Below are 243,793 nucleotides of genomic sequence, written 5' to 3'. Positions count from 1 at the left end.
CCTGCCTCTCCACAAAATGCTAATTTGTTATTCTCAACTTTCCATATCTATATCGAGGCTCACAGAGTGACATGTCTGTCTGCAGCTGCAGAGTGGTGCCTAAGTCAAGAGGCAGAAGGCACTTGTACTCTAGCTGTACCTGCTGCCATGCAGGGCTCGATGGATTAAACTACCAGACCCAGACACACACACAAAAAAAGAAAAAAGCAAAGAGCAAAAGGAGCTTTACTTTTTATTGAAAACGTAAAAATCATGTGAATCATGTACAGTATTTTCTCATAAGGAAAATCTTAGCTGTTTTCATAATGTTTCACAAAACTGTAAAACATTTAATTTTATAAAGACTTTTTCATTAGTCAAAGATAAAACTAAAGTAGTATTACAAAGCTATTTTCTAAATTATCAACAGAGAACTGAGAATGTTTAAGCCATACAAGTGGCAGGAGAAAGGACACTTCCATTTGTAAATCTGAAAAAGGACACACAAAGGTATAGAGGGGCATGGGTTTTTTGTTTCAAAACTTTAAAAAATTAAGTGACATATTAAAACACTACAGACGTGGATTCATAGGATGGTACAAGTTCTAGGACTGCATTTCTCTACACTACCTCAAACAGTGCAACAGTGATTCAGTGTAAATCTCTACAGTGTTTCATTGATTTAATACTTGTGTTCAAGTATGTGTCCATGAGAATGATCAAAATCTCTACTTAGCTATTTTAATTTTCTTGTTTATAATATAAGTTACAGTAGAATATCCCCTTCAGTATGTTTCTAAATCAAATGAACTAATTTCACAATACATTCTGTAATAACCTGTTTAATAATGTTAGCTTGTTCACTTTGACATCTGTTGCAAAAAACACAAGCTCATTCTGACTCCAAATGCCAAAAATATAATAAAATTAAAAAGAACTTTATTTCCATATACAACAAAACTATTCAGCTAAATTAAAATAAATTCAAGATAACATGACTTTTTTTTTTGCAACAGATGGCCTTACTGAAAATAAACATTTAAAATACTAGTTACTATTTTTTAAAAATTCTGATAAATGTATCCAAAAGTGTTCATATAAAAATTAATTATGAAAATGTCAGAAGATAAAAAACATTGGCTGTTTAACCAAAACCATTAATGATGTCTGCAGGCAAAAATAAATTAATTTGATTAAATTATATGTAATCTGATAATATTTGGTCTGGAAAAGCCTGTGTGTGTGTGTGTGTGTGTGTGTGTGTGTTTATAAATAATAAGATTGCAAAGAGCTGAGAGCCAGCCAGTCTGACTGAGGTCAGCTCTTCTGTTGCATTTTTTGCGCGTAAAAGTCCCTGCACGTCTCACAGCATCGCTGATACCACCTCATGTCTTGACAGAGGTTCTTCTCTCTTATCACTCTGCAGTACACAGGCCACTGGTCTCCTAGGCACTTGAATGTCAAAGCAGCTGTGAAACAACAACAGCAAAATCAAATATACATTACTGCTGCCTTTACTAGTGAAGAATCATGTACCAAAAGAGACAAGGACATAAAAAGTGTATCTGGGAAAGAGAAAGCTTTAGAGATGTAGATATTCAACAAAAGAAGGAATTCCCCTTGTCCTCCTGCTGTCAACATATTCAACATCAAACATTTTTAAGGCCAGCTTTATTTACAAATTGGATTAAGTTGCATCAAACTTAATTATTTTAATGTCATGCAGCTGTCGTCTCATGAGTAAGTGGAGCTCACCTTTCTGCCTTGTTTCACTTATGAAAGCCTCTTTACACAGCTTATGGAAGGACCGTGCTACTGAAGTTGGAGCTTTTCACATTTAGTTGTACACATCAAGTATAACTAGGTACTTCCATATCTAGTATGTAGTATGTACATGGAATTAAAATGGGAACCCAGTCAAAAACAGGGCACAAGAACAAGATACTGTCCAAAACCCATCAAAAACACTGACAAAAGAAGTAATTCTCAGATTTGAGTTAATCTCCTATGCTAACAGAAGAGAAATTTGTAAAAGCGCTGATGGCACAATCCCCATCAGCTTTCACCAGCCCTACTCCCAAATCAAAAAAATCTCTGCTGCATGATATGAATGGAATTGGAGGACAAAATTATCAATATATTGAAGAGAAGCATTGCATTATGTATTTCAGAGATGTAAAAGTTTCTACTGGATTGGATTCTGACTCCATGCTGGATGACACTGACTTGTAGATTAATAATATCAGTCCTACATAATCCATGCCATGAGGACAACATAGCCCCATCTTTTTTTTTTGCACTTCACATTGTCGAATTTTAATTGACACTGTATTTTTTGTGTGACTCTTTCTGATTCACTTTATTCCGTGACAAAAAGCCTCTTATGTAACCTCACCAGAGGAAAATCATCAATTTTGGGGAGATGGCATCTTGCTTCTGAGAGACCAGCTGGACAAAGAAAGATAAATTACAAAGGGAAGGAACATTCAAACAGTGAAATAGCAAGTCAAGGACCATAAGCAACAGCAAATTGCAATGATGACTACTGCGCAGGAATGTTCAAAGGTTAAAAACCTAAAAGAGAAATATACTTCACTGCCTTAAAAGAAGTATTGCACACAATCTGAAATGCCAGTCTTGTTTTCCATGTGGAAGTAATCTATTGGACAGGAGGGTTTATCTTAACAAGGGCTCTGGAAAATCAGCTGGAAAGAGTGTGCTGTCTTACAGCAAGCCTTTGAATAGTCCCATCATCCTCAAGATGCATATGAATGATTAGGGCAACTAATGGTAATCATCATCAACAATGCACTATTAAAGAAAAACTACCAGAATTAACAGTTCTGTAGTTACAAAATAACATAATTTCTTTAAGAACAGAAGAGACCTGAGTTCTGCCAGGTACAGAAAATCTCTTCATTCAAAGTAATTTTCCTTCACACATCCTAATACATCAGACATAGATGTTAATTTGAACTAAAGACAAGTGGAAAGAGCTGTTAGTATTTAAAGCACAAATCTCACAAATACCAAGAGAACACAGTTTGCAACATTTTTAAATAGAAACAGTCTCATAATAAGGTCCTTCCTTGGATAACAAAACCCTTCACCATTCTTAGTTATAGTCTCTGATGTATATACTCAAAACCTGAGGCAGGAAGACCAGTTTCTGCATAGAATTTAAATCTCCTGAATACCTCCTGACTACTGTTTCTAAACTGGGGTCATCATAACTGTATGGAGAGAAATATCTGAAAAGCGATTTGTCATCTTTGACTGCTTACCCAACCTGGGTGATGTTATTGTATTAACATTAATTTTCTCATTGCAGGGATGGAGATGACAGGGTCTGTAGGCTGCAGGCTTTTCTGAAGAAAAGCATTCATTGCCATGCCTTCCCGTGATCTTGTGCATGCACTGGATGACTCGAGATTGCATTCCTTTGCCACAGGTGACAGAGCACTGGAACACACAGAAGAAACATTGATTGGAAAGGTATTTTTGCTGGTAATCAGGAACATGAAATGCCAGTCCATGTGAAGTGGGTGGCTGCTTCTTCAGATGTCAGCATTCCAAAATTCCTGAATTCTATTCCATTAGCTAAATGAAAATCAATTTTAAAAGCACAAATTAATTAATAGTATTAATTGGAGGACTCACTCCAGCATCCTACTGCTGTCCAAGTCCATTTTACAGAGCCTGTGATGAAACTCAAATACAGAAATGTGCCTGGATAAAGCAAAGTTTACTCTCTTGTATCTATATACAAATTTACTCTTATTAGAAGTTAAAGTGATGGTAAAGACATTCACAGATACTAGCAGAGAGAATAATTTTTAATAAAGCTATTAGTTAACCACAGCAAAAGTGCTCTTTCTGCTGAGCACAGTTCATGCCTCCTGTCTTTGCATCACATCTTCATGTTTTCACGTGTCTCACAAATAAAACACACAGTGTGAAACATGATGCCTGGCCTTTAATTAGTCTTGACATCTTGTTGCCACAGAGAATAGGGTAAGAAACTAAAACAACTGAGCACTGTAACAATGGTAAATTTTTACTTCTATCACAGTACCATAATATATTAGAGTGAAAACTTGGACAGTGCTGCACAGATGCTTACAAAACCTATTCCAAACAAAAAAACAAACAAAAAAAAACAAACCAAAAAATGCTTTAGCATTTTCTGACTTTTTGTGAACAGAATTTCATAGGACGTGAATTACTTTTCTGTCCATTTCACACACATGCTATTGCTTTAACTCCAAATCTATTAAAAATTACATCTTGGAATTTTCTCCTAGACTCTAATGACTTTGACTCAAATACCAGAAATTTCACCAAGTTTTACAGAAATTTTCCGTATAGAACATCTTCAATATTGATTAGTTTCTTGTAATGAATAATGTAAGAGCTCAGGCTGCAAATTTTGCCACATAATCCCAAAAAATGTTTTTCCAAATAATTTTTATTACATAAATACTGAGAATATATTTCCTTGGGAGGCTTCAAGAAGCAGCTGGAAAAAAAACTGAAATAAGAAAGACAAGGAGAAGGTGCTATAACAAAAAATGTTTCCCCACCATCCTGTCTCAAGATGGAGATGAAGAAATATAGCTTTCTTCAAATGATGAATAAACCTTGACTATATGAAACACTAAACAAACTTTTACTCTTTGGTTTGGTTATCTATGTGCATTTAAGTGACATTTTAACCATTTAACCTGGAAGAAAGATTTACATGTGTTGAATGGGAAATAGAGGGCTTGTGCCCCCAGTATGTGCATCAAGAGAAGGGAGATTCCTTTGGTATCCATAAAACTCCATGAGAGGTGCAAGAGATTAGGATATACGCTTGGATGTTTTCACAAGGGACTGAACTTGTAACCACATGAAATCAAACACTGGTATTTTATAAAGGCAGCAAGTGGACTTGATTTTGCTTCTGTTCTCAATAAGCCGATAGAGAACTCTATCTTGCCGAATTAATCAGATGCAGCCTCCATGAGCCAAGGCATGTAGAGATATCAACCACAGTTTAGCACTGTGAACAAATACATGGTTTATAGGAGGTAAATGAGTTACTACTGAATTATTTTCAAAGTATGCTATCAAATCTAGCATGCTGCTGTATAATTAGATGAGAAGTTTCTCAACAGAACTCACTTTTTGAATTCTCTGCCTTATCTCTGTGCAGCTAAAAAGAATCTGAATTCCTACAATAGCCAACATTATGCACATGGTAAACATGTAAAAACACACATATACCTACATGCATTTTATCTCCAATAGCAGATGGAACATAGATTTTAATTTTGACAAAATTCTGACCACTCCTTAAATTCTTCTCATCATAGTTTCAGAGATACTAATTTTTCAATATTTTGATGAAGTTAAAATTGAGACAATGGAGAAGCAAAATTTAAAAAGGTGAAAAAAAGCGACAAAACTAAAACAACAAAACATAAAGAGAAAACAAATGTGAGAGTAAAAGGAAAATGCAGGTGATATGATGAAGCTAATATTAATAAATATGTATGATCTCCAAAGATCATTTCTCTGTCCTTTGGTCATTCTAGAGTGAGTGGGTGCAATCGAGCCACCTGGAATACTGGAGGGGAGAATGGGATTTGAAAAACACTAGTCTTTTCCTAACAAAATGGGCTCCAATGGTTTATCTGCTAATTGGTAATGCCAAACAATTCATGTAGGCAGGTGCCTCTGTGAAGAGTACTCCGGCAGCAGTCACATCTTCTCTACATTTAAATGAGCTCTGGCTTGAAAGTTTTGTGACTACAACTGACACAACAAGCAACAAGCAGACAAATCTCTCAGCTAATCAGTGTTTAGGTCTGAATTTCTATGTAGAATCTGTCAAGATTTTAGTATGGTTAATTAATATCCTTTAAATAACTTAGCCTCCACTGGCCTTGGTGAGATATTCCAGTGTTATGAAGCAATACAATTTAGTTTTCCATCCCAAGATGTAGAGATTTTGCAAACAAATGATTTTAGTCTTGACCTACTTACTAATATCACAATTTTAGAAACTGACATCAAAGGATGATTAAATGAAATGTCTCAGTTCATATGTGGCAAGGCAGGGAATAGAGCCATTTGTGCTCTATGTTCTTTTATTTTTACAGAAATGTACTAAATTTTAACATTGCATTTATTTTTATTTAAAAAAAAATGGGAACTTACTCAGTCTTGTAAGATGCTTGTGGAACATTGGGAAGAAACAGGGCTACCTCAGTGATTTGCAAGCCAAAACTTTTAAACCCAACATGCAAGTAAAGCAAGATTTTCCCAAACACCTAGGGTTTTAATATCAATTAGGTATCCGATAAGCATGCTGTGCTCTTCTATGTTCACATAGCAGCAGCAGCAGCAGTGGTGTCTGAGTTTTATATTAAGAAGCCTACCAACTGGAAGCCAGAAAAAAAATCTTTTTACCATAAAATCTCATATTAGCTATTAGCTATGTTAGTTTATATTTAAAATAGCATGAAATAGGGAAAGCTTCGGGCATTTAGCAGTGCACTTGCTAGCTACACAGACAAACAGTGAGGTTTCTGTATCCCTGATGTCCATGTCTTAAATGTGAGTTTGTCTTGCAGACACATCAGCCAACTGCTGCTGTAACTGAGAGGAGCCACTGAATATTGGAGAGTAAAAGTAACTCATATTTTTCTTGTTTATCCTGTTCTAACTTCATTAGGAGACACCTCAGTTCTGCAGATCAGCTAGATGCACCTTCAGAGCAACATCTCTGACCCTCATCTTGAAACTCATTTTACTGTATATGCACGTGTACATTCAAGCTGAAGCAGACTCTTCCAAAACTGCCTCCCAAACCTGCCTCACCTTTGGATTTCTCTCACTGCAAATATTCAGTCTGAGGTAAATACCTGTCACGTTTTAGGTAGTGTTTATGGAATGTAGTTGGAGCTGTATAGGTTCTGTGTATTTCCAGACTTCACATGTTTAAAATTCTAACAAAGCTTTCAATTTCAAAGAAATAAAAAATATTTTCATTTTTACACATTAATCAGTAAATTTAATCATAAATAAATTTAACTGTCAAAACTGTTGTATATATATATATATATATATATATATATATGATTTACAGAAAATGCCCACTCCCAACCAATATGTAGCAATTTCATTAATTCAACAGGTTTCATGTTAATTTAAACCCACAGCTTTTATTATTAGTGAATGAAGAATACATTTATATAGTTCTTATTCCCACACACTCTATCTCCCATGTCAGTCTTGCACATGCAGTACTTTATTTTTGTAGAGGTTGATTACATTTTACTTTTCCCTTTCAGATGACCTATACTTTAAGGCCATGTAGCTGATTAGCAAAAAATTCCTGTAGGACAACTGTATTTGTAGATTTAGACTAAATGTTCCAGTACACAGCCAGAGGGGTTTTTTTATATGGCTGTTAATCTGTGCATCTTGGACACAGTCCTAAAGGTACTGTAAAACCATTCAAGCAGCAAGACATGTAAAACATTCTTGTTAAAGATTACAAAAAAATTCCTGTGTAAAGACAGTTAACTATTTTTTTTAATCCTTTTTTCCTTAAAAAAAAAAAAAATCCTACCACCCTGTTTGACATTTGTCCAACTTTTGAACTTCTTTTAGATATAATTTCAAGGACAGAAACCTAGGTGTTAAATATAACAATTCTTGCACTTGGCATGCACACCCGCTACCCAAGATTCCTTCTTTCTGTTCCCTGCCAAAGATGTATATTCTGGAGAGAATACATATTCCCAAGGCCAACAGCTGAGGAAGTTGCTGTAATATGTTAGCTGCTTCCAGCTGGCCTTCATGAGAAGTAGGAATTCCTAAATTAAGGGAAAAATTGTCACTGGCAGACAGTAACGGTCAAAATGTGTCTTTTTGCCAAGACAACAGGCAATCACTGAAGAGGCTGATACAATCCACAATGAAAAAGCCAATCTGTGACAGTATTAACAGAATTGACTTGGACAATTTATTTTTGAGAATAAGTGGACTGCTCAATAAAAGGTTTTACAAGTCTAAGTAGCATCCAAAGCAGGCTGACGTGCCTCTAAGGAAACTCAGTGATGAGTTTTACTGGAAATTATTAGCAGAGCATTCCTAATCATTTATGTATAGGATCATCAGTTCCAGCTTTTAAGAGGTTTCAACCTTTTCATGAAGTGAGTGTGAAACAAGAATAGCAAGCAATCAGACTTTAGCAACAGGATTCATATTTGCTAACATACTTGCAAAATCTTCTTCTGTTTTGTCTTTTATGAAGCTTGCATTTGAAGGCAGGCAGTAGATAATGTGGAGCATTTTTTTTGAGTAAAGTCTTCTTCCTGAGTTTGGCAATATTCTTAAAGATTACCTAAATCAAGCAAATAATCTGCAGCTTATTTAAGTTTGTGAGGGTTTTTTTGTTATGTTTTTATTTGGTTTATTTTGTTTTGTTTTGCTTCGTTTTGTTCATAAAGGCACTTCTGAATAGTGCAGCAAAAAGAGGGACTGACAGATACAAGCATAAGATGGAGTCTGAGTTCTCACATGCATCATTTCCAGGAAGGTCTTTCTGCCTCTCTCATTTCTGACACACCCAACACCTCAGTATGCCAAATTTAAAATTCAGAACTTGTGCTAAGTTGAGCTAGAAAAGTATCTGCTGTTGGTCTCTTCTAAGCTTAGCAAGTTTGAGTTATGCCTATTTATTTTATTTTGTATTCTTTCTTCTTTTTTCTCCTTCTGCCTGCCGCCCCTCCATTTTTTTGTTTATAGCTCTTATTTCCAGGGTAAGAAGATACAAGATTAAAAAAAAAAAAAAGATTTTAAATTAGGACAGATAGAGGTCCAGTTCCCTTGATAAACTAGAGATAGGGTTCCCATAGAAGAAATCCTCATCATCTCATCTCAAGAATTTGAACTTTTGTTTTCTCTTTTTTTTTTTTTCTTGTATTTTTTTTTCCCTGAATACTTTTTAAGGCCCCATGTAGAACAATTTGGTTGTTTGGCAGGGGAGACAAAACTACATTTGGTATGAAGACAAGAAGCAACTGCAAGTTTCTGAGCAGATTAGAAAAAAGGAAATTTATTTTTTCTAGGCCAGTATATATGTATCTATTCTTCAGAATATTATTGCCTATCTACTCTGAATCAATAGTGGAGTTGGATAGGCTTGAATTTGAATGGGCTCTCTGGACTTAGCTTGGAAGTGGAAAATTCTTTGTCTCCATGTGAAACTCAGGTTCCACTGCCCAATTTTTTTTCTTGGGAGAATTAATAAAACACAATCACCCACTTAATGGTTTAAAAACCGGGATTATTCCAATGACAAAATAACAGTTTTTTCTGTTATAGACAACCTGGAGTCCAAATCCATGAAAAATCTCAGGCTCTACTACAGCCTGACATTTCCCCTTGATATCATGGAAGGTATCAGCATTTTTCTCTCATCATTCATGACCTATATCAAAGCATGGACAAATCCTGTAGTACCATAACAGATCTAGAAAGCCAAGTTCCTCTATGTGCCCAAATGTATGTACACACCATTTTAAATTTTGTAGTTACACCTTCTATAGATCTAAATTTAATACCAAAACACATTCAAATTTTAAGGCAATTTAAGTATGCATTAAATAGTTATTTATTCTCATTTAGGTCTTTAGACACACTGCTAAATAGTATTTGATATACTGGTGGATTTTAAAAGTTTTAACCTTGTTTGTGCACCTCTTCCTGGGCACTGCTGTAGGGATCCCCTGTTAGCGAGGAAACAGAAATAAATTTTAGCTGTGGATTTGTGGTTGTCCCAGATGCCTGCCTGTGCTGACTCACACATGGATATATTACTGGCACTAGTGCTTAGCAATGAACAAAACATTTTTACATTTCAAACTTTGATATCTGAGATATCATTGCATGGTATTTTGGCAGGAGATGACCATCCATTCATTACGACTATCATAAATCCAAACAAGAATCTGGGAACAGTTAGATTTCATTATATAATTACTTTATCCTTCTGATTAAATTAGTTGAGGATGTTATTCTGAAATGATGAAAACAAATTCTTAAAATTAAATTGAAATATTAGCCTTTGAATATATAATTATATTACCATACATGACAATGCTAGCCTGATGCTCAGTAGAAAATCTTGCATGGAAAAGCACAGTCAACAGCACAAAGAAGTAATTAAAGGATTACAGTATTTCTAATGAAAAGACAGGTCACAGAACCCACTAAGGGCACAAAGGAAATTTCAAATGAGGGAAAATGAAACCTCCAAGAAAATACTTTCTTTTAAAAATTTCTATTTTATCTATTTATTTTTCAGAAATCAAAGAAACGTATGTCAAAAAGCTCTTCTGTACAACATAGAACTAAGCACTGGCCTTTAAATATGTAGCACTTTCAAGTTTTTCCAGTAGGTTAAATAAATTAAAGAGTTCTTTCCTGATTATGACTTTACTGCCATTCACTGTATCTACCAAGTTTAAATAATGAAGATCTGAAATAGCAGGTGACTAATCTAAATCGCTATGAAAGATATTAAAAAACCAAAACATAAGGAAACCTATGAGTTTACAATGAAACTGAACTCATAGGGCTTTTATTTAGCTGAAATACAACAATAAAACCATAGAATCAATTAAGCTGGAAAAGACCTTTAAGATCATTGAGGCAAATCATTAACTCAACACTGCCAAGTCCATAGCTAAACCACGTCCCTAAGTAAGGCAAGTACATGGCAACTCCACTATTTGCCTGGGCAGTCTGTTCTAATGCTTGATAACCCTTTTGCTGAGGAACTTTTCCCTAATATTCAATCTGAGCCTCTGCTGGCTCATCTTGAGGCCATTCCCTGACATTCCATCACTTGTTACATGGGAGAGGAGACAGAATCCACCTCACTACAAACTCAGAGGGAGTTGCAGAGAGAGAAAATGTCTACCCTGTGCCTCCTTTCCTCCAGGCTAAACAGCCCCAGCTCCCTCAGCTACCCTTCACAGGACTTGTACTCTAGACTCCATCTCTGTTGCCCTTTTCTAGACATGCTCCAACTCTTCAATATCTTTCTTACAGTGAGTGGCTCAAAACTCAACAGTCTAACCAGTGCCAAGCACAGGAGGATGATCCCTGCCCTGGTCCTGTTGGCCACTCTATTGCTGCCACAGACCAGGATGCCATCGGCCTCCTTGGCCACCTGAGCACAGCTGGCTTGTGTTCAGTCACTGTAGACCACCATCCCCAGCTCCTTTGGTCCTTTTCAGCCAGACAGCTTCCCAGACACTCTGCCCCAGCCTGGAGCACTGCCTGGGGTTGTTGTGATCCAAGTACACAATCCACCACTTGGCCTTGTGGAAGCTCTTACCACTGGCCTCAGCCCACCAATTCAGCATGTCCTGATCCCTTTGCACAGCTTTTCTATCTTCAGCAAGTCAACATCCCCATTAAAACTGATGTTGTCTGTGAACTCACTGAGAGTGCACTTGATCCCCCTGTCCAGATCACCAAGATGTCAAACAGGACTGGTCCCACACTAAGCCCTAGTGCCCACTCTTAGTGGCCAATTGCCAACTGGATGCAATTTCATTCACCACTCCTCTCTGTGTCCAGCCATACAGATAATTCTTAACTCAGCAAGAGTTAAGTTTCTAACTCAGTTTCTTAACTCAGCAAAGAGACCACATGTCCAAGCCATGGGCTGCCAGCTTTTCCAGGAGAATGCTGTGGGAGACGGTGTCAAAGGCTTAGGCTTGGGTGAACAACATCCACAGTGTTTTCTTTATCCACTAGGTGGATAACCCTGTCTTAGAAGGAGATCAGGTTAGCCAAGGACTGCTTCTAATAAACCCACATGCTAACTGGGTCTGATCATGCAGGCTCAGCACGTCCATACGAAATCACAAAGGATGATCAGCTCCTGACCTTCCCTAGCACTGAGGTCAAGCTGACAGGCCAGAAGTTCCCTGGATCCTGCTTCCAGCTTCCTCACTATCCTCCTGTGGATCCTATCTACCCTCACAGAGTTATCTAAGTGATGGAGCAGGTCGCTGATCATTTTTCCTTTCCATTATGAGGGTTTGGTTCTATTTTCCATCCCTGTCTTTCAGCTCAGGGGGTCGGGCACCTGCAGAACAACTGGTCTTAATACTAAAGACTGAAGTAAAGATATAAAAAGCACCTCAGCCTTTTATTCACCCTTTGTCACTATGTTTTCCTTTGCATCCAATAAAGGATGGAGAGTCTCCTTAGCTCTCCGCTTTTGTTGGACATATATTTATAAACATGGTTTTTGTTGTCTTTTATGGCAGTAGGATGATTAAATTCTAGCTACGCCTTGACTTCTAATTTTCTTCCTGCATAAGCTCACAACATCCTTGTAGTGCTTCTGAATTTTCTGCCCCTTCTTCCAAAGGTCATAAACTCTTTTTTTCCACCCAAGTTACAGCCAAAGCTCTCTGTTCAAACAAGACAGTCAGCACATCTTTCAGCACAAGGGGACAGACAATTCTTGCACCTTTAAGATTTCTTTCTTGAAGAATGTCTAGCTTTCCTGGACTCCACTGTCATTCCAGAATACATCTCAAGGGACTCAGTCAGTCTTCTAAACATGCCAAAGTTTGCCCTCTGGAAGTACAAGGTGGCAGTTCTGTTGCCCCCTCTCCTTACTGCTTTTAAAACTGAAAACTCCATAATTTTGTTGTCACTGTGCTCAAGCTTGCCTCTGAAACAATTATTTAAAATGAATTTTTCAAGGTTCAGTTATTTTTTATATTTTTAAAGTATTTTCATCCTTTGCCTTATCATAAACTATCAGAAAACACCAAAAAAGTGACAACCTCATAGATTAAAATAAAATAATGAAAACCAAACTTTAAATATTTTGAGATAACATAAGAATTTCACAGAATATCAAGTTTATCACAAGAATGAATAGATGAGGCAGTATTTTCTTAAGCTGCATGAAATACAGCTAAAAGAAACATGAAATAATAAAAAATCCAACAAAAATCAGCTAGATCCAGAATCAAAAATGGATTACATAAATGTAACAGAACCCAAGGGAATCAGCTGTAAGAGTTATGCATTCGTAGATAACAGAGACATTGAGAAAAAATTTGGAAAGAGAGAGATGACCTTAGATATGTAGATACACCAGGCAAAAGAATGTCTAATCCACCAAGTCTGAGCACCAGACCATTTATCTATCTGCTGAAAATATACACCAGCCTTACAGAAGATCCACTGTTCAAAGATCCCAGAGTCTTCAACAAAGACTGGCAGGCATTTCTGGGAAAGCACATAGCATATAAAGGACATTACTTCTCTTCAGCAATTCCCAAGAATGGCTTCCTTCACTTATTACCTATATTTTATGCACATGTGTGCATATGTGAATCCCCTGCAGCAGTTATGCATAGCCTAGCACTGTAAAACTCAAAAGCAGAAAAAAATTGGAATTTTGTATCTATGTAGGTATAGACTGTACTATAACGACTTGGAAGACATTAGCAGTAAAGGAAGTGATGGAAAACTGCAAATGCTAATCTCTGTAACTTCTGCATTTGTGGAATACGACATGTGGTGCATGACATAGCTTTTCTCCTTCATCTGGCCTTCTGAGGGGTCACTACACACAGTCAATCACACTTATCAATTTCAAAGAGTGCCAACATCTGGTACAAGAGATAGCAGCCTCGCTGCTTTGCTTATAGCGAAGGTTTCAGTCTGATGGTAGAACAACAGAATATTTGGTGGGAAGGAGCACACAGAAAATTTATACAGCTGCCTAAAGATTCAAAGTCAATGGCTGCATACTAATAGCAACAATATTTGATTCTGAAATATTGCTAAAAAGTAAAAGAAAACAAAACTTATTTATAATGTTATCAATTACCTATTTTAGCAGCATTTTTATCATTTTACTTCTACTACCAGGGAGTAAAAACCCTAGCTTGTTCAAGGATATTTCAGATCTCATTTCTTTTGGACTTTCCTAGACTTTCTCTAACTGTTCAGGTTTATGAAGATGACTTAGAAATATATATTTTCACTACGGATTCGTGTCTCTATAGAAGACATCTCAACCTTCTTCCCTGGATACCACTTTTTAAAATCATCAGAGTCCGAAACAATTTTGTTCAGTTGCTGAATGCATGGCATGAGTGTTACCCTTTTCTTTCTCTGTCAGGCAGTGTCAGAGACACAAGAGTGTCTCCCAGCTGTGGTTGTGTAAGTGAGGCTCCTTCTTCCCTGTGCTGCTCCTTCAAGTGGCACTGTGCAGCATCTCTACGCTGTGTGGCAAGGCTGTGGTTGCGCAGACACATTTAAACACGGAGCAGCATTTGCCTTCACTACGTGCTGCCATCTTCCAGGCAGCCTCCTCTGGCCATGGGGGTTGGGTTTCTGCACACGCACCCTTCTTTCTGCACTAAACCTTCTCTTGTACTACATGTTAAGGTCATTTTGGAAACAAACTTGTTCACTTTGTGGTGGAAACATAAAAGGTAATGCATAATGGTGGTAACTTCTGCTTAAGACCCTCTCCTAGGACACATAGGGAAAAACAGAGTATGTATTATGAGTTGGCTCAATTTTTTTTCTTTCTTTCTTTTCCCTTTCATTATTTATTTGATTATATAGTTCTCCCATCATGTTACTCATCAAGTAAGATGGCAGGAGCTGTTTGCTTCTCTTGTTTCTTGTTCATTTGTGCTTTGTTTTTCTCTGAGCCTAGGAAGGTTCAGTCCTGATGGGAACTATTAAGATATACCACAGCTTAATTATTTTCTAATGTAACCACACTTATAGACAATGCAACTTGAGAGACAACAAAACACTCATAATTACATTTTTAATCCAATTTGGACTCAAACTTCTTACCCTAAAGATGTCTGAAGCAGAAAACAAACAAAGATATCTTAGTAGTTCTAAGTGTGAAACAGATACTAGAATTTCAGATTTACATTTGATTTTCTGTGCATGCAAAATAGGTGATATCTACTTTTAAAATCCTTTCCAGTCTTATTAGTGTTTTCTTCTATTATGAAAGGTGGTCTCATTCTGTTTTTCTAGAAACTAACATGACATTATATTTATTCCAGCCAAAATTCTGCAGTATATTGGTCTAAAAAAACCTTTTATATGAAAGATAAGTTGTTACTATTGTTAATATTACAGAACTGGTTAGAAATGTATAAAATCCCTGAATGTAATTTCATTATATTGACATCTTCCATATTATTTGCTCATGCTTCATTTCTGAAACAAAGACATACCTCATTTGCTGCAAATTAATTATATTTAAGTCAATATGAAAGTTCACTTGATTACATTTTAACTTCTATTATTTCACATTGCATAATTGCTTTGTCCATAAAACTACTGATAGTGTTATATTTTGACTCATGGCCAGCACTATTTCATTCCAACAATCTAGAAGAGCTTAATAATTTTGTATGGGGATCCAAGGAAAAAAAAGGAAGGATAATTCCCTTGTCAGTAAAATCATAACATTAATATCATCCCTTTTTTTAAATTGGAGGAGAGTAGCTGAGTTTGTTTGCTGTGGAAATTTAGAGTATTTTTAAATATTTAAGCACACAAAATTAAGGTTGAACATCCTGTGCTCTTGAATAGTTAATAAAAATTTTGTGGGCATTTACCTCTCTCCATTTACACATGTTCTTTGATTGGAGCAGAAGGCAAACAATCTTTATCACTGACATCTGCATTCTGTACCCCTCAGTAGATCTCTCTGTGAATCTCTCTCCCCGTAACAGCTGGAGACTTGACTTCCTCTGACTACACACACACACACACACACACACAGACTTTCTAGGGTGAACTGCATATACTTTCTGAAATAAATAATTTGGAATAGGCCACGAATTCTGGGACTCATTGGTGTAAAAACTAAGCAGTTGCCTCAGATGCCCTTCCAGACTCAGTGGAAAAAAAAAAAAGTAGGAGATTAACCTTTACTTCATATTTTTGCCTCTTCAGGGTATAGACAAAGTGAACTGTATGACAACCATTGGGACCACTACCCCAGATGTCGTATTTGACTCCTCAGCATCCCATAGACACTATTTAGAAATTCTGATGCTGCTCCATCTTTTGTTTCTACAGAATATATCTTCTTTCCAATCTTTTTACAAGTTATGCCACATTATCTTCTCTGATCTCCTATAGACACATACTATATATTTCTTCATCTTACAAATTGCTGCTCCTAAATTTTAGTTTGTTGTCCAGATTTTTGATCCTATTTTTCTTTGGTGAATGATATAATATTATATAAAAGTTTTAAATTACCATTCTCAATACTCACTTTCTAAATTATTCCCTGTTCCAAAATTCATCCTGCTCCTCATGCTTCATTTATTCTGACAGTGGTCTCAAGAGTATGATAGTAGCAGAAAAAAATATATACATTTTCTTACATAATGTACCATAGACATGCCCTTTAAGCATGATCTTGATCTATTGGAGCTTGGAATTTTGGTCAAATTTTCTTTGATCTTGGTATTGTTAAAACATAGAGCTCAAAAATTATTTGATCTTTATGTGACCATAGCAATAAAACAAATTAACTTTATTACAGCACTCCATAATTATTAATCATGTTATCTTTTCAGTAGAAGTGCAATTTAAGGTTAATTTAAAATTATGTCTTAGCAGTTCAAAGGAAAGAGTAAAGCTAGTAAAGACATTAGGCTTCTTGTTTCAATGTGTGAGAAGTGTCATCTAAATTTTTCAAGTCTTGGCATTAGCTAGAGAGAGCTTGGCTCAGCTCAAAGGAGTAGACTTCTTTCAATGTCAAGAACAATCCTAAAAGCTGCAAACACAGAAGGCTGCATTGAACCTCTGGGTTAGAAAAAAACACAGCAAAGATTAACATTTATCTGAGCTTTTCATTTGCTCTCACCACTGCAGACATATTAACATGTATGCCATGACTTCATGTTGCTATGTACTCCTTCAGTAGAACAGAAGAGTAACAGAGAAAAAAAAAAATGACATTTGAAATATATTTTGAATTAAACTTGTGTCTCTGTAGAGAAATCAAGGTATCTATTTTTTAGTATAAATCTTGGAAAATCTCTGCTGCACAAGTCACAGTCAGACTGTATGTTAACTGTGCAAAAGATTCTGCCAATTCCATAATTCCTCGTGTCCTAATTTTGAAGTTCAAAGTGCAGTTTAGGTGAGAGTGTTACAACTTTCACTCTAGGAGGAGAGCAGGAAATACAAAATTTCCAGTAAATTTTAAACAGGAAGATATAAGTTTTTGTACACTCATCTATGACATGGTTGTTTGTGAAAAGTACTGAGAGGATAAAGTTCTTTGCTACAGAGGGCACTGGGAACACAGTGTAACTGTCTCAGCATACCCACACAGCCTCAGCAATCCCAATTTGAATGACTGCTTCAATTAAGAAAGCAGATGGTCATTTCTCCATGGTTTACTTCCTACTGGTGCTAGTGCTAAACGAGGCAGGTTTTAACCGTAGTTATGTAGTAGAGAAATGGAAATACTAAATGTTATTGCCAAACATATCTTCTTGTAAAAGTAATACTGCTACTGAAAGTTAGTTGCTTCTGTTGTTTAAAAAAATTAATAGTTATACTATGTGCTTTTGAAGTAGCTAGTTACTCACAGAGTACTTGCAGCTAATTCTTGGAAGGCTGGCTAGCCATACACTGCTGGCTTTAGTTCTTGTTTCCAGCTCCTGCATCACATGAAAGACAACTAAAAATACATTAAATACTTCTCCATACAAGCAAGTTAAAAAAATGCTGCAATAATGTTAGGTGCTGAAAGTAAAAGTGTTGTGCACAAAGTTATGAAGAGAAACAGAGGAAATAAAAAAGGATTACAATCTTTCTGCTAAAGTGTGGTCTGAGAAAACATTGACAAGATTCAATTTCAGAATTTCAGCATCTTTGGAGATTTACAAAATTGTATCAGATATTGAAGGCCAATCTCAGATCTAACCACTATTTTTTGTTACTGTTTAGCCTATGCTTGTCCACCTCTCAGAACACATATGCCAAGGAAAAATGCAATGACAGTTATGTTGAGTGTCCATACTAACAATAATAAAAAAAAAGAGAAATAGTAATTGATGCTTCCCAGATGCTAAATGGTTTATGTGGAGATTTAATAGGCTAAAGGTGCTACTGTATAAGACTGGACGGTGTACTTTATTGGAGCCACAAATAAAATGTGCAAACACAAATTAACATAATATGTGAATGGTAAGGTTGGAGCTGGCAGCAGTTTCTGAAGCTGCCTGACTGCCTACTGACACAGTAATATAATACAAATTTGCATTATATTGAAGATTTATCTCACATTTGCTTCATATTCCTGATTTTAATTTATATTGTAGGCTCACTGTGACTACTAGTTTAGGTTTTTCTTTTTTATAGCCTTTTTGTTCCCTCAGCTGGGACATCTGTACACTTTTGATAAGAGTAATTCTTATTAAGAACTCAACTTGCAAAATGTGTGGTGCTGGGAGGCACTAGTATCCAGGATGACTCACCTTAGACCAGTCTCCCATTCTCCAGACATAGCATTTGGAATAGTCCTCACAGTCCTCTGCTTCTTTAGGTCTTGTGGACAAAACACATTTTTTGCGTGGATTGGTGCACCTCACAGTCCGATGCCGTACTCCCTTACCACACTTCACAGAGCACTGTTGGAAAAAATGTATTTTCAGATTTCTACAAAATTCACTTACCCCATTTAATCCCCTTCCATATGACTTCTCCCAGGTCAGCATAAATATTTCACAGCTTCACTGATCTCTTAACTTCCAACCTTCAATAGCATCAGCACTAGATTATTAAAAAAGAAAAACTGAACAAAAAATTCCTTATGGGACAGAAGGATAATTGTTTCATTTTTACCTAACATTAGATAAAAACTCACTTGCTTAAGGACAAAATATGCTTTTGAATAAGAAAATATCTGAGAAGTTATGATAAATGAATGCAAAATGTTACACTAAAAGCATTAGGCAATCTTTCTTCTTCCAAAGAAAGGAAATACAATGAAAGAAACTCAAAATAATGTTAATAGGAATAAGAAAAGTTCTGTTAGTGTCCAACAGCCTTTTTTGGGAGGAGGAAAAAAATGTAGAATGGAAAAAGTAAATATTCCAAAACTATGCAAGAATCCAGACTGAACTTGAAAATTCAAAGTCACAATATAGTCAGTATGTGAAAGCTCTTTTCAAGTTGCTCAGAAGGTCCTAATCTAAGGGTTTTTTCCACCATTCCCATTTACACAGCCAAAAATGATGCCATTTCCTTCTCAAAACAATATCACTGCTTTTGATCATCCCACTGCTTGCAGTTCAAAACTCTCCTCTGCCAAGCTGATTATAACCACAGGAAGCAGTAATGGCTAGCTTCCTACATAATGGTGATAGTAGGAATGGTCATGGGAAATACCTCGCTCTTCAAAAACTATTTATTGCTTCCAACAAAAACATGCTCTCTCATTTCTCATCTCTGAAGTAAAATAAACTGACTAAACAATCAGTGTATTTCTTTTACTCATCTCTTTCTTCTCACAACCAGGTCTGGCATCATAAAACTGCTGTACCACACCAGAAACTGCTAGTATTTATATCTCCTATCTCTACCTTACCATGTGCTTTTCATCTTTGAAAAATTTTTTATTTTTTAGCTCTTTCTTGCTTGGGGATCAAGTAGTTCTGCTGAGTAGTTATTCAAAGAAGGGACTGCACCCACATGCAGAAGCTGCTATTTGTATTTTGAACATAGAAGGATCCACAGCACAGCTTCTAGTATGGGAGGTAATCAGAATTGCCTTTACTCTTTCAATGAAAGGAGAAGTTCCAAATAATCCTTTCATCTTGTCCAGATGGCAGTGAGAACAATACTCTTCTTCCTCCACGGCCAGTTAATTTTAATAAAAAATCAACTATGAAGAAAGCCAAATGGACAAGTACATATAAAGATGTATTTATAAAAAAAAATAAAGCTTTTTAAACAATGATTACATTTTACAGCAATACTTCACGTGCAACATATGTGAAATTGTATTATTTACAAGCCCATTTGCCTATTGCTGTTGCTTTGGAAAAAGAGCAGATAAGAAAGAGGAAGGGAAGAAGATGTACTTTTTTTGCCAAAGGCTCCCCTCAAAGCCTCTCTGAAACAGGATGGCATCACCCATCTGCTGATCAACATCCCTTGGTACAAAAGTACATCCCAAATGTTTCCACTCTCATCCCAAGGACTTGTAGGTGATAAGTGGTTCCTTAATTCTATTTCCCCCTAGTTACTCAATACTACAGGCAGGACATACTTGATTATACGTGCTTGAGAACTGGCCAGAAGAGACTGTTGCACAACATTAACTAGGCAAAATGCAGTAGCTCTACACAGCTGGTTTTCCTAGCCCTTGAACCCTTTGCCAAAACATTGCAAGAGGACTGTGAAAATCATTAGGCTGAGCTGTGCCACTTGATGCTGAAAAAAACCCCTGATTTCCAAAAAATACCAAGGCACAAATAACGACGATGAGTATTTGGAGTATATGGAGTATAAATAAATGCAGCACCTCAGACCAGACTCCTGCCTCCCACACTGTCATGCAGTCCTGGCCTTCACAGCGCTGTGCAGAAGCAGGCTTTGGCCCCAGACAATCCCTCTCCCTGGCTCTGATCAGGGTCCCATTCCTGAGCTGCTGTGTGCAGGCTACTTGTCTGTTCTGGGTTCCTTTTCCACATGTCCTCGAGCATGGTGTCCATTCTGTCATCATCCATCTGCAAAGAAACACAGGCAATGTAGTAATATGAAATCGGGATGGGAAAAAATACCATCACATCTTATTCTCTTGTATACTATTCTAAGTCTGTACACCCAAGACACACTTGCATATTTTCAGCCTCTTTTTACTGTCATTTTGCTAATGGAGTATTTATGAATCTAACATCTATTACATTTTATATTGTATTAATATACATATAAATTCCTTCCCCAGTCCACTAACCAATGTTTTCACAGTACTTTCCTCTAATTATTTCAATTAGAAAACTTCCAAAATATACATACATTTTAAAGATGACAGATCCCTGATCAGCCTGCCTGTTATTCTCTGTATGTCTGTCTGTGTCAAGTACATGCCAAGCATGTAAAGTCCAGCATTCCTTGAAAAAATACTCTGTTGCAAGAAAGAATCACTCAAGTGTGAAAGACTCAATGCCCCAGAAAAAGCACAAAAGCCCAAAATTCTTCATGTTCTTAAGAGTAAGGCCTAAGAGGATGCATGGTTTAAATCACAACAGCAAGGAAGGCTGATGCAGTTTGGCACAGACCACATACCTAGAGAGCAATTGTTCTAGAACATAATTTTCCCCAGATGTTCTGTAGATCCAGATTATGGCCATGTGCCCTTACAAAATCAAACAGTTTTGTCTCCTGAAAACACAAGAGTTTTTCGGGACACTTAGTTTGCAATGAGAGTTTTTTGGAAATTCAGATTTAATACATTTTTTTCAACCTTCTGTCATTCATTTGTAGAAAAAAAAAAAAAAAAATCCTAAACTTAACTAAGGATTTTTTGTTATCTGTCCAGATGTATAATTTACAAATCATGACCTGTCAAGATGATGAAATAGACTTTAAAATATTTCTTCACAGGCCAATAGCAAATAAGTATTTATGCAAGTGTATGCTTTGGTAACATTTTGGTTGAAAGATAATAATATTTTGTAATCATCATTTACAGTGTTTAAAAAATTGGATCATTAAATCTTTCTACATTTCTCAGCACATCATCTCTGTGTATCAATTATCAAAGTTTTAAAATTTTCACTTAATAAGCTGGAAAAAAAACAGAATACTGAAAATTTATGGTAGACAATGCCTCTGAAAAATTATCAGATTATTCCATTTCTATCCACTAAATGAAGAGAGGTGTTAATAAAACAAAATAAAATTCTGCTCAAATATACATATAATGAAGTATAAATAATGCCCTATTTTGGGGAAGACCAAAGGTCAGTGATTTTGTCTTACTTAAAATGTATCATACTTCACATTTTATCAATTTCAGTACTTCATCCTTCCCAAGAAAGCTATGTCTTCTAGTTCACTTTACATACTTTCTTCAACAGTATTTGCATTTAATTTATTTTGCATTATTTTGTGTATTTGCATTTAATTTATTTTGCATTATTTTGTTTAAAAATGCCATCTACCTGTCCTCCAGATGACTGCAGCAGGCTGATCCTAGTGCTTACTCCTGGGGATGCTAGCCAGCTCTTGCTAGTTGCTTTCCCCTCCCTTGAAAGGCGTGGACTTGCTCAAACTTGCTTTAAAAGTACACGCAATTCTTGAGGACCTCCTTAACACATAATTTTAAGCTGCCAAATAATTTTGCATAATTAATGCATAATTTTAAGCTATATGGCTCTGAAATGGGCCACTGTGCTGACCTGGTCAACCAGTGCAAGGAGCAGGCTGCCAGCTCAGCTGCTAGAACACCAGGGGTGATGGGTACTTTTCAACCACCAGAGTATAGTTCAGCCTATTTGTTGATCCACAAACAAGGACTTTCCTCTCATGGGGAGAGATGAAAGAGAGGAGCAAGAGAAGCTCACTAAACTTCAAGTTGAATTAGCGTAAAAATAGTGATTAACAGGGACTGATTTCTTTATTTATTTACTATTTAGGGTACCCAGAGTTTATCAAGAGCTTTAAAGACACAAAGCCTTGCTTCGAAAAAAAAAAATAAAATAAAAAAAAAAAAATTATTTAAGAATATGGGATTAAATCCCATATATGTCTTTATAGAAACAGCATTTAAATTTCAGTTTTGTAGCACAGATCAGTCTGTGAGAATACTTCCTGAGGAGGGGAATTAACAGCTTTACTGGATAAGAATTTATTCAGGCAGGGTGCTTATGGACTCTGAGAAACACTTTCCAGACTTCCTGTTTTCCCTTTATTTTGCATTATACATTTTGAATGAATTATTTACTGCCCGTTCATTGCGAGAAGCAGTCCACTGCTTTTACATGGCTTTTACATCTAGATATTATAATTTAACCAAATCACTATTACCTTGTCTGGCAGGGCTGTTCATTGCACTTGCGGATCTGTGGTTCAGGTTTTGTTAAATATTTGCACTTCTTGTTGTCCACAAGACTGATATTCTTGTTCATAATCTTCGTGCAAGAGACCGTTGTCTTTCTTTCACCTAGAAAATAAAAGAAGAGGTTTGTGACGAAACCAAGAATATGCAAATTGTTAAGGACACAGATACAGCTATTTCATATACAGTTTGGCTAAAAGAACTGAAAAACCAGTGTAAGAAATTCAAAGCTAGCAGGGAATCTGAGAGAAATCCTACAGTTTGTAGGGAACATTGTGAGTTTCTTAACTAGTCTTTGCACACCACCATCAAGAGTTTTTCTGCTTTATTCCTGCAACTAGTTATAGGCCAAACCCTCACTCTTACTGGATGAATTTTCTTTCTCAACCACTGCAACTCCACAACTAAGCAATGCTTGCAGAAAATCACAAATACAGTTGTTAATTACTACATAAAATGAGGAAAAAAATGACAAATTGTGGCTGGCATTCAGATAAAGGGAATCAGCACATGCATCCTTCAGCAGGGAGCCTGCATGATTTCCCATGAGCTAAAGAGGCCAGATCTGACCCTGATCTGCAGGAAAACCATATAGGAAGCTGGGTGCTGCTGCAGAGATGGAGTGCATGCTCTGTACAGAGTCCTTGTCCTGATGGTGGCCTGGAGCCTGGTGTCTTCTGAATAGGGAAGCATTAGAAATTAGAATTTAATGTAATACTGACCACAAGCAGTAACTTGCAATTAGCCGTAATTTTAGAAAACCAGCAATCTTTGCATTCAGGATTTCAGTTAGAGCCATTTGTTCTTACAGCTACTTTTACTCTGTCTGGAAGTTTTCTGGCAAAGGGGCTGTGTGCAGGAGCAGGGCAGGCTTAAGCATGAACATTCACCAGAGGTGAAAAATGAGCCTGTGGATGGAGCAGTTATGTTATAAATGCATATTATGTGCATGACCACTGCTGACATTTTTACACAGTGCTTGTGTACGTGAGAGCACATGCAACTAATCTATCATATCACAGCGTTTGAAATGTTTGACAATTCTTTCTGCACTTATATATACATCTATGTATTCATATTCTCTCCCACGCAAGGAAAGCTTTTCTGCAACACAGGAGGTCACAGACCAGTAACATATACAAACATACACAAAACCACATGGCTTCACAAATAGTTTTATCCTGACACATGCTTTGAGCATTTAAGCAAAACTATTGATAATTGTGTTATTATTTATTCAGATTAATGAAAATATTTATGTTAAATTTTAATCATAAATAGAGAGGGTAAAAGCTGCAGTATTTTGATTTCATTACTGCTTGATATTTAAACCAGAAAGTAAAAGAAAAGTGAGAATAGTTTTGTCTAACGTAAGAAAAATTTTCAGTAGTATTTCAGAATATTTACCTTCTAGGGAACTCTAAGGAATAACTCAGCTATTTAAGACAATAACATAAAATGAAGACCAGTTACAACAGAAAAAAATTATAAACATTAGAGTAAAGCATTTAAATATTTATTTAAGCATTAATGTAGAATAATTTACTGACATACTGCATTTTAAGATTTCTGCAGATGATAGAAATATGTAGAAATATCTGGTGCAATAATGACAGATTGCAGTAGCATTAAAATGATTCTAAAAATACCTTAGGAAACTGTAAAAAGTGTGAATTCACAAGTAAACTGGGATGCACAATTAAGAATCAGAGGATGCTACTAGCACCATGAACAAAACCCCTTCTAGGGAAGAAGCTTTCCTACCAAACCACAAAAAGCATGTTTATGGAAACTACAGCAATCTTTCATGACACCAGGATTGTTCACACAGTCAGAGGAGCTAGAACACTGTGTTCTTTATGCTGATGTTATGAGAAGGAAAAGCATTTCCAGGCTTTCCTATTCAATCACAAGGTGCATGGCAGTTTTCAGAACTGTTGATCAGAGCAACCACGACCGTCAAGGTTGTCAGCATGAAAGACAGGTATCAAAAATCAATACAGTGTTTACAGACTGACCAAGTGCACAAGGTATGAACACATCGCTGTACACCACATTTATTTAAAAAAAGCCTTCTCTGAAGTGTTTTTTAAGTGTAAGTTTCATTATAAATAACATCTAGAAAGCAGTTTGAAATACTTTCCTTACATCAATACTGTTCATATTCCAATATTTGTTTTCAGAGTCATATTTTGTTCTTCCAAAATCTCTTTTGTATGTCTAATAAACTTAGAAAAAATATCACATCAGCATCGGCTGTTGTAATATTTGTTCCATATGTTTCTGGATCATCCTCAACTCATGTTACTAACTGTACTTATTTGATCTGAGACTGGGATTCAGCTTTTCAGTGGTTTGAAATGTCTCTTACAGATCATTTATCTTCAGTAGTTCCAAATACAGAGTGGAATGCACTTTATATTCTTGTTCTAGCTCTTGCACTTGTATTTCTTCTTGGAAACTGTGTCCTGAATTTGCTTTTTAGTCTAGATTTTGTTCCTTCATTACCATATTTTGCTACTATTTAGTTTGAATCTTTTCCTAGAGCTATCACAGTATTTTTAATGCAATCGGAAAGCATAAAATTGACATATGTCTACATGGTATGGAAACATACAAACCACAATGAGGATATTAGCATTAAATATACAACACTGACCATCAGAATTCTAATTATATGTAAACATGCAGTGTTTATACATATAGGTGCATATGGTATACACGCATTGCTCTGCGTATATACATGCATATTGTATACATATTCATTTATATATATATGTGTATGTGTGTGTGGGGGGGTGTGGGTGTGTGTGTGTTAGTACTTTTTTCTTTTGTTTTACCTCCTCCACATACAGCATCACAGTCTTCCCAGGTAGAATGTGTCCACATGAAAAGGGGCTCTGGTACTTTAGAGCTCTGATTTTCAGGGAGAGGATCCAGTGGGATTGTGTATTCATAGTGTAAACCATAGCTCTGATCGTGGAAGAGCAGCACCTGCAAGACACAAAGAAAGAAAACTTTCCTACATAAATAGACACTATGGAAGACAAACTCCAAGCTGCAAGTAGATCTTCTTGAAAAGCCCATCAGATTTAAATTGCAAGGCAATGACTATTGCCTTTAAGCCCTCCTAATGGATTTGCTAGAAGAAATTAATTAGAGTATCCAAATCAAGCCAATGGAAAAAAAAAAATTTGCTTTATTAAGAAAATTCCTTTAATTTAAAGGATTTGAATTGTGAAGTACCTCACTATCATCTCTTCCATTTTTTTTTTTTTTATGGTGGCTATTAACTTTTCCTCTCCTACACTGCGATGCATCAAAATTCAACGTTTTCACAGAGTGCTTGGTGATTGCAATTCTGGAATGGCGATGCTGTGCTGTAGTCAGACAGAAATATCAGAAAACCACCTGAAATTAATTTGAATTTCTCTCCTTACTTGGCATATCATCTTTTTATGACATTTGTAGGAATACTGAGACCTTCAATCCTGCCCCAACAACATAAAGATTTGTCTTGGATTTAAATGCAATTTTTTTACAAGCAGGCTGACAGTTCTCTCTCCTCACCGCCTCCTTCCCACTTTTGTAGATATATATGTGAACACAAAAGCAGGTATATCTTACATAGATCTCATTCTCTTGAGGAGTCTGAAAAAAATATTAGTTACCATGCTATATCACAGGAATCAATTAAAAACCTGAATTATCATACCAGTAAATGTAAGGGTGATGTTGTGGGACCTTTGGCTGATATTTTCTCCCAGAGACCTCTCCGAACATAATGGACTGTTGTCCCAGCAATATTGAATGTTCCAGAATGCTCTATCTTCCAATCACTATTGATTGACTGTTTTCCAGCATCCCTAAGAGCTGCAAAACACATGAAAAAAGCATAATATAAAAGGTGCCTGTTCAATACTGATTTTATTCTCCTCTCACTTCCTGTTTGGAAAATTTAAAAAGTAGGTGAAATTCACCTAACTCAGATTGCAAAGATATTTATAGATCCTACTTTACATGAACTTCAGTTGGTATGTGCTTCAGAAACACCTTCTGGAAGGAATGCCTGGCAAAATTGTGTGTATTTAACATTACTTGAAGTTAACATTGGCATTTTAGTGCCTGAGAAGACTGATAGGCTCTAGCATAACTAATAATTTGAACAGTGAATTACTTTAAGGCAAAAGAAACTATTCTCTGTTCCCAGAGTTTTATGGATTATAGTTTCTATAATCCATAAAAGCATGGGAAACACAATTTTCACAAGAGACTATTCAAGATTTGTGGAAGTAAGCTAAAACTTTTTTAACAAAAGAATTCTAGTTCAATTTTTTCTCCTCTCTAATAACTGCACTTGCCTCTCCTGCACCTTAGAATTTGGTAAGACTTTATAAAGTTTCAACATATAATTGCATGCTTCTAATTAATAGGGAAAGCTTGTTCTTTTTCGCTGAATAATTTCTCATGGTGATCTAATTTATATTTAAAAATGTGATCAAGCCAGGTAAGATATTCCATACATTGAGAACAAAGAATTCTACATTAGTAAAATTTACATTTTATATAGTAAATGGAATCCATTTTTTATAGTAAATGGAATCCATTTTTTATAGTAAATGGATTTGTAATTTTATTTTTTTTTTTTATCTTGTTCCAATTTGTTTTGAATAATCATGTGAAGTACACTTGAAGACACCTTCTGTACAAGAAGTTTTACACGTTTGACTTCATTGAAATTGCATGTTTGGCATCAGACTGTTGTAAGAAAACCTCCACTTCTTCCAAATTTTCCCTTTTTAAAGTTGTAAGTTAATGTGAGTCACTCCTGTAATCATGTCCTCTTCTACTCATATTTATGCTGTTATGTTTTGTTTCTATGGGAAACAATGGCACCAGGCCTATGGACTGGCAGGAATCCAATTGAATAAGACACCACTGATGTGTACAACTGTAGCACTGTGTAATAGATGTTAAGACTATAAAATCCATTAACACTGTATAACAGTCTTGTACTAAAAACCACCAGTGATTCTACAAGATTTAAAAACTGGTATTTTAAGTTTAAGTATTCAATTGCTAATGGTAATTAAGTTCTATTTAGTGTTCAAACTGTTGGGGCTAATCCTCTTCTCAGTGGAGAAATTTAAAAAATACACTCAAGCATGCCAAGGTCCAGCCGGGTCATGCTGCTCAGATGGAGCAGCATCCTCTCCCCAGAGAGCAACAGAAATCATTCTGTCTGGTCTTTGAAATGAATGTGTGTGCCACAGCTTGCAGACATGTGCAGGAAACTGGAACCCCAGCTCAGAACACAGAAATATGCCAGATCTTGCATCTTCTGCTTTCAGATTCCTCATAAGAGTCACTGGTCTTAGACAAAGTCAGAAAGTGTGTCCTCAAGCCTTAAATGTGGACTTGGATTCAGGCAGAGCAGCTTCTGTTCTTGACTCTGTCACTCCCCATTCTGTAAGCAAGTTCACCGAGTTTTATTCCACACTGCACATATATTCCCATTCTTCTTAACTTTTGACAGAGGAGTTTGCTCTGTACAAGGTAACCCAAAATAGGAAGAACACTCAGAACACAAGATACCCTCTCAGGTAATTAGAAAAATACACCTACACTTGGAAAGGCAACCAAAGAAATCTTGGACTGAGAAAGCCTAACCACAACCACAATTTCAGTTCTAAACCAAGGGGACTAATTACATCTGTATCTCTGTACAGCATAAAACAGCCATCATAACAATGATGACATTTAATGATGGTGATGAGTGCAATGTGTTTTTTGATTACTGTGCCAGGACTATACACCCATCTAATTTTAATGAGTGTGAGAGGCTACACAGCCAGACAGATACAACAAATCACAATTCAGCTATTGCATCTCCCATTTCTCAGTTGGGAGCAGCAGTGCTGTGGTTCTGGTCTTCCACTTTGTAAATCAGTACTTAAGGTCTCACCCCAAAATTTTGATTATGCTATGCCTAGTCAAAAACTATTCCTTTGCAATTCAAATTCTGATGCTTTCAAAATAACCTATAAATGAAGAAAGTTTAAATGCCATGCACTAGTAGCAAAAAAGGTGCAGCAACAAGGGTTTTAATTCAAGATATGGCAACAGACCTGTTACTGGGTCCCCAAAAAGGCTTTAAAAAATAAAAAAATAACGTATAAGGCTCAACAAAAGATATTGCACAGAAATATTGACAGATCTTCATTCAGATATAAACCAGTGAAATTAATGAAAACAAAATTAAAGTAACAAACAACTAGGAGCTAATTTGCAACTTTCACAAATGAGCATCATGACTGACATTATTTCATGGGTATAAAAACAATTTAATGCGTTTTGCCTTTTGTGGGGTAAGGCTTAAATCAATTTGCTACTTATGAAGAAGGAATAAATTTCACTAAACACAATGCCAGCATTTATTTATTTATTTATTTATACATTATTAATAAAATAAAAAATAATAGCATTTCTATTCTCCGCATATGTCAATAGAAAAACAAACTTCAGTTATTGCTTTAACACTATTACATATCCATGTCTGCACTTCCTTGGGGAGCAATTAAATATTCCAGATCTCTAATCCTCTTGGGAAGGTGCAGGCCTCAAGGGAAACCAGCAGTCACCCATTGATAACCTAAACCATTATAATTAAGATTCACTATATTCAACATTCTCTCACTTGAAGCACTGAGAATACTCAAACACTTCTTAAAATGTAAATATTTCTCATGAATGTAACTAAGAACAGTGACCAAACCAGGGAATTTTTCAGTGTCTCAATTCTTATACTATGTTAAGAGAGAGAAATAGTATTTCTTATACTATCTCTCTCTCTTCAATTTGAGCACTGCACAAAACAATAGCAATTATGACATTTCATATATTTGCTTAATCCCTGTAACAATAATGATAACAAAGTGTATTCTCTTACACGACTTCTTTAGACTTCATTAAAAGATAAACTTTTTTTTTAAATCAATGAAAGACAATTTCACTTAAATGGAAAAACTAAAAGAAAAAAATCACTGTGATTAAGTTTGTCTATTAGAAGATTCAGACAATTCAAAATAGTGCAAAGAAATACTTTTCTGGTTTTTCAGGATAATTTTAGAACTTATTTGACTTCGTTAGTGTACTGCTACATGATGCCCAGTGTTTTCTTGTTTTCTGAGTACAAATTATTTTATGTTTGAGCACTTTTTTTTTTCAGTAGCTTTAATGTACGTTCCATATGAAAAACTGAAAATGTGCAAGTATACACAGACATTTTTTTACATAATCTAAATACAGGGTTTGTAATATTCTCTAAAAATCATGAGACAAAAGTCCGAAAGAAGACCTATATGAAAAATAGTTCTGTAATAATTTGTTCAGTTCCTTCACAGATCTATTTTTCTACTCAGAGCTTTTTTCAATTACAAAGGCATATTTAACTTGTACTTTTCAATGTTGAGCAGATCAGGACATTAACACTAAAACACATATAATATTTACCTAAATAACTGTGAGCTGGTTTTTCTTCCACAACTTTGATTCTCCTTGCTCCTGCAGGTATCACCAAAGCTTCCACATAACCTAAACATGAGACCAGATGTCCCAAGTTAAGTAGAAAACCAGAAAAGCATAGAAAACTACATCTTGTATGCTTTCTCATTTGTTCTCCCCTATTTTGCTTTTTAAGCATAGCAAGAAATAATTTATATAGCAATTTTGAAGATTCTTGCAAAACTGAAGAAAAGATATGGAATTGTGCATTATACATAATAGATATACAATGCTACATAATTAAAAGAGTATGGCACAGTAAAACATAACAATAAATAGAGGGGATTGGAGATGGGGGCTGGAGCAGGTGAAGTTATTTCTGGCTAAGTAGTTCAGTGTCATCATGACCACTAGATGACTGTAAAATAATTCCGACTTCACTCAGCATGTAAAGTCAAATGGTATGACACTAAAATCTAAGCATCCTCTCACTTTTAGCTTGTTTTATGTATCTTTTGCTCCTCTCCTTCTTGATTTAACACACTCAAACCCTGTTATGATAGGCTTTGGTTTTGAAATCTACATATTTCCTTCAAACTGAGATTTTATCTTGATAGAGTAGGACTAAGCGAGGATGCTGAACAATTTGCTTTAAGTAAAACACAGTGAAAAGGTAACAAAGGTGGAAACCACCATACAGGCAGGAACATGATTAATAATAAACCCTGTATTCTAGATTATCCAGGTAAACTTCCCAAAGGGAAAAAATAGACTAATCTATTATTATGTGTAGCAATGTGATATTCTACAACAAAATACTTAGCATTATTATAATACTTAGATTACTTTTTAATAATACTTAGATTATTTTTTAATAATCCTGAAACGTGAAAATTAAAGCAGCATTTTTCATTTCTGTAAGAGTTAATAATGCTTTTTAAATTTTGTTTGCAGCTTTTTGAGAAGCAAAACAACTTACACAAGTGTTAAGATGGCAATGCCACAATATTAAGGGCTGACACAGCCCCCCAAAAAAGCTTGAAAGTGTGTGGATATTCACTTTAGCAATTGAAGAGAGCTGACATAATATGATTTTATTAGCAGGAACCTTCTTTGCTGATTTTTATATCTTGTAGTCCTCCAGACTCATCTGGGGTTGGGGATCCTTGATTTGCCTTACATTCTGCTTGAGAGGGTCAGCCATAAACATTTGAAGACTAACTCTCTCTTGCCTAAAGTACTATACTTCAGTCTAAAATCCATAGAAGTCCTTTATTTTTCAAAAATATGCTGTCTGCTTCTAATTAAAGTATTTTTGGTGTGATTTACTTGCCATCTCTAAATTCTACACATTTTCTACTCAGGAAACTGAAAGTGTAATGGGCAAGCAAATGCTGATAATTGGTAAAATGCTGTTTCAACTACAAGACTTGTATACATGGTGGAAGATGCACATTATTAGGATTTCAATTCTCTGCTCTGTCAAAATTATTGTGCAGGAGACAGTAAGCTATTCCCATTCACAGGACAGATCACAGCATCATTTGGATACCTGATGTTTATTTTGCATTAGAAAATTGATTGGCTTGTTATGATATGTTGTTATTAGAATAAAATAATAATTAATAAAGAGGTATTAGACTTCTTCATGCATTTGGCATTATGATTTTTCATTGCCTGGCTTAGTTTGGCAGCATTACTCTAGATAAAAAATCATAATTTGGATATTTATTTTGAAGAACACTAAATGAAGCTAAACACTAAAAGAACTTACAACACTTTATTTGCTAAAAATATAAACCTAATTTCTCATCGGTCTCTCCTATGAAATAGAATCTAAGATATTTTCTTCATTTTGCGATTGAAATAATGTGAAATAACTGTGCAATGAATTTGAAAATACTTCTCCATTCTTACCCTCAATGTCTTATCATCTTTAAAAAGCTAGATCTAAAGTTCTTATGAGGATCTGCATATAGCTTTTTAAATTCCCCAATGCTCCAAGTAATCAAAAAGCCACTTTTTTCTTTAGTATTTGAGATAAATAAACAGATATTACCTGCTCCTCTGGTATGGTTAAAATCACCTTTAATAACTTTGCATGACTTTCCATTACCATTGCATATACCACAATGATCTTCACGAGCCAGAGATCCTAATATGCCATCACAGCCAAATTTCTGTGGGAGAAGAAAATAAAAGCTATTGAGACACTGGACATGTTTTTCATAAAGTTGCTTTTAGTATCAGATATTTCACCCTTCCTCAAGATGCCTAGCCAGCGTGACCCAGCCCTGCGGAGAATGAGGATTGCACTAGCTCATGGCAGAGACCTGTCCCATAGAAAACTCCTCTGTGACTTAATGTAAAATTCTGCATTCATTCTTCCTATGTGGTTGGCTAAGCCTACCAGCTGCTCTCCAAGAGAAACACAGCTGCAGTCTCATCTCCTGGTGGGACCTGTGGCACATCAAACCCACTGTGCAACACACACCCCACAGGTCTTCCCACTAAGAGAACACAATGTGCCTCTCCTGCTTTCACCTCAAAATAAGGACAGTTCTTTGCTATGCCACAATGGCAAAGTGCCATTAATGTCAGCCTAAGGACTTTTTCTGAATAGGACATAAGCAGCTCTAGAAAATGTAAATATAGATTATACCCATTTTTTGCTAAAAAGTATTCAGTTAAACACAAGTTTACTCAAGCATCTCCACATTACTGTCAGACACATTTCTATGAATTAATATCAGGGGTAGTTTGACAACAGCAATAAAGTTAATATATTTGGGCCTGATATGAAATAAAAACATTCTAAAGTCTTAACATACATGTATTCTTGGTGTGTACCTGTATATCTATGTTCAAAACAAGTAACTCATACCTGGCATCTACCATCTGCACAGACATCTAGCCCATGCTGGCCACAGGACGTCCCATCCATCACCTTTTCTGTCAGAAGAACAGGTTGATCCTTCCCAGCCGGTGAACAGAATAAAGCACACGGCTTTTCTGTAGCAGCAGTGGACAGAAAAATGTACATTACTGGGAAAAGGGAACTATAGAAATGCAGAATTATCATCAACACTCTTGTTAAAACTGATGCTTTTGTGTAGCATGCAGCCACATTAGCGTAAGAAGTTATTTTAGATACAGGGAAAACAAAAAAGATTTGGATCCATTTCTTAGCTGTTCGAAAAACTTTTTTCATCCTCGAGCATGCTGTTGCTATAAACTTGGCCTACACAGTACGCATGTCATGCTCATTGTTGCAATTAAGAATATACACATTACAGCTGTTGGAATATTTTGGTTGTAATCTATAATTTCATTCTCCTGTATTTCTGGCAGATTATAAATACTGGTTTAAACAGAAACTTAACACTTTCCAGACTTCCTAACTGTGCAGGTCATGGAGAAAAAAAATGAAACAACTGATACACCCTGGGAAGAAAAACATGTGAATTTACAAAGTTCACATTAAAAAAACAACAACAAACCCCCCCAACAAAAAACAAAAGCAAACAAAAAAAAACCCACAAAAAAACCAAACAAAAAAAACTCACATAAAAACCCTGGAAATATCATTCCTAACATTTTTACAAAGTTCAAGCAATTTTCCAATAAATTTCTAAAACATTCTGTAAATAATTTCTGATTATGAAAGAGCATAAAAATGTAGTTATATCCTATGTATCAATGTATTCCTAATGGCCACATCATAAACAATGAAGTTCATTTCACCACTGTGAAAATAACAGCAAATAAAAAAAACTAAGTCTCTTCTCAGTGGTCAACTATGTACAGAATGATAGTATTTTTTCATATCTTTGTTAGCAAATGCACTGACTCAGAACTTGTTCCTAAATCTGTTGTAGATTTTTAAATGAATAAAAAATCAATCCTGAACCAGAAACTGATTTCACTTGGACACAATCTATGCCACTCTGACTTCATACTGACTTCTAGATTCCTGGATTGCATTTTTATAAGTAAATTAAACAGTTCCAGGAAACATTCAGGGGCACTGGAATTCTACTGTCTATACAGCTGAACTGTAAAACAGTCTATGCCACATTTTTTTGCATTTGCTAACTAGCACCAGCTCAGTCTAGACTGGAAATTGCCATCTGCAAAGGACTTTTTCAAAAAAGCAGCTTTAGCATGCAAAGTAGCAGAAAAGTACAGACAGAGGAGTTTTGTGCCAGCTGACTTACACAACACAAAGTGGTTTGGGCACATTTAAATTACTAAAATTGACAGAGCCTCAGGGTATCACTAGAGGACTGGTACAAACAGATGTGATCTCTTCTGCCAGCATGTGAAGCTAGTCAGACACAAGCCATCTCCAGCTAAAAAGCAGCCTGAGTTTGTGCCCTCTGCATTCCAGTTATCCTCCTTAAACAGTAACCTCAAAGTTCCCTGGGGGCTTCAGGCAGGTATGATTATTTTTTAAAGAATACAAGATTGATGACCTAAACATTATTTTAAAAGCACTGAACTCAAAGAGACAGCAACTAAACAATACCAGAAAATTTCAACAGACTACAGGAGATCACATACAGCAACTGTTTTGGACATGGTGCACAGTTAGTGTTAAGTAAGAGAGCAAAAATTAAGGATTTGAGAATAATGTATACTGGGATACTGGCATTCTCTGGCTGATCCACTTTTGTTTTTCCTAAGGGACATCTCAAGATAAGAGGATCACTCAGAACAAAATTAGATCTGTACTCATTAACATGGCACTGGAGATGGTCAAGATTTTTTCATTTGAATGAAATATTATTCAAAGCCAAATTTAAACATTTAAATCCTTTAGGATATAAATGTTACATTCCTGTGTTAAAATGAAATTAGTAGAACAATCCAAAACTAATGTACTTGGTAAGTACATTTGTAACAGTTGGAGAGAATTCTTTTTACAATTAAATGAGTTAACACACAAGCCTCATGAAAATAGCACCAAAAGTTTTCCTTTGGCACCTTGAGAAAAGGCTTAGAAGAAAAGAATATCACCTTCTTAAGTTAGGCATATATTATAATGCGTTGATAGCAAAACCAGTCTTCAATACTTTCTAATGTTTTCTGATAAATTGTTTCAAGAGTAAAAACAATTTACAGTAACGAACTCCTTAAAATTCGGTAACACATGCTTACAGTACTCCTGTGTCATTCTCAGGTTTTCTTTATTACTATGCTTACTATGACTCTGTGAAGTTCTCAAGTCAACTGTTTTCATAATTGATGTGTTTTTGTTGTACTTTTTTTCTTTGTTTGCTTCTAATTTCAATAAATTGAACCACAAGTATTTACAGAAAATTCAGTGGGGTGGAAATTACTGTTCACTTTTCTAGCAAGGAATTTGTCTTCTAGTCACTGATGCTTTACATTATTGTTGCAGATAATGTAAGTCTGGTCTTACTATACTCCCACTTGACCATTTCCTAATGGTATAGTATGTAAGCAACTTTTTTGCATGGTAGAATGCATACAATATGCCAGGACCTTGTATGCCATAGGTATTAGGATTTATAGAAATCTTACCTAAGTTCAGAGCATACATTATCTACTGCCAAATCAAACACTGATATGTGAAATACATCCAATTTTAAGCTAGAAGTGTTATCCTTCATCAAAAACAAAGACTCACAACATCTGCATTGTCTCTTTGGCTTTGTAGGTAAAAAATATAACTGCTACAGGCATGTTTAATGGTGCATCATTACTCCAGAAAGCTGTATTTCTGAGTCACTTCATACTACAATTCTGATTAAAAAGGGAAAAGCTGACCGGATTTTCATTCAAATGTAGTTATTACCTATTAAGGACAAATTCAATAGGAATAAAAGACAAAATATGTTAGACCATATCTTATCTATGAAATTAGAATAACTTACCAGAAATATAGGGTTTGAGGTTTGTTTGTTTTAGTTCTAACTACTATCTTTCTTGATTAACAACAATATCAACAAGCTATAAGCCATATATACAGATTATGAGAACAAGGGAGATGCTTTATACTTACCATCATCAATGACAGCTTGCCACTGGTGCACATGCTTCTGATATGAAGATCTGACACTGAAAGCTTGGCACTGCCAGTCCCTAAAGGCAGGCACACCAGCAGGACAAGAAGGATTTTCACATACCCTATACTGCATTGTGGGCCCATGACACTGTCCTTCAAGGCCTGAACTAGAAAAGATGGCATAAATACAACCCTTTACTGTTGGCAATATTTTGTCAAACTTACAGTATAATTTACATATGGTAGACACAAATTTAAAATAGCAGGCTTTTCTGTTGATACTTAGCATTCAGAAATCGCCCATGAAAAATTAAGTCACAGAACAAAACTTGTTTGCCTTCTCTTTGTACTGGTTACATTAAATATAAGGAGTGATGGGTGCTAAGCCATAATTTACACTTAGTCCCAGGAAAGCACTAGGACTGGTAGGAGTTCAGCCAGGAGAGATTCAGGTGCAGTTTTGATATAATTGAGATTTTTCTCTATCTGGGCTGAGCCAAAGGGTTTCCTGAAAGGCAGCAACACTGCAGATTTTCTACCTCTCCTTTTTCTAGAAGTGGGGTATTACAGGATTTAGACAAATGCTTTGTTTCTCTTTGGTCGCTCCATTTGTGCTTGCAGGTGCTAATGAACAAATGCAAAACAAGAGAGAACTGCAGAAACTGGAGCTCATTATTTGGAACCTTGCCTGGAAAAATGAATCAATGAGCATGAAATTAAGACATGCATAAATTCTAGAAATAGCTTTAAGGTATACAGCTGAAAGTAGTGTTTAGATGGCATGAATTATGAAAGAATTCTGCATATCAAAATTTCTGTTAAATCCCCATGTTTTTTATAGCCATATACAACTTTTCCTCAAAATTCTTTATGCAAATATATATTTTCAAAAACCTCTGCCTATTTTACAGCAGCAACTGCTAAATAGTCTTCTATAATTCATCATTTCCTGCCTTGTAATATTTTTTTAAAACCATTCACTCGAGTCTTATCCACTCTGGATTAGTTTTCCCTATACTTGTCATTACTCCACTCTGTTCCCACTCCTATGCCTATATTTTCTTTTCTTTTTTACTTGGTGTATATATGACAAAAGAAACCCAAATTGGTACTGAGTAATTAAAAGGAAAACACCTTTTAACTGCTCACTGAGATATAGTGAAACAAATTTCCTTCAAGTGAAAAGTAAAAGCCTTTATCCCCAAAGGCAGAATGTTTTCATTTTCACAAGACAGGGAATCTAAATTCTATTTTCAGACAATCTATCCAAATGTCTGAGAAACTGGTAGAAAGATCTCCTTGTCAAACTTTCAGTTCCTTGGTTATCCATATGAGAAGCAGAAGTCAATCTTCTCTAGCTGAAAAGTTTAAACACTAGAATTACACACTAACAATCTGCAAGTCAGAAATTTTAAATTTAAGTTTCTGTTGCTTCTTCAGGTTAAGCTTAAGAAGAAAGTCTTATTCTTCTATTAATATTATCTAGGGTCTTTACAGAAGCAGAAAAAAATGAAAAAATAGTGTTGCCATGCAATAAAATACCTGAAATACCTATTCTTCTAAGTGTTTTTCAGTATTCATAAAGTATTAATTGCTTAGATAATGGTCAACTGTATCTTCATGGAGTCCTGTGTGGATGTAAATTTTGTTCAGAAATTCTGACGAACAGAAACCTGAACTCATTTTTACCCAGGGCATTTGCGCTGTCGGCTGCTGATTCCAGTGTTGCAAGTCCGGCTACAAGCGCTCCACGCGCTCCACTCGCCCTCCGAATGCTCCGAGAAAGAGGTCCGATTGATGCAGTCTCCAGCCTTGCACCACTACGTAAAAATCCACCTCTTAGGTAAATAAATCAAGGCATATGCAAAACAATTCACTTCTCCACGAGCACACAGGAAGCACAACATAAACATTTGGTTCAATACACTGTTTTCGGATCTGTCAGATATATATTTTTGCCTAACCCTCTCCAAAGCTTTTTTTTATCTGCCCTAGTAAATGCAGCAGCTTCTCTGTTTCAGTGGCCAAGGAGCAGGTCCACAACTGCAAAAGCAGGTTCATTTCCAATGAAGGATACCTCCTTCATTGGAGATACCCGTACTTTGCTGTCTCCATTTTAGACCAGGCATTGCCTAAGAAAGTATTTTAGGGTCCAGTCCAAACCTACTGTAGGGATCACTGTCCAGCTGAACTGTGCAGATGATTACAGCACAATGTCCAGGGCTGTTCTCAGGACTTGCTTGGTTCAGCATGACCGTTCCCACCAGCAGGAACTTCACTATCCCTCATTATCCAGCGACAATTTAAATAGAAAAATATATTGCAAGTAATAGGGAAAATGAGATTTTATTCACCACTTGTATTCAAAGATAAAATGGAAGCTTCAAAAAGCTGGTGTTGAGAAAGTCCACAGAATTTCTGGCACTTATTAAAATAGTAATAATAAATTCAATGATGCTGCATGCATATATCATTTGCCAGGAAAACTGCAATTTCTGACTCAAAAACTATCCAATCACTATTGTTATGCTTTGTAACCTATGTTCATATCTTGTACAAAAGATAAACTGCAGAAATTAGTACTTTATCAGACTATACCAACTTAATATATGTCCTATGTATTAAGAAGCAGAGATATCTTCCAGCCTTAGAAATCTCAATGATTCTATGATTCAGTAATTACAAAGCAGACAATGATCATTTAATGCCATTAACATCAGTAATTTAACTCATATATTTTTACCTTCTGAACTCTTGATGAATCACTGTTACCAAAGGATAACAGACTTCACAAACAAGTCTTGTATTAATAGAAAATAAAAAGTGACACTAATGCAGTCAATAGAGACTTCTGCTTCTTTTAGAATACACTTCTGCACCTTTTAATATCTGTGCTAAATCCTTATCTGGTAACCTTTTTGCCTACAATTTGAAACTGGTCTTTACTGATCAACTGATGTTCATTTTCTCTCTTTAATCATCACATTACAATAAAGGCATCATTATTCCACTTTTTGAAAGTCTTCATGTAGGGTGGCTCCATCTTTATATTACATTTACAACTAGAAAATATAAATTTTGTAACGCTCTTGGATATTTCAAACCAGAAATGCTCATATACATTTAAAGTTACTGCTTCAGAAAAAATACAGATTTTTCTATCAAGGTAGCATCTGCCCTCTGTGTAGCCTAAGGGATTTTTTAAAATTCTTGATTTAAACCCCATCCAAATAGGGTTGCTATGGAAATGATATTTCCATCACTCCCTGAGATTCTAAGAAGAGCACAAGACAACAGTACTTATCTCCACAATACCAATAAAAGAACCCCAAAGCCAGTGATTTGTGTAACCTAAACCCTATCCTGGACAGATCATAAAGCAAACAAGAGGAATAATTATTTCCTATCCTCTGTGATGTTTTGGTGATGTTTTGGTGATGTTTTGGTGATGTATGCTTAGTTTTCTATTGCTATACATAAATAAGTTATCTCTGCACCTGGCTCAATGAGACATTTTAATTACAATCAGTAATTGCGTGTAATCATTGGAAGATGTTATGCTTCCTTATTTCATAGCATGGGCAGGCCAGTCTCAATGTAGAAATTGTGATATCAAACAAAACTCATGTCTCTTACTTTCCAGGTATTGACTTCAGACAGTATCAACTACAAACTTTGTCAGAATTAAGATATTGAAGAAATTGTCATTATTTTAAAGATATGATCAGAAATCAGGACAGTTTTCCTTTAGCATGTTATTAGCATATTATGTGAACATTTTATTTTAATGGATTGATTTGATTTTAGGAGAATGATGAGAGTCCTGGTGAATGCAGTATGACTCAAAGAGCAAATCACTCTTGTGGGAAATGGCTGTCAGCATAGTATCTTGAAAATCCCAAGACATACGTATGTTCTTTCTCTGTTTTCTGTTTGAGTCTATTTATATTCATTTACAGATATATACAAAGAGTACAAATAACTTTGGAAAGCTCTAGAAGGACAATTTATCAAAGTCTGATTGGGTGATCAGTTTATTTGTCTGTGATGGCTTGCTTTTAATGGGATTTGTCAGTCTTTTACATGCATGGGATTGCACTCTTTTACATCATATTTCTTGATAAAACTTATCCTGAAGAGTTTTAGTAACAATCTGTATCAGTTCCTTCAAAGACACTTTCTAAATCTTAAATCATAGTTGAGAAGTATGTATCTTTGAAAGCTTAAGTTCGTACTTAGAGTTGGAAGAGCAACAATTGCATTTGATTCATAAATATGACACAAAATGTGAGGAATTTGAAAAAAAACAGTGCAAATATTAAAACATCTGTCTCTTTGGCTAACCTTGATTTAATTCAATGGTTCTTTTTTCATATGTATATTATAAAATATATATAACACATTCAATTGTACATAGCTTATTTTTATGATAATTGAGGTAAATAGGAACTTTAAAGAACAGATTCAATTTGTTTCCTTAAATGTTAGATGTTTGGTATAATTGATACTGCTTTTCCACCAGAGGCATACCTTTCCAGTGTCACAGTCTGTTCCATCCATTGGTGGATCCAGTTTAGTTTTGCATTCCTTCTCACTTTCCACCTTACACCACAACCCAGTGCAAATGACATGCTGAAAACCAAACAAAGAATAAGCACAAAATCTATCTTATGCAAAATTACTTTCTGCATGCAGTCCACTAATGTTGTCTAAATTTACTAGTTTGATGGTATTGAAACACATTTTAAAACATATTAAACATGCAAAAAAAACCCAAGTAGGCAGAGTCTGCTTAGACTTCTATAAATTCTTCTTCTGTAGGACTTCTAGATCCCTCCTTGTTTGTGCTACCCCAATGACTGCTGCTGTCATGCTCTTTAATAATTCATAATTCCTCTAGAATTCATTTATTACTGTAGGAAAAAAAAACTTCCAAAAGCCATCAGACTTGATCTTCACAAAGAAGACACAAAGTTACCTGACAAATGAAATATTTTTGCTGGAAAGAAGAGGAGGGAGATGACAGGGGTGCAAGTCAGCAATGAATTTTAGAGATGGAAAGAAAAGCCCTCTGAAGTATCAGAACAAAAGAATTTTTACTTTACTCAAAAGAAAGCCAAGCCTTGCAGGATGCTGGCTCACATTTCTCAGATTTCCCTGGCAGCTTTCCCTATTTTTTGTCTGAAAAGTCCTCCTTATCCCATGGTTTTCTGTCAGAACTGCATTCTCCCTGCTGACTGTTCCCCCTTAACAATAAACCAAGTGGTAGTGAAGAGAGGACACGTGGGGCTGAGCTGTGGCCTGAGTATTAATTACAGCATATGCAGTAATTATGTGATCAGTAATATGGGATCCTCCACAATGGACATTGCCCAAAGAGGGGCAAGAAGGAACAGGAGAGGGAGAGGTAATGCAAGCAGGATAAAAGATAAAGAACAGCTGGGTTCTTTAAACCAGGCCTGCCAGAAGACCTGCTTTTTCTGAGCGAAATGATTTGTTATATTGGTACACCCAGTAAGAGTCTCTGTGCCTTTTACAATATGCATGAAAAACTTGTCATAAATCTTATATGCTACCTCAAAAAAAGACTAAAAGCAGACAAAACACAATTCAACAAAAGACTGTGTTTGAAACAAGGAACAGGGCAGTTCCATCGGGAGTCTTACATCTAAAAATGTCTGTAACATCAGTTATCAAAAAAAGAAAAAATGTCAAAAATTGTAGAGGTCTGAAGCATTGTACAGAAACAAGAGACAGGATGGCATCAGTCAGGCTCATTTCTGATTCATCCTGTAACAGTTTTTTGCTGAAGCTGAGCTATCACACAACAACCAGCTTATGTCTATCTCTGAAAAACAACTACAGAAGTTCTATCCTGTTCCTGGGTAATTTTAGGAAGCATTTTTCAAGTAACAAAGTCTCATTTCTGTTCCTCTTTATTATTTTTTAAACAATTAAAATGATGACAATAGTAGATGAGGCAGAGCATCATGCTCATGACAAAGTAGGAAATCAAAGACATACTGTTGGTAGCACTCAACAAAAACATATATTAATTTAATTGTCCTAATTAATTTTTTCATATCTTTAAATCCTTATTTATGAGTGAATATAATGGTAGAAAAGCCACCTAGATTTATCAAGGTTTTCAAAAAATACAGGCAAATTTTCTCCTGTGTCATCACAGTTTTAAGTATATTATCCTTATTTTTTTTTCTTTAAACGCTTAGAGATCAAAGGATCATATGCTTAATTTCACTTGTCTATGATTGGAGAATGGCTTACAACAAACAGTTCTTTACAAATCTAGAAATAATTCTTCTTAATATAAAGAGGCATTAAGTCTGATTTACAGGGTTTTGGGTATTTTTGGTACCTAAACACAGAGACATACTTCAGACATGTAAACTAAATCAAGAAAATCAAATCAAAACCCTTTGCTTGCTAAGGTACACTTTCTACATCTTTCTATAAATACATATTTCTATATGTATATTTATAAATAGATGTCTCTATTTCATTTTTAAAATACATATTTCTATAAATACTTGTATACCACCCCCCTTCAAACCATGACCTAACTTCCCCAGATAGAAACTACTTGGGGCTTTAAGTGAACTATATCCTAAAAGCATCTACTTCACCAACTGCTAAAATAAGTACTTTAATATTAACAGATTTTAATATTCCTCAAACCCAAGAAAAAGGAGATACAAAATTATTAAAACTGGTGGTTTACTTGTAGGTTTTTTTTTTCCTGGGTTTTTCATTTCACATATAGATTCTTTAGTTACTCTTCAGACTCTATTTCTGTTGCAGAGGTGTGAGATATGGAGATAACTGTCAGCATCTAAGTTTTGACATTTAAGGATTTCTGTATAAGGCCAGGGAAGGACCATAACACATAATATGGGTTTTTCATTAGCAATCTGCAATGAAGCAGATCCAGACTGATTTGAAAGCAAACAGAAATTTTGAACTTTCTTCAGACAAAATACAGATAGCTAAGCTAACATTCACAGTGGTTTACCAGTTACCTATGATAAGTATAGTTCAACAGTGATCACAGATTTCACAATGAGCCATAGGAAGGAATAGACATTGAAGATTAAAAACTTATAATTGTGACATTAGCCTACTCACAAGTTGTAACATTTCTTTGTGTGTACACTGGAAAACAAAGTATTGCCAAGCACACACAAAGGACTTTTTTTTTGAAAGAAGGTGTTAGTCATGAGTTTTTAATAGCAAAAGCTTGTAAAACAGAACATGGAAGTCACAATACATTACTGGAGAGGTCACTCCAGTTTTGGAGTTTTGCAGGGGTTTTGTGTCTGTTTCTGTCTATTTAATTAAATTAGTGAGACAGGTCTAGTGAGGCAGGAATCAGAAGAATAATTTCCAATCATGTAAGCATACAGAAAGAAAGTTCAGTTAAAAGGGGTGACCAGAGACAAAAAGGGAATATTTGTGCAAAGTCAAGTTTGTTTAAAATGTGGTGGTTGAGACAAGGACAGATATTTCACCAGGACTGTAGCATTTCCATTACATTTCCTCCTTTTCGTTGTGATCTTTCCCTGAAATGCCTTAAAAATCACCATGAAATATAACCAGTCTCCTACTTCTTTACTTCTTTGCAAAGATCACAGCTGTGTTATGACAAGAACTGTTTTAGTGGAACTGACCAGATAGCATTCACATCCTGGACTTTAATCTTAAAAGCCAGTATTTAATAGTTCAACAATTGCATTAAATTGTCAAGTTTTACAATCCTGTTTAATCATCAAGAACTACTTCTGGGCCATGATCTCACTATCTGTTATGTGAAACAATTTAATGATCTAATTGATTCTTGCATGAGACATCATGGGCATAAAAGCAAACTTGGCTCCCTTACAAGGTAAGCATGGAGACACAGTATAAATCTTGAACCTGGAGATCCACTCGTTCTATTCTAGGGTCTAAAAACTTTACCTAGGATATGAAAAAAAATGTCTTTGAAATAAAGATGAAAAGGAAAAAATAAAGTCACTATTTATGACAGGGGAGTAGAAGGGCTTCACTTAGGAAAATGTAGAAGTAGGACCACAGTGGTTCCTTCAGTTCTTTGCTTCATTCATTAAATTAAATAATAAACAGGAATTCTTGATGGCAAGATTCTGCATCAGTAGAATTCTTCAGAGGTTGCCATGTAATGCAACTGTGTAGTCCTAAAGTACTCCTTAGCAATAACAATTGTAGAAAATTGTATCTCAGCAGAAATGCACTATTGATTGTACCACTGATATTTGTAGAATTAAAATTATTTTTCATCATTATTGAATTGTTTTCTCAGTTAAATAGCTGTTATATACAAAACACATTTCCTTAATGTAGAACTGTATGGAACATATTAATTTAATCTTCTAGTCTCAAAAAACGTAAGATTGTGACACAGTTCATAATTTATCTTTTACACAGTTTTGCTGAAGTGCATGAACTGCTCAGCAAGTAGACCATGTCCAAAAAATCCTGGGATATAAATTGTTGGATATACTGTCATTTAAATGAACCTTCAAGGAGCGTGTTTCTCTCATTTCCTGGCTTGTGGACGACTCTAGCCATAATAAACTTCCAGTTACTGGCAGAGTAGGACAGACTATACAGAGATAAAAGGAAGTAGTCTGGATATCAGGGAATACTCAGTGATTACCTATGCATAATTAATTAATTAATGTAATAAATTAATACAGTAACTATTATATACAGAAATATGTAATGAAATACTGCAATAAATTTAGAAAGGTATTCTAAATGTTGATTTCTCCAATGGCAGCCACAATAATTTGTACAATCAGCACAGAGAAATTTGAGTCATCTTCATATTAAGTAACATGCAATTAATTGCAAGGTTAGATGAAACATACTTGTTACTTTTATCTAACATATTTTTACTTCTGAAGAAGATGATAATATTAGCTACTGAGTAACTGTGCTTCACAGTTAGATGACGTTGGTGTTGCACAGCCCATGTACTAGAACTCATGAAAGATTTCTGGAAAGTTTAAATGGTTTTGTTCTAGCCGAATTCCATTGGTAACTTTTTTTTCTGTTTTCATAGGAAAAACACATGTAAAAGAAGGACAATTTTCTTATCATCTGGGCTGTACTCTATCCACCTGAGTTTCCCCTTCACCATAGAAACGTTATTTCTATTATTTAGAAATTCTATATCTAATTGGACTAGCAGTAAACTTCCATAACAGAAGAGATAAATTTAAGATCCACAGCAGGGAACAAATGAAGATTTGAATACAGTGCCTAAGCTTTCTGTAAGTAAGTAGCTCTTCATGTCTAGAAACAGAGGATCAAGTTTCTTGAATTTTTAATTTTTTGTTTGTTTGGTTGGTTTTTTTGGTTTTTTTGTTGGAAGGAAGTTAAGAGTGTAAATTTTGCTTCCAGATAGAAGAACACAGAAGAAAACCAACAAGGTGACTTTACCGAGGTTGGGAAGGAAGTTTTGGAAAAATTATTTTCTACTCTCACCATGTTTTCTCAATTCTGTCCTTAGTGTCATTTATTCATTTCTAATAGACCCAAGGTTCTTAAAAATTCATTACAGTAATTTCTTAATTCACTATTTAATTATACAATTTTCAGTTTAGGGTTACCAGTTTTGCAGAGGATTTTGGAAAAAGTGCAGAAGGTTCTTCCCATTGCTGTCTTCTCAGCAATTGTTATTGGGCTCTCTTTTTTTAACTATTAAGATCATAAAGTCATTAAGTAACACATTTGGTTTCATGACAATGACTAAAATTAAATTGCAGTTTGTCAGGAAAAAAGCATAGCTGAAACAAACATAGGCCTTTTATGTTGTCTTGCATCACTATTATATTCCTTCTTCACGGCAAACTTGGATTATACTTGGATTTAAATTACAATGCTAAATTTAATGCTAATATTTAATAATATTAAATGGTCTATTAATATTAATATTTAATATTACAGTAAAAATGTCAGAAATTTCTGTTGATTTTACTGTAAAAATAAATATTTGATATAAATGTAAAGCAATGATCCCACCAGTAGGAAAAAGCAGACATATTTATTTATCTGAAAAGAACTGATTTAGCTGAAAGATGTCCTCTTACACGAAGAATGTCAAAAGATGATTGAAGATGACTAGAAATGGACCATTAGCTATGAGCACATAGAACCTAGAGTAATCTCTGTGCAAACACTAGTTGAACACTACCCTGGTAATATTCACTGAATTTAATTTCCTAATACTTCTAAAGTAATAATGTAAACCAAAGAAGCCTCCAAGTAAGGATTTCAAAGGAAGAATATTTACTAAATCTATGAAAAAAACAAAACAGTCATAGGACAACTTGACTATCTGAATTTAAATACATGAATCAGAACAAAACACAAAGGTAATAAGAAGGGGATTTATCCAGACAAAAGAACACAATATAAAGGTATTATGTAAGAAAAAAATCTTGATATTTGTCTCTTTCTTCAATTACTTTTGAGAATATTTAATCATCAAAGAAGATGCACAAGAAATTCTAAACATGTTACCATCTTCTTGTTCAAAACAGGCTTCTAGAGAATGAAAACCAGAAAGTTACATCCTTCAACCGAAAGCAATGTACTGAAAAGCAAGACACAGGCTGAAATTCATAAAAAAAGCACTTGAAGTAATGAAGAATATTTGTAGAATTGTGACATTGAGATTTACTGTTCATATCCAGAGTAAAAATGTTTCCAATAAGACAGCTAAAACAAAATCCATTAAACTATGGATTTTTTTCCTTTTCTCTTCAACTATCCCACTCTCAGCATGCCATAGTAGTACATGTACTGCAATGTTTCCTTTGAGAATCTTTTAGATAAAGACTAGTTTAAGCAAAAATCTCTGAAATAATAGTACTATGTCCAAACTGAAAACAGAAGAAAACTAAAGGAGAAAGAACTAAAGGAGAAAGGATTTATGTTTTCCTGCTTAGTATTCCTAACCTTTTCAGGCTATCTGCCCATTGATTCTGATGAAATTTTATTTCACAGTTCCTCTAGTGCCTGCTCCATCAATCCATACTCCATGCTCTTTATATATTTGTATATCATCTTTCCATCTTGTCTTGGTTAGTGTATAAAAGGCGTCAAATATATTTAGTCTCTCCTGTTGATGCTAAAAAAGGTTGACTTTTCTCTGTAAAAACTAATTCTTAAACTGCTTATTCAATCTGATGTCTACTAGTATTAGCTCATAAAATTATGAAGACCTGTTCAATTTTGCTAACCTGTCTTTTTAAGTCTAATATGCAGTGGCACTGCTTCAAACTGGCATGAAGCAAGGTCAGCAAACTGACTCAAGTACTGGAACTACTCTTGTCATGGCACTGTACAGCTCTGCCTGGGCTCAGAGGTGCAAAGAGCCCAATTAACACCACTCTTACTCCTCCCAGTGTGCACAGGCATAGCATAATCTTCTGAAGGTCAGAAATGGATGTACAGTACCCAAGCCATAATAAAATGGAACCTAAATAATAAATTGCAGATATTCCACTTGCTACAACAAGGTGTCTATGATATCTCATGTTTCTAAAGTATAACAGAGGTATCAATAAAACATGCTTCAGGATATTCAGAAACCTAAAGCAAGACTTACAAGATAAACCAATGAATATGTGCTATTAAGTTTTGGAAAGCAAGTGTAAAATTCTTACTGCAAAAACACTATATTCTCTTTCTATCAAACACATGTACAAAAGCTACTCTTACACAAAAATTATATGATAGATGCATTTTCTGGAGTACAGACACAGCCTTACCTGCATTTCTTGGCAAAAGGAAGCAGTTGGTCCAAAAAGAATCTGACACTGCTCATCCGCAGTGTACGTCATTCCCGGGAGCTTAGAGGGAATAATCACAGAATTGAGGCTCTGAGGATTCGTCTGTACCAGACAGTTACTGGCCTTTGACCTGGTAAAATGCAGAGATTCATATGCTGAGAAATCCAGGGTTTGACTGCCATGCCAACTTAAACTTGCATAAAACATTCAAAGTATGTGGACAGCTACAATTTTCTTATTCATCAGCATTGGGCTGCTGCTCAGGTTTAAAATTATATGGCCTGGTTGTTAAAGTTAATATGTTCTGTTATTGTACATTTGCAGAAAGACAATATAATTGATCAGCATTTCAGAAAAGTGCTGGACAACATTTTAGCATAAAGCTTACTTAATGGATAAAGGTTTTGGTGGCCAAACATTTCAGTACACATCATATTAATATACAGTAAACAGAGTGGCATATATAAAGTTTCTATATAAGTTAATAAAAATATGATCATATACATTAAGACATGAAAATATAAAAATCCATGTAATTGCTGCTGAAAACATATTTTAATACATCTAATATTAGATCATGATTACTTAAAATATTATAATGAATTCTGAAAAAAAACTTATTGTTTGAAAACTTAGTATTTCAGTATATTAATTGCATCTATTTATAAATGACATACAGTAAGAGTTCTTTTCTTGAATTATATACCTGAGAAATCTTTCCAGATCTTCTCTGCTGCACTGAGACCATGAAACATCCCCAAGATTCTGTCCTTTAATCCATTCCCCAGACATGATATGGACACCATCTGCACAGGACGGGTGGTCATTGTCGTGGTTTATCCCCATGCTGAATTTTGAAGTTTTTAAAAACAAAACAAAGTGAAACAAAGAAGCAGGTTGTTTTCATTATTTTTGTAAGTTAAAACTATTTACAGCAAGGGCTGTAAATAGCTCATATTGCTCATAGTTCATATGTATTACATGTGGGAAACCTCTTTTGATTATTTTTTCCATGGCATCTTTCATAGAAGTGCACAGAACCATGTGTAGATGACAATTTTATAATTAAAGATGGAAGGGGGAGCTTCATTTATTTGATAAGAAATATTGCATTCTAATCAGTTCAATGCATATTTTGGACAACTTTTTGAATTTTCAGAACTGCACAATTGCAAGTTTAATGCATACTATTTTTCTTGTAAATGGGCAATGTGCTCTTATGTTTTAAGGTCAGTGAATATTTTGGCAGTGATTCTATCTTCATTCTATAAGGAACTGATTGGTTGAAATTTTGTAGAATACTAAAATGATCACTACCTTGATGTGCAATTATTGTCTCTAAAGATAAAAAGCCTAAATATGTTTTCAATCTCTTGTTAAAAATAACACTGATGAAAAAATAAAATTGACTTTGATTATTAAGACTTAGCATCCTTATGTATCCCAGTTAATTCTCACATTCAATCACTGCAATGAAAAATTCTACTGAACATCTGCTTGACGCTGCTGTTTTAACTGACTCACTGCCACTCTCATTCAGAATTAGCAAACAGAGAGGAAGAAGAAGCACCTAAATATAACTAGATTTTCAGAATTAGCTAAGTGGATCACGCTTGACTGATATTACAAGAAATAAATACACTCAACTGTTTTTGGAGATTTGCAACAAGGTGTGAGACTACTCTCCAGAGTATTGTATTTTAAATAGTGCTGGAATTTTGCAGCATTACTCTGCCCTGCAGAAAAGCAAAACTTCAGGTTTAATAAAACTCTATGCCTTGTATTGATTCTTTCACTTACAGACTGAAAACAGAGTAAGTTGGCTGTGTCTACAAAAACTGGAGTACATTGTGATTCCCCTTATTTCTCCACCCCACAGTGGCAAATGGCAAAAAAGTCTGTCTCCAAACACTTTTGTTCTACACTCTATCCCAAAATCCATTCATGATTCAAATTGTACATAAAATTGCAATTTGCTTTACCTTGTGTTTACTAAAGAAATTAATGGAAATATCATGTAGGGTTTACCTTGCTATCTCTTGCTTAGCTACCTTGTTCTGTCTCTTACACTGATGTGTACAGCTCACATTCTGGAGCACTGAAACAGTGGTTTCTGCATATATTGGATAATTCTGCTATCTGTAAATATATAAATGAGGCAAGCAAATGTGTCTGACTCTGATCATAGACTGTCTTTTCCTGACCCGCCTGCAGAGGAAGACACAGGAAAGCTGTGGATATTTAACCTAGTGGACTACATAAGAAAAAATTTTGCTCATAGCTTCCTTAGTGCAAAAGTAGTAATTTAAAAATACTCATTTTTCAGGATCATATACACTGTAGGATTTTAACTAAAACATTTGCAAGACAAAATCTTGACAAACTTTATTATACAATTCATGACTCCCAGTTATGCAGAGTGGAATTAACACATTTATATGTTATTTTAAATATTTTTAAGACAAAAATTACAAAACCCCTGTAATTTCTAAATATTATTATTTCCCTTCACTCTGAAAAACAATTCTTGAAACTAGATTCTGTCACAAAATATTCTGTAAAGTCAGCTAGGGAAATGTGTGCTAAGCTGAACCATGATCTTGACTGTTTCAAAACACTAGCCACCATTGCATATATATCAGTGTATCCCTCTTTTTCCAATTTACTAACACAGAGGCATTCTATAAAGTTTATTAACACAAGAATTCTAAGGAAAACATTGTATTTTAAAAGCATGAAGTGGTTAAAACTGTTGTTTTAACCACTTATAACTGATGTGTATATCAGCTACATTAAGCACTAATAAAAAACCCAATTCCAATAATCTTCCAGTACTTTAGCTGTCCATACTTTTGTAAAACTTCTCCCATCCTGCTTTAACATTCAACTGTAGTTCAAAATATCTGTACTAATCAAATGGAATTAATTTCTCAATTCTTTTCCACCTCCAAATTAAGTACATGTAAAAAATCCAGAAGACAGTAGACACAAGTATTGAATCCTTTGCTTACCTGAATGAATAGGCATTCAAAAATGCACATTTTAATTTAACATCAATTAACTAAATTGCAGGACAATATCTGAGAAGTAAGCTAAAGATGCAACAGAACCTGCTCTTAAACATTCTCAGGAATGTTTTCTTCAGTGAGTGTTTTTGATCTCTTCTGTAGCATGGTAATGGCTTCATATTCTTATCTGATCTAGTATCAATTACAAGACCACACAAAAATCAGTGTGCAGCAGAACTGACTTCTGATTTCATTCTTAACATCACCTCGTGTAGTGAAAAACAGAAGCTGAACAACCTACCTTCTTATTCAACACAAGAGTTAGTGTAAGCATGTATACCTACTTCTCCATCAACAATCAAGGATATAGCATTACTCAGTGCTCGCAGTGGTGGTCATGATATTTTCTAGCCCCCCTTGCTGCATATGAAGGACATAACTACATCCTTTCACTGATACAAAGGTATGTCTGTGTAAGGTGCTGTTCTGTCTCTTCCTACAGAATGAATGTATTATGAATGAATGTATTATGACAGCACTCAGCCCAGTGCTCCCTCTCCTCTCTCCCACAGCTGGGATCATCCAACCTCATACAAGAATAAACCAACACCACGTGCATGGGAGAAAGACAAAAAAGAGTTTGGGATTATAAGAAAACTTTGTAATAGCCTGAAAAAACCACAATTAACAAAGAAGACAGTGCTGTATTTTAGCAAGTAGTACTTCGTGTCTATATATAGAAATAAATTATATTTTTAAGAAAATAAATGGTACTTATTTTGTGTTGCATAAGAACCCATTCTGGTTAAAGGCTATATAGAGCAGATAAAATATTCAAGTAGGAAGTATTCTATAGAATGTTTTCCCTAAATAAAATATTAGCAACATTTAAGTTCACACTATGCAATCAACACTTTTACCTCAGTTTTAAAGTATTTTGAGAAACAGACCTGGTCCAATAAACTCCACTAACAGTATAAATCAAGTCCACTGAAAAAAAATGTTTTTATCTAAAAAAACCTCTAACACTTGTTTAAAGGATTTTTTAATGTGATGCCACATATAAAACTGGAATAATTTTTGCTAAATATTTAATATGCAAGCAGAAATAGTACAAAGAAACATCATTTAATTCTCTGTATTTGGAATTAATAACTCAGGCCACTAAAAGTAGAAGAAAAGTATTAGTTCAATATTTCATTTAAAAAGCAATTCTTTTACAATGAACTACTGCTGGAATTCTACGTGCAGAGCTGGAATCAAAAAGGCAATAGCATCTCTCCTGTCATTTTAGAGAACAGCTTATATTCTTACATTCAAAATGCAGTGTCAACATACTGAACAAGTACCAAGTACTACAATTTAACTTGACCTCATTTTATTACAAAATAAAATTACAAAATCAAAGCTCTTTTAAGCCTCAAAAGAAGATCCTCAGTCACTATACTACCTTTAAATAGGCTAAATAAGGTTATGCACACACCTTCTTGAAATAATTATGTCTGCATTGCTATTTTATATTTCTTCTCACAGTAGGACACAAAATTCTTTTATATATGCAACTTTCATGAAAATGTGCATTTGCTCAGTCACCCCCCCCCCCCCCCCCCCCCGCCCCATGCTTCCAGGTAAAAGCTTTTTATTATTTATTCATTATTTTGTTTGTGCTTTGCAAATGGTAGATGATAGCCATCACCATCCTATCACACTTGAAATTGCAAGTAGTGCACCTGAACAAGAATGATGTTGTTAAACCAGAAACAGGCAAAGAATGGACAAAGATTAAATAGTATCTAAAACTTATTATACAAGTAATTAATTAGGTTAGCTCAGATGGATAATAACTTTAGGCTTATCTGTAAACAAAAAGCAAGAGAATCAAAAAAATTAAAGGGAACAACTAAAGGTCAGATTTTCATAGTCACTAACAGTGAGACAGATTAGGAATAAGAGGCAGATTAAGAAAAGTGCAAGAGCAAGTGCTGGGTCAAGGAACCAGCAATGTTCAGTATGATAAATAGAACGTTCTGTATAATAAATAGATTCCCAAATACTAAAGGATCTATTTATTCCAAGTCATATATAGAACAAGAGTGTGAACTACAAATCAAGTATAATACTACTAGTTGAGCTCAGGGAAGACTGAAAATTACTAGAAAACTTTCCCCTTGTTAAAGAAAACCCCTGAATGCAGTTGCCAGTTTATACGTGTGATGTGTGATGGGATCACATTCCATTTGATTTGTTAAAAATTCATATTGGTACAAGTGATTTCTATACAGTATTTGCAAATTCTCTTCAACCATTATCCTAGATATTTTTCCATTTTGTGAAATAAGTCACTAACATAATAAATTCTTTCACCTTAAAAATAAAAATAACTTTAAAAAGTATTATTAATAACAAAGTGTTATCTTCCTTTTTATTTCCACTGCTTTCCATTTTTAAAATTTTGTGCAACAGTACAGTAGAACGATTGAAACTTTTTAAACTATGGACCCCAAAATTACAAGGTTTAAAAGCTTATATGGAGTTTTTAGAGTACAATGATTTTCACATGAGTTTGTCTGATCTGAAATTCTGCAGTATCATGAGGATGTATTTCATAAGTGAAAATAACACCCCTTATTCACTATCACAGACAGACAGAAGCTACACTACATTCTCAGTATTTTTATTGCACTTTTTCAACAAAATGTTTTATCACACTGCTATCTTTATAGAGAAAAATATATAAAAAGACCAGCCTAGTAGAAGGATTTTATAAGCTGTTATATTCTGGCTTGTTATTTTTTAAATCCCAGTTAGTGAAGTATTATGTGTTTTATGATTTTCATATGTCCTTTAAAACATATGAGGGCATCACAGATGATTGAATAAATGGGATAAGACACTGTAAATTAATTATTTAGCTGAAAGTGAAAGGCAATTGACCAGCTACAGAAAAATTTTAATGGTAAAAGGTAAAATATGATTTCTTTTGGAAAGAATTTTTCTTTAAAGGAAAATCTACCAAACAAGGAAATTTCAATCTTCTTGTTAAAAGTTATATTATCAGAAAAAGTAAAAATAAATAACTTTATGCAGCTATTATTTCCCTTTTGTGAATCATTGCACATTCTCCACAATGCTGTAAATTCAGATTACATTTTCAGACTTAAAACAACTGGGTAAAAATATACCACGCATATTACTATAAGGATATTGGCATACTCTGGGCGCTGCTGTCCAGCTGACCTGGCAGCTTTTGCAGAACAGCTTTCTTCTCTGTAACTCCAATACTTCTAATACCATGCTTCATGGTGCTGGATCTAGACAAACTACTGAGCCATGGTCCTTTGACTGAAGTATATAAATAATTTAAAGGTTTGCTGTGACAGATATATTTAGCATCATAACATGAAAATATACACTACCTCTTCCTGAAGGTTTTTTGCAGAGATTATATAATACAGAAGTACTGGCTTCTGGCAGAAACAATACCCATGCCACATCATTGAGCTATCATAAACTAAGTGAAGAGCTATAAAATTGAGGTTTTGTATTATCAAAAACATTGACATCGTTACGATCTTTTTGTCAATTTTTTCACAGATATTTTAAATGTATCAGACTATCAATTAAGCTTTTGCATCCTGTAGGATGTTTTGCAGTTACTAATTGTCTAGTTTACAAATGTTATCCTATGGAAAATTTAACATAAAATCATCCTGGAACAGTATAACCTGGTAGAAACACAACCCTTAATATCCTGCCACAGAAAGAGTTGACTAATCTAAATTTCATGTAAAAAAAAAATCCTATATTTACATTACTAAAATGCTGATGAAGTTCTTCATCCCTGTCTCAGTGCTCCATGTCTTCCTGAGCTGTTTCTTCAGCTGTCTTGCTACCAGCAAAAGGGTGGTGATGCTTTATTTCTCCCAGGCATTGCAGTGATGTGATGCACAAATGTGATTAGAACTGGATCAACAAAACTAATTTTTTTTCATGGTTTTTAATACCAGAAACATTTTAAGTATGAGTAAACATAAATGTGAAGTATGTAACAGACTTCATTATTTTATGTCATCTGTAATCTTAAATACATTTTGCTGTACAATTTTCAGGCCACTGAAGTTTGGAATTATATGTCCATATGCCCAGTAAGATCCTAAGCTGATTTAAGCCAGCATAAGTATATGACTGTGGAACAAAGATGTCTACATTGATATGGATACAGGCAAAAAAGAGACTATCAATTTTTAAAAACTTACCCACTAAAGCATGAAAATGAATGTAAGGTAATCTCAAGGACTTGTGTGCTTGAGCATCTAATATACATACTTTGAATTTCATTACAGTAGTTAGGAAAAAAAAAAAGAAAACCCTTTCAAGACCACTCAGTGCACTGTCAGTTTAACTCCAAGTGTTTAGAACAGTTAGTACCTTATGGATACTATTCCTGACCTATCAGGAAAAAAAAAAATACAGTAATGAAACTACTAGGATGATTTTGTATAAATCATGTTTGAAATAGAGAATATGTAATGCTGAAATGCAATACAAAACTAAGTCTCCTCTAATTTTTATCAAATAAAAAACACATTACCTTTCTTCTCTAGGAGTAATTTTTAAATTGTAGCTTATTAAACAAATACAATGCTTTATAGATAAATATGCCTATTTTTTTTTAACAAAGAAATTAGAAAATATCACAGATAATAAAGCAATACAAAAACAAAAAGAAAGCAATACAAAAATAAAAAGAAGAGAACCATAGAATCATAGAGTGGTTTGGGTTGGAAGGGACGTTAATCTAGCTCCAAACCTGGAGCTCCAAATTCCATGGACCAGGAATCTTCCACTATACCACGTTGTGGTCAAAATTCCTCCCTGCCTGGTCTTGATCAACTCAACATGGGGAGTGCACAACTCTGGACAACCTGTTTAATGCCTCACTACCCTCACAGTAAAAAAAATTCTTTCTAATATCTATCTAATCTAAACCTACACTTGTTCAGTTTATCTCATTCTCCCTTGTCCTGCCCTTGTAAAATGCCCCTCTCCAGGCTCTACTGCAGGTCTCCTTTTTGTCTGAAAGGTGCCATAGGCTTCCCCCAGAGCCTTCTCTGCTCCAAGCATGACCACATTGCACAAAAAGCAGGGAATTATAACCATTTCTCTGTAAATCTGTCATTACACCAATAATTATATAGGAAAGATGATTGCCTGTATCTGTTGTGCATTACTTTTAAAATCACTACAAAGCTCAGTTTTTCAAACAGTAGCTGTACTTTTCAAGCTGTTTTACGGAAAGTTAGGCTCCTGTCTCTACACTTCACTTGACTTTGATGTGAACAGAAAACTCATTGGTGACAAAAACCCACCAAAACAGTCAAACTCTGACAGTAGGTACTCTGACAGTACCTACAGAGAGATTAATATCCATATCTATGTATCTTGGACTGAGAAACTCAGCTTTAGACCATTAGCCAAACAGAACAGAAAAAATTAAGAAAGAAGCAATCAGAGAGAAATGAGAGACTCTGCAGCTGGAATAAAGGCACAATGACAAGAATTTCCCCTGCACTTTCTATCCAATACCCTAATAGCCCATGGGGTTGCATGGAAGAGAGAAGGAAGTAAGATTATTTGGGGACAGGTTACCAGCACAACTTCCACTGACACTGTGGGACCCTTGATAACCTGAGGGAGGATTACATACAGCTTTTTAATATAGTCACAAAGAATATATGCTTTTTGGTTATTAACCACTAAATAGGTGATTCAGAAATTCCACAGACTCCCTGTTCATCACTACAAAATATGTGATAGAATATCCTGAATTTTAATAACAGTTACCTCTCATATTTCCAAAATGCTTGTCAGAAAAAGAATGCAGATGTGTATAACATTAATTCTGAAGAATTCCATCAGTTTCTCTTTTAAGAGGTTAAGATAACTTCTAAACTACATTTAGAACACTTAATAAGTCTAAATTAATCTATTTTAAGATGCAGAAATTTACATCCATTCTTTATTTCTCCATCCTTCAAAAGGAATAATAGCCCATAGAGGATCATCATTTAAGTAAAATCACATGAAACTTGTTAACCTCAATACCAGCAATTCTCATTCTTGCCCCTGTTCTTAACACAGAGACAATATCTTTTAATTAACTATTGTTAGTTTTTACTTTGTAATGTGACCTCATTGTGTAATTACCTATTTGCTTAGTAAATTTATTTTAATAAATAGAATATGTTTAAAAAACCCAAATCCATTAATGAGATACAAATTTTAATAACTGATTACACAGATAGAGTTCAAAAATCAACTGTTGACTTACATTAATTCTTAATGTCATTAAAATATGATGTGCATTCAGATACACAGGGCTAGAACAAACATGCTATATTGCAAATTAAGGTTTATTCTGCTATTGTAATATTTGAGAATATTTCTCTTTTAATTGGAAAAACAAAACAAAAAAAAAAAACCGCCAACAACACAACATTTTAATAAACATCCATATATCAGAATGTATTTAATATAAGAGCCTCTTCTCCCAGGCAGCTAGCAACAGGACAAGAGAACATGGTCTCAAGCTGTGCCTGGGGAGGTTAAGGTTGGATATCAAAAAAAATTTCAATGAATAAAGATTATCAGAACTTTATATTCATTAATACAATGACAACTGGTAGTGTCTTTCTTTCTATATGCTTTCAGAAAATGAAAATCAACAGCATCTATATTTCATAAGTTTTGATTCTATTTGTATGATGATTTATGGGCAAGAATAATATTTGTTGTACAGAATGGAACAGAGTTGTTTTTTCTTTATCCTTCAAGAAGCAAAGTCTTTGAGAAAGCTTTTGGTTCTATGCTGCTGAACTAGACTCTTCACAAGAGCAACTAAAACGGTTAAAGATATTACATACAAAACAACCAAGGTAGTAGTTAAATGACCTCAAGATTCAAAAAGAGTTAGTGAAAATTTTCTAGAAAAGATGATGTCTCGAAGGAATTATTAGTGACTGGTCTATGGTGAGCATTTAATCTCTGCTTCTGAGGAAGCTAAGAATGAGTAAGACAAATCTCTGTAAGAGATACTCTAGATATATTTGAATCTGCTCAAGTCTTTCCGATAGGATCTGCATTCAAATGTTTGTCTTCAAACATTTTTATATTGTCTATCCACAAAGATTCAGCTGATTCTAGCATCCTCTTTGCAATTGCCAGGGCCAGGATGGCAAACAGATACATTCATGCAGAAAAAAAAAAATATCTCTAAAATGTCACCTTATGCTCTTTGGTGCAAGATCACTTTATTTCAGTCTGCTACAGCTAAGGACTCTGACTCCATCATAAAGCAGGGATGTATGCCTCAATGCCTTTGCATCTTTTGCACTGGGGGATGCTATTTTTTTTTCCTTCTATACACTATGTGGTTTGTTACAAGCCTTCATTAGTCTGGATCTCTTGAAGAAATGCCTGGTTCAATCAACATCATGTCTTTTACACTGACATAATATTTGATTAAGTCTTTATTTCTAATTTTAAAAATACTTATTACATTACTCACAGAAAATTGTGAGGCTGTCTCTAAGGATATCCAAATGCCATTACTACTGTGAGAATATGATGGCTGGGATACCATCAAAATTGGTTTTTTCCAAATTTATTTGAATTAGTAGAAAAGGATTTGAAAGCTCTGGAATTTCTTATGTAGCCTTGTAACATTTTTTCCCCCAGGATTTATGTATCAGCGATGTAAGTTTTATGTTCCTGTAGGAAGATCATGAAAATTCTTTCTCTTTCATAGTCCAGCTGCAATGCAAAGCCATGAAGATATTCCAAGTTCACAAACAAATGTAACATAGGTTATATGGAAGAACTGCTAGCAGCAATAATGAGCTTCTCTGTCTACCTTGTTTAATGTACTGCTTGCCATCTAGAAGACATTAGGAAGTCAAAGATAGGTTTGATTGTCTTCTGCAAGACAAAAACCTTACCACTATGCAACCACATAAACTTTTTAAGATCAGTATCCCACATTCACAGATTTGCTATTGCACAACCAACACACCACCCATAACTTTGCAAGAACATTACCTATCACCATTTTTCAGGGAGCATAAGATGGTGTATTTCTTGTTGATTGAGATGCCTCATTTTTCAAATACAGTAATTTTGCAGCAAAGGCTTCTATAATCTAAAAATGCTTTTATTGTGTTGCTCATAAAGCAGTATATATCTTATTTTTCCCTTTAGGTCTTTCCTTTATTGCAACTATCATGCAAGCAGGCTGGCTTATATTAACCAGGAATATTTTTCTGCAGCTATGAAAATGCAAAAAAAAAAAAAAAAACTCAAAAAAGCTAAAAAAACCTTTAAAATACCAATTTCATTCAGCAACTTATACTTGTGTCTGTCTTTAAATAATTGCTCTGTATTTTCTTATTTTGCATCCAGAAAAAAGCAATCAATAAAAATATTTCAATTTCCATATTTTTCTTGCAATTAACTTAATTTTTCAACATTAGATGCTAGGATCTCCATTCTCAGGAAGCTTGAACCGAATTTAAACCAAGTCACTTTCAATTCAAAGTATTTGTCCTAAGATACCTAACGGCACATTTAGCAAAACATCCCTCTCTGTTGTCACTCTGAGACTGATATTATAATACAAATACACAAATACCTGGCACAGACACTGCAGAAAACAGAGTAATACATATGGCCCTTTTATTTTAGTTAAAAGTAAGACATTTTCTATTTCTTTTTCTTTACAAGTAGTGAAACCAAGAATGAAGTTCAAATCTAATTAACAGATTTAATTGCTGCAAAATATTAATTTTTTTACTTTGAGTTAAAATATTTGACACTGAATGAGTAAAAACATCCAGCCCAATTGTGAAGGACAGCTAACTTCACCTTCATTTTGCTATCCTTTGCTTCTTTTAAGATGAAAAACATTAATGTTGCAATGACCAATTACTATTCTACACTATAATGGGATCTATCCTGAGAAAGCCAAATTAAATAAGGGCTCTTCCAACTTATGATCTCATTAAAATGTTTGTTGGCAACAATTGTTAGAGTTGGATCTGTTACACAATACCACAGTCAGCATAGAACAAACATCTTGGGGTACCTGATTTTCCCCAGACAATGGCAGTCTTTCCAGTCAATTTATTTATTTTGTAGCTATAAAGATTTTTTGTATTACTTCAAGTCATAAACATTTTCTTAAGTTGCATACCATATATTGATACATATTATTATTAACAGAAACACTATTTTTTAAATTTTTCATTTAATTTAAATCCCCTCCTTATAGAAAGAAAGGAAAAACTGAAGCACACAATCAAATTAGTTTAATCAAATGCAAACAAGTGCTAGGCTTTAATATCCACATACTTACTTGTGACCCATTTCATGGGCAATTGTAAAAGCCAGATTCAGACCATTGTCCTCTGCAATTATACATTTTCGTTTTTCACTGCACATTCCACTCAGGTATGCTATACCTAGGAAACACAACCACCACATTCAATTATTTTTTGTCATTACTAACTTTATATATTATGGCATAATTAGACCCAAACAAGACTGAAACCTTGTTATGGTCAGAACCATCCAAGTATATAAAAAGATATCTGAAAAAGGTTTACTTACTCAATTTGCAACCAGTGGTAATATTACCTCACAGTAATGATTACATGGACTGCAATGTATAGAAAATGCATTCTTTAAAAGCATTGCTCAGTACCTTAATGAGATGTGATAGAACACATGTATGAATGTCAGTACTGCTGTAAAGGAAAATAAATGTCTGCAACAATGGAACACAAGTTTGAACAGGTATTTCCTCTGACAGAAGAAGAGCACAAAGCACAGAGTTGTGCCCCTACATTTATGACTATTAATTACTCATAAAGTGTTCAGCATGTTAGTGGTTTTAAAAATGTTAAAAAGAGTCAGATGTCCCAGAAGAGTTCATAGGAGACTGCAGCCTGTCAAACACATTTACTGTAGAAGCTAAAATGCCTTCACTACATAATACCTTAGCTTTCAAAAACCCCATGAAGCCTTAATGGTAGGGTTTTGAGTTCAAGCTCAGCTTCTTAAAAGTAGAGTGTCTGTAACTGTAAAAGCTTGAGGAACATGAAGCTTAATTTGAGTAATGGTAAATTTTTCAGACCACAAACACATTTAGCAGGGACGATTGTCATCGTTCATCGTTTGAAAATTTGGAGTAAGCAATCAAAACACTGTTTCAAGTGTTTGGCCTTCTTCCCAGGAACTTCCTTTCAATAGAATGGTGCCCTCCAGTTCAGCATGTTTGCTGGATTATTTGCATGTAAAGGTCAAGTTTGAAATGTTTGACAGTATTTGAAATTTAGTCATAATTATCATTCCAATTTAATAAAATAAGCCATTCTTCTTACAGTCCAAATATCTGTCAGTCTATGAGCACAACACTTCACCCACAAGTAGTAGTAAGCCCATCACTATTCTGCCAACTTTTGAGTATTGCCCTCAAAAGAACTGGCTGAAAGCTTTTGGACACAGAACTTTTGACAAAAAATGCTGTCCAGCACTGAACAAAACAATAACAAATTAAATTGGAATAATGCAGAATATTTCAACTTTTACTATTTATTTCTAAAATAGGGAATAGCCATCTGGGATACAAAAGAAAAAGAAAAATCTGGTCAAGGAAAAAAAAATGTAGTCCTTCAAATGAGACCTCATGCTAAATGTAGGTGTCACTTATACTAACTTGAATGAAAAAACAGGGAAGAAATGTTTTATTTCAAATATGTTATGTTGCAATGATTGAACTATAACCAAGAATATTTCTAAAATAATCTTGTGCCTTGTAGTTCCACAATTATATGTATCCTCTTTTAATATTTGATGACCGAACTAAGAAAGATAGAAAGACTTTTAATGCTGGAGCTTGAAGCAGTACAGCTAGTAACAATAGCAGAATAAGTGAACATCAGGGTCCTGACTTCAGCCATCATCGTGAACTTAAAAATCGGTCCAACAAAATAGAAAAATCACTCTTGTCACAGACAGAACCCAGTACTGCATTTTGAAGCGCCGGGAGCGATCCTTTATTATAATGCAAAACATTCAGAAATACCTTTCTTGCTGTGCTGGTTTTGGTTGTGATAGAGTTAATTACACAGTAGCTGGTGAGGAACTTTTGGGCTCGTGTGAGAACAGTGAGGGTAACACAGGGAGGTGCTGCTTGTTACTGAGCAGTGGTTATACAGATTCAAGGCTTCTCCTCCTCCTCCTCACACCACCTCACCACCAAGAGAGCTGGAGCTGGACAAGAGCACTGGCAGAGGCTCAGCACAGATGACACCAGCTGAGCAGATACCCCACACCCTGTAGCACTGTGCTCAGCAAAAGGAGGAGGCAGGGGGCTGCCAAGGGGCTGATGCTCTGGAACTGGGCAGCCTTTGGTTGGTTGGTGGTAAGCAATTGTTTTCAGCAGCATCACTTCTCTTGCTTGGCATTTACTTATCTCTCTTATTTTCCTTCTCATTACTGCTATCATTATTACTGTTATTTTTATTTCAATTAGGAAACTATTTTTAGCTGAACCCATTGCTTTTTCACTCTTAGCCTTGCAATTCTCTCCTCCTATTTCACTGTGTGTGGGGAGAGAGCTAGCAGCTGTGTGGTGTTTAGTTGCCATCTGGAGCTCAGTCATGACAGTGTTGATGGCTATTCTCAGCTGGATAAAACTTAATTACGGGTACCTACAGAAAGAGAATTCCCAAACCTCTCTCTTCCTGATGATGCTCAGTACTAACAGAACACTGTATAATAATCTCTAGCTTTCTCAAGAGAAAAGAAGTCCCCTAACCTTCTTCTAACCTCTAAAGTGGCAGGTTTTCCATACAACAGCATGAGTACTACCAGTTGCTGTCCACTATTCTGATTGCCCCTCCTGCTTACTCCCAAAGAATCATGAATGTTTCAATTTCATATCTATTCTGCAAAAGAAGCAGTCAGCATTATTAGAATTTTTTAATAATACTCATATATTGATAATATAATACTCATACAATACTCAAGTAATGCTCATATATAGCCTCACATATCACCAAACAGGTTTCCATACTTGGAGCTCTTTGAAGAAAATTGATTATGTTTGAACTTTATAAGTTTGGCAGACAAAACATAAGATTTATATTTCATTGAGATTAAATTAGACTGCTGATTCTAGAAATGTCTGAAAGCATCAAAAGCAATTAATGCCTTATGACTTCTCCCCTATTAACCAAATTCAACCTTCTTTGTGCAAGCCACATTCAACAGCAACTACCGAGTGTAAATCAGCCAACTACTAGCTGTGAACTAGTCTCATGTCTTGTTTTTGATTATGAATTTCACATGTAGTGAAAAAGAAACTGACTTTAGTAAGCAGCTGCTCTTGCTTAGTTGTCTGTGCATTAGGTAACAGACAGAATTTCTTTAAATATACTTTATGTTCACTGAAGCTTCCTGTGGTTTATTAACACAGCTGGAACTGCTCCAAGGTTAAATCCACATTAAAAAAAAGAAAAAAAAAAAACACCAAAAAACAACCCCTAAAACAACAACAACAAAAAAAAATCATTGGAAAATTGCTCCCTTGTTATGATTTAAGATATTCCTAGTGAACTCCATAGCCTCAACACACTGTTTCAAATTAAAATACTTAGTATCTGAAAAGTATTAGCCAGAAATCAGTAACTTTATCTCATTGACAATATAGGGAAGGATCTGATTATTTATCTCTAAAAAGATATGGTTTGAAACAAAAAAAAAAAAAAAAAAAACTTGATTGAATACATGTCAAATATTAATATATTCAAATTACTCCCCTCTGTGGATAACTTTTTCTCAAGTTAATTCAGAAGGAAATACATGCCACATCAATTAGATGAGTAAAGCTGTAGCTTTGTGCCTGAGAAGAAGCTCACAAGGGACTACATTTTCTTATCAAATGTGTAAATATCCAAATGAAATAAATGCTGATTCAAAAAAGTGGAATTTTTCCCAAGTCATAGCAGTTTATTACTCCTGCTACCATTAGAGATGGGCACTTCATTCTACAAACTATGACAATTTTTTTTATTTGTTAATAACATCTTCATCAAATCACCAACCTAGTTATTCTTTCAAATTAGGTGCACATCTACAACCTCTCTGCTGAAAAGTGCTGGTTGATCTGACAGGGATGTTACACTTAACACCTCACCAGCTAAAGTATCTGAACAAGTCTGTTAGATTTACCTACTCATTCGTGGCCAGCTGCCTTTAGCATAAATTCCTCTACCTATGTTAAACAGGCAATTGTCAGCATTGCTCCCAGGAATAAAAACTCCACAGTAAACAAACCCCAAACAGAATCAAAGTAAGAGACATGCTGTCGAGATTACAAACATTGGTCTTCCTTACAGTTACCATAAAACACATCAGTATGACTGTAGTACTGCATTCTAAAAGGCTAGCAAATGGTTCTTTTCCTTTTACAACAAGCACTGTAACAATAGAGTTCATATTCTGGAACTCTAACCACCCAAATTACTTAGTCATCCCACTTAACATTTCTTTTCCTCTGAACTTCCTTGGTTTCACAAGACATTAAAGATTTTTTTTTTTGTCATGGTATTAGCCATGTGTTTATTCAGAACCTCCAATAGCATGATCTTCTTTTGAAATATCAGTGGTGCACAAAACTCACAAGCCACTACAATAGAAGCATAATTTAAAGCCCCAGTACATCTGGCTTTTGGTTCACAAATAAATATCTTACAGTAAAAAGTACTTTAAAAAATATTTTAAACTAACTGGAAAATCAATGGCCTTGTCAGCATGAAGAACATTATTTAACTGTCCTTGATTACTAATCTAACAAATTATTTTTTTAGCAGACCAGATGCTTTTCTTAAAAAGCAGGAGAAAAAAGTTTTCCACCAAGAGGACACTTCAAAGTCTAATTAGCACAAGCTGTTTTGAAGAGGGTCACAGATGACTTCCAGGAAAAACAACTTTTGTCAGTTGTCTGTGAATCAGCAGCTCTTTACTACAGCATTATTCAAAACAAGACAGTTAACAATCAGAAACCTCAAATACAAAATGCAAAACCCAGGAACATTTTTTTTTTCTCTTTTTAAGTGAGAGATATAACAGTGAGGGAAAATATACCTATATGGGTGTGTGTGTTTTATCTTCATAAACACACATCGCTGCAAGACATCAGAAAAAATAATGGGATAAAATCAAACAGCTTAAGTTGCATTATTCCCAAATAGATCTTAAATTTTATTAATGCCTTTTGTTATTTTATTGTTTATGTGCATCTTAGAAAATCCATGCTTTCAGGAGAACATGAATAACTACACTAATTTTTATGTACTAATAAGCGTGTGATTTTATGTTTCAGAATAGACTGCTAAGCTTATTCTTATATGTTGAAACAAACTGCTACACTTTAATCCTTTGAGCAGGGAAAAGTACTCAAAATGGAGAGTGAGTATGCATACCATATTTGCAAAAATAAATTCTGAATGTGTGTTTATTCAGTTTTAGGCTTTTTGCTCTTGGAACATCTGAAGAGTCCACAGGCCTCCAAGATGCTATTAGAGGGATAGGATAGCAAAAGTGCTGGAAGATACTAATTGTCTTCCAAAATGCAGCCAACATGGAAAAAAATTTCTTACAAGATGAATCCACAGAGGAGACAATAAGTAAATTTTCCCCACTGCCTATTCCTGGCCTTTGCTGACAAGGGATGTAGGGATGCCCTGAGCTAAAGGCTGGCTGCATTGGTACTGTCAAATTTAACAGCCAGCAAAGTACTTATTCTCTGAATTTGGGTATTCCTTCTTACCTGCATCTACCTGGGTCCATAATGTGTCATGGCAAATAACTCTAGAGTGTAGTTGCCTACAACAGTACATATTTCTGTTTTTATGAAGACTGCAGAGGGGGTGTTCCAACTCAAATACAAAGCTCTGTTCGTCTATTCAAAGTCATTTATGCCGTCCTAGATCTCTGTCAGCAATTGCAATGATCAACTGAGAAGATCTAGTGAATTTAGCAAATCCTCTGGCAGAGTCCATTTACATGTATGTGACATCTTATGTCCCACTGCATACCTTATTTACTCTTGTACTACTACAGTCTTTCTTTATAGTCAAAAGGACTACTGTATCATCGGTTAATAGAAGACCAACATAAATGATTTTTCTGTGGTTTCCTCTTCTTTCCTACTGGGTCCCAACATTCAGTTTACTCAGCTGATCATGGGGACCAATGTTATCCTGGGTACATTGGGAAGAGCATTGCCAGCAGGCTGAGGGAGGTGATCCTGCCCCTCTACTCAGCTCTCATGAGGCCACTTCTGAGTGCCATGCGCAGTTCTGGGCCCCAAGAAAGACAAAGGGCCACTGCAGAGGGTCCAGTGGAGGACACAGAGATGATTTGTGATCTGAAGCATCTATTTCATAAGGAGAGACTACAGAGCTGAGCCTCTTTAGTCCAGAGAAGAGAAAACTTAGAGGGGATCTCATTAGTGAATATAAGTATCTCAAAGGCAGGTGCCAGAGGATGGTGCCAGATTCTTTTCTATGGTGCCCAGTGACAGGACAAGAAGCAATGGCCATAACCAAAACACAAGAAATTCCACCTCAACATGAAGAAAAACTTCTTTACATTGAGGATTTCAGAGCACGGGAACAGGCTGCACAGGGAGGTCATGGAGTCTCTGAAGATATTCAAACCCACATGGATGTGTTGCTTTCTTACCAGCTCTGAGTGAACCTGCTTTTGTGGGGGGATTGGACTGGATGATCTCCAGAAGTCCCTTCGAACCCTAACAATTCAGGGATTTTTGGAGAACTGGCCCTTATCTTTAGAACTAAAAACCTAAAAGATTGTCTGATCTCTTTCCTCAGTGGCAGCAAAGCCCACAACTTCACACATATAGGCTGAAGAGTAGTATTTTTCTTAATGTGCATTACCCTGTCTATACTTCCATCTTCTCTTTCACTTCCTTTTCAGTATCCTGCCATCTGTGAACAATTCTTTCTGTCAGTTTTTTACTGAACTATCCAGAATGCCTCAAAGTATATGAAAGCATATGCAGGCTACCGCTATTCCAAATAATTTATGAAGCAAAGCATCTCTGAACTCAAGGACACTTTCTTCTAGTATAAAAACTGCCAAATAATTCCCATGTCTTCTTTTTTAACTTAAAAGCCACATACAAAAATTTCTTTAAAATGTAAAGGAAAATATTTAATGCCATGACACACTGTAACATGGTCACTGAGTACAGTTAGCATACTTTTAAAATCTTTTAATTGCCCCCTTTTTTATTTTTAAAGACAACATCACCAAGTGGAAAACATGTCCATAAAAATATGCATGAACAGGAAAAGACACAGATGGAAATGAAAACTGCATCATATTAAATGAAAAGCAGAAAGTCATAAATTTGAGAAAGTCACAACTTCCTTTTCTCCTAATTTAACCTTCTTTCTGTAATCTAAAAAGAGAAAAAAACCCAACTTGAATAGATTGTATATAATTAATGTTAAGGAGGTCCTAAATGGATCTACTCAGAAGAAAATATGAAAAATTGGATATGAAGTTTTCTGCAATAAAAATTTTCTTTTCTACATATTTTGTCATACTACGAACATGAAAGAAAAACCAAAGGCAACCTTTCTAAGAAGTAATTCAATCTTCTAAGAAATTGAAACAGTTTAACTTCTTCATGGCATAATTTTCATGAGCCACTTTTCTGGATGTTTGTTTTACATGGCATAGAAAATTAATAAGAATCTTGATCTAAATTTATAAATTAAACATTTGGAGGGAAGTAGAAATGTCTATTTTTAGGACTTACACAATAAAGACTTTCAGTTCCTAAATTACTTGGGTAAATTATAAGAGTGCCTTATGAAACCTTCATGGAACTGCTGTATACAATCAAGGTGACCTTGAGGACACCTCACTTAATTTGGCAACAAATCTGAATGAGGCTCACCTAGTAAAGGGAAAGTTTGTTACTTAAAGAGCCAGCAACAGGTTTCAAGCTTAGCATGATAGCAGCTCTTACCAAACACATGCATAAATAAGTTAATCTTGACGATATGCTTTTCACTGATGCATTGGATAGACATGACAGATACGCAGCTTACTTTGAATCACATGCCACAGATAATGAGTTTGGGCCTGCTTCCTACCATAAAACTTTATGTACAACAACAAATGCCTTTGTTCTCTACCAAATGGTGAGATGGATGTCAGTGAACACTGCAGCATACCACAGGAAGTAATTTTAATAAGTCATTCAAACTTGTTTTCTGTTTTACAACTTGTTCTACAATTACATCTTCTTTGAAGGTGGGCAATGTGACAATGCTGCTTGTGAGTCTTTCAGGCTTTCCCACACAGACCCTGCTATGAATGAATTATCACAATGACTGGGAAATACATAAACCAAAGAATACACTTCCCTTTTACTTCTTTACCTTTGTGACTGCATGCACTACTACTGCAGACTGACACGCACACTTGTGTAGTGCTGCAAGGTGCACATGCTATGAAGACTGTATCTTATTCATTTGACTGTCTCTACGCTTCTGAGCACATACATATATTCACTTTTCTGTTTCTTCCCTTTGGTCTTTATTTAGTTCATCTTTAATTTTTCATTTTCAAACTTGTTTTCTTAAATAAATCTGTTTATTAAAAAAAAAAATACAGTTTGATTTCTGGTAAGAAACACCTAAAAGAGGTGTGATAGGCAAGGGTGATGTACTTAAAGCTCAGTGTAGGGAATGACTGACCACAGCTGCTGCTGCAAAGAAAACTGAACCCAAGAGGGACTGGAGAGCTAGTGTTAGATAAATGCCTATATCAGTTTAGTGAATTAACTGCTTGTGGAAATGTTTATGGCTGAGTTAATCAAAAGAGTGTGAATGGCTTCTTGAGTTAGCCAGCCCAGCAAGGGGTAAGTGCGTATGTAGCTCAGCTCAAAAGAGAGTATAAAAACTGAATAACTGACAAAATGAACTTTGAACAGAGCAATGGGCTTGAGCAGGCTTTAACACTCATATTCCTTCCCAACACCAGGGGATGCTCAGCATCATGACAGCGAGCCTGTGAGGGCAAATAGTGAGAATGAGATTTGTGCTGTGATCCCACAGTATATTGCAAAGGCTACATAATGGCTTGCACTGATTTCAGTATATTGCCATATCATTCTGCTAAATCAAAATCCCACATAATATCAAATGTCTTCAGGTAAGTACATTTTGTTTTAAATATTAAACCCTCCTCATGTGGAATATCTAATAGAACCTGGTCATAGAATTCTGACCCTTATTAATTCAGAACACCCACAGAGGTAAAAGATAATTTCTATTATCTTTTTTAAAGATAAAAGAAAAACTAATAGTGGTCTATACAGCATCTATACAGAAGCAGCCTTTACTAAAACATATTCTCTTTCTTGCTGTTTTCAGCTTGAGTCAGTTCTGTAATCCACTGGAAATAAATCTCGTATCAGAGCATGAAGTAGCTCTTGAAAATTTCACAAAGCAAGTGGGACCACTGTGAACATCTGGAATATGTAAGTGGCTATCTGTGTTGAATAGTGCCACACAAAAGTTTGATAGAGGAGTTCTTGAAAGTGAAAATTCTCTCTGAAGTTATTGTAAGAGAATATTATTCCTCAGATGATTTAAAAATAAATTTCCCATTGCAAAAACAGATAACAGAAAAAAAGTATTATGACACCCACATTTTTCCTTCTAGAACACTTTTTTAAAAAATAAAACACCTGATATATGGGAACAAATTCTCCATGCTTAAACAGCCTGATTAGTGTTGGATTATTTATATCTAGTATTTGTCCATTAAAAAATCTGTAAAAAATAGAAAAGGGAAAAGGGAAAAATAAGAACAAAAGCTTCTAACCTCAATTCAAAGGGACATATCTTTGCCAAAAAGGCAAATGAAATTTTAGTTTGCCAAGAATATCACAGTATAAGAAATGTTAGTATGAATACCTGCTACTACTAAAAAAAAGAAACTGACTTCATTTGATGAAGACAACTCTTTCTAATAATTTTTTACAGCTTTTCTCTCAGATGCTTTCATGCTGCTGCCAGTTTTTAAATTACCTTTTTTTTTTTAATTTAATCACAATTTAAACATATTTTTATAAAAATAACATATAGAAAGGCTTGGTCAATTTAGAAAATATCTGGAAAAATAAAATTAAATGTCTGGAATATAGGAAAACACCCCAACATTTTCTTTTAAAATATTTTTTAATGTCTTATCATTTGATGTCATAGGCCTGTGTTTAAGGAAATAGGAAGCACAGAAACAGCATGTTGATGAAAATGCCGATATAAGTCTAAATTTTAGACTTCCAGGGAACTATGCAGGGGCTTTAAAAGTTACCATAGTTTCCATGATCAATTCTGAGGCAGTCTTTATTTTCCAAATGGACATTTGATGACATCTCTGTAACCTTAAAAAAATTCTGCTGGCCTTAAAACTTGAGTGCATATGTAATTTTGAGATTTAATGTCCTTCATTATTTGTTAACAGAAAAAACAAAACAGCAGAAAATACTTATTGCACTCACATTTTAATGTAAATGCTGTATGTTTACAACTCTCTCTTGTCTCTGATTCTGCCTCTGAAAAAATTTGATTCTCCCCATAAAAAATGTGATGACTATATGTAGTCCTGGAATACCAGATGGTACAATTAGTTTTCAGAACTGCTTCCAGTGCTGTGCAGTGTGAGTTCACTTTCACACATTTTAGACTACTTATGAGCCTACATCTCTAGCATCACAGAGTAAAATACATACTGAAATTAATTTAGAATTATTTCACTCTATCCAACTAGTGAAAATATTCACCCAGGGGATTATGTCTCTTTTTGCCTTCATGATCTCTGGATTTCAGTTCTGACATTCATAAAGTGTGCAGCTGCCAAAGCTGCCACCATGATCTGTACATCTACACACATTGCAATGCCTTTGAATTCACTTCCTATCTCATTCCAGCAAATATTTTTTTTATTCCCTGAATCTGTTTCCCAGGCTTGGGTAATATCAATTCCCCCTACCAGCTTGATCTACTCATGATATATCACTGATGTTTTTCCTGATCTTAAAAGAATTACAGCATTGACACCCTATTAAGTTTATTCTCCTGTAACTTAGTTTCTGGTGCCTTTTTCCTGGCAACATCTTCCTGGCAACATGCAACAAACCAGTGTTAAATTACTCATATAATTTTCACCCAATAATACATTATTTAGACCTATTTTTGTTCCTGCAACAAATTATGAGGAAAACAAGACTGTCTTCCTTTTTTTTGCAACTTATTTTATTATACCAGTGCTATGAAAAGTACCTCTGTTACAGAAACATAAAATTGTTCCTTGACACAAAGGGTTTCAGCACAGTAAAACATTACCTCATTTTCTGCAAATAGTGATTCCTGTAAAATATTTCTCATATTTTTATTATGCACTCAACTTTAAAGTGATATGAAAGCGATTATTTTACTGTTGCTGAGATCACACTTAAAGAAAATATTCAGGATTTTTTTCCATTTTTAATGGGGTTCTCTCTTTTTTATGTAAAACAAGGCAAAGCTAGTGGGATTTCAAGAGGTATTAGTCTGTTTTTTCTTTGCTTTTTAGCATAATGTACTTTTCTATGGCCAAATCTTTTGCAGTTTGTGCTATTTAAGATTTTAGTGTGAAACTGTACTAAGAGAGGGATGTACTATAGAAAGTGACTGCTCTTGGGGCTGTTTATAGCATAAAGTACTAGTACATCTTCTAGGAAATGAGAATTGAATAGCCAATTTTTCCTTTATACAGAAAACAGGGACCAGATACAGAGGCATAGCTTAGCTAGTATCTTTTGATAAATGAGAACAAAGGAAAAGCTATCTTGAGAAGAGTCTTTCACCATACTTCTTTTCATCTAAAATAATTTGATTTAAAATTATTATTATCTGCAGCTATTAATCCAGTATTTTGTCTACATTGGTATAACTCAGGCTATATTTTTTCAAGCTGTATTATCACATGTGATGAAAGCATTTATGCTGCCCCAGTAATTGATGGCACGATCTGATGAGTTTCCTCAAGTCCATGTCTCAATGCTCTTGCAAACTGTTTTCAGTTCATAAACTCCAGGAGTTTGTTGGGATGATTCTCAGGAAGTTTGAGTTCAATGAAAGCATTGAACAGAACAGACTGAGAGTATCAGGTTTTTCTTCTTCCAGGGTACTCATTATAACCCAAAATAATAACAGAGCTTGCAAACTCTGTAAGATGCAAGGTAGTTGAGAACTAAAATGCAGCACTAGCCCCTGTTTGAGCAGAGTAAAAGGAAGACTTACTTGATGATTTATTCAGTGTAGAGTACTACCATCCTGAGAACATAAAAACTTCAGTGCAGGCTCAAAACAAACTACAAAAAAAATCCCTGGATACCACTTAAATGCCACAAAAGGGAGTTATGAAACATGCAAACTGAAAGTCTTCCCAAAGGCTATCAAATGAAGAGTGAGACTTGGCCCTACCCCTCTGTTCTATTCTGCCTACGTTTGTGAAGCCCTTTTCCTTGTGACAAGTTAGATGCAGTTGAATAGATCATCTGCAGTTCTCTCCAAAATATGGAGCTCTTTCTGTCTCCTCCTCAGTTAAAGGACTCATGTACAACTGACTTCCAATCCCACTCTTCAAATAAATGTGCTTTTTACAATCTAATTTCTTTACACTTCTTTTTCCCCCACCATTATATAGTTACAGGACACAGAATGCATTAGTCACAAGTAGCTACCTGTCTCTCTGAAAACATATTTCTGAAAACATTTCCACTAAAAAACACTGAGATTCCCTAGTGCACAGCACTATATAGAGTTGACTATTCATGCATAACTTTGCAAATGTTTATTTTAAATGGATATAGCTACTACACCCAAGTATATCTATGAAGAGTTAAACACAAGACTAATACTAGCAAAATGGATGCTAGCTAGAAAACAGGTGTTTTACAGCCATATCTTTTGAATGCCTTTAATTTGTAATATGTGACAACACATTTTATTTTTTTATTTTTTAAATGTAATTGTATGCATGATACATTAAGTGAAGAACTATTCTTTGTATAAACTAATCCAGTAACATACTCTATATGCTATAATATGAGTACATACTGATATTATAGCATATAGAATAATTTATTATTGATGCAGGATTATTTACAGCTCCAACCCACATGATTTTATATTTTCATATTAAAAAAAAAAAACATAAAAGATGAGTAGTGAAGTTGTAAAATCCAGGAGACAATGAAAGATTTTTAAGTGCTCACAGATGCTTGGACCTGATTCAGTTTTTCAATAATTTAAATGAATAGAGTGACACAAAACATAATTCACTGTTTAATGCACTAAGAGGGTCTCTAAATCACTTGGGCTTCTATCTTTTGCAATCTGATTTGCAAAAATGGCAAATTTTCTTCTGGTGAAAAGATTTTGCCTAATCTTAAATAACCCATGCCCACCTCTGTCCTCTGCTTTGTGTTTCATTGCCCTGCCCCATCCTTGGCATGAGCATCTCTTGTGTACCATGGCAGTATTGCTCTGAGGCTTCACTCATTTTTCACTCATTTTTCATTTCTGCATCTGGCACACTTAAGAGAAGGATCCCCACATGAAGTTAAAAAGTACACGCTATTCACAAGACAGACACAAATTACTGTGATAATTACTTTGCAATTTCCTTCTCTGTTCTTTAACACATAATAAATATGCACCATATAATACATGAGATTCTTTTGTTCTTACGTTGGAGTGCCTTTTTCTGTTTGACATGGGAATTTTGTCAATGGACAAAATTCTGAACTGAAGTTCCAGGTTAAAACATAAATATTTTAAATGCTATTCAGTGTAATGTTAAAATTCTTACATATAGTACGTCTCTCTATATTTCAAATTCCTTTGAAAAAGGATTTTAAATACCTCAGATAAGTTGAAACTAAACACAGAAAACAAAATGAAATTAAAGACATACCTAAACCAGCATAATTTGAAGAAAATGAAAAGGTTTTACTGCATTTTCACAGAAAGAATATGAAATTACGAGGGCCTGTGGATGGTACTGAGGCATACTACAACCACCCCTTACTCAAGGTCAAGAGCCAAATTCAGAGCTTGATCTGGTAGCTGAATCCACTCAGATTTAAATGTATGTTAAGAATAATGAACCTTGTTAAATAAATGAGAAAGAGCACAACCAAATCTGAATGGGAATGTGCAACAGGAATTAGATATAGGTCTAACCTAATAGTTATTATTTTAATTAAGAAAAAATCATGTCTAACCTCAGAGATATTTCAAGACAGACACAATCTGAAAAATTTAATTTCTTTAGTAAATGAAGAATGATTGCACCTTAACAATAGTGCATCTATTTTTTATTTAGAACTATTACACAAAGAAATAGCTATTATGCAAATAACTGAGATTAAAGACAACCATCCATACCAAGACTATCAACAAATACACAAAATTATCCTGCACATCAAATGAGCAACGTTTCTGCTTCAAAAATACCTTGACATAGAATGTCCAGAGGCTAATGGAAGCTCAATACAGAATGTCAGAGATTCTTTCAGCTCTATCTAACTAACATTTACATAGATTTCATTGTAAAGATCTGAAACTATATATAGTTAATGAAAATTAACCTTCCCATCCTCCTAAACACACTCAAAGACCCTACTGCTTCCTAAGACAGACTGTTACTGTACTTAGCAAGAAAGCAGTTAGTGACCTCTGTAGTATATTCTGAAAAACAAACCAGAAAATACCTTTTTTTCCATTACATTCAGCTCTCTAAATACATTGGTTAACTACTTCAAAGTAAAATAACAAAAAATAAAGAAAACAAAGGAGTTGTCTGCATCAAGTCCTTGGTCAATTGTTTAATGAGGAAAAGACTTGCTTTTTAAGTATGGTAAGGGTCACTAATTAAAAGATCAGTGATTATGAAATTGCAATCAAGAGTCCATTGAGACATTCTCTGTCACCCTACTACTGTTGAGATTAATTAAGCTGTAAACACTTCAAATAAAGCACTGGAAATTTAAACAATCTGATGTGATGTAACCTAGTTATTTTGTGTCTGAAGTTACAACATCACTTGAAAACAAAGCTTTGTATATCTTGATGTGAAAACTTATATCTCTGGTCTCACTGGAGTCTTGTCATTTATTCCAATGACTCAGTAAAAGAAGAAGCAAGGTAAGACAGGACTGCACCTTAAGACTTTTGCTGGAAACATGAAGCTTAATAATTTTTAGAACAGAATTTAATACAAAAAGAATAAAGTTGAGTTTTGTAACAACAACATCTGGATGTAATGACTGAGCACATGTAGTGTAGTCAGCATTCTGCACTTCTGAGAAACTGCACCAAGCATGCATAATTCATTTCATGTTTTATGACATATGAGGTAAATTCTAATTAATTATTTTGCTTTGGTTTTTCACATTTATTGGAATTCACAATTAATTAGGATCTGTACTTACAGACATGTAACTGACAAAACCAAATTTTATTCCGTAGGCTGTAGAAGCCAAACTTTTCCAATTATTTTTTAAAATATCTTGTGTATTAAAGATACTTGTATACTTGATACACTGGACTATCATGTGGATATTGCTTCCTAGGGAACTTTTGCATTTCTACAGAAGAAAATCGATGTTCAGAAGTAACATGTGAATAATGGAGCTGCTGAGGCATTTGCAGCTGCTGACCACCTCTGAGCTACAGTGCTTTCCTTTAGAAGAAACAAAAGTCCAGGAATTAAGATCGAGTGAGGTCTCTTTGGCTAGCTTTTCTATAAAAGCACTTAGAAGATGGTCCTGCTCTCACTGTAAGAGGTGCTCCTCTCTACGAATGTCTGTGAACGATTATTATCATGATTTTGCTGGAAAAGAGAATGTTGCATAACTGCAAAAAATTGCATGCATTGTAAAGGTTATGTGAATTACTTAAGATTATGTTAGATACTGGAAATCTCTACAGGAAATCTGCAGACTAAATTGCGAGCCCAGTTCTCTGAATGTCTGCTATCTTACTGAAAAAAAATATTTTTCCTTTATATAGTAAACATTTTTTGAGTATCTCTCGTTCAGTGGGACAAATCAATTCAAAGATCAAAACTCAGAGCTTAAAATGCTTTTGCTGCTTTTGCAAATTTTGTTTAGCATCATGCTTGGAGATATATCAGAGAACATTTAAGACCTAGGAAATTTAACAGACTGTAGTTATGCCTTTGCTGGGAGAAACTTGTAATTGTTTCTCATCATCCAATCTGTCATTCAGCTGCCCTTCTCCCACTCTGAATTCTCCATGGCACCAGGAACAGTAACATTCACAACAAAACCAAGGAAATTAACTACACTAGTGATGAATATCTGAAAATATTTCTGGTGTACATCTCTATATAGAAGTAACTTTAGTCAACAGAATTTTAAAATGGTATATACTCAAACAATATTCAGTTTACTTAAAATGCAACACTTCTCACCAATATCCAACTAGACTGTGAGCAATGCTGAAATATTAAAAAATTTAAATGTTGCAAAAATGTTACAAGACTAATTTTTCTAACCTTAAGTGACTTCATCCTCTAAGCACTCTTCCTGCACTTCTATCTGCAAGACTGGCTGTACTCTGCTATGTACAGAACAGTACATACACATAGGTTCTATATTCCATCCTATATGGGAGTCGTCTTGGCCCATGCCCTAATATCAGCTTTACCTGTCTTGTGGAAACACCTGTTTTCAAAAATGCACATCACCTTTAGGACATACCATAAATTACAGGCTCTGGGATTTTTGGATTCCTGTTTTCCTTGACTGATCAGAAACCTCCCTATATTCCACAAGGGACAATACCTGAATAACCCACAATATTGATTTGGAACTGCTGCAAGAGCGTTTCTTCAATAACTGACTCAACAAAAGAGAAGCAACAAGCAAAAAACAAAGACTAACAAAGACTAACCCTGCCAGCATGGCTTATGTCTCAAGGGCTACTGTTCTGCAGCCCACAGGAAAGAACAGGTAAGATATCTAGGAACAGCCCACAGGTAAGAATTAGGAACAGCTCCAGGGTAAGAACTAGGTTTGATGTAGCAGCATGGAGTGCTTGGGGAAGTCCAGCACACAGCTGAGTAGGTTCACTGCAATTCTCAACAAACTGTTACCACCTAGTTAGGCTGAGGGCAGCTGTGCCAGACTACAACAGAGTGGTAGTCTGGATAAGAGGAGGGAAGCCAGATGAATGGATTCAGATGAGGAAGTACAGGAAAACAGACTTCAGTTTTCTTTGGCTGTGCTGCTGCCTGTGTTCTGTGCAACTTCTTTGGCTGCTTGTTCATTGATAACTGGCTCTAAGCATGCAGCCTCAATATTTCCAGCACTAACCTCACTGGACATGGGATAGTCTGCCCAATTCCCCATTTCTATCACATCTCTTAATGCATAGGGCAGGTCTAAACCTTTGTCCCTAGGGTAAAAGTTTGGAGGAAAATTCCAAGCTCTTTTGTATTAAAGATCAATAGTTTTCATATTAGGGAAGAAAAGTAAATAAATCTATCTTTGGTATTTTTCTAAGTTGAATAGAAGATAGTTTCTTCCACTTCATTTTTATTTGTGATCTTTATTTGAGTAGATGTCTGATTCCTTAATGGTTATGATTTATATCTATGCCATTGAGTTCCCTTGCAACAGTACAAAAACCTGATGGCACCTTAATTTTCTGCCTTTTTTTTTTTTTTTTCTGTATCTGCAACACTAGATGTTACCAAATTTAGAAATGTTTAATATACTGTATTTATGCCCAAAAACAATCTGTCAAGTTTTTAGAGGAATTCTGTTTAGATACTGCATTTTATTGGAAAATGCTTTTTAGCAAACAGCTTAGATAGAATCACATGGTTTTACAGCTGTTGTTTTAACTGAAAATGTTATCTAAAAATAAATGACCAAAACCAGAAGTCACTACCTGAGTTTCAGCAGATTAACAGGGCTCCAAACTGAGGCCAATACAAGACAAGCATCATTTTAGAATATTTCCATGCCTGTTATACTGCACTCTAAAAACTCTCTAGTTTTCACAGAAGACATTAGTTAGCAGCAAACAACAAATCTAATCCAAAAGAAATATGACTCAGAGAGTCATAATCTTGATTGCTGAAGTAGAAACGTAGACAACAGGAAGATAAATTAAAGTGTACATACACTTACTTTATGAAATAGTCTTTCTGTGTTTTCTTGTAAGTCTACTTGTTGAGAAAATATCTGCTGATTTCAGTGACAAAATATCTGATAATTTTCCTCTCTTAAAGGTTTTTGCAATATCACAATAATAATTTTTCCCTATGAATCATTCATTGCTCATCTCAGTTACTTCAATATGATAATACCAGAGGAGTCACACACAAGAACAGTATAGGATGTGCAATCTCTAGTTTGCATTTTATACTGATTCTATTGCAATGGACTTCTCTGGAAACAAACAGCTGAATTGCTACTTAATTTTTTTAGAAATTCACTGGGATGCCTACACTCATAATTTTACCTGTCATCAGCTCAGTAAAAAGAACAACATTTCAAATCACCAAAAATTCAAAAGGTAGGTTCCTATGACTAAGTTAACAAAACCTGCTTGTAAGAGAAACATGCCATGACCCCCAAACCCAGTTGTCTTATGGGGGAAAAGAACCTTGTACAAGTACATATCTAACACAATCTTTTAATCAGCTAAATTAAATTTAATTTTTATAAAAACATCTTCATATTTTTCACCCTCAGAGAAATCCTCTGTTGTAATTATAGGATGTCCCTGATGATCATACTGAAAAAGTAAGGTCTGAAACCTCTCTTTAAGTATAGACAAACTGTGAGAATCAAGGGAGTATGATATCACTTATGTGCAGGAATAAGGGAGAGAAAGCATACAAATGAGTAGAACAGAAAGGACAAAAAGAATAAAGAATGCTTCAGACAAACAATCAACCAATCAGAGGAAGCCCAAGAACACTTGGATCTGGTCAATTTTCATCCTAAAACAACTGCTTTGTGGTTCTCCACCCAGAATGAATTTGACAGTGGCTGCAACAATTTGCAATGATGAAATCAGAATATCTTTGCAGAAATCAATTGACCTGAGCTGACTGATACCATGTGAGAGTATAGCTTAATGTTACACAGAAACATGGGACTAGATAAGGAAGGCAATTGTCTGAGTTACTCTGGATTTAAATTATGAAGTAAGAAAGTAGATCCTCAATTTCCTGGCTACAGCAGAGACTTCCAAACATTTCTTGAAAAGCATAAAATAAATACATTCTACTTCCTAAATTTCAAGACACTTTGGGGAAATCAAATAAAATTCCTGAAATCATTATTTCTCTTTCCTTTGCAAAGCTATAAAATATGAAGCATTTTAATGAGTTTTGGAATCACAGAATGGTTGGACAAGACCTTAAAGATCATCTAGTTCCAACCCCCCTGCCTTGAGCAGAGACACCTTTCACTGGATCAAGTTGTTCAGGGGCCCGTCCAACCTGGCCTTGAACTCCCACAACTTCTCTGGGCAACCACTTCCAATGCTTCACCACCCTCTGAGTAAAGAATTTCTTACCTATACCTAATCTACACCTGACCTCTTTCAGTTTAAATCCATTTCCCCTTGTCCTGACGCAATCTGCATGCATAAAAAACTCTTCTTCCTTATTTTTTAAGATCCCTTCAAGTACTGGAGGGCCACAATGAGGGTCCCCAAAGCCTTCTTTTCTCCATCATGCTTGGTCTCCAAGACAGACAGATCTTTTTTTTTTTCCCCTGACTAAAAATGTAATATTTTGACAATCAATGGAAAGAATGTTTTTTTTATCACTATAGAAAAATAATCTTGTCTTTTTTCCACCTTAAATGCATTTATGAAGGACTATTTAGAGATGATCACCACATATTTTGTTCAAAATCATTAATGAAGTATATTTCAATGTATTTCTAGGGAGGTTTGTCATATGGTTTTGATTTTGAGTAAACATTTTTTCTGGTTAACAGAGTTCTTGGTTAATTATATCTTTAAACCATCAAATCTTCATATAAATCGCTGTTATTTTAAGAGACAATGAAAAAGTACTATTTGAAGAGTGTGTAAATTCTTTACTTTCTGTAAAACAAGACTGGAAGTACAGAAAAGTGTGTTATTTGCCCCCTAAATACATGAGAACTTTGTCTGTATAACAGAATACTGGCTCTTTCTCTCTCTGGCTGAGAGGATACTCATGTCCAGTCTGGAAACTGTGAGTCTTGGCATGTAATAACTAAAGAATAAATTCAGTATTTGTCTGCTTAGTATCCATCACTGTGAAGAACTATTATCCAACATGACACACCTTTCCAATAATGAGGTCTGTCCTGTACATGCTCCCTTCTCATAACTTTCATTTCTGGATTGCCTAAAGTGCTACAAAGATCACCTTGAATGCCTCACATTCCTGTACAGCTATATTAATATTTCACAGAGAATTGCTTTATTCCTCTCTTTATAGTGGAGAAGAGCCTGCGCTGTGCATTCTTCTGGACTTTTTGAGAAGGCAGAAGGTGAGGCAAGGTCTGGACATTGGGAAATTGTATAGTACATTAGCATTTCTCATTTACTGTCCTTGGCAAATTCTGTAATTTACAGCATGTGATACATCCCGGGAATGTACTGTCTCTTTTTGCCTATAAACTTGTTGCATGAACACAGGAAGATTGAACTCCCCTTCAATTCCTTTCAACAAACTTATACTCATGATCTAATCTAAAATCTTCCCTTTGGTTATGGAAGAAATTATACTCTACATTTATGGAAAGGCACTATATTCATCTGGGGAAATAATGATTGAAATTTAAAAAATAAATGATGAAACATAGGGAAAACAATAACCTTTGCTTTTGCTGCATGATAATATCTATATGGAAAGAACTATACATAAAAACTGTGGTTCAGTTCCTGAAGAAACCTCCAAGGAGTAACACAGAGAATGGAAAATTCCACAACAGCCAATTTACAATACACCAGATCATTCAGTCAAGGTCTCTACCTCATTTTGCTTATCAATATTAAGACAATATTAAATTAAAATTATTTACTTCCTGTGCTCTTAACAATGAATAGACTGCCACATTTTCAAGTTTCATCCCAGCTTGTTTACCACAGAACTGTTAATTACTGATACTTGAGTAAGTTTAATCTTATTCAATTTAAAAATCTATGGACAAATTCAGAGACAAATAGTTCTCCTACTACCTCCAAGCTTCTGCCAAAGAAAAAACATTGTTCAGAAAAAATCCATTAATACATTCACTTCAATTATGAAATTCAGGAAGCAGCCTATTCAGATTTAGATATAGTGGAAGAACTACAGATTTAAATTTCAGTTTAGATCAACATAAAAGGATGAAGACTTCTCGTCACACTGCTTCCTCTTTCAGCTGGAAGTAAATATTTTACCAGAAGTAAGTAAAAACTAAATGCCTCCAAACAAGAAACACTCATACAGAATTCACCTAAGACCAATATACCAATTAGTAAAAGAACACTATGAACTCTTAATCATTTGCTGCTGTGAAACACTTTATATTCTTTATAAGGCTTTTTTATTAGTAGCAATCCTACAGACAAACTCATATTCACTAGGGATACAGCAGTAAAGGAAAAAAGAATAGCTTGTGGTGAGGTAATACAGTTTACACAACAATCCTCCTCAAAAATTTTCAATTGAAATGAAACAGGAAAAAATTATAAACATAAAAAAATTATAAATATATTCACACCAAAGATAAATGCATTTCACAGAAAAAGAATCATAAGCACCATTTCTTAACTTCATATTCAAAATTAAAAATAGTAAAACAATTTTCTATTATTCAGTGAGACTAAAAAGAAAACAGTTTTAAAGTCTGATCTATGAAAGAGATGGAAATATTGCACTAAAATACAGTGTTTTGCTAAAAGCATGCACCAATCTAATAGTATTACTAGTATTTAAGATGTGTTTTGAATTTTAGCTACTTGAAATTTACTTATTTTCACTGCTGATTTTGCTGTCACCTTTTAGCTTCACATTTCTACTTACATAAAACTATTTTATCATGTAGTTTATACACAGTCTTTTATGTTTATTTACTTACCAACAGTATCACATGGTTCATCCTTATGTACACAGAAATCCTTCCTAGAATTGGGGGTGAAACAAAAAATGTTAAGCAAGTCAAGCTGTTAGTCGTTAACAACTGTGTAACCTATTTAGAAACATTTTTTACGGCCCAATGAATAAACACAGAACACCATTATCTCAACAAAGAACAAGGGGAAGCAATGGCCAGGATTACACAGAGCACTTAAACTCCAGCTTATTCTCAGAACACAGTTAAGAATAGTCAGGTGACAAAACATGTACTGTATATTCAAATTGCAATGCACCTAATTTCTATGTTCTTTTGGGTTTTGTGGGTTTTTTCCTTTTTCTGTAAGTATCTTGAAAAGTAGCAAGTCTAAATCTAGCCTTCCTATAATTCAAAATGAAGATATTTCCAGTGCTTTACATAAGATTCAAATGCAGCATTTAGATCAGTAATAGTCAGAAAGTCTTTATTGCAGCAAGTCAAAAATCACTAATGGGAATATTGCAAGAAGCATTTCCACCAGAACATCCTGTTATAGTAGTAGAAGACTTACAAAAATTAACTACCCCATCTCCAACATGTATTTTAGTCAAGCCACAGGTCTCTAAATAAGACTGCTCTATTGCACAAATGGAGAATAAATATTTCAACTGTGTCTTAAACACCTGCTTAGGATTAGTTTTGATTTCACACGTATTTTACTTCTCAGAGACACAAATTATTAAAAGAGCAAAGGGAAAACTGTTTTTTACTGGAGTATTTATAAGTAATGTTTATTTGTTATTTTATGTAAAAAAAAAAAAAAAAGGCTGCTGAGGTATAAATGGGGAGGTTGGGAGGGAATCAATGGGGAAAAAAACAACAAAAGAATTTCAAGTATAGCAATCCCACAAACAAAGAAGTTTTGGATTTGTGCTGTGCCACAGAGTAAGGGTCTCTGTTTATAGGGAGAGACCATATAAATCAGAGAATGTCAGTTCTTATAATCTGTCTATGAAGGTACACAGATAAGACACATAGATTGATAATGATGAATATATACATACAGAGAATTACCCATTTTCTAGGAACAAAATGCAGGAATTGTTTGGTACTTGAAATGAAAGATACTGACACTTATTTACAAAGTGTAACTACTCCAAGAGATGTTTCTTTTTTTTCCCACAGACTATTTCTACATAGGGATTTAGGCCAAAAAGCAATTTCTAGAAGTTGGTGAATTTCTGACAGTTGTTAAAGGCCACACAGATAGATGCACAGGGTTAAATAGCTTTTAATTAACCAGTCACCACTACCAGATAATTCCATGGAAGAGAAGAAGAATGGCAGTGATATAAATTGATAAAGTTGTGAGTAAAATGATCGGGACAGTCTGGGAATGCCCCCAAAAGGGCCCAGGAAACTGAGCAAAAGGTGATGAACAAGAAACTATAATCAGACACAGAAGAAAGTTATTTTATTTTTTCAAACCTGCAAGAAATTGCATTAATGCACTGGGTTGTAACACAATTCTTTGTTTTGTGCTATGTGACACAAGGGACTTATTGTCTTGTTAAGCAACATGACAGAATGATTAGAAATATGGGACTTGAGGTGAAGCAAGAGAACATGTGTAAAGACTATCTAAGGACATTGATTGCCTTCCATGCACACCCACCCAACCACCATAAAAATTGATTGATGTATTAATAAGGAAAAAAAAAAAAGAAAAAGGAAAAGAGAAAATAAATAGCTCATACCTTCAACTGTAAAAGAATGCTACATTACATTTTAAACTGCCAATATACAAGACGTTTCTGCTCATGTAATAGCTTTCTTCTCATATACTTACTGTGCTGTTTTTCTTTTGTTTTCATTTCTTGGCTGAATCTGACTATGATTATGTTGTGCACTCAGGGTTTCATTATGGGACTTGAGGGAAATGGTACTGCTATGATTTGGCAAGAGGGAAATACAGTAAGCCATTCTCAGTTCCCAACTTACACTGAAGGAATGTAATGCCTCCTTTAATTTCCAGGAATATGACTACATTACATACAATTGAGACTAGGTTCCTTAGTAAAGATTTACAGTTCTAGCTAAACCTACCAGTGATTCTCACAAAAATAAAGCACACTACTAAGTCCTCAGACAGATTATTTGCCCTTGTCCTTCTCATCGTTTCTCTCAGCAAAGCAGAGCCAAGATACAAAAATCACTGTTACAGCATGTAGAAGCTTTAGTGGCACCAGCTGGTAACTGAGTCTGTCAATGAAAGCAAGAAATGGATAAAGCCCCCAAGCAGTACCCAGCACATAATGTCCATTACTCTAAATGGTTATCTTCATACACGTGGAAGAGAAAACAGGTCCTCACTCAAGTGAAGGAAAAGAGGAGCTTTCACACTATTTACACCTGAATTCTGCACTTGAACAAATTGGCTAACCCCAGAAAAGGATTCTAAGCAAGGACAGATAACCACTACTGCATTGTTTCAGAAAATTATGTTTCGTTAGTAGATTTTAGTTCATTATGTATAGCATTAGGAAAGACCTTCACAGCACACAAAAACTACTTAATTTCTAAACACAAAGTATTTAGTAATTTCTAACTACAAAGTATCTCAGTACATTGTCTTTGTTAGAATAAATCTTGATGTGTAGGTGGGATGTACAACAGAAGACGAGACAAACAATAAAGGAAGACTAAATTAAAATCCTGGGGTTTTTTGTGAATGATTTCCAGTAATTTATCATTTTAGATAAATATAATACTTGTTTTTGTCAAGTCAAAATATTCAAAAGATCTATTTTTTTACTCAGGCTGGTGTATAATTTCTTTCCATATGCTAGATTGGAGAAAAGAAGAAAAAGGACAGGAAGCAGTTGACCAGATCTTCATTCTGGTTTCACTCTGCTCCAATTTCTCTAATGATTTCAATTTTGAAACATGTAGGTAGCTTGAATAACAGCAGAAGTTAGACTGCTTGAAACTGCAGTCTAACTTCTGCTGTTATTGATTCCAAGGCTTAGAATATTTTTAAGGCTTACTGCTCAAGTAGAAAGTTTCATCAAATCATAAGATTTTTATAAGGAATAGTTCCAATTAATGGTACTTGTGGCAAGTGACATTATCATAAAATTGCAAATGCCTTCACTTGCATTGTGCAAAGTGGCTAACTACAACATTGAAGATGTTCTTGTTTCTTCATGTAACAGGACATTCTGAAATAACTCTCACATATAAACCAATCACACATGAACTAATTAGTAAATGCACTTTTAATTACAATAATTAAATTTAAAATTATGTTGGTGTTAATGAAGCACAAGAAAAAAAACACTTTTTACTATTTATTTGTGAATTTAAATAAATGGAAAATGGTACTAGTGTAAATGGTATTTCAGAAACTATGTATTATTTTGAGGGTAAATCTCAAAGACACCAGTATATACTGGTCTGTGTATTTTAGGAAAAACAGGAAATAATATATTTAATTATTTCAAATGGTTCACACATCACTTAGGCTTTGTAAAGCTGAATTGAGACTTAAAAGGATGATATAAATAGTCCTTATAAAGCTCAGATTTCAGTCAGCCTGAAAAACAACAGTTTGGAAGAATGATAAGTAAACTAATGGCCAAATTGTGTGTATCATTAACATATTGAAACAGATATAGAGCAGTTAGGAAGATGCTTTTGAGTGGAGTCTAACAGAACCTAGACTTGTCATTAGCATTAAACAACAATGCAGAAGAAAATACAAAAGCATTCCTGGTAAAGTTCAGAAATTAAATTAATTCTGATAGATACAAATAGGAATGAAGATAGATCAAATTTTAAAGATAATTAATTTCAGTAAATTTTCTTCTAGTGTAGCCAAAAGTGGCCTCCCAACTTGATCAGATGAAACAACAACAAAAAATGAGTATTTAGATATAGGCAGTAGAAAGGAACAGCATCCTTGGATAAAGATACAGGAAAATATCAAAATTACATCACTACCTCTGTTCATGCAATAGAGTGGCCAGTTCTGGTGTTTATGCTTGAAAAAAAATAAATTGCGAAGTGGAAAAGGTCTGGAAAAAAGTGAGAGAACAATTACATAGTAATTTACCTCCGTAAATTACTTTGAGACAAAGAGTTGTGACTTGAGCACAGTCTACCAGTATTTTCATAGGGAGGAGTTTTCCAACAGATTCCATAGGGAGGAAATTTCCAACAGCAACAAAAGGTATAAAAATGGTATGGTTGAAAGCTGAATTAAGAAAAATTAGAAGTAAGTCCCACTGTCCATTCAGAAAGTAAATAACTCTGCCAATAATCAACTGCCAAACAGTTAATCTTCCTTTCTTCCAAATTTTTGTCTAAGACTTGCCGACCTGTCTTAACCAACAGAAAACCAAAATGTAAAAATAACTGTCTAAATTTTATGTTTGGGTCTAGTATTAGATACTCAGAGATTTTAAATTCAATTTAAGTCCATGCCTATAGAACAGGTGAATGGAACATATGTAGCCTAATTATTAGAATTTGAAAGAGTAAGCTCACACAAAAGGTAAATTCATGTAAATTTTTCCCATACCCACTTTTACAAGTGTCATCACTTCAAAGACTCAAATATCTAAAAAATGAAAAAACTAAAAGAGCATACAATGGCTTAAAATTAGTGGGATTTTTTTAAATACACAAGGTAAAAATACAGGACTTAAATTTTACAGGAGATTCTGGTTTAAAAAAAAAAAAAGGACAAAACTTTTTGTTTAAATATGCTCTTTCCAGGTTTCCCTGCTTTCTTCTGCATCTGCAATCCTATTACTAAATAATAAGCAGAAAGGCCATGTGAGAGTCTCATGTACTTCCTTGATGCCTGCTGGTAGTGTCAAATAAACCAAATTATCAAGAGAGTTGATAAATTGACTATAAAATGATCAAGAGAGTTGGCAATATTGAAGTTACAGTGATGAAGACAAAATTAAGAATAATTTCATCTCTCACTGTGCATTTGCAAGAATTCACTTTTCCAAACCTGGAATTCACTAGAAATTTAAGACCAGCAGTAGCAACTTAATACCCAATCTCCATCTTAATGCGTTTCAGCAATTTTGCCTGCCAAGCACTCCAGGCTTTTGAGATGACTTGTAATATCAGTTTCATTCATGCAGGGATCTTTCACATTCTTCATCCCCTCACTTTCTTGAGGATTTATTTTTGGTTCAGAAAGGTAATAAAAATCCAAAATAAAAATCACAAAAATAACTGTATTTCTTCTGTTCACTGGAAGGTAATAGCAGCACTTTAAAAAAATCTTGTCCAAGGGGAGAGTTCTGGATGGTTAAAACTATTGGAAGTTAAACAATATTTATGAAATCTAAGTGCTGTTTATGGCATTAGGTAGTTTTATAGAACAAAGCACTTTCTTACAGTGAAAGTGCCTAACAGCACTGTTTCAATTATGTGTCACCCAGGGCAAGGAGATCTCAGATACTGAAGATCAGTAGGAATAAATGGCTGATGCACACTATCAATATGGAATATCACTACCTGATGAATATTAGGAGATTCATAACCTTCTGTCATAAGCACACGTGAAAATATCAGTTCTGAGAAGGAGAATAAAGAACTTGGTCTTTTTCTGTATTACTCTTCTCACACTTTTTCTACAAACCACTGTGACACAATGGATTGACCAATGTACTAGAAAAGCAGCAAAATGCATAATTTTTGGGTGAAGGTAAATTCTGCCTCATTCTTGTAATCACACATTTATACACTTCAAAGCTTTCATTACCCAATTTATAACAGAGGTTATATAAGAACTTTAGCACCATCACAGAACAACTGGGAATTCCACAGGCCTTTTCCTGCCTTATTTTCAGTTACCTTTTTCAGGTCAAGCAACCTGTGCAGATAAGAACAGGTAATGTCATCTCAGGGGCCACCAAAATCAGGGCTTGTCTCTGCACTTTCAGACCCTGTAACTTAAAAGGCAAGGAGGATGTTGATGCAACATGCTGCATTTTTTCCAGAGAAAAGTCCTGATACGGCCAGTCTACAAAGTAACTGTGCTAATTTATAACTGAGAATAGAGTAAAACTTACCTGATAAAACAGGTAGTTTTATCAAGACAGTCCTTACAACATTTTTTACCTTAATTATCACATATATCCAACTTCCCTAGTAATCTTTTCTAAACAGATTACAAATTCTTTCTGCCTTTCTTCTACTTCATAGCACCATATTTTAAACAGGATATAATTTCATCAAAATAAGCCAATTTAAAGGGAAACTAAACAAAAACTGACATAATGAAATAGGGCCAAAGTAAATTGAAATGAATTGGTAGCAGATATGCATCATTACAGTCTGGCTGGGCAGCAGAGAAAGCTGTGGGGAGAAGTTGGTTTTACTTTCCTCCTTACAGAACAAACGCAAAAATAAGTTTTGAAAAAGTACCTTTTTCCTGAAAAGGCAATGATGGCCCTTTGGCTGCTGAATGCCAATCTCTATAACATACACATTACATTCTTCGTATTTAGGCATTAAAATTAGCTCTGCAGAACACTCAATACTTAATTTCTAACTTTTTTGTTTACTACACAAAACTGGCATGTGAAAGCTTTTCCAAAGAATTCTTGCTGTTCTATTATCATGTGAGACAAAAGAGGAAATGAGGCAACTTTTAGGAGGGCTGCCACAGAATGTGTTGGATACCCAAAACTTTTCACATTTACTCAAAAAACACCAAGAGATGATGTTCATCTGTATAAACAAAATCATTTCTCTCAATAAGCATACCTGCTGTCCAAATGGAAGTTGTGACAAAGGACTTGTTCCATGCTTGCAAAACAGAATGAGACTCTGAATTAAGAAAACACATGTGTAGAGCCACACAGGGTGTTAGCTATACTATAAATCTGATGATGTGTAGAGGTAGCCTGGATTGCAAACATTCCCAGTCAGAAAATTGCTCTGGTATGATTTATTACCAATAAAGCAGCTCTCAGGTGGGAGGTAGTACAGTCTAGAGAATAATACCACTGAAAAATAAAAATATCAGAAGAACAGATCTTTAATTTCTGGCTCCAGCTATAACCTACTATCTGACATCTAACCAATCACTTCCCTTCTCTCTACTTCAAATTCCTTAAAATTAATTACAGACTTAATCAAAGAAATTGTATTTAAATTGACAGGTAAAAAATTGTAGACAAGCCTGGAGCTAGACCAGACGAGAAGCACGAAAACCATCAGAGGGCTCTTATGAAGACAAGCTAGGAGAGTTTGGGTTGATCAGCCTGGAGAAGAGGGGAACTCTTTTTACAACATTCCAACACCTAAGGCAGACCTACAGGAAGACTGGAGAGGAACTTTTTACAGGGGCATGTAGTGACAGGACAAAAGGGAATAGCATTAAACTGAAATTGGCAAGTTTTATATTAGATATAGGGAAGAAATGCCTTACTGTAAAGGTGTGAGACATTGGCCCATGTTACCCAGAGAAGCTGTGAATGCCCCATTCCTGGAAATTCTAAAGGCCAGGTTAGATGGAGGTTTGACCAATCTGTTCTAATATAAAATATCCCTGCCCATGTGGTAGGAGGTTTGGAACCAGCTGATCTTTAAGGTCTGTTCCAGCCCAAACAATTCTATGATTTTATAAAATCAGAATATCATTATTACAAATCAGAAAAACATCTTAACATATGGTCAGACCCTTGCAAAGCTTTTTTACCATTAGAATCATGGAATCCCAGAATTGTTAGGGTTGGAAGGGACTTCCTGGAGATCATCCAGTCCAATCCTCCTGTCAAGGCAGGGTCAACTGGAGCAGGTGACACAGGAAAATGTCCCAGTGGGGTGTAAATGTCTCCAGAGAGAGAGAGAGAGAGACTCCATAACCTCCCTGGGCAGCTTGTTCCAGTGATCTGAAAATCTCAATGTAAAGAAGTTATTCCTCATGTTGAAGTGGAATTTCCTGTGTCCTGGTTATAGCCATTGCTCCTTGTCCTGTCACTGGGCACCACTGAAAAGAGTCTGGAACCATCCTCTGGCACGAGCCTTTGAGATATTTATATTCACTAATGAGATGCCCTCTAAGTCTTCTCTGGACTAAAGAGGCCCAGCTCCTGCAGTGTCTCCTCACAAGAGAGATGCTCCAGATAACAAATCATCTCTGTAGCCTCTGCTGGACCCTCTGCAGTATCTCCTTTTCTTTCTTATACTGAGGAGCCCAGATCTGAACACAATACCACAGATGTGGGCAAAGTGTGGGCAGGATCACCTTCCTCAACCTGATGGCCACTTTCTTCCCAATGCACACCAGGATCCCATTGGTCCTCCCAACCACAAGGGTACACTACTAGCTCATGGTCAACTTTTCATCCACTAACACTTCCAAAATGCTTCATTAAATCAAAAAAGCTGTGTGGCCAAAAGCGCTGACAGTTGAAGACATTTCCAGACCACTGACTCTTGTCTACTTAATTAATGCCTCACTTGCATCAGTTCAGAATGCCTCTGCCTCTTCCAATAAAGGTTCATTAAGCTGAAGATGAAACAATAACAGGAAAAAGGTGTCACACACTTTATTTATTTTATAGCATCTTACTACTCATGAGATGCACCTTATAAGCTAAAGAATGCAGCCCTGTGTTCACTCTCTTAGCCCATACAGGCTTGAAGCATTTGATACTTGCTCTAACTGCTGCTGCTATTGCAGATACTGCTGGCTGCCTCAGCTGCCTCAAATAAGAGAGGCCAATGTTTCTAGAAATAAGAGACTTAAAGATTTCTAGCAAACAAGCACAATGCTGTTGCTCATTACCCTTGAACAGTCACAAGGAACATCTGGATGTGAGGAAGTCCATTCCCCTTTAGCCATCCTGATTAACCAAATGCCATATATGGCACTCAGGCATCCTTTATGCCTTGGCCCAAGTTTACTATTTCTTACTGCTTGCTTCTTTTCTTCCCCCTTCTTTCTTTCCAGACCTTCCTCCCCAACTCTGCCCCAGCCCCACAATGCACTCACTACTATTAAAATCCATTTGGGGTCTTAATCTACAAAATTTACTTTTAGTGTATCACTCCAAGCATGTTTCCTGATGAGCTCATAAAAAGTTGCTGAAGAGAACATTATTTCTTGTGTCTTCCACCAGACTTGAAAGTAGCTTGTGAGAAGAACTACAGCTTAGCTCATGTATAAATGTGTAACAAAGAATAATCTGCCCCCTCAAAGCCCCAACAATCCATAAATCCATCAAATAGAAGAGGATGACACAGAGTAAGAAGTGTGGGTTTTTCTCAGAAAATAAAACGGATTGAACAGAAAAAGTAGCAACAAAGCTCTCACCACTGACAGCTTGGACTTCTAAATTTCCTGCTTTCTGTAAGTAACTGGCTCTCCAAAGCAGGAAAATTTAGGGAAGCGCTTTTCTGCTTCAAAGATTGAATACGCCATAGATATTGGAGTAATCAGAATGAAACTAATTTCAAGAAGAATGCATTATTTTTATTTTATATAGGTTCCCAGTAAGAATGCTCTGAATAAACAGCAAAAGACTGCATGTAGGTGTAAATATTACACATGGTTGTAGAATACCATATCACTGACCAGCATGGGACTGCACAGTGGTATTCTGCTACAGCCTATCATAGGAATTTTCTTTGAAAGGGAGTTCTGAAGGTTATCCAGTCCAAGCTCCACCTCAAAAATGTCACTAAGTCCAACCCTAGGCTGGTTGAGTCATCATTCTGGATCTGGACCGAACACCAACAAGCATCCCCCCTGTGCACCACTTACAGACAAAACCACGACAGTAACTGCTTGGAAGGAAAGAGGTGAACTGGAGGCCTGTTTCCTTCTCAATGTGTGAATTGCCTGACACTTAAGAGCTACAAGGAACTGCAGATCTGGAATCATACCCTTGTGGCTGCAGGACACATACTGAAGGTGTACATGATGTTCCTTCAGCACAAAGTGAATCATACGAGTTCTAGGTCAGTTAAGAGAGAAACATAAGTCAGTAATGTGCCTAATGCTGGTCTACCTCTGAATGGTTTAAATATGCTTTTGTGTTTTGACTGAAAGTATCTACAGGTCTGAGGTGCTGCCTCTTTTAAGTGAAGGCACATGGATGAAGGATTCCAATCTTTGCTATACAGGTAAGACGTTAGCTATATAGCCAAAAAATAAACAAAAGAGTAACCTGTTCATCACTTCAAATACTTACCATCTGGGAAATACTGCTTTTTGCACCACCTTTACCAACACTTTACCACCACCTTGGAGATCCAGGTGTCTCAAAATGTTCCCTTCCTCACTGCAAATTAAATTCTTACTTATGTTAGCCATCGACTTGATCTATGTTCACACTGGCCTTCTGCCTATTTTTTAATTCTCATCTTTCACTACTTTACCTTGTTATCAGTATGGCTGCATCAACTGAAGTCATGTCCTCTCCCCAGCTTGTCGACATTTCTAAATGTATATCATTCTTCTTGCCAAATTCTTCATGCTGCCATTTACAAAAGCTTTCCAGCATTTTTTCACCATGATGTCCAATATACATATCTGCCTGGAAATGATAAACAATACATGTTATTAAAAATAGGATTCTATACATAGAATTTGGAACCTTTTTTGACTGAGCTAGCAAAAATATTCTGCTTTTTATGGCATAATATGTCTATGGCAAAACAACTCAAACTTCAGATGCCAAGACCACCTTCCTTACATGTTAAAGATACAAATTAAGCAGTGCATTGAGAGTGTACATGTATGTGTGTACATGTGTACTAGAGTTCATCCACACTCTAATCTTATTTATTTCCTGATTTCTCATTATCCATGGTGAGGAAAAGTATAATGATACTAAGATTCAGAATGTGAACATGAAACGAGATTACTCCAACTGATGAGAGGAAATGGAGAAATAAATTACCTACTCATTGGAAAATTTAGATTAGAACAATTGGTAAGGGAATCCTACTTCCTTATGAACTAAGTGCTATATCAGCTTTTGTTTGTCTAGGGATTAGACAACAAAGAACATCAGTCCCCATTCTAAAATGCAATGGATTTAAAGATTATTTTTGTATTGAGATACATGAATGCACAAAAAGCAGAGCAGAAGAAGATTTTGCTAAGATCTACCTGATTTCCACATGGAAACTTTGATTGACTTTTAATTGCAAGCACAGAAAAGTCTTAATACATGCAGAACATAAATTAGGAGGAGATTTATCTTCATTGGGAATATTCATTGGAAATTACTACATAATATACAAAAGCTAACCAAGGAAATTTTTTAGTTATTAAAGTTCATAAATGTTGAAAGCTTTTGAAGCAACAAGCTAAGTAGCATTATCCTCTACAGGCTAAGACAAATGTCATAAATACCTACTGGAGTCTCATGAAGAAGGACAAGTTTAGTCACCCGAAGATTTACTTGTAATCCTAGACTCTTGTGTTGGAAAAGATTAAAAACCTAGAGAGAGAAAAAAAAGCAATAAATAAGAATATGAATTTGTATTGCACATACACTAAAAATAACAGAACCCCATAGAACCTCAAAAACTCTCATATTCTACTGTGACTGCTTTTATGTAATCTGAATAGAACATTAAGAAAACGTACTGTGTTGGTCTTCTGAAGAGACAACAGAGGCAATATTCATTCTGGGAACATAAAAAAAGACCTTTCCCTCTCAATGGCCACAATCACTTTATAAACTGTAGCCTTTTTTGCCAAATATTTACACACACATTTAATACTGTCCACATGAAAATTTCTATTCATTGAAATCCATGATCTTGGACCAAGTGGTCTGAGCCAACATCTAACTCTCAAATTCTTCCTATCGGTCAGAATGGTCAAAGCTTATATTAATTTTTCAGCTTATGCTACTTCTTTAGAACAATCTTTTCTTGTATATTACAGATGCTACTTTTCACTGCTTTATGCACCAAATGAGTATCCAGATAGAAGTGGAAGGGAATGTAATTGCCCAAATTCATTATTCTTTCTTTTCTTCCACCACCACTGACCACAAAATGCTTTCCCATAACAATGTCATGTCAGGTCACCAGAAACTATGCAATATCCCAACTTTTCCAACAACAGCGTGGGTTCTAACTAAAAAGTCATCTTCTTCTCTTACTTCCAGGCATCCCCGAGGTACAGACAGTACAGACAAGCCTGCAGCACTATGGTTTTCTGCTGCAAAACATATGTACTAAGTCTTTGTAGCCTGCTGATGGTCCTGTTTTGACTGTGCCACACAGGTGCTCAATCAGAATCTTTAGAGGGAGCAATGAAATCAGCCTGCAGTGTGTTGTTGGCAAAACATCAAAATTAGTTTTAAATTTCCCACCATGTTTAAGATGGTTAGAATAAATCTTCTGGCAGCATCTGTTCCATGATAGGAAACCATAGCTGGATCTGCCACCACAACAGTTTCGATGTTGTACTCCTGAGGCAGCTTGTAAGAGTATCGCTTTCCTCTTCCACTTTCAGACACTTTTTGAGTCTTGGATTTTCTTTTATCTGCAAACCAAAACAGTGGTTGAGAAACTCATCCTTCAAACTACCCCTGCAGCGCTTTTCAGGATTTGTTACCCTGGGTTATTTTATAACTCTAATTATGTCAAAACTAATAACTATGGACTTTAATATGTTATGCTTATTTGCTACTGCCAATGCTAAGGCTCATACTGAAGTCTCTACTATGTATAAATATTAGCTTATACCAAGAAAAGAGAAATTTCATCCATATTTTCAAAGAAAGTCAGAAAGATTATTTGCATCCTTTCAACTAAAATATTTATAAAAAGAATATGTGTCTCTTGCTTTAGTTTGTGGAAGAAAACTCAACCCGTGTTGGGTCTGAAGGAAAAACAATCTCACTAACATTGCATAGTTTTTATCTGTCCATCTTCATAAATCACTGAGAAAATATCTTGATGTCTTGATATCTTAGCATACAAGACAACAAATACAGAGTTGCCACAAAATCATGTATTTGGTAAAATATACACAAAAATTCCATGATTTGCAAAGAGGAAATAATATTTCAGATGAATGACACAGAGTGACATCTGTTTGTTAAAAATTAGGAAGTGAGTTTTACTGACATGACTTCAAAATATGTGCTCCAGTCACTGTGAGCAGCTGAAGAAAAGTAACAAAACCAAACCCTGGAAACAGGCTTCCAAATCCACACAAAGCTACAAATTGAAAACATGTTATGTTCATTGTAAGGTTGAGGTTATTAATGGCGTTAATTTTCAGTTTCCCCTCCAAAAACCCAACAAAATCCCCCTTACTACTATGATACATATCAAACCCTCCCACCTAATTACACAGAAGTTCAAGCCAGAAGCTGGTCAGATTAACATACAACAGTTAGCAATGCCATTTTAAATAATCTAATTTAAAACAAAATTAAAAATTAAATTCCTTGTTTTAATAGCCAAATTTTATTAGATCCTCCTGAGAGGATGAAAAACTTCTGGGACTGAGCTCATTGAAACCAAGTGAAGTTTCTTCCAGCATCCACAATGGAATATCAGGCTCTCTGTGATGAAAAAATTGTTGTTTGAGATGACAATTATGTTCTGGAAACAATCAAATATTCAAAAATTTTGACACAATGTTTTGCAATTCAACCAATCTCATCTCTAATAGGAAAGTTCCTTCAGTGTATTTTATAGTACATGACCACTCTCAAAAAAATAAGTTACTCTTCAGGACAGTGCTAAATATGAACTCACAAAGTCAATTAGCTTTCAAATTAAATTTAAAATATAAAATGACAGTGGAAAAGCAGTCTGTGATTTATATATACATGTAATATGGATTTTATGTAAATATAATGTAGATGCACATTTTTCAATGAAACATGTATAAATTATTCACACTTTAAATAGTTTTCTATCCTTTTCTGAATCATTCATAAAAGATTATACATTTGATTTTTTTAGTCCATCCCACTGCATCTGAGAATGTGCTCTACAATTGGTGGCAGTGTAAGACTTACTTACACATTTACTAAAAGAAATAAGTATGTATTCTTCAGAAATAAATGTTTGGTGTTTGCTGATCTAGATGTAGAAACAGCTTACAAATTCAGGTTATCTAAAATTAAAGTCTGTTATTTTGATCCTTCAGACACTTGCTTAACCTTATAACTTCTGCTACACGCTACCCTTACTCATGTTTGCTAACTGTGGATCTACAGCCAAGTTTATAAAATATTATGTGTTTTTTCATCACTCTTTTGAGAATAATTTCTAATGAAGCCTCAGTGTTAGTATTTGTGCCAAAAAAAAAAAAAAACAAACCTCCTATAAGCTATACAACTATGGCTTAACATAGAAACATATAATGCTGCAAGGCTAAGCTATAGGTCTAAATTTAAAAAGTTAACTCATGTGGGTTAGAAAATATATTTTATGACTATTTTGTCTTTTGCCTTCCTCCTAGGCACAGTGCAGTTTCCAGCAACAGTTTATTCACTGTTCATTTATTTATAAAAGACAGCAGTTAGTAATTGAAAATTTAAATTTAATCTTAGCATGTACAGAGAATTCTCTTAACACTTCCCTCTAAAAGTTATAGCTAGTAGTGTATTTCTATTCAGAACTGACAGTCCACAATGAAATACATCATTGTGCTAAACACTAAGAACACTGTAGTCACATAAACTGTTGAAACCTCTGTCTTTTGGGATTGTAGTGAATGAGAAGACTACACAGCTCTCTAGACAAGCTGTCTGCCCATCATTTGTCTGCCTTAGATATCTCTCCCATTAATAAACCAATGGACAATTTGTTCTTGGCCAGCCAACCTTTTCCAAATTGCTGGCAGAAATCCCCATCACGAGATCTCATTTATCTGAAAATTGTAGCTCTTTCCCAAGAACTTTAAATAAATGGAATTAGTAAGTTTGGTACTAATGGCATTCAAGTAACTGCCACAACTGCTTTCAGATTACAAGCTAAACAAGTTGTAGGCAAAAATTCCTGTTTCTTTACATATTCATAAATCGGTAAAAATTACAAAGGCCTGGTCATTACTGAAGGCAAAGCATGTAAGAGATAACTGCTGCAAAGAACCCAGCTACCTCAATAATTCATGGACTAACAAGATAAAAGACAGATTAAAGATGCATAAATTCATCTTAAAATTTTAATTACATTGCCAAAATAAAAAATAAATTCTACAGGAGAGTTCTGTGCAATAAGACTTCTGTTTGTGCAGCTATGTAGAATAAGAAGATTCCATATCCATATACTACTTAAACTCAGTTGACTGAAAGGAAAGCTAGGAATACTGCATTACTTCAGTAAGAAGGCTAAAATACTGCAGCAAATAAATTTGACATAAAATAGGCAATTAAGAGAAAACAAGAAGAAATGTTAACAAAGCAAAAAAAAAAAAAAAATAACCCCACCCTAAAAAAATTTAGAGCAAGCTACTACAAAATCACTTCCTTAGTATGTGCACATGCAGCCCAGGCTACAGAGGAATCACCATCACTTCCCTGGGGGTAACCTAGTCATACGGAAATTGCAGTATTCTGCCTACACAGGGAATATTCAGGAGCTTAAGAAGCCATGAGTTATGCCTCCACTATAATTTGAATGGGGATTTAAATACTTTCCTACAGAATGACAACTTTTTTCAGACCCAAGGAATAGAAATTAATATCTCAAGTAGCACCACACTCCATGTTATACAATCTCATAGATCCATGACCAAGATTGTTTGCACATTTTATTGCATATTTTATCACATATAAACAGGCTGTAGAGCAGGAATCAACACAGCTCTCCCAGCTGACTGTGTAGTCTACATGCCATAAAGTAAGACTTCTGCTTTTGATTCAGTGAAACTTAGCAGGCTTTTCCTGCAATATTCAATCATTCTAAGAGGAAAAGCACACTGGTATCTCAGGACAGTGTATTCTTATATTGCCAGAACTAAGAAGTAAGAGTCTTCCAATCTCACAAATTCAGAAGGGATTCAAAATTCACTTTTACCATATCCTAGGTAAGAGATTTCTTTTTTCCCAAGCTTCACCATGAGTTCAAGTTTACTGTACAAACAACTTCAGTTTAGAACAAGTGCTTCAAAGCAGGTAGAAGAAAAAAACTTTGCTTCCCAACATGGCCCTTTGCTCTAATTACAACTGCTTCTATCACATCTTTTCTGTAGCACAGTTCTGTACTGATTACTTTTAAAGGTTTCATAGGCCATATGCTAAAGAAAGGCATGGAGCGTAAGGTCTGTGTATGTGAAATTGGTTCACATAGGTAAATAAATCATACAAACTTTCAACGAAAGGATATATGTGCACACTGTCAACAATCAAGAAAGCAACTGCTTCTGTCAGTATGATTCTCTCCCTTGTCTAATTAATAAGAAAACCACCCCATTCACAAAAACAAGTTCTTTGTTCTCTCCAAACAAGTTTGGCTGCATAGCAGCTTTCAGTCCAGCCCTCAATGGTAATGGACAAAAAACAATACCTTCTTTGATTGCCTCTGCTAGTTACCCATGAAATGCTATAATTCCCAATAGTGATCCTTCAACACCTCCAGCACAGACATTCATTCCTTGTGATAATTACAATTCATCACTGGCAGTACACATTTGCTTGATAGGTAGCCAGCCTTTGAGATCAATTTGGATCAAAACCAGCAACAGAAATACCTGTTCCTATCCTGACACACAAGCACTGTAGAAGCAAGAGATATGGTTCTAAGACAGGACCATATGGCTGAGAAATTGCTGTCTTACCAAGGTTGTAGCAGCTCTATGTCACAAAGTTACACCTCTACCATAAAGGCAGCTGAGACTATCGCAGAGCTCCACATCCTCGTCTTTTTGTTTAATTTATCTACTTAGCTATTATTTTACTTAGAATTCTGAAATACTTATGTAAAGGATTATTTTTTATGCTTTTATTCACCTTTAAGGCTGTACCATGTGGGCAAACGTGTGAGTAGCATGTGTCAGTAGCATAAGTAATTTGGTGATATTAACTAAATTCATGTAACACCAACAAATTTCTCTCAGCACAGATAGAGCTTTTAAGTAAATAAGTTACTGCAGTCACTCTTAGTAAAATAACTTGCAGCAGTGAAGTGAGGGACTGATCTTGCTCAAACAACAGCATTGGTCAGAAAGTGCAGCTACTTATACTCCCTGGCAATAACATTGTGTCAGAAGATGCTACTGAGTTATGCACAGCTTGCACTATTTTGAAATTTTAAACCTCATTGTAGATATAATAAAACTTCCTTCAAGTAGATATTTGATTCTTTGTTGACAGATTATTTATAAAAATCAGAGTTTGGAGTGTAAGATTATTACAAAAGAATAATCCTTTTTAGAGCATAAGAGAAAGTGAAAGGATATTTGATAATGAACATCACAGAAGAATCATGTCCTTATGGTCAAGTTTGCATCTTTATGCATTTTCATAGCCATCACAGTTTGTTACTTTGTCAGATATTCCTGCCCCCTTTTTGCAGTGCATACACCATGCATACTTTTTGGGTTTTTTTCTCATTCCCATATACATGTAGGCATGCATACTCTAACTCACTTTTCTCTAATAGGGAGGAATAAACAGCTTTACTTAATGTGAAAAACTTGTGATAATACAGAAAGTTTAACTTTCAAATAAGCAGTGTCAATGTAACACATAGCCTAGAATACTAATATAGAGCCAACTGGAGGAAGTTACATGTCATTTATTTCATCCCACTGCAAAAAAGAACCTTGCTTTGCTAATTTATCTTTGATTTCAAACTCTGGATGGAGATGCCTAACTATAAAAAATATACTTCCAAAATGGAAAAAAAAAAACCCACCACAAAACCTGTCACATTTATTCTGTAACTATATACAGTGGACAGAGCAGTATAAATGTTCAGGAAGGATCAGACAGCCATGGAAAAGCTTAGGCTGAAAATGATCTCCAGAGAGCAGCTAGTCCAACCTCCTGCTCAAGTCAGGCCAAGTGTCAGAGTATGATCAGCTGTCTTAGAGCCATTTCTAGACATGTTTTATAAATACCTGAGGATGTAGACTTGACAGCCTATCTAGGCAACCTGTTCCAGGGGTAAGATTTTATTTTCCTTATGAAAATTGAAATTTCCTTGAACACAAGTTACAACTGCATACCTCTAAGGAATGTCTGGCTTCATCTTCTCTCTGCAGACCCTCAGGCACCAGACAACTGCAGCTGCATCCTTCCTTTATCTTTCCTACCTACTTGAAATAACTTAGTTCCTTCTGCCTCATCCCAAATGTCATATAATCCAGCCTCATTTCAGAGCACTTCTGCCATTTTCTTTGCATTTTGCCAGGATTTCACTAACAAATGAAAAATAAGCCTAAAATTTGCACTCATTCTGGTTTATTTTCTGGCAGAAAAATAATTTCTCACAACAACATTGGAAACACCCTCAGCTAATGCTGAGGTCAGAGGACTTAGATGTCCTCCATCCTTTGAAGAATGATAGCTGATGATGAAGCAGAAAAAACAAAATGCTATCTTTCACAAAAGCCATTTTTCCCCTAAAACTATGGAGTCATCACTGTGTGCCAAACTTCTTTTGAAAACCTTCTACTTCAACAACTTGTTCTACCTGCCAGGGAGGAAGATGCATTAGGATTGTTTCATACCCATCTAAATGTCATTCATGGAAGAAGAACAGAAAACAGAAAATTGTACAAGCATTGAACATGGTGAGTGATTAAGCAGCTCTGATGACTAGAAAGGAATAGATTTTAGTTATGAAGCTGAAATTAAAAAATGCCCTAAAGATTTCTACTTTCAAATACAAATGCACATTAAGAAGCAGAGTCTATTCCTAATGGACAATTCCCTCTCCCAGCAAGTGAGACTGGCCTTGGCATGACACCTCAGAGTCCACTGCAGAGTACTGCTACAAGAATAATCAGTTATGCTTCTCTCAAGGTTCTGCTGCAACTACCATCTACTTTTCCTACAAACATATCTGCTACATTACAACTTCTCATTGTTATTATTGTATTACCTGTAACAACACCACAATACTGGTTCTGAGAAGGTGGCTTTTCAGACATTTTCTCCTCTACGGACCTTTTTCGTCTGTACACCCTGTGTGCATGTCCTGTCACAGCCAAAGTGCGATTGAGTGGCTCAATAAATATGAAGTCCTCATTAATCTGTATAAACCCCATCTGCAAAGGCAAACAAAAGGAACATATAAAGTAAGAGTTTATTAAGTTGTGCACAGTCCTGCAGGAGAAAAAAGCCCCACAACACTCCATCTAAGGAAAAACTTTGTTTTAGTAACCTTGTGAGCAAAGTGAGTACCTTTGTATTTTACAAGTTTTCTACTTACATAAACTAGAATAAATTTCATTCATTTCAGCTAAATCTGGGTGGGTGGGTGGCTACATGCCAGTAGCATATGCACAGTAAAAGATACGGAATGTTAAAAGTTTACTCTGGGAGACCCAGGAGGTCATTTATATGTGTACAGTATGTACAGAAAAGTCTATAGGCTGGTTTTATTATTTATTATTGTTACATTTTTAGATAATTATATTTAATGAAATATCAGGAGCAATGTAAGGCATATGAATACATCCTGAACAAATGTGAGGATGGAAAGAAATATTGTGGCACACTTTTTACTCTTTTTCAAATTAAAAGAACCCAAAACTATTCTTAAATGGCAGAAATACCTCCTTGGTTTCCAGCAGTTACACCAGAAAAATATTTAAATACAGCCATTTAGTTGGTTAACTCTTCCCCTGTCCCAAAATATTTATACACACAAACACACATGAAAAGTTAACACACCAGATGCACATCTAATATTACAAGGGAATAGCCAGAGCTAAAAAAAATACTATAAAACATACTTATATAAATACCACACAAATAAAACTCAGATCAAATTGTTAAGCTGCCAATACACATAAGTTCCTACCAAGAGTAAAGCTGGAGACAACAAGGTTTGTGGGGTTTCTCCCCCCACATCAGCAAGACTGACAGTTAATTTCCTCATTCTTTAAACTTAAAAAATGTATTCTCCTGTTTTGCTACAGAAACAAAACAATGTGATATATCTGGCTAAGAGAAGCAGAGAGCTCTTCTGTATATTTTTATGTAGCATATAATAGAGAGAAATAGAAAATAATTTTGTTTCTCCTGGAATCATGTAGGTGTCATTATCACATTGGATATCCTGTCTGACAGATGAATGAGCCACCCAAAGACATTCTGACCCAAGGAAGAAAACAAAATCAAAATTTTTCAGTGGCACAAAACACAATTTCACTGAAACAGAACACCTCAAAAAGAAAAAGTCCAACGATCTTTCTGCACAATCACATTAAATAAATGTGAATACACACATTTATTTTTTCAGTCAGTTACAATAACTAAGGAATGCTGAACAGATGTCAAAAGGTCATCACTAACATTGCACACAAACACAAATGTATCTGGGGATTTGATTATTCCTTTACCTTTTTTCACTTACTTTTTAGGTTCAGTTCAGCAGGAGCTTTAAATGTCACATACTAGAAGATTAGCCAGTTACATATTGCTAAATAGTTTCTGTACATCTGCAAGATAACACTTCCTGAAAAGTGTATCTTTAAAAGTGATACTTTTACATAACAAGTAACTTGTCTTATATAAACTTCAAGTTATCTGAAGTGAATTAATTTAAAAGCATAGTTCTCAAATACTAGTAAAATGCATAAATTACTTTTCATTTGATTTTTATGTCTAATGCTGAATTTCACTCATACATAGATTATTTGACTGTTTTTAAAGAATTATTTAGTGTATGAAAGATGTTGATAAACTGAATATAGAACAGGAATAGCAGCCCATTAGTGGTGCTGCAAGTATCCCCTGTTCACCCACAAAAAGCAAGGCCTTAGTCCATCCTAATAGAGTTAAACATAGAACATTTGTCATATTTCTTCCATCTCCATTCTCTTTGTTGCACAATGAAACCAGGGCTTTAAGGTGATGCTCTTCATATTGACACCATTCATTAAACATTCTGAGAAGTTATGGTAGGATCAACATTTTTGTTTTTTCTTCCAGCTCCGTGCAGAAACTGAAGTTTAATTCATTGGCAGAGAAATCCAAAATTTAGTGTCTGTTTCCTGAGTCAGAAGTTAAAAAACTGAACAGTGATGTAAAGTTATAGATATGCAAATTGGTAATTCTCAGACAAATCTGGATAACCAAATAATCTTCAATACCATTCTGACAGCTTTTGGGAAAAAAAAAAAAAAAAAAAAAAAAAAAACACCACAATATATTTCTCCAACTTTTGGATCATTTCAAGGTAGAAAGTGGTAGGTGAAACTGTAGCTTTATGAACCATGCTCTTATATTTTTACAATCATTACAAATGGAGTTAAGAATATCTTTTAATGAAGAAAACACAGAAAGCAGAGAAGTCAAAGCATGCATTAAAGCATTTCAGTTTCAACACATGTTCAGATATTGAATTCCAGGGCCAATTGCAGCCTTTAGACAGTTCAAATGGCAAAGCTTTCATGTTATGAAAATGCACAGCAAAACAAAGATTAAAAAGACGGAAAAGCAAAACCCTAATATCCATCTGGGATAGAACTGGGAGTTATGACTGACATATCTCCACCAATTTCATGTGAAAAAATACTACTGCTCACAGCTGCAATTGAAAAGTCTATCAGGATGCTGGACATCTCATGTACAGATAAGACAGCACACCATTCTTTCCCCCACTTTATCAAGTTTCTTATAGAAAAAACAAACAAATAAAACAAACAAACAAAAGAAAGCACTTAAATGTAGCACACATATCTCAGTAGATTTCAAGCCCAGCCCAATCTCATTTGGCAAAAAAAAAAATCCTTAAATTTCATAACTATTGACGAACTCAGTATTTGCTCTTTATTTATGTATTTTATTTATTTATGAAGTAAAGAGAGACCTTAATTATAGGGCAAACTTCAGCTGATGGGCAAATAAAACTTTACTTGCAGAAAATTAACTTTTTGCCAAATTTGGATAGAGGGAAACCAAGACAAATGAAAACAACACCTTTCCCCAGCCCCCTGAGTGGCACAGGTCAGGTAACACCAGGTGTGGTCAGCAGGTTATAGTTTCTCCCTTCTGCAGCCAAATTTCCACTGTCTTGTGAAGCAAATGCACACAGCAAGCAAGGACAGGCTGTACAAGACTCTACTTCTGCCTGTTCCAAATATACTGCCCAAGGCAAGTATCAATGGGAAAAATGCATTCCTATAAGATGCAGAAAATGTATATGTTACTTAGTACACATGTTGCATCCATCAGCACCGAAACATTAATCTCACATTTGCAATATAAAAATGAAAGGTTCTCTTCACTGTACCATGCAAAAACCAAATCATCTTTACAAATTCAATATTTACTTGTTCTGAAACACCATCTGGTAATAGGTTTTGTGCTATTTGTCAAATGTTCCAAAATTGAGCATTAATTTCTGAGTAAACAGGCAAAATCTTTTATTTGTATATCAGTAACCCCCTCTGAAGGTTTTTCTCCATTATTTTAAAAATTCAGATTTGATTTAGTGTCTTGATTCTAACAATGCTATGAGAACCTGACCTGAGCTGAAATACAACAAAAAGTCTCCAGCTCTTACTAATGCAAATAATAAAGCAAGCTCACATAACTTTTCAAACTGCGTAAACAACAGTGTAAGAACTCTGTAAAAGCTGTTGTTATTCAAGTGCACTACCACTTTCCATCTATAAGAACCTTCATTGCTGAAGGCTGAAGAAACATTAAGTGCCTGCAACTTCTGTCTTCAATTAACTGTGTTTCACAGCCATGCACTTCATGTACACTGCCCTTTTCCTGGGGGTTTTCTCTACCTGTCTGCTCACTCCACAGTGCTGCATGGAGACATCATAGAGGAAGAGTCAGTATTATCACTGTTGACTGGCTTTCAGCTGCTGACATAATGATCAATCCAATCCTTTCTGGGATCTTTTTTAATTAATTGTGGAAACAATTTTTGCATGGCTTTTAAATCCTTCCAAATCCTCCATACTCAGTATGCATGTTTAAGATACATACTGCTCTGAATTCTTAAGAAAATTATTCTCTATAGGATGCTGATCTCATATTTAAGACAATGGCTACTTTTTACAAAACAACCTGATGTTGCACAAAGATGCAGGAAAATATTTATGTTGTTACTCTGCAGCACTCACTGTGCTACTCACAATTAAAAAGGTATTCACAGCACTAAGCCATAGGCTGGGACTTAATGATCTCAAAAGTCTTTTCCAGCTTAACTGATTTTATGATACACACAAAATGTAACTGCAAACAAAATACGTAAAAATCATCAATTCTAAATGCTCTAATTTTTTTAAGTAAAAGCACTAATATGTTTCCTAAATTCATGGTGATGTTTTAAAGTCAGGTATTTGGGTCACTGCTATCAGCAGTGAAACTCATGAACCAGACAGGAGTCCCTCCAAGTGCCAGAGCTGTCTGTGCAATGAGCAATCTGGCCATCAGGTTCAAGTGACCACCACTTCTACATGCCAGCTTCTCTCTGTTCTTCTTGTTGCAACTCCCAGCTTCCTGGAGAATGTAAAGTCCTGGAACTTACACTGTCACGAAGTTCCCTGTTTCAGCTTGTACCACTATTTTCAGAAATGTCAGTGCTGTCTAAACTACTGCATACTTCCCTTTTGACCATCAGAAGAATTTAGCAGAATCAGCAAACCAATCGTAAAATGCTGAAATTATGTGTTCCATCCCCTTTTCTCTTCCCTTGCCCAGGAAGATCTTGCCCCCTTTTCTGGTTGACTAATCTGTGGCTTAAAAGATCAAAAACACCTGAACTTAAGAAATACCTGTGACGAAGGAAGGCACACCCCAACACATGAAAAGACTGAAAGACTGTACATTCTACGAAAAGAATAAAAACCCAGAAGAAAAGATCACTTGCTACCAGTCATCTGGAGTTCTCAGTACTGATTGTGGCACCCAGTATTAACACAGCCCATGCACAGTATTCAGAATAAAGGACACTGTCTTGAGGGAAGCACCAGCTCAGAGAAAAATTGGCTGATTCCTCTAGCAACTTACCTAGCATAATGGAATTTCAGTTTTCCCTCAAAGTCATAAACAGCCATTTAATCTTCTTATTCTAGCCAGAAAATCAAATATATTAAAATATATTTATACATCATTCATGAGTTGTAGCTTTCCCTATAGATTTCACTTGACTATTGAAACAAACTCAGCTAAACTCAGCACACTAAGTCAAACCAAATTATCTTTTTTTGTCATATGCATCATGATTTTTTTCATTATTTTCATTATACAACTTTACTTGCTACTACTTAGGTCCTGTAGTATTGGAAAAATAATGGATAAGACACAATGCAAATTACTTCTGTATTTTAATGTCTTAGATCCATGCATAAAGTCCAGTCTTGTATGCATTTGAGACTTTGTAAAATTGAGATTTTCTTACACTTATTCTTATAACACAGATCCTTTGTTAGACTACACTTCTTATCATATTTCCTTGTTGCTACTGTTAAATAAAATAGTTTCAACAGAACTGCTGCTCTATTATTTCACTATATTTATTTGAAATGTTTCATATTTTTATCTTTTAACATTTGGAAATCTTTCCAGTATTACAACTTTGTTGATTCATGGCTGTTATTTTAGATCCATCTGATCCAGTGTCTACCTTGCTTTCCTTCTGGGCCACCTCTCTGGGCTGGCTTTCCAAGGTCCCTTGATACTCACGCCAAAGCTTTTGTAAAAGGTAATCATAGTGACCTGCAGTTTCTATGGTGTGATGACAAATACACCAGCCTTTGACTGTTGCTTGATGAAAGAGGCTTACTATAACTCTGAGATTAGCTCAGCTGGTTAGAGCCAGGTGCTAATAGCATCGAGGTTTGTGAGTTTAACCACTGTATGGGCCACTCACTTAAGAGCTGGACCCACTTCCTTGTGGGTCCTTTCCAACTTGGAATAATCTGATTATGTAATTAACCTTGTAACCACAAATTAATTCCTCTCTCTGAACATTAGCAAACAGAACGGCAACTCAACTGCAACCACACTTCAACTATCATTTCACAGCAAATTTGTGAAATGAGAATAAAGTTTCTATATCTTCACTTAACATCCTCCGCCAATTTCATACGCTTGATGGCTCATAACAATCCTGTAATCAGCAAATACAAACTTTTTTTTTTCCTCCTGTTGCTGTCAGCTAATTCACTAGGCTACAAAGTAAATCTATAAATGTATAAAACTAGTAAGTCACAAATAGAAGCAACTTAACTTTGGTTTGGCTACAGCCTTTGGTCTGTTTAATTCTTCTGTGCCTCCCAGCTCTGAATGTGCCACTAAAGGAGAGTCAAGGCCCCAGGGATTCTTACTGCCCTTACCTCTGGCTCATATAAAGCATCTAAACTAGATTTTTCATTACTACATCCCAAAGGGACCCACCCTTACAGCCAGAGAGGGGTTTATTTTCTTTGAAAATACTTCACCATCTAAAACAGCACCTTCTCTCCAGATTAATATGAACAATAGTCACACTGAAAACCCAGCAAAATTTACTGGAACTCTTTCTCTCACACTGCCAGTTAACTTTTTGAGAGTTAGACTTCAGAGCAATCATAGGAAGTTACACTAAAGATACATCTTCCACTGAAAACCAGACAGCTCCACATGAATAATGAAGTCTTTAAGTGGGAAAGCACAGAACAACAGACAAAAATATAATAGGATGGCTACAGGTAACACAATTCCTATACTTTCCTATTTCCAATTTATTATTTATGATTATGGTTATACCTGACATTCAGTTTTTGTAAAAATACCTTTTTGCATCTCAATTTTCTAGCTCTACCAAGTTGTATCTATTAGTCTTTGGAGATACTTAATTTCCTAAGGCATAAGGCGAGTAACATGATATGATTGTGAAAATTGTTTCATCTAAGTAACGTGCCCACAAGTTCATTACAACATCATGTACACTTTCACAGGTTTTCCTTAACAGAAAAAGAAGGATAAATTTTAAGAAGTTTACTGAAACTAAACATATGTTGCTGTTTTCACAGATTTATTGCTTCAATAGCACATTGTAAATTAACTCCACTGTACACTATTATTTTGGCAGCAGTTATCCTGAAGTGTAGTTTAGCTGTAGTTTGTTTCAGTCAAATTCATTGTGTAAAAACACTGGAATGGCCTCACTATTTTAAAACACAGAATTCATCTCAAACCCTTTAGAATCTTGCAAGGAGAAGGCACAGAATAGTTTAAGCATACATAAAAATTTTCAGAATCACTAAGGCACCATAACTCAATTTTCACAAAACTAAATTAAGATTAATAGACACTAATGCTGAGTGAAACCCTAGAGTTCTTAACGATGACTTGTTTCAGAACAACTATAGAAACCTTATAAAAAATTACTACTCTACAAAGAGTGTCCCATAAACTGTATTTGAGTGTGCTGTTTTTTCTCTCCTTAGATACAAGACTAATCATTTCCAGTTTGAGGTAACTGAAGTATCTTTGATGACACTTCATTGAAAACTACTTCCACAAGGCAGTTCTAAGTTCTATTTGCAAACACTTAAAACAGAAAAGTAAGAAATACGAAACACAAGCTCCTAAAGCTAAATGTACCATTTCTGTTGTATGGCCTATTTTTGTAAAAAAAAACAGACAGCAACCAAAACAAGTGCATCTAGCTGCAAATAACTTCATCACAAAGTCTCACAGGAAGACAATACTGTTATGCATGATATCCACATACATGATATATAATAGTAATCTCCTTTTAAAATTAAAAGGTTTAAAACTTCTGGGCTTGAACAGGTGTGACCAAAGAATGTCATCTATGAGCCAGGTAAAAGCACAGACAGCAGCAAAAGCCAGCAAGAATCCCAGTATCTTCATTAAAGCCATAGAATGACAGAAATGTGGGTCTCATGGAGATACCAATAACTCTTGTAACCTCATTTTAGTGTCACCAAAAAAAGGAAAATATATGTATAAGTATGTATTTATGGAGAGTTATCAGAAGGAACATCAGGAAATTCATCCAGGATTATTGCCAAGCCTAGCTCCAGCCCCTGGGACAGATCCACACCTGGCACTAGCACATACTTCAAATTACATGGATGGATGGATGGTGTGAAGATAATTCTAAAATGGTCCTGTTGGTCCTGGAGGGCACTAGGTATACAATATAGAACCACAGAATTATACTTGTAGGTGATGTTTTACTAAGTTGTTTGTCAGTTGCCCTGATCTCTAAATTCTAGTCCAATTCTATTATTTAATTTAATTCTATCTTTGCTTTAAGTTTTGAAATCTCAACTTGTTTTGCCATTGACTTGCAATCTAAATTTTGTCAAGATACTTATGTATTATTAACTAGCATTCCATTTGGGCATTATATACGTATATGCCGAATATTGAAAATCTGAGACATTCAGAACTAGTGGCTATACTTTGAAAATTTGACATGAATCACAATTTAAAGCCTACTTTTCAATTGCAACATCTACAAAACAAAGAACTGGAGTTGCATAGTAACATGCAAAAATATTTGAAAAATATTTGACAGAAGCATAAATACTCTAAGTGTTTTTTTCCCTATTACTATTTTGCCTAGCTAAAATTACTGTGTAAATAAATATATCTTATTACTAAGTTGGAGATATCAAGATTCTCTATACACAGATACAGAATAGCTTTACATCTACCAATTGATCAAGTGATTAGGTTCTACAGTCTTTCAAAGTGGAGGAAAAAGGATAGGGGAGAGAGACTACAGAATATAGAGGTGGTCTGGAAATTTCAGTTTGCAGTATATGAACTTCTATTTTCCTTCCTCTAAACAGCTTCATGCACTCACGAAAAGTATTGTATAATTATCTTTAAAATCACAAATCCAAAATTATTAACAACTGAAGATTTATACTTAGCAACTACAAGCTAGGAAGTGCAGACTTAACACAGGCATGTTCTCTTTTTTTTTTTATGAAGCATTCTGGAAGTTTATGAGATACAGAAAGCCTGCTACTCCCAGCACCAGTAACTTAATTAGAAAGAACAGTGCACACAAAAAGTTTAAAGCCAAATTAGTATTTTTGATCCAAGTGCTACAAGATATTGTTGAAATGAAATTCAATATATGTTACAGTCGTTTTAAAACCTGTTTTCAAGACGCATAGGATTAATGTGAAAATACCCTTGATTCTTAAACTAACTTAAATTGAAAAACTATTTCATTCATTTGCTACAGGCAACTAAACAAGGATTGACTGATACTATTAAGAAAACAGACAGCTATTGGCAAGTCAGACTTCATCAGAAGTGCAGTTATTTAATGTTCAGAATATCCATACTTGCACACAAGGAACACTGTAATCCTTAAGAAAATAAATACAATATTTTCATCCTTAGATGCCTAAAACAATGCACATTTTATGGCAAAGATGGCTTTGTCAGAAAATACAACAATATGTAATGTGCCACCCCAGCCATTATAAGTTAATGGTCTCTTTCTGATCATTTCTCCCTTCACTCGGTAGCTTCTACCCTTTATCTTAGGAGGCTAAACTGATCAGTAAAACTGACTAGATCTTGGAATTATTCCTCTCTCTCATGTAGTCTTGGTTTCTATTACAGAAGAAACAAGCTACAAGGAAGGGCTAGAAAGCCTTAAAGGCTGTTAGCTCAGTAACAAAAGAAGAATTACTAAAATCACAGAGTGATTTGGGCTGGGAAGGACCTTAAGGACCATCTCATTCCAACCCCCTGTCATAGGCAGTGACACGTGGCACTAGACCAATGCTCAAAGCTTTGAACATTGCCAGGTATGGGGCACCCACAGCTTCTCTGGGCAATCTGTTTCACCAACTTCTGAGCAAAGAATTTAGTCCTAATTTCTGATCTAAACATTTATTCCATTTTTAAGGCATTTCCCTTATTCTATCACCCCAAGACCTTGCAAAAAGTCCCCCTCCAGCTCTGTTCTGGGCCTACAATCAGATCAGAAGAGACTTTCTCACTTGCAGAATTTTAAAAGGCAAGACAAATGAGGCTGTTATTCTGGCCACGATAATAACTCAATCAGCTCTGGGCAATATATGCTTAATAAAGCAAGATACAGTATTCCATCCTAGCTGTCTAAACACTAATATTTAATTCTGATATCATACTGATTTAGATCAATGGTAGTGTTTTGATAATAATATAAAGTTATTTTACATACTCAAGATTCTGAATTTATGCTATGTAGCAAAATCCATTGCCTATAGCTTTATGTTACAAAATTAATTTACTTTAAAATGACATTTAATGCATGGAGCTAGAGCTACTAAAGAGAAGACAACTAGAAGGCAATGTCTGTGCAAAAAATAAAAAATTGGCCACTTTATTCCACTTCACTTGCATTAAAAAATCACTATTACTGACTCAGAAATAATTTAAATTCTATTAAATTAACACAGAAAATTTCTAGACTCACATCTCTAAATGATGATCTATGGACAGAAACCTTTTTTTTAAAGAAAGTTATTTCAGTGGTCTCCCAGCATCTTGGTTTTCAGGTTTCATATTTTGATCTGTCCTTATGAGGGCTACAGAATTAGTTTTTCATTTTTCTCAGTTCTCATTTTCATGTAGGCATATGTTCCAAGAAGCTGGAAGTAATAAAAGGGCCATGTCTTTAGTTTGGTTCATTAAAAATACAATGATCAGAGCTGACTGTGGTTCAAGCACAGTCTCCACATGAATAAAAACTAAACACCATCACAAAAGGAAGCATTAACCAACTACCAAGGCTGCTAAACCTAAAGCAAAAAAAAAAAAAAAAAACAACCAACCAAATGCTTGCATGCTATGGACAACTATATTCATTTTGCCTCCTATAAAATCCTGTATTAAATATATATTTTATGTGGTTGCATGACCTCAGCTCCATTGTTGGTGCATGCACCAACTGACAAATGAATAAAAATGTTTCCAATCTGTTGCCTGAAATGTTCTGAAAAGCCTTACTTTTTTTTGCTTCAGGAAGTATGATGAGGCATTATATTCATCCAACCACAGATGACTAATATAGACCAATAAAATAAACTACAATCAAAATGAAAAGCAAAGTACTATTAAGCGCTGTGTCCAACCCTTTACTTGCAGAATTTAAAGAAGAAGCAACATAAAAATCTATTTTTAAAACAGCCATCTAACCTGAAAATTGTGTCAATCATATTGTCCTAACTAAGGCACAATGTTAACAATCATTTGGTTTTGTTCACCAAGTACATGCTATATAAAATGGAACACAACCACTCACTTACTGTTAAAAAAATAAAACTCAGAAACTTGGCCGTAAGTCCTTTCCAGAATAAATACAAGAGCTTCTATAAAGTGAGTCAGGATTTAAAAAAAAAATTATTCCATAAAACTTAAGCTGAAAGCTCTTTACAATGAACTGGTTTTGTGATATTTCAGATCACTTTTTTCACAGCAACTTTTGAGTGGTTATTAATACTGTCCAAGAAAGACTGCACAGCTAAACATGACTAGTTATGAAAAAGAAACACCTATGGAAACATATCACCTAAGGAAAGAATCCTTGCAATTAAAGACTCAGGGCTCATAAAGATGTTCCTTTAGAACATTCTGGTGTAATATGAGTAACTTCAGCAATTCTTGTGGTAAAACTAAAAACCACTCTCTGGAGTAAGAATCAAAGTGCTGTACCTTTAGTTAATGAAACAGCATTAAGTCCATTTCTTTACAGCAAGTCTGGATTTTTTCCCATCAGAATCTGAAATGGTATTTTATGGAGGAAAAATACAAGGATACACAAAGGATAAGCACTATGCATTCTACGCTTAGTCCCATGCAGAAAGTTAAACAGGAAATACCAACTGTAATCTGCATTAGATAAAACACCTAGACTAGTACCAAGATGATCAATACAAGAGATCCAAGTTTAAATGGATTCATCCATGTAAAACACTTAAATAGGTCATACCAATGAGTTACCATTGTTCAAACTTGTGTGCTTTCATGGTAGCCACAGAAAGATGTGGCACAGTTCCAAAACACACCATGCTTGTCCATAGAGAAATTTAATCTCTGCTAATCCTTTCTGAAATACCCATCTACAACTCCATTAAATTGTTTTTTTTTCTGACAGAGAGGCTGAACTACTCCTATTATTCTTATTATTAAACATTATTTAATTCAAGGAAACACTCCATGAAACTCAGTTTCATTGTAATCTGCAATTTGCCAAATTCACTAACTGTCGAAAACAGTAACTCAAGACAGGGAAATAAAATATATTTATAGGTATAGAACTACAATTCAACAAATAAAGTTAGTCCTTCTATAAAACAAAGTTTAGCTTACAGTTTTTACATCTCTATCTAGAATTACATTAATCCAAACCAGACAGCTTTAAGAGAAATAAACAAGGCTCCCACAACATTGTTTTAAAAAGTTGAAAATATATAGAAGTGATATTTTTCTATGACTCCTAACTTTTTTTTTCCTAAACTTTGCAGCTCCTTGCTATTAACTTCTATACCTATGCCATACTTTCCTTTTTTGAGAGAAAAAAAACATTTACCTTTTCTTGTACTAAGAAACTAAAGCTCTGCTACCCTTAGGAAAGAAGGTTATAATTATTCTTCAATAACTATTATTTAAATGAAAAGAAGAAATATAAAATTGGATTAAGGGTTTTTTTAATTTATTTTTAAGTTAAAGAGATTGATTTTATGTGCATAAGATGACAAATGGCGATCAGAATGGAGTTTTGACATTAGCACCTTGAACAAAGTACCATCATTCTGACTGGTCACTTCCAAACAAAGTTGCTTATATGAAATAAGCAAAGGATTTATTTCCCAACATGAAATACAAAGGAAAGGAATTCTTTCTTTCCATTATTTCCAATGCAAATGACTTAGTAGGGGAAGCAAAAAGAAAAATAAAAACAAATCTAAAGAGACATCCAAGAAATGTGTTGTTATTATTATGCTTCCTTAGATAGGTTACTACAGAAGAAACAGGTAATCAGAGAGAAAAAGGGAAACATGCTAGGACCATCAGCCAGAAACTGGAAAACTAAGCTTTTTATATGCCCAATTGCATCCATTTTACTCTATATATCCTCTTCCACGTTAACCTCACTCACTACCCTCATGTATTTTTAAATAAATATTTGAGGTGAGGTCCACTGAGGTCAGAAACAGACAAAAGAGACTGGCAATCTCTTACTTAGACACAAAATCACCTAAGGAAATTCCAGTCTCCTAATTTACAAGATTGTCAATTCTCAGATGTTTGCAAAAGTTGTACAAATTAGAAGAGTTTCACACACAGCTTACAACAGAAACACATAGAGACAGCTTCATGTTTAAGAGTATTTTTCAAAAGAAAATTAAGTAATCCCACAATTAAATATTATTAGATTCCATTATGATGTCCTTTTTATCTCCGGTCTCCCAGGTCCAGAAGAAAATCAAAGTACTTCATACATGCCTTGAATCATAGTTACATCTGGGTTTTCAGGATTATAATCCAAATGCCAGGCTAATGAGACAAAAAAACCAAAACAAAAACAAACAAACAAACAAACAAACAAACCAACCACATCAAGCAAACAACAAAAAAGAGCACTCCAAATTGTAAGGACATCTAGTTTAATATTTTATATAAAAGATGGCATAACGATAATGGCTGTAGCCATTACTTGGGCACTTCTTCCACCCAACATCCCCTGAAGCCCAGAGGGACAGAGCAGGACATTTACTTTGTACTGAAGCATAAAAAGTTGTACCCAGATGAATTGACATCATGTGCAGAAATATCTGTATTTTCCTTAACTTGCTGCTATCTAAATAAGCTTGCCCTGACTTGACCCAGTTAAACTTCTGACATCTAATGAGAACTTAAGGTAGCACAGCTGAGATCATAAAACAAGCATATGGAATTGTTGGAAGATAATCACACAGAAACTAAATCACTTCACAAGTCAGTTTTGGGCACATTTCTACATTTTTGGATGCAAAACTCATTCAGAAAATAATTCTGACTGAAGTACTGGTAGACCCAAGAAAAACATTCACCAGAACAGGCTTCCAAAAAATTTTTACTTCTATTCATTTACATGAAGATGTATGTAGTATTAGCAGCTAATGTTAGGAGATTGATTTCTCATCCTAAATCAACTGTTCTAAAATTAACACTAGAAATATTCTTCATTCTTTCAAATCAAAATAATACTTATTGCTTATTTATAATGGGATATGAGAAGCAAGAAAAAAAACCAAGATTTTCCAGGCAATGACATGTTAACAACAAAAGGTTAACTGAACTGCTAATGCACTGCAGATGCACATCTGATCTTAAAACTAATATAGATGTTTTGGGCTATTGGTTTATAAAATTTTGACCAACTACTGTCTGGATCTGCGATATAAGACAGATGCTCATGCTTGGTGTATTTCACGCTATTTCCACAACTTCTTGGCAAGGAGAAACCAACTGGCCCTCCTGCTATATCCCTGAAGTCACCTGAGAGAGCTGAGTAAACCAAGGAAAGACACACACTCCACAGAAAAACTTCTGCACAAACATCTCATTCTGCCAAAAATCCAAATCCCTTTGTCTCACTCTTTTCTATTGAGGTAGCTCTCCTCCTCACATAGCAAAGAGATATGTTCACCATTTGAATACTAACTTCTACATGACCATTGGTTTCCATAGACTCCTCCTGAATATTCTCACCTTCCAACAATCTCACAGCTCCCACACCTTATGCTTTCTCTTGGTTTTTTTTTTGCCCTATTTCCCAGCTCCCCCTATTTTTATCTTATTTAGCATGGAGATCATGGATGCTGCTCTTTTTTCCCCTGTCACAATCCATCATTAACAATCTAAATAATCTCCACTGCTGCAAGAAAACATTTTGAAAAGAAAGACAAAGAACAGTCCTTTTAACATAATATTACAAGGGTTGCAACATGGAGAACATTTGGTTCTTTTAAAAATCCTGGTTCATTTGCTAGTGAAGAAACAATTGGCAGATGCATGAGATATATAAGCCAGGGATACATGTTCTGAAAAAAATGTTGGTTTCACTAACATTAGCATTTGTAGCTGAAAGACACTCAGTGCTCTGCCTTTTATTTTTAAAGCAGTTAACAGCAAATTAAGAGGCCAAAATGTCACTAATTTATTAATTTAATTAATGGAATTATGCAATTTTTCTTATCTACCATCTCACTTTTCTATCTTGAAAAACAACTTTGATAATTTTATACATTAATTGCAATAGGTAGAGATCTCTGGTGGTGCACAGCAATCCCCCCCCCCCTTTTTTTTTTTTCTTTAAACGAAGCCACTCTGGAGATAGTGTATTTCTAATTATCATTCAAAAATATATTGCAAAGGAAGTATTTGTATTGAAACTTTAGGAAGAAAGCAGGCTGTTATAAGCAGGATGGGAATCACAAATCAAACTTGTCTCAGGCTAAAGCACCTGTATGATTGTAGGATAGCTCTTAGAAGAAAGGAATCATTACCACTTGGTCTGAGGCATGGTGACCCAAAATCTCACATACCATGCAACAGTGTTTAATATTAAGGGAAACAGAGTTTGTTAGAGTTCAAAGATAGTCTCAGCCTAAGTCAAACCTAATTTGCTAAATCTTTCAGCTTTTCATGTAAAAGCTGATAAAAAACAGGTAAAAAAAAAACTGTTTCAGGGGGTTTTTTTCCTTCTTATGAATTAGGATGAGGTCTCAGATACACAAAACAAAAATCTAACCAAAAGATGTTTCATCAAGAAAGTTAAAGAAGAATAGCAGCAAACTGCAGCATCAGAACCCAGAACGAAAAATAGAAATAAAGAGGGTTTATTCCTTTATCTTTAAGCAGATCTTTGTTGGTTTCTGGCACTTGATGACAGTAATAAAATCTAAAAGGGATACCATCTCCAGTATTCCTTTCCTTTATAAGAAAGAAAGAAAGAGAAAGAAAACAAAACACTCCCCCTCAACCTAGATTTAATAGTTCTGTTTGTAATTAACTTCCTGTTCAGCAAGTTTGTTAATAGTGCTAATAGTGTTTTTCTTGTACATATATGCTAGTTATTTCAGCTGGCCACAATCACTCCATTTTAATTTTCTTAGGCTTCTCTACTGTGTGCTGAGCTGTGCTTCATTAGATTTTCAAGGTGGTGTTTTAATAAAGATATTTAAATACAACAGAGAGATTACAAACACAGCAGCTAAACTTTAGCTGGAGGCAAAAATGGGGCAGATGTGACTCTGCCTAACCATGCTGAAGCAACCTCATGTAAACAACTTGTTTTGTCCTGTTGGAAACAAGACTTTCTACAGGGCTGGCTGCCCTCCTCTGTCACACCTTCCACTGTCATGTAAATCCAGGAGGAACAAACAGATGAGTTTCAACACAGACACTGAAAAGACTTCATTCATCCAGGAGCACCACCACATCTCATCGGTTCTCCAACCTCATGTGGAAGTAGAAAGCACTAATTTTTTGTCCAATGCTTTATTTTCCCAGGGATGTTTGTTTTGTTGTTTTCTGGGGTTTTTTTCTGTTCTGAGAGGAAAAATAATACTCAAAACACTTTCATAATAGAGCAAAACTCCTTTCAGTTTTAACATTTCCAATTATGTCCTACCTTATTTATACTGATCACAAATTTTAATTGCTTATTTAAGCATGTTTAAAACACAAACAAGGCACATTTTAAAGTCAACAAAGCAAATCTTGTTGAAGATGTGAATTCTCAGTATGGAATACTCATACCCTCACTCACCTATTTATTTCTGTCCTTCTCAGTAAAGTTTCCTTTCTCTAACAAACTCATAATGAAACAGTAGGCAGACTGCTTCTATTTGTTCTCCTTTCATTTAAGGATCTCAGGAAGCTGGGTGAATAGGAGAGAGTTTGTACTTGATTTTATCCTGGTAGCCGGTAAGGATAATCCTATTGAATTTTAAAATCTTCTGTCTGCAATGTCAAACTTTAGCATGTGGAAACTTTAGCATCATATGAATGAAAAATATTCTCTTTTCTTTACCCTTTTATGAAAAATTGTTGGTGATCTCTGTTTTCTAATGCTTACCACCAGCATAAAAGAAGCTTTAATTGTCTCAAATTTCTTTTGAGAAGCATCTGGTGTGGAAGTTACTCAATACGGATGTGTAACTGCAAGGGTCACTGAGGTGGGGAGGAAGGGGCACTACATTTGGTTGACAAAAGGCTGGGTATTTAACCCATTTCAGTTTGCATGTGGGTACTGTATGATTCAGGATGTGTAATGGGGTAGCTGCATTCGAGCCTGATCGAAGCAAGAAGTCTGTTTAAGTCTGAGAGCCTTACAGAGGGAGCTCACATCCTGTAACAGCACAGCTTCCCAGGGCAATGCACGAAGCCCTAATGTATGAGTTGTTCAACCACCTGCTCCCAGAGGCAGACAAAAGCAGGGATGCTCACAAAAGCAAATTTAGCTTGCATGTCCACCACACAGCAAACAGACTCATTACTCATACTACATGCAAACAGCTTATTCATCCTCAACCCATCAGATCCTATGCCAGGAAAGGAGTTCCAGCAGGTTAAATATTGCACTGCCACTGGAAGCTGTGCAGCCAAAAGGTAGAAGCTCAGTACAGCTTTCCAACACTTTTTGAACTGTCCAAAAATTCAAGTATACTTGCCATATCAGGCACTATTCTCATTGCAGGAACTACAAGGAAGTATAACTAAAAACTATATTCACTGGAGTTTTTCCCATATAAAAATGTTGGAACACTGTGGTTATAATCCCTGTCTAGGTAGAAAGATGTCAAAACACAGATTCAGCCTTTTCTCAGGTTGAACCCTATCCCCAAAAGTGACTGTGTTCAGAATTGTAGGAAAACAAAAACTTCTTAATGGATTTTATTACTATTGTTCATTCCAATTTCATTCTGATTGTTCTGAGATGAGCTACAAAGTTAAACTGTCATCAGTGGAGAGGTACAAAATAATAATTGCAGTTTTCTAGAAGCTCTAGTGTCCTTAATGTAAGGGACGTGTGAAATTGGAATATCCTAAGAAGTCTAAACAATGTCTAATTCATCACGTGTCATTCAATTACTAGTAGCTAATAACACTAATCTTCAAAACTAATCTTCACAAACTTTGTGTCAGAAGTAAAAAAAGCCATGCATATCCTGTAGAGTTGCTTCAGGTTTTATTCAAATCTTAAAGCACAATACAACCCTTCCATTGGCCATTAAAGGCACATACATTTTTCACAACCTTGTTTACTTGTTTTATTGTAAAAGTAGGACGCTGCAATTAGAAATAGTCACTGAAAAGCTGTCCTCCAATGATACCTGATACATTTCTGCATAGCAGAGAACAATTGTCATCCATTCTTTTGATGATCCCGGCAGCATTGCTTTGGATAGGGCTATTTAAGTGAAGTACTTGTCTATAAACTATTGATCAGACATTTAAAAACCTGCTTGTCACTAGCAATGAGGACTAATAAAAGCACCACACACTTATGTAAAGAGCTCTTCCCTGGACTGGAGATATGCTAAAACTTGTTCCAACTCAAGTCACTTTGAAAATGCACATTACTTTTAATTGCAAATTATATTTTACGCAGATTCATCAGAACTATAAAAATGCTATTGCCTGATTCACTTTCTTAAGATCTAATGAAAATCAGATGAACTTCAAAACTTCTCTCTAGCAAATTAACCAAAATATCAATGTTGTCTTCTTAGGTAGAGCTACAGAGATGTTCTCTTAGACAACCTGCAAGAAGCTGAGATGAACAGCACAGAAGCAACAAACTGCATTGCTCTGTCTCTTTGCTCCTGTTTGCACTTCCTGAAAGTCTAAACATGCTCCATTGCTTTAGAAATAAAGTCATTCAGATCCTTTAACAGAAATAGTTGTTCTCTATTTATTGGAGACTGCTTCAGTCAAAAGAAGAAGAAACTTTGGGGAAATCCCTGCCAGTCAGTACACAGCCATAGAGTACTACCTAAGGAATTAATTACTGAGAAAAAATTGTAGTCATACCTCTCCTTTTGAAATTAAATGAGTAGGGGATAAAGCACATATTTGCCATGTTTACAGCACTCTGTGTTAAAAGCAGTGAGACTACTTCAACTTTCATTCTAGCAGTAGATAAAGAACCATCAGTCTGATTTCTTAATTCCATGTTATACGTGGAATGCTATACAAAATGCTATAACATGCTATACAAAATCACCATATATATAAATATATATATATATATATGTATATATATATATATATATATATATATATTAACAGCCACAAATAAAACTGTTCAATAACCTTTTACACAATTTTTTCTTATTTCAAATATTATGTCAGAACACATGCAAACAGAAGAAACAACCATTTAAATAATGAATGGTCCAGCTCTGCAACTCATCACTTTCAGAAGAACAGTCTCAGTGGCATCAGCAGGACTATTAACATCCTGGTATTTGGCTAACCATGAACAAGAAATAGGCAGTCAGCATGCAGATGGGAGAATCCTTGGAAACCTCTCTTTATTCATCTTCCCAGAGCACGAGTGCAGAATCCCAAAATGTACTCAGAGTACCTCCCACTGAGCTTCAAAAGATGTAAGCATCCACAAGTGTTTTAGCAAGGAGTTGGAGAGGACTGCCACCTTTGATAATGTGAGCTCTGAGATCACACCAAGATGAAGTTTCTAGATGGTCCACGCATATCTCCAATTTTTAGATTAATTAGAAAATAACTGCTGACTTATATTTTGTTTTTCAAGATTAAGTGGCTGAATGAAGACACTTCTGAATGCTTGCAGTGAGAATTTGGTTAGTAATTATCTAGGAGTACAGCTTTCACTTCTCACTGGTATTTTGACATGACTTTCATGATACATTAGTAGTCCTGTTATTATTACCCCTCCATATTGGTTCTTAATGAGCAGCTTAAGAAAAAAAACACTACTGAAGCTCTCAAGAACTAATATAGGGAAGAAATAATGTAGGGAATAATATAGGGAAGCTTTAATGTTGTCTTGTATGTTAGATACTTTACACAAATACAACCAGTGAAATATTCAAAAAGCATATAAATTTCAGCTTCAGAGAGGCAGGAATATTCTTCTTGCCGTGTACATAAGTGAATTACTACACAGACCTTTTTTTTTCCCTACTTCCTGAATATCACTGGCATGTGAGGTCTCTGTGCCTTAAGAAACTGGAACCTATGCCAGCATCTATATGGATGGTACAACAATTTCACCTAAGACCTCTCTTTAATTTACTGAAGATGCAGTACCTTTTGACAAAACTAATCCTACAGCAACAATAACCATACATCTGTACTGCCAGGTATGACCTTTCCCTGCATATGACTATACTCTTCACCCTTTCTCCTGCACAGCATAATCACTGTTGTCTGTCAGACTACACCTAATTTCTTTGGTCAGTAAAAAGACTCACTAAAAAGCTATTTCTGAAAAGCACAATGGTGTAATCTAAGCTGCATATTGGCCCATATTTGACTTTCCAAAGTGTATGAAGCTTACTAAACCTAACCCAAGGTGAGCAAGGGTTTGAAAAGAGAGCGTATCTCAGACATTAGTATTTTCTCTGAAATGTCTTCGTATTTAAAGTGAAAAAAGAGATTATAATTCCAGTAACAACAATAAAATATTTTTGGGGACAAGTTTCAATGTTATTTTACATATTAAAAAAAAAAAAGAAAATGTATTTTGAAATCAAGCCTAGATGAAACAGGGTGGAATATCCAACACATGTTAGGATGTTTTTTCAATACTCTTAAAAACTCAGCAACTTACATATGTAATAGAGTCCAAGCAATGACTGGATAAAGAATGACAAATAGCTTAGGATTTGTTATGACAACTTTGACATAATAGCACTGTGCAATTTTTTTAACTATGCCTGACACAGCAACACTCTCAGGAAGAACAGCTGCTTAACTATTTCACCACAAACGAGACAGTGCAGTTGAGGATCAAGACAACAGCAGTCAACAGCAACAACAGTTGACAATTTTATTTGAGATACACAGAATATTTTATGTTTCATCTGCAGTTTTCTAGATGGAGAACATGCTACGGGCACATGCACGCTTAGATGACCAAAGGCTTTGGAGTAAACTGGTACTCCTGGTACAGTCTAACAGAATCAAAAATTACTAATGGGGCTCTCTAGAAACTGGGATCTATACAAAAAGTGAATCAATTTATATAATAAATATGCAGTTTTACAGACATGCAATGTAGAAGGAAACTTTCAAAATAAGAAGGAGCACAGAAGTCAAATGCTTTTCATGAACACAAAACTCTTTTACCTGATTGCTTTCAAACCGCCATCAATTGACTTTCAATATTTTCCTCCACAATGAATTCTACTACCTTGCTTCGGAAAATATGACAAAATATCAATAATTAGATGCCAACCACTTAAGAGTTGTGTGAAACTTGGCAGTTTCACTTTGGAGGAGTGCAGGCAAATATTTTATTTGGTGTCAATCCACCATTTTCAGTTTGTGTTGATTTTTGAATAAGTTCAAACAGGCAAATGAATAAGCAGTCAAAATTTCCACATTTTACCTGGTTTCACTTCATGGCCATACAAATAAAAAGGCATATCTTCATGAATCAGCAGTGGAGCAAGTTCGATATTCAAATTCAAAAAGAAATACAAGAAAAAAAATCTATCATGTGGCTAGGGTGATTTACACCCAAACCTCAGGATTATGGAGGATATTAACCCTCTCCAGCACCATTACCCTTTCTATTCTAATTTCTGTTATGTGCTGCAAGAATGCTCATTTGTGATGCTACAAAAAGGCTCCAAATGACGAGAATAGTAGCAAAGGATCTTTTTTAAGATCCTGCCAACATTCTACACCATCACAGGTAAACTTTTTTTCTTTCTAACTTTCCACCCACCTGCAAGTACCTTAGGATCGCAGCTCTTTGAATCATCACTGCTGTTGTCAATGTAACCAATTCCGCTCTTTATCTAGCAAAAATCATGATTGACGCAACAGAAGTAATAGCAGGGAGAGCTTGTTTTAAATAAGAAAAGTACTCCACAGAAGTAATAACAATCAAAAAGGTCTGACTGTATTAAGATTTCTGCTGAGAACATACTCATTGCATTCTTTCATGGAGGAGTTAAAAGGAAAGAAGTCCCAAATTCAAGCAACTACAGGTACCACATGTGGGAAGCTGTGAGGCAGAGAAAAAAGGCTAAAGAAGTGAAAGCAAAGGAATAATGAAAAGGAGAAAGGAGACACTGGTAAAACAGCAAAGACAGAAGAGCTTGGAAACTGAGCTGCAGAAGGAAGATAATTCAAATGAGGGAAATAACTTTAGAATACATGATGAGAATGAAGAACAAATGGATTACAGATGGACTGCAGGAGAGATGAGACTGAGAAAATAAAGGAGCAAGAGCATGGAGGTATCTAATTACAGAACTCATTGAAGGTAAGATAAAATTACAGATGGAGATGAGAAAAGTTTAAGAAAGGATGGTGTAAGAAGATGGAAATCCACAACCAGAAAGGTGTGGATGTGGAAACAGGATAAATAATATCATTATTGTACAGGCTAAAGACAGAATTAGGATTTGAGAAATGTTATGAGAAGAGTATGAATAGGACAATTGTTAAAAAATGAGGTTAGGTACAGAGGTAGGACCCAAGATGCTACCAAGAAAGAAAGAAGACCTTAGGAAAGGAATGTGAGTGAAAAGCAATTGATGAAGCAGGGACTTGGATGGAGACCTGGGTGCGAGGCCAGGTGCATGCAAGATCATCTTACCAGTCCACCACAGGTACTGAAGGAGGCGAAGGAGCCCGGGTAGCGGAGGACAGCACCACTGTAGTAACAAGCTCTCTCAGGCTGCGACTGTGTGGCACTGGGTGGACTTTTGCCCTCACCGCCAAGCCGCTCTTCAACAGCAAAGCCAGGAGCCAAGAAGCGGCTGTCCCTCTTGAGCAGCAGGTAGAGCTCCCGAGCAAAAGCTGGGATCCTCAGCAGCACTTCATCTCCATCCTCTGCTGGAGGTGGTGGCGGGGGGGATGGCGGTGTTGGCAACTGAGAGGCAGCACCAGACCCCTGGGGCAGGGGAGACCAGTGGTAAAACTCCTGAGACTCATACTCATCCTCAGTGTCCTCTTCCTCTGCTGCCTCCCCTACAGCCTGCGCCTGCCCATCCACCGAGGAGGAGACTGAACGCACCTCTCGGGAGCTGCCAGCCACTGGGCCAGGTGTGACTGGGGCACTGAAAGTGCTGCTTCGGTTCCCACTACTGGGGTCAACATTGCAACCCCCACCACCACCACTGCCACCCGCTGGCTCCTGCTGGCCTGGGCTCCACAGTGCAGGGAAGACGATCTCCCACTCCTCAGTCTCTTCTGAAGCATGGAGACCTGTGGGAAATGCGGTAGATGCTTTAAATGAGTGGAGCACCAAACAGCATCCAGTACCTGCTAAAAACTCTCCCCTTTTCCCACCACAAAATACAAAATACAGTGGGCTTCATTTGTCCTTTTCATCTTGTCTTTATGCACAGCAGGGGTCCAGCTGTTAGATGGGTCTGTTCTGTTGATGCATCTGGAACACACCAAGGTGCTACAGAACACAGAGAAGGCTGGACCCCAAGCTGGGCAGAAGTTGTGTCTGTACCAGTAGCTGGGGATGTCCTTCCTTTTGATCACCACCTACATGCAAGGAAAGTTGCATAAACCCTTCATCATTTAGACAAAGCAACAATTTTTTCATATAGCTAAAAAAAAAAAATAATTGCTGGGGAAAACCTGAACAAATTTGAAAATTTCAACCTTCCTCTCAGCATGCTGTACAAGACCCATTATGGCTCCCAAAGTTCGGCCAAATATACACACACATGCACCATGGCTGCACATACAAGTAGCAGTTGCATGCACATGCTGCATCGTGACCATTCTTATAATGAAACTGCATTAGAACCACTAACTACTGATGTCCGCATACCCTACACACTCTACATCACAATACAACCAAAGTCCAGCATGCCAGCATTACGTTTACAAAGATCTGAGTACACACAACCTCCACCAGCCTGAGACAGGAAACATTTTTATTTATACATTCATCGTACACTCTAGGAACAGCACAGCCAGGAGGGATGACAGGGCTGCTTGTGGAAATCAGGTCTCCTAGAGAGCAGCGCTTTGCAGTGCACCCTCACAGCCAAGGCACGCATTATCTGCTCACCCATCGCTTACGGGGGACGGGCGCGGTTAACAATGGCCAGGTATCGCCCCGGGCAGCCGGCGGGGCGCGGAGGCCGCCCCGGGCTCGGCCCGCTCCGTGAGAGGCGCGCACTTACCTGCGCCGAGCCCGCTTGACAGCACGCACAGCTGGTAGAACACGCAGCAGACGCGGCTCAGGCGCATCCTTCCTCCCAGCGCCATCGGCTCCGCGCCCGCGGGACGCCGGCTGGCAAGACACGCAGGGCCGTGCCGAGTCGTGCCGAGCCGAGCGGGGAGTGCCGCGGGGGCGCAGCCACCTGGGCGCCCGCGGAGAAACGCGGGAGAGCGCGGGCAGCGCGTCCCGGAGGGGCGGGCGGGCAGCACGGCGGGCGCGGGATGCGCGGGGCACACGGCGGGCGGGCGTGCGCGTGTGTGCGTGCGTGTCTCTGTCCGTCCGTCTGCCTGTCTGTGTGTCCGAGTGCGTGCGTGGGCAGGCGGCAGCGCGGCCCGTGCGCGCACACAGCGCCCGGCGGCGGGCGGGCAGCTGCGCCCCGGCGGCAGCGACCGCGCTGCCCCCGCCCGCCGCTCGCCCCCACGGGGCGGGACGCGCCGGGCCCCGTCCCGTCCGGCCCCGCCCCGCCCCGCCCGGGCGGGCACCGCCGCGGCCCCCCTTCCTTCGCCCCAGCGCGGCCTCCGCCAGCCCCGAGCCGCGGCCGCGCTCCCGGGGACGGCGCTCCGCACCCCGCGGTCCCTCCCGGCCCTGAGGGGCGCGCCCCGCCTGCGCCCCGCCGGCAGGAAGGGCTCCCCTCATCCCCGCCGCTCAGCGCAGCCTTCGCCTAAATTCAGGGAGCAGCAGACACTGGCTGCTTTTGCCTAGTTTTGTGTAATTTGATTCTAAGCTCCTTTTGCCCCCACCACGCGGCTCTCTCTCCATGGAAACCCATCACTTTCCACCCCGGCCCTTGTCAGCGGAGGAACGAGTAAATGAGGAGCTGAGCAAAAAGGTTTAGCTGCACATCTAGCATCAGCATGAGCTGCAAAAGCAACAGGTAAACACGTCCCTCTAAAAGTCGGATTTTGTCATAACTTCTGCTGGTTTACCTGCTGCTGTTGGTGTCAGAGGTGATTGCTGTGCCTTAGGGGAAGGCAGAGCAATCCAGTGCGGTGAGGAAAGCCATCTGTGCCGTTAAGGAGAAGCTAAGAAGTTGCAATAATTCTTTCTAGAAGTTAGTTGTATAAAATGAAAAACAAAACATACAAACAAACAAAAATCACGTGTTACAGCTCCAAATAAAAAACACGTTGAGACTCCACAGAAGCCAAATGCAGCTGGCTTTTGGTCTCTGTTCTGCTCAATAGCTGCTTGAAACGTATGCTGCATGGATAGGTATTCTCAGCTAACTCCAAATAGTATTTTTTTTATTAGTTGTTTCATTTTATAGGGGGAAAAGGTTATCATACCCTGGTCTTTTTGTCTTTTTTTTTTTTTCTTTTATCTTTTTTTTTTTCTCAATTTGAGCCAACTAACACTAAGTAAAATTGGCAAGCCAGTGAAAACAAGGTAAATTGATTAGTAAGAGGGGAGTTTTTCAGAGCTGCAAACTGGTATTTGCCTGATAATTAGGTGACCTTAAAATGCATTTCAAGGGAAGCTTTGTTTTCCAACTAAATAAAACATATGTACTAATTTACAGCGGAATTAGTTAATAGGCCAAATCCTGCAGCCTTTTCATAGCCGCAACTCTCCTTACAACTGATCAGGAAATTCTGTAAAATGCGGTTTATAAGCTCCTGTGAAAATACTAGATACAAATTCTGGTTTTATTTTTGTTATAACAAATCAGAATGTACAGGCAATATGCAAAAATGCACAGAGAGGACCTTTGCATACAGTTACATCACAAAATACATAAATGGATAACAAAGAGGAATAAGGTAAAAAATATATGGCATGTGAATGTGCTTACTTTAAAATTGTGACTGCTGTGACTGTTTCCAATCTGCTGAAATTGTTGGTCCCTTTGGACAAAATTCTGCTTCTCTTGTTCACATGTATAATCTTACTAAAAAGACACAAAACACTGGTTTTGACAGTAAGGTAAGGAGAATTTGGCCTTTTCGACACAAACTGTAAGAGATAAAGACATTTTTTTAAATTACAATTGAGAAAGACTTTAATATGTTTGACTTCATCACCAGCCAAAGAAAAAAGAACTTTTCCAATAATTCTCCACATATGAAAACAGGGCAAGCTAAAATCAACATGGAGCTGCAACAAATTTATTTCGTTTATTTTATGTTTTGTTTTTATCGTTTCAATAGTTAAAGTAAAAATACAGGGGGAAGTTCTCTATGTTTAAGTTTGGGGAAAGTGCACTATAAAATAGAGCCCCTACTGGTGTTCATTAGTTTTAACAGAGAGTCAGGTCATAGGTTAATGCTGGTAGATGATATTGTAGCCCACCACATGCTAACTGTATTCACTGTGAGACTAATCCAGGGAAGCCTATGTTTAAGAGAAGAAGAATTAAAGGAACAAAACAATTATTTCATACTACAGTTAGTTTGCAGAGAGAATAATATTGTGTCCATGTGTACTCTACATGACATTATTTTCTTAGTCACAAAGCCATTCCAACTCTGCAAAATAGTTTTTACTTTACGAAAGATGTGGTACAGGAGGCATTATTAACTATGCATTTGTAAAAATGGAAAAATTGTATCTTTAAACTTGATACAAAGCAAAATGGAAAGAAAAATTGTTTGCTCCAGTAAATTCTTAAAACTGCATCACCCATATGAAAGGTCGAAGCCTTTTGGCATTTTGTGGGATTTGTGCAGAATCACAAATGTAAAGCATGTGTTAATTTGTAAAATACAACAATGATTCAGACCATCTCACTGACATGAGGAAAAAAAAGAACAGAAAAGGAAGTAAAGAATATGTCCTTGTCCGTCCTTCTTGACTGAGATAAATCAACCCAATTTTGTTGAAATCAATGGAAATTTGGCAATTTCCTTTTGTTTAGTCCTCCCTGATGTTAAATTTATAAAACTGTGCCATCACTCCCTTAAAGACTGTCAGGGCAGGGATTCTCCCAGTCTCCACTACAGGCTGACTTTCTGTTTCTTCAGAATACCAAGTTCATTAATGATCACTGATAACAAAATATTGACATCTCAAGCCATCTTTTGTAGATGGCTTGAGATTTTTCAATTTTCACACCCCTCACCCCATGGTTTTATCTAAATCTGTGCTGCTGTTGCTGTCTTACCTTACAAAAGCAAGGGCTTTCCCCCAGACCCTCATTTCATTTACCGCCTGTTAGAAGTGATTTATTTCTGAGGATTAAGGTTAGTATGGACAGATCATTCTTTTGAATTCAAAATATCAGCTTCTAGCAATATAAACACCACAGTCAGTCAGAGACTTTCCTTGGTTTGTTTTTTCGCCTCATTTAATAATTTAACTGCAAAATCTTATACAAGTTTATGCATAAAAAGGCGTTTTAAGATTACTTCAGCTTTGCATTATATACAAGATTTCCTCCAGTAATTGTTGCCAAAAACCCACAAACCTTTAATCCTCTTCACAAGGATGTAGTTATTAATTATTTTCTGCATGTGCTTTATATGTAACTATTGAACTATGATACCACTGACTTTTTGAAAATCCTCAAGTGTATTTGTTTCAGATTTTTACAATTTAAGAAACTATCCTGGATGGATGAAAGAAATCAATTCTGTTTTGAATGGTGCTTACTACATTAGGGCCACATATCATATGTCCACTGACATTAGAAACAGAAACTCACATCTTCCTGTTTCTGGGGTGCTTTGCAAATGTTATCTCAGTCTAAATAAACTTGTTTCAAAGAAGATCGAACAAAGCATCTTCTGATGTAAAAGATACATGTGCACTAATGCTGCAAATTTTCTCCACCTAAGCATGAATGAAAAGAAGTTTTTTCCCTTTTAGAAAATGTTGTGTTCCCTGCCTCTTCGACTGAACAGTCAATTTCCACTGTCCGCTAGCTCACAAACTCTCAACATTTTGTCTGTAATTCTATACTGTTATTTACAAGCTCAACAGGAAGGTTTATTTAAAAGGTATGTATTTAAGATCACTTCAAACAACTTCTATTTGCAGCTCTTACTGCAGAGCAAATCTTACGGTTACATCTGAACTCAGTAGTACAATCAGATGACCCGCTGAGTAAGATATGTGTCAAACTCTTGTGAGCTTAATACCTCTACTTGTTTAAAGTGCATCGACTTTGAAAGGGCAAAGTTAAGCCCATAGCAGCTCAATGTCATTATGCCACACCACTACTTCTTATGATTCAGTTGAATTTAGTAAATCCGATTGAATCAATATTTACTCCCAAGTTGTTGCCTTGTGAGTTACTTCTCAAAGTCATATTGATCAATTTGTGGATAATATTAGCTAAAATTATGCTGTCAACACACTATTTGCCCTATTTATTTAGAATGCTTCACAAAGTCACCACTTAAGTAGAATAGGCTTTCACAGCTCCTTCATTATATACTTTTAATTTAGTGATTTCTTTAAAAAAAAAATATATGCATGGCAATTGTTTGCATTTTGACAGAAAGCTCAGCCTGTACGATAAAAGGCAGTAAAGTAGTCTACTCAAGATGAAACCACTTTAAAGACAGCAAGACACTCTGTGTGAACCTGAGTTCACAACTTTCTAAGCTAAAATTTTCCCTGAGCTTCTTCAGATGTGTTAACTGAATCATCTAACAAACAAATACGTCACCTGATCAATTATGGCAAACAGGCTACTTCAGAATGATCAACAAATAATTCCTATTTTTGGAACATCTTAAAGGGGCAAGGCTTCAAGTTTGAAACCTGCAAGTCAGCTCTTGGAGAAAAAAAAAAAAAGTTAATTTCTAAGAATCACTGAATCATTTAGGTTGAAAAAGACCTCTGAGATCATCAAACGTTTGCCTTTGGAGAGTATAGAAAAGATGTTATAACAGAGGCTACTTGTGGAGAATAATTCACATTGTTGATTAACATTGTGGTTATTCTTGACAATTACATTTTAAAATAATACAATAACCCTCTTTTAGAATGCATATTCAAAATAAAAATAGTTTAGAACTGAGGTATAATTTATAAATGTATATGAGCACATGGAAATATTAACTGCTGGAAAAAAGTAATTATGGAAAATATCCTTAAAAAGGGCCTAATAGACACAAATTTTCAGAATAGAGGGAAGTCTTTCCCCAAAAATAAAGATAATGAAACTTAACTCCTATTCCAAACTATAGGGATAAGTTAGAAAAGCAAATAAGATTTTCAACACCAAAAATGGTGGAAATGCTTCCTGTAGGAAAATTATCTCATTTGTAGCATTGGTATTAAAAATAAATAAATAAATAAATATATAAAACCTTCTCTAATTTATCAGAAACAAAAAAAAATTCAGGAAATTTGACAAGGTGGCTTCATGATCTTTCTGCCCACACATCCCCCTACATTTAAAGGAGATGAGGACAGCAGGCAGAAATACAAACTTATAAGTAAAGAAAATTCTTGGTAGGAGCTGCAAATATCTAGGACTGAGTAAAAAACTAAGCCTGTATAATAAAACCAGAATTATTAGCAACTACATTAGTTTATTAGTGAAATTTTAGGTCTGCTATATTTAAATTAGTAAGTTTAAAATATTCAATACTGGTTATCCTGGCCCTACTAATCAGCCAGTCTGTTTCAGAATTTATTCAGATTTTATGCAGAAAAATGGACCAATCATTTCGAGCAAGTTAAAAATACTTTCCATTGCTTCCATAAACAATTTTGATGCTAAGTGGTATTACAATCATAATCTATTTAAAGCATTTTCTCTTCTGAAAAGAAAGATCAAACCCCCTACTTTTTCAGTCAAGAAATCAGTATAACACAGAAGCCTAAAAACTTGATAAATGAATGAAGAATATAGGACTGGGAATGGTAATATGAAAGGCAACACAGGCAAATATGGTATGACATGAAATATGGCTCCAAGAGAGGTTTAAAAAACTGAGTCACTTCCAGAGTTTCAGACAGTTAAACTGCAGTTTTTCAGTACAGATGCATTATCGTTTTTATTATGTAACAATATATTTATTATGCTACTAACTCATACTGAGAAAAAGAAGACAACAGGGAGGAGAATGGATCCAGGATCAGGAGAAGCAAGTGTAGAAGTAATTGAAAACTGATTAAGGAAATGAAATCAAGTAAAACGAGAGGATACAGAGAAGATCTTGGGATCACACTTCAAAAGATGTAAGTAAATTAAAGGAAGCAGTCTATGCAGCAAGGTAATTTCCTTGCTGTTTTGTAAGGGGAGGCATACAAATATCCTTGCTTTCTGAAACACATCTTTCTTTCTATGTAGGTTTAATGAAAGCAGTCAGTAACAGCTTAACAAAGACAATCACTTATTTCTATATATCAGCCTTTGGCTTCTTACCTATCCGCAGGAACTGAAGATGTCATAAAACCATAGAAATGAAGTTAACTAGTCTCTCAGTCATTATTCATTTAGATGACAGTGTCAATATCCTATTTGCACTTTCCCTTGCCACAGAAGAGAAAGACTTCATTATACCTACCAGATAAAAAGCAAACATTGTAGAAATGATTTATTTTCTCCTATCTAAAGGATTTATTCATAAGAACTGCTGTGTGGTAGCCTGCAGAACAGGCTGCCTTGCTCTTTTAGCCTCTGTAACTGGGAAACCCATTAAGACCACATGAGTTGTCAAAGTATACACTATGTTACATACCGTATGAGTACTGTCCACAGGCACTCACTTTGAAGGCAGGCCAATGACAAACAGTGGCACCAGGAGACCAGCTAAAATATAGAGAAATGAAGGTGACAGCACATAAAACACAAGTTGCGCAAGGCCTCTGTTAAACAGGCAAAAAGCCAAGAACACATGGCTAAAGCGTTTCCAAGCTACTCTCTAGAAGTCTTTTGCTTGAACAGAGGTGGAAAAAAAAAAAAACTGGCATCATATGAGATGTTCTAAGTTTTGCTTAATAATTCTTAATCTCTGTTTCACTCTCTCTCCCATTGGTTGAGACAGATAATAATCAAAATGCAAAAATTGTTGTATTTAAGTAAGGTCAGGCAGTAGAAATAAACAAATTGACAAGCCACACAATGGTGATCATGTCCCTAGCCAAAACCAGAAAGTGTCAGTCAACAGAGAGCTCAGAAATCTCCATTGTGGAAGAGACATCAGTTTCTGTTTCCAAAGCTCCCTGAAGATTAAATGTCCTATATATCATTACTACCTAAAAATTTAAGTTATCCAGTAAAATGCTATCTATTGTCAGAAAATTTTGTGATTACTTATAAATACTTTTTCTCAGCCAGCTGAGGTAAATCTGGCCCATGATTGCTCCTGAATTTTCTTCCAGTGTAAAAGCTTGTAGACCAAGGATTTTGCGTCCTTGCCTGAATAGCCATGTAAACGTAACTCATGTCCAATATAAAGGCAACAGGTTTCCATGTATTCAAAGTAAATAATACTGCATGACACCTGAGATTGACACTATTTCACTGAAAAAACAGAAAGAATTATTATCCTGCCAAAAAAGACTAACAGTTTTTCCTGATAATAAGAAATACATGAAATAATTTCCCTATGAGTAGAAATATTTCCGATAGAACATCACATTAATAATTGATTACCAATCCACTTACATTGTACATAATCCTACTTTTAGAGGTCCTACCTACATCAGTCTTTTTATGGCTTTAATTTACTTACACAACTGAAAGATACAAAAACATAGTTTCATGTTAATTTTTGGTGAAAAAAGCACATAGACACAAACTAGTGATCTGTTGAAAGCTATAGAAGTTGAGTTTAAAGTTTCATTCATGAAACTATTATCTCTCACTTCCAAGCTGGTGTCCTAGATAGCAGAACCACTTATTTTAATATTTATGCTAGGTAAGATAATATCAACCCAAGATGTTATAAATCCAGTAATTTTATAAACAAGTAAGATTATCTGCACTTTTCCTCTCCCATTATTTACCTTAATTTTGATGTGAAAGGTAGAAGCACATTATTAGGGATGGCTGATTTAACAAGATCAGTATCAGTGTGACAGTTTTTCAGAAAAAATGAAACTGGATTAATTTTTTGCACAAACCTTTTGTACAAATTTTTCCTAAACACACTCTGAAGATGGTCTTAAAGGGAAAACAGTATATTTGAAACAAAGCCTATCTGGCCTGTGCTTCCAAAATTAAAAAAAATAAAAATAATATACTTTAACACATAGTAGATACCCAGAAAAGATAAATGCATACAGAATACAGATCAGAGAATGTTGGTGGGTTGTTTTTTTCTTCAGGAAATCTGTGTTTGGTATTTGCACATTGGTGCCAGAGCAGCACCTCCTGTTTCATTCTAAATGTAGCAGGATTTCTTTGTACTTTACTTATTCATTCATCTGTCTGCACATAGAAGAAAGTCTTCCTTTGATCTTTGGAAATAAAGACATCTCTTCTGGAAAACTATTTCAAATGCAAAAAGGAGCTAAAGAAATAATTTTTGCAAAGCCATGAGGAAACCTGGATGTAGCCAGAGAGATGGAGGCTTTAAAATACAATCTGCAAGGTGCCAAACTGAAAGAGTGGTGTCCCTTGCCTGGTTAAATAGACACCTGCTTCTTAACCAGGTGTTCTAGCACAGAATGCCTCTTACTAATTCAGGCTGCGGGCTGTAAAGGCAAAAAAAGGTTGCTCAGAGGAAAACTGAGCATTCAGATTTAGCTTAGTTCTGACAAGGAAGATAAATATAGTTGTTTATACTGCATTTACCCCCTGACAGCTATTGCTTGTATTTCACAGTCTATATAAAAGCATCATTGCTATTGGCTATTTTCCACTTGATATTTATAAGAAGGTAGATCAGTTTTGATTCCTTTGTTACTTGAGGTCATGAAGGCTAGAGTGCCTTAAGGAACATATGTAGTTTCACAAGCTAGGAGGACCATATAGTTTATATTCTCTTTAAATATGACTTCTAGAGAACACGAGATGAAGGCACAGCAAAAGCAAATAAGCATAAAATTTGATTGGAAGAAATTATGTGGAAACTGTAAAAATAACAAGCTTTGCCTGTAACTGTCCCTCCTGACCTATGAAATGGCTATCCACTATCAGTAGTGGAAATGCCCCAAATGAACAAGTTGCTCCTCCTCTTCTCTATTTTGGCCAATGAAAAACCTAGTGAGAATGACCACGGCTCCATTCAGAAAAGGGAATTGCTTAGAGGGCAAAATTTTCCCCTACTTTTAGGCACTGCAGAACATAATTGCACTAAACTGTTAAGTACACAGAGGGTCAGTTACACTTGTTGAACAAGCAAAGCACAAGTTTTCAGTTCAGATGTGGCTGGCAGTGGAGTGTCATCTTGTCCATCTTAACACATCATAATTTTTTCCATCTTACTTTTCTTCCTTTTTAAAATACTTTACGCTATACAAAATCAAGTGGCTCTTCTGATAAGAAGTGTGATTCACAAATACAAGCAAAAGTGATAAATGAATGAGGAGACAACTAAAAGTATAAGGAAAGGGGAAAAATGAATGAAAAATAAGGGGAAAAGTAGGACACATCCTTTTCCCTTTAATAGTTACAAGTACTGCAAGGTTTCTGTGGTGACTCTCTACCATACCAGCTTTCAGCTTGAGGGCTGCTGAAGTTTTACTCCTGTTTTCATAAACTACAGAGCTTTGCAAAAGGCATCCTATTTTAAGGCATTTTGGACATTATGTCAAACTTCTGCATGTTATTTTCTAAAATAAAGTTTCTCTTTAGAGAAATTATTCTCACTTCCATCTTTCAAATTATTAATTTAAAATTGCTAGCATCAATCAGTAAGTTGCATTGTTTATATTCCTAATATCCATCATTAATTTGTCTAATTTAAGAGTAATAATTGTTGTAATTGTTTCTAGACAAATACATATGCTCATAATAGAAGATCAGCAGTAGATAATAAAGTTCTAGATGTCTTGGGGCTTGACCTTGAAAAAAATTATCTCCTTTTGTTTTACTGATTCAGATATAAATTGTGTGTTTTAATAGCTCAGTGAAGACAGTCATATATTAAAGAGATTGCTCATTTTCTGTTCCTCAAAGCTTCAGGGTGACATTGTTTGAAAGTCATCTTGATAGCTTTTATTATCCTGTTAATATTTTCTTGATTTTTTCCTATGTCTTCAATAAAACATTTCATTAGACATTTATGTCATTTATTTGATTAAGAAAAACAAGTAAAGCAGCAAGAAGAAAATATGCTGCATCATATAAAATATATTTTAATCAATACAAATCATGAAGGTAATATGTATAAGGAAAATAAATAAAAGCCCCCTTTAAGAAAGCAAATGTCATCAGTTAAGGAGTGTTACAGTTAAGTTTCCCAGTGAAATAAATACATTTTCAATTTAGTAAAAAGAGAAAGTTCAATTAAATCTATTTTGTATAAAAATAACTTTCATAGAAATACTGAATTCAGTTATCTTTAGTTCAGACACCTTCCCAGTTTATCAATTACAAAATTCTTAGGAAGCACTTCCAATTTTATATACAGTGAAAAAGAATGACCTGTCTCTTTTGGTGGTAACATAGTCATCTTTTAAGCACAGTTGACATGTTCACAGAAGGGTACAAGTGACTGCATATTTCAAAGTACTTTTCAGGCATCTTTTCAGGATAAGAGTGATTTTTCTTAACCTTTTTGTCTGGAATGAAAATAATGTTCCTCCATTGTATAAATCTCTTTCAAAATATTTTTAGAATATCTAGCCTTAGCCTCTGGAAAAACCTGTATGTGAAGCAATGTGTTTTAAGAAAACAGGGAGAAAAGCAGTCATAGAACAACTTCAGAGGACAAGCTGGATAAAATGACCAAGAATAACTGAACTCTGCTAGAGGGAGCTCTGCAGCTACATATTTACTCAAGTGAACTTTAAAAGAATTTTCAGCCTACCTGCTGTTGTAGACAAAGTTAGTCGAAACTTGGAGCTAGCATCTTAAATAGTAGTAGTAGCTGGAGCAGACAGAGCCTGTAGATTGTGGCATATAATCCAGATTTCAACACACCAAACAGCTAACCACAGGATCAACTGAAGCTGATTTAACAGGATAAGGTAGCATATAAGATGACCACTTAACAGCCTCTTACTAAAAAAAATACCAAAAACCAACACAACAACAATAAGAACAACAACAACAAATCAAACCAAGGGGATCCTGGATCATAATATTACTATGGGTCCAGCCTATCCCTTGAGGATGGGACATGGAGTTTAGATGCTAAGAGCTTAATTGCCCAGCAATTTCTTTGTTTGAAGGATGTCATCAGAAGCACCCAGGTCGAGCTTAAATGCTTCAGTTTGCTAACAACTTTCAGCTTATTGATTCAGTAGAAACCTGGTGTTAAACCCTGTTATGATAGCTGGCATGTGTAATTCCTATAACACTACACAGAATTATGATAAGTTAACTTGAACTTGAAATACCATCACAGGTTGCATATTATCCTGACCACAACATCTAGATTGCTAATGATCGCTAAACCATTGGTTTTGCTTTGGAAATTATTTTTTCAGTCATATTAGAGTCTGCTGTTAACAGTTGTATCTTAGAATGGTAGTTCTGTTACAGATTCAATAATGGAGATAATGTTTTATAAAAATATACAAAATTTCTTTTGTATTTTCCAGCCTAAATATAAATAGAGAACATGCTTGTGCATAAGAAATGTAGTGAAAAGCCTGATACTGTGTTAGGCTAAAAATTCATTGCTTTTAGGGTAGAACCAGACAAAGTATATGAGCTCTGATGAAGTTACAATTTTTACTCATGTGCTTTAAGCTTGTCAAGAATTCAACTCCTTTTTTCATTTAGGGCCATAAATTAGAGTCAAACTGTCTTGGTGCATTTCTTCTGTTCATTCCTTGGAAAGTCTACTTCTTATCCACTGTTCAATGTGCTGCCTCCATACAGCTGTACTGCTGCAACCTCTCAGCGTCTGCTTTGCATTAGCAGGCCCTGGCTTTGCTAGCAGTCAAGGCAGCGCTAAATTCTCTTGTGTGAAGCAGCCTCACTGTAAAACCTGTGTGAGGCAAGAAAATGTTCTGACATTTTACCATGCTAAATGTTCTAGCTGATAAACTGTGCTGCTAGCAGAGCTAGTTAAGGTTTGTTTCAGAGTATGCTGCACTGCTATGCACATAGGTGGCCCCTAAACAAAAGAATATAAAAACAAAATAAGTGTCTTCTCACAAACAGAAGAAAAAGTTTCCTTGTTAATGCTTTTAGTTTATCTCATTACTGACTACTGTCTGAATCTCTCTCCCAGAAGACAGAACTGTGTTAAAAATCAGAGGGAAAACTCTGACTATTACAATGTATTAGTGACAGGCTTCAGCTTCCGATGCTGTACTTACAAGTAAACTGCAAAATTTCATTGAATACAACATATCAAATGTTCCAGGAAAAGCTATTCCAATGAATAAGAGAGCATATAAGCAGTTAAAGGTAATGAAAGGACAGCACGATTGAATTTCCCTCACCCCACCCTTAAAAATGGGAAAATACAGACATTCTAATTTAGAAATTATTTAAATAGAGTATTTTTGCAAAGAATTTGTTGTTAAAAATATCACAGAAAAAGATCAAAATAACCAGCTGAAACAATGGCCTCTTGAGTCTAAGCATCTTAACAGATGGTTTCTATTAAACTTCTATTGCTTCTTCAAGAAGAACGGCTTTAATGTCTGCTACAGTTTTATTATTATTATTATTTTGAGAACATACCTACAGTATTTTAGACATATAATATAAAGGCAAAACTATGCCAAAAATCTGACAGAAATATTTCTTACAGCCTTAACATTTATGCTTTTTTCTGCTGCTGATTTAGGTCACGTTTTCTTTTACTTTCTACTACTGTTGGACTTGATGAATGATTTTGTTCAACAGGAGTTGAAAAACCACAGTTCAGTTCCTTTTTGGTGTTTTCTCATGCATTTCTTCAACAGCACATTTGAAGGAAAATGGTTCTAAAATATTTTGTTTCCTTGGATTTTAAAAAGCACAAGTATTTAGGATGTACAAGAAGGCATCCAGCAACACTTATGGAAACTTGTTGACGTAGAGTTTGGTCCTGATCCCAGACAAGAAAACTCTCATGACTTTAAATCCTTTGTAAGCACAAGAAATAGCTATGTAATGTACTTATCTTGTATTATTTCATAGGAAATGTGTTCCAAAATGACTAAGTGATGTAAGTCAGTATTAGTACATTGTATTCTAGGACAATATAACATTTCTTCTTCTAGAATAAACACTATACAAAAGCAAAGAAGCACAGAAATATGCTAGATCTTAATATATTCAGAAGACCAGTGGAAACAAGGCAGTGAGCAGAGGAAATGTAGCACACAGAGAGTTCTTTGATTTCCCCTATTTTGCTACTGCAGTCAAATTAAGAACCATAACTAGGGTTTTGTAGTGTCTCTGAGTGATTCTAGGTATTAGCTGGAATTAATTGTATATAAACTTCCATCATTTTTATTTCAGAGCGTTCTCTGCCTCTGTATGATTACCTGTTTTCAGATTTGGCATTAGGAAACATTATGGTGAATCTCCTCAGCAGATTGTGTAGTCATAAGCTGGAGTGATGGCTATCCACATAGGCCTTCTACTGACTTGTGACATCTTGAAGTCCTGATTGTTCCAAAGGGCTTTCCATTTCAATTGCTCACAGAAATGGGTAGGTACTATATCTTTAGTAAATCTCTCTCTGTTTAATAGGCAACAAATAAATAGAATGAATTTTGAAAAAGATGAGACCATAAATTAAAACTTTTAAATAAAAAGAGTGCAATAGTTCCACAGAGAGAGCACAAAACTTAGTACCAAAAAAAATAATCACCTGTTTCTCTAATAATCTTACATTATCTAGTCTAACTAACAGCAAATATAATGATCTCGCCAAATAACCACCTGCAAATATCATAGTTACTACTAGCATTACCTTTTTAAACAACAGTTAATGACACTCATGTGAAAGGAACTCAAAATTTATTTCATTGGCATCTATTATTCTGGTTTTCCCATCCTCAGGATTATGCAATCAAAATAGAAAATAAATGTGCCAACAGAGTGCAGGCATATTTTCATGAGCCACAGTCTGGAGGGAAGTGAAATGTTTGCTGAAGGGATCAGGTTCTCAGGATCTCTAGGGGTGGTTATAAAACTTATCATCATCACCATCCCTTTGTTTTCTTACACATTTATATTTTCCTCTATGTCCTTCTAACTTTCTGTCTTTTCCCCTCACGGTGAAAGGGACAGGTATCAGTTTTGGCTTAGTTAGGCTACTGAGCAGTTTAATTTCTCCTTTGCACTTCTCCAGAGAAACTTCAGAACAACCTTCCTGCTCTGCATTGCAACATCCGTCACCAAAAGGATTAAAGTAAGCATTTAGGACAGAATTAGGTATTGCTGTCCTTTAATCTCTTTGGTTCGTGGGCAGAACTACAGCCTCCACAACACATGGATACATAGTGGGCGTGTATACAATAGCAAAAATAAATTGTGTAGTTTCAAACTTATAGCTGTAAATGTTGGAGCAGGTGACAGAAACAATTCATTGTTTTTATGGTAGATATATATCTGAATTAATTGAATAGGAATGTGGCATTGGATGATAACAGAGTAAGATCACAGTAACTCTCTCTTATTCTGCAAAATATGGACAAGTACAACAGTCTGGAGGAAATAAAAAATACAAAAGAAAGAATAAATACAATAATAAAAGAAGAAAAAACACAAAAGATGCCACAATATGACATCAAAACTACTAATTAGAATCACTCAGCTCCACATGGGAGTTTCTAAAACATACAGAGGGAGAATGCATAACTTTAGGCATAGAAACAAAATAGCCAAACTGTATCTTATAAAATCAATGTATCAGAAAAAACAATAGAGTATTTGTTCTTTTGGGGACAATGAAACTTATGGTACTTATGGAAGCTGTCAAATATAATGGAAATTGTAAAGATTAAACTATAGCAAAAACATGAAGGCAAACCCAAAATCAAAACTAATTTAAGAATCTGGAAGCCATAGAACTAAAATAGAAAATTAGATTCTTAGTAATAGCTAGAAATAAAATAGCAGGTAGAATGAAATCTGCTGCTAGCCCTCTGGCATTAAAGAGTACTTCTACTAGGCATGCAGATGGTAGACTTTTTCATTAGCTTCAGTAGCTGTGGGACTGGGAGATCAAGCCCTGATTTTCACAATCCAAAAGCCCAGGCAATTCATGGGACAAAAATTAGGAAAGTGGTTATGAATGAAAGGGGCGGGGGGGGAGGGGGTGGGGGGGGGGGGGGGAAGTTTGATTAAATAAACAAAAAACCAAAGAGATCTGAGACTGAGTTTCTGAACAAGACTGGTTTTGTGCCCACATTGCAGTTCCAAACTTTTATGTACTTGGACATCTAGGAAGACTACTAGTGTCTTCTGAGCTATTTATTTATTTTATTTATTTATTTGGTTTTTTATATACAGTGGGTGAACCACAGTCAAACCTGGTCTAGTCCCTTTCTGTCGTGGCGGGTGGTGTTCAGAGTGCCACGATCTTCCTGAGGAAGCATCTTGAGAAGGATACCTCGGGGGCACAGGCACGGGTCATTTCAGCTCTTCTATGATTTGGGCAACTCAGAAGGAGAGACGGGGTCTTCGTGTGGGGGTTCCAAGGAGAGCTTTATTGAGCTTCCTCCTCAAAGCGGTCCAGGGACAAAGAGCCGCTCAGGCAGGGGATGCAGGGGTTTATACATGGATTTTGAGCGGTAGGGCAGAATACCAGGGCCAATGGGATGAGGGCACAGGGGTGGAGTCATGGTGAAGGGCCAATGGGATGCATTGAATCTGCATGTCACAGCAAGGCATGCTGGGAAAAGCCTTTTTCCTCACCCTAAGGAAGTGCTTGTCCCTTGAGAGGTTTTCCCTCCAGGGGAGTAATGTGAATTCTTTCCCTAATGGCCCACTGGCCTCCACACCTTTTCATAGTAGGGAGTTGAAAATGGATGATTGTAAGGTCCCTTCCAACCCCTACCACTCTGTGGTTTTATGGCTATGATGCTATGACACTATGATTTTATGAAATAGACTTCATATGTTATCTCAGTTACAAAATAATTTCATTTCTGTCCTGGAAAACCTTCTGTATCCCTTCACGTACAGGTATTCTTTTCATTCCCTGCTATCACCTGAAAGCTAATACCGCATCGTATTTCTCCACAGTTTTCTGAAATTAAAAGCTTAGCTTTACAACAACAAGTGACAAGAATGGATTGCACCTAGACCAGCCATTTTGATATACCAATATAATAGAAATTTAATTCTGGCACTTGCTGGTATCTTTACAAAACTGATTCATGTAGGAGAAGATTAGATTTGAAATTATTTTACCTTGGAGATTTAATAATCTTGATTTTCCATACCAAAGTTGTTTTGCTTCATGAAGTAGTTTTGCTTTCTGTTTGGTGACAATGAAAACTTATGTTTTTCAACTTCGGGTGACAAGAAGGTGTGTTTAGAAAGATTCTGTTTTCATTCAATCAACAATACCGAATCTGTAGTAAGCATAATGTGTTTGTTCATAGTCTGAGAAGAGGCATACAAAAAATTTTGGTTTTTTCTCAGTACAAATAGAGGTTTCCAGCTCTGAGGTTCTAGGAACAATCTAGAGACATGGCTTAATTGCACAGAAATATAATTGTCTGAATTGCCTTTTTTTCCCTTCAATCATAATAAACTGAATTTGTGCCATGAAAGTTAGAGTGAACTCAGTGTCCAGTTTTATTCTCAATATATAATTGAAGCTTGTGTTAGATCATGTTGAACAAACAAGGATACTAGGAACAACTTAAAATCTCACTGAGAACATGAGTATTTCCCTCCAGGCAGACCCCCAAATAAAATACTTCCCAAAGGTCTTAGTGAGTGATTGTGAAAGGCATCTGGACCAGACAGAGACACAAAGGAAAACAGGATCCAACTGCTTACTCCAGAGGGAGGAGTAGGATCTTTACCTCTGAGTGTGTAGGGAAATTTGCCTACCTGGACATTATGGGAATTGAATACGGGAACAGAAAGAAAAGCCATGAAACATCATTAAAGTGAAAAAAAAAAAAAAAAAAGAAAGAGAGAAATTGTAGTAATGGCTGAGGCAAAAAGACCTAATACTACAAGTGTCAAATAAATGAAAGTTGAGTAAAACACACTGGAACAACAGAATTTGCTCCAAAACTGGGTGTGTACAATTGGGAAATATTCAGAAACCTGCTCATGCAGCAGTAGGTTTGCTTGCCGGTAGTCCTGTAAATTCCTTAGGGAAAGGACTGGAAAATCCTTCAGTATTAAATTTGAAAATTTTGTCAAAAGACTAGGTGCTCTGGTTTCATTATAGCAAAACAAAAACAGGATATTGATCATTTGTAATCTGAATACAAGGTATGTTGGGGATCAGAGGGAAGGAAATGCATCAGTCTTCATTAGTTCTGCCAGGATTATCCTAGTAATGATTACATTTTAGCACAATCATATTGGAGACCCTTTTGTGAGAAAGATACATTTCTTAAGGATTCCACATACACTGATAAGCACAGTGACAAAAGACTACAATCTGGGATCTTAAACTTTGGAGAACCTTTCATTAAAAAGGGCTTTGGTTCCCATTTGTTTCATGAATAAACAGTCAATTCTAACTGGAATGCTGAAGATATTCTTACCATGCTGTCTTCAGAGGGTGTCTGTCGTTGAGTCATGCAGGACCAATGAAATTAAGGAGATAAAAGTTAAAACCAAAATAACAAAATTAAAATGTAAACAGAATCTTTGTATTACATAGGGAAATTAAGTGAAAGCTGAACATTACAGATGTTTCTTTCTGAGAAACTTTTCCTAAAAATCCATGTAATCTTCTCAGTTGAAAACTCTGGGTCAGAATCCCCAGTAACAATTCTCTAATAGAACAGAAGGTTGGACAAAGCTATTAGCTCTTCTGATGAGCCTTTTTTGCAGGGCTAACTCTGCTTATTTTACTCCCACAAACTTGCTTGCAGATATGCCCTTACCAAAAGAGACAAGCTGGCTATTTTTGTCGTACCTAGTAAATTACAATACAAAGATGACTAATAGATACAGACACAACTATTTTATTGCCATCACAAACTGTCCTGAAAACAGGACCTGGGAGATTGTTCTTAGTATATAAATAATTTAAATAAATTAATGCAAGTTAGATCTTTCTTTGCATATTAGACTATGATTATAATCCCTTTTGTTCAATTAGAATCAATGGTTAGGGTTTGCATTCTATTCCCATTTAGTGCAAGGTAGCAAGCAATCATTGGCATAGGCACAGTATTTTGCCACAAAACGTAAAACATGAGAAAGATGTTTCTATAATTTTTTGTTCTGAGTTTTGTTCTATGTGTTGTCATAGAAGGAATGTTTGATAGCGAGGTAAACAAGAAATTTATCAGTGCACAAAAGAATTGAGAACAAATGAAGTGATATCTTGCTTTCTCCCTGTAATCGCATTGATCAAAAGCAATTTGTGTGTTTGGCTTATTTATCAGTTTGAAACTCCCCTAGTGCTTCTAGAGTCTCACCAAGGGATACTGTTGACCAAAACTCAAGCCAAAAAAACATTTGTCCTTTTTGAAGCCAGCTTTTAGTTTGCAAGCCAAAAGTAAATTCTGTGTGTTTATCCAAGTATAACAAAAACCCCTCATCATGAAACACTCAGCCAGCCCCAAGAGTAGCCAATTACTTGGAACTAGTCAGAGACTGAGATGTTACAGATGTCATGGAAAAGAAAACTAATACAATTTTTCTTAAGCAGTCATGGCATTGGACAGTCTACCAGCATCTGTGTCACACTCTAGTTATCTCTTGTGATACTTCAGGACATTGCTATGCTAAGTCTTGGAAAGGATTATTAGGTGATATTGCACCTACAACTGCGATAACTGTGGCTTATAAGTCTCTTAAAAGGCAGCAAAAAAAAATTTTTTTCAGAGCTTTTTCTATGCAGTCTGGATCAGGAAATGTTCCAGACAATAATGAGGAAATCCTTAATCATTATATATTTTGGTGAAGTTCAGGTTTACCACCAGAAATGCTAGAAAAGCCCAGTAGAAAAAGAAGCCATAGGAGCAGCAGCTGCTGAAGAGGTGGCAGAGATTGTAATGTTTAATGAATCCTGATGCAGCCTGATAAGCAGGAGAAGGTGACCCAGCTGGACATTAATGAGTTCAAATTTTAATTTTGTTTTTGTAAGCGTAGAACTGAGGTAATTATTTCTGCCATGTGTATACAAAAAATATGTCTGTGCTCATTTGGGCTATGGTAGAGTTAATTTTCTTCATGGTGTCTGGTATGGAGCTTGTTTTGGATTTGTGCTTGATGGGTTGATAATGGAGAGATGTTTTTGTTACTGATGAGCAGGACTTGCACAGAGCCAAGGCCTTTTCTGCTTTTTGCACTGCCATGATGGCAAGGACATTGGGGGTGCATGGGAGGTTATGAGGAGCCAGGACAGGTCACCCCAGCTGACCAAAGGGATATTCCACACCACATGGTATCATGCTCTTGTATAAAATGGGGGAAGAAGGAGAAGGAGAGGGGACATTTGGAGTGATAGTGTTTGTATTTCCAAGTAACTTGCATGGGATGGGGCCCTGCTCTCCTGGGAAAGGCTGAACACCTGTCTGCCCATGGAAGGGGATGAGTAATGCCTTGTTTTGCCTTGCTTCTGTGCATGGCTTTTGCTTTTCTGATTAAACTGTCTTTATCTCAGTCTACGGGCTTTCTTCCTTTTACCTTTCTGAATCTCTCCCTGATCCTGCTTGTGGGGCTGTGAGGGTCTTGCTTGATGGATGAGGATGTCATGATGATGTCACAGTGCAATAATCACAGGACCTACAGAATACCTACAGAATGTATGACTTTCTCTTAGATTTTGTTGTCAAGCTTACATGAACTAAAGGAAATTACACAAGAAATGAATTCTTCATTCCATGAAGAAGGTGAGAATTACTTACCACACAGTAAACATTGATTAGGCTTCCATATAAATAATTCACTCATGGATTATAGAAGTATTTTAGACTTCAAGAGAAATTGCCTGCGAGTTCTGCCTGCAGGGTTGGAGCCTCAGAATTTCACAGACAAATGCTGATGCATCTGCTGTTTTTATTTAGTTTGGGTTTTTTTTTTAAGCTGAAAACCATCCCAAAATGGGTTTCCATACACAAACGTAATCACCTATGTTAATTTACACTCTTATCACTAAGTCTTAAAAAGAAATTATTTTTAATTAAAACTGCAAGTTTGAGAGAAATTATGGAGAGATTCAACTGGCTGGGGCTGGGGTATAGTTAATTTTCTTTATATAGTTTGTTTGATGCTGTTTTGGATTTGTGATAAAAACACCATTGATAACACTCAGGTTCTTTAATTATTGCTGAACAGTGTTCATTCAGTGTAAAGGTCATTTTTGCTCCTCATACTGCCCTGCCAGCAAGTAGGCTGGGGTGCAAAAGAGTTGTGAGGGGTACTCATTTGGGAAAACTGACTCCAATGGATCAAATGGATGTCCTACATTGCCAACAGGCTAAACCACAGCACAAGACCAGGAAAGATGCAAGTACCTGAAGATAACCCTATATGGTTTTTAGGGGTATGCTAGTGCAAGTGCCCTGTTCAAGATTGCTGTATCTCCAGGAAAAAATATTAGCATCAGAAAAAAATGTAGTTCAAATGTGGTAGGTAATTCCTCCTTCATGTTTTTTCTCTACAGTTGATGAAAGCGTTCCTCTTGTGTCCACTACTCACATCCCTTAAATAACAGCCAATTACATTAGGCGTCACATTGAACAAACCAAAACAAAACAAAAAACCCAAAAAACCAAAACAAAAACACAAAAACAACCACCATCTGATAACATAATGCCAGTTACAAGTCATTTTCACAGTGAGAGTGTGAGAGTTGGACTTTTTGTAAGAAACATCCAATGTTAGGAAAATGGCTGGACATGAAATTCACACAAACTCATGAATAGTTGTTGAAGTGAAAGAAGGATCATGTTATCTTCAGTAATTGAATTTTAATAATAGTTATTTTGAAGCAGGCACTCAATTGTAAGACGGCCACAAAACAAAAGACATAGAGATGATAGTGATGGAAAGCTGAATGCTGAATTTGTTCTAGGGGCAGTAATAGTCATGCTACCTAAGGAAATTTCATATATCAAGAAAACCTGATTTTATAGCCACTGGTCAGTTCTAACAATATAACAATATACAAAAAATCCTCCAAAAAATGGAAGTGCTTACATGACTTGTTATTAATATTAGTACTGTTCTTTTACATCAAATAAATGCTTTGTATGAACTGTGAACAACTAGAGTATTGTAATTACTGCTTAGCCTACATTTTAACAGGTGAAGTTACATTGAAATACATTTTCAATCACTTCTGATATATTTTAAAATCTATTTCAAAATATATATGGATATAGCAGAACAATCACATTTATTTATTCAATTTCACAAATTTATTCATTAATTCCTCCCTGAGGAATCAGAGGTCTGAAAATTGTAAGTAATTTGTCAGCTTTTCCAGGCTCTCATGCATACATTTTGGATGAAAATTATTTAATTTAATTTTAACAACTTGATTGTTTCTACCTAGTATTCTCCATTATAAAGCAATTACTTTAAGATCATATGGAACAAGTAAAATTTATCCCTAATAAAAATACTTCTAGCACCCTTTTTCACGTACTCTTTAGCCACAGATTTCTTTTCCACATTTTTTTTTTTTGTTTTTTTGGTTTTTTTTTTATTGTAAAGTACCTATGATTGAAACTGCTTCTTTAGAATTCCCTCTAGAGACTCAACATGGAGACAAGACCACCAGCAGGATGACAATGCCTTATGGGAAAAAAAAACTAGTAGACAATCTAGTACTTTCTTGAATAATCATCCTTTCAATGTTGATAGCAATTTAAATCAAGTATGAATCATAGTATTTGGCCCTGTACATCTTCCTAATTTCCTATATTTATGTTTTTAATAGAAACAGAGAGGGAGACTGATATCTGGGGATTCACAAGTCCTGCATACACTGCATTTCCATACAGGCACAGGATTTTGAAGGAATATAATGGGTTCTTTGCACTATCCAGGGAAGATAATACTCCCTTGGCCAACCTTGAGGAAAAGGCAAGTATTCCAACAGTGGCAATAGTGATGATCTAATAGAAGAGTTCATTGTGGTAGCTCAGGCAGTTGTTTTCTCAACCAAAACCTTTTTCAGCTTGGAAACAAGCAGTAATGGATATCTCTATGTTAACTGTGAGCATCTAAAGCTGTGTGGGCTAAAGTATAGCTTACAAGGTTTGTCAAAGCCAAGGTCAGCAGACGCTCCCAAAAAAAACTAAATGAAGTTTTGAGTTTGATTCCCAATAGGTTTACAAGGCTAGAAAGGGAGTTTTGTATTGTCCTTTTTTTTTTTTTTCCCTTAGAAGCTAATGAACTCTTCAAAGACAAAAATCTGTTTATTCCCATTGGCAACCAATAACCAAATTAAATAGATATGTGTGCTCCACTGGGATTTATACCATTTGCACTATCATTTATATTACTGGCTTGTACAAAGGAAAGAAATAGTAGTTTGAGCTCATAATATGTTGGGCAAAATATCAAGAAGATTAGGCCACATGGTAGAGGAAGGTCTGATGAAAAACATACATTTACTGCAGAGAAATTTTTATGCCAAAATCTAAGAAATCCTACTGCAAAACAGTGTCTGCCTTGTATCATAGTCTTTTACCCTCTCTCCCTCAATAAGATTTTCTTAGGAGGAAATTAGACCTTAGCAAAAAGGATCTGAATAGCAGATTATTTCAAAAAGATTAGGAGAATTAATTTAGGCAGGGGGAAAGAAAAGATAGAAATGGAGAAAATCTAGACCATTTTTTTACTAGCAAAAATATTAATCTTTTCCTGTTCCATAATGTGATGGCTGCCGCAAATACTACAGATGTTGAAACTACAGTTGAAGGAGACCATCAAATGCACTTTAAGATGTTTATGATATTTATTATATGACCTCATTTGAGATTCACTCTAATACTAGTTATGCACTGCAGCTGGTAGTCCACCATTCCCCTAGGGAGCAAGGAAAATGCTTCCAATACATCACATCCATGAAAAACAAGCTACATGTTAGAAAACTGTTCCTTCACACATTTCAAGGCTGTAACCTTTCCCTCCACTGCTCAGTAAGGAGTTATAACCTAAAACACAGCTGCTCTCTACAAGGTTGAACAGCCCCACATCTGACTCCTGATTAGCCAGAGTGATGCTGATGGCAGCCCTTTTTTAACAGTTGTCATCCCAGGGAACATGCTGCCAAGAAAGCTGAATAGATGTCAGGGCATCTTTACTTTCAACCTTTGCTAAACTGAGCTCAGAACTTCTGTGCTGCAGAACTCACCCTCACAAGCACTTTAAGCACTTTTTCATCCAATGCACTCTTTTCTTCTCAAATACATTTTGGCACATTGGGTAATATTCTGTTTCCTACTGACACAGAAGAAGTATACTGGGGACAGTTAAGTCTGTCAAATCTATATAAATTGAACATTTACTTTGATTCTTACTAGTTGAAATCCTTCAGCTCTAATAGTAGAATTTGGTTATGATTCTTTCACTAACTTGCTTTCCATTTTTGTTGTTTCAAAATATAGACAAAAGTGCCAGAACTATATTGATGGCACTCCTTTTTTCACAGTTGGTTACATCTCATAATAGAGCCACACACAGGGAAAAAATCTGAGAAGACAACTGTTAAGAGGGAAGTAAAATAAGATTTCTTAATAAAGAAGTTCCCATTCTGGGAATAGCCATGTCTCATGAACAAAAAACATAAGGACATTTCCCCAGCTGTCAGGGAAGATGAACACAGAACCAGAACAAACAATTTTAGTCTAGCTATCACAAGAAAGAGCATATCAAACCCCTGTAGCAGCATAATGGGATTTTCAAAGTCATATTTTTATGAGACACAGCACTGCTGTTGCAGGAAAGCTACAAGGTGAGAAACTGCATTTACCAGCAGTTTATGAGGATTATTATGGACACTCTGTTGGTGATACTGTGCTGATTTAGCAGAGTGTCAGACTCTGCTAAGCACAAATAATATGACATATTACATGTAGTTAAGGCAAGTACTCTGTGTGAAAGCTGAGTGCTCCATAAAATGTACCAGATACTTTTGACATATATGTGATGTCTCAGTGACTTGGGTCTATGTATTCCCCCTCAGGCACAGACACTACTATTACTAAGGATATTTTATAACATCTCTTTGCTTTGATAGGGGTGCTAGTTCTGGTGTTATCACTTTAGGTATTCTTGTACAAAGTGGCAGGTTCATACCACCCTTTCTCTTCATTTTTGCAGGATACCAGGATGAAACTTGGAAGAAGGAATTGGGTCTTTCTGTCCAATTCCAAACTTCCCTCTGTTTGTGTCCATCAAATTTTCAGGCCTGCAGTATAACCTGTTACCGTGGTTTTCCTCTGCTAGATATATAGTACATTTTTTCTGAATAGGAAAACCCTTCAGATACTGCACCATATTAATTATTGTTTGTCATTGTTTGCTTTTTTGAACCTCTGCACTGCCTTTTTTTTCCTCTGGGATCAGTTTTAAATATTACAGGCTCATTGCATCCAGGTTTCTATTAAATATGACAGCTTGGTTCTTGGCTGATGCCAAAATATTATTTGATTGAGCAAAGTATCAATGACACCACATTATTTCTCTAATGACATTTTGCTACTGAGGAAGTTTTCCTTTTGGACTGGGATGAGTGATTTTATCTCTCACCCCAGACTTCAGTACCTGAAGACACTGTTGTTGGTCTGTGCATTACATATAGCTGCTATGTTAAATATATGACCTCTTGAAAAGGAGAGTTGCAAATCATCTGGTTTCAAGCAAACTTACATTTGGAAAATCAGATTTCAGGGTTGTGGGGTCTGTAGCTTTATTGTGGGTGTTGATTGTCAAATTGTTCAGGGTATGGTTATACTTATCCTCAGTCAATATACCAGTTTTTTGCCTGCTTAGCTTTGGAGATTAAAAACTTTTTTTCAGACTACAAAATATTATTATTTTTGGGGGAAAAGGGGGGTGTCCCTTTATTTATGGCATATGCAGAAAAATATTACATGGATTTCTAAATATTTTGCCAAATATTATTTGTGGTTCTAGAACTCTCTCTCTGCTCCTCTTTTTGGCAGCCTTACAAAGGTCCAGGACAAGCCAAAATTACAGTCTGAATTGCAGGTGAAGAATCAGATTCTTCCAAAATTTTACTTGCCTTGTATTTTCAGACACCTTTTTCCTTTCCTTTAGAAAGCAGTCCTAGTTCATAATGTGCATACCAACCTATTACTTTCTGTTTCACTTACTAAACACAATAAATTCTTTAGTCCAAGACACTTTTTAAAATAAAGTCACTGTGTGAAAATCTTAATTTGTACTGGTACCCATTTATTTCTTAAGTACAAGAAAGAGGGACACCCCATGGAACCTGATTTTGCAGTTCTGCGTCCTCCAACCTCTCAGTTCCTGTTACTTTGCATCTACATACTAAATGGCTCCATGGCTGTGATATTATCCTCCAAAGTAGGTGTCTTGGTTTGAAAAGACAGGTGTCTGCTAAGCAAGACAGGAGTCTCTCTTGAAATGGAAAATGTAAACACCCTCCCTCTGAATTATTATAATTTTGAAATTAAGGGGGACTCTCAGGCAAGATATGGGAGCAGGAATAACAGTTCTTTATTAGGAAAAATAAAAATGCAGTAATGCAATACAACACTGACAGTGTCAGAATTTGACTGACACCCTGTGGGTCAGGGTGTTGGCAGCAGTCCCATTGGAATGGTGGCTGCAGTGCTCCTGTAGTGACAAATGTGGTTCTGTTGGAGCAGTGATCCTCTAGAAGTGTGTAGTCTTCCTCTGAAGGTCCAGTGGTGAGGTAGATGGGTCTGGTCTTCCTCTGGGAACCCAGTGGAGAAGAAAGCTGCTCCTCTGGGAATCCAGTGGGAAAAGGCTGCCTGTGGTGTTCCAAATCTCAGATTACATCCAGGTAGGAATGCTTGGCTCCTCCCCCTGGGTGGGGCATTTTACAGTGGAATGATGTAATTTTATCAGTCATGCAGTGACACTCAATGGTCCATTAACAGAAAATATTTCCTGGAAGGAAGATGGGCCATGGAAGAGATAAAGAAAACTGCCCCACCTCTAAACAGATGCCTATAGAATACACACACACCCCTGGCCACATCTTGCATTTGCAACCTAAGAAGTCTTTAATAGTCATAATAATATCTCTGACAGTAGGATGTATTTTCTAAGAATATACAGATATGGAGTGCTGTGTCAGTGTAAGAGGGACATGGAGCTCCTGAAGCAGGCCCAGCAGAGGATAATATAGATTAAATGACTGGAGTATTTCTGTTATGGGGGAAGACTAGAAAGCTGGGCCTTTTCAGGCTTCAGAAGAGATGAGTGAGGGGGGGACCTCAGCAATGTGTATAAATAGCTAGAGGGAGAGTGTCAGATGATGGAGCCAGGCTCTTCTTGGTATAAGCAATAAGACAAGAGGCAATGGGCAGAAACTGATGCACAGGAAGTTCCATCTGAATATTGTCCAAAGATGTGGTGCAGTCACCCTCACTGGAGATATTCAAGAACCATCTGGATGCAATCCTGTGCTGTGTATGCTAGGATGCTCTTGCTTGATTGAGCAGGGAGGTTGGACTAGATGACACATTGTGGTCCCTTCAACCCTGACTTGTTCCATGATTCTGTATTATCCATTAATGGCAAGTCCACCTTAAAACATATAATTCTAGCAAAGTAGTTTTTTTTTTGTAATTTTGTGGGGATCTCAATTATTTCCAGAGAGAGAAATAGCAATTAAACCTCTTTGCAATCTCACTTCTCCCCAGTTCCCAACATTATGTTTAATGTTAACTAAAAATAAATGAAACTGGGATTTCATGTTAGTAATTCTTAATTATTACATAGCAGATATTATAACTATTGTAAAAAAACACAGTAACTCATCTTGTTCTTAGCTGGGCTCTGGCTTTTCTTGTATAAAATATTCAATTTAGAAATGCACAGCTGAACTACCTAAGCAACCTAAACTCTGTACTAAAATTGTGATAATGTCTATGTAGGTTTTAGCTAGCAAAAGCTAGTTCTTTTGCATTGCCAACCAATACAATCCATGCCACTTTAGCATGCCATCATTCCTAAAATATGCCATGCTTCAGGCCAAAGTTTATTAGCTTGGGCTCTGTGATATTCTAGTTGCTGTTAAATTGCTCTTCTTGGCCTAGGCTCTCAGAAGAGCATGATCATGCCTATTGCAGCATACAATTTAGTAATACCTCAGGAAGTAAATTATTAATTAATAATCCCACTATGACTAGTGTGCATTTTTGTAATTGCAATTGTTGTCTCTGGAGCTCCTGTTGCTGCCTCTGAGGTTGGCTTCCCTGGGGACCCAAGCTGAAATGGTCCAATCTATTTAATTCTGCACTGAAGGAGTTTGTATAACATCAATTACGTTATGATAGGTGGAAAACCTACAGACAAAGCTCAGCAACTGCTTAAACACTAATCAATACATCTTCATTAAACTAGCAGTTCTTAAGCCTTCGTAGCTGTATTGTTATCAAATTTTTTTTAGGACTATCAGAAAATCTTGTGCTTCTTTTTATCAGTTTCCAATTTTATCTCTTCTTTCAGTCTTCAATATTATAAAAAAATATATTTTTTTTTTGAATGTTTTGCTTTGCCTTTTCACAACACATGATATTATCCAGAGATTGTGGTAGTCTATACCAAAAAGGAGTGGAAAAAAAAGAGCAATTTTCCATGTTATGTTTTTATATAGAAAAAAGACTGGCTGTTTCCCCATTAATAATTCTAAAATTATGAAATGGTAATTATAGACTAAATTCACCTGCATCCAAAGAACTTTATCCTTTTTTGCTCTAACAGTTGACCTTAAATGATGCAAAGTATTTGACAGCATTTGATGGAAATGCATACAGCAATTATGTAACAACCTCCAGAGAAAATACAAATACCTAATACCTTTTATTAAGATACATTGTGCCCAGTTTTCTGACTTCTAGTTGGAATAACAAAAGAAGCCCTGAATAGCCAAGTACTGACAGTATGCCAAATGTTGATTTGCATACAAGAAGTTGTGGTGACCTAGCCATTATATTGAAAGAAAACACAAAGTTATTTAATCTGTCAACCTAACTAGAGTTGAAGATTGTCCACCAGATAGATACTGAGGACCCATATCCTTATTATAAAGTATGTTTCCAGGAATCTATGTATTCCTCCATGCCTCTATCACACTCATCTGTCATTTGTTCAGTCTCTGAAATATTCCAGACTTGACCTTGTCCCTGTTTTTTGTTTCTGTTTCCCTCTACTACTCTTCTACTGCCAACTTTCATACACCATGTGATGTTTTGTACCTTACAGAAAAGTCAGGGTGTTTCGTAAGTACAGTTTTCTGGATTGTAGCATCCTTATTACTTTATATTAGATCTTACAGATCTGTTCTTCAAGTTTAAACAACAACAACAAAAAAATACCCTTCAATTAGCCTGGTGAAAAGAAGGATTCTTCTTCTTCCTACTTCAGTTTGCAAATAAACATTTTAAAAAAAGAAAGAGAACAGGTCTCACATGCTATAGATTGGACTGATTGTGTTAGGGGTGATAATTTATTTTTTAAAAAATCTATACTTAATTTTTTGTATTTTTTTATATTGTATCAAAGGAAGCACCCCAATATACATTTGCCTATAATGTATAGGGTGCTGGGATAAATTTAAGGCTTTCTGTCTGAGGAGCAGTATGAGGTGGTTTTGACTGTCATATATCTGTTTTTTCAGACAGCAAATGCAAAATCCTCATAGCCTTACAAATGGCAGATGCTCTTATGAACAGTGAAATCGTCATTACTCAGCTTGGAAGGGACTTCCAAGGGAAGTCACAAACTCCCCTCTACTAGAAAAATATAATGTAGATTTTATTTGATTTCTTTCTTTAATTTTTTTCACATTCTGTAAAGCATTTCTCACAACTTTTGTAATGCCTCATGCCAGAGCCTTTTCATCCATTTCATTTCATATCTTGATTTAAAGATTTTTAAAAATAATTTTAAAAATCAAATATTATTTTGCTTAAATCTTTGGTTAAGCAGAATGGTTTATAAAATTAAAAACTTTCAAATTCTTTATGTAGCTATAGATTTTATCTTTTTACAAATATGTATTTAATGTACATACCCTTTTGCATTTAGGGGATTAAAAAGAAAAAATATTGTGGAGTGAGTCATGTAAAGAAAAGCTGCACTGAAGTCACATGTCATTTTAAGTCATCCAGTGTAAAATTAAAAAGACTTTAAATGGAAAAAAAACTAAAGAATTACATGGCATTATCTTCTTGTTTTATTCTGCAGGACTTTTTTGACAAATTCTGAAACACAGTTCTGTATAAAACAATATCATACATGGATTTTTACAAAATCAATCAATTTACCTTAAAATAAAGAGAGAGATTTAAATGTGATATTTAAATTTGCTTTTTCACAGAGATACCACAAAGACAGGGAATTTCATTTGGCTCAAATGAGACATTAGTAATCTGCTCAAAAAATGGTTCAGACACAGAGGAGGTATCAAGAGAAAACACAGCTGGACAACAAGTTAATCTAGTGAATTAGAATAATTTATCAACATTTTGAAAAACACCATTTTGAAGTTGATTAGAAGATCAGTTTCAGCAGAAAGATAGGGTAGAATCTGATGTACCCTTTACTGGGTAGGAAGAACTCTATGGCTATGAAACTTCAGTCTTGCTGAAGCTGAGATAATAAGGATTTATCAGGACTGTGAAGCAAGAATAGCAATAGTTCAGACAAGAAGAGATTAATGACTGATTGACTTTCTTCTAGCAAAAGAAAGGTCATCATAAGGAAACGCAGACAATGTTCTGCATACTATTTCCTCCTAAGAAGACAAAAATTTAGAGATAAAAAAGAGGATTAAAGAAAAAGGAAAAAAAGTTTTTTGACAGACCAAAATTATTCACAAGGCTTTCTAAACAGGAAAACTAAGAAGAATAAAAAGAGTCAGGTATCTTTGGACTAAGTCATTTAAGATATATAGTTTGAAAGAAGGTCTTCATGGAATATTCAAGTATATCCTGAGACAGAGCAACTTTTCCCTGCTTTTACAGTCCTACCTCATAGCAAACATTTATTAAATTTCCCTTAATGAGCAGCCACATCATGTCAGATTGTTCATGCATAAAAGTTCCAACACAAGAAAACAGTTTATTTTACATTGCTATTCTCTTGAGGTGTTTGAAGGACATAATGTGCAGCACTCTCAAATTGTGATAGACAAGATTATATGATATGCAGAATTAACCTAAATTAATTAACCTGACCATTAACCTGAAATCAGTATTCAAAAGTTAAAGGTTTGACTGCTTTACAAATTTCAGACTTTCTTTAGAAAATGCAAGCAAATATTCTGTCAGCCTCACAGTACCTATGTAACAGCCTACTAAAGAATAGCCTTACTTAGATCAAATTCCATTTACAGAATTACTTTGACTTCTTTGAAATTGTATAAAAATGAGAGGAGTGATTTGAAAATGCTGAAAAGCTATATTTCTTCTGATTAATAAATACATTTTATGGAGACCTAATTAATCCATAGAGCAAAACAAAAACAAATAAATAAAAGCCCCACCCCCAAGTAACTAACAGTCAAAACTCTGTAGTCTTCAGAGTTTTTAATAATAAGGTAAAGATGAATAGCTAACAACTGACCAGCTACACAGCTGATCCCTTGTTTTAATAGGGCTTTAGAGGGAAAGTCATCCAGTGCAGAGCGATGATATTAGAAAAAAAGTGGAAAACATGTAAGAAGATCTAAATACATAATGTTAACAAGTCAGCAAAACCATGTAATTCAGGGAAAAAAAAAAAAAAAAAACAAAAACAAAACAAAACAAAAAAATCATTATCTGAATAGTTGAAATAAGTAGTTGTAGGACTACTTTAAAATTTTTATTTTATCAAACAGATGTCCAAACCTACAATTTGACATAGGTCAATGTTCCTGCCAGTCAGTTTGTAAGGATGTTTCAAATAAATACTAGGACTACTAGTTAATACTCACAGATTGCATGCCTTAATTAATTTTTTCAGAATTGTATTTGATTTGGATGGCAGCTTTTCTTGAATAAAGTGCAATTTTCCAGAAGAATCCTAGTCAATGGGCAAACAGAAAATACATTCAGCGATGGTACATATATACCTGTGTACAGTCACGTACAGCAGTAAGCACTGTAAGTCCCTAGGGCATATAGCTTCTTTTCCTGTGCTTGTTGGCAGCATATAACCAGTAACATCATTAACAATAAAAGGAATGGAGAGGGTAGATTATAGCTTCCTCATGTAATTCCATTATTTTTCTCTTTAATCTACCATGTGGCATTTCATTACAATTATCATGACTATGTTTCGAGAGTAATAAGATTTCTGGACTAGTTTATCATTCTAGAAATGAAGATACAGGATCTAAAGTTCTGCTGGTGGGACCCCATGCAAGCCACAGTGGGTGAACTTTGGGTAAGCTGCTGCTGAAGGGAGGCTAGACAGAGTTTTCTGAATGTGGTCCTTAACAGAAGACCCTTGAGCACTCAGAGTTGTATAGAACTGTTTCAAATCCTAACTAACCAATTTTAATTTGTTGTCTCTCTCTCTCTCCTCTCTCTTTTATTGAATGAAATAATTATGTGGCAAAAAAGAAACAAAATTCAAAATGCAAGCTGGTGGCAAGTTGTAACTACTGCTGCTGTAATTCCATCCAGCCAATATTAACCCTGCATATGAATTCTTGTATAAACCGCCACATGGACTCTGAAAATGTGTGGTTTATCTCTACTTGGTATTTCAATTGGCAGTATAATTCATCTATCATGTTCAAAGAGGTAAAATTTGTCTTTGACACTAAATCCTAAACACATAGAGTACTATATATTTCATATTTGAAAACAAGAGAAAAAATCCTGAAGTTATCATATCACATGAAGCCCTTTGTTTGCTGTCACAAACAAAAGTCTTTCAATCAGATTAATTTACTGACACTGTTCAAGGAGAGATATATCCCAGAAACCTCCGTTCAAGGCATGATATCCTATGGTGAAAGATAGAATGACTGCAGTATTTAGAAGCCTTTTGTAAGGATTATATCAATGGCAGAAACAAATCAGATTAAGACATCCTTATCATTGTACATAAACCAGGCAGACCTTAAAACAAATGTTCATTCATCATCTGAATTCAGGGCTGCAAGTGAAGACTACAGCAAGAGGTGCTTTCAGCATCCTTGGCAGTGCCACACCAATCATGGAGCCAGTTCCTCTGACCCTGGCTGCATGTTGAAGAACGGATTTCATGCCCCCTGATTGATACCAATATGATCATCACCTGGGGTCCTTGCAGAATATGATCCCATGTCTGTTAAAAACAACACCGTTTCAATCAAAACACTTGATGACAACTGTCCAGGGAGTTTTTACTTCAACAGGCTGACTGGCTACTTAAAGCAGAGGTTTCCAGTAAAAAACATACTGCATTTTAGTTAATTAATAAAAACTAGGGGAACAGTCAATTTAAAAAAAGTACAGGTGAAGCTGCCTCTCCCATTTCCTCTCCTTTCTGTCATCCTTTCAGTGTCACTGTCATTAGTCTAGCATATGCCCAGCTGTTTTTAATGCCACGTGATAAACATGAAAACAAGTTTGGACTCTGCCCAGTCCTTCTTGGCTCATGATCACACAAAACCTCCATGAAGGGGGAAAAAATTACTTCCAAAGATTAGTGTTACCATTTTAGACACTGAGCAAAACCATGCACCAGGACCACAGGCCACTGAAAGGCATTGCAAAGTTAAAATTGGGTGATCATCTTCTGAATGATTTTAAGTAAAACACTCATTTCCTCTGACATGTCACTGAGCTAAATTTTGTTTACATAAGATTCTTTGAAATGCTCCCTGCTACCCTCTTTATTTTTTTAATCTTAGTCTTGTTTCAGCTTTGTTCATTAAAAACCCATCAGTGAACTATTACATTTGAATTCTGACTTAAACAGGCCACTTGGGGGTACTGTGCTGTAAAGCCAAGAGAGCAAGCAGCATAAAAAGACAGACATAATCTCATTCACAGCCTAAATTTGCAAAGAACACCTGGAATATAATTGTGTCTGGATAGGACCAGGGTTTTGTGATTAATTGCCAGCTGTTGTCCACAGAAGATAGAACTGTGCTGTGAAACCAAGCAAGAAATATTTCTTGGTGCTTTTACTGCTTTGCTTCAGATGTATGGGATGGGAAGGAGTGCAGTGAAACTCACAAGAAGAAATAGATCTTTCCAGAGCTAAAAAGAGACAAATATTGATTCACTATTTGTTGCCTTGTTAAGGCTATACCAAATTAAGGCTTTATGCAAGGTTGCAAACTGCTTAATTACCTGTGTTTTCCCATAGTCTCCTTGTAGAAAGTATACCTTGCCTAACTGTTAATTCAATTAAAAATCAAGATCTGCTATTTAAGCATATATATATATGGCAAATGTCTGCTGAACTGCAACTTGTGGAATATTGCCAAAAAAAAAAAAAAGTTAAAATTTCACTTCAAAAGTAGCCTAAAAATAACATAGTAACCAGCAATGTTAAAGAAGTAACAGATTTTGACATGCTGATTTGATTATTTGAAGAAACATAAAAATGGCAAAATTGACCAGTATTTTAGAAATTTGTAGTGCTCTTCATTTAAATGTAGCTAATTTATACTGTGGCAAAATATATTACTGATATTTCAGAATTTTCCAATTTAATTAGACTGAAATATTGTATCAAGTCATATGCTGAATCATAAACCCCAGAATGTCTTTATAATTTCCTGTTGTCCCTTAATGTTTTTTTAATTTGTTCTTCTGATCATGCACTTAGAGAAGCTAATGAGTACAGATTTCTAAAGCAGCCAGATGATTTAAGAAAATAAGTTCCATTTCTACTGGGATCTTACTTATCTAAGAATGGAATGCAAGCTACCAAATAGCAATTTCTTGAAAATTAGCATTTAATTTTGATACTTCTGCGTATTTTACACACTAACTCCAACTACATAATGTGCTGAGTACTATTCCTCTCAAAAAAAAAACTCAGACTCCCTTGGGTTAAGGATTTAATGCTTGTTCTTGTGTGGAGCTTCAGCAACTGCCTAATAAAAATCATGCACTCCAATAGCTTGCAGTTTTCTCTAATGTGACATAAGAACATAAAACTAGAAAGACCCTCTAGGAGTATTAAGTCTAGACCCTTTTTATTGCAAATGATCTTCTTCTGTCTTGTCCTCCATAAGTATATAAACTTACGCTTTAAAATAACTTGCTCCTTTTTATCCCTGTAGGAAAAGCCCTCCAAAATTCTATTTCTCGAATTCTTAGAAGTATAATTTTGCATCTGTATTTACTCATAAAAAGTTTGCACTCATTTGTTTTTTCCTGCTTGTATAAATTCTCCTCATTACTCTTTCTGGTATGTTTAAAAAGGTAAAAATCTGGAGTTTTTAAAGTCACATTAGATGTATATAAAAATATTTTAGCAACATCTTCAGAATTATGTTAACATTCAGAAATATTTCTAAAGGTCAGCTATTGCAGATACTGAAGCTCTGAAAAGTAGTTTCATTTCAGCTGTATGAGCCTTACCTATTTAGAATCAACATTGTGTGCAAGTGCAGGTAAAAAAAAGATGAGACTTTTCTACTCAGTCACTGAATAGATCATTCATTAATCCCTTTAATGTAATAAATTAAAAAGAGCAAGGTTTTTTCAATGTTTTTCAGTGAGCAGTCTTCTTTTAGTTTAACAGTTATTGGTAGATTTTGTGATTTGGAGCAAATCTGTCTTCAATGAATTACTTCTTCTTTAACATGTTGCCTACAAGTATATATGTACTCTGGATTTTACTCTGTTTTCTCTACACACAGCCAGAATTTCTCACACAGTTCCTTTACTGTTTTCATTTAATGATGGACTTTTACTCTCAGATCATGAATACATTAAATTCTTACTTTTCTCTTTTTGCATAATATGTTTTATCCTATATAATCTCAAAAATTTATTTTTTTTTATTTCAGTCAGTGATTGCTGAAACTAATGGCTTCCAACAGTCTCAAGGGAAAAATCCCAGGTCTACAGAGAATCTCAGAATGGATTATCCTTCTTATTTTCTAAATCCTGGGAACACACAGAGAGACAAAATTTTTAATTGGTTTGTTTGTTTGTTTTTGTGGGAGATTTTTTTGTCCTTTTCACATAAAAGCCTTTTTTTAACTTCCAAAAATTGAGCCCATCCATTCTGCTGATAATATGGGTTATGGCTATGCCATGTCAATTCAAGAACCCTCTCTGTCTGAATTAGATCATCACATTAACTTGCACATCTCACAGTCTCACATAGCCTGGGGGAAAAGAAACAGATTGAGTTTTTCAGAGCAAATTTATCATTGAACTTTTAAAAGCTATTTGCAAAAAGAAGGCTTATAACTTGATTTCATTGATTGTCATTAATATTTACAGGCAGTAAATGTGAAAAAAAACCTCTTTAAAAACTACTGCTTATTCAGGTCATGAATCTGAGTGAAAACATGACTTTGTTATGCCTCCTGGTAATCAATTAATGCACTTTGAAAGGAAATAAAAACAACCAACTGTTCTCTTCTGCATCTGCAAAATTTTGCATATGGTACAGTACTGTTAAATATTTAATTTTCTAGGCATTTCATAGGGACAGCTGAGGAAAGTGGAGTTTTCAACAGAAATTGGTAAATCCGGCTAAAGATATATAAAATTGATGGGCTGGAAGACTGGGCAGGGTTGATATATTGGCAGTTTTGCAAATTATTGTACTGAGCATTTTATGATTATGAAAACACACAAATATTTTAGGGCTTTTTTCCAAGCAGAAATAAACCTTGCATCTATGCTCTGAGTCACTATGGTTCTGAAGTCACAGATAGCAGAGTGGCCTTATGTTTTACAGGAGTAGCAACCATAAAATATTAGACATAAGTACAGTGTTTCAAAGGAAGCTTGTTAATGGCCTCTCTTGTCTCTGCAGTCAGCAAAGCTGTCTTTAACAGGAGAGCAAGAAATTATTTTGAAAGCAGACTGATTTATTATTTAGAAATTGTGTCCCATTAAAAGAGGGTGGTGTAGAAAGGGGAAGAGTAGAAGAAGGACTTAAAAGTAAAGACTGAATTGTGTGAGACTTCCAGGGAATTTTGGTAGGAAAGGGAGATATTTAAGAGATAAAAATTAGATTTGGGTAAAATATATGCGAGAAATGGACAAATACACTTATTTTCTTTCCTATTTTTTAAACTATTGTTATCCTGTGGACATTTTATACATATAATTTATTCATTATTTTTCCCCAGAAAACAAGTTGCTATGCACATACATTATAAGCATATGGCTGAGAAAAGAAGATATTTTGATGACTTGACATATGCTTTCTAAATAAGCAAATCTAATGTGTAGGGCCAGAAGCAATGAAGTCTCCATTTTTAGCTAACATAAATCCTTGCTCTTACTTCCTACCTTGCATTTCCCCCTACTCAACAAAGCAGAATGTTTGCAGGGCTGTGCTTAACTAGTATAAGAGATGGCAAATTAGGAGCCTAAGTCTGTGCTCTGTTCTGCACTTTACCAGGTGTTTCTCACTCCTGAGCCAAGCACAATGTGACACAGCACAGAGTTTATCCCTCAAACTCATTTTTTGGGTGCAGAGAGGGAAGGTATTTGAGTAAATTGTGCCACATAGGTTTATTATTTTACAGACTATGTTTTGTATTTGTCTATATAGGAAACAGTGCATTTCCATAATTTTCTGGTAATCTATACAGAATATAATGTTGATTTGTTTGCACTCAGTGTTTTTCAGAGTCAGTATTATGTTCTGAGTAGTAACTTTACAGAAAACTTGTAAAACCTCATTCCATCTTGTCCAAAGGCAGTTCCCTAGGAACAACTTCTCGAAATATTCCATATTTTCTACTGTATGGCACCAGGAATAGATAGCAGTGACCAGGGATATGAAAAATTCTGACCATCAGCAGCCACATTTGTATCTTTGTTACATATAGACACTTCTCTAATCAACATCACATGTCCTGGATTGAACTCCAACACAATTTAAGTATTCTCAGCTCTAATGGAGAGAACGAATTAATTAATCTTTTTATTTTTTCCTCAGTTTATAGTTCTCTTTTCTCCTTTAGGATTTTGGTCAGGCAATTTGAAGTCTTACATCTATTTACTTCTATTCTTTTACTCTTCCTTTCTCCATATATAATATTTGATTCAAAACAAGGAAACATGTCCAACTTCCATACTACAGAACACCAAAAATAGATTCTTCAGAGTGTTTGCAGTCATGCAGAAACCTCTACAATGCTAAAGTCACCATAGTTTAGCAGGCCATTTAAGGTAATTTTCTTCACTTATATTCTTCAGAAATTTTCAAAATTTTGCTGAAATTTATTTAAACATTGAAACTAAGATATGGAAAATGCATTACAGCCTTCTTCCTCCCACCCCTAAAAAGATCTAGTGATCTGTGATGTGAGTTTGATCACTGGGTAATGAGCACTTTTGATCATCAGATAATGTATACTGAATCTGGAGTAGATGTATGTTGACTTAATAAGGTGGAGGATGCAGTTAGGTGTTTACATAGCCTTTGCCACAAAATTTTGACCTATGGCCCTGGTTGCTTGTGTTCATTCTCTTCTAGCATGGTGGTGGTGGGGACTTTCACTGTACTGTCTGTGATGCTGAGTATGTCACCATCAGTATGGTCACCCTTCTGACTTGTCAATTTGTCATGGTTTTCACTGGCTTATCTGGGAACAGGCTTTATTTTTAACATCAGTCATTTTGCTGTCAGTAAAAGCTGAAATAAAATTACAAATCCCTATACCAAGATGGGTAGCAGAGGACTGTGCCACAAATACTGGAGTTTGAGGAAAATGTCAGGTTAAAGAAGCTTTTTTTAATGTGGACATCAGTGTTTAAGTTCCTTGATAGATAAACTAGGCAACAGGGTATTTCAGCTAGGAAAAGAAATGCCAGGATTATTTGAAAACATTCATTCACAGATTTGTTGTTCTTTTTCTAGCATCTCACTATGATTCAGAGCGTAATTTCTGTCATTCAGAAGACCTTGTTGTCCTGCTAATTGTAGATGGTGTACCCACAGAAGAGTGCAACAAGGTGTTATGGACATGACTTTTCTTATCCATATCAGAACAACCAGTTTGATGTATTATGATGTATACTTATGTCCTCTTTTCAGGCCAGTCCTCTTTCCTGTGCAGAGACAGGAAAATGGAATTCCCCATTGCATTTTGACTGAATCATTGTGTTACAGTGAATGCTTTACCATGTCTGTACATTGCAATGTCAATAGATACAAGCCCCAGGTAGAGAGCTTCCCCTAGTGCAAACAGGAGAAGAAGAAGCCAGAATGTCTCTGATGCTGAATCTCTCACCATCACCACCATAGTTATGCTTGCTAATTGACAACTTTTCCAAGTTTAACTGTTGCACTTCAAACAGAACTTCATTTAATTTATTTGACATTCTATCCCACAGAGAATTAGAGAGGTACAAAGACTTGGCATACTGGGGCAGAGAATCAGAAGCACCATTTGGAGGTTAGGGAAGGAGAAGGTTACACTTTGTGCAACTTTGTTCTCCAAAGAAATTAGCAATGGATTTGTGTGCCAAGTGCTTCCATAAAATTGCAAAAAAAATAAATTCTGACCAAAACATTTTAACTTTCCATCTAAATAGTGAAGTTTGAGTATAAGAAACATAATGATCACATTTGCAGAGCAAAGCAGCGTGTAATTTAAATTACTGATGTCAATGACAGAAGTTTAGTCTGAATATCAGATTAATGCTACTACTGTACAGTCAAGCCTGTAGAGTACTGGGAATTATTCCTTTAATTCATATTAATAATTAAATATTAGTGGAAGTTATTTTTACTTACAAGATGTAGAAGCTGTCGTAAGGAACATGAAGGACAGGGACATAAACAGCCAGCATGGCTTCACCAAGGGCAAGTCCTGCCTGACCAGCCCAGTGGCCTTGAATGATGGAGTGACTCCATCAGTGGACAAGGGAAAGGCTACAGACTGAGTCTCTCTGCTCTGGTGAGATCTCACCTGCAGTGCTGCATCCTGCTCTGGGCTCCTCGGCACAGGAAGGACACAGACCTCATTGAGTGAGTTCAGAGGAGGGACGCAGAGCTGATCACAGGGTTAGAGAACCACTCCTGTGAGGAAAGGCTGAGAGAATTTGGTTTGTTCAGCCTGGAAAATATAAGTCTTCAGGTTGTCCCAGCTGTTTTTAAAATTCCATTTTGAAAAGATGAGAAATATAAGAAGAAAACTGGAATCTGATAGTAATAAGACTAACAGCAACCTCTAGTTTTTCCCTTCTTCTCATCTTTTTTGTTTATGATTAAGGTAGTTTAAGTTTCATGTATGACATCTGTTTTCTTTTCTTTACACTTGAAATAACAAGATTAAATCTCCATGGACTTGATGTTTAGATAGCCTTTTACAATTTTAAAATCTATGTAACGTATATGTTATTTGTTTTAGGCATACTATTTTAGTAAAGATTATACAACAGCTAAGCTGAATGGGGACAAAAATCCTAGGAAGGTGGCAAAGCTGTTAGAGATAATCTAAATGTCAAACAGTAGGATTTAACTAGATGACAAATAAGACATGAAACAGAGCACAGTCTTTGCAGAGATCTTGACATTACTTTGTAATGGAACAGGATTGCAGACATGAATTGAGTTCAAAGTCTTCTAATGGATGGAGGGTGGGGAAGACTCCATAGTCAATGTCTGTGTGGTTTCTGATTTAACCCTTGAATGGCAAAAACCTGCATAAATAAAATAAAATATTTTTTAAACCCCAAAACACCAATAACTAAAACTTTAAAAAACCAAACAAAACCAAACAAAAACCCAAAAACAAACAAACAAAAAAAAAACCTCTCAAAACCAAACAGAAACACAAATGGAAATGGACATTTTGCTTCTTCTTTATAATGATTTATCCAGCTCCATTGCCTAAAATATTTATACCAGTATCTTTACACAATGTGATGCTCTTCATAAGATGAAAACAAACATGCAAACCTCCAAACCCACAGCTTGAAACAATAATTTTTAGAAGAGGAAATTGCATGACATTTGGATCAGAGCCACCAAGAAAAAAAATCAAATATTAGGAACAATACACTCACTACCTAGTGCAATTGAGTGTGAAGTTCAATTTTATTTATTGTATGGTCTCTGTATTGAATTTGTAACCCCCCAGTACTTTAATTTCTATGAAACCAGCTGCACTGAGCTCAAAATGAGATAATTATTAAAGAGCCAGAATGACTTTCACTATGCTTTTCACCCAGAGAAAACACAGCTATAAAATTTCATGTCTCAGGAGCTTTTCGTGTTGATATTTTACTGACTCTTCAAGGATGAAAAAGAGTTATCATTTTTCATCTCCTATTTCTAGATTGATAAAGATTTAAGTACAACTCCCAGTGGCTCAAGGGCAAGTGTTGCTTATTATGAAAAACAATCTAATTCTGCTACTGAACTCTGAATGTAGAAGCATGGCACTATAGAGAAGCTATTTGAATTATAAATAATGACATTATCATTCTACTGACAGGAAATGGTAAAAAGAAAATGGTAAAAAGAAAAAAGATAAAGCATTTCAACTTCTTTGGGAGAAAAGTAATTTCTAATTTGTTTTCTTCTTGACTCAGAATTTTAAAAAGTGGAAAAAAGCTGAAGTTGAACCAATTTTGATTTGCTTACTCTTGCAAGCATTCTAAATAAGATTAATTATCAGTTGGAATATGGCTGAGAACGGAAATGCACCCAGCTTAACTGGATTTTGCACATGATGACATTATGGAGGATCAGAGAGGGGCTGAGGCTGGAAGGGACCTGTGGAGATCCAACACCCCTGCTCCAAATAGGGGTAGCTGGAACAAATTTTACAAGGCTGTGTCCAGAAAGGCTTTGGATATCTCTAAAGTGGAAATACTAAATCCTTTAATAAGTGCACACTTATGTAACAGATGCCCCCTTGCAGCATACAAGCATAAGGTATTTATGTTTACATGTAACTCAGCTGATTCAAGAGTCTGTTAGGCTGACATTATGAATTGTCTTTCACCTATATCCTTTTATGCACAGTAAGCCACATCACAGGGACTGCTGTTATTAAATACCTGGTTTCCAGCTAAGCAGACATGTGCTGCTTTTTGGAATCTATAATAGCTTTGTAATCTTCACTTTAAAAAAAGTAATATTTTTATGAATATAGTATAAATCTTTTATAATTTTTAATAAAGAGACACATGCACATTCCAGACAAATTTCTGAATCTAATACAAGAAGATGGTAAGATTGATGGCAAGAAACACACATACCTTTGTAGTGTTTTATATTAATGACAGTAATCTTCCAAAATTAATATTTACTCCAAAGAAATCCTACTACATTGCAAGCATTCTGACAGCTCATGAAGTCCTGCCTCACCACCGAGTGCTGTATGCAAAGTATTATTGCTAATCTCTCTGTAGGTATTAGATAAAGTTCCATTTGGCAGCTTCAAGATTGAAATTATCAAATGAGAAAATTAAGTGTTGAAGGGAGGTCCCAGTGAGAGGGTCCTCTTGTGAGACTTTAGCTGAAGTCTTGCAGAGCAACCTCCCCCTGCAGATGCACTCAGATATCCATGTCAGAGATAATGAATCCACTTCAGAGAAAATTTTCCACTTTTGAAAAACCAAAGACAATAGAGGGTGTTAAATACTTTGTTATAGTCTCCACAGTGAGTATGTGGGTAAACCACAGGAATCCAAAACCCAGGAATCTTTAACTGTTCCCCCTTATCTCAAACACCTCTTTCTTGCTTGGAGTCAGAAGAATTGTAACTTATGCATAGCTCTGGACTGTGAGGCTGCAAGGGCAAAATGGAAATGTCACATCCATTCAAATGAAGTACATATCACCCACACAGGGTGCTGCTCTTCTGAGTCATATGGAGAAGAAAACAAGATTATGATCTTTATTCCCATCTGTTTCTTACTCCTATTTTGTGTAGGCTGGTGCACTGTTGTCAGCAACCTTCACTCCAAGAAGTGAAAGGGTGATGACTTTGTCCATCTTCTTCCCTGAGTACTTTTAGATTAAAACCTGGACTCATACTTTAAAATTTAGGCCAGAATAGGGAAAGGAAAACATAAAGCCAGAAAAACAAGATTTCTTCCATAAAAAGTGGCTGTAGAAGTTCACCATGTTTACTTTATGCAGGAAAAAGTTTTTTAAAGGAACTCTTAATCTTCTTTCTAAATTTTAGACCTGAATACCTTGTGGTAGTAATAAATACTTTTTTTCTTGACATTAAATACAATAATTTGAATTGAGATAATAAAGTTTGAAAAAATCTGCAACTTCAAATTAGAGTGTCTTTACCCCATTAAAAAGAAAGCTGGGCTTCAGATCTTTAAAACTCTTTATTACCCATGGTATTATCTAAACCTCTTTGCAAAGGAAGAAATTCTTTTGAGACAAGTGACAGACAATTACTGCATGGGTAGCAGGTGGTGTCAAAAGTCCAGTCATCACAGTTATGTAGTCCTTCTGAGTTGCCCTTTTAATTTAACAAAACTTAAAAAGAGGGAGGGAATGGGGGAGACGTTAAAACTCTTAATATTTAGACAGTGAGTGTTGTAGTATTGACCTCAGTGGAAGAAATTTCTAAGAAGGATTTTAATAGTCATCATCGTCATGATCACCATTATCATCTTGTATCCTTAGCATTTATTAAATAGCATTGCGTTTCTGAGTTGAGATTTTATTGAATACTTACTAGCATTTACATTTGCTATCCTAAACACTCTTTAATGATAATGTAAGTGGTGTTATTAATTTTATTGGACATTGTCATAATTGTCAGTTGGTAATTTTATTTACCTTAACAATAGATATAATCATTAATGAAAAGAAAATTCCTTGCATCTGAGAAAGTAAGAAGTGTCTAAACTCTTTAGTATCTTCTGAGCTGAAAGTTCCCCTTAGCAAAAACTTTTAAATTTGACCTAGCTGGTTTGGATTTTGCCAAAGAAAACCAAACAACCCCACACTGAGTTAGACCAGAGCATTTCAGATATTTCCAAGATAGATTGTTATAGATAAATGAGCTTCACAGAATGTATAATGATGCCCTACTACTATTAATCTTTGTGACCACTTACTAAATTCCTCTCTCTTCACCAAACTGTGTCAGGCAGCCTTATTTATTTTAACATAGGTGTCTGGTAGTGAAATACATGCTTAAAAAGCATTAAAATCTGGAGAAAAAGAATTAAGAAAAAAATTAATTTTTATGGTGGGAAATCTTTAAACTATGCAGATATATTACTGATATTTAATACACAGGTAAGAGATTTACATAGAAATGTCCAGTATATCCATCTTGCAAACTGGAAAAAAAAAATCTCCTTCACCTCCATTTCTATAATTTTGCTGAAGAGGTTAGAGTTTGTCACATCTAAAGTTTTAAACATCCCTGTTAAATGCTAGACAGAAACCAATGATGCTTGGGAAATCTAGTTATTCTTGTACTGTCATTATGTGGAAATATTTTGCTCTGATCATGAGGTTTCAGCTAAAACCTTTTATACTTTTATACTAAAAAATTTTTACTTGTAGCCCAAAGTTCCATCTTACCTGTTATGAAATACTTGGGAAATAAACCATAAATAAAAATCCTATTACAAGGAACACACTAGGAGTGAAAAGTCTGCTATTGTTTGACTACAGAATCAGGCTCTCAGAGGTCAACTGGGTTTACACCTGCAACTAAAAACGTCAATCACAAATGCCTGTGGTACAAAATAGTAAGTATTTGAGGAATAAGTAGTGGAAAGAATGAAAAATAATATAAAAAATTAAAAATTAGTGACAGTAAAATTCACAGATCTATTCCTCTCCTCTCTAGTTCACAAAATTAAGTATGGTTCAAATATTAATTTCAAAATCAATTTTGTCTGGAAAAATATTTACAAATTACCCAAATGGCTTTTGTATGGGGAAACACTTATAACTTCCAGTAATTAACATTGGTGCTGTGGCTCTGGTGTTTTGTGTACCAGTTTTAATTAAAAATCCATTTTCCATGCATAGAAGCCCTGAAAACAGTGATTTGCCATGGAAATATTGATGCAATGCAAAACACAAACAGGACCAGTTCTGCCTCTAGACATAAGTGATTCATACTGCATTGAATCACTGTTCCACACAGGCAACTGATTTCTTGGCTCTATCACTCCTCTCTTTATATCCTAAAACATTCTGCTAGAATATTGTCCATAATATTAATTTACACAACTACTTTATTAATAAAGATAGAGCTTTGTGTAGCTCTGTCTAGAGAGCTACAGAAATTGTTCTTCTGTGTCATGGAATTAGATAGCAAAGCCATGCTTCATCTAATGCCTCCATTCTGCACCTTTGAAGATTAGGTCAGTATGCCATATGGTTAACCTCAAGTTCCCTCAAGGAAAACACTACTTTATAGTCAACATATCTAAGAAGCTGTAATTACTTGGCCTTAATTCTTTGGGATTATTTCAGCTATACTCTCTTGTGCTTATTTGTTATTTCTTATGATTTATTGAGAGCTAGTTGTTTGCTTGATGCTGTGCAGGCATAAAGAAAGATATTGAATAATACACTATTTTTATTTCTAATGTCATTTTCTTTGATTTTTTTTTCCTTTTTTTTTTGTGCAATAGAGTATTGCCATTTTGAGGTTTCACATAACACTTCTGACTCAAATCTGAACTGGGAATTTGTATACAATTTTCCAGGATGAATGCCTCATATACAAGCATATATACAAAAGACATTTATTTCAAGTAGAGAAATACTCTCATGGGCTAAAAATCATATAATCAAAATACAAAGCATTTAACTTCCATAATCCCATGTTGTCCTATTGCTGCAAAGAAAGATCGCTTGTAAAAAAACAACACTTCCAATTTAGAGGCTTTCGAAAATTTTGATTCATGTTTGAAGACTATGATCCTCTCCTAGCCTGTTATCCAAATCCTTCCTGATTTTAAGCCAAAAATTCAACAGAATTAAATGAAGGTGAGATCTGGACAGATAATTTTTGGTGTTAAATGAATCTTGTAAAAATATTTTGGACTAGCACAATGCTAAACAGTGCTTTATGTAATCAGACTGAATATCTATTTGCTTGCTGATATATTGCCGTCTTTGGTCCAGGGCTTTCTAGGTGCAAAAGCAAGAAGTTAGTATTTCTTCAAGCTCATGACTGGGCATCTTTCTGAAAAAGGAAAACCACAAACATGTGATGGAAAGACAGCCATGCCTCACTAAGTAATATGAAGCATGGCAGTCGTAGCTGTTCAGTTCTTCCTGCTCAGCATTACAACAGTAGGAAAAACCTGATGAGGAAAGAAGTTGCCACGTGGTGAATTATCTGTTCTGTGAAATCCTGAAATAAATGAATTACACTTTTCCTAGCAGTTAGACTATTCCTTAAGAAAAGAAAAAAAAAGTATCAGACACAGCCAAATGCGTCAGGCAGATGTGGCTGGAGAAGCTACCTGAGGTGCCAGCTGGATTTATTCTAGCATTCTTGGAGAGACTGAAGACACGAATGGCTTCTTTGAATTTAATCTATGTTATTTCCTGCCTGCTGGCATTACTTACAGGACATTTGCTGTCTGCTCTGTTATGCCCTTCAAATGTTGTTTTTGAGGTTTTTTTCTTCAATTTTCCTTTGATTTTATTAATTTTTAAAGCATATTTTTCATTAAATTATACAATAATATTACATTTTTGCCTTAATCATTTGGCCCAAATCACTATTTCTTAACTGAAGACAGACAGCAATTCATGATAAAGAGCAAAAGCAAATGGTTAACACATTTTGAAATAGATTTTTGGCAATCAAATAAATTTGTCAAATAGTTTCTGACTTTTTTTCTGAAACAAAGCTGCTTTCTAGAACTACTAGAAAGTTTCTCTAATACCATTACCCATATTTGCAGCTCACATTGTAATTATGTAATGTGAGCCCTGCTAGTGAAAAATGACATCGTTTACCCAGAATTTTAATTTGGAAAAGCTGAACCAGCAAACTTGATTAAAATTTGTAGATTTGTCCCTAACCTTACAGGCCAAATACTGTGCTCCACCATGTAATAGTGTAGCAACTAGGTGTCATGAGGCCAAAATATGCTGGAAATATTAAGGGCACAGAATTTAAAGGTTTTGACATGGACTATGCCCATCAGTTTATGAAGATGCAAAGATTAATGCATTCATATACAAGTATGCATATATATATATATATATATATATATATATATATATATATATACACAGGAACATGGATGTTCAAATGCATCCTGGGTGTGTGTCTGTTTCTGTAGCTGTCAGACACTGAGTGCTTCTTAACAGAAGTGTTAGGCATATATTTGGATGGTGGCAAGTCTTGAACCCTGTGTGTTGTTTCATCACTTCACTAGCTTGTGACAAATAAAATTCTAGAGGTGTTTTTTATTGTGTTTCTTTGGGGTTTTGGGGTTTTTTTCTTAGTATTTATTTTATAGAATGGTTAAAACCCTGGTGCTTTACAGTTCTGTGCAGCTATGTCCATATTCCTGCATGAATCTGCCCACAACCTGTTAGGTCTCTATCAATTTTTTCTCGACCAAAAATCAGCAAGAAGTATCAGGCACTGTGGCTTTGTGAAAATGCAGCTGTGCCAGCTGAGCAGCAGCTCTCTATGAGCTTACTGCCTGGCTAGTTGCGATTTCTTGGCTGCTGGGTGAGCCTAAACAGAACAACTCAAATCTGATGGATCAGCTCTGGAGCCTGAATGAGGCCCCAGGGCAATATTTTGTACAGGCTGATTGAAAGAGCTTAATATCTTTGAAAACTCCATGTCTGTCAAGTTTTTTGAAGCTGTCCAAGGCACTCCAGGGCACCAGTGAGGGAAACACAGACACATAGACAGCATGACTGCCTAAGCCTTGTTTCCTCAGGAAACCAGGCTAAAAATGTGCCTAGATATATTTTTAATGTCACAAACTGTTAACCAGTCCTCAAGAGGAGGGAAAGAAATACCTACACTACATGTTAATTGGATGAAAATTTCAAATGAGTGTGCAAAATGAGAAGAGTAAAAATCCATTCAGTGTTGTATAAACCAATGATTTTGGAGTGAAAAGGAGTGCCTTTGCTTCCCACAATTTATACTGAAATGAAATCAGCAGCAATAACTACAACAATAGTAAATGTTTTTTCTTTATATATCCTCACAAACCAGTTCATGGCAATAGCATGTCTCTTGCTGAAGCCAGGTTAATTTTATTAGACCTGCTCAGAGTGTTGTCCCATGTAACTTCTCTGTTGCATGTTGTGTTTTTGTTCTCTTCTAGAAATATTTACAGATGCCTTCCAGCTCTACAAAAATACCTTTACAGGACTCACAGCTTATCTGGTCTGATATTTTGTGAGTTTTGCTTGACTTTCAGATCACATCCTATGTTCCTAAACATAGAGAAGGCTCATGTATCTTGAATATGGAATGCAAATTAATGAGCCTGGATGAAAGAATATGCTTTTTCTTTTTATGAGATTGACTATCCAGACAGACACTGTCAAGAACCTGTAATGCAAATATGGACCTGTGTACAGGACAGGGGGGTGAAGCTTTTAGTGCTGTCTATTCAGTACCACACATCACTGCTGGGGAAGCAAACTTCCCATGGGGGAAAAAAAAAAATCAAAACAGGCCTGGAAATTGAAAGTTGGCCATTTTTTGCCTGGCTCTCTGCAGAAAAAGGCAGTGGGTCACCCTGGTAGGGCTAGACCCTCTCTGCCACTGGCAGCTCCTTTTACTTTTCCTCTGAACCACAGACTTTGTGGATTTGTGCTGAAAGACAGTGACTGTGAGCCCAGATGGCCAAGAAGGCCAAGGGCATCCTGGCCTGTATCAGGAACATCCTGACATGTATCAGGAACATCCTGACCTGTATCAGGAACATCCTGGCCTGTATCAGGAACATCCTGACCTGTATCAGGAACATCCTCACCTGCATCAGGAGCATCCTGCCTGTATCAGGAACATCCTGGCCTGTATCAGGAACATCCTGGCCTGTATCAGGAACATCCTGGCCCGTATCAGTGTGGCCAGCAGGAGCAGGGAGGTCATTCTTCCCCTGGCACTGGTGAGGCACACCTCCAGTGCTGTGTCCAGTTCTGGCCCCTCAGTTTGGGAAGGATGTTGAGATGCTTGAACAGGTCCAGAGGAGGGTAAAGAGGCTGGTGAGGGGCTGGGAACACAAATGCTATGAGGCATGGCTGAGAGAGCTGGGGGTGTTTAGCCTGGAGGAAAGGAGACTCAGGGATGACCTTATCACTCTCTACAACTCCCTGAAAGGTGGCTGTGCTCAGGTGGGGTTGGGCTCTTTCTCCAGGAAGCACTGACAGAACAAGGGGACACAGTCTCAAGCTGCATCAAGGGAGATAAATGTTGGATATTAGGAAGAAGTTTTTTACAAAAAGGTGATAAAGTTCTGGAATGGTGTTCCTGGGGAGATGATGGAGTCTCCATCCCTGGATGTGTTTAAGAAAAGACTGGATGTGGCACTCACTGCCGTGGTTTACTTAAGGAGTTAGGGCGTGGGTTGGACTAGATGATCTTTAAATTCTCTTTCAACCTTGTGATTCTGAGATTCTCTGAGATGCCACTTGAGAAAAAGAGAAGAGAGAGAGTGGTGGTGGCGTAGCACCAAGCGGTGTGGAGCCCAAGCCCCAGCAGAGCCGGGTGGAGTGGTGCCAGTGCTGGAAGCAGCTGTGCAGAGTCAAACCAATGGAGTGGATTCATCTGGGGACAGCACCTGGGGCAACTGGGATGATCTAGCTTCTGTGGGGTTTGTTTGATGCAGCTTCTCATTGCTTTCTTGGACTGAAGGGGGATGGATGTAGGTGTTAATCCAAGAAAACTCTCATTTATTCAGTCATGAATACCTTTCGGTGGATAAAACACCCTTTCTCTTTTGTGCACTCTTTGTTTTTATAATTGCTGTGATTATTGTGATTTTCAGTAAACTGTGATTCCAATTTGTAATCTTATCTTAGTGCTCCTCATTTATTGAAAGGGGGAGGGAGGAAAAGGGAGCATCCTGAGTGGGTTTAATGTTCCACCTCTGTTTTAAATAGCACAGCACCTGCTACCAAAGTATGAATGATAATGTCAAAAGCTGGTGAGAGCAGAGAGAGGTATATACTGAAGATACTGAGCAATATCTTCATAACTTTGAAAATGTGAATAGTCCCATTAATGTTAATGAAATTTTCTACAAATTTGAAGTTACAGACCTGCTAAAGAAATAGACTTGATGCCTATTTTATCAGATTTACCCAGGAAAATATTCCTACCACAAACTGGTGACTACATAACTCCTTCTAGAATTGACATATAAGGTTTAGAAATTTATTCAAATCTGCTTTACCACTGGAAGATATTTTACTCTTTTTCATTATATAACTGCATTTCAGTAGGCACAAATTACTTTTCTTTCGAACAAGATAATAATTCAGATTAAGGTCCAAATAACTCTTAATCAAATAATTGTAAATGTACAGATCTTGCCCGTTCCACAAGGGCGAGCCTTGAGTGAATCCTGCAGCAAGACCTCACAATCTTTTGAGGATCCCAAAGGCAAAAAGAAGGATGTGAATGCTAACACAGAGAGCGTGTGAGTTTTCCCAATTGCTTACATGCCTGAACTGCTTTGCCATTAGGATATTCCCTGGCACTGTTGTGTCTGAGACCAGCTTGTGCTTTCCCAAACATAATTTGGGGCATAGCAAATTCCAGAAACCACTCCAATTGGGAAGACTCTAGTGTGACTGTCCTTGACTGTCCTGTTTCAGGGGATCTACCTGCAGATAGGAAAAGCTGAGATGTGTGTACTCAACACAGACTTTGCTACTTGGCTTTGGAGCCAGGATGTGGGCCCTGGTCTCTCTCATTTAGCAATCCTGACTGGCCTCGGTGTCTACACCTGGGTACTTAATAGTGATGTAGCAGTATTTCTTCAGAGAGAGACAATTTCAAATATTGCAGGATTTACAGGAGTAGATAAGGCTGTGCAGAACAATCCAGTAATTCAAACGGGTCCCAAAATTGTTTCACCCTTGTCCAGAGACCCCATGGACAGATCACAACAGTATGCTGCAGGCACTGAATCTGTAAATACAGGCTACAGGGTAAAATCTGGATACTTTATTTTGAAGCTGGTAGCTATGCCTTTGTCAGTTTCACAACTCCGCTTGGTAAAAGAGACAGGAGTTCACTCAAACTTGCAGAGAAAACTGTATTACCTTACATGACTAGGAGAGGTGGTAGAAATGGAAATTTTGATGCATCCCAAGTTGCTTGTAAGGAAATTAATTTTTTTTTCTTTACTTTAATATGTTACAGTTTTGACATGTGATAAGAAGACTCGCTTTCATAAATTATTTCATTTTACTTCAAAATGCTTTTACTTAGATATAAGTTCTATGATATGATTTCTCATGCACATTCGTAAGGATATATAAGCAAAGAAGTGAAAGTATTAAATTATTTAGTTAGTTGGTCTGTTAGGATATAGAATCACACATTTCTCTGAGACTCCACTGTGCCTTTTTTGGGTACACTTGAGCTACATTCAAGCTTTCTCCTCTGTATTTTTTATCTACTGCTTTATGTTAGATAGCCACAGTCCTATTCCCATGGGACTTTAACATACACATTTCCTCTGGATTACTAGGACACTACATACATAATGTACCATTTCAATAATTCTTTTAGATAGATTCTATACACAAAAAAAGCATTTTTCTCTTTTTTACCACAAGTGTTCCTGTTTTCATACAGCTGAAATCTCAGTTATTTGAAAATACACAGATGCATAAATAAGCAAGTCTAAACAATTCAGAAAACATTGGCCAGCAATGCTTCCCTACCATGTCCAAATTAACTTAATTTGTACCTGCAGGTTTTGAAAAGTGTGAATAAAAGCAGAGAATAAAAAATAATAGCTATTTTTCAGACAGAAGTTATCTATAAACTTTTTACTGGGATTTTTAGCTTGTATAAAGACTGCTGTATTTTATTATTTTGTATGTGGCAACATAAATAGACCACAATTATTGTTTAAATTTGTACGTTTAAAAATGTTTGACCTATATGATCCACAGGATCACAAAAACAACTGGGTTGTAAAAGACCTTTGAGATCATCCATCCATCCTATGATCTAACACCACTGTGTCAACCAAAGTGGCACTAAGTGCTGCATCCAGTCTTTTCTTAAACACCTCCAGGGACAGTGATTCCACCACCTCCCTGAGCAGCCCATTCCAATGTCCAGTCACTCTTCCTGTGAAGAACTTCTTATTAAAATCCATCCTAAACTTGCCCTGGCACGGAAGGCTTGTGGGAAGGCCATGACCTCTTGTCCTGTCACTGGTTACCTGGAAGAAGAGGTGACTTCACCCAGGTACACCCTCTTCTCAGGCAGCTGAGGAGATGATAAAGGTCACCCCTGAGCCTCCTCTTCTCCAGGTTAAATACCCCAAGTTCCCTCAGCCACTCCTTGGCCACTTGGGTTATAAACCCTTCACCAGCCTTGTTGTCCTTCTCTGGACGTGCTCCAGCATCTCAACATCCTTCCTGAATTGGGGAGCCCAAAACTGGGCACAGAACCTGAGATGCATCTCACCAGTGCACAGCGCAGGGGGACAATCCCTGCCCTGGTCCTGCTGGCCACTCTGTTGCTGTCACAGGCCAGGATACCACTGGCCTTCTTGGCCACCTGGGCACAGCTGGCTTGTGTTCAGCTGCTGTCAGCCAGCACCCCCAAGTCCCTTTCTGCCTGGCTGTTGTCCAGCACTAATGCCCAAATCCCAATGTTTGTATGCCCTGTTTATTTATTGTTTCAGTTTGAGTAATTGAAACTAAAAATAAATATATACATAACTTGGGTACTCAGTAATTACACCTTCAGAGAATATGCTTATAAGACCATTCCTTTTAAGTAGCACAATGTCTATTTAGCAAATCAGTAATTCCCACCCTGAATACTTCCTAGGTACTTCTCATTCTGACCTCTCTTGTATGTAAAATACATACAAAAGTACAAAAAGCCCTGTATTCCAATGGTTTTGTAACTTGAGAAAATAAACAGTGTTTTATAGCTGGTCATAGGTATCTGCAACTTCTTGTTTGTTTTCTTCTCTTCTTGCTGTGGCTGGCATCTCTTTCTCATCCCCATCTGCCTATCTAGTGATATGGTGCAGTTGCAGCAGAAAGTGCATTAATAAATTGAACTGGGCCCATGTACCTCTGGTCCAAGTGCCTGGGGTTGTTTCTGTACTGAGCTCCTGCTGTAGGGAATGTACAACAGGAACACTGAAGTTACTTGAAGGCAGGGCATACTTGCTTGAACTCCCCAGCCTACTTTAGTATTGCCAGGGTTAACTGCTGCCTTACCTACCTGGGAAGGTGCATAAAGTTTTATATTTATGTGCTTTCGAAGTCTATTTTTTTGGTTTTATCTTCAGGCATTACACTTTCTATTAAATATAATTTCAAAGCAAATTAAGTACTTTTGTTCTAATATGTACATATCTACAATATATATATAGGTTTACAAGATGTATGTACAATATCTATTTTAGTCAAATACAGAAACACTAATGAATATTTTTACATATATTTTTAAGCCAAACTATTTAACATTAGTTCCTTCTTCATTTAAATATCAAAATATAAAAGGCTGTTTGGTGTTTTTTGTTCTGCTGGTTATTGTTTGATTTTTTTGTGGTTTGGTTTTGATGGCATCTCTAACATGCAAAGCAAATACAAAGAGCAAATTTGTACTGCTGCTTTGGTTGTTTGTGGTGTCTTCTGTAATAAAAGAAGATAATTGCTCTGAACTAATTTTGGCAGATAAAAAAGTTATTTACAATGTTTTTTCCTCTTGCTTTAATTGTGCTGAGAAGACATGGCTATTAGAAACATATTTTTATTTCCATTTGTTTGTTATGACTACCAGTGCAGGGTTTGCCTAGTTATTTACAAAGCAACTTTTCCTTGATAAAGAACTATTTCTGAAGATAGTAAATTACACCTGATTTTTGTATGTGTTAATGATACTGCACTTACAGTTCCTTTCACAACAAAAAGGGAATTTTTCTCAAGTTGTGAGACACTATCAGTAGGAGCCATGTAACAAGCAGCTGCATTTATATTTAAGATTTTTAATTCAAAGAAATTGTTTGATAGTAATAGTTCATAGTAGCAATAGTAGTAATATTAGTAGCAGAAAAATATAATTAACAGTAATTTCCTGAGGATGTTTTCTAAGAGCAATACTGAGCACTTACTGATACTCTTTGCCATATTTCAATGATTCTGGAAATTACCCTAGTCACAATGAATTTAGTTAAAAGATCTAAGAACTGTTAGTTATAAGTTAGCAGTATTATATAATGTACTTCACTGAGTCAGAAATGGAAGACACAGATTTCCTTTGAAATCCCCAGTTGTTAAGGCTACAGTGCCTTTGATAGTGAGATCTCTTTTTTTTAAAATCAACCTATTAAATTCAAGGAGGGCAGTATAGAACTGATGAAGTATTTTCAGACCTATTAAAAGACTGAATTAAAAATTACAATTTGCATGGGTAAATAACCTGCGATTGATTAGATGCATCATGAAAGAAACAGTGAGACTAGCTTATTGGTTTTCTTTTTTTGTCTGTGCAGTTCATGTGAGAATATCCACAAGAAAATAGAATATAATAAGATAGGATTTTTTTTTTCAGCACTACATTTCAGTATTACAAAAATTTTAAATGTGCACATACACTATTATGTCACTAAGAACATTGTTATGGACACAGTCAAGCACATACAGAACTTGGACTTCCAAGAGCACATAGACATCTGACAATATAATGAAAGACTTCTTGACTGTAAAGCCAATATATAATACAGAAACACATAGACAGTGTAAGATTCCTCATTTCAAAATAGTGTTTAGTAAACAGAAGGGTAAGTTGCTGAATTCCTTCTCCTTCATAAAGAAAAGTAATCTCAGAACCTTTGCAGTTTGTCAGTCTCAAGAACTAAAACTGAATAGCTGCAAAGAAAAAAAAAACAGAAAAAGGAGGACAGAACTTGAGTGCATTTTAGTCTGGTTCATTGCTAATCTTTCACTCATGAGTACAAAACCACATGAGTGAGAAGTTTACCAGAATAAAGACTTAAGACAGGGACATAAAAGAGCTGGAATACTAAGGAATGCTGTTAGCACAAAATTGATAAACATGACTGATCTACACTAAAACTCTTATGTAAACTTGATTAATCATTGCCATGAATGTTATTATGTACATAATTTTAGAACAGGAAATTAATTTTTTTAGAAAATATAACATTTGTGCATTCTTTGAAGAACAATTTTACTCCAAATACATGTTCTTCAATTGGTTTTAGAGCCATCTGTTACAAAACAATTTAACACAATGTTAAAAAAATGTATGCTCAGAATTCCAGATGAAATGGTATTTAACAAAGAAACTGTTTCGTCCATTACTTTATTGAAGGAATAATGAATGATGCATATAAATGTCTGAAAAATGTGGATAATGGAAATGTAAGATATGATTATTTTACATAATCATATCATAATAAGGATCCATAATAAGGATCCATAATAAGGATCCATTTACATATCATATCATAATAAGGATCCATAAATTTTAATCCAAGTTATTAGGTATTGCTATGTGTTTTTTATCATTATAGTCACATACTTGGAATAAATGTGGACCTGGAACAAAAATTATGCTTGTCCTCATGCAAACTTTGTGTCTCAAGTAGAAAAAATAGATAATTTATTTATAAGTAAGAATAACAATCAGGAAAATATAAGCTATTTTTCTCACAATGTTAAAACTGAAAGACAAACTTGAATGGTTTAATGATTTTTTAAAAATATGAAATAAATTTAACAAATCTGGTTTTTACTCTCTACACTTTAAAGTTACAGAACATTAATATTCTATGTCCATTTTCATTCTACTACACAGGATAGCATATCTATTATTTTATTGTCTAGATTTCCAGTTACAGGGATAATTAGAAAGAGGCATGTCTTGGAAAACCAGCTGCTTTTGATATATAAACTTTATCTCAAGAAACCTTTTTATTGGCTATAAGCCTTTCTTGATGGTTTATGTCATTGTATCCAATTGTTTATTAAAAAACTAAGTCATTAGGTCACCAAGTTAATTCACTCTCCAGAAGTTAAACTGGGGGCAAAGACAGAGATTTTAGGAGATGATGAGGAGTGTCTCAGTCAAGTGTTACACTGAAATGTATGTGCTTAATTCCTTGAGGACATATTCCTCATAACACTTTAAATGTAATGGTCATCTTTAAAACTCTTGCCAGGCCTTACAACTGAACTCAACAGAATCAAACAACTCAAAATAGGAGAGATGGAAAATACTGAAAATTGTAATAGCATGTAAGAGGTTGGCCCCTAAGCGGAATGAATGAAGTTCAAGAAGGGAGAGAAGATGGTTGATGTTTACACAGGACAGGAGAAAAGCCTCTTTTCCCCTCTGTGTTGCCATAGTTCTGTGAAAACTCTATCAAGCAGTCTATACCAGAATTCATCTCAAAACGGTTCATACAGATTTGAAGATACTCCATGTGAGGTTTTCAAATAAGTGTAAATTTTTATTTCATGCAAGCAACTAATCCTATCAGCTTCTAAATCCCTCTGGAGTAAACCAACCCTTTTTAAATAACTGAATGAGAAATTCACTCTTTTCTCCACTGAGAAAATTATTAGAGAAATTAGAGATATTATGGATTTCATTCAAATGAGCTCCTTCAGCCTACATGTTGTCTTCTATCCAGACAAAACAAAATTATGATACACTCCCATTCTACTTGTACTTAAGGCAAAATAAAAAGGAAAAATGTCAAATCCTGATCTTCCTGAATGTGAAAATAAAAAAAAAAAAGAAAGTTCTTTCTGCTTCCTATACAAAACCCAAAGTCTCTCATTTACATGTAACCTCTAAAAATAACTGCATTTACTTTGCATATACACAAGAGCATTCATGGACTCTTATCAAAGAAATTTGGATAATAAATTGATTCATTTTCACCTCCTATTTTAGCTAGATAAATCCTTCAACACTTTATTATGTCTCCAGTTTCGAAAGGAGCTGACATCACACATAATCATTCCTTCAGACTGGATATTCTCTGAAAGAAGTAGGAACATTTTAATTTTTTGAGACTTTCAGTCAGTTACAGTTAAAATTTATAAGAAAAAAAACAAGTATAAAAATTACAAATGAAGTTGCTTTTTCATGTAATTAATTGATCCTACTGCTTCACTTTACCACTCCAATAAGTCAATAAAATAAACCCTGAACTCTAAATTGTGTTTGAGAAGAAGGACAGATTTTTAAGGGTCCAAACAAAATCAAAACAGAAAATGGATAAATGGATTAGAATCTCCATCTTTAGCACTATGTATAAAGATTCATATATACATACACACACACCCACATATATATATATATACACACACATAAAATACTGCATCAGAAAGCATATCTGAAATAAGTCTATGTAGAATAGTCTGGTATTAGCAAAGCAGAGAGTGTTCTGAAAGATGTCAAGCTTTTCAAATTACAAGAAAGACTTCTTTTGACCTCTGCTAAGCCCATGCAGAGAAAACCTCCAGCTGCCACATAATGTACAAAACAAGACCACAATGATAAACTGACATTAACAGCTGCATAGCGTGTATGAATAAACAACTATTTAATAAAACAAATCCCTTTATTGTTATAGATGACAGAACATGTATTCCATGCTGATATGACCTGGTGAAAAGAGTGTATTATTACCATTTGTTTCAGCCATATGTTCTCATTCACAGTATTGCTTACAGAACTAAAAAATATTTATCTTACGGATTAGAATGCGGGTTTCTAGAAGATTCCACAGCTTTACATGATGCTAATGAGAGGAATTCATAACACCAAATATCAGAGCCTCTTTACTCAACCCTAGAACTAAAATATTTTTCAAGTACTATTTACATGAAGTTTTCTGATTGCAGTAATACATTTCTCACTTTCAAAAAGGGGTCAGAGAGAGAGAGTAAAAGGATAACACACAGAGAAAGAAAAAAAAAGAAAAGTAATTGGATGTATTCTTTCTCTGTCACATAGCTTTTTACTGTTTTCATTTTCCCTAGCCTCACAATTAACCAGTTTTGGGGAATAGCAGAGCCCTGTTCTGAAGCCCATAGGGTCATGTAAGAAGTGGAAGCTGATTTCTATCCTTTTCTACGAACTGACCACTCACTTCACAGGGATTTTAAGGTTAATACTAAATTACAGTCAGCTGAAGAGCTGAAGGGAAATAGCAAACTTGTTAGCAACTTTGCAAGACTTTGGATAGGTGAAGAAGTTCATTGTTCTCTTCCAAAATAGTTTTATTATTAGATATAAGGAGAGAAAAAAAATATCAAGAGGAATTCTGCTGGGAAAAAAAAAAAAAAGGAAAAAAATAGCCAACAAATGCAACAAACTTTGAATTAACAACCCATAAGACTGAACATTTTCATTCTAATGAACATTCAAGAATCATTCTAGGATGTGACAAGTAAGACAAGTCCTACAGTAATTTAGAATTCAACATTTAAATTCAACCAATCGTTCCAAAGTTGACAAAATGCCTTCATCCCTATCTTCCCTCTCCCCAGAAAAAGATACAGAAACAAAATAAAGCCTTACGTTTTCCAGTTTATTACCCCTTCCAGAATTCGACTGGCAAACAGGTGCATAGTCTGTAAATCCTAGAGATCAAAAAGCTTCTCTTATCTGAAAGAAATTCATAAAGAGACTGTCCACAAATTAAAAGAGAAAATAAGAAGAAAGAAAATAAAAACAGCTACGTCTATTAGAAATAATTCCTTTGAAATTTGAAGTCCAGACTCCTACCAAGGCATTTCTAAATTATCAAAGGTGTCCTTGATCTTCTAGAGTGTAGTCTATATTTTTCTACAGATTTACTGTCAATGTACCCTTTGAAGTTCTGAAGTTCTGTACCTGCAATACAAAAGGAATTAGGAGATTGACAGGAAAAACTTCCTCTAAAGCCTGTGATTTTAGTGAAAGTAGCTATGGAGTGAAGCATTGTTTGGAGTACAGTTATTATGCAAACTCTGAGTCTGAAGGAACTCCAACCATTTTCCCAGTCTATATAAAATCAATGCTTATGACAATATTAAAAATATTAATTAAACATTATAAATTAAATAGAATAAAATTGCTGTTGTTAAAATTATCAGCTTTCTTATGATGACTTGTTCACCTAGTCTTCTACCAGTTTTAAAATGCTGAACTGATAACACTGATGCAATCATTTACACCCCTTTCTGATTTGAGTCCTTCATCCTTTTATGGAATAACCATCAACTAGAAAAAATACCCATGAGCAATGTGCATATATATTTTTTCAGTGCTATATTTAAAATCTAAGATTAAAGAAATATTCATGAAAAAGGTCTAAATATACAAACTAAAATAAATACTATTTTGCTATCAGCTAAAGCAGAGATTTGAAAAATTGCTCCTAAATTACTATTTTCTTATTATACCCTACAGAGTTTCAAACTTTGGAGTGAATTCTAGGAGGATGGGGAGAAAACATAGATGGGTAGTAGTAAAATGGAGGTTAGGAATTTATATTCTGAGTTGAAGTTTTCATTCAATCACAGGTATCCAGTAATTAGGAATTTAGGAAACATAAACAAATGCTGTAATGTAAGTATCATATGAGGTGGTAGCTCTGTTGGGTCACCAAGATTTGTTTTTTATTCTGTTACAGATACAGAGTGTTCACTACATGTCTTAAATCCTATCCTGAAGGCTGTTGCCACCACGTGAAGTGTCAGGAGCAGCTGTCACCTCTATCTGCTATGTCAAACCCCCTCCTTAGGGCCCTACTCAGAAATAAGCCAGCTGAGAAAGTGCTCAGCAGTATGAAATAAAAATAAAAATTGTATCAGAAATAAGACCAGTGGAAAACAAATAAAAATTATGTACCAACTCCACTCCCATAAAGTTCAGCTGTGAGACTAGCCCTGTTTAACACTGGATTAAATTTTAATTCCTTGTTAACAATAATTTTTGGAGTGAATTTCTTCTTCAAAATATACCTACTACACAATTTTAGTGATTTAATACTTATGACTGTTTGCACACTTGCAGTGCCAGTATATAGAAGAATGGATAGGATGAAGAGTGTCTTTTCTCTTATTACTTAAAGAATCAGTTGCCAGCTAAAGTCAAAAAGCCCTCAGCATGGTGCCATATGACATATACTCTATATGCACCACGTGTCCATCAATTACACAGAAATTACCAAATCATGCGAAAGTTGCAAAATAAATGCATTAAATTAAAAATTAGATCCTTATATACATTACACATACTTTCTTGCAATGACTGTACCAAACAGTAAAAGTTTGGTAAAAGCAAGTTTTCAGCTGTTATGTCACAACTAATTTTTTCTTAAAATGTGGATATTATAAACATAAAGATGGACTAGTGGGAAGGAAAGAAGGGAGGGACACAGAGAGCAGTTTGACCAAAATCCCTAAATGCAAAGTATCACCCATTAGGAGGCTGTGACATGCTAAGAGCTTTGTCCTGCAAAAACAGTACAAACTCTGCATCAATAAAACTGTCTGCATGAATACTCACAGCTGGGTGATTAAAAGGGAAGATGAGAAGAGCTGGAGAGCAGCTCAGCCTTTCTTCAGTTGTTTATGAACCTCATGCAACAGCTGGAGGCCGTTGATCTGGGGCTGGGGTGGGATGTCAGGCTGCTCTCCGTGCAAGGAGCGCTGCACCCCAAAGAGCTGCCTTTGCTATGAAACTCCTGTGCTTCACTGACCCCTCTCACAGAGCTCAATATTTGGGGGATGGAAGATATGATCACAATCCTTGTACAAGGTAGTTAATAAATGAATGTGTAGTTGTTAAACCACAGCGGGTGTTTCACGTATTCTGAGAGTCTTTCACAATATGACAGGCAATGCAACATCACTGCTTTTCTCCAGGTTCCTCCAAAAAAGCAAAACAACTAAGTGAATAATTTTTGAAGAATCTTAGCAAGGACAGCACTAACTAGAATGAATGTAAAAGCTTCAACTAAGAATCCTTGCAAGCAATAAATGTGTTTAAGCAATATTAATTCAAGATTGTTTTCTTTACTAAATAGAAAATATGGTCACTTGATTCAGTACTAGAGAACTTTCTCATAGCCTTACACATACTTTGTGCTCTACCAGAGTGCACAGATACGTGCATGTGAAAGCACTCAGTATATTTCTTCACTCAATACTCAATGCATGTGCATATGTACACATGACATGTGTTCGCCTTTACAGATATTTAGGTGCACCCTGCCTAACCAGGAGACAGAAAACTGTTTCATTACATCAATCAAAAGATGAGGGCTTTGCCTTTTGGGTTCAGCCATACTACAAAAAGGAGCCAGGAAGAGTTAAACAGAGTGAAAATAGTGTACCAATTTCAGAAGCAGAGGAATATGATCAGTTAGAAAGACTACCTGTGCATGCATGTACAACTCTGCATATTGGACAAGATGGTAAAATCTAGACACAGCAAGTCAAGATCTTACAAGAGTTTCTTTCCTGTCAAGGGAATCTGAGGTTTTCTGGAGTCCCAGTCTATATCTGTACTGGCCTGGAGGCCCACTTTCAGGCATCAGGCATTTTTTGAAATCTAGCAATGTCAGCACAGGAAATTAGAATCTTCCACTCTCCTCTCTGAGTCTTCACCTCAGGCAGCACACTCTTTTTCAACCAGTGGTAAGGATGCTCATCTGGTATGCCTTACCCTTTTTATCACTTAAAATAAGTGGATTCAGGGCACAGGCACTACTTAGTAAGTTTAATGTTGCAGAGTAGATTTCATCTGAAGTGGATTAAATAGTTATGCAAGGAACTTGGATGGCAGCTTTAAGAAAATGGTACCCTCTTTTATGAATGCAGTGATGAACATACTTTCCTTTTCACCATAAGAAAACAAGAGAAGGGGGATGTGAACATATTGTTTTGTAATTCCTCCAGGAATAAGAGTGATTTAAAAATCTTAACAGTAAAATTGTTTAAATGACAGCAAGAGTAATTAAAAATAAATATTAAAAATCCAAATAGAAGCAAATAGTGCATATAAAAAAAAAAAGTAGAAGAAAACAAGAAACCATAATCTCCTTGAGATGTTTCCAGAATTTACATGGGCACAAGTTGCAAAAGCAGGCTTCATGATTCTACAGTGACATAAGAAGTAAAGGTTGGAAAGAGAACAGTCTTAATCTAATCATAAGCAGCTACAGAAACGCTGTGTCCCAGCTGTGATCTCTGGAGAACCATATTAACATAGGGGTGTTGCTAAATGTATGTGTCCCAAATACTTGCAACCCATAGAGACCAGCTTTAGATAATGAGCAAAAAAGGTTAGCAATTGCCGAATACAAGCAGAAAGTAGCAGAGGTCTACATGTATCTATCCCCATACCACCTATAAAACTTGAAGTGCATTGAGCATAACATTTAACTTTGGCTGAACTTGATAAACAACTTGAACAGGGTAAGAAATGCATTAGTAACCCCTCCTGCTTTCTGTGCTAACCCACTAATAATTCAAACATATTTAGGCAGCTTCAACTGCAAGACATTCCTGGTATATCCTTAACCATTCAGGTGCTAAATACTACATCTCAGCTCCACAACAGAGTTTATGCACACAAATCCTGCTGGAGTCAGTGCTGTACTTCTCTGAGTGTCTAGTTGTCTAGATGCTTTAGTCAACTTCTGGGAAATATTTTCTTTTTCAAATAGGTGTTTGCACAAAAGAGGAATTGAGTGTAATACAGTGGTAAAATCACAAAAATGTCATTGTAGTTTGCTTTTTGGTAAATGGCACATGAATATATATATATATATATATGTATGTATGTATGTATGTATGTATATATTTTAAAAGGCTCTTTCATTTAGGCTTTAGCTCTTCACTCATCCATCTACCATTTCATCTGATCCTTCACATCTGTATATTTTACCATGGGGAAGTTAATTGTCGTCTTCTTAAAGAAGAAAGAATGTAAGGCCAATAGTTGTGATCTTTACAGTGAATGAGGGGAACATGGAAGGCAACAGAGCCCTAAGCAGAACTATGTCTCAGATCTAAGGAGATTTATGCACTGCTGAAGTGCTTTCTCAGGAGATAGAGCAACAGAGGTATGCCTCCAGATTTTCAGTTCAGATTTGTTAATAAATTTCTTGTTCATATTATTCTGACTTGCTATTATTCTGACTTGCTATTATTCTGACTAATATATGCCTAAGCCCATTCACTAAAGTACAGTTAGTGTCTGAAATGAAATAAAGGACAGTAAAAGAAAAGCATAGGATAGTTGCTCCTAACCCATTTTTGCAAGTATTTCTAACTTTTAATACTTCTGGTTCTTTCTGGTCAGGCAGATGAGATTAAGCAGCTTTAAGATACTTTGCTTGGCTTTGTTCTAGAAAGTGGAAAAGGAGATAAGAACAGATAGAAAGTCATTTCTTTTGGTGCCAGGTGGCCTCTGCACTAGGTGCCAGCAGGCAACATGCAGCTAAAATTCATGCCCAAACTCTATTTGTAACAGCTGATTAAAGTGAGTGACCTTGATTTTTCCCCCAAAGAAAAACTGCAAATGCAGGCCTATCTGTCTTCCCATTCAGTAAAGTGGCAATTTTTTTCCCCCTACACCTGGGCTCTCAATGAAGATGTGGAAAACTACTGCAGCTTGTAGACACTTAAAAAATATCCAACAGATATAGCTTGTTGAGAAGTCCAAGGTGCAATTTTTAAAAACTTGTTACTTTAGTTGCATCATTCTTTAAAATATTAATGAAATTTGGTCTCACAAAGTAAGAGCAGCTTCTTTCACAGTTGCAGCAGTTCCTGGAATGCTGGTGTATATAAATTCAGGTATAGAGTGGCATGATGTTTTAGGTTGGTAGTAGATTTTGTTTTGTGGTATCACTGAGAAGAAGGGAAAAAAGTTAAAAAAAAAAATGGAGCCCATTTTAACCCCATGACTTGAACATTTATGCCAGATCTCTCATGCCAGATCAAACTCTCTTGAAGCATCAGAAATGTTTGTCTAATTGTTTTCTTGCCATTATTTCTCATTGTTGCATACTTCTGCACTTGTGTAAGGAGACTTTAGTGACAGTTGAAACACAAAAAGCTGTGAGCTCCAATAAATATGTATGTCAAAGTTTTCCAGTGGGAAGAAAAGTGCCAAGAAGTGAGGTAAACTTCAGAGATAAGCAAAAAAACCCTTAAAATACAGCAATTCTAAGAAACAAGAAATATTATTTTAAGAAAATTATTCTTGTAAGAGAATCATGTTAGATATTTCAAATACATTACAAAATACAAAAATGCTTCTGTTCACAAGAAAAGCTCTGAAGTCATGACTGATAGAAGAGATTTCTTCAGCATAAACTGAATTTATTGGTTTAATTTGTTTTGATCTAGCAAAAATACAAGTCTTATGAAATTATTTATTAAATATTGTCATTCTGTTTTTTTCTCAGAATTCCTTACAGAGCACCATAATATTTTTATATTTCTTAATATCTGAAATAGTTTATCAGTTTTCATCCATGAAAAATGGGTGAAATGATCCACTCACATTTTAAAAGTTTAAAGTGAAAGGATGCCCTTCCCCAGTTCAAGCCATTTTTTTCCCCCACGGATTTTATGTGTTATTCTAGATGGGTAAATTTTCTTTTTTTTCTGAACCCAACTTTCCATAACAGACCACACACAGTAGTATGTTATCAAAAAGTTATGTATTACATATACTCAACACTTGTCTTTCTTTCTCAGAAAAATCCTTTTAAGAAGGTTTGGTTGCATAATTAGCAATAATTAATGAATACAAGTGGTGTTTACCGTTGACCAAAGCCACTTTTTTGTATGTTTATTTCAGTACTTCAAGTTTTTCTTCTACAAAGAAAACTTAGCCAGCTCTAATTACTAAAACATTCAAGTTTGACTGCAGATTGGACAACTTGTGAGTCATGGTGATGACAGTAACAGTGAAACAGAAGACTGAACTGTTGGTTCAAGGACTGGGCAATGTTGTAGGAAATGCACATTCTGTTCTTTTTCTGCACCAAACTTTTTTTGTGGTCTTTGGCACATCATTCCAGGACTTTATACAAGTGACTTGTGGAATGTAATTTAGCCTTTGGAGTGCCCACATGCTTTGTGATAGATATGTGACTTTCACAAGTAACCAAAATTAAAAAGGAGTACCTAGACCAAAAAGAGTTGTTTTTCAGACCATCTGTAAGGACAAAAGCCACATAATTTTTGGATCCAAGTCCCATGATTAGACCCATGTGAATAAAACTCTGAGCTTTTATAGAGTTCTGTTGTCATCTTATTTTGTTATTTATCTTCAAAGTAGCTACCTACAAGATTGGGACTCCATTTTTTTCTTTTCCAGACTGAGAATCAGGATCATCGATGTACTTTTTTTCTTACAATACAATGTGAATAAACAGCTAACACACGGACTAAACTACATTAACTGAGAAAAGAACTTTTAGCAGTGAAAGAAGACTATTGCAGAAGGCCCACTGAAATGTGGACGAAAAATCAAAACCCCACAGTTCCTAGAAAGATTTGTAGGGACAAATGTATGTTTATTACAGTGCTGGATGCCTGTGGGGATCGTTCCCCTTCAAAGGACATGTGCACCCCTGAGAACTCCCGATACTTTTTTATTACCCTTTACTAATTTCCATATGCATAGAATTTCACAATTGGTTAATGCATATTCATACTGCTGATTTTGCGTTTCACTTACAGCTAGTTACACTTGTACTCAGTTTTGTCAGAAAGTACAGAAAGAACTCCTGGGTCACTCTGCCCTGTCTGCTTCAAGGTTTGAGAAGCTTCTCTTATCCCTTCAGCTTGGAAATTCTTTCTCCTCAGCTGGGGCAGTTTTACTAGTGTTGCAACTAAACAGCATATTTTACTTATGCTAGCAAGCTCAAAGCTGCACATATCACCTAAATCCAAATGGATTTCTACCCTGTTAAATTTTCACTCTGTTTCACCACCAAGAAAACTATTAACAGCAAGACAGAACAAACAAATACAATGCTGGTGATAAACAGAAGATAGTAATGGTGAATAACTTCACCTCAGATAGGAGGATGAGTTCAAGTGTAGTGCTGCAAGAGGAATGCAGAAATACCAATGAATTGGACAGAATAACACAGAGAAACCATCTTCAGTTTCTGTTCTTTTTCTGCACCTGTATAATTCTTCCTATATATAACCACGGATTTATGTTATGTTGTAAAGAGTTTACAAGCAATTACGAGAAATAGCTTAAGAAGTAGAAATATTTTGCTATTAAAAATGTCATCCCTCAAAAATATTGAAGAAAAAAAATCCAAAAATCCAAAGGACAGAAACTGGAAAAATACAGACATCTTTCTGATGAGACCTGAGACAATTTTCTCAAAAGCTGGTTTTGCCAATATTTTCTCATACATCTGCCTAGATTTAATAACAATCAGAATAGAGGATTCTGAAATAATATTAACTGTACCACTGACTAGAAATCGTGTTTACTTCTGGAAAGCTAAAAATTTTTAAATTGTATGTTTGCATGTTTGCATCTAGGAAAAAATAGTGAATTTTCTTGAACTAATTTCTAGGTTCACTCTCAAAATTCACTGGTTATTCTAATTCTTTTACCTGAGAGAGGTTACATAGTCTCTCAAAATTAATAGTGAAATAAACCTTTTCTTTCATCTTCAAAAAGAGTAACTCATGGACTCCAAAATGTTTTGCTTTATTATTAAAGATTTATTTATGTCACAGAGCATAACTGTGAAGACAAACAGCTAGAAGCCAGACAAGTGTATATGTTACACTCCCTAAACTATTACTACCACCTCTGTTAACAATATGCACTCTTTAACTAAATCCTTCTTGTCAAAGTGATATTTCTTTAGTCTTTGACACAATGTGATTAATGTTCTGCCACAAAAAAAAAAAAATCAAAAACAAATGCTGAGGGTTTGGGAGATAGTGGCTAGAGAGTAATTTTTTAAAAAGTTTTGATCCAATTTATCTACTTTATAGTTGATCTTTTTCATCATTTTATCTTAGAAAAGCCTCATGGTAATTTGCACTAATAATAACGCAATATATTCTTAAAATAGCCCTGCAGTGCACCCCAGGAAATAAATTGCATACAAAGTTCACTTTAATTTTCTAATTACATCATTGTAGGCAGGTTGAGGATGAGCATACACATTGTTTCAACTAGTTATATTGTAAGCAGCTACTACTACTTTTCAGTGGAACAAACAGTAACGAATTCCTATAAAAAACTCAGAGGTTTACATTGAATTTGGATACCTACCTGGAAAGCAAAAACTTGTAGAAATTCAGCCAATATAATGCACCTCTAGAGTCTGTAAGGACTTCTCACTTCCAGATGGGGCAAAATTTGGGGAATGTTTTTTGGGGAAATTTAGATGAGCCAAAGGTGCAGGGCAATGAAAAGAGATGGCCAACCCTCTTCTAATTTTGAATGCCTTGTTCACTTACTGTCAACATTAAGAGAATAACATTTCAAAGAGAAATTCCTCTTACTGGGTTACATAGTCACAAAATTCACAGAATCGCTAGGTTGGAAGACACCTTAAAGATCATCGAGTCCAACCCATGCCCCAACACCTCAACTAAACCATGACCCTGAGTGCTACATCCAGTCTTTTCTTAAACACCTCCAGGGATGGGAACTCCACCCCTCCCCAGGCAGATCATTCCAGAACTTTATCACCCTGTCTGTAAAAAACATCTTCCTAATATCCATCCGACATTTCCCTTGGTGCAGCTAAAACTGTGTCCTCTCATTCTGTCAGTTGCTGCCTGAGAAAGAGCCCAACCCCACCTGTTTACAAAAACCTTTCAGAGAGTTGTAGAGAGTGATAAGGTAACCCCTGAGTCTCCTTTCCTCCAGGCTAAACACCCCCAGCTCCCTCAGCCGTTCCTCACAAGGTTTGTGTTCCCAGCCCCTCTCCAGCCTCGTTGCCTCCTCTGGATGTGCTCAAGCATCTCAATGTCCTTCCCAAACTGAGGCCCCAGAACTGGACACAGCACTGGAGGTGTGCCCTCACCAGTTCCGAGTACAGGCGGAGAATGACCTCCTGCTGGCCACACCATTCCTGATCCAGGCCAGGAGCCATTGGCCTTCTTGGCCCCCAGGGCACACTGCTGGCTCATGCTCAGCCGGCTGGCAGCCACTGCCCCAGGTCCCTTTCTGCCTGGGCACTGTCCAGCCACAGCGTACCCAGCCTACAGCAATGCAGGGTTATTGTGGCCAAAATGCAGGACTTGGCACTTGGACTTGTTAAACTTCATCTTGTTAGACTCTGCCCATCCACCCAACTGTTCCAGGTCTCTCTGCAGAGCCCTCCTACCCTTCACAACAGATCGACACAGCTTAGTGTCATCTGCAAATTTACAATGAAAGACTCAACACCCTCATCCATGTTGTCAGTAAAAATACTGAACAGAGCTGGCCCAGCACAGAGCCCTGAGGGACACCACTGGTGCCTGGCCCCAGCTGGATGCAGCACTGCTCACCAGCACTCTCTGGCCCGGCCATGCAGCCAGTTCTGAACCCAGCACTGAGTGCTCCTGTCCCAGCCGTGGGCTGCAGCTTTTCCAGCAGTATGCTGTAGTATTTTGAGGTTTGAGGGACTTTTTAATATAATAATATATATATATATATTATATATAATAATATATAAATATTATATATTTATATATATATATATATTATATTATATATATATATATATATATATATATATATATATATATATATATATATATATATATATGCTTTATATGTGACTCTAATATAAGTAAAAAATTTTAATATTATGATTGCTTATTCCTTTAATCCTACTGACTCAAAGCAATTTAAAATGTAGCAATAAAAAACAAGAGGACTGGAGAGGTTTCCTTGATCCTTTTATTTCATTTCACCTTGTGTTATTTGCATGTTTTGTATATGAGTATTTCAATGCATGCGACTTAATTTTACAGCCTTGTCAGTCAGTATCAGCCTTTTTTTTTTCCTAAAAGAGTAATTCCTGACCTACTGACCTAAATCTCCAGCCACAGCATGTTTGCTTGAAAACTGCTAGTCTTCTATGATCACAACTCATTAGAAGAATACCATATTCATATTTTCTTCCTCACTTCATCAACAACAGAATAACACAGCACTGTTCATTAAATAAATGTGAAGAAATAGAGGATCTGTTTGTACTGTGATCTAAGGCTTACACTACTTCACATGGTTCACATGCAGGTAAATTGCAAGCTAAATTTTGAACACAGTAATACAAAAAATTGCAGCTGTTTTCATGTTGTCTGGCCACACCTATCTGGCAGAGGAATCCAATTAATGGCCATGGAGAGACATTTGAGCTAGAAAGTGCACATAACTTCAAATTCCAGATACCAAGAGCAAAGTAGAAGTGCAATTTAGGCAACTGTCCTTACAGGAGTAGTTAAGATTATAATCTGCTATGGGTTTAATTTTTTAAAAAATAGGAAAAAAAAGGTTTACTATTTTCAGTGCCTAAGGATGCTGCTAATATTATTTACAGAATCAGTGGCAACAGGTTTTATTCTCTTTTGAATTTTAGTCTTGCTGTGTTTGCAATTCCTTATCTTTGAAGAGGGGATTAAGGATTAAGGATTTCTGCATAAAAATAGGAGCTGAACAGTGTTCATATATTGAGTCATAATTTATTTAACAAGTTTGAATTAATTGGTAAGTTCCCACATTCTCAGTGCAATTCAGTTACAGCATTTTCCTATGTATTTTCACCTCACTATATGATCAAGCATGTTGTAGGGAAGAGCTGTGTATGGGATTGATATGGTTATATTAAAAAAATGCTTAATTCAACATTGACAACTTCACCACATGAGGTCAAGAAGTGCTGACATAATATCCCCACAGGGTTTTTGGAAATAATTAAGGCGAAGACAAGAGAATGGAAACAGTATGTAAGACAGATAGACTGAACAAAAAGAACAAGAGACTATTTTGTAGAAATTATTTCCAGGGTTCAAACAATTACTGCACATCTAACTAAAATTCAGTTGTTCTCATCCATGGTCTTGAGAGCATTTCTGCTTCTCACCAAAAGTTACACAGAATATTTTTGTTTTCTGTTTTATAATATTTTAAATCAAAAACATATGAATGAGGTTTATGCAATAACATATGGAAGTCATTAATGTTGCTTTCGTTCTCAACTAAGTACTCAGTTCTGTACTCCTTAAGTAAGAAAAACTCTCACTGAAGTCACAGTGAGTTTTTCTTGCATAAAAGGAAAAAAAAAATGAGCAATAAATGTAATGATCTGTAGGCTACTAAAATGGCTCAGTGACCCCTATGTCAGTCCCTTTTAATAATGTATACTTTTTTGCAGGATATAAATTCTCACTATACAGTGAGTGATTGTTTTCTATTCAACTGGGGACCAATTTGGTTTACACAAAATCAAATGCAAAACACCAATCGACCTCTACAGGAAGAAGGATTAAGACTTTTACATAGTTTCTTTAAAAGAAATCTTCTGTTTCAACAGGCTGCCACCTTCTCAGTTAACTACAGGTATGTGTGGGCTGCTGTATCAGTGTCAGTCACATATTTCTTGACAAAGAGAGTGCAAAAAATCTTACCTGAATATTTCAAGTTGAAAATTGCAAAAATCAGACACACTCAAACCTCTATATATTGTCTAAAAAAAGACCCCTATTAACCATTTAAAGAGATGAGTAAACAACAAAAAAAAAAAAAACCAGATATGTTGTTTTTCAATTAACAAATGGTTTGAAGTACTTTTCATCCTGATCTCAGCTCAAGCTCATGGTAGCCAATAGCAAAAGAAACCTCTCACAACAGTAAATGGAGTAGATCCAGAAATACTTTTGCCTTTATGAAGTAAAATGTATAGATAAAACAGTCCATTAGTATTCCAAAATAAAGATAGAAATATTGTTATGTGAAGATGTGAAGTCTCAGAATTCAATCCTGCTCACATTCCTTGTTATTGTGACTTTTCTTACTTTTGTATTATTCTTCCATAAATTAAATTCACATTGGTAATTTCTTCAAGCCATAACATCTTTGTCACTGGAAAATAAAAATGAAAACAGAAGATGGGAAATAATTTTCAGTGAAAATATATTAAACAGAAATATAAAATGGATTGACCTTTATGTAATCCCTGATCTGTTGAATAAGTGTGTTTATCTCTGATAGAACACTATATTTCTGAAAATATATGTTGAAAGGACAAATTCATATAGACTTACATAGTCTCCATAGTACATTAGAGTAAAATCCGTTCTTAGAAATTCGAAAGGGGAATTCAGATAACACTGCAGTACAATGATTACTTGTTCCAATGTTTTTCTTGGAACTGGCTGATTATTCAAATCTCTGTACACTCATTATCAGCTCTCTTGTTCCTCAGAAATTCATTGCAAGATGAATATATAGCAAGAGGGAGAAAAGAAATAGAGGAGAGGAGAGGAGAGGAGAGGAGAGGAGAGGAGAGGAGAGGAGAGGAGAGGAGAGGAGAGGAGAGGAGAGGAGAGGAGAGGAGAGGAGAGGAGAGGAGAGGAGAGGAGAGGAGAGGAGAGGAGAGGAGAGGAGAGGAGAGGAGAGGAGAGGAGAGGAGAGGAGAGGAGAGGAGAGGAGAGGAGAGGAGAGGAGAGGAGAGGAGAGGAGAGGAGAGGAGAGGAGAGGAGAGGAGAGGAGAGGAGAGGAGAGGAGAGGAGAGGAGAGGAGAGGAGAGGAGAGGAGAGGAGAGGAGAGGAGAGGAGAGGAGAGGAGAGGAGAGGAGAGGAGAGGAGAGGAGAGGAGAGGAGAGGAGAGGAGAGGAGAGGAGAGGAGAGGATACTGCCTTCTAGGTGTCTTTTATAATGTGTAACAAGAATTCAATCTGGTGTCATATTGCATATCACTCACACTATAAGTGTTGCCAAAAGCAAGCTTATAAAAATTATTTCTCTAGATCTTAATATATAATCTGGCTGGCAGTGAAAGAAAACCGTTGAGGTTGGTGCAAAGTTTTATTCTATGTGGAAGGTAATGAATCATCACCAAAGCTGAAATATGTTTTGACTTAATGAATGTGATTTTGTAGGTTGGTTCACAATATGCTGATATGATTCTTAGTAAAACAAGTGTGAAGTGTCAGAATTTCATGGACAATAAAATTTTATCTATTCACTGGTACAAATGTACTCCACAAATTATAGGAGTTCCAATGTGCATTTCCTTTGAAATTTTATTTTACTGTATTCCTCGTAGTTGTTTCTCTCACATGTCATTGAGTGTAGTGTTCTTCATTTTGTACTTGTTTTATGAGAATCAGATTTCATCCAGATAATATTTTGAAGAGTTCTGAGAACTGGAATGGATTGTCTTCTTTTCTTTGCCCCCATCAAATAACTCTCAACTGTAAAAAGGTAAGCCTATCAAAGTCTCAAAATATTTTAGTATTTTAAGGTCAGATTTTAACAAAATTCTATGCTGTTGTGATTACATATTTACTTAGATGTGGATTACACAGAAATCACTGGACGGGAAAAGGCCAACTCAAACAATTTTCCAGCAACCTTTCCAAGTTAAATCAAAAGAACTGTTCAGGCAACAAAGAGTTCTTTACTTTAGCAACCAATGCTTAACTACCTTAGGGACTACTGACTTAGATTTCTGTTTCCTGGTAGGTTTCTCATAGATGTTGGAAAGATGTTTCTGGAAGGTCAGAAGGATAACCATTAGTTTGTATGTGGCTTTTTCACATTAAATATCTGTTACTCTTATCCTCTTTCTACTTCAGTGAAAGGTTTAGTTGTGTTTGTTTTAGGAACATGATTATTAGAAACTTAGTTACCATTAACTTATTGTCACCAGCATCTAAGCATCTTATCTGCAACTAAAAGTGACTGGAAAAATATGTCTTTTCTGACACTGAAATTGCAAAACTCGTGGAGATAACATTTCCTTTAGTTTTACTTTACTAAATGGTGAAAAACAGAAGCGGGTATCCTGTCTCAGTGGCTAGAACAGGCAACCTCAGCTGAATGAAGTGGTGCCAGAATTTTACCCATGCAGTTCAATCAGAAGGATGACAATTGCTCCATGTATTCATTCCTTGCAACATTTCTTAAGAAAATGATATTTCCCAAATATTTACTTTTGCTTTACTGAAGATTTTCGAATATATTGGAACATTAAGCTGTGCTGAAAGTAATAGAAGGTACAAAAATTGTGATTTCTATGCCACTATTTTTTTACCTCACATTTAAAACTGCTTCATGAAAAGCAGGCAAGAATAAACATTGAAAGAGTAGGTCCAGAGGTATTAGATTGGATGTCCTGTTGTAGTTTAGGAAAAGAAGCAGAATTGCTTCTCATAGGATGAGGTTTATCACATAATTCATTCTCTTGTACCTTTAAAACTGATGCAGATGAACCTTATTAGCCCATCGTGGAAACAAAATTAAGTCCCATGGTTGTTATACAGATGTAGATGGAGAATCCCTATGTGATGCAACTAAAACTCAAAACACCTCAGAGGGAGGTGTCCCTCTGCTTCAGTCCATAACTATCTTTGTATTTATTTACATATATATGTATAAAAATATGTGTCATGGACTCATACCTGTACATATATGTATATATGCACACGCACATACCCGCTGCAGTCCTAAGAACCTAAATTGCTCCTTTTAATAATTTGGGACTTTTTCCCATACTTCCAGGACAAAGAACATAATTGTGGTTTGTTCTCCTAGGAGCTAGAGTGCTGAGATCAGGTTTCCCATTGCCCACTCAAGAAGGATTTACAACCCAGAAAGTGTATAACCATCATTGTATCCCATGTTTCATGTCTCTTCCTTCAACTTTTTGAATTAACTTGTCCAATGTCATTCTTCAGACTTCTTTTTCCTAGAAAAATAAAGAATCACAGTCATAGTGGTACTAGCTTGTACTACAAATATGGGAAAAATCCCACTTCTCACAGTTAAAGAAGACTTTTTAATGAGCTTTACAGAATAAAATTATAGCAGCTAAATACAGCATGTCATATGTACTAGTAAGGACACAAGATGAATATTTGAGGATGCAATCAGAAAAAGTCATTATATTTTATGACACATTCTGCTGAATTACCATGGATGTGTGTCATAGGAATACACACATATATATATTATATACACAGAATTACAGATAATTTGTCATGGCTATTAGGATGCATGACACACTCATGAAAGGATTAATCAATAGACAAATGTTGTTTCCAGTTCTCATAGGGGGAGTTGAGTTTATTTCTCCAGCTCAGCTAGAGATGTGTCATTGTGGTAGCTTATCCCAAGACAAGTCAGTTCTATATTATACATAGAAGTAAAGAACTAACAGAAACTTCCTTTGACTTTCATTAAATACAAAAATATGCTTAAAACCATTCTTTAGCATTCTGAACATAAGCATCTGTATGCTTACTCTAGCAAAGAACCTACATAGATTATGGCAGACAGTTTATGAGACATATGTTTTAAATTGCTTTCAATTCTTACTGTAAATTACTGGAATTATTCTGTATGAATTAAATATAATGTAATACAGATGTTGGATGTGTTAAAATTACTGGTTTAGAGACAGCAGTTTCTGAACACACTCTATCAATGAACCTAATTCATACTCAAGAGTTCTACTGCTTATCAAAAGTAATGGCATCAAACATAACATAGCTATTCAGGAAGAGATAATTTAATGTGTAACTAGTCAACATTTTACACCTAATCAGTCCTTTTGGAAAAGTTTAGGCTTAAAATTAAATATAGTATTCTTCTTTGTCAATAACACTGATATAAAATATGTTGTCCATCAGATTTTTTTTTTGTTGAATTAATTAGTTCAACATTTTATCTACATCTTTCCCTATAAGTAATACAAGCTACTATTCTTCTTTCTGAGCCTAGATCCACTGAAGATTTCCTCTTCTGCATTGTAGTGCACCCTCCCTTTCTATAGAGGCTTAACATGGGCCTTATCTGGGCGGAATTATCTGCCAGGTACTTGCAGAATTGAGCAATAATCCTCCTTTAAATCTCTATAAAGGAAGAAAAGTAGTTAAACAATATGAACAAAGAGATTTACACTCATATTTAAATAGGCAGTCAATTAGGAAATGTATGCTCCTTTAATGAACTGAAAGCTCCTGACATTATTTCTGGGATTAGCATTCTGAAAATGTAATTTTTTAACTTTGCTTAGCTTAAAACCGTGGTACTATGAAAAAAAAGTAATGTTTTACACCAGTTCTAGGTTTGGGTAAGCCACCAAGATGCACATTTTACTAAGTCTTGAATCGTAACCACACTTATTAAAATTCTCTAAACCTGAAGAAATCAACTTCTTTATTTTATGTCTCATATTTAAAGAATCGAAGACAAAGTTTATTAAATTCCCTCCATTAAACTAAGCTCCAGAAGGGCAAATAGCCCAATTATGAACTTAATTTCCACTTGCCTTAGCCCTGTGTCATATCAACCTATTGTTAATTTGGAGTTTGTTTGCTTTGTCACAGGAGTATTCATTCACAGCTTTCTGCCCTACTGAGTGATCCTATTAAAGATAATCCCATTTATTTAATCTCCTTTCTGAACAACTATTTTATCCATAGCTCTCTCTGCCATGGTCCTGGAAGTCTTAGCCTAGTGGGGCTTGCAGTGTAGGTCAGAGATTTCCAGGTGTGCTACTGCTAGGAAAAATGAGATTAGTTGCTCTTTCCTCTTTTCCTCTGTTCTTTCCTGAGGGAGCCCATTAGAAGGAAACAACAGTTTTACTGGCATAGAAAAAAGAATTGTACTTTCATAGACCTGGCTACCTTTGCCCTTACGTTGTCATTGTCATGAGAAGCAACTAAACTGTGAAGCATTTTAAATGAGATTAATAATTGAAAAGTACAGGATCAATGCTGCACTTGTCAACTCAAAAATTACATCATCAAAGGAGAAAATCACCTGCTTGCAAGGCCATATTTTGTTAAAATCTCAGATCCACTTATATTTGTGGGTATATGTTCAGTCTAAAGGTAAATCTCAACATTGAGATATACTGGCAAAAGAAACCATTGGAATTCCTACAAATTATCCTGTGAAATCCTACACACTTGTACCGCAGCAAAGAAAACTTCTGAAATAATTGATGTCTGCTGGCAAGTGCAGCCGGATGCCTCCCCACCACGAAACAGGAAGTCTGTGTTCCTCATGGTGGGATCCCTTGGTAGGTTATTACAGCATCCCAGCCTGCTGGCTCTCTCTTTTCCAGGGAGCTGTGATCTACGAGCTGTGAAACTATCTTGCTATTCATTGTGTTTCCCCCAAAGCTGTGAAAAATTAATGGGCCATACAACAAAATTCGCACGTTCTCCATCTAAGACTCTGATCCTTGCAAATAAATCTTTGCTGCATGGTTAGCTTTGTGCCTCCCTGAGCTCTCATGGTATCAGTGGGATTCTGCATGGGTCCAACACAGCAAGTTCAGGAACAGGACCAAGCCTGGAGCAGCCTCTCTCCAATAAGTCTCACTGTGACACCATAAGAAGTCCACATACTCAGAAAGATGCCTTGCAAGGGTAAGTCTTGGGCCAAAACCTTTTTTTAAACTAATACTTATGTTACTTAGGCTGAAACAAATATTTATGAAAGACTTTGATTATCTTCCAAAATAAAGACTTTTAGGTAGTATTTTAGTTTGCTTTGAGATTTTTATGGCACGAAGCAATGAATGTAGATCATTCCTATATATTTTTTACATTCAAGGAACTTTAGAAACTAGAGATTCTAGAAGTAACTTGAGTCTAGAATTCTTCTAGCCTAGAAGACTATCTAGTGTCTTAATTATTTTAAATACCTACAGATAAAGAATATAACATCAAATACATAAAATAAAATGGAAATACAAGAGAGACTTCAGTTTCAGAGATACTACTACCCATTTATCTGAATTTTCCTTTAATTAATAGGCAGTTATTTTTGTATCTATTGTAAAGGCATTGCAAGACTCAGTTTCAAATATTCTGATAGGAGGTAGGAACAGCACAGTGACTGTGTACTAATGAAAAATGCAGCACAATAATGCTTTTCATATCTATCCAATGGATTGAGCTTTCAAATCTGTCAAAGCAATTCAATAAAGCATGTTAAATACCTAAATACATCTAGTGTCATAATACAATATACCAAACCAAAGAGCTCTCAGCAAAAACAAAGAAAGAAGCAGCAAAGGTGCTATGGGGATTTAACATGTTTCATAATGAGCAAGGGGCTCCATAAACTGGCCAAAAACATGCAGGGATAATTCCTTTGAAATCATTAAATTGTGTCCCTTTTGCACTGAGATTTACTTTAATCCTAAATTCACAGCTACTTTGACACTTTAACAAGTAGAGCATTAGTATGGTCTGAAATGACACAATAGCTTGAATGATTTTTGCTTTGGTATGGGATGCCATTATTAGAACAGAAGAGCTCTTTCGTATCCTTAATTAATTACAGCAAAACATTAAATAATCCATTTATAATTAGTTAGAATATTAAATACTGTGTTGTATTTATCATTAAAGTACCTTTAGCTGTCACATGAAATAGGGTAATGCAATACAAATCAAGCATTTCTGACATCTTAATTAACAAATAATTTGTTAATACAAAACCTATTACAATATTTTCACCTCTCAAATACCACTAACTCATTATTTTAAAGGAAATTAATTTGTTCTGTATTTCAATTAATATTCTAGGCTAATCACCTGATAATGATTTTATTACTGAAAACTGAATCTTTTAAATCTGCTGAAATTTACAGGTAAGGCAGAAAAAAAACCCATTTAACATAGATTGAAGTCTAATTTTTTTTTCTCAGCAGGGCTTCTTCATAGAAATCTTTATGACTGCTTTAGAGTAATGTTTACTATATTTATAAAGAAAATATCAGAAATTATTCCTTTAATAATCCTTTCTTCTAGTTTTCCTAATATTTATTTAGGTTTCCCTACATAAACAGCTTCATCTTTTACCAGATTAAGAAATTCTGATGTCATCTCCTGCATAGGCAAATTTTGAAGATTTAAAATTAATCACATAAGAAGTTGATCATTCCTTGTAACCTAATTGTGTTTTGCCAAGATTTTCTGGTGGAACAACTCTGATTAATCATCTGCTTCTGTTCTCCAGTTCTGCCAGACCTTCTTCCTGGCTAAAAACAAAATTCATAGCAATAATAAAAAAAATAATAATAATTTTGAATGCTACTTTCTGGGTTTTTTCAGCATGTCAAATTTGACCAGCTGTGCTTTCTTCACACATCTGGGGGGAAGACACAGAGTCACAGGAACTTCCAAGCTGTTACTTCAGTGCAGTGCTCACTTTGAGGGGGCCCAAGGGTCATGCTGCAATTGCCTTTCTCTCATTTAGTCTGTTATATTTCAGTAAAATGAACTCCTCAGGCAGTGCAGAGCAAGCAGCATATGACCTCCAGGGCTGCATTGGATAAATTGGAAACTAAATGTTTTTATGTTAGAACTTTTGAGACTGATACCACTGATTTCTCTTCTAGGTAATTCAAAGACAAGGACTGGTAATCCTATTACCTTTGGAAAACCTTATTTCTGCAAGCAAGAAAGGAACTTTATAAGGCCAATTATTCTCAGAGTTTTAGCATATTTGACTACATTTATCTATGAATAGATTTTTTTAATGGATGTTGACATTATGTCTTTTACACTACCAAATTACTTAATGATATGATTTCCATTTTATTTATTATGTCTTTTTCTTAATATTTATAGATGTTGTCTGTTATACAAGCTGAATATAATGTGTCTGACTGTAACACTAAATATGTGAAGTCTAATACTATGGAAAAAGCAAGACATTATGCTGTATTCCTGAATTTCAAATCATCTAACTAAAGAAGTTACATCCAGCTAATACTTCCTGACATAACTGATACATAAACAATCTCAGTGCTTTGTAATTTTTGCAACTGGCATGATATTGAACTCCTATAAGTTCAATAAAAGGCAATGAGTCCAGAACCAGTGAAAATCAGGGAGGGGTACCCAGCACTCAAAATAATATGAATATTTTCTGTGTAATATTTTTTTGAAAGACAACTTTCATTCATTAATCTTGGAACTACATGTGGGATTTCCACTGACACAAACAAAATTCCATGCTGAAGACATAGAGAAGGCATCATCAGGGCTATCTACTCCAAGTAAAGTAATTAATGGCTTCTTTAATTATTGTGCCAGATTTAAGAAAATGTAAGTATACAATATTAGTGATAAAGGACAGGTGGTTTCAATATGATTATGTTTTGATTTGCATCTGAACCTTCTCATATCTAGAAAGCTACTTTTGATACTGATTAAATTATATCAAATAGCTTTACAGGTATCAGTATTGTATTCTGAAAAGTAGTTAAAGGTTGTGGCATGCATTTTGAAAGATGAGAAAGTAATTTACCTGGAATAATACAACAAATAATTTCAAGAACTAAGGACAAAGGTTAACAATCTCAGTTGTTAATCATCTTCTCTACCGTGGCAAAGATACTTTCAACAGAAAAAAAAAAAGGCCATTACTACTTATAACAAGTCCAACAGTTATGCGTTTTTGATTAAATAATTCAGCTTACTGAATTAGCCAATAGTCTTCAAGTTTATAGCTGAAAGGATCTTGTTTGTTATCTACATAGAGTAGGTGAAGAGCCAATGGGTCACTTTCCAGACTAGAAAAGCAAATACCATTACCATTTTTGAAATCTATCCAAGATCCAAGTGGTTATAGACTAGTTGGTAGACTGTAATAGTTGGCCTGCTGCTGAACTGAACAGGATACCTGGTCTAGACATTTAGGCGCAGATGACAGAATCCTAAATTATGTTCTGCTTGTATGTACATTGCATATTTCATACACTTAAACTGCCTAAGTAGACTTCAGTAAGAAAAATGCTAGGACAATTCATAAATTTTTTCAAGGAAATCAGTTTTTATAGCTCTTTCTTTTAAATTTTAATTATAAAATTACTTTATTTCATGTCAATTTTTAAGGAGTAAGGTTTAATGCCACAGCAATAAACTTCAGAAGTCAAGTTGTTTTTATCTTCTACTAGCATACTGTAATCTCTGCTAAATCCAGTTCTCCCTTCTCTCAGCACAGAACATCTGATCTTCAGCTGAAGATTTTCACTGGAGTCAGGAAGACCTAATTACTAATCTGACCTCTCCAGCAGAGACAGAGGAGAAAGAGTAACTTGGGATCTCTTTCCTCACAGAGAATTTAATTTGTGCATTACATGGGATTGTAACACTCCTGCAGTTAGTTTGATAACACCAAATATTTTATCAAATATTCAATATAAACAATAGCTGAGTAACAACTTCATAGTAGTTGTTGTCCAGGACATTTATTCATGACTGGATACCCACAATGATCTAATGAAAACAGAATTTTCATATGAGGACATATGATAAACCTTATTTATAAACCTTATTTTCTATAAGAAAAGGAGGAAAATGTGTTGGCCTCCATGTACTCTACTGCACACTGAAACCATAGATGCAGTGCTTGGCAGCAGATAGATAAAACAGTGGAGTAGCTAGCAGCACCACAAATTTGGTTGCTATCAATAGCACATGTCTGGGGATTCTAAATACGATCCTAACATGTTTTCTTCCAGCTAGAATTATGACCTAAAGTTAACTCAGCTTCATTATTTTATATTCATTATTTTAACTCAGATTTTCACATTTGTCAAAACTCCAATTGCAAACTAAATCTGGAAGGAAAAAAGAGGACCAAAAAGGAGACAGGTAGAGGTGGTATCTCATAAAATCTTTGTTTGTCAGGTGAAGAATTAGATAATTCTCATTCACTTTATTTTTGCCATGTCAGTATTTCCCACAAGAGGCTTAATAATTGCAAAGGGGATGTTGTGGTTTCTTCCTTAGAGATATTAAAAAACTGTCAGGATTCCACAGTGACTGACTGTGGCCTCACTGAGTTAGGGAGAGGCCTTGATAAGCTTTTGAGGGAGCCCTGCTGTATTCTGTGAATTGGGAGGCTTGGATTAGATGCCCTCCAAAGATGTGTACACAGCCCTGAGTTTAATGTCCATGAGGCCAAAGGGAAGAGTAAACATGAAGCAAGTAAATGAATGTTAACCCTTCAAATAAAACAAAATGACAACAAGCCAACTTGCAAACTCAAAAACCAAACCATGCCAAGGCAATCTCTTTTCTTCCTCACACACATAATAGCCTCCTGAGAAAAGGAAAGTACTAACCACATGTATCAGGTTTGTCCAGGAAAGCTTTTGATAAAGTTGCACATAACATTACACACACCTGCAGAAGCATGAGCCAGAAGAAAACAGCACTGGGTAATGCCAAAATGGCTATCATTATTAATAGCACATTATCAACACAGCTGCCTTGAGCACAGTTTCACATATGTTTTTTAAAACTTTACTCCACCATTACTCAGATTTTGAGGGGGGATTGTGGGGAAAACCCCATGTATGTTTATTAGATATAAACCAAAATGAAAGAAAGAATAAGCATGCTAGAGTACAGTATCTGAAAATAAATTTATAAATTCCAAGTCCAGGTCTGAAAGGTACTACTTAGTTATATGAGTCTATCATCCTTGTAAACTCACAATTTCTTATAGGTAGAAGAGTTTAATATCTGTTTAGATAGAGATATATTTATTTGTATATATTTATGTGTATATAGATACCTATATGGGTATATGTGCACACAGATAGATGTGTGTAAAAACATATTTCTATGCTGTGTTTATTTGTGTGTATGTACTTAAACATCAGCTAAGACAGGTGAAAAATAACATCATGGACAAGATCCCCCCAGGGAGGAACAGAAATTATTTCATTCCATGGGATCTTCTGAACAGGAGTCAAATCAATACTTTAGGAAGTTTTGACAACCTGCAAGGTCCCTTAATAGAGTTATTGGCAATGTCTCATTGGAAGAGGAAAAGCTATGATAGATCTGGTAGGCATTTGACCTTTCTGCTGAACAGATCATTACTATCAAGTAAGATTAAGAGTGGTTTCCTGTTCTAGTCTGACTTGAAGCTTAACCACACCAGGGAAGATCATATACTGCAGGAATTGATTTACTGTTGGAAACAAAAACATAGTGGAAACAGTAATGTAGAACAAAATTGAATTCCCCAGCCCTCCACCCAAATGAAAAGAATAGAAACACTTGTGAACATGCTTGCAGCATTTTCATAGCAATAAACTAACTAAATAAAAAGCATTTTAAAAATAATATACTGAAATAATTTGGCATCTACATACACAGATATTTAAAAATAATTTTTCCTAATTTTCATTCTAATGAAAATCTTATAAACCCAGTAATCCTCCCATACTATTGTTCTGCAACAAGTACAAAGACATTCCCTAGAATTACGCTCTGACAAGAAAAAAACCCAAACAACATCAAAGCCAAATTTAAAAACTCAGGGAGTCAATCAAAGTATTGCTATGGCAAAATATAATATATATTCCTCAATTCTTGTTTCTAGTTTGTAGAATTTTGTTTATCAATATTATCCATTGCTTTAGAATTATCAGTTATGTTCTTCAATAGAGAAAAGGGTGTGCATTTCCAAATGTCAACAGTAAGCAGCAGCAGATGGATGGAAAAATAGGAGAAGCTTACTTAGAGATTTCTGTGATTTGTACTTCATGTTACAGACTCTGCGAGTAATACAACCATGAAAGTGGAGAGGTTATCCAGAATGACAGAGTTAAATTACTGAAAAAGGTTTTGCCAATTTACACGTGTAACTCTTATTTAGATGCTGATACCAGCAAAAGGAAGTGAAGCAACAGGTCATGATAGCACAGAGCTTGAGGGACAGTGTGGGTGTTAAAGGAGAGGAGATTGATCCTTTTCCAGAGTTCTCAGTTTTATACTCTGAAAAGTAAACAAGCAACTTGTGAGATTCATTTTGAAAGTGTTTCAGTTTTACTCTGTGCTGTACTGCCTTCAGCTATGAAATCTATGATTTTTTTTATGGCTGATTCATCTACAAATCAATCCTGTAAAAACCAAATGACATGCACAGACTGACTGCACCACCTGCAGCATCTGAAAAGCTTCCTTAGCCTGTCTGTAAACATGACATCCATTCCTTAAACAAGTCCAGGAGCTCCATCACAGAAACAAGGCACTTGATTATTCACAGCTTGTTTTTCTTAGGATAATCAGAGCCTGGTGAGAAGTCAGGTCAGTTGGACAAACACTGCAATTTTTTCATGTTACTGTATGTCCTTGGATTCCTTTCCTATGGACCAATACAATAAACGGTCATAAATACAAAAAAAGGTCATGTTATCTTCCTTGAATCTTATCATCTTGACACTACCCAGGAGGGTAATCATCTGTTATATACATGAAAATCAGTTAAAAAAACAGAAAGGAAGATTATTTTTCAATATTCAAAATGACAAGTGAGTCCTAGCTTTTACTTTAGTAAGACAGCTATCATATGGACTAAATGGTTTGGCAATACTTGGTATTTTTACTGCACAGAAATTCACTCAGCCTTTCAGATAGAAAAAGCTATGGCATGAATGTAAAAGAAAACCTCAAACAAGATAGTCGTATTCTGCTCGAGAGGGATGGTCAGTATGGCCTGGCTAACTTTGCTTAGTCACTGTAGAAAATGCTGCTGGGAGGAATGCTAGCAGTGGGGGCTGCCGATAGGTAAAAAAATGTTGGGAGGGATTAAGTATTTTCACAGAAGTATAGAAATTCAGTGAAATAGCCAAACACTTAAGACAGCTGTTGCAAATGTCTGTCCTCGGGGAAGAAGTTTTCTCAGCACTACCTAAAGTACAAGACTGTTACGAGATGAAAACAAGAGTGCTCGGAATTGCTTACCAGCTGGCAGTGCACCATATTTATGAGTCCACAAGAGGCACAACTGAAACAGATAAAAAACTATCATGTTTAAGTACTGAAGACTGCCAGTCACCTGTATGATTCTTTCTGCAAAAAGAAAGTGTAAATTATTTATTAATTGTGTGATACATTACTTGTTCTATAGTTAATAGCAGGTAATACTGGCACGTTAAAGAGTTTCATGAGGCAAGTATTGATATGAAAGACATCTATAAATTATTAAAGAATTATATCTGAAATAAATGGAAATGAAAGACCACATGTCAAAGCCTACTTCTGATTATAGAAGTTCACAACCTGAAAACCAGAAAGCATCAAATAACATTAAAAGGTCCACTTGAGGACTATATTCAGAAACTTAACAATACAGTCTATAAAAATTTTGTGCTTCTTTTAGCACTTGTGTGAAAAAGCCAATGAAATAAAAAAGACATGATGTGCTGATGCAACCCTGTAAATTTTAGGCAACTGAATTGCACCCACCTACTGAGGAAAAATCAGCAAAAGTTTTCTTGTCCACTTGACACTGAATTTTTAACAAGTTAGCATAGGTAACACATGGTAATTTATGAAATACTTAGTTCAGCTACTGCCTACATGTGCAAGTTTAAGATCAACCTGTGAACTTGTATGTGAAACAAATACTAAACTAAATTCTACCCTAATTACAAGTTTTTGTTTTTCTCTTTTCAAACAACTTCATTTTTTTATTCTTTCTGCTATTAAGGGATACAAGACAGTAAAAGAATTTTTAGTATTAGCACTCATAAATAAATTCACATAAGAAAAAGAAAACATTATTGGCAACATAGATCTAGGCAGTTTCTTGAATCAAAATTAAATTGATTACAAAGCATTTACCAAAGAGAAATAGAAAATAACACAACCTAAAGAAATAAAACATTCTACATTAATTACCAGCAGTAAATTGCAAAGAGGAAGTTGGATTCCCAAAAATGTGGGTAACCTTGCCAAGAGGAGCAGCTCTTAGCAGGTGTATCAGGTTTATACATTGCAAGTACCTCTGAAGTACTAAGGACACAAGATCTCTGTTTCTTTTCTTAAGAGGGGTAGCATGTCAAGGCACTGAGAGAAACTACACATCCCTGTATGGGAACTGTAATATGCTGCTGTACCAGCAAAGCTTTCTGAAAGGTACAATACTAAATGTACATTATATGTACATTCTATTCTGGAATATTTTAATTATCTCTCAAAAATCAAATTATTCATTTATTTTAATGCCAGAATAACTGCAGACAGTTCATCATTAAGTATTCTGTATGCAAGGTCTTTTCTGGGCAGCTGTATCAATGTTGTTGAAGCAGAGCCTATTTGTGTAAGTAAGTGAATATGCCATACGGATAGAACTTAGTCACTGGTAAAAGAGGTCACTAGGTACATCACTACAGATCACTGCAGATCATAAATTACTTCAGCCAAATCCTGAAGGGCTGTCCTGGTGTGCATCAGCCAGCCAGCCAAGGGATGGGATTGTCCCGCTCTGCTCTGCACTGGGGCTGCCTCATGGGGAGTGCTGGGGGCAGTTTTGGTGCCACAATATTAAAAAAAACATTAAGTTATAGGACAGTATTCAAAGGAGGGCCATGAAAAAGGTGAAGGGCCTTGAAGGGATGCTATATGAGGAGTGGATGAGGTCACTTGGTCTGCTCAGGCTGGGCAAGAGGAGGGTGAGGAGACCCATTGCACTTACAACTTCCTTGTGAGAGGAAGAGGAGGAGCAGGTGCTGATCTCTTCTTTGTGGTGACCAGTGACAGGATCTGAGGGAATGGCCTGGACTTGTGTGGGAGGAGGTGTAGGCTGGATATGAGAAAATGGTTTTGTAACCAGAAAAAAACACTGGGGACTGGAACAGGCTGTGATAGGGAAGTGATCACAGCACAGTCCAGCAGAGTTCAAGGCACATGCTGTGATTCTTGGGGATGGCCCCATCCAAGGCTGAGAGATGACCTCTATGATCCTTGAGGGTCCTTCCAAGGCATCACATTCTGTGATTCTCTGATTCTGTAATTGTTTCAAGGCCCTTTTTTCTGCTGACCTATTGCAGTAGTCTACCATGGCTGTATTTAGATGGTATCTTATGATTAAATCATTCTCTGTTTCAAACTTGTGACTCAGATACCTGTTTTCTTCTTTCTAACTGCTTAAGAGGTACCTTGCTACATTGTTGATACCACAAAGTGTTCATTAACAGCCACCTGCCTCAGACATTTTTAAGAACATTTTCTTAAAATGGCATTGCTAGAGACTGCCTGTATCATGACCCAAAATTATCCTATTACTGAAAAGTCCTTCTGTTATAAAAATTGTTTGTGTGTGTTACAACAATCAGAGTTCTTATACTGTTTGAAATTGTTTATATTAAATAACAAAAGGAGTTGCAAAGACATGATTGCATGGGGTGCTTTTCTTCCACTCACTTAACTGGCTGTAATGATAGAGGCCAAAAAATATAAAAGGATAAAGCTGAAATATACTGGAATTGGAGTGAATATGGAATAAAAAACGCAACCTTTTATGTGAACACTGTCAAAACCTTTCTATGTTTTACAGATGCAGAGGAAATGTCAGTGAAAGGAGTGAAACTGAAGTATTAGGCTAATACTCCATCTCCTGCCAAAAAACCCCAAACCAAACCAGAAAAAAACCAAAACAACAAAACTCCACAAAACCAAAAACCACAGAACCCTCCCCATAACCTGTTAGTCTCATTGGACTATTACTCTGCACATGAAATAATCTTTTAAATGTCTTAAAGATGTCAACTAAATACCTCATCAATAAAGATGGAAGAACCTTGCCATGAACTTGCAGAGGCATTGACTGTGTGGTCTGTACTCTGAAATATTTTCTCTATGTATTAGTAACTTGCATGATTTATATACCAGTTCTAGAAATCTTAAACACTGCTACCACCTGCTGGTTAGTTTACATTTGTATCTACTAGCTCATCAGCAAATAAGAAAGGAGAAAAGGAGGAAAAGCATATTCTGAAATGCCTTTCAAAAATAATTTTGCTTTGCTATTCCATCAACATTATCTAATTAATCTCTTTATGTTGTCATAGATGAAAAATTTTAGCGTCTAAGTTGAAAAATCTTGTTATTTGAAGAGTCACTTATAGTAAGAGTGGCCTATTATCTTGCTTTTCTCCATTTTCACTTTTATTTCCTATAATACACTTTGTAACTAGGTCAGTGTTGTCTGCTGTGTAGAAAAAATAAATATATCAGTACTCCATACTACTCTTTTACCAGATGAGACAGTGTTAAATTCATTGTTATGGTGTCTGTAGATCAAAAAAGAAAAATAAAAAATGTCTCTTGAAAAAGTTGAAATAATTGTCAGCAGCATTTCCTTTGCATTAAAGAGACAGACACACAGTAGTTATCATGACAACTGAACTTTGCAGGGTTATGCCAGAAAAAGTTCTTATCCCTTAATGTTAATTAAAGTAAATGGTGACAATATAATCCCATGTTTATAATTTACAGCATCTGCCTTAGCAATTAGCAATTCATACTGAAAAGAAGACACTACAATCACTGAAAAGTATACTTGTTTCATTAGAGAAATGCTGAAAATCTCTCCTAAAATGATTTCTAATAAAATGTGTATCAAAAAGTTCAGGTAAATATCCAAATAAGAGGAATAGAATTCCGTGTTTAATTATCTGCTTGGAAAAAACCCAGCCAGTGTCATCCAGCAGTGAAATCCACAGGCAAAAAGAACAATGAGGAGGCTAAGACAAGATACCTGGATCAGGATCTGTTCTTTTTCACATTTCCTTTATTTTCAAAGCTATGATTATGGTCCAACCCAGATTACTGCTTCAGATCAGAATACCCCTAGATTTCAGGCACTCTTTGCTGACTCCAGCAATTTTTAAATGAGGTATTTGGTCAAAAACTGGGAAAATTACAACCAGGGATAGTGATGTGTATTTGTCTAGTTTGTCACTGAAGAGCTGTATTGCTGCATATAAAATAATTTCTTGGTAACATTAAATTCTTCTGTAACTTTTTCCAGAATTCTGTGAAAATTTCAAGATTTTGGTATTTTCCTCAGGTTGGAGTGAGATGTTAGGTTAGTTCCAAAATAGAGCTAATTTTTTTTTTTTTTTTTTAGTTTTATTCCCCATGTTTTATAATGTTAGTGTTCAGCACAAAATACAAGAAAGTCTCTGTGCAATATTCTAAATTGTCTAATGCTTGTGTATTCTACAGTGAAAATTCATTAATTAATACTAGCCAAGTCTTGCTGAGTTATAACCAAGAACAGAATCCAAGGCTTTAGTTTTAGATCAAAGTGGGAACTTTTGCCATTATATTCTTTCTTAATTTATCATTCCATCAAAAAAGCCTAGACCTGAGTTACAGAAAAAGGTGCATTTAAATGTTACATTTCCAAAATATTTAAGTGCCTCTTTTATTTTACCCCTTTCAATATTAGTTTTGGTGAGAAGAGAAGCAATCAGACAACCAAAAAGAAAAGACAAAAAAAAAATACAATTTTTGCTGTCATCCTGCCAGCTGGGTTGAAAGCAAGATATGCTAGCAACATCATAAAAATATCTCACTACATTTTTAATATTTCTAGACCATTTTGTGTGCTAGATAGCTTTGACCAATCATCCCTTTTTTTTTAGTGCTTATGTATTTTGGTTGCATTAGTCAGTATTATGCCATGCTGTTCAGATAGGTTCTGAAATTGAATACATTTACCCTACATTTCCTAAAATCACCAAATCTTTATAGTGATAAAGGAACAAAAGTGCCTTTAGCCACTGAATATTCCTGTCTAGCCAGAGTAGTTGAATTAAAATTACTACTAAATAGAGAGAAGAAAAGAGGAATAACAAGGTGTAATGTATAACATTACTACAAAACCTGTTAGAATTACCTGCATTGGCTTATTTCTGCTCCTGTTGATGTCTGAGGGGCAAAAAAGGCCACAGGTAGGAACTTTCAAAGATTCTGTCCTAAGGGTTCATAAACACTTATAACATCCTGACCAGGCCTTTTCTTTCCTCCTTTATCGATGCTAGTTCCAGGGTAAGAGTTAGTGTATGCAGTTACCATGTTAAAAATATTTTTGTTATGTTTTGATAATATGTGGCAGTGCTGAACCTAAAACTGGAAGTTTCCTTTCTTATATCCACACAGATGTCCTACTGTGGGATCTAGCAACACGTGGTTTACATGGGAACACCAGTCACTGTCATTTTGTGTGCTGAACAGAACAAGCTCCAAGAAGCAAAACCTTAAAAATCTGGAAAAGTTGTTCCACTGCATCAGTTGTTCCACATCTGGCTCTTTCCAAATATTTCCTGAGGTTGCTACTATGCATACTAACTAACGAACTTCTTAGCTGAGCATGTTCAGGGTGGTTTTCATATTCTATAGCTGGAAAAGAATTCAAGCCCCAGAACTTTAACAAGAGTTGGATTGTTTAGACTTGTGTATCAAAGTGACTTTAGAAATAAACTTGGCATATAAATGGTTCTATTTTATTTCTAACGACATCTCAACATCTGATTTATTTCTTCAAATAAATTTATTTTGGCACAATTTGCACATATCTGAAAACCACCATGTAATTTGGCACAAGGCTACACATTTGGCAGCCTCTACTTAAGAAAGGTCCAGAACAAGAACCATGTCACAAGTCAGCACTGAGGCACATCAGGCGAGTTGCATGGGGAGGATTTCAGAGTGGTTGCTTGCACCATGTCAGATAAAAGCCATTGCTATTGTTTTTTTTCTTTCAGGAGCATTGAAGTCATGTAGAAAATATATGTGTGTCTATCCAAGCCTTTCTCACTCCATTCAGAGTGCCCCTCCCTATCTCAAGCTCGCTTAAGACCTAGAATTTTTCATGTCCCAGAAGACATTTTCAGAGTTGTAACCTTCAGCATATAGGCCTGTAAAAGTATTTTTATTTACAAGTAGTCAATACAATAATTTCGGACATTCAGGCTTTTGACATTTTCTTTGGGCATCCATCACAGATTATGCATACACTGAATAAAGTCCTACCTCACAGTCATTTTGGAAGTTATGTCCAGCAAAAGTTTGCATGACGTAAAATAAATTCCATTTCAAATGGAAAAAAAATAATCTCTTCTGTGTATTTATTACCTTAGTGTGCAGAAGGGAAAAGTGAAAAAAAAAAACTCCAAAGAACCCCCCCCAAAATACAAACAAACAAACAAAAAAACCCCTAAAATCTAAAAACAACAATCTCACAAGCATTTAAATTCTATAGATGATTAAAAGTTCTAGAATTACAACTAATTAACTTCATATTCCTATTTGAGGAAGGAGCAAAATGGTGATCCAACTGGTTGGCTCTAACCCACTTATTCCGAAGGAAAGCACTTTTTAATGAGACCCCTGAATCTTCGTACTGATACTGTGGTCAGTGGCAACATTACCGAAATTCTGCACACCTTTTAAAAGAGATGGGATTTTGAAAAGGATAGGTGAAGGACATGGAAATGAAACCTTCTATCTGTGTTTCAGTGGAGATTCTGGATGCTGCTGAGTATGTGAGATAAGGAGGGGAGGTGTCCCCCAAAGCACCTGAACATATGACTTGAACATTCCTCTCAAGAGGTTTAGTAAGTGACATTTTCATTTCCACATCTTTGATACATCTTTGAAAGAGGAGAACTCCCTTGAGGGCCAATTGGATGAGCTTGAAAGTGCAGTGTTCACCTGGAAAACTTGCATGAAAATTACCACATTATCTACATTATATATTCTCCACTAATATTGTCTGCTATTATTTCAGTGGAGAGACCACAAGTAGACCACACTAAGCCATCTGGAATTAGGGACCTGTATCTCTCCTGTCCCTTTGTAAATTCTATTTATCTTAGAAAATGTTATGCACAGAAGTATACCTCTGTCAAGATATTTCTGCATTTCCTCCAGAAAAAAAAAATCTTGCCAATTATTAACCTCTAAGGAGGGAGTGATACTCAGTGAGAAAGATGAAAGGCAACATGAAGGCCTATTCCTGCACCTTCTGCTTATTCTGGAGAAGGTGCTTGATATTTCATGGACTTTCTCACAAGGTGGGATTTCTATTCCATTGTCTGCATAGACTTTATAGGAAAGAATGTCTTACCTTTCTCAATCAATCAGTGTAAATTGAAAGTATGGGCTTCTTAAATGCTCCTAGAGAAGCTGGTTGCCTTTGATAATTAGTGAGTGGTTCCTTATCAGTGCAGGGAATGGGAAAGCAGCTTATCTTAATCCAGCTCAGTAACTTCAGGGGAACTTTTTTTTAAGATAAATCAGTCTTTAAAGGAAAAGCACGATAAATAAAAATTATAATTCCTACACATGCCACTTTTACGAAACTGTTTTGAAAGATTTCTCATGTTTATCTGGTCAAAACAAGATTGTTTAATAAAGTATGTTAATTTTTTAATCACACTCTTAAATAAAAACTCTAATCCTACCAGCTGCTTCCAGAAGAGGGTTTTATTCCTTAGACCATTTAATTCCTGAATCTTTTAAACAGATCTAAAAGCTTTCTGTCCCGACTTCTGGACTTCTCTCCAAAGAGCTATGTTTAAAAATTTGTTCATTTTACTCTTGTCAGTACTCCACCACTGCCTTCAATGATGTGGGTTTGTTTTTTAATTCTTTGATATTGGGCATATCCTCCATCTTCAAGAAGACCACAGAGATGTTTTTTCAATCAAATACTTACATCTGAATCTTTTGCTGAAGCAGGACATGTTGTGTAAGATGCTTCATAAGGTACTTTATTTCAAAAAGCCATCTTCCTGATAATACTTTCATCTTGGGAACTAACATATTTGGGGATGTGGTCTAGTTGGTATTTTCTAAACACATATGAAATACAAATTGGTATTTCATTAACTATGTCTTTCTCCAAGTTTTAAAAACCATTTAGCTGTGTGGGTTTTTTTTGTAAGAAGAGAAAATCAATAAGGATGTACATAAAAATGTGCTTTTTCATGTGATCTTTCTATAGTAAAGAAGGTTGCTTTTAAGGAAAAAGTACATAATACTATAGTAAATTCATGTGAAAAAGCAAGTAACATGAAATATTCTATAATTCTACAATTTTAAACTGAAAAGTAGAACTCAAGATAATCTTCTGAAATACCCCTAAGACCTTCCACTCCTTTAACTGTAGTCATTAGAGGATGCTTGCAACTCCTCTGAAACGTCCCATTCTTATTTCAGTGTAAATATAGCCTGTTACTGAATACTAAAGAATAACCACCTGCTTGATATATTTCTCCTGAGACAAAAGAAGTATCTGACCTTTATTGGAATAGTATGCATCAAGCTTACTAGAAATTGTTAAAATAGAGAAGTCATGGGAATTTTGTGAAGTTTGTGCCAAGTAGTCTTTAATAGTTACCACTAGAAAACTATAAACAATAGAAAGCAGCAACAACTGATGCCTATATATTCCTGTGTTCAGTTACCTCACATTAGCAAAAACTCACTTCAAATTTAGAGATTCCATTCTTTATCCGTGGAAGACCATGTCGTTTGTACCTGTCCCTCACAATACCACTTACCTGTGGCATGTGCCTTTGGTTTAAGCAGATCACCAGAATTCTCTTGATGAAAACATTCAGATGTTTGACTGATACTGCGTCAAGAAGTTATCCCAGATAAAGGGCAAGACAAAGCTCTTAATGTAGTGGGATATTTCTGTGTGAAAGAAACTTCTCAGCAAAAAGAGGTGTGCAAATGCAAGATTCACGAGTACTCATTGTCCCCACATAAAAATAACTTAAGCTTCTTTAATGTTTTTCTCAGCGAGATTTGCAGCCAAAATTATACCTTAAATCACCTTTTAACCACAGCTGTTAGATGAAGGCTTAAAACATTAACTTCTGAGTAACTTTCAGAGACAACATACCCCAGGCTCCTTCTCGCATAATTTCCCTTTCTCTGTAGAAAATCTTTCTTGAGTTCCTATCTCATCCATGTCACCATGAAAGTAAGGATAAAGTTTTAGCTCATTTTTTCTAGACTAAATTAAAGGAGGGATTATTATTGCAATGTGGATGGCCTGATCCTTGTCAGTGATTACAAAAGAAATAGATGCTCTGGGATCTGACGTCCAAAAGTCAGATCTGTGGCAGACAGGTGGCTGCTAGTACAAGGTACTCAGTCAGGTCTCTCATTCAGCAGAGACCAGATACATAAATGTACACTGTACAACAATTAATGTGTTATGCCTTAAAGGATCTGTCCTGATTTTTTTCCCACACACTTTTATTGTTCTCTCAAGAAACCAAGCATAATTGCCATCAGTGTATCAATTCAGTCACTATTCAAATGGAAAAGCTTTCCTTTAGACAACTTTGACACAGACTCTTAAAACAGGGAGGAAATAAACACCAGGACAGTTTAATAAGGCTCGCTTGTTTATATTTGTAGCTTTTTCTTTAGAAAATGTCTCCATTTATCAGTTATCAGTCATGGTACACAGGTAGATATTTAAATTGTTTTGTGGCCTCTGAAATGCATAAAGCAATTAAGGTGCTCCACATTTCTCCATTTCTGTTTACTGACAGCATCTTGGCAATGAATATGTTGTTTTCCATTGATATTTCTTTGCTAAGTCATAAGTTAAAAGCTTCTTGGCTATATTTCCCTGTAACAAATTTTCCAGAGAGAATCTCATCTATTTTCTAGTGAAGGCCAAGCAGGGTAGTAACAAAAACTAGGTTTTTCCTAGATTTTTAATTTCCAGTTTATCTTCCATTTGGAAAATCAGTATCTTATTATTAAAAAACAAAACAAAACAAAACAATACAAAACAAAACAAAAAAAAACACTAACAAATTAAAAAAAAAAAAAAACACAGAAAATCAAATCAACACAAGATAACAGACAGAGCTCATAAAGAACTTAAAAGTAAGATTTTCTCCAAAAGTTAATAACAGCCTATTTCTTTGAACTACTATGTGCTATCAGATTCTACATCTTTTTCCAGGAAAATAAAAAGTGTAAAAGTAAACTAACATTAGGGGAGAATTTAAGTACTGATCTTCTCCATGGGAAGTTCAGTGTTTTCAGAAATCATGCTATTACATCAAACACACTCACATGTTTACCACTGTACCTCACATCAGAGCTATGAATCTGGCCTTTTTGGCATGTTCAGCTATAAAGATGCCCACATTAAGGTCCCAAATGAAAACGCCTACAAATCACACTAGTTCATTTTTAAATATGGATGTTTTGTAACCCTGGGCTGATTATACCTCCAGGGGTTAAATATATCCTGTAAAAGCACTGTCTTCTGAATAGAAGTTTGCTTGTGAAGCATTGCCCAATTGTACTTTGATCATCTCTTCACCTTTTCAGCATTTAATGCCTTCCAAAGTACTGCATGTGCCTGTTTCCAGAGTATCCTGCTCACAGGGTTACTGATTAACTTACGAGTCCATTTAAAAGATTATCCTGAGACCACATACCTTCAAGGCCCTTGTGGCTTTTGTTAGCAGAATGTGCTTTGCCTTCAAATATAACAATCCAGCTGTGGTTGATTATGCAGCTCTGAGCACATTGTTTTTTATTTCTGGAAGTGTGTGAAAAATAGTTAATTGTCCATTATATATATAGATTTAATATATTGCAGCAACAATTGGTTGATGCAACTCCTGTTATCTTATCTTTAAACAAAAAATAACTGCTTTTTAGATGTGTGGGCAGCCTAGATCTCCATTACTAAAAGAACATAATATATTAATTAAATTTTGGATCATAATCTGTACATTACACACAGAGCATATACAATCCTTTACTTCTAAAAATATTCTTTAAATTATTGTTTATGTCCACTCAGCCTGATTTTAAAAGCATAGTATTGCTTTGCATTTTGCTGGGTATCTATTAATTAGTGGTTTTTAAATCCCCAAAAGCACCATCAAATATATTGACAAAAAGAAATATCACTCTTAAATTCAAGAAATTGTAATGACTTACCATAAGTAAGTTAAGAATAAAACAGCTGTTTGATAAGTAGTTCAAGAGACTGCTTAGAAAGCAACAAGCGGAGTAACAACATTGTGATCATGTGATCCCTTCTCCATTATCATATTTATTTGTATTTTTTGAAGTGGTAATCCCATGGCTACTGGTCTGATAAACTGCAATTTGAACACAACATCTGTGTCTCCCATATTAACTCCTCACACGGTGCCTGTGGCTGGCTGCTGAGTTTCCATTACAGTATGTGGGGGGAATTGGCAATGGTGGCAACTGTGCATTCTTTGTTTGAATCTGCTATTTAATACCCTTCCCAATCATGTTTTCTTCAGGGTCAACCTCAAAGCAGACCTCATGTAGCCTGATATGTTTCTGTCTGTGTCTTCCAACTTCTAGGCACCCAACTCTTAAGTGTCTCTCCTGTACAGCTGCTTCATGAACAGTCAGAACGAACTGTTGTCCACAATCAGACTGTGTGGACTCACATTTCCTGTGCTGCTACCTTTTACAACCAGCTGTGCAACTGATTGTAGAGGCAGCAGAAAATACTGTTATCATCTTCAAGATGACAGGTATTAACATGGGGGCTGCACACTGAATTGTCCTACTGATACATGTGCAATGCCATGTTACAGTGGAACCAATATGTCACAAAATTGAATAGCATGTGGAAAGCAGAATTTGCATATAAACATAAAGATTTATAATAGACATTAAGTTTTTTAGGAGTACTTAAGGCCTTATCATTAAGTCAAGCTGCTAAGAAATAATTGTTATCACTGTCAAGGTACTGTCTTTGAGATGCTATCCAATGCTAATGGGATCATCAATCATGCAAGTTAGGAGTGAACTGCACTGGAGATTTGCAGCACCATCGAGGTTTTTGTGCAAAAAACTATGAAGATAAATGAATAATCAGAGGATGGTTTAGACTGCAAAGTACTTTCAAAGATCATCTAGTCCAACCCCTTGCCATGGATCTATGATCCATAATCTGCAGGAAGGGACACTGTCTTCTGGAGCTGAGACATTGTAGAACTACAAAAATGCTGTGAAGTGTCACCAAAGCCCCCCAGTTAAGACATGTGAGTGAGTGTATGTGTGCTTGAGTGCATGCTGCGGTGGGATTTGAAAATAGAAAACCTAGTAACTTTATACTGAGCCTTGAAAGTTCAGAGTTTTCAATTCAGGATTCCTACAACAAATACGCTTTACCTACAGCAAGTATCCAAGCAAGTTAGGAATGAACATAAAGAATAAATTAAATTTACACTTCCCTATGGGATCAACTTCACTTGTAATGAGATGTTCCAAAGAAACACTAGCACTTGAAATGTTTAGGAGCACATGTAATTTTGAAATATGAAAAAAAAGGCAGGCTGTAAAGCAGTATACCTGGAGTTTAATTTACTTACTTTAATACAACTGAAGTCCATTCTGCTTAAAATTAATTTTTTTATTCAAGATCTCAAAATGTGGCACCTTCTTTTAATGATGACATATAAGATGTTTCAATTTACATATGAAAAATTTAAATATTAATAATCCTGCAAAAAATACCCTTGAAGCAGAATTATTGCAATGTCATGGAAAAGAACATATACAACACAAGGAACTATTACGCTTGTGGAAATACATGATTACTTTCAAAACTAATACTGTTTAATATAGTTTAAAAATAATAATGTTTAATTATTTTTAATAATTAATTAAAAATCTCCATTACAAAGCCAGCATGAAATAAGTAAGCAATCTCTACTTTCCTTTTATCTCAGGTACTTCAAAAACAGAAATAAAATTGGAGGGAACAGAACTGATTTCTGTTCTTCATAGGACTAGAGGTACCAGTGAGACTGATTTTGTCAAATGTCATCTTGTTTTAATGGGTTTTAAGTCTTTTATCAACCATACCTGCTCAATCCAGATTTTCCAGTTTGTAAGTCATGCAGACAATTTTTCCCCAGGTTGAATATTTATTAACTACCATTTTCTTATTCTCAGATAATAGTAAATGATGCCAAGAGAGTAAATTCTTAAAAGCCAGCAATGAGACATTATGGGGGAGCTAATGGCAGACTTACCGGAGCTGGTAACTGTGGAAAAAAAGAAAGCATTGCCTCCTTCTTTTGTCACCCTTACTTGCTTTCTTGGAAGCAAAGATGAAAGACTTCAATGCAACAAGTCACTTCCCTGTAGTGCTATGTGGGTGTTCACAGGCATGTGAGTTTAAAGATAAATCAATTTGTCATCAAATTTTTGCGGGTACTTTATTTCTTTATGTATGGAATGTTGCAAAGATCTGATTACTGAACTGATTTTGTTAGGTTCCACAACAAAGCTGGTATTCACACCCACCAAAGAGCACAGGGTGACAACTGCAGGAGGGGGACTCTCCAGATAATAGCCTGTCCTGGCTGCAGCCACCCAGCTTGGCCCATAGCACAAGTCCAGGGGCAGGATGGCAGGCAGGAGCTCAAAGCAAGGCTTCCTGAGGAACAAACTACCTTGCCACGGCCCTCCCAGGGCTCTCACAGGACCTCTCACACTCCTGTCTGCATCCAGCAGGGAGCCCATCACTAGCCATCAAGAGTACCTCCATGCCATGCTTCTCACTCTCTCTTACAGATTGGTCTCACTGAGGGAATTTTGGCAGTTTTGACCATGGGATAATGGATAATTTCCATGGCACCATGACTGCTGTAGACAGGTGGGATTCACCTATGTAAAAGTGGGGAAAAGATTCTAGCCCATGAGCTGACAGAGATGACTGAAGGGTCAAAGGGACTTTGAGGGCTTAAAGGGGGAAAGGGACTAGATCAAGATAGCTAGAGATGAGCCTGGGGGAGCACCAGTGCTGGGCATGGCATGCACAGCCCAGCTGCAGTGCAGCTGCAGCAATGCACCCGCACAGGTGACAAACCATGGGAGCCATTGGCAGCAGGAAGCCGTGGAGCAGTTCTCACCATGGGATTGCTGGGATGGCTGCAGTGCTGCAGGGCTGGCTGCAAGCTCCCAGAAGGGACAGGTGAGGAAGGAGGGGCTGCGGGTGGCCCTGTGCCCTGGGGAGGGTTTGGCTGTACAGAGCTCAGGGACAGTGGGCACAAGGCTGAGAGCCCATGGGTGACAGGCAGAGGGATGGCCAACAAGGCAGAGATCCTGCTGGGAGCCTGTCCCAGAGCCCCCAGCCAGGATGGAGTGAAATGTTCTGTCAGTGGTGTCTCATGATCACCAGCCCTTGCTCTTGTGGGAGACTTTGACTTGCCCAATGTCTGCTGGAAACTCAGCAGTGGAGAGGAGACAGGCTAGGAGGCTCCTGCAGTGTGTGGAGGGTAAATTCCAGACACAGCTGGGAGGGAACCTGCCAGGACCTGCCCTGCCAGAGCTGCTGCTCACAGACAGAGAAGGGCTGTGGGACATGTGGTGCTCAGAGGCCATCCTTGGGCACACTGGCCATGGAATCAATCACAGAGTTTTGGATTCTTGGAGAAGTAAGGAAGGATCAGCAAAATGCTTGTACCTTGGACTTTCCAGTGGGTGGACCTTGGCCTGTCCAGGGCACTGGTTCAGAGTCCCCTGGGAAAGAGTATTTAATAACAAAGGGGCCCAGGGAGGCTGGATATACTTTAGGAAGGAAATCTTAAAGGTGCAGGAACAGGGCATCCCCATGTGCCAATAGATGAGCTGGCAGGGAAGAGGATCAGGCTGGCTGAACAGAGAGCTTTAGCAGTAACTCAGAGGAAAAATAAGTTTATGAGCATTGGATGATGAGGCAGGCAGCTCAGGGAGAGTGCAAGGATGTTTGTAGGTAATGTAGAGGCAAACTAGAAAAGGAAAAACTGAGCTAGAACTTAATATGGCCAATGCTGTGAAAAACAATAAAAACTGTGCTTATAAACATATTAATAACAAAAGGAGTGCCAAGGAAAACACCATCCTTTATCGGAGCCAGGGTGTAACATTGTAAGGAAAAGGCCAAATGCCTGCCAAGACTTTAGCATTTAAACTAGTTATACCCAGGACAACCTGCCCTCTGAGCTGGTCAACAGGGGCAGGGAACAGGAGGAAATCGTTAGAGATCTCCTGTGGCTCTCAGCCCTCACAGCTCTGTGGGACTGGATGGATTCCTCCAAGGGAAGCTGGCAGAAGAGCTCACCGAGACATCTCACCAAGAGAGGCTGAGGGAGCTGGGGTGCTCAGCTTGGAGAAAAGGAGGCTCAAGGAAGATTTTTGCACTCTTTGAAACTACTTGAAAGGAGATTATAGCCAGGTGGGAGTCAGTCTCTTCTTTAATCAACTAGCTATTGCACAAGAGGTCATAGGCTCAAGCTGCACCAGTGAAGTTCAGGTTGGCCATCAGGTAGAATTTCTTCACTGAAAGTTTAGTTGAGTGTCAGAATGGACTTAAGCCTAGGGAAGTGGTGGTAACACCATCCTTGAAAGTGCTCAAGGAACTATTATATGTGGCACTTAGTGCATTGGTCTACTTAACACGATGGTGTTTGGTCAAAGCTTGGACTCAATGGCTTTGAAGGTCTTTTCTAGCTTGTGTGTGTGTGTGTGTGTGTGTTACTGAAACCTCAGGCTGTGTTGGCAGCTGATGTTCATTAACAGTTTGGGAGACTGGGATCAGGGAACGCGGCTGCTCACACTCAGGATCTAAGAGAGCTGCCAGAGGGACACACCTCATCCACAGACGTGTGTATTTTGTCACTCACAGAGCCCCATCCCCTGGAGAGGGGAGTGGAATGACACCCTCAGTGTAGTCTGTGTCTGTGTGAGGACTCTGGGCTCTGGATGCATGTATTAGCAGGTTTGTGGTGTGTACATACACTCTATGTGCTTCTGCCTTCTGGAAACCCATCTCCAGCCACATGCTGGTTGGACACAGGGACAGCAGCCTTGTCTCTCCCAGGCTTTTGGATCTAGCAGGTTATACTGTTATACTGTCCTGCAAAATAAATGCAATTTTTTAAAAAGTGATAAAATAATTAAATCTTTTTAAACAGGTAATGACTTACCTATCCATACAAAAACAAAAATAAATTAATATATTTAACATTTACAGAACCTATTAGGGGATTTGGATTCAGCCACTGGACTGATTTTTTTTCTCATAAAAGTCTTCTAATTTGTTAGGAGTTTTGTCTGAAACAATGATGGTTGAGCACTATGGTCTTGACCCACTGATAATCTCAATGCACATGTGAGGAGGCTCATCAGCCTCAGGCTGCTTGTGCAGATTCAAAGCACTTGTCTCTGTGAAGTGGCAAATATTCAGAGTTTGGGTCACCATTTAAATTTTAACCAGCCACTGACTTTTGGAAGCAAATACATCTTATATTCCTTCTAGTCCTCTTCCTATCTTATATTCCAAATCCTATTAGCAGGATTTTATATGCAGGAAACACATGCATATTTTACTAGAAAATAGTCAGAATTTGTGCTGCTATTTCCACTGGAGGAATATTTTAAAAACACATTCTTCCTATGATTTGCAATTGTCTTTAATTTCCTGTTTGAACCCACTCCTGGCTGATGTCTTTGTCTTTTGTGATTATGGCTCTTAAAGTTCTGATCGCTTTCTCTTTTTGCTGGGATTTATTATATACTTGCTCTTTCGGAGAGAAAGTATTGCCTTTCACCCCACTAGTTTAAAAATGTCAACCATTTAAAAATTATGTTCACACTGAATAATTGGCTGGTGCCTGGGACTACTAAATTTTTACAACATCCAAAATAAGACACAGCCAGACACCAGCCTTTCATTTTGAAAATAATGGCTAACAAATGGAAAACAGTGAGGAACAGCTTTCCAAGCTGTCTGTCAGCTGTGGCCAACTGAGGTCTCCATTTTAGTACAGTTAGATCTAGCCAGACTGGACCTTTTACTATATTGCTGAATATAGGAAGCAAATAATGTATGCCTACAACTTTCTGGACTGCCTTTCTGGATTCTTGAACACTATTGATTTTTTTTTTTCAAGGATGCAGTGTGGTAATGCAGATGTGACCTTTCCATCCTACAGAGCAGCAATATGTAACACTCTTTACAGAAGAGTCTACTCCACCAGGTTTTAAAAAGACTAGAGGAATAATTGAGTCTTTGCAAGGTTGTACATAACAATAAAAAGAATGCAACTAGCATTATCAGGAAAAAATTCTTTGGCTAATTGCTAAAGAATAATAATTATTCTGAGACAATGTAATTACTTCTGTTTATTCCACACATTATTCAGGAAAGTAAAGATTAATTACCTTCCCTGGGAAAAATGAATTTAACTCAATAGAGACTATGGAAACAGTGAAAGATCTTGAGGATTTGGGATAACCAGTAATGAAGAGTATTTTATCTTGTTTAAAGGAACACACAGTGAATCTATTGCATTTCATGAAATGGCTAATCTCTTTGCAATCAAGGGGATTAGCCATGAGTTAATCAAATCATTAACCCAAATAAACTAGCATCATAATCTGGATTCCTAAATGAAATCCTTAACCCAACTAAACTGGTGTCATGATCTGGATTCCAGAATGAAATCCTCAGAGAAACTAGGTATCAGGAGAGTGATGTCCAGCAATTTCAATGGAAGATGAGTGACCAGTAGGGAGACATCTCATGTGCCTCTTGGCTACAGAACAAAAGATAACATGAAAATAAATCCACTTGAATAATAGAAACATATGCTTGTGAAAATGAAAAGATTTTCATAAACATTTACTTGTGTGCATACACAGGAAATAAGCTTAAAATACTGATGACCTAGAAGGATCAGCATCACATTGCAGCTGATCTGAAGCTGCCCCTCAAACTCAACCAGCCTAGAAGTAAAAACAAGTCCCTGGGTGAACAAGGATTCCTAGCCAATGTCATTCAGCCCTAAATGCAGATGTATCACTGGCCAGAGAGATGGACTGTGCTAAGACCTCAACCAATCACATGGAAAAGTGAGGGAAATTTGAAGCTCCTATAAAAGGAGCTGCAAGAATAAACTTGAGGCTGTTTGTCACCAGGATCTTTGAGAGTTGTGTCATTTGCATGTCTCCAACTAATGACCCCACCATAACAGATCAGTGCAAAACTCAGTAGTTTGAAATATCCCACATTTTTAAAACAACTGAAATTTCTAAAGAATATAAATAAAGTGAATTCCCTTATCTGCAAAGAGAAGGTTTTCAATACATTATAGTATGTATTCAAACCCAAGTTACATTTGAAAATACTATTCTAATTGTTTTCTTCTGCATTTTTTCTATTGGTATTCAGAAACAGGTGTTGTGTGAGACAAGCAATAGAATACTGCCATACTTTACCTGAATGCCTGCAAAAACCCTGCTAGGAAGAATTAGTCTCTGCACATACATGTTTTGTTTCCAGACATTATGCACTCAGAAAATTTTCTTTGTTGGCTTTTATTCCAGTAAGGACTTATCTCTTATTGTTCCCTACACATGTGAAGAAAAGAGAAAACATATTCATTGAAAGTATTTATGGGAGCAGAGGGTTGTATCAGGCATCAACGATAGTGAGGTTTCTCTAAGAAGGTTACTTTGTGTGAATACCACTATAAAGTCACATTTACTTCCTATTTTTTCCTCACTTCACATCAATTTATTGACAAATTAGGTGTGTAAGTACTGCATTCCAGCACTAAAGATTGTAAGACACCACTGGCACTTGGATTTGAATTCTATTATTCTTCTTTGTTTGATGCATACTTGCATATCCTGGATTTCCGACATTCAGTGACAAAATTCCCTATAAGATTTAAAATGAAACAAGTATATGATAGCACAAGTTCTTACCATTCCTATGCCAACATTAAGTTTTGGCTACAGTGATTTCCTCTTCTATATATCACAGAAGATTTGAAGGATCATCTTAAAGAAACGCATTACAAAAAGAGTCTGGTGCTGTGCCCAAATTTGTGCCCAGATTCTTTTTGGGAATTAATGCGTTTTCTTCAAATCTATAATGTCAGGAGGTAAGCAATGTGTTGAGCAGTCATCCTCTATGTATTAGCTTGGCAGAACAGAGAACAAGAACTTTCAGAACTACATGAGGCAAGAATTCAGCTTTTAACAATCTTTTCCTGAAGGCATGTAATTCAGAAGGCTGATTGCTGTCTCTGCTCAGTCATCAGAATAACAGGTGTGTCAAAAGCTATTTCAAAAACTGTTCAGATGTCACATCTTGGTCCACTTTATGTGGCATCTGCCACAGATACACTTTTGCACCAGCAGCTGGACTAGATCTGCCTCAGTTTCCTGGTGCTGTGCAGCACTGGTGCAGGATCACCAAGGGAATGGTGATCTATCTGAATCTATCTCAAATCAGGCCGGCCTCTGTGACTCTTGTTGGTGTAAAGCCATAATGAAGGAAATGTTGAGGAAATCTGAAGATACTATTCAATACTAGTGATGTTAAAAAACACACTCTAAACTCTATTTGGAGCACAAGTTAAAAATGATGCAGAAATTATTTCCCATGTAATGAAAACTACTGATACTGAGCAGTGGAAATATAGATTATCTACATTAACTAACCTATCTAGCAGAAAAAGCTATCTAGCAGAAAAAGCTATTAACTACCTATCTAGCATATTCAAATAATTTTAACTACCTTTACATTACTGACCTTCATTGCTATACTGCATATCCCTGCAAGTTTGTTAAACATCTTAATCTTCTTCTACCACAGTGCATTACAATAAATATTTTCAGTTACTACTCTTCGCAAGCTCAGAACAGGCTTTTCATAGAGGAAATTACTTCAGCACAGTATTTCAATATTTGTTAGTCAATTTTCCACTGAGAATGCATAGATTTTAGGTAATTAATAACAGGGAATTCAGATACTGCTGCTGTTCTTTCCATATGTGAATATGAAATACAGATGTGTTTTAATATGAAAACGTTTCTGTAAGGAGATCAGATTAGCTATTCCCATCAGAAAATACACTCTGTAAACCTGCTATATGCTGCCCAGTTGTTTTAAACTAATGATAATATGAACATAATTTTTAATATTAGTAAAATATACTAAAATATGCCATCTGGAATGAATTTACGACAGCTTTTATAGGAGAAACCATGTTTCATAGATATATGATTAGAGGGAAGCATTTAACATAATACAGTGACATCCAGAAACCCTGACTATCCAGGAAAATTCTCTAATCCCATCTCACTTTACAGACTGGAGATTGGTAGAGTTTATGTATTTGGGGGACTTTGGACTGTCATTTGCTACTGGGCTCAACTCCTGTAGATTGAGTATCCTCCCGAGTACTCATTAAAATAAAATAACTGTCTAAAACAATGAAATTGATGTTCTTCAGCTTTTCAGCTTCAGTCTTCTGCTTGACCTTCAGATAATTATGAGATGTTTATCACCAAGGACGGAAGAGTGGTTCCATAGCAGGCTTTAGCCTCTCCTCCCTTTAATGTGACCCCAGGAGAAAGATGAAAGCATTCAACTACTTTTGCTTCCTAGGAAGAAACTTGCAATTCTGCTCTCACAGGCTTCTTGCAATGTTTCCCTGGAGTGACTGATACTATGCATTGCCATCTCCTGCAGATGGCAAAGGCTGCTCTGAGCCTGGCATTGATGCTTCTTGTCACCTCCAGTCACAATCACCCATGGATCAAGTAGCTCACTGCTATCAGCACCAACAGAGCTGACTCTTGCTAGCAAACAACACAGCAATCAATACATTCCTTGGGTAAAAGGACTTTTACAAGGAACATCCAGCAGGGTTATCCAACATGGCAAACCGCTAACAAAATTTTCAGTGCCTGAGTAGAAATATAAAACTGAAAAATGCCACCATGCGAATACACACACAAACAGAAGATAGATAATGGCTGAAATTATTCTAAGTTTGTGGGTTTTAAGCTTTTCAGACCTAAAGTGGAAATCCTGATGCCACAAGTCAACTAAACATTTTGCTGAACAGTTAGCTTATTCCCATTAGAAAAGATTGCTACTTTATGAAGCCTTGCCTGTCTACAATACCTCAATTCATGTCCCATTGAAATTATTAACATACTAAATGAAATCCTTAAATTCTGAATCAAAATCTGAAGGTCGGAATGACATAGCACAGATAATACCTGTCTTGGGAACATCAGTGCCAAGCATGTGGTGATCTTCAGTCTTTCTTCAACAGCTTCTCTTTCTTTTTTATTTGATAGCAGAACATTTTCCCTTCCAGTTGGCAATTTTTGTGTTACTTAAAGCCAAAATAAGCTTAGCAGAATCTGCTTTTTGGACAGTTATAATGAAAATGAGGTAAAATCAGTTCAGAAAGAAAATAAAGGGCACAGTAGGATGGAGGCAATGACTGCTGTGACCTACTCAGTTTTTGAAAATTAAGGTACGTAACTCTGTATTAACAATGTTCCAGTTTCCTAACACCCCCATGCAAAAAGAAGCAAGCCAGTAATAATTAGAAAACTTTTTCTTTCCCATTTTGCCTTTGCACTTTACCATTTATTCTCTATTAACTGCTCTCTTCATTTGTTTGCTCAATCTTCTCTCTTGAGCAGATAAAAAGGTTTCATTAAAGTAAAGCCTAATGCTGTCAGTGGCAGGAGAGCTGCCAACCCTGGCGGTTTTTGTAAGTCTATTAAGCTGACCTAAGCATGCTAATACTTAATAAATTCCCTCCATTCACAGCAGTCCTTTGCAAATATCCTATTATCTCATATGGGAAACTAGGTTATGCAATTCAAATGAGTAAGTACCCCATATTTTGGGGTATATTTATGAAAACACAGGTGCATTGAAGAGGAACAGTACATACCATCAACTGCAATCTCTGCTGTACCAGAAGTACTGCTTGAGATTACAGAAAGGGCTAACAACAACTTGATGAAAGTTTTCCAATTACTAAGATGAAACTGGCAGTGGACAAACAAAACAGATCTTTTTTTCATTAATTTCCTTCAATAGTTCATTTGCTGGGAAGATTTTCTAAACCTATCTGAAGGACATCTGCTACCATCTGCTAATTATAAATGTACCTATTCACTACATTTTATAGTTAGTTTATCCAGCAAGCAAAGAAACCCCAAACTCTAGATTCTAGAAATCACTGTCATCTTCTGCCATTGCCAGTTAAAGTGGTAAAAAAAACTCTGAAGAACAAGTGGACTGCAAAGCACTACAGCATCACCCCTTACCAAAGGAAAAGCCTTTAACATCCTTTGCCACTCTTCAGGGCTCCAGAGGTCCAGGAATTACTTTTTAATTCAAACAAAGTTTTTAAAGTAATGAAGTATCTAGCCTTCATCTATTTCCTAAGAGGAAAACAGTCTGTAGCAATAGAAAATGAGTGATTGGAATTCTCTCCAGAAAGGCTAATGTAATTATTCAGATAAAGAAATAGAGCATGGAGTTGAGAGAGGGTTTCCTATGTCTAATAGGAAATGTACTCAGTAAGTGGCATGATTTACACGAACATGTAGCTGATAGCTGTTATAAATGAGCTACTAACAAGCAAGTGCAAAAATGATGGTGGGACAGTCCCACAGCTTAATTTCTTCAGCCATAATAGAAAACATTGCCTCATAATAGCTGATATTTTATCCATTCTCTGTTTTCAGCTTTTGCAAAGGTTACTGGAAACCCTGCTCAGTTTACACAAAATGATCATGCATGTGGAAATATAATAAAAGGACCATGGTTCTGTGAATAAACAGGATCATATTTTAAACTCAAAACCTAAACTGTCCAAATAAGAAAAAAATATTCATCTTTGTAAGGATTTAGCAGATTAAAACTAATCACACACATATCTTACTGTACTTAATGCAGCATCTTATGTATCAGCTACTGCAGAACCAGAACTCCTACAAGGCAAAATAAACCACCCTTCTCCATCAAACACTGTGTTTCTGCTTCCCGCAAAAAAGAGAAATTATGCTGAAGCCACCTACAGCAGTTAACAATTGTATTGCTTAGCCACAGCTGTGGTGAAGTTCACAAATAAAGAAAAGCTTGACAGAGAGCTTCTTCACAATCAGCTGAGTATACCCTTAAGCAATCCTCCTCCATGTTATTTAATTAATTTTTTTCTTATCCTTGCAGAACAAAACAGTACTCACTCTACACAGCGCAGCAGCCCACAGACCTCAAACAACTAAGTTCTGCTCTTCTGCTGTCAGAGAAGAGAAAATGCAGACAAGTGAGAGCAATGAAGAAGCAAAGGAAATTATGTCCTGTGAATAAACTTACTTTACATAAGAGTAAGGTGGCAACTTTTTTTTGCTTCTTTTTAAATAAACACTCTTACAATCTCATAACCCATGGGATGCTGAATAATGCATCCATCTAACAAAAGAGGGGTGTGTTTTGCCCTACATTGATGTCTAAGAGCTCAGTTTTGTAAGATAACACTGGGTATTCTGCATTCTAATAATCTAAGCTTATGGAAAAAAAACCCACAAAGTAAGGATCTTGACAAAATCTAGTGCACTAGAGAAGGCAATACAAATTAAAGGAAAAAAAAAAAAGTAGAATCATCATAGAGACTATCAATGTATTTTATAGCTTCTTCTTCAGTGCCATCTTGCTACCCAATGATTCCCCTTGTGGCAAAAGAGGAATGTAAAGCAAGATATGACATCTGTCCTTCAACTTATTTTTCTATGAAAGTGGCAAAATTTTAGTAACAATACCATTAACTCTTAAAAACCCATGCATTTGTTTTTGAGGCAATTGATGTTGTTCCAAAAATAAATGTGGGAAAAAATGCTACAGTTTTTCCTTCAATTATTGTCTCTTGGTACCATCAACACATAAAGGTAAGAAGGCAATAAACCCATTACTTCATAAGAAATTTATAGTATTTTTGTGCACAGCTGTTGATTTATATAAGTGAACTTTGTACTGCTAATAAACACAATTAATATACCAGGAGAGAAGGTTAAAAGTAGGTCAGTGATATAGCAAGTGTTCTTAACACAACTTGCATCCCAGTCTCCAGCTTGAAGCATAATGTTCATTCCTTATATTCTAGAGTGTTAAATAACACTGTAACTAGATGCTGAAGACAAGAATCATTCGACATTATCCACCCTTGATCTTTACACAAAATTCCCATGGCATCCATAGAACTTCCACAGCTGTACAAACTAGAATAAGGTCCATGGCAAACACAGCTTCAGGATTTGCTCTACAATAAATATCACAAGCGAAAGAGAGACAGCAAATGTTAACTCTTTATTTCTTTTGAACATATAAAGGTTATATGAAACAATTGAAATTATTTTTATTTATTAAACAATTATTTTAGAGCCATCGTGTGGGGAAAATAAGCAATTTAAAATAACACATGTACTTTAATAGCTTTTCTACCAAATAGATCAGGTGTTATTATGACATCTTCTAGCACTCTTTTAAAAAAATAAATGTCTCAGGCACACTGTAAACTTTATACAACATTGTTTAATCCCCTAGAACATGAAGGAAGTGCTTTTATGAATAATCACATGTTAAAAGATTAGTTCTATATAGAAAAAATATATATCATTATGTTAAAGATGCTATTTTCCTGAAGAATGTTTTTAGCCCAGATTCTATTCAAACTCCAACCAACTATAGACCACAAAAAAAGTACAAAAACCCCAGAGAAGCTAAACCTTCTTTCAGAGCTCTCTTGAATAAATTGGATAGAATTATTCAATCTAACTAAACTGGAGGTTAAAAAAAGCAAAATAAATCTAAACATATTAGTAGATTTAGCACTTGAACCTAAAATGTTTTGTTATTAAACATCCTTAGCATTTCCACTTTAAAGCTTTGGTAATATTTGCAAGTTGTGAAGTTTACACCACTTGTTTATAAAGAGCTCATTATACAACAGTCTTCTGTTTGCACACACTTAAGGAAAGTACAGCCTTGGGCAGTCAATTTCAGTATAATCAAAAGTCATGAAATAGACTTCAGCTACCTAGAGCAATCAAATATCAGCTCTGCTTGATTTATGTGTCTTGTCTATGAAGCAAAGTGCTTAAATTTTATCCAAGAGAACAAAAGCGCACATACAGGTCATATATCTTACTCAGTTTTAATTTATGACCTAATAAAATACTTCATTTATATAGAACATTAAAGTATACCACATCACATTTATCCAATAAGTAATTATCTTCCATTAATACAAAAGTAGAACAGGACATCACAGAACAATTGCAAAGCACACAATCAAGGGGTGTCACAGAAATAAGCATTTTTTGAGCTGTTACAATCAGTGTACAGTATGGACTAGCAGGCACCTCATTTTTTTTAAATAAAGAAATTTGACAACAAAAGGGTGCTATGATAACTGAAATTTCTGACAGCTGTGACTAAACAGAACACACTGGTACCCAGACATATAACCAGACAATTTTGCTAAGACAAGCAAAAGCACATCAATTTTTATTTTTACATTCCTACGAAACTTTGAGCGGAAGAACATGTACATGTGCGCTTATCGCTTTCCTTCTTCTGTAAAGAGGAGAGTGAGATCTGCTTCTTCTATGCCTGCTTTAAACTTTAGAAAGGAGCCCTGACTCAGGAGCACTTGCCTTAATGAGATTTTGAATTTCTTTGAATTTCGGATGTTCTTTATCAGCTACCAGCTGCAGCAATATTGCTTCACTAGTAGTAACTATAATTCCAGTACGTGCAAGACGCTGAAAAATAAAAGAGCAGGGAGGAAATCATGTCAGATATTTGCAAATGTGAATGAGTGAATTTTGCAAGAAAAGACAGATAGCATTTTAAAAAACATTTCCTATTAAAAAAAGTACTGCCAATTCCATTCCAGCATTTCTTGGTGGCATAATTTATAAAGCTAGGACAAAAAACTGACAGGGTTTAGACTTTCCTATGGCAAAAGGCTGCCCTGGATTACAAATAAGGCTTTCTACTTGAACTAGATTCTTTCCCCAAGTCAGATTTAATAGGCAGCAGCCCCACACATCTTCATAACAACCCTTTTCCCTTGCATAACCAAGAGGTCAGCTTTCTTCATTCTCATGCAGATGAAAGACCTGGGACAAAAAATAAAACAGCAAGGTCCAACCTAACAGCATTAACCCTAACCCTAACTCTTGCACCAAGCAAGAATAACAATTGCATAACAAGAATAAGCAATTATAATAATTTCTCTTTCAATCCTTGTTATGTATGACTACTTCAGCTTTTGGACTACAGAGTATTCCAGTACCAGTAATCTCTGGAGAAAGACGGAAAATCTCTTTTACAGACAATATAAATAATATTGGCACAACAGCAGTTCTTTTTAAATTATGTTTCATTACAGACAAGTAACTCCAGCATCAGCTCTTACGGGCTACAGGATAAAATGTAGAGCTGCAGAGAAAGCAAAACCAAAAGAGGTCTGCTAGATCTTGTAAGTGTATAACTCAACAGGGCTTGGGCTTCACATAGCCCAAGGCACGGGATTTATTGTAAAGTTATTGGACTTTTAAAGCTATGGTTGTTGCTTACATAAAAAAGTTACCTTTGGCAAAGGCTGACCAACCCATGTCCCCCATCATCTTCCCAGCCATCATGCAGATGCTTTGGCAGTAAAACTCTTCATAGTCAGCTTTCCCTCCCTCATCCTCTATTCAGCTACACGCTCCCCCAAATCTAATGGGATCCTGAACGAGCTAAGGGAGGGCAAGTGGCAGAGAATAGAGATATGTACATACAGGTTTCAACTGTAATCATTAAAGCAAAGAGAAGCTCCAAACTTTCTAGCTCTTCAATTACAAAGAAACTGGTGGGTGAAAATTACTAAGTTTAAGGGACCAAGCAGTAAAGTATACACAACTACAGTCTACAGAAAACAAACTAACAACATTGGATTTACCGAATACTTCCTGCTTGCCATTACAGCAACAAGCCTCGCAAAATTCTTACACTGAAACAAAACAACTATCTTCCTCAGCTCTCCTACTCTGTACAACCATATTTGTTAAATTTCACACACATACAAAAAAGAAGAAAAACAGAAAAAATAATATTAAATATTATGGCAATGTTTTCAACATGAGCCTTTCCAAGAATACAAAGGTTTTGGTTTTAACTAGTACAGCTGAGAAAAAAATATCTAGACCCTTAAAAAATAATTTCTGTCTGTGAAATGTTGATTGAAAAGAGAGACATCTTCTCTTTGAAAGCAAAACATACCATAACATGTCAAAAGAGGCTGGCATTGCCTTATACCTTTTCTAGGACTAGATATAATTTTTTATAGATTTCAGATTAGCAGAAAATAAGAGATACATTTGCTAAGTATATTGGATGACTTCTAAGGAAATCACAAGTTCTCTTAGAATGCTGTCTTTGAGAAGGAAAGTATTGACAGTATGTTGCATCCACACTGCAGAAACAAGTAGAAATTACAAAGAAGAGAAAAGAAATCCAGCAGGAGCAGACTAAACTGTCTCAATCTGAGACCAAGCATTGGCATAAGACATGTTCATCACACAGGGCAGATTCAGAATACTCACAATCTTGAACTTTCATGCTGACTTATTTCATCAATGAAAATTTTGAGATTTTTTTGATTTCTGAGAGTTTTTTTAACTAGAAGTTGCTGCCTGCTGTCATTTTTAAGCACACAACAGAAGTGGAAACAACCTGTTATCTGAGCAGACATTAAAGCTTTCATTATCAATTAAGACAAATTGCTGTTCCTGGTACACTCGCTCAAATTGTATATTCACCACCAGCACAATCAAAACATGTGTTACATGATGGGAAATGTGACCTGAAGGGGTAGGTGGAACCAGAGGGAAATTATTTGGGGCTGCTGAGGAAGCTAGTTGTTATCACTGTAAGGTCACTCTTTATTATTCTTGAAAGGTCACTGTGCATAGAGAAGGGCTGGGTTATTGTGAAAAGGAAAATGTTACACTCGTCTTCCCAGGAAGGTAAGGAAAAGGGTCCAGTAACCCTGGTCAATAAAACTCACCTCAGCTCACCAGCTTGCATAAATTTGCACAAGAGACAATTTTCGACTTAACTCATTAAAAGAACATGACTAGGAGCTGTAAGCTGTATGGTCAAACTAAAGCAGGATTACCCAAGACTTTGGCAGGTTGCCCACCTCCCCTATAATGCCACAGTCAATCAGAATTAATACATGTCCATTTCTCCTGGTCTCCTCCTCCCAAGCATGCCCATGTCTTGCTGGCTCTAGCCCACACCCCTCAGTAGCACTTTTAAGTGAGGCTCTGTAAGACAAGAAGTGGACAATATTGGTATGTGCAGCAGAGAAGGTATTACTGCTGGCATGGCAAGTGTGGGATGCTTTCTTTTCCTACCTGAGAAAGAATTGCAAAGGTGTACCAAAAAGTTACCTAAAACTGAAACATTTGCAGCTTTTGCAAGCAATCACGCTTCTAAGATCAATACCTTTTTGCCTAGAAAGTAAAGCAAAGCTAGCTAGTCACTAGTTTTAACCTTTATCACATTGGCCCAACTTCTATGCTTACAGACACATTGTAAGTAATAAATGTTGCAAAAACATACACAATAAGACAGACGGATTTCAGGTTTTCTATATTTGTTTTGTCTCCTACTGCTGCTGCACCACATTGATTTGGGAAGTCCATTACTTCAGTTACTCCTGTACTCTCTGTGTGTCCCTGTGCTCTATGTGACAGCTGACATTAGGTTTCCACTTAATCAAAGTCACGGGTTTCATCAATCACTGTATGTTGGGGATTTCTCTTTAGCCTTTAAGAAATTAAGTCTTCTCAAAATCTATGAAAAAGTATAACATGCTGTGGTTATCATCAGTTTCTACTTCAAATAATTGTTAGAACCTGAGGCAAAAAATTGTAATACTTAATATATGTATTGGGTTTTGACTTTCAACAGTTATGCCTGTAGGCAAGTTAGGAGTATGCCATCAAAAAATCATTTGCATGAATTTGCTACCACATAGTTGTACGCACTTTTAAATCTTCTTGTTACATTTATCTCCACTTTCTCAACATTTAGTTTGCCTAAGCTCCTAAAAGCAGGGGGGAGAGGAATCTTTACTATAATCAGGGTCTTGCGATTTAAGCTTTAATTTGCACTGATGAGGAAAAGCAGAAGGAGGGACAGAGGTACAAGGAGATTTGAACAGGATCACATAATGTATTTCATTGCAGTTCAAGAATTTCAACACCTGAATAAATACTCTTTGGAACAACAAAGCCAAAAGGTTTATAGCACTTCTACCCTGCTGTAGAGACAGCACTGCATAAAGGGATATGCTAAAATATTTATGTTTATACAGAGTAATCTATATTGTATGGAGCAATCAGTTTTAAATTTAAAACATCCCAAACTGGGTTATGCACATTAAATCATAATTTAAGGATATAAAAAAAAGCCAGTACTTCTTCTCCATTTTCAATGCTATTTTAAGAATCAGAGCTCTCAAATCTACTTTTTATCCACTGCTTTGTCCATAGAAAATCTTTGTTAGCTTACAAAAAGCAGAGAACTTAACATACCAGCCCAAGGTGAAAAAAGCCTTGACTGTGAAACTTACTTCAAGAGCAAACATTCTGTCCATCATACTTCTTGATGAGGTAGCATCAGCTACAATATGAACTTCCAGACCTCTGCCAATTAATTCCAATGCTGTTTGCTGGATACAGACATGAGTCTACAGGGGAGAAATCAAAGGCAGAAAAGCCACCAAAAAAACATTATTATGAAATGAAAGTAACACAACCAAAAAATTAGAGCTCATAATTAATTAGAGTTTAAATACGTATTTTTCTACCCCTGGCAGTATAAGGGAAACTCAATATGCATTTTAAATACCAGTTAAGATTGAGACACGTGCCTGTAGTTTACAAGAATCTCATCTCAAATTCTTTTATGAGATAATATTAAAGACAACACAAAATAATTTATTCTGTAGAGGATATCTAAGCTCTAAGTAATATAAATTGAGTTGGTTTTTTTAATTACATTAAGTGATGCCCCCTTTGAGAGCCAATAGACATAGCTATAAACCAGTATTAGAATGGCAAGACACCTACTTCTACTCCAAAGAGGACAATACTTCGGACACTAGGGATCTCTGCTAATGCTGCTTCAACTTCTGGCAACACCATTGAAAATTTTGTCTTGGGAAGTACAAGTTTAGCTCCTGTTAAATCAATTTCTTGCACAGTGCTGCCAAGACCTTTGGGATACTGTTCAGTGACAATAACTGGAATTCCCAAGAGCCGTGCACCTTGGAGCTGTAAGCGGAGAGATAGGAAAACATTTTAAAATAAAAGGAAAACAAAAAAACAAACCAAAAAGGAAAGAACAATAATAACAAAGGCATTGTTATTACCTAAAATGAAGTAATTGTTAAGACTGTGTGTAAAATAATAGTTTACAGTGAGCAATCAAATCTCACTACAGGGAAAAAAAACCAAACATACCAGTCGCTGGCCTACACTGATGATATCACCAAAGTATTTGATGGCAGGCCGGAATCGTTCTTGCATGTCACAACAGAAAAAGACAGTGCTTGAGGGTGTCAGGTTGCCCAAAGTAGTAATCTGAAATAAAGAAATAAAGGCAATATTTTCCATGGCAATGGGCATCCTTTCAGAAATGCAGCAGAATGAGGAAGAGTTTGCAATACCTCTGCTAGATTATGGATTTACATTACTTAAAACAGGATAAAAGTTTTTCAAGCCTGATTTTGGTATTTTGGTATTTCTGAATTCAAACAAATAGATGATACTGAACAGTACAGTATAGTCACCACTACATAATCAAGATTTTATTAGGTGGGAAGCACAAGTCAACATAAAAAGTACATGGATATTTCTGAACTCTGAAGGGGGCAGAAGAACATCCTGCCTAAACCATAGCAAAAAAAAAAAAAAAAAAAAAAAAAAAGTACCAAAAGCAAAATTACATTCTCCAAATTAATTTTTAAATCCACAATTCTTAGAACTGATATAGACTCGAGATAAAGTTAAAAAAAATTCAGACTTCCACTTGCTTTCAAATATGGTATGTATATATATATTTTCAATACTTCCATTATATAGTCAATTTCATTTGTCTATAACATCTTTTAGCACAAGTCCAAAGGCTAGAATGAAAGTAGAGAAGACCGTAAATATTAGAAACCAAACTTAATACATTTTAAAGACAAAAGTAATTTCCTAGAGTTTCCCTCATACAAGGTACCAAGTGGGGTAGAAGGAAGGGGATAAGAAAAATAAACCAAATACATAATTTTCTTACATTTAGAAAGTGTGCTTTGTATTTGTATAAATAAATTACTTGCACTACCTGTCAAACCAGGGAAAGAAAATCATTTAGTTGTAAGGCAACTCAAGAGAAATTAGATCCATTCATCAGGAGCTTTTCACCAGACAGATAAATCTAATTGAATAAAGAGCTTCTGGGAAGTACCCATTAACTGTATACACTTCATTTTTTGTAATCTGAGGTTGCAATGTTTTAAACTGAAGCAAAATTACAAAATCTGTAAAAGAATGCATTTTGGAAGAGTGCAGATGTATTGGGTTAATGTAACAAGGTTTTGGTAGTGAGGAGAGGCTGCAGGGGTGGCTTTTGTGAGATGCCAGAAACAGCCTCATGTCAAGAGAGCGCTAATGCCTGCTGAATCTGAGACTGACCTGCTACACCAGTGATGCTGGCGACAACTCTATGCTAACATATTTAAGAAAGGGTAAAAAACCCCCATTGTCCAACAGCAGCTGTGAAAGGAGGGTGAGGATATGTGGGAGGAATAGCACTGCAGACACCCAGGTCAGCGCAGAAGGAGGGGCAGGAGGTGCCCCAAGTGCTGGAGCAGAGACTCCCCTGCAGCCACCGGTGCAGACCAGGGTGAGGCAGCTGTGCCCCTGCAGCCCATGGGCTTCCAGAGCGAAACAGAAATCCACCTGCAGTCCCTGGAGGACCCCACAGCACAGCCTTGAAGAAGGCCTGCAACATGCTTTAAAGAAGGCTGTGACACTGAAGGGCCACGCTGAAGCAGGCTCCTTGTAGAACCTGTGACTCTGTAGAGAGGAGCTTGTGCTGGAGAATGTTTGGGAAGCAGTGCAGCCTGTGGGAAGGATGCACATTTGGGAAGTTCATGACATACTATCTTCCACAGGAGGGACCCCACTCTGGAGCAGGGAAAGAGTGTGAAAAGAATGAGTGGGAGAGGCAAAGGTTTATGAACTGACCACAAACCCCACTCCCCATCCCTCCGTGCTGCTTGAAGGGAGGAGGTAAAGAAGTTGGAAGTAGAGCTAAACCTGGGAAGAAGGGAGGAATAGGGATGAAATATTTCCACATTTGCTCTTATTTCTGATTATTCTACTTGGTTATTGATTAGCACTGTATCAAACTGATTTCCCCAAGTCTGTTTTGTCCACGATGGTAATTGGCAAGTGATTTATCTCTGTCCTTATCTTGATGCACAAGCTTCTTTGTTGTATTTTCTCTCCTCTGTCCTACTGAGGACAAGTGATGGAGCAGTTTGGTGAGCACCTGGTGGCCAGCCAAGGTCAACTCACCACAAAGGAATTGGGAATTGATAAATATTAGTTCTAAAACTTTCAGTGATCCACCACACATCTCCAGAGTAAAATGCTGTTGATCTCAACTCCCAAGGCCATGTTTAATAATGGCCATGTTTAAACATATGCAATGGCCTGTTCAAACTGTTAGGAAAATTACTTGTATGTTAACAATTGTAAATGCTAAATTCCCTCAATTCTCAGATTTATTACACCCTACTGCCAAAACAGCAACCATTCATAAACTTGGTTCCTCCAGTCCTTGTGAGCCAAACAGCAACACTATTAGCACAAGAAGTTACAGAGGCAAATGCAGTAACAACCACAGTGCAGATGATGTAATACTGAGCTCACCGATATCACAGGAAGACAGAAGAGCCTTTAGGGTAATCTTTTTCATCAGAATATTTTTCAGCTGCACTGATAAAATTTACCACAGATGTGAGATCTTCAATCCTAGGAGATTTTCAGTATTCAGCAATGCAGCAGCTGATTTGATCAAGGGGTTAGGGAAGGCAGCCTCTAGGCATTTTTTCCAAGTAACACTTCTGCAACTCTACACCAGGTAATGAATGAGGCCTGGGACCAAGAATGATTGGACATAAAATTAAATAATTGCCTTGTTCTTGAATACTATCCATCATACCATACCATTTGCTTGAACAATGAAAAAAGCACTTGGCAGGCAGTATTAATGTACAATTCAACACCACAGGGAGCACCTACTGTGACCCATTCCAACTCTAGCACTTACTACCATCACAGAAGTCAAATATGACATTTAACTCTCCTACCGCTCAGCAATAAAAATAGTTGGAATAAACAATATTTATAAATGTGGTTCCTACTCATAAATGCGTCAATTTGTGTCTTAGCATTTTATATGACAAGCAATCTCCTTTAAATCTTTCCATCACTTTAACAGCTGCACCAGAGGAGGTTTAGGTTGGCCATTAGGAAGGATTTCTTCACAGAGATGGTGATTAGATATTAGAATGGACTGCCCAGGGTGGTGGTAGATTCACTGTCACTGAAGGCATTGAAGGAAAGACTGGAGGTAGCACTTGGTGCCATGATCTTTTACAGTCTGACTCTGTAATTCTGTAATTTTTTAAGATCTGTCTGAAGCACAAA

At 35.9% G+C, this 243,793-nt stretch overlaps 2 protein-coding genes across 2 annotated transcripts in view; both read right to left on the bottom strand.

Annotated features, from left to right (window-relative positions):
- Positions 1 to 213: 213 nt before the first annotated feature.
- Positions 214 to 126,515, bottom strand: ADAMTS19 (ADAM metallopeptidase with thrombospondin type 1 motif 19). The gene is made up of 23 exons (XM_031507285.2): positions 126,384 to 126,515; positions 124,832 to 125,442; positions 101,909 to 102,074; positions 95,209 to 95,381; positions 94,240 to 94,323; positions 93,254 to 93,411; positions 82,859 to 82,902; positions 60,944 to 61,049; positions 49,233 to 49,373; positions 48,506 to 48,656; positions 41,220 to 41,321; positions 38,379 to 38,509; positions 36,687 to 36,856; positions 33,543 to 33,670; positions 32,718 to 32,838; positions 30,668 to 30,748; positions 26,871 to 27,028; positions 25,996 to 26,149; positions 23,125 to 23,260; positions 20,618 to 20,822; positions 18,567 to 18,719; positions 3,264 to 3,441; positions 214 to 1,448 (listed from the first exon to the last, which is right to left on the bottom strand). Exons 1-23 carry the CDS (start codon positions 126,466 to 126,468, stop codon positions 1,297 to 1,299), a joined length of 3,588 nt encoding a protein of 1,195 aa, XP_031363145.2. The 5' UTR covers positions 126,469 to 126,515; the 3' UTR covers positions 214 to 1,296.
- Positions 126,516 to 234,313: 107,798 nt separating this feature from the next.
- Positions 234,314 to 243,793, bottom strand: part of ISOC1 (isochorismatase domain containing 1) — a 17,262-nt gene continuing 7,782 nt past the window's right edge. The window contains exons 2-5 of the mRNA XM_021540161.2: positions 240,551 to 240,670; positions 240,158 to 240,361; positions 239,659 to 239,775; positions 234,314 to 235,789 (exon numbers count right to left, since the gene is read on the bottom strand). Of these exons, the coding sequence (XP_021395836.1) occupies positions 235,643 to 235,789; positions 239,659 to 239,775; positions 240,158 to 240,361; positions 240,551 to 240,670 (588 nt within the window). The 3' untranslated portion in view covers positions 234,314 to 235,642. The remainder of the gene's footprint in view (positions 235,790 to 239,658; positions 239,776 to 240,157; positions 240,362 to 240,550; positions 240,671 to 243,793) is intronic.

The sequence above is a fragment of the Lonchura striata genome, chromosome Z (assembly GCF_046129695.1).
Source record: "Lonchura striata isolate bLonStr1 chromosome Z, bLonStr1.mat, whole genome shotgun sequence".
Lineage (NCBI taxonomy): Eukaryota > Metazoa > Chordata > Aves > Passeriformes > Estrildidae > Lonchura > Lonchura striata.
This window is presented reverse-complemented; position numbering and strand designations above follow the sequence as displayed.

What these genes read in the sequence shown, in the direction of transcription:
- ADAMTS19 (XM_031507285.2), bottom strand. Translation starts at nt 126,468, where the DNA reads ATGGCGCTGGGAGGAAGGATGCGCCTGAGCCGCGTCTGCTGCGTGTTC. An exon ending in GTATTGTGGTGTTGTTACAG is followed by an intron (nt 95,382 to 101,908) that starts GTAATACAATAA and finishes TTTGGTTTGCAG; the next exon opens with ATAAAAGAAAATCCAAGACT. An exon ending in CAGACTGTGACACTGGAAAG is followed by an intron (nt 38,510 to 41,219) that starts GTATGCCTCTGG and finishes ATTTTTACGTAG; the next exon opens with TGGTGCAAGGCTGGAGACTG.